Here is a 288,358-nt window from a genome sequence, read left to right on the forward strand (position 1 = left end):
ACCTGGTCCCTCTTATTCCGGGGACTCACCATGTTGTCACCATTAGTGAGCCTGGCTCTGAGCCGTCTTCTCCTACATTTGGGCATGGATTACAGATAACCGGTACTAAAGCTCTTAGTGACAGCACTGGTTTCTGTAAGCAGCAGCACTTACCCCTTGTAATGGACAGGAAGGAAGGGGGCAGGGCACAAGCATGAAGAGGATGCCACAACTATCGAGAAGACCAGGATACAACAAAAACCAGTTAGAATCTACTAGGCCCAAGATGGCTTCCCAGGTGGCACTAGTGGTGAAGAGCCCACCCGCCAATGCAGGAGATGGAAGAGTCACAGGTTCCATCCCTGGTTGGGGAAGACCCCCTGGAGGAGGGCATGGCAGTCCATTCCAGTATTCCTACCTGGAGAATCCCAGGGACAGAGGAGCCTGGTGGGCTACAGCCATAGAGTCACACAGAGTTGGACATGACTGAAATGACTTAGCACGCAGGCCCAAGATGGCAGGAGACTGGACTTCAGGAGACCTGGAGCCTCATTACATGCTCACTGTAATACATCAGCATGCTAACTGACTCACCCACGGGCACCATGACAGTTCTGAGGTCAACCATAAAAGGCCAAAAAGTGGGTGATGGCCCATTTCCTGGAAATCTCCACCCCTTCCCCAAAATAGTTGGATTAAGAATAATCCTCCCACTCATTAGTCTATGAAATTATTCAGTCCATAACATACATTCTGAGAATGGTTATTCTCCCTGAATAAAACTGCTTTTACTTCCTTAAGGCTCGCTCTTGAGTTCTTTCCTGTTCAAAGCCAAGGACCCTGACTTGGTGGCCTGATGGAGGGGCTCACCTAAGACTTGGGACACGATCATCCTTTTTTGCCTCATTTCTCCTATGACAGTAAGCCCCTACTGAGGCTTCTCTACCACAGCCCAATGAATACCCCTCAGAGTTGTCCCCATTTCCTCTCCTGGCTGCTAGGCAGATAACTGTTATTACATCCCAACACAATACAGCTGGGAAGTGCTGGACCTGAGGGTCTGCAAAGCAGCATCTGGTGAGAGAGGTACCAGCATCACCAAGAACTTCAGCGCTGGCTCCTCTCTGTAGTTTGGGGCTGGTGGTAGGACAGTGAGCACAGAATTGGGGGTGTGTTCAGCCTCAATACTGGGGGACATCCACCTAGATGTCCCCATCCCACGTTTCAGGGCTTGGACCTTAGTGTAACAGAGTGTTTAATCATCTCTGTGGCTCCCAGTTGTAAATCTGCAAAGTCCTGTGATTGCTCCTGAGCTGTGTTCTCTGCCACTGCAGGGAGATAAGGATGGCTTTGTAAGAAGTACCACCACAAGCACACGCTGGCTCTCATACTTAGCCTTGAACTTCTCATTAACTGCCTTCAGTTTCTAGTTATCCCTCTGAAGGGCTTCCATTCACTTGTAAAGACTAGCCCCTGTCTTTGCAGGCGCTGGCCCTCTTGTGTCTTTTAAAGGCCTCATTCATTGCATGGGTAAGCTTGATTTTCTACACTGGGTATGTTTCCTCAGGCCATCATCTGTGAAATACTCAGCAGCTGAGACACCGCCTTGTGCCAGGGACGATTTGTGGCCCACATCCCACTGAGGTTGGGGTTTTCCTTGCCGGCCAGTGAGCAATCCACTCTCTGCCCTAGAGGCTGCCTTCTCAGACCATTTGCTAGTACCAACTGTTCAGTTCAGTTGCTCTGAAAAGCAGATACTGTGATGGAGTGGAGATGTACAAGGTTTATTAGGAGGAAACACCTGTGAAGGATAAAGTGAACAAGAGCAGGTGTTAGCTAGGAAACTGTTGACATTATGATGTGGGTCTGACAACTGAAAAAGGAGAGCAGGAAGGAAGCAGCAGCTCAGAGAGTCTTGACCAGGCTGGTGAACCAGCTGTGAGGAGTCCCCGCTGGCCAGAACGGTCCTCCTTAAGTCCACTCACTATCAGTCACGGTGAGAGGCCTAGGCTGTGAATGTGGTGCTGGATCCTGCAGGTACAACATGTGGAGGCTGTCAGCCAATATCCTCCTGGGGTCAAAGGTGTCTATCTAAAGAAAAACAAATGACGTAAAAGCTGTGAGTCAAGTTTTATTCAGGAACCTTACTGAGGACTATAGCTTGGAAAATAGCCTTCTCAGGAGAGACTGCTCTAAGAGGCAGGGGAGTAGCTAGTTAGTATATATATGAATTTTCTGGCTGGGAAATATTGTAGTCACGTGTGTGTGTGTGTGTGCGTGCGCACGCACACCCACGTGCACTCAGTTGCTAAGTCGTGTTTGACTCTTTCTGACCCTATGGACTGTAGCCCACCAGGCTCCTCTGTCCATGTGATTTCCCAGGCAAGAATACTGGAGTGGGCTACCATTCCCTTCTTCAAAGGATCTTCCCAACCCAGGGGCTGAATCCATGTTTCCTGTGTCTCCTGCATTGACAGGAGAATTCTTTACCACTGAGCCACTAGGGAAGCTCCAAAAAATAACAGATGTCTCAATTTAATGACTAGTGCTTTTCTATTGTAAGAAGATTCAAGATTCTGGGGTCACTGAAATTCTCCCTTAGGTATGCATCTTAACTATCCAGGGGCCCAAATATCCAAAAACACAGAACTTTCATCTTGCTGAACTCCCCTTCGGGTGCACTGCTGCTGTGTTTCATCTTAACCCATTTGTATGATCATGGACAACAGGCTTCGTTGCTTTTATTTACAAAGGGAGATCTGAGCAGTGCACACCCCTGAGGGTCACTTCCATCCTCCCCCACTGCTCTGTCATAAATCAAGTTTCTTTGTTTGTATGTGTTTATTTTGTGATTCTCTAATCTGTTCCATTGATTGATTTTATAAGTATATCTGTGCTACTACCACATGATTTTATTTTGTAAGGACTTTCTATTAAGTCTTGTTATTTGTAAAGCAAATACATCCGTGTTTTTCTCCTTATAGTGTCTGGGCTATTTTCATTCATTTCCTCACTCACATACATTTTCAGATTAGTTTGTTAAGTTCTAATGTTTTAGCTGGAATTGCATTCAATAGTTAAGATCAATGGGAAGAACTCTGTGTGACGGTGCATCTTCAAATCCAATGATATGGTATACACTTTCATTTATTTCTTTTAAAATGTCTTTCGATATTGTATGTATAAATTTTTCCCAGAAAAGTCTTGCATATCTTTTTAAAGATTCAACACTGATAATTTAACATTTTGTCCCCTATGTAAATGGTATCTTTTCTTCAAAAATGTTATATTTTCTGTTTCTTGCTGGTGTATAGTCATGCCTTTCAGAATTGTCCTACCTTCAGGCAAGGGGGCCTGGCCTTTATACCCCTTATCTACCAATTACTGGCTGAAGACTGCCCTCAGGGACTGGGTGTGACCCTGTGCGGGGAGCCTTTTGGCCTTAGGTCAGTGCCTGGAGAATGACTCAATTGAGCTGCAGACATTGCCACCAGCAGGGCAAATACCACCCTGGCCTGAAGGGGGGTTCTCAGCATTTAAGAGTCACAGAGATGTTCAAGGCCCCTTAGCAGATTGGAGAATTCTCTTTTATTCTTAGGTTTGTTACATGTTCCTGGGTTGGTAAAAGAAGAGGCCCAGCCTACCTGTATGTGTGTGGAATTGGATGTGGGGTCCAGCCATTTTTTAAAAAGGCTTTCTACTCCTCCTTTGTCAGCCTCCCCTTGCTTCAGCTAGCCCAAGCCTCTTCTGTGGTTTTGGCCATGCCTACCTGTATGGTGTGCGAAACTGGATGTGGGGTCCAGCTGTTTTTTAAACAGGCTTTCCACTCCTCCTCTGTCAGCCTCCCCTTGTTTCGGCTAGCCCGAGCCTCTTCTGTGGTTTGCAGGAGAGACGGCTGGCTCTCAGGCTTCTCTGACTGCAGCACAGGGTTTAGCTTTCCTCCATCATCCAAGTCAATTCCCCCTTGACCTCTGCTTTCTGGCCGTCAAAGGTCTGATGCTGTCTCCTCTGGTCTCTCTTTTTTATTCCTTAATTGTCATTTAAGTTGGGTTCGAAAAGGAGCACAGGTAATTCATGGGTTCAACTGTTCTTGCTGAGAAGCTCTCTCAGTGTACTGATTCAGAGAATTATGAAACAAAGGTAAATTGGGTTGAGACTTCCTTGGTGGTCCAGTGGTTAAGACTCCACACTTCCAGTGCAGGGGGTGTGGGTTTGATCCCTGGTTAGAGAACTAAGATCCCACACGGCTGTGGCAACCAAAAAAAAAAAAAAAAAAGAAAGTGTTTGACATAGGCTGTTTCTTAGGTTTGAAATTACCCCTTTTTTCTTCTCAATCTTTGCTTGTCTAACCCACCCTTCAGGTCTCAGTCACATTCTCCAGGACACGTACCTTCACAGCCCAAGTCTGGGTTATATACTGCTTCTCTGTGTTGCAGTGTAAACTTACTCTTGTTTCCTCCAAATATGAATGGTAATATTGTATTTTTGCCTACCTAGTGTGCACTCTGTAGTGCAATACTAATAGTGTTTTACTATACTTTGTTTGAGGCTTCCCTGGTGGTAAAGAATCTGCCTGTAGTGCAGGAGATCCGTATTCAATTTCTGGGCCAGGAAGACCCCCTGGAAAAGGGAATGACTATCCAGTATTCCTGCCTGGAGAATTTCATGGACAGAGGAACCTGGCGGACTGCATAGAGTTGAACACGACTGAATGACTAACGCTTTCACTTTTTACATACTTTGTTTTCAAAAGTGCAAACCACAGAATAAAAGTCATTCTGATGTAACCTTTCCAAGGAATTTCTTGGAGAATGTATTCTCATTGATATTCATATATCAGATCAGATCAGATCAGTCGCTCAGTTGTGTCCGACTCTTTGCGACCCCATGAATCGCAGCACGCCAGGCCTCCCTGTCCATCACCAACTCCTGCAGTTCACTCAGACTCACGTCCATCGAGTCAGTGATGCCATCCAGCCATCTCATCCTCTGTCGTCCCCTTCTCCTCTTGCCCCCAATCCCTCCCAGCATCAGAGTCTTTTCCAATGAGTCAACTCTTTGCATGAGGTGGCCAAAGTACTGGAGTTTCAGCTTTAGCTTCATTTCTTACAAAGAAATCCCAGGGCTGATCTCCTTCAGAATGGACTGGTTGGATCTCCTTGCAGTCCAAGGGACTCTCAGGAGTCTTCTCCAACACCACAGTTCAAAAGCATCAATTCTTCGGTGCTCAGCCTTCGTCACAGTCGAACTCTCACATCTATACATGACCACAGGAAAAACCATAGCCTTGATTAGACGAACCTTTGTTGGCAAAGTAATGTCTCTGCTTTTGAATATGCTATCTAGGTTGGTCATAACTTTCCTTCCAAGGAGTAAGCATCTTTTAATTTCATGGCTGCAGTCACCATCTGCAATGATTTTGGAGCCCAGAAAAATAAAGTCTGACACTGTTTCCACTGTTTCCCCATCTATTTCCCATGAAGTGGTGGGACCGGATGCCATGATCTTCGTTTTCTGAATGTTGAGCTTTAAGCCAACGTTTTCACTCTCCTCTTTCACTTTCATCAAGAGGCTTTTTAGTTCCTCTTCACCTTCTGCCATAAGGGTGGTGTCATCTGCATATCTGAGGTTATTGATATTTCTCCCAGCAATCTTGATTCCAGCTTGTGTTTCTTCCAGTCCAGCATTTCTCATGATGTACTCTGCATAGAAGTTAAATAAGCAGGGTGACAATATACAGCCTTGACGAACTCCTTTTCCTATTTGGAACCAGTCTGTTGTTCCACGTCCAGTTCTAACTGTTGCTTCCTGACCTGGATACAAATTGCTCAAGAGGCAGATCAGGTGTTCTGGTATTCCCATCTCTTTCAGAATTTTCCACAGTTTATTGTGATCCACACAGTCAAAGGCTTTGGCATAGTCAATAAAGCAGAATAAAAGCAAATTTATGGTTACTCATCTTCTGATTCTGAAGGTACAGGAGACTTCCTGTTTAACCTGGAAGGTGCTTTTGTGACAAGCAAACTCAACCTCCAATATGGGAAAACTGTCACAGGACCTGTAATTCAGTTTCATAGGAAATTTGGAAAGGCAGGCCTTCAGGGGAATTCTTTAGTTTTTCATGCGTACATTTTTGTCAAAGAAGACGTTCTCATTTGCTGTTAAGTTTTTGACTTACCTGATTTAAAAAAAGCAATAAATGCACAAGGTAGATAGTGTGAAAAATATACTGCTGAGAAACCACTACTGCTAAAGCTTTGTTGCATACATTTCCTGCTTTCATTTCTCCACGTTGGTTTCCTCTCATAGTTAAGACACTGTTTAAGTATAGCTCCCTCTTTTCTCACGTAGCAATGAATCATTGTTTTTTCTCCGTTTCATTAAGTATTCTTTACAAACATGATCTTTATGGTTGTGTAATGGTCATCAGAAGAATGCATGTAATTTAACAATTTTCCTATTTTCATCTAGGGTGTTTTATTACATTTTTTTTGGTAACAATAAACTTTGTTACATATATTTGAATTGCTATTCTTGAGGAAATTTAGTCTTTAACTCTGAAGAGTAAAAGTGGAGAGGCTTTTCATAGACACTTTGAGATAATGCATGTGAAATGTATATAAATTAAAAAACATAATATATTTACCTGGTTTAGCTTTCTATTAGTATTAGTGCATGGAGTAAGAAATGGCAACCCACTCCAGTATTCTTGCCTGGAGAATCCCATGGACAGAGTCTGGAAGGCTACAGTCCATAGGATTGCAAAGAGTCAGACACAACTGAAGTGATTTAGCATGCTTGGAGACTTTTATTTATATTATTTGTATTATTGAGCTTAACTAACTTACTGTTTGGAGAAGAAGGTAGATCATATCTACATTCAGAGTGAATTATATCATTAATCATAGTCTATGATATATATATAAATATGTAAAGTGAAAATAAAGTGTTAGTTGCTTAGTCGTTTCTGACTCTTTGAGATCCCATCAACTGTAGCCCACCAGGCTCCTCTGTCCATGGGATTCTCCAGGCAAGGGTACTGGAGTGGGTAACCATTCCCTTCTCCAGGGGATCTTCCCCATGCAGGGATTGAACCTGGGTCTCCCACGTTGTGGGTAGATCCTTTGCTGTCTGAGCCACCAGGGAACACCAAATATATAAAACAATATATTAAAATGAAATGAATATTGTCAGAGACCACTGATTTTCTTTTTTAAAATTTATTTAGGTGGAGGATAATTGCTTCACAATGGTGTGTTGGTTTTCGCCTGTATACTAGCGCTAATCAGCAATAATGATTATATGTCTCCTCCCTCTTTAGTCTCCCTTCCCCTCATCCCTTCCTTCGAGGATATTATAGACGTGAGGGCTGGGCTCCCTGTGTTTTACAGCAGCTTCCCACTAGCCATCTAGTTTACACGTGGTAGTGTGTGGATGTCAATTCTCCTACCTTCTCTTTCCCCTCCTGTGTCCACAAGTCCATTCTTTACATTTGCATCTCCATTCCTTCCCTGAAATAGGTTCATTAGTACTATTTTTCTAGACTTCATGTATATGCATTAATATACAATATTTTTCTGTTAATTTCTGATTTATTTCACTGTAAAACAGGCTGTAGGTTTAACTATCTCACTAGAACTGACTCAAATTCATTATTTTTTATGGCTGGGTAATATTCTATTGTATATATATACCACATCTTCTTTATCCATTCATCTGTCAATGGACATCTAGGTTGCTTCCATGTCCTGGCTATTGTAAATAGTGCTGCAATGAACATTGGGGTATGTATCTTTTTGAATTGTGGTTTACTCAGGGTTTTGGAGAAGGAAATGGCAACCCACTCCAGTGTTCTTGCCTGGAGAATCCCAGGGACGGGGGAGCCTGGTGGGCTGCCATCTATGGGGTCCCACAGAGTCAGACACGACTGAAGCAACTTAGCAGCAGCAGCAGCAGCAGCAGGGTATATGCCCAGTAGTGGGGCTGCTGGGTCATACAGTAGTTCTATTCCTAGCTTTTAGAACAATTCCTGTACTGTTCTCCACAGTGGCTGCACCAATTTACATTCCCACCAACAGTGTAGGAGGGTTTCCTTTCTTGCACATCTGCTCGGCATTGATTATTTGTAGACTTTTTGATGATGGCCATTCTGACTGGGGTGAGGTGATACCTCATTGTAGTTTTGATTTGCATTTCTCTAATAATGAGCAATGTTGAATATCTTTTCATTTTTCATGTGTTCATTTGCCATTTGTCTGTCTTCTTTGAAGAAATGTCTATGTCTTCTGCCCATTTTTTGATTGTTTTTCTGATATTGAGCTGTATGAGCTGTTTATATAATTAGGAGATTAATCCTTTGTCTGTTGCTTGCTTTGCACTGATTTTCAAACTGAATGGCAAGATATCAGTGAGTGAATGTATATTATTGGTTGTAACTAGCATAGCTTTGTTTTTGAAGTGAGATATGATTGATGGGTCTTCCCTTAGTGGCTCAGTGGTAAAGAATCCGCTTGCAATGCAGGAGACATGGCTTTGATCCCTGGATGGGGAAGATCCCCTGGAGAAGGAAATGGCAACCCACTCCAGTATTCTTTCCTGGGAAATCCCTTGGAGAGAGGAGCCTGGCGGGATAGTCCAAAGTGTTGCATAGAGTTGGCCACAGATGAGCAACAAAACAATTGATGTGTTACATTGTATTACTTTTATGTGTACCAAATAATACACTCATTGCAAAGTGATTACCACAATAAATTTAGTTAACTTTCAAGCAACTTTCAAATTCCTCAAAAAATAAAAAGCAGTACTACCACATAACCAGGCGATTCTATTTCTGGGTATTTATCTGAAGGAAATGAAATCACTATCTCAAAAAGATGTCCAAACTCCCATGTTCATTGCAGCATTATTTTCAATAGCTAAGGCATGAAAGGAGGATCCCATGGACGGAGGAGCCTGGTGGGCTGCAGTCCATGGGGTCGCTAGGAGTCCGACACGACTGAGCAACTTCACTTTCGCCTTTCACTTTCATGCACTGGAGAAGGAAATGGCAACCCACTCCAGTGTTCTTGCCTGGAGAATCCCAGGGACGGGGGAGCCTGGTGGGCTGCCGTCTATGGGGTCACACAGAGTCGGACACAACTGAAGCGACTTAGCAGCAGCAGCAGCAGCAGCAGCAAGGCATGAAAACAACTTCATGTTCTTTTTTAAACTTTTTATTCTGTAGCCAGTTCAATTGCTGTCATCTCCGACTTTTTTCGACCCCGTGGACTGCAGCACGCCAGGCCTCCCTGTCCATTACCAGCTCGCAGAGCTTACTCAAACACACGTTTATCCAATCATGGTTGATGCCATCCAACCACCGCATCCTCTTTGTCCCCTTCTCCTCTTGCCTTCAATCTTTTTTTGTAGTGGGGTAGAGCACTTCACTTTCACTTTTCACTTTCATGCATTGGATAAGGAAATGGCAACCCACTCCAGTGTTCTTGCCTGGAGAATCCCCAGGGACGGGGGAGCCTGGTGGGCTGCCTGTCTATGGGGTCTCACAGAGTCGGACACGACTGAAGCGACTTAGCCGCAGCAGCAGAGCAAATCCGGGTGAAACTACTGGCATTCATTGTGATAGAAAGCCTATTGTTTCCCAACCACTAGAGGGCAGTATACTACATTAGTTAAAAAAAAAAAATCTGACAGTACAGTGGATCTAGTTTTACAACTGATTATGAGAGACATAAAATTACACGTAATTTTGTGTTGAACTATTAATGTATGTGAGAACCTACCACATGGCATACACTGAGATAGGGATAAACTGGTGAATAAGACATGTTCTATAATTTAGTAAGAGGACGAGACAGTTACACACTTTGGTTTGGCTCCTGTCCACCTTTCTAGCTTCATACACTGCCACTCCCCAGCTTGCAACCTGACCTGTGGTTGTGCTCAACTCCTCCTAATGGTCTTGCACATGCTGTTCTCTCTTCCTGAAATACTGTGCTTCTCTCTGCCTGTTGAACCCTAACTTATACCTCAACCTCCAATATCTTGACTTTCCCAGGCAAAGTTAAGTGCAAGCATGTGTTTTCTCCATTTCACTCACTCAACTTTAATCCTCTTAGAGCTGGTGACCTCTTTTCCCTAGGAAACTGAACTACTGGAAGGCAAAAGATGTGTTGTTCATTTTCATTTCTCTATTTGTGTCTGTGACATAGTGCTTAAAATGCACAATAAACGAGCCAAGAAAAGTGCTATGAACAGATGCTGTGAGGAGATAATTTCCTCGTAATCTCTCCATTAGTTCTTCCATCCTCTCCTTCTAACCATGCCACTAAAAAGCATCTATCTAATTTCCATAGCAAACCAGAGAGGCTTTTTTGACTTACTGATGGTTAGGGTGAGTTAGGCTTTGTTAAACAAGGGAAGGGAAGGGAAAAGAATTTTGGAGGAAAATTTAGGTTTCCCTAATATTTCCCCATGACACCCTGGGGGATGATCTTCACTTTAGCAACACACAGCTGAGACTGAATAATCTTTGTTCTTCCATCCCTTTATTAGACTAGCCAAGTAGGCGAAGTGGTTACGTTTGTCATTTGGCTAGCAGTTAACAACCCTGACACTTTAGCATTAAGAAGACAGGGTGCCTAGTACATTCCATTGTGATCTACAAAAGCTGAAGGAATCAGAGTCAAGTTTCAACCTGTTCCAAGTCCTCATATGGCAAATTAAACAGTTCTCCATCCAAGTGGTATTTGTACCTGTTTATAAAAGTTTTTGTTATATGTTCACTTTAGAAGTTTGCAAAAAGATTAAAGCATATTTTTAGCTTGCTTACAATCTTGTAGGTATGCCCATACTCAAGTGTGTTAATGTATGTTAGTGTGTGTTAGTTGCTCAGTCGTGTCCAACTCTTTGCAACCTCATGGAGCCCTCCAGGTTCCTCTGCCCATACTCATATCATCTGGGAAATTCTGCTCTGTAGAGAGACCTGGTTGTATATTACAAGCGATAAATGAAGTCTAAAGTCAAATGGACTTTTGTGTGAGTCCTGGATATGTCTTTTTTTTCTAGCTTTGTGAACTTGGGCATGTTTCTCAACCTCACTTCACCTCAGTTCCTTCATTTGAAATATGGACACAGCAGTTCTTCCCTCAGTGGGGTTGCTAGGAGGATTAGACAAAGGTCTACATGTAAAGAGCTTTACACAAGATTTGGCATATTGTGAGCTTTCAGTAGACATTCAGTTCAGTTCATTTCAGTCGCTCAGCCATGTCTGACTCTTTGCGACCCCATGAATTGCAGCACGCCAGGCCTCCCTGTCCATCACCAACTCCCAGAGTTTACTCAAACTCACGTCCATTGAGTCAGTGATGCCATCCAGCCATCTCATCCTCTGTCGTCCCCTTCTCCTCCTGCCCCCAGTCCCTCCCAGCATCAGGGTCTTTTCCAATGAGTCAAACCTTCGCATGAGGTGGCCAAAGTACTGGAGTTTCAGCTTTAGCATTAGCTCTTATTATAAGATGAAGATCTTCAGTGCAAGATAAAATCATTTTTTCTTTGCGAGTTTTTCTTTCTTCTTTTTCAAATAACCAGTGCTTAATGGATTCCCACCACCCCTCATTCCACTGCTATGGCAGTAAGAAGTTTATTTCCCCATTCTGATAAAACATAATCTAATGGGGGCTTGCAAGCATGAGAACCTTGGTGGAGATGAAGTGAAGGCCCTGCTGTGGGTGCTATAGTCGGACTTTGTGGGCCTCAGAAAGTCTCTTCCAATGTTTTCCCACCCAGAGAGCTCTTACCTTTGCTGTCCCTGCAAATGCAGTGAGGCATACAGCCTTGCTATTAAGCATTCTTGAGGCTCTTCTACTACTTTGGCAAGAGTGAGCTTTCTCTTCTTCAGCATCACTGATGTTGGCTTGGAATATGGTTTTCAGACAGATTGTCTAAATTATCAACTCCTGTGGGTAGGAATGTTGCTCTGTACAATACATATCAAAATGACATATATATTAATACATAAGTATGTGAGTGTGTGTGTGTGTGCTCAGTTGTGTCCAACTCTTTGCCATTTTATGGATTGCAGTCCACTGGGCTCCTCTCTCTATGGGATTTCCCAGACAAGAATACTGGAGTGGTTGCCATTTCCCGACCCAGGGATCGAACCTGCATCCCCTGGGTCTGCTGCACTGCAGGCAGATTCTTTATCCCTGAGCCACTAGGCAAGTTACATACATAAGTACTTAATATATTTTTAAGCTTACTATTAATTATATGTTTTAATGTTTTATATAACTATAGTGCCATTTGTTCTGAGCCAAAAATGATAGCTCAGTTGGTGAAGAATCCGCCTGCAATGCAGGAGACCCTGGTTTGATTCCTGGGTTGGGAAGATTCGCTGTAGAAGGGGTAGGCTACCCACTCCAGTATTTTGGCCTATGCAGTCCATGGGGTCGCAAAGAATTGGACACCACTGAGCGACTTTCACTTTCATATGGTACAACAAAAATTTTAAAACATTTTAGCCTTTTAATTTTGAGATAATTTTAGACTTACAGAAGAGTGGCCATGACAGTACAGAGAGTTCCTAAATACCCATTACTCAGCTTTCCCTAATGTTAACATCTCATATAACCATGGTGGAGTTATCAAAACTTAGAAACAAACATTTGTACAGTACTATTAACTAAACTACAGATTTCATTAGGATTTCACCATTTCCACCCCCCAGTAATGTCCTTGTTCTGTTTCTGAGTCCCACCCAAGACTTCATGTTACATTCGTTCTGTCCTTTAGTCTTTTCTAATCTGGGACAGTTCGTCAGCCTTTCCTTTCATTTCACAATCTTGGCACTTTTGGAAAATACTGATCAAGCATTTTATAGAATGTCCTTAATTTGTCTGAGTTTGTGTGATGTTTTTCTCCAGATTATTGAGTTTGTAGAGTTTTGGGAGGAGTGCCACAGAAATGACACACCCTTCTCAGTGCATTAGATAAGGCAGTACAACATGACACTGCCATGCTCTCTTACTAGTCATATTTAGTTATTCACTGAAAGATTTCTCTTAATTGAAAAAGAAAAAATATATGAAATTGAGAAAATCTGATACATGTAAAAATTTATCTATCTATATACTTATACACACAAACACAATGTAGTTTTCTCTACACAATGCAGTTTTCTGTGTAGGAACACAGACCTTGTCATTCTGACTTAAACTAACAAGGTTTTGTTCTTAGAAACAGACCCAGAGGGATGGTATGGGGAGGGAAGAGGGAGGAGGGTTCAGGATGGGGAACACATGTATACCTGTGGCGGATTCATTTCGATATTTGGCAAAACCAATACAATATTGTAAAGTTTAAAAATAAAATAAAAAAAAATAAAAGGCTATAAAATTAAGAAAAAAGTTACCTACATATTTCTTTTAAAAAATTATTTTTAATTGAAGGGTAATTGCTTTACAGAATTTTGTTTTCTCTCAAACCTCAACATGAGTCAGCCATAGGTACACATATATCCCCTTCCTTTTGAACCTTCCTCCCATCTCCCTCCCCAGCCCACCCCTCTAGGTTGATACAGAGCCCCTGCTTGAGTTTTCTGAGCCATACAGCAAATTTCCGTTGGCTATCTATTTTACATATGGTAATGTAAGTTTCCATGTTATTCTTTCCTTACATCTCACCCTCTCCTCCCCTCTCTCCATAAGTCTATTCTCTCTGTCTGTTTCTCCACTGCTGCCCTGTAAATAAATTCTTCAGTCCCATTTTTCTAGATTCTGAATATATGCATTAGAATACAATATTTATCTTTTACTTTCTGACTTACTTCACTCTGTATAATAAGCTCATCAGAACTGGCTCAAATGTGTTCCTTTTTATGGCTGAGTAATATCCTGTTGTGTATACATACCACTTCTTTATGCATTCATCTGTCAGTGGACATCTAGGTTGCTTCTATGTTCTAGTTATTGTAAGTAGTGCTGCAATGAACAATGGGGTACATGTGTCTTTTTCAATTTTGGTTTCCTCAGAGTATATGCCTAGGAGCGGGATTGGTGGGTCATATGGTGGTTTTATTCTTAGTTTTTTAAGGAATCTCCATACCGTCTTCCATACTGGCTGTATCAGTTTACATTCCCACCAACAGTGCAAGAGTGTTCCATTTTCTCCACACCCTCTCCAGCATTTATTGTTTGTAGACTTTTTGAGGATGGCCATTCTGACTGGTGTGAGGAGATATCTCATTGTAGTTTTGATTTGCAATTCTCTAATAATGATCAATGTTGAGCATCTTTTCATGTGTTTGTTAGCCATCTGTATGTCTTCTTTGGAGAAATGTCTGTTTAAGTCTTTTCCCCACTTTTTGATTGGGTTGTTTGTTTTTCTGGTATTGAGTTGCATGAGATGCTTGTATATTTTGGAAATTAATCCTTTGTCAGTTGTTTCATTTGCTATTATTTTATCCCATTCTGAGGGTTTTTCATCTTGCTTATAGTTTCCTTTGCTGTGCAAAAGCTTTTAAGTTTAATCAGGTCCCACTTGTTTACTTTTGTTTTTATTTCTGTTGCTGTAGGAGGTGGGTCACAGAGGATCTGCTTTGATTTATGTTATCGAGTGTTCTGCCTATGTTTTCCTCTAAGAGTTTTATAGTTTCTTACATTTAGGTCTTTAATCCATTTTGAGTTTGTCTTTGTGTATGGTGTTAGGAAGTGTTCTAATTTCATTCTTTTACATGTAGCTGTCCAGTTTTCCCAGCACCATTTATTGAAGGGGCTCTCTTTGCCCCATTGTATATTCTTGCCTCCTTTGTCAAAAATAAGGTACCCATAGGTGCATGGGTTTATTTTTGGGCTTTCTATCTCATTCCTTTGGTCTATATGTGTGTTTTTGTGCCAGTACCATACTGTCTTGATGACTGTAGCTTTGTAAGTATAATCTGAAGTTAGGAAGGTTGATTCTTCTTTCTTAAGACTAATTTGGCTATTCGGGATCTTTTGTGTTTCCATATGAATTGTGAATTTTTTTGTTCTAGTTCTGTGAAAAATGCCATTGTTAATTTGATAGGGTTTGCATTGAATCTGTAGATTGTGTTTGGTAGTATAGTCTTTTTCACAATATTGATTCTTCCTACCCAGGAACATGGAATATCTCTCCATCTGTTTATGTCATCTTTGATTTCTTTCATTAGTGTCCTATAATTTTCTGTGTACAGTTCTTTTATCTCCTTAGGTAAGTTTATTTGTAGATATTTAATTGTTTTTGTTGCAATGGTGAATGTGATTGATTAATTTCTCTTTCAGATTTTTCATCATTAGTACATAGAAATGCAAGTGATATCTGTGTATTGATTTTGTATCTTGCAACTTTGCTAAATTCACTGATTAGCTCTAGTAATTTTTTGATACTATCTTTAGGGTTTTCTATGTACAGTTTCATGTCATCTGCAAACAGTGAGAGCTTTACTTCTTTTCCAATCTGGATTCCTTTTATTTTTTTTCTTCTCTGATTGCTGTAGCTAGGACTTCCAGAAATATTTTGAATAATAGTGGTGAAAGTGGACACCCTTGTCTTGTTCCTGATCTTAGGGGGAATGCTTTCAGTTTTTCACCATTGAGAATAATGTTTGCTGTAAACTTTTCATGTACAGCCTTTACTATGTTGAGGTAGGTTCCTTCTGTGCTCATTTGTTGAAGAGTTTTAATCATAAATGGGTGCTGAATTTTGTCAAAGGCTTTTTCTGCATCTATTAAGATTATCATATGGTTTTTATATTTCAGTTTGTTAATATGGTGTAATCACATTGATTGACTTCCATATATTGAAGAATCTTTGCATCCCTGGAATAAACCCAACTTGATCATGGTGTATGAGTTTTTGAGGAGTTGCTGAATTCTGTTTGCTAAAATTTTGTTGAGGATTTTACATCTATGTTCATCAGTGATATTGGCCTGTAGCTTTCTTTTTTGTGTTGCCTTTGTCTGGCTTTGGTATCAGAGTGATGGTGGCCTTGCAGAATGAGTTTGGAAGTGTTCCTTCCTCTGCAATTTTTTGCAAGAGTTTTAGAAGAATAGGTATTAGCTCTTCTCTAAATGTTTGATAAAATTCTCCTGTGAAGACATCTGCTCCTGGGCTTGAGATTTTTGATCACAGCTTCAATTTCAATATTTGGGTTGTTCATAATTTCTATTTCTTCCTGGTTCATTCTTGGAAGATTGAACTTTTCTAAGAATCTGCCCATTTCTTCCAGGTTATCCATTTTATTGCCATGTAGTTGTTCATAATATTCTCTTATAATCCTTTGTATTTCAGCACTGTCTGTTGTAACCTCTCCTTTTTCATTTCTAATTTTGTTGATTCTTCTTTTTTTCTTGATGAGTCTGACTAGACGTTTGTCAATTTTATCTTCTCAAAGAATCAGTGTTTAGTTTTATTAATCTTTACTATTGTTTCTTTTTCATTTATTTCTGCTCAGATCTTTATGATTTCTTTCCTTCTGATAATTTTGTTGTTGTTGTTGTTGTTGCTGCTGTTCTTCTTTTTCCAGTTGTTTCAGGTGTAAAGTTAGGTTGTCTATTCGGTGTTTCTCTTATTTTTTGAGGTAGAAACAAGGTAGTTCTTAGAACTGCTTTTGCTGCATCCCATAGGTTTTGAGTCGTGTTTTCATTGTCATTTGTTTCTAGAAATTTTTTGATTTCCCTTTTGATTTCTTCAGTAACCTGTTGGTTATTTAGAAACGTATCGTTTAATCTCCATGTGTTTGTGTTTTTTAGTTTTTTTCTTGTAATTGATATTCTAGTCTCCTAGCATTGTGGTCAGAGAAGATGCTTGATATGATTTCAGTTTTCTTAAAATTACTGAGGCTTGATTTGTGACCCAAGATGTGGTCTATCCTGGAGAATGTGCACTTGAGAAGAAGATGTACTCTTCTGCATTTGGAGGGAATGTCCTGAAGATATCAATGAGATCCACCTCATTTAATGTATCATTTAAAACTTGTGTTTCCTTATTAATTTTCTGTTTTGATGATCTGTCCATTGGTGTGAGTGGGGTGTTAAAGTCTCCTACTATTATTGTGTTACTGTCAATTTCTCCTTTTATTTCTGTTCATGTTTGCCTTATGTATTGAAGTGTTCCTATGTTGGGGGCAGAGATATATACAATTGTTATGTCTTCCTCTTGGATTGATCCCTTGATCATCATGTAGTGTCCTTCCTTATCTCTTGTAATCTTCTTGATTTTCAGGTCTATTTTGTCTGATATGAGGATTGCTGCTCCAGCTTTCTTTTGCTTCCCATTTGCATGGAATATATTTTTCCATCTTCTCACTTTCAGTCTATATGTGTCTTTAGATCTGAAGTGGGTCTCTTGTAGACAGCACATATATGGGTCTTGTTTTTGTATCCATTCAGCCAGTTTGTGTTTTTTGGTTGGAGCATTTAATCCATTTATGTTTAAATTAATTATTGATAGATATGTTCCTATTGCCATTTTCTTAATTGTTTGGGGTTGATTTTGTAGATCTTTTTCTTCTCTTGTATTTCTTGACTATCTAAGTCCCTTTCACATTTGTTGTAAAGCTGGTTTGGTGGTATTGAATACTCTTAACTTTAGCTTGTTTGAAAAGCTTTTTATTTCTCCATCAATTTTGAATGAGATCCTTGCTGGGTACAGTAATCTTGGGCTGTAGATTTTTCCCTTTCAGTACTTTAAATATATCCTGCCATTCCCTTCTGGCCTGCAGAGTTTCTGCTGAAAGATCAGCTGTTAAATGTATGGGGTTTTCCTTGTATGTTACTTGTTGCTTTTCCTTTGCTGCTTTTAATATTCTTTCTTTGTGTCTAGTCTTTGTTAGTTTGATTAGTATGTGTCTTGGCATGTTTCTCCTTGGGTTTATTCTGTATGGGATTCTTTGCGCCTCTTGAACTTGATTGACTATTTCCTTTTCCATGTTGGGGAAATTTTCAACTATAATCTCTTTAAAAATTTTCTCATATCCTTTCTTTTGCTTTTCTTCTGAGACCCCTATAATTCTAATGTTGGTGCATTTGATATTACCCCAGAGGTCTCTGAGACTATCCTCAGTTCTTTTCATTCTTTTTACTTTATTCTGCTCTTAAGAAGTTATTTTCACCATTTTATCTTCTAGTTCACTGATTCATTCTTCTGCTTCAGATATTCTGCTATCAATTCCTTCTAGAGTATTTTTTAATTTCAGTAATTGTGTTGTTTGTATGTTTATTCTTTAATTTTTCTAGGTTTTTGTTAATTGATTTTTGCATTTTCTCCATTTTATTTTCAAGGTTTTTGATCATTTTTACTATCACTATTCTGAATTTTTTTTCAGGGGGTTTGCCTATTTCCTCTTCATTTATTTGGACTTTTGTGTTTCCAGTTTGTTCATTCATTTGTGTAGTATTTCTCCTTCATTGTCTTTTTCTTTTAAAAAAATTTTTTAAACTTATTGTGTTTGAGGTCTCCTTTCCCCAGGCTTCAAGTTTGGATTCTTTCTTCCTTTTGGTTTCTGCCCTCCTAAGGTTGGTCCAGTGGTTTGTGTAAGCTTCATATAGGGTGAGATTTTTGCTGAGTTTTTGTTTGTTTGATTTTCTTCTGATGCGCAAGGCTGAGTAAGGTGGTATCTTGTCTGCTGATGAGTGGGTTTGTATTTTTGTTTTGTTTGTTGTTTAGATGAGGCACCCTGCACAGTGTGCTACTGGTGGCTGGGTGATGTTGGGTCTTGTATTCAAGTGGTTTCCTTTGTGTAGGTTCTCACTATTTGATACTCCCTAGGGTTAGTTCTCTGGTAATCTAGGGTCTTGGAGTTAGTGCTCCCATTCCGAAGGCTCAGGGCTTGATCTTTCTGTCCATGAGAAGATGAAAGGTAGACTTATTGCTTGAGGTGATGAGGCTGTGAATCTTTGTGGAAGAGTTTCAGTTTTGAGGAATTTGAGGAATAGGAGTGAGAAGAAAGCACTCAGGTGCAATTACACCTCAGTTCTGTAGTCAGTGCCTTGATCCAGAAACTGCACTGGACAGAAGGACTTCACAGAGGGACACTGACCTTGAGGTGACATAAAGGGAAGGGAGATGAGAGTCAGAGAAGGGTTTGGAAAGCAAGAGTATCCTTTATGCAAATCTATATATTTCTTGTGTTGACTGGTGTTAGTGCATTTTACTTCCAACATGGATTTATTTATTTTAAAATTTTTTATTGGAGTATAGTTGGTCTACGATGTAGTGTTCATTTCTGCTGTACAGCAAAGTGAGTCAGTTATATGTATGCATATACCCACTCTTTTAAAGATTCTTTTCCCATGTACGTCATTACAGAGTACTGAGTAAGGTTCTCTGTGATTCACAGTAGGTCCTTATTTGCTGTTGTTCAATTGCTCAGTCATGTCCAACTCTTTGGGACTCCATGGATTGCAGCACTCCAGGCTTCCCTGTCCTTCACCATCTCCCAGAGTTTGCTCAAACTCATGTCCTCTGAGTTGGTGATGTCATCCAACCATCTCATCCTCTGTTGTCCCCTCCTTCTCCTGCCTTCAGGTCTTTATTAGTTATCTATTTTATATATAATAGCATGTATATGTCAATCTCAATCTCCCAATTTACCCCTCCCACTCTTTCCCCCTAGTAACCACAAGATTGCTTCCTACATCTGTGACTCTATTTCTGTTTTATAAATAAATTCATTTGTGTCATTTTTTTAGATTCCACATATAAGCAGTATCATATGATATTTGTCTTTATCTGTCTGACTTACATCACTCAGTATGACAAGCTCTAGGTTCATCCATGTTGCTGCAAATAACATTATTTCATTCTTTTTAAAGGCTGAGTAATATTCCACTATATATATATATATATATATATACATTCCACTATATATATATTCTTTATCCATTACTCGGTAGATGGACATTTAGGCTGCTTCCATGTCTTGGCTATGGTAAACAGCACTGTAATTAACAGTGGAGTGCATGCATTTTTTATAATTATGGTTTTCTCTGCATATGTGCCAGGAGTGGGATTGCTGGATTATATGACAACTTATTTTCAGTTTTTTTTGAACCTCATAGAGGTTGTACCAATTTACATTCCATCAATAGTGTAGGAGGGTTGCCCTTTCTCCACACCCTCTCTAGCGTTTATTGTTTGTATACTTTTTGATGAATTCAGACTGATGTGAGGTGATAGCTCATTGTAGTTTTGATTTGTATTTCTCTAATTTAGTGATACCTCATGCTAAGAGTTGACTCATTCAAAAAGACTCTGATGCTGGGAGGGATTGGGGGCAGGAGGAAAAGGGGACGACAGAAGATGAGATGGCTGGATGGCATCACCAGCTCGATGGACGTGAGTTTGAGTGAACTCCGAGAGATGGTGATGGACAGGGAGGCCTGGTGTGCTGAGATTCATGGGTTAGCAAAGAGTCGGACATGACTGAGCGACTGAACTGAACTGAATTTAGTGATGTTGAGCATCTTTTCATGTGCTCTGCCAACATGGATTTAAAATGAGGTCATTGGTAATCATCTCTGATGCTAATTTTATTTTAATATTATATATATGTATATATATATATTTCCAGTATTATTTTATTTATGTAAAGGCCCAAAATGGACAAATTAAATCTCTGGTGATAGAAATCAGAATGGCAATTGTCTTCGGGGGTAATGTATAATACTTTGGGGTGCTAGTAATGTTCTATATCTTCATGTAGGTGGTGGTTACATAGGTGTGTCCACTTGATAAAATTTTATCAAGACATAGGACGTATCTATCTATCTATAATTTGTCCCCCCTTTATAATTTTATAATTAAAACATCTATTTAAAAAATTTCCAGACTCATCCTTAGTTCAAATATCCAAATATTTTTCATGCTCTTGGAAGCAAGTATCCTGACACCAGTTTTAAAGATAAACCTAAATTTTTATCAGTTATTAGAAACTCTGTGTCTCACAGATGTGTCTAATTTTTAAAAAAATTTTTTGATATTCTTTGCTTAAGAGATTATTGTACCTTGTAGTAATTTTATAAGTTTATTCACTGAGGAAAGTGGTATTTTCTTTGGTTTCTTCTAAGTTTACCTTCTCAATTTGAAAGAGAATTCTTTTTTTCCCCTAAAAGTTAAAACTCAGTGTTATAAGGCACTTTTCTTACATTATTTGAAATGTATATATTATCACATTCTTACTTAGTGTTCACTTTGGTCGCATGCAAAATACTATTCACTTTCACTTTAATTTGCAAGGAATGTATATTTTTGTCCTTCTACTTTTCTCATTTAATGAAGCCACTCTGGTCTAAAATTATAACATCTCTTTTTGGAGGAGTTAGGGCCAATAATGGGCTTCCCTGGTGGCTCATACAGTAAAGAATCTGCCTGGAATGCTGGAGACCAGGTTCAATACCTGGGTCAGGAAGATCCTCTGGAGAAGGAATGGCTACCCACTCCAGCCATTCCTCCAGCAAGAATGGTTATCAATTCTTGCCTGGAGAATTCATGGGCAGAGGAGCCTGGCAGGCTATAGTCCATGGGGTCACAAAGAGTTGGACATGAGTGAGCGACTGCCACACATACACATACACACAGGGCCAATTCTGCATGGGGATTCTGGTCACATTGCAGTTTCATAAAAGGACAATGTCATAATGTATTAGTAAAGTACAAATCTTGTCCTCCTTTACCAGTTTACTAGTGAGGTTGTTCTGGTCTAGCCTGACTTTGGATTTTTAATTATTTTTAACTATCCCTTGTTTAGAGATATTCTTTGATGTACAAATGAAAGGGATTAAAGTTAGGGATTATTAACTGTGGAGTTGCTTTAGCATGTAGAAGGCTGATGAATACATTTACAGCAACACATAAATATGAATCCTTGTCTTAAAAAATAAAAAACACACCATGTATTCATTTAAGATGTTTGAAATGCTTCACAAACATCATGGCACACCCATCTTGCCTGATTACCCCATGGGAATATAATTTTGTTTTATTTATTTTCCTGTAGAACAGCCTTCATTGTTTGAAATGTGAAGTGGGAGAGGAGAGGCTAGCACAGTTCAGGCTCCCAGGTTGGCTCCACAGACCTGATATCAAAGGAGAACGAATCAGTACCTTGGGGAGGAGCCTGCTGAACCCTGCTGCTCCTTGGAGCCTGATGTCCAGGTGCTCGAGGTTAGTACTCATGGACTGGAAGCCACCGGTACCAAAGGCATGACACAGAGAAGGCCAGAGCCCTTTCTGGACCTCTGCACATGGCCAGGACTGAAGGGAAAGTTGTTTAATGCTATTCTGATTCACAGAGGTGTATTGATGGCATAAAAAAATGTCCAAAATGTTTACTGGTAGAGGCAAGCAACTTTCTATTTTTTAAAATCTGAGCTGTAAATTTTCTGTTACCTTATTAAATTCTACTCTTATACACTCCAAATAAGACTGTACAAAATACTTTTTCTTTCAGTTGGTCATGATCTTGGGTGGGTTTAAGCTGTCTCTGGACTATGGTAACCGAATCAGTTCAGTTTAGTCGCTCAGTTGTGTCCAACTCTTTGCGACCCCTCAGCATGCCAGGTCTCCCTGTCCATCACCAGCTCCCGGAGTCCAGCCAAACCCATGTCCATTGAGTCAGTGATGCCATCCAACCATCTCATCCCTTGTCGTCCCCTTCTCCTCCTGCCTTCAATCTTTTCCAGCATCAGGGTCTTTTCCAATGAGTCAGCTCTTTTCATCAGGTGGCTAAAGTATTGGAGTTTTAGCTTCAGCATCAGTCCTTCCAATGAATATTCAGGACTGATCTCCTTTAGGATGGACTGGTTGGATCTCCTTGCAGTCCAAGGGACTCTCAAGAGTCTTCTCCAACTCCACAGTTCAAAAGCATCAATTCTTCAGTGCTCAGCTTTCTTTATAGCCCATCTCTCACATCCATACATGACTACTGGAAAAATCATAGCTTTGACTAGATGGACCTTTGTTAGCAAAGTAATGTCTCTGCTGTTTAATATGCTGTCTAGGTTGGTCACAGCTTTTCTTCCAAGGAGAAAGTGTCTTTTAATTTCATGGCTGTAGTTACCATCTGCAGTGATTTTGGAGCCCAAAAATATAAAGTCTCTCATTATTTCCATTTTTTCTCCATCTATTTGCCATGAAGTGATGGGACCAGATGCCACGATCTTCGTTTTCTGAATGTTGAGTTTTAAGCCAACGTTTTCACTCTCCTCTTTCACTTTCATCAAGAAGCTCTTTAATTCTTCAGTTTCTGCCATAAGGGTGGTGTCATCTGCATGTCTGAGATTACTGATATTTCACCCAGCAATCTTGATTCCAGCTTGTACTTCATCTAGCCCAGCATTTCTCATGAGGTACTCTGCATATAAGTCAAATAAGCAGGGTGACAATATACAGCCTTGATGTACTCCTTTTCCTATTTGGAATCAGTCTGTTCTTCCATGTCCAGTTCTAACTGTTGCTTCTTGACCTGCATACAAATTTATGAACAGGTGGGTCAGGTGGTCTGGTATTAACATCTCTTTCAGAATTTTCCAGTTTATTGTGATCCACAGAGTCAAAGACTTTGGCAAAGTCAAGAAAGCAGAAGTAGATGTTTTTCTGGAACTCTCTTGCTTTCTCGATGATCCAACAGATGTTGGCAATATGATCTCTGGTTCCTCTGCCTTTTCTAAATCCAGCTTGAACATCTGGAAGTTCATGCTGTTGAAGCCTGGCTTGGAGAATTTTGAGCATTACTTTGCTAGTGTGTGAGATGAGTGCAATTGTGTGGTAGTTTGAACATTCTTTGACATTGCCCTTTTTGGGATTGGAATGAAAACTGACCTTTTCCATCCTGAGGTCACTGTACCTCATTCACATATGCACCCAAATGTCAGTTTCTCAGAGCCCTTCTCTGAGCACTTTACCTCTCTGTCTAAAATAATACTCCCATCATTCTCTGTCCCTTACCATGCTCTGATTTTCATTCAGTGTTATCTGATATTATAGTATGTTATAACTATCTAATATTATAGTCTTATGTTTTAAAATCTGTAATTCTCACTAAAATTTAAGTTCCATAGTGGCAGACAGTTAGTTTTGCTTTTTATTATATCCGTAGCACACAAAGCAGTACCTAGTACACAGTAGGGGCTCAACAAATTGAACAATTGAATATTTTTTCCTTGTTATTTTGATCTGCCACTATGTACCTTATTTTAATTTCAAAGGGCACAAATTAAGGACAATTTCTACCTTCTAGAATTCTCTTGATCTAGAAGAACAGACATTTATGCACACATATAATTATAATGCAGGGTACAAATTTATATGTAGTGGAGATTTATAGGTAGTGGAGATGATTATTTGAAAAAATTGGGAAGAAATTTAACCTAAACAGAATTTAAAAGAATGAATTAAAGTTTATCAGCAGATGTAAGTAGAGTGAAAGGGAAGGCATTCCAAGATAGTATCAATGGTATATGTACAGGCAGAGAGGCATGAAATAGCAGGTTGTATTTGAGGGTCTGTAAGCAAGAGAGTTCCAGAAAAACATCTATTTCTGCTTTATTGACTATGCCAAAGCCTTTGACTGTGCAGATCACAATAAACTGTGGAAAATTCTGAAAGAGATGGGAATACCAGACCACCTGACCTGCCTCTTGAGAAACCTATATGCAGGTCAGGAAGCAACAGTTAGAACTGGACATGGAACAACAGACTGGTTCCAAATAGGAAAAGGAGTACATCAAGGCTGTATATTGTCACCCTGTTTATTTAACTTATATGCAGAGTACATTATGAGAAACGCTGGGCTGGAAGAAGCACAAGCTAGAATCAAGATTGCTGGGAGAAATATCAATAACCTCAGACATGCAGATGACACCACCCTTATGGCAGAAAGTGAAGAGGAACTAAAAAGCCTCTTGATGAAAGTGAAAGAGGAGAGTGAAAAAGTTGGCTTAAAACTCAACATTCAGAAAACGAAGATCGTGGCATCTGGTCCCATCACTTCATGGGAAGTAGATGGGGAAACAGTGGAAACAGTGTCAGACTTTATTTTTTTTGGGCTCCAAAATCACTGCAGATGGTGACTGCAGCCATGAAATTAAAAGACGCTTACTCCTTGGAAGGAAAGTTATGACCAACCTAGATAGCATATTCAAAAGCAGAGACATTACTTTGCCAACAAAGGTCTGTCTAGTCAAGGCTATGGTTTTTCCAGTGGTCATGTATGGATGAGAGAGTTGGACTATGAAGAAAGCTGAGCGCCGAAGAACTGATGCTTTTGAACTGTGGTGTTGGAGAAGACTCTTGAGAGTCTCTTGGACTGCATGGAGATCCAACCAGTCCATTCCAAAGGAGATCAGCCCTGGGTGTTCTTTGGAAGGAATGATGCTGAAGCTGAAACTCCAGTACTTTGGCCACATCATGAGAAGAGTTGACTCATTGGAAAAGACTCTGATTCTGGGAGGGATTGGGGGCAGGAGGAGAAGGGGACGACAGAGGATGAGATGGCTGGATGACATCACCGACTCGATGGACATGAGTTTGAGTGAACTCCAGGAGATGGTGATGGACAGGGAGGCCTGGCTTGCTGTGATTCATGGGGTTGCAAAGAGTTGGACATGACTGAACTATTGAACTGAACTGAAAAATTTCAGTGTGCTGAAATAAGTGGTGTGGTGAGAGAGTTGGTAAAGATGATGCAGGCAAATAGGGAGGACTCAGGATATGAAGAGCCTTATATGCCATGCTCAGGTGTGTAAATTTTCTCTAGCAGCCAGAGAGGAAGCTCTAAAGACATTTAAGTTGGGATTGATATGATTTTCATTCTGGTCACTTCACTCACACTTTAGAAATGCCACTCTAGCAGCCTTATTGGTGCCAGAGGTAAGAGATTCATCTTGAAATACTCCAGATGAGAGGTGATGAGAGCATGAAGGAGAAATACTTGATAAAAGGATGTATGCTGCTGATGTACTCAGTCGTGGCCGACTCTGTGATCCCATGGACTGTGGCCCACCAGGTTCCTCTGTCCATGGAATTTTCCAGGCAAGAATACTGGAGTGGGTGGCCATTTCCTTCTTCAAAAGGATGTATGAGACTATTATAATTTTATGAAAACAATTTTTTTTATGATCATACAACTTTTGGTTTTGTTTCTATAACTTAAAGAAACAACCTTCTAATATAAATCTAGTTTCACCAATAGACACTCTCAATGGGAAAAGAACATACTGATCAGACAATTTAAGTAATCCAGTTGGGATTGAGGTTTACTTTTGATATTTATCATTTGCCTCATGAGCTTTGCTAGTAAAGCCAATTCTTTAGAGGCTAATCACCCCTTTAAAATGTGATAACTTTAATTTCTGAACATGCAGAATTGAGAATAAGACCCTTTAGTAACATCTCCAAAGTACAGAGATCCTTCAAAGTCTTAAACAAATAGAATTACTATTTATGAGAGGTATTATTAATCATAAACTTTTTACACCATTCTACAAAAATTTAGAATTTATTAGGAATTTCAGCAAAACAAGCTCCTGAACTATAGCTAACACATAATTTGAATAATAAAATATCTTACTTTTAAATACAATGAATTTATTTCCAGTAGCATTCTCATTAAAAACAGTGAAGTATTTTCATTTATTAAAAATGTATTTATCAATAAAATACATAAAGTATTATAAGCATAAATGTAAATCAATTTATCTCCATTGTTCATGTTATTTGATGGTTATAGTATTTTAATAATTAACAGACGCATAAATATATATATTTATAGGAGATTCTCAAAAATAATGATTCCATTTAATAACTACTGTTATACTCATCAGTATTTTCTCTGTGATCTGGATCCAACATCAGGAGATGGACTGGTCCTTGGCTGGCTGTTCTGTAACATAATTTCAGAATATATTCTTTTACTGTAGTATTCATAGACTTTAAGGTAAAATCTGTTAGGTGGATCTCCTTACAGATTACAGATTTTAATAAGACTGAACTCATAATTCAATTTCTCAAATGCTACATAAACATCAATCTCAACATGATGACTATCACTTTATATAAGGCATCATACTAATTATAATGGTTCATAATCTTTACTCTTTGCTATTGGCAAGATGTTTACAGGTGCTTTTTAAAAATCATAACCTGCTGTGTAAATGGTCAAAATTTAATAATTTTAGTTTCTACAGGAATCACTTGGAGCCCATATAATACCCCAGGAGTAGTTTAACAATGTTAGGCTAAAGAAGTTCTTGGGAAAGTGATTGTTAAAAATTCATTAATTTTATTTAAAAAGCAGGTAAAATATTCCAAACTGAAAATTCTGCTTCTAAGATTCCTAGTTTTTATATTGAAAAATCATGGGAGGGCCTGGAGGCTGCCCTGCAGTAACCCTTTTATCCTATATTGTTTGCATTTTATCTGTATGTCCGTGTTATAATGCACAGACTTACTTCCTTACTTGAGGAAAGGAAAGTGTTTTCTGCTTTCGAGTCCCAGCCTGACACAGGGTAAGAACTGAGCCTTTATTTGTTCAGTGAATAAAAATAGGCAAATATAATACTTTTTACAAAAAGAAAAAATCAGACTGCTACGGTTTCCAAAAAGAAGAACTTCTAAATTTTGGGTAAAACAAAGTCTGAGCTTGGTTGACACTGAAGTCAAGTCTTAAAAGAATAGAGGAGAGAGGAATTTAGGAGCACTCCTGTGAAGCAGTGGGAGCAGTGTGGGCCCGGGATGCTGCAAGAAGTTCCAGGGAGACCTGCTTCTTACTCAAGAGTATGTAAATTATGACCTGTAGAGCAACTGGAGATGAGGGTGAAAAGCTCTTGAGTGTAGTTCTCTGGAGTTTTTTCAAATTACTTTTCATTATCTATTTATTTATTTTTGGGTGCACTGGGTCTTCATTGCTGCACCGGCTTTTTCTAGCTGCAGCAAACAGTGGCTGCTCTTTGCTGCATTGGGGTGACTTCTCTTGTTGCAGAACACAGGCTGTAGGTGAAGGGGCTTCAGCAGTTGTGGCCCGTGGGCTCTGCAGTTGTGGGTCACAGGCCCTAGAGTGCGGGCTCAGTAGTTGTGGTGCATGGGCTTAGCTGCTCTGTGGCATGTGAAATCTTCCTGGGCTGGGGATCGAACCCTGTCCCCTGCACTGGCAGATGGATTCTTATTCAAGGTACCACCAGGGAAGTCTTAATTTTATCTTTCAGGTGATGGGTAACTACTGAGATTGGGTTTTAAGAAAGAGAGTGTTATGTTCCTACTTGGCTCTTTAAAAAGATTACTCTGATGGTGATGGTGTGAAAGACACAGTGGTGAGAGCAAAAAGGGAGGCTGTTGAAATGGTCTAGATGAGACATGGTGAATTCTTAAACTAAGATAATAGCAGAAATGGAGAGGAGTCAACAGATTTGAGATGCACTTTATTATTGGGAGGATTTATTGACTAGGGGTTAAGGGAGAATGAGAAGTCTGGATAAGATATAAATTTCTCTCTGGGAAATTTGGTGGATAATGGTGTCATTGATTGAAATAAGGATTATAAAAGGTAGAACAGATTTTGGGGGGAATATGGGAAAGTGTAAATCCTGACTCATCACTGAGAACTCATCACCAGAACTCATCACAGTTCTGAGAGTTAAGAAAATCACTTAATGTCGCCAACTTAGAAGATTAAACAGAAGAGTATCTATGAGACCATTTGGTACAGTGCTTTTCAACGGTAGGAGCCTAGTAAGTGTGAGTTTCCTTTCTTCTACTTATATCTCAAAAATGTTCAGTTGCCACAAAGACTGTATTGATTAAATGTTAACACTCAGGGGCTTCCCAGGTGGTGCACTGGTAAAGAATCCACCTGCCAATGCATGATACAGGTTCGACCCCTAGGTTGGAAGATCCCCTGGAGAAGGAAATGACAACCCATTCCAGTATTCTTGCCTGGAGAATTCCACGGACAGAGGAGCCTGGCGGGCTGCAGTCCATGGGTTTGGAGTTGGACACGACTGAGTGAGTACACAACAACATTAACACTCAGGGACTTCCCAGGTGGTCCGGTGGCTGGGAGCCCACAGGGCTGTGGGTGTGGTCGTGGTCGGGAAACCAAGACCTCAGCTGACAGGACAGCTGAGCCAGTGTGCTCTGGAGCCTGCGCTCTGCAACCAGAGGAGCCTGTGTGCCCACAAATGGAGAAAGCCTGTGCAGCCAAAGCAAGCAAACAGATAAACAACACTCAGTAGAGGCCTTTGGAAGAACACTAGAAACAGTGGTACTTTTATGGAGCATAAAATCCTTAGAATATTAAAAAAGGTTTCAGGTTCACTGCATTTTATTGAAGTCTGAAAAATGTGGATAATTTATATATTCACAGACCATGAATAAAAAAGCCATATAATCTCCACCAATATTTTCAAGGATTGAGTATGTGCAAATTTCTATGAAGTGGGCAGATAAGTGAAAAAAATCCTCTGAGATCCAAAAAAGATTATTCACTTAGAAAGACAACTAACAAAGCACATATGGAGTATACATGTGTAAAACCAGATATACTGCAGTAATAAGTTCAGAGGAGGCTTAGAGTATCATAGATGGATTGGTCACAGCATGCTTCATGGGAGAAGTAACATTAAACTGCAGCTTAGAGGGTTGTGCCTGAAGAGTAGAGAAAAATATAGTGCAGATAGGAATTGGGCAAGAACGTAAGTAAAGCATGAGAAAAACATGAAAGCAGAGCAGAGCATTGCAAACTTAATTCACATTAAATATATTAAACATGTTTGGCTAGAATAGATCGACATTGTACATTGTGGGATTAAAAATTGTTGTTAGAATAATTCATATTTTTTAGAAGAGAAGTTATATTCTGCATGTAAATTTCATGTAAATACTTTTTGGAATGTCACTTTTTTTGGAGATAATTTAAACTAGTAAGATGACCATGTGCATTAGTTGCTCAGTCGTGTCTGACTCTTTGTGATCCCATCGACTGTAGCCCACCAGCCTCCTCTGTCCATGGGATTCTCGAGGCAGGAATACTGGAGTGGGTTGCCATTTCCTTCTCCAGGGGATCTTCCTGACCCAGGGATTGAACCCAGGTCTCCCACATTGCAGGCAGATTCTTTACCGTCTGAACCACCTGGGAAGCCGAGGTGGCAATAATAATAATAGTGCAACTTAACATGTATTTAGCACATGCTATGTTATAGGTTCTGTTCTAAGTGCTTTACATGGGTGATTACCTCACATAATGCTAATCAGTACTCTATGGGGGTGGATACTATTAAAGTGATTATGAGTGTTCAATGAAGGAATACAGGAAAGAGTGGGTTGAATACTTCTCTTCTGAAAAATCTCAGAACAGTACTTGCTCTAAGCAATAGCAGTTGACTGTGCTATGAAAGATACTGAGGTGGCTCTCCTGCTTACAATTATTCCTCTAACCCAAGTATTAAAGTGCCTGAAATCTCACTATTAGAAATCCATTATTGTTCTTTCTAGACAATGGTTTCAAATGATTTAAATGGTTTTATACCTTTCAGAATGATTTTTAAAATTATAAAGTATCTTTTAAAATTCATACTAAACACATTGCTTGCTTGCTTGCTGTTGCTGCGTCGCTTCAGTCGTGTCCGACTCTGTGCGACCCCATGGACTGCAGCCTACCAGGCTTCTCCGTCCATGGGATTCTCCAGGCAAGAACACTGGAGTGGGTTGCCATTTCCTTCTCCAATGCATGAAAGTGGAAAGTGAAAGTGAAGTCGCTCAGTTGTGTCTGACTCAGTGACCCCATGGACTGCAGCCTACCAGGCTCTTCTGTCCATGGGATTTTCCAGGCAAGAGTACTGGAGTGGGTTGCCATTGCCTTCTCCACTAAACACATTAGGAAGAAAAAATACATCAGTTTACTTCTATGCCTGAGATGAGAAACCCAGATCAACACTATCAAGCACTGGTATGGGGGAAACATCCCAAAGGGCAATTGAATGGGGTAAATATGCAAACAGCAACAACAATAAAACCATATATGTGGGGTGGAGGGTGGTGGATTAATATATAAACTTTACTCAAGTTGTGAATTTTCCAGAGAGATATACAACTTCTGGGAATGAAACATCAATTCTCCAATGTTAAACCAATGACATTTGGGTTTTTAGTACTGGGGTACCTGATAGATATTATACAATTAGTGTTGCTAGGTGGAGAAATTTAGTTTCTGAATTAACTACATAATACTTGTACATTGTAAAGCTATAATATAGCATTATAATTTAAAAACAAAATTCTTGTTCATATGGATAGGAAAACATTGGAGATGAATGAAAAACAAAAAAACAATGATAAAAAGCTTATCTGCAATATCTCCAAAATAACAAATACTTTTGAACAAACATTTTTGCCATTTAAAGAGATAGAAATATTTTTTGGAAAAATCTCTATTGACTAGAAATAGGCTATACTACAGGTGTCCTGGTAAATACAATTTTAATGGTCTCTTGAACATACAGAAAGTGTAAGAATATGGTTATATATTGCCTTTTTAGAACTTTAATATTAAATAATTTTACATATATAAAATACAATGAAGATCCAAGAACAAATTTTGAAATCTTTTAAAAGACCAAAGTACATCGAAAGCCCATGCACTTATTCCAAAGGGAGGAACTAAGCTTGGACATCTAAAAGTGTGGACATCTGTTTTTGGGACTATAGATAACAAGCAGTTAAATAGAATTGGGCAAGACACAGGTAGAAATAAGCCCAAGTGATTAAAAGAAAAACAGGCTACAAAAACATAAACTGAGAACTCTGCATTCATAATAACCTGAATAAAAAAATAAGCTGAATCTAATCATGAGAAAACAATCAGACAAATCCAGACTATAGGGTATTCAATATAATCGGTCTGGATGCTTCGCAAGTGTCAATGTAGATGAAAGATTGAAAAAGAGGAGACTTTTCTAGGTTAAAAGATACAACAACCAAATGCAACATTATAATCCTGGGTTAGATCCTGGATCAGAGAAATAAAATAGCCACAGAGAGTTTTTTTTAGACAACTGAAGAACTTTGAATGTGGAATGTGTATCAAATAATATGTGATATTAAATTTCTCGGGTGTGATAATTTTGATGATGTAGGTGAATTTCTGTATGCTGGGGTATTAGAGGGGAAGTATCACCATGTCTACACTTTTAAGCAGTTCATTAAAATATATGTTTGTGTGTGTGTAACTATGCATCTTCTGTCCCATCTACCCTGTCCTATCCAAGCCCACCTATTCTACTTTGCTCTTTCATCTGCCCATCCATCCATACATGAGATAAACCAAAGATGGCAAAATGTCATCAGCTGGTGAATCTAAATGAAGAGTAAAATAACATAAAATAAAAACAGCAGACAGACGGTCAAACAAAAATAAAATGTTCAAATCTCCAGGCAGAATATGGCAAATGAAACCGTATTGATGGAGGAGGGGGATGGAGTAATTTTGATGTCATAACTCTGTGAATTTATACCATTTTCCCTGAGAAAGGAAGGTTGCTGACCGATGTTACTGATGTTAAAATAAGGAAGAGTAACGTGTTTAGAGAGAAAGTTAATGGTTACCATCTGTCAACTGATGAAATGCTCTCAATGTAAAAATCTTTATGTTATGATTTTTTTAAATGAGAGGATACTTACTTGATTCTAAGAAAACATCTTATAATTAAAAAGTTGATTGGGGAGAAAAGCTTCCTAAAAGTCAATCTCAAGAAAAATTATTACCAATAAAGGATTTTTACATATAAAAACATGATGTTTCCTAAAAAAAGAAAACAAAAAATACTCTGAAAATACTTACCAGAAGTGGTATTATTTGTAAAGTACTTTTGATGATGGATTTTTGCAAATGGTTTCTTGTATATCTGAAATAATTATACCATGATATATAAATAATTTAGTTATATATATTGAAAGGACTGGCTAAAGAATCAAATATTAAATTCTGATGTATCAAAATATTCAAAACTGAATAAGAAACTTTTTTCCTTATTGTCCTCAGAAACAGTTGAGTTAATTTGATTAAAAACTATTATTATACACAAAATTTATGTTCCTAAAAAGACATTCCTAGTACTTTGACTGTTCCATACCAATCTTTATTCAAATGCTAGGTTATTTTTTCTTTAAAAATTTTCTATCTTCTTGTTTTTTTCTTTTTTAATTTTTCTATCTTTTTAAACAAAAAACAAATTTCATTCTTGGAGGATCTCAGGAAAAAGGATGAGATGTTTAGCTACTGAGGTGCAAAAAGTTTAGTAATTTGGTCAGCTCTTGCCTTTTCAATGTTTTTGCTTTTGTCCATATAATAGCAAGGATCTGGACAAAAGAAAAAAATTAAGACAGAATCTTTTATATGAAGCATTTAAGATATGTGGAAGTATCTAAAGGTAAAAAAGAACCCTCCAAAAAAACTGAGTTGATGCTTTTATTCTATATCTGCTTAATTTTTGGAGAAGGAAATGGCAACCCACTTCAGTATTCCTGTCTGGAAAATCCCATGGACAGAGGAGCCTAGTGAGCTATGGTCCATGGGGATGCAAAGAGTTGGACACTACTGAGCACAGCACAGCTGCATAATTTTACCTTAAACCTACAGCTTTAGTTATGTATTGCTTTTGTAGATTCAGTACACTGTCTTTTATTAATGTATTAAGCATTTAATTTTGAAATTAACACAGAGTATGTAAAACATATGTGCATATTTATTCAGTAATAATAAAGCTAATGTCTTGTGTAACTACCTAGACTAAGATATTTGAACATTATCATCACTTTGGAGAAATCCTGGAATACCTCAGATGCTCTGGGGATTGCATTCTCTTCCCTGCTCACAGAGGTAATGCACTAAACTGGCTTTGCTTCTTTATAGATTTAATACATGTATGCATATCCCCCAAATAATTGTCTAGTTTTGCATGTTTCTTTACATAAATGGTATTTCCGAGATTTGCCTTATTTTTGCTCAAAATTATATATTATTTGGATTCATCCATGATGACGTGTGTAGATCTAGTTTTCCATGTGTGTAGCTGTTCATTTTCCTTGTTGAATAGTAATTCAGAACCTGAATATACCACATATATGTGTGTGTGTATATATATATTTTAAAATTTTTGGCTTTTGTTGTTATGATGATCTCTATCCGCTGGAGAAAGGAATGGCAACCCACTTCAGTATTGTTGCCTAGAGAATCCCATGGACAGAGGAATTTAACAGGCTACACTCCATGGGGTTGAAAAGAGTCGGACACAACTAAGCAACTAACACACACACACTACACATACTTATACATGTTTCCTGATACACAGGTGCAGTTTTCTCTAGATATGCACCTAGAAGTAAAATTGCTAGGTTGTAGGGTATGTTCATGTTCAATTTATTACATGCGTAGCAAAACATTTCCTAAAAGATTGCCTCAGTTTACGTTCCCATCAGCATTATCAGAGAGCTCTAATTGCTGTATGTCTTTGCCAACACTTAGCATTGCCATGCTTTTAAACTCCTGTCTTTCTGATGAGTATATAACTGTATCTCATTGTTTTATTTTGCATTACTAAAAATGTTGAATAATCTATTAGTGCTTATTGTCATTTGCATTTTCGTTGTTGTGACGTTCCTGTTCATCTTCCCACACCTATTTTTCTACTAAATTGACTTTTCTTATTGATACATAGAAGTTCTTTATATATTTGAACGATGTATTAAATTTTCTTCTGTTTTGTGGCCTGCCTTTTCATTCTTTTAATGTTCTGATATGAAGAAAAGTTTGTAACTTTAATACAGTAAAATTTATTATCTTTTTCCTCTATGGGTTATGATCCTTGTGCTCTACTTAAGAAATCTTTCCTTGAAATCCTGAGATTACAAATATTTTCTATACTACCTCCTAAAAGCTTTATATATATATTTCATATTTAATCTTTAATCACCTTGTAACTGATTTTTACTTATGTAATAGGAGCTCAATTTAGTTTCTATTTGGTGCCCAATTGTTGCAATATGAAGTGACAAACAACTTATCTCAGAATGACCCCAGAAGTTCTTCATAGCTATTTGGGACCAAAGAATGGGTTCTCATCCTATGTGAAAAGGCTTTACCTAAATCCAATCAGTAGCTCATTCCAGTGAAAAAGGCTGCAGTTTCTCACACTGGGATCCCAATCAGATGTTTGTTAGACTGGTTTATATTGTCCCATGGCTCTTAGATCCTCTGTTCTGGTGTTTTCCTTCAAACGTTTTGGTGTTTCAGTTTGGAAATTTTCTCTCACCTATCTTCAAATTCATAAATTCTTCCCTCAGCTTTGTTGAATCTACTGACAAGTACATAGAATACATTACTAATTTCTGTTACAGTGTTCCTATTTCTCACATTTCTATTTGACCCTTTTGTATGGTTTCCATCTCTCTGATGAAATTCTTATCTGTTCAGGCTTGTAATCTCCCATGTGGCCCACCTTTTCCACTATAACCTTTAACATATTAGTCATAGTTATTTAAAATTATCTATCCAATAGTTTCAACATCTAGGCCATCTGTGTCTCACTCTGTTCATTGCTTTGTCCCTTGACTGTGAGTTTTTTTTCTTGCTTTTTAAGTTTTGACTGAATGCTGAACTTCTTGTTTGAGGTAAATATGTTTGTGCCAGAAAATGGGCATGTCTTTTCTGTTAGACAATTGGTGTGTATGTACGTGTGTGTGCGTGTCGTTAATCAACTCAGTTTGAGTTTTATTGTTGCTATGGTTACCTTCAGTACATCAATGGTTTCAAAATTCTCTAGTGTTATTTTGTGCTTTTTCAGGTGTCCGAGGTTTTTCCCTTAAATTTTCCCCTCTACTTTCAGTTTTTGCCTCCCTGTGTGTCTGCACAGTACCACGAGACTCTCTATGCTCTTGCTTTTCTCCAGCTGATTTCCATTGCTTGTTCTTTGGTACTCGCTGGCGTTGTAGTGGGGGAGTAGTGGAGTTTTTCTGTTTTCTTGCTCCAGGCTTAGTCTTAGGCATGTCCCCTATGCCTCCTCAGTCATTCTGCTCCTCCTTTTCAGGGCAGTCCACTTTGTGGACTTTGGAAGGTTTTGTGCAAGAAAATTTTGTGCCCCTTCTCCAATAACATGATACCTCTAATAATATGGGTCTCTGCCTCCTTTTTGCCCCTTCTCCAACAGTAGAAGCCTACTTCTCTTACCTTTCCACTACACCCAGTAAGTCTTCACTTGTGCCCTGGGGGCAATCAGCAAAGTTTGCTGCCTCTATCCCAATACCTCTGTGTGTGTGTGCTGAGTTGCTCAGTTGTGTCCAAATCTTTGCACACCAATGGACTGTAGCCCACCAGGTTCCTCTGCCCATGGAACTTTTCAGACAAGAATACTGGAGTGGGTGCCATTTCCCACTCTAGGGGATCTTCCTGACCCTTCCTGACCCAGGCATCAAATGCACATCTCTTTTGTCTCCTGCTTTGGCAGGTGGATTCTTTACCTCTAGTGCCACCTGGGAAGCCCAGACCTTCATTCTGCAGGAAAGAAGGTTCTGCATGGAGCTTGATACCTTTCCTACTGTGATGGCTGCTCCCCTTCTCCAAGACTGCGCCACTGAGAAAGGATTTCTCTAGTCTCCTGTTCTGCTTTTTTCTTAGGAATACACAGTATAAGTTTATAAAGAAGAATCTGTGAGCTGTGTGAACTCTTGTGTCTGTGACTCCCAGGGGTTTTATATTCCAGTAATAGCCCACATTTATCTGTTAGCAATTTAAACATAATTCCTAACATCAGCTTATATGGAATCTGGCATTGCACCATATTCTGCCACAGCGAGCCAATGGTCATGTTGTCTCTCCTTGGAAGTTCCTGTCTTTCCTTGAATGTCAGGCTACTTGGTTGTGCTGGGATCTCAGCTCTCTAATGGGTTCAAGAAAACCTACGCTTTTGTTGCTTATCTGTTTTTTCTCATTCTTAGTGTGTGATTGATATATTCCAGTTTTCTACATTTTATGCAAATGTGGAATATATACATGCACACAGTAAATACATATATATTTTTATATATATGACATATAAAAAATATTCAGTAGTTCTCAACCATAGGTAATTTTCTTTTTGCCATTCAGAGGACATCTGGCTATGTCTGAAGACACTTATCATGATGGGTACATTCTATGATTTTCGAAGCCAGAGATACTGCTAAGCATGGTACAAGGCACAGGAAAGCCCCCCACAACAAATGATTATCAACCAAAAATGTCTGTAGTGACAAGGTTGAGAGATCTTGATAAATACATACATACAGAAAATATTTTTATTATTGTTCACATCTAAATAGTTTGTAATTTCTATTATAGTTAATTTTCCAGAACATTGGTTTGTTTAGAAATGTTCTTCTTAATGGTTATTTTTTGTTACTCATGTTTAGTTCAATTGTATTGTGGTCAGAGGATGTGCACTACTCCAATCCTTTGAAATGTGTCATTGTGTTTTATAGTATAATATTGGTTCCTTTTAATAAATGTTCTAAGTGTGCGCTTACAAAGAATGTGTCCCTTTGATCAAGAATGTTAATCATGTTTGATTCCTAAATATCAATTTTTTCGGTCTATTTGTTCTATCAATTACTGATTGTAATTAATTATAATTAATGTTAAAATATCCCCTAATCATGGCTAAGAAATACTTTATACATTTTGAGGCTATGTTTTTAAATGTTTATACAATGAAAATATTTTATAGATTTTTCCTGTATTAAAACTTTGATCATCATGAAGTCATCTTTTTTTATGTCTAGTAATGTTTTCTGCTTTATAGTCAATTTCATCTGATAATAATTCATCTAAACTAGTTTTCCCCTGTGACCTTAGTAATTAGCACAGACATACTTTATTCATCAACATCTAAAGTTAATTTCTGTCTCTCATGGACAGAGGAGCCTGGTGGGCTGCAGTCCATAGGATTGCTAAGAGTAGGACATGACTGAAGTGACTTAGCAAGCATGTACAAAGTTAATCTCTATCTTTACTCAATTCTATAAGCATACGAGAGTTCTAGTACACTTTAACACCATTTATGTTCTCCAATTTATGTAATATTTTTGATAGGTATTTAAACTCTGTTTTCTCTTTGAATCACGTACTACTTTTTAATTACATTTATTTTTTTTATACAATGTTTGTTCAAATTTACCCTCTCAGACTATCCATCTGAAATCACTTTCGGTTTGCTAAAGTACAATTTTTAGAATTTCCTTTAGTAAGAGACTGTTGTTGACAAAAACCTCTTAAAGAGTTACATAGACATACAGAGGGGTGAAAAAGCTTGCATGTCTTTGCCCCTCATCTGTTTAATTCTGAGACTTGTTAGGCAAGCTTTTTTTTTTTAACCTCTCTCTTTGTCTCTCTGGGAGTGTAAGACTGCATAGGATGTAGCTCCTCGGTAGGCCCAACTTTAGGGTGGGAGGGTCTTCCATGGGACTACTCATCTTTAAGTAGGCTATGGATTTTGTCTTCTGTTCCCATTTTTCCATGAGGCCATGAAAAGCAAAGCTCAATTTCACTCTGTGGGTTAAATGTTCTCAAGAGAAAAGCTAGCAGCAGCACTCTCCTTATCACTCTAGGCTCTTATTTATATTTAGTTCCTGGTCCTGTGAATTTCTGTATTCTCACCATCTTATTGCTATATTTAAGATTTTAAAGTACATAACCCTGAATTTATGGTTGTTTTTGATGGATGGTAAATACAGAGGATGAGATGATTGGATGGGATCACTGACTCAATGGACATGAGTTTGAGCAAACTCAGGAAGACATTGAAGGATGGGAAGGCCTGGCATGCTGAAGTTCATGGGCTGACAAAGAGTTAGACAAGACTTAGTGACTGAATGACAACAATAATCCTGAATTTATGGTTGTTTTAGATGGATGGTAAGTACAGATAACTAGCTTGTCACATTGCTGAAATGGAAGTATATTCACACATTGCCAAAAGACAATTAAGCCTGCCAGTGAAACTGGTATCATTGTAAATGATATGAATACAGTATACTTGAAATAGTATATACATTCAGATAAATTTTAAATTGTTATATACTTGGTTCAAATAGGTGATAATCTGGACACATTTTGCATTTTCATTTTCAATTTTTAAATTAAATTTTAAATAAAAATTGTCTAAGAATAAAATACAAAATTTCCTGTACACAAAAAGTGTTCTTCCATACTTACAGTATAATCTTTCATTGAGATGATTAAGGGACTGTAGGATCTTTTGTTCTTCAGCTGATAGTGCACAGATGTTAAATTGCTGCGTTTTATTTAAAGCCAGATTTGTTTGCTGTAGCTGCTTGCTATTCATGACAGTTAGAATCTCATCCTCAGGCACTGAAGCATTCACTAGATTTTCAGCCATCAAAAATTCAGAAGTACTGCCTGAAACTACAGAAACTTTATATTAACTATTCTTTGATCCCTTTTTGTCTTTGGGATCTGTCGTTATACATAACTGACATGCCTGTATGTATTAATTTCACAAACATAAACCCAGTAAATCTTTTGTTACTTTGCATTTTATTTATCAGGGTCTTCTATATCTAGCATTTTCCCATCCCTAAGTAAAAAACAGATACTCAAAATGATGGCAGTGAGGTAATAAAAGTTATTAGGTGTTAGTTTAACTAAGGAAAAAATACATGATGTATATGTAGATTATTTCTGTGTTGTTTTTATTATTCATTGGTAGAATAAAGAGATGAAGTAGATTGTCTTATAATAGCAATTATGATGATAAGAGAAAAGGAACTTACAGAAATTTTAGAAAATTAGATGATCAGCTGGACAGAACTGAAAGCTTAGAAACTGACCAAATAAAAGACCATATGACTATAGAAGGATCAAATACTTCAAAGAAGATGAGTCAAATAACTTAGCTTGTTGCTTATAAAATAAGCACTTTGGAGTTTCACTTCACATCATCTATTTAAACAAATTTCAAAGGAATTAAAGAGTTAAGTTTAATGAATCAAATCATTAAAGTAATCTAGAGGGAAAAGAAACATTTCTAACTTTATTCATCGGGAAGTTTCTTTGGTCATGCACAAATCACTAAGACAAAACCAAAAACAAATTTTTTGAGGTTGGTCTTCCCAAATAGATTTTAAATTCTGAAGGCCAAGACTTTTTACATGTTTGATTAATTATTATGTATCCAAAATATTTAGTTGCAGGCAGGAAATTAGCTCTCAATAATTATTTGTTAAATGAAAAAATGTAAAGTAAGACTTCTATATGTGAAAATAAAACATTAGTGGAATAAAATGCACATAATAAAGTAGTAAAAACATTTATAACTAGCATAAGGATCAGAATCCTTGATATTTAAAGAGTTTGCAGAAATGAGTGAGAAAATACTAAAACTCCAATATTTATAGGAAAAAAGAATATGAAGAAATAATTCACCAAAATAAATACACATACAGAAACAATTAAGCTTATTATTAGTAAAAGGTACTCAAATAAGAACTAATAACACACCATTTCTCTGTCATATATGCAAATAAGAGATGTGATATTTACCTCAAGTTCACATACACCCCAGAAGAATTTTGAATGATAATACTTTTCATGAAAATGCTACAGGAATATATAAAAAAAAAGCCACAACAGAATTTATTTCCTTTGACCTAGTACTCATTTAATACACAGAGTTTCATTCAATAAATATTAGTTGGGTGCCAGTTAAGCCAGGTATTCTAATTTTAAATAATCAAATAGTCAGGAAAAAATCTGATGTAGAAAGATGTTCAATATATTATTATTTAGAACAAATAAAAACTGGCAACAGTCTAAATGTGCAGGGTGAGGAGAATTCAGGTCCTAATTGGTGGTATAACAGTCATGTGATATGTAAGAACTTTGGAAAATATGTAAGAACAACAAAAAAGAAATCATTGGGAACAAAGCTGAGAAGAAAATGTTTAAACTAAAACATACCTTCTTCAATATTAGAAGTACCCCTTGTAGTTTGTTTTGGCTCACTTGAACTTAGCTGGATACTTTGTCCAAAATTCTATAAAAATAGAATATTAAATCAGAATATAATTCCATATTTAAAATTAGTGATATATATTGGCTTAAAAACTTTTATTTGCTGTTTTTATTTTCAATTATCACTATTCATATAATACATATTTCCTTTTTTTTGGAGCAGAAATTAAGAATTACTGAATTAGTCCTTTCTATGGAAACTAAATGGCTTCCCTGATAGCTCAGTAGGTAAAGAATCCACCTGCAGTGCAGGACACCCCTGTTTGATTCCTGGGTCAGGAAGATTTCCTGGAGAAGGGATACACTACCCACTCCAGTATTCTTGGGCTTCCCTTGAGACTCAGCTGGTAAAGAATCTGCCTGCAATGCGGGACACCTAAGTTCGATCCCTGGGTTGGGAAGATGCCCCGGAGAAGCGAAAGGCTACCCACTCTAGTATTCTAGCCTGGAGAATTCCATGGACTGTATAGTTCATGGGGTCCCAAAGAGTCGGACACGACTGAGTAACTTCCACTTTCATGGTAACTAAAGATTAGAAAAATGTTTTATATCAATTTTGGTACATTTTCAGATTACAATATCATCTTGGACATTTGGAAGAGGGAAGTAAGTTGGGTGTTAATCAAAAGTATTAACTAAAGGAAAGGTAAAAAATTACCCTAAGGCTGGTTTATCATTGTAAGGGTAGGTGACAATTACTAACTGAAAAGTCTCTGATTGTGGCTTTATGCCAAGGATAAGCAAGCATCTTAGATGACAATACTTAAAAAAGAAACAGCTGCCTCAATGCTGCACAGAACTGGGCAATAAGAAATATCAGAGCACTGGCAACTAGCATTTCCATTCAACACTCATGAGTGATACCAACTCACCTTCGCTGGATATGGTCTACTTTGATTCTTTACTCTCGTTCTGTTCCACTTTAAGAAATGATTCTTAGATAAAGTTGCCTGGCTATGACTATACCTACCCTTTGTTCAGTCTAATTGGAAGAGTAACTGAGGCAGGTTTCTGCAAAAACCCTGCTTCAATAGCTCTCATAGCCTTGCCTGATCTCCATTATAGACTTGAGACAACCTGGACTGAGACCATGGCACAAAGTGGCAATTGTGCATTTTTTTATCTTTCATTGTGGTGGAGAAGACTCTTGAGAGTCCCTTGGACTGTATGGAGATCCAACCAGTCCATCCTAAAGGAGATCAGTCCTGGGTGTTCATTGGAAGGACTGATGTTGAGGCTGAAACTCCAATACTTTGGCCACCTGATGTGAAGAGGTGACTCATTTGAAAAGACCCTGATGCTGGGAAAGATTGGGGGCAGGAGGAGAAGGGGACGGCAGGGGATGAGATGGTTGGATGTCATCACCGGCTCAATGGACATGAGTTTGAGTAAACTCCGGGAGCTGGTGATGGACAGGGAAGCCTGGCGAGCTGCGGTTCACGGGATGGCAAAGAGTCGGACACGACTGAGCGACTGAACTGAACTGACCTCTTTTCGATTCTCTCCACACAGAAGTAGTGGTTGGGAAAAATCCAGCGTGATGAAATACATGTCCTAATAACAAGGTGACAAGAGCCAGTGCTATAGAAACTGGATTCTTGTTTACCCTCTTGAGTGAAAACAAAACCAAACTCAAGCCCAAACCAAAAATCAAAACAAAACAATAGGGATGAAAAAAATGAAACTTCAAAACTTTGTTTTGAGTCAGGAAACACTGACCTATTTTAAAGCTAATGAGATTTTTGTAGATGTATAAGTGGAGTGAGTATGTGAAAGTGGAAGTGGAGCTTCTGGGAAGAACAGAAATGGACTCTAAAGGTAGCAAGATAGAATGCAAAGGAGCAACACACAGGAAAACAGAAAAAGACACAGGAAGATAGAGATGAATTTAGAGAGGACAGTAGTAATGGCATTTAAAATTCAGTTTGTTCATTTTTTGTTATAATAACTATACATTACTTATAAATTTAATATATATTGATAAAAATAAAGAGAAAATAAAGATAAAAAATTTGTTGACTTTAGAGATTTTGAGATGTTTGATATGAACAACATGGAAGGTAAAAAGGAAGGACTTATTGGGTATTATTCTATTTGTAATCAGGAAGTTATATTTATAATTAAGTACTATGTTATTAAACAGTAAAAATGTACTGGTAATGTGACAGCATTATTTACATAAATAAAAAAACTAATGATTTGTTTTGCTAAATCATGATTGATTGTTCTCCATATTAATAACTAGCCATATAAAAATTAATAGTTTCTAAAATATTCAAACAATAGGACCTTCTACCTTTAACTTGAAATACCAATTTTTCATAAAACATTCTATTTTCAATTCTATTAAAAATCAGAGGTGGTATTTAATGCTATTCACTCATCCATCTAGGTTTTAAAAAATATTTTAAATACAATCCTTGGATCAAATTACACCTCTAGAAAATGTTGTATTTAGGTCACATTTACTTGGCTCTCACAGAACCGCCTCCACTAACTTTTAAATCCACATTATTATGCTTCTGACCTTTACTTGAAGGCCTCTATTTCAAACAGCACAGGAAACTCCTATTTGTTGCTGACTGTTAATAGGGATATAGCTATTATGAACTTCAAGGTCCTGTATAGGAGATCCTCAATGATATAAACAAAGTCATTATTGATATCCCCTGAGAACAATGCAACACTATTTTCCTTCTTGGCATGTCTTCCAGGAAGTGCAGGTTCAAGGAGGGCATTTAAACACACTGGAACTATATTAGTCTTTATGATAAGCACATTGCTTTATTTTCAATGGCTCTGGTTTACTTTTCTTTTTTTCCCTTTTTTAATATATAGCTAAATATTAATATTGTTGTGAATAAATTCAGCTTTTCCCCAGAGCTGACTATCAGATCAGATCAGATCAGTCGCTCAGTCGTGTCTGACTCTTTGCAACCCCATGCACTGCAGCACGCCAGGCCTCCCTGTCCATCACCAACTCCCGGTGTTCACTCAGACTCATGTCCATCGAGTCAGTGATGCCATCCAGCCATCTCATCCTCTGTAGTCCCCTTCTCCTCTTGCCCCCAATCCCTCCCAATGATGTGATTTCTTAAGCTTGGTTTAAAATATTCATTAGTAACTGATCATTTAGGCAAACTAGAATATAGCATTTATGTATAGTACAATAAGCTCCTAGCATAGAGAGTTCCAGTGCTTCACAATGGCTTCGGCTATATCATTTATGTTGTGGAACAATTTGCAGGCAGGGCACAGACCTTTAAGAACATTCTGTTTTCCAAGCAACTTTTCACTATTGAATAGAGATGTCTACTAACGCTATACTTACATTCATCTGCTCACTGTACTTTTGTCCTACAGATCCAGGGTTTTGTCTTTTTTGCTCTAAAAGACTTTTGTGCTTATTTTCGACAATTCGTTTTCTTCTTGTAACACTAGAATCTTAAACAAATACCATGACAAAGTCAAAATTTACATGAGTAGACAGTATATATCCATCATAAACTTCAAAGTTACCTTCATACATCACAGAAAACCCTAAGTTTCATTCATTCAGTTGGCAAGCTTTTATTGAACTTCTCTTACATGTACCATGCATGACACAGGTACCATAAAGATTTAAACAACATCTCTGCTTTTGAGGGGTCTATAGTTTAGAGCTGCTGCTAAGTCACTTCAGTCGTGTCCGACTCTGTGCGACCCCACAGATGGCAGCCCACCAGGCTCCCCCGTCCCTGGGATTCTCCAGGCAAGAACACTGGAGTGGGTTGCCATTTCCTTCTCCAATGCATGAAAGTGAAAAGTGAAAGTGAAGTCGCTCAGTTGTGTCCGACTCTTAGCGACCCCATGGACTGCAGCCCACCAGGCTCCTCCATCCATGGGATTCTCCAGGCAAGAGTACTGGAGTGGGGTGCCATCGCCTTCTCCGTAGTTTAGAGCAGTGACCTCTAAAGTGTTGTGGCAGAACACCAGGAGGATATGCAAAATAAATCACTGTTGCACAGGAAGAACATGTTAAAATTTCACTTTCTATTAACTAAAAATTAGAAATTTAAAATTTACTGTGGTAACACGATTGATACTGGCACCCTTGTGAGTTTGCAAGGTAGATGCATATAGTAGGCATACAAGGTATGCACATTGCATACAGTAAACAGTTATCTTGGAGGAAGTGCAGAGGTTCTAAGTGTGTGAGGTTGGCAGTGTTATCTTCATTAGTGTTCTTCTGTGTCCTTCAATGCACTGAATTTCATGTGTGCCCTGGATTTATGGATATCTCATAGTCTCTGAATGAATCCTCACAAAGTAGAAAAGAGGCTAAAATGACTTTTGTAGGGCTTTTATTGTATGTGTAATGTTTTATTATTATTTTACTTATTATTTTCTCTATGACTAATTAAAAACATAGTCTTGCAAAATCATAAAGACAATACTAATAGTGCAAGTGCAGGTGAATAAGAAAGACAGAGCTGATACACATCTTATTCTCATTACAAACTCTTTGCCACATAACAATGACAGTATAGTTATATTATAACAAAGGATCATGAATCTAAAAATAGTAAAAAATAACAATAAACCTCACTCTGTGTATTATGCCTTGAGATATCTAAGGATGGTATATAGAATGAAGTCATCATAATTGATAAGACATTTGAAACCATTCAGAAAATTATTAATACTGTATGAGAAATTTTGCATGTTAATACATAAAATTATTTTTATAATTATTATTTTAAAATGTATGATTTATAAGATACAAAATATAAAAATTATTTTTAAAGTCTGTATTTCATCCTTGTCTCAGTTAAAAATTTTTTCTATTTCTGGCTAAGGTGCTTAATGTATATATTAGTAGAGTAATATGTGTGTATGTTATGTATGTATGTGATATTTGCTCAACATTTTTGTTAATGGTGGTACAATAAAAACTCTTGCAGTATTCCAGAAGAATGGATATAAATTTAAATGGATTATTACACTAAAGCGAATAAACTGTATGTGAAGTTGTAACAGAATTAAGTGAAAACACAGAGCCTTTTATGAGAATCAAGAAAGCTTTGATAGAGGTTATGTTTAAGCTTGGTCTTAAAGGAGTAGTAGGCCTCCAAGTATAAGGATCTTTGAGTCAAAAGGAACATTATGTTCTAAAGTACAAAGTAACAATGATACATAGTTAATAAGATTCTTGGACTGAAAGGTAGAAAATGCAATGAGTGTGTATAAGCACACAAATGTCTTGGGAGTGTATATGGGTGCTTCTGTCATACAGGCTTAGGTAGGAAAAAATATACAAATATTTTTAGCTGAAATTATGTACCAAAAGAACACAGATATTTACGCTACCATAGCTAACTATCTGTATATTTTCTCTATATAACATATATATAATTATATACATACACTATAAGTAAGTAAATATCTATATCTATATAACAACAAAGACATAAAAGCTTTCAAATTTCAAGAAAGCTGGCTAGTAACTGAGCATCTGACTTTTTAGAGTAAGAAATACTAACATAATTTTAGCTACTGTGTTGAACATTTATAGTTGTCCAGGCCTTGTTCTATACTATAGGCACTATTATCATCACTATTTTTATAGATAAAAAAACTGAGGCACAGGCAAGGGTTAGTAACTTGCTCGAGGTCACAGAGCCAGTAAAGGGCGAAGATGAGATCCAGCTCAAACAGTCTCTAAAATCTAGAATTCTAGCTCTTACTCTCTATGCTAGTAATTTTCATTTTGATTTGACTGTGTCTCATAGAAAGATATCTTCCATTGTAACCTGTGATGCACATATAGTTTTGTGAACCATATTTACTCTTAAAATATACAGTGCCCTCTGGTAGTTTCTATTCTAGAACATTCTACAGTTATATTTCATTAAAAATTTCTGGTTACTACTCATTAACAGATTTATAACCTGCTAATGAGTCATGATCTATAGTTTAAAAAACACTGTATTATGTTTATTCTAATATGAGGATGCTAAATATGTTAAATGCTGCTGCTGCTAAGTCACTTCAGTCGTGTCCGACTCTGTGCGACCCCATAGATGGCAGCCCACCAGGCTCCCCCGTCCCTGGGATTCTCCAGGCAAGAACACTGGAGTGGGTTGCCATTTCCTTCTCCCATGCATGAAAGTGAAGAGTGAAAGTGAAGTCGCTCAGTCGTGTCGGACTTTTAGCAACCCCAGGGACTGCAGCCTACCAGGCTCCTCCGTCCATGGGATTCTCCAGGCAAGAGTACTGGAGTGGGGTGCCATCGCCTTCTCCATGTTAAATGCTAGATATGTTAAATGTTAATAGCTTATAGTGAGATAATTTGGGTACCAATAAAGTTTTAATACTGTTTATTATGCTTGGATTGTCTTCAAATTTTGAAGAGTCTCCATTTTTCTATTTTTGAACAGCTCTAAAAATATCTTAAATGAAAATTAACTTGGTTATATGACTGCTGTATCAATAATTTTTCTCTTCCTTCAGCCTGTTAATAAATCTTCTGGAGGCAAGATCTACCAATACTTTTGTACTTTCTTGATTTGTAGCATAATTATTTGCTTTTGATTGTTCTTTGTGTAGATGTTCAGTTCTGTGGATTATAGATTGATCCTAAGAACAGATGAAAATATATGCTTAAAACTGTTCATGTTTTGTTCCATTCACATACATGAACTTAAATACTATTTACTAATTAATATAATAGCTGAGAATATAGGTATTTTTGCAAAAATAATATAGTTTGTACTGGCATCTCTAGCCAAATTTCTTGTCTCATATGAAAATTCTAAATATGATAGAATTACTACCAAAACTCAAAATAAAGCTACTAATCTTTAGGAAAGTATTACATATTTTAAAATTTGTAGTATTGTTAATTATAAACAAGGGGAAATTCTGGAGACATTCATGAAATTATAACTTTGGAAGAAATCTTAGATGTTAATTAGTTCAACCTCTTACTCATAAACCTAAATCACTCAGAGGTGGACAATCAACCTGTGCTTGAATGCTTAAGTGGTGGGGAGCCACTTCCCCATGGGGTACCTTCCTCAGTTGTTGGTGGTATTAGCTCAAATTCTTCCTTATGCTGAGCTGAAAGCATTTTTGCACATTTTACCCCTTCACTTAGTTCTGTTTCCTCCTTTTTTTCACATAATAAACCTTCAAACATTTATACAGAGCCTGTACATGTCTCTCTGGCTTGAGCTCCTTTAAGTGGCCTTCAGACACAACTCCTCCTTCCAGAGTTCTGGCTCACTCCAGTTTGTTTATATGCAGCTCTTAAAATATATAGCCTAAAATAATGTAGACTATCGCAGTACTTCCAAAGATCTGGTTATTATTGCCTAAAATTATATTAAGTTTCTAACAGATATAGTAAAGTTTTCTTTTTTGTTTGTTTAGTTTTGTCTTGATTTTTTCTTTTCTTAAAGAAAAATTGTCAAGATAGATATCTTGCTTCTGTTGTTAAAAAAAAAAGCCAAACTAAATAGAAGCAAAATGCAAAAAAAAAAAAAAAGACCACACAAATCACAAATTGGCAGAAAATATATGCAACACATATAACTGATGTAGAATCCTAGAATATATTGATATAAGGAACTTCTATCAATAAGGAAGAAAAACTCAGAACCCAAGAGCAGACATTTCACAAAAAAGGAAATGCAAATTGTGCATAAACATATGAAAAACGCTTAATTCATTAGTAACAATGCAAACTGTTATAATTAGACACCATTTCTCACCCATACTTTTGAAAATATTAAAAAGTTTGACTACTGGAGGTTTAGTGAGCATGTAGTAAAGGCAGTCTCATTTATTGCTTCGGAAAGTAATTTGGCATTACCTGTGGCAGTATACTTAACCTGGGTGAAATACACATACCCAGCAACATGTGTATCAGCAAATGTACAAAACTGTTCCTAGAAGCACTATTCACAAAGGTGAGAAACTGAAAGACCCCAAACGGCCAGGAGTAGGAAAATGAAAAATTTCCATAGACTGTAATATAGCAATTTTAATGAAATGTAATACAAAACAAATACAAATGAAGTGCAGCTAAACTAATCAATAATAATGAATCCAAAACAAAATTAACTGAAAAAAAGAAAATCATAGAAGTATATAGATGAAATGGTTCTATTTATATGAGTTACAAAACTAAAGCAAAACTAATATATTGTTTGAGATATATTTACATATAAAATTATAAAGAAAAGCATGGAATCATTTATACAAGTCTATATAGTGTCATTTTGTAAGAGAGAAAGGGGATGTAATTAAGGAGAGGCATGTGAGATTTCAACAATACCAGTGATTTTCTGTTTTTGAAACTGGGCATTGGGTTCTTTTATTATTAGTCTTTAACTTGTTCTTGTATATTAGGTACATTATTTTGTATGTAAGATACACTTCACAATTGAGAGACTTAAAAAAGTATATTGAATGCAGAGAAGGAAGAATAAATTGGAAGATTGGGATGATAAATACACACAACTATATATAAAATAGATAACTGAAAAGGACCTATTGTATAGCACAGGGAACTCTGCTCAATATTTTGTAATGGCCTATGTGGGAAAATAATTTTAAAAGGAGTGAATATATGTATAACAGATTCATTTTGCTATATACCTGAAACTAAAACATTGTAAATCAACCATACTCCAATTAAAAAATTTTAAAAATTGTATTGAATGCATATACATGACTATAGTTATCTCTACATAGTTTTTTAGTTTTGGTTTGTCACTTCAACTGGTAAAGATGATTTTAAATCTTCATGCCATTATTCATTTGATTAATGACTTCCTTTGTTACTCTGTACTTTTGACAAACTGTATTAGATGAATGTACTATTTTAAAAATGTGTATCACTGAAAAATTTGTGGTTATTCAGAGTTTTAAAAATTAATTTATACTCTTCAGCTTTAGTGAAATATTGACAATATAACATATCTAAGTTTAAAGTATACAATGTGATTAGTAGGTAACATATATATTTCAAAATAATCACCATGATAAGATTATCTCCATCTTCTACAGAGAGAGGTATTTTTGTTGTTTTTGTTTTTAATTACAAGCATAATAGCTAAGTAATTAACAGCAGAGATAATAGAGACAGAATGCCTGAATTTTAACCCTGGGTCTGCCATTAGTCCTAGTCATGTGACTTACACAAGTTATTAGCCCTCTCACTGCTTCATTTTCCTCATTTATAAGATGGGAGTATTATTATTTACTCACTAAATTATTGAGAGAATTAAACTTGTTTCCACATGTAAAGTGCTTACAATAGTGACTGGCACATAGTAAACGCTACCTAATTTATATCTAGAATAATTTGCTTCAGTATCTCTAATTACATTTCTGATCTCATGAAAACTAGATTTATTCTACGGTAAGAATAAATTCAGCTGCAATACAAAATTCTGGCTCTGCTTTGAACTACCTGTGTCATCTTGGGGTATATAATCTCATTATGTGTATCAGTTTCCTCATCCATAAAGTATGGGAGCTAAGCTCAATTATATCTTTGATCTTTTCTAGTAATCAAATTTTTGATTCCTTGAAGGTATTTTTAATACTCCCTGGAGAAGAAAACAAAGCATTCTTTTTGAAATCAGATTTCAAAGTATTTAGTATGTCAACATCATTTGGATTTTTAAAAAACTGAAGTACTTTGTTGATGTACTCTATTACATTAATTGATTTGTAAATACTGAACAATCCTTGTGTCTCTGAAATAAATTCAAATTGATCATTGTATATAATCCTTTTATCTTTGGATTCAGTTTGCTAATATTTTGTTGAGGATTTTACAATCTATTTATGAAAGATTCTGACCTGTAAAAAAAAAAAAAAAAAAAAAAAAAAAAAAAAAAAAAAAAAAAAACTGAAGTACAGCTGACTATAGAAACATGTGCAAATTGTAAGTATTCAGGTAGACACACCCAGATGGCAGACACCCAAGTCAAGAAATAGAACATTACCAGCACTGAAAAAGCTTTCCTTCTTACCTGTTTCCATATAACCCCATCCATGGTTTTACCTATTCTTCAACCTGATAGAAATGGAATATAATATGCATTTTTATGACTGGCTTCTTTTGCAGGATATCCTGATGTGAGATTTAGTCATGTTACTGTTTCTTAGTAGTGGCTGATTCATTTTTTATTATGGTATTACACTGACTGAATAACTTTTACTTTACATATTATAGCACTGAAGAACATTTGAGATCATTCTAGATTATGGCTATAAAACTGCTATGAAAGTTCTGGTACATATCTTCTGTTTTACATATGAATGAATTTCACACACACACACACACATCTGCTGGTCTGGAATTGCTGAGTCATAGGATATGCATATATTCAAATTTAGTATATGTGAGCTTCCAGGCATCACATATCCTTCTTAACAGCACTGTAGCTTAAAAATTTTAGCCCTTCAGATGTAATTTCATCTAATTATTTTAATGTGAATTCTTCTGAGGACTGAGGTTGAAGTCTTTCATACGTTAATTTACTATTTGATAAGCCTACTTTATGAAAAGCTAATTCAAATATACTGCCTTTAAAATAAATTGGTGTGATGGTTTTTTTGATATGTCACCTGTCTACAGTCCCCAGTTGTTCAATTAGGCACTAATGTATTGCTGTGAAGGTATTTTGTAGATATTATTAAAGTCTATTATCAGTTTGCTTTAAGTAATGGAGATTATCTTAGATAACCCATGTGAACTTGAGTAAATGAAGTCAAAGGCCTCAAAGGTAAGTCTTTTTTGAGAGAATACAAAATTCTGCCTGTGAATGGCAAGTTTCATCTATTGATGTGAGTTTCTGCCCTTCTTCCTGACCTGCCCTAAAAATTCTGTACTTGCTTAGATTCCCTGTTCCCCATATTTACGTAAGCCAATCTGTTGCAATAAACAATATATCTTACTGGTTCTGTTTTGTTGGTTCAAACATGACTCATATAACTATGTTGTCTTTTTCTTATTGATCGTAGGAGTTCTTTATGTATTTTGGACATGAACTCTTTGTTGGTATTATGCATTATAAATATCTTCTTTCACTCTACAGTTTAATGGTGTTTTGGATGAAAAAGTTTCAGTCTTATCCTTAATGGTTAGTGCTTTTTATGTCTATATAAAAAATCTCTGCCCATCCCAAAGTCATAAGCACATTCCCTGTATTATCTTCTAGAAGCATTTCTTTTTCACTTTCCATATTCATATATATAGTTCACTTGGAATTGATTTTTGTGTATGGTGTGAGCTAAAAGTCATTTTACTAATTTCATAAAATCATTCAATTGACTCAGTACCATTTAATAAAAAGACAAATACTTTCTCCCTGCTATGCAGTACCATCTTTGCCAAAAATCAAGCATTCAAATATGAGTCTGTTTTTAGACTGTATTTTATTCCACTGATGTAAAACATCTGGTGCAAAAACCATATTGCAGTCAGAAAGAAGAATGTAAATTAAATTACTAATTTTAGAAGTAAGGAAGTTATTGATGTTAACCCAGTCCAAAGTATGACAAAGGGAACGGGTACTTGAGGCAGAAAATCACTAGAAAATCACTAGTACAGAAAATCACTAGAGGTGAGAAAGGATTGAGAGAGATCAGGGTGTTGGATCATTTGCTCACATGAATGCTGAGTCACCAGTATATTGGCAAAGACTTTTCCAATAAAGGAAGACTGTGAACTAGATATCAAAGTCATCTTCAGGGGAAAATGACTTGAAAGGTCAGAAGTTGGTACAGTTGAATGGCTTGGGTTTCATGGAATAGAGTTTTTACTGAAAGTTTTGCTGGAGAGTTTTGGATATGCTAACAGAGAGCAAGACACCATCCATAACTGTCAACTCTGGGTACACTGACTATGAGAATAAAAATGCCCTAGCAAATAGTAGAGTAGAAAAAAATGAATAGATGCTCACTGAACTATAATTCATGGGCTTTCCAGGTGGCACTAGTGGTCAACAACCAGCCTACCAACACAGGAGACATAAGAGATGTGGGTTCGGTCCCTGGGTTGGGAATATCCCCTGGAATAGGAAATGACAACCCGCTCCAGTATTTTTGCCTGGAAAATCCCTGTGGATAGAGATCCTGTGGATAGAAGATCCTGGCAGGCTATAGCCCACAGGGTTGCAGATTCAGATACGAAGTGACTTAGCCCTGAGAACTATAATTCAGTATTAACAAGGGGTTCACTTGAAATGTTTAATATTTAAAACAGTTTTAAAAAATGTTTGAATGACTGAACATACAAAGTTTTGTTAGTATTATATTTTCTAAGTATAACTACAATAATAAGAAGTATAATATCATATATGAAATGAGCCGCCAGTCCAGGTTCGATGCACGATACTGGATGCTTGGGGCTGGTGCACTGGGACGACCCAGAGGGATGGTACGGGGAGGGAGGAGGGAGGAGGGATCAGGATGGGGAACACGTGTATACCTGTGGCAGATTCATGTGGATATATGGCAAAACCAATACAATATTGTAAAGTTAAAAAATAAAAAAAAATAAAAAAGAAGTATAGAAATAAACAACAAAACAGCATGGTACTGGCACAGAAACAGACTCGTAGATCAACAGAACAGAACAGAGAGCCCAGAAATAAACCCACCCACTATGGTCAATTAACCTATGACAATTAACCTTTTCTGCTTTTCAATAGAGAAAAGACAGTCTCCTCAATAAGTGGTGCTGGGACAACTGGACTACTAAGTGTAAAAGAATGAAATCAGAATATTCTCTAACACAGTGTACAAAAATAAACTCAAAATGGATTAAAGATCTAAATATGACTGGAAATCATAAACTCCTAGAAGAAAATATAAGTGTAACACTCTTTGACAGAAATCATAGCAATATATTTTTTAAGATTTGTCTCCTAAAGCAAAGGAAATAAGAGAAAAAATAAGGAAAATCCAGTTAAACTTAAAAGCTTTTGTACAGCAAAGGAAACCATCAACTAAACGAAAAGACAACCTCATGAACAGGAGAAAGTACTTGTAAATTATAGGACCAATTGCTGCTGTTGTTCAGTTGCACAGTCATGTCTGACTTTGTGATAAGGGGTTAATATCTAAAATATGTAAACAGCTTGGATAACTCAATAGCAAAAAAGTAAAATAAAATAAATAACCCTAATAAAAAAAAAACACAGGCCAAAGACCTAAATAGACATTTCTCCAAAGAAGACACACAGATGGCTAACAGGCACACGAAAAGATGCTCAGTATCACTAATTTTTAGAGAAATGCAAATCAAAACCACAGTGAGGTATCATACCAGTCAAAGTGTTATCATTAAAAAGTCTACAGATAATAAATTCTGGAGAGGGTGTGGAGAAAAGGAACTCTCCTGTACTGTAGGAATGTAAATTGGTGCAGTCACTATGGAAAAGGGCATGAAGCTTCCTCAACGAACTAAAAATAAGACTACTGTATGACCCAACAATTCCACTCCTTGACATATATATGATGAAAATGAAAACACTAATTTAAAAAGCTATGTGCACCTCAATGTTCATAGCAGCATTATGTGCAATAGCCAGGTTATGGAAGAAATGCAAGTGCCCATCAACAGATGAATGGATAAAGAAGATGTGGTACACACACACACACACACACACACACACACACACAGAGGAATATTACTCAGCCATAAGAAGAATGAGATTCTGCCATTTGCAATAACATGGACAAACTTAGTATTATGCTTAGTGAATGAGGCAGACAAAGAAAAACACTATTGTTATCACTTTCTTGCGGAATCTAAAAACTAAGACATATGAAAGTATATAACAAAACAGAAATGGACTCACAGTATATAAAACAAGCCAGTGGTTACCAGTGAGAAGTGTGAAGGGGGAACAGGCAAGATAGAGGTATGGAATTAAGAGATACAAACTACTATGTAAAACATAGATAAGCAACAAGGATATATTGTACAGTACAGGAAAATATACCCATTGGCTTTTAATAACTTTAAATGAAGTATAATCTATAAAAATATTAAAGCACTGTGATGTATACTGGAAACTAATATGATATTATAAATCACTATACTTCAATAAAAACAAAACAATGAACAAAAAAGTATGGATATATACAACACTTTCAACATTTCTCTTTAAAAACATGGCTAAAAATATTAAACTTTTCCAGTATTTCTTATACAAAGGCCCCTACTTTGATTATATGTTAGAAAAATATTTGTTTCTCAGATTATATATACAATATATATTTTTTCTTTTTATCAGAGAATGAGAATATAATTTTCATGTTATATTTTTATATTTATGTTATTGGGAAATTATATTTCCTAATGCTTTTCCTGATCATCTCAGACATATGTTTTCTTAATGATTATATTTATTACATAGTTTTAGTAGAATAAGCATGGGACTTGGAATCATAGATATTTGGATGAAAATATTATTTTTGCTATTTATTGATAATAGCTCTTGACTTTTGGCAATTCTATTTCCTTCTTTGCAAAATGAGGTTTTAAAAAATGCATATTTGTTAGGATTGCTGTGAGGTTTAAATGAGATAATATGTATAAAGCACTTATTACTATAATTGGCAAAGAGTAGAAATTCAAAACAGTTAACCATCATAATTTATTCATTATAATTTCCTTTAAAATACCAAATCTACATGATGCTTTCATTTTTTGGAAGTAGTGTGAAAACTACACTGTGAAGTGGCTGGATAAAAATAAAGCAAAACTTTTAGTGAGAGAAATAATATTTAAAAATCTAGTTTAAGACTAGAGTCTTTGCATTTAGCTTCCCATCTGCTAACATGGCCTGTGTCCATTCAGTTTAAGAAAAGTTTGGGTGCTTATTAAGTGCCAGGCATTGTTAAAATCTGGGGATAAGGTAAAGAAGTCAAAAAAATTCCCTTGTTCTTAAAATCTCATGGTCCAATTGAAGAAAGGTGTAAATATTAAATCTAAACTAACTCTCACTTTATATCTTAATATTTATTCATACCTTTGGGAAAAGAAAGAGTTGCTTTTCTGATTTTTTTCTCAAATCTTATGTATTTCTGACTAGTCATCTGATTTCTACTAGTAGAAAAATGTATGGGCCTATAGTCCACTCTTTAGAGGAAAGTAGCTTCATGAAGAGTCAACCAGGCCCACTAAAGGCAATGGCATAACACAGAGAATTAATTTTCAAAAACGTTTAAAGGAATTCTATATTTTTTCCCTTCAATATGAAACCTTCCATACATAGCCAATTAAAACAGAGCTGCCCCTCTTTTGGAAAGATAATTAGAGGGTTAGGCACACCTGTTGTTAGCAAATAACAATTTAACAAATATTTTAAATAAGAATAAAGAAAAGTATTATAATCACATTTATTCACCTGTTTAGAATAATTTAAGCAAATATTTTCCACTGTGCTTACTTTGACAGAAATTTTGACTAACACTGCAGTAATAACAGAATGATATGGGATAAGAATCAAACCACATTTCTTGTCTTCCCTCTTTTAAACTAACAAGTCATGGGAAAAACAGAAGTTAGCAAAAGTTTCTAATTTTAGTTAAGCAAAGGTTGGGTCATTTGCTTAAAAGTGTTAGCTACTAGACAGACAAGGGTACAATATTATTGGTGATGTTATTTCTATAAGGCTGTTATTGTTCAGTTTTAATATATTGTAAGGTACATTATCAAACCACAATAAGAAAAACTTCACATTTTACCTATAAAAATATATAAATTTATTCTTACCAGCAGCCTTTTCATTTTGACCCAGAATATTATGCTGTCTTTTCCACAAGGGAACCAGTTCTTCTCTAGTAGTTTTAAGAGTCACAGAGGGATGACTTTCTTCATATGTTGGACATCTTTGGGGGCAATATAACATCCCATCTTGTGGGGCAACAGTTTGCCTGCCATGTGAATGATTTATTTTCGTTAACGTTTGGCACTCCGAAGAACAATATGGCAGAGCTGGCATCACAGTGACTAAGTCAGAGCAGACATGAGGGAGTGGAAGACTACTTTCTTGATTCCACTGATTCAACTTGTATTCTGTTCGAAGCATATGTTTTGAATTAAAGTAGTTACATGTACTGATGTTTTGAGAATTTTCAGGCATTACAGACTGACACTGAGATGCTTGTATATTTTTACAACTTCTAATATTTAAATGAGATGTAGGAGGAGGATGAGGTACAATTAATTTACCCTGAGCTTGTACAAATGTGTTGGCTTTGCTCGCAGACTGTGGTCGAATAACAGTGCCTTTTCTGTTCATACATACAAAGCCCGACTGGACTTTAGCAGATCTTGTTCTTCTAATGACTTTCGCTTCAGTCCTTTGTGGATTAGTTTTCTGAGTTTTGGAACCACCACTCTTCACAGGGAATATACTTTCCTCCTCTGTGGAGTCTGGCCAGGCTTGTTTAGCAGTGTTATAACCTGAAGGTATAAAACAGTTCAAAGGCACATGGTCTGTTCCAGATCCTCCTAAAGCAGTGACATTTTCAGAGATAAAATCGTCCTTGGGCTCTTTTTTACTAGCAGAATCCACAGCAGAAGCGGGAATACTAGGCATGTTGCTGGAAGCACCACTTTTAGCTCGAATGTGGGATGGCTGAGACCACTGTTGAGATACTCTTTTTCTACTCTTCAGCAAATGACTATCTTCAGCATTTTTCCTTGTATTGCCAGTTTCATCAAACCATCTCAGTTTTTTAATAGTTTTTGGAGTTTCTGCACTTTTCCCTTTTTCTTTTGTTAATTCAATACTATCTCTGATATCTGCTGCTTTTTGATTTCCTAACTTAAAGCCTTGGTTTGTAACCAGTGCCTTAAAATAATCATGCTCGTATTTAGATTCTTTCTTTAAAATACTTTTAAGAAATCTCACACTATTCTTCTCACAAATATTGTATTTCATTTTCTTGTGCTGACTGACTAAGTCACAATTAGAAATTATATTAGATAATGATTTTGATGCTTCAGGTATTTTCTGTTTATCTTCTGAATCAGAGTTGTGAAGTATACAGGCTACTTGAAAATTATCTGAAAATAAAGACAACTCTTCCTCATTACAATTAAAATATTCTGTCTTTTCATCTTTAATGTCTTTCATTTCCCCTAACTTATCAGAACACTGCACTGGGTCAATTTCTTTTATGTGTATACTGCTCTTTGGTAAAGGCCTAGCTGATTGTGTATTCGACGGCAAAACTAAAGGTGTTGCCAAAGGTACAAATGAAGTAGGAATTGAAGTAGTTCTATTTTCTTGAGTCATTTCAGAATATTTCTCTTGGTCTGAAATTATTGTGATTTCTTGGGTTAGAGAATCTGGAGTGGCCCAGGCTTTGCTGAATTTAAATTTTGGGCTCTCAGTAACTAACGGTCTCTCCCTTTTGAATGCTCCAGAAGAGGAGTCAGTTGTCCTTATAACACTAGTTTCAGATGTGTTTTTGCTTTTTTTATCTTGTACAAATATGGATGGGCTATGTAGAATGGCTACTGAATTATTAGCAGTATTTACGGCTCTTTCCTCAGTTCTACTCAGAGCAGATGGATTTTGTTCTTTACTATTAAAACATTTACTTGAATCAGGGAGAACATTAGGTTTACTAAAAATATCTGAGAAAATATTTGGATCATCTATATTTATAAGCCAATTATTTATGTGTTGAGTTTTAGAGAATGACAGTTTATCTTCATCAAAGCAGCTTAGATTAGTTGATTGCAGATTTGCTGATTTGAGAGAAATAGAATTCTGCTGCTGGACTGATGTGGAAGGCTCCTTATTAAGTGTTAAATATATTTCTTCACGTTCCCCAGCCTCAAGACTGTCTATACTTGAGAGGGTTTCAGAATTTATTATCTGATTAACTTCATCACGAAATTTCTGAAAGAAAAAAAAGAACATTGTTTTATAGCTTAGAAATTTTAAGTGTCAACAAAAATGATTCAACATACCACCGTTACTTGGCACATAAAAGAGAGTAATATGACTACAGACAGTATAGGTATATAAATAATCCATATCCCTGGAGCAGTCCTCACAGTGAAAAAGAGGGAGCCAACAAAGACAATAAAACGTATTTGCCTTAGTTTCTTCACCTTAAAGTAACTGCTCAATTATCCTAGCCATTAGTTATAGCTTAGAAAATAATTTTTGCTATTGCTGTTCCATTCAGAGAATAGTTTCCTGAAGGTTTCATAACAGCATGTGAAATTCTGAAAAATAGTTATTTACAAAGGGTATTTTTTTTTCCTGACACTCAGACTGGACTTGAATGAGGCTCTTAAAAGCCCTATGACTCTAATATGACTTTCCTATTGGTAAGGCTATACATTCTTATAAAAGTTAATCTCATGGTCTATAAAAATATAAGATGTTTATGAAAACATGCCTGGATCCTGCTGATTTAATACTTAGATGGAGTGCATGCACTGGTATTATTATTTTTAAATTCCCCAGGGAATTCTAATGTGGATTTAGGACTGAGAACTATTGATTTTAATAGCTCATTTTTGGAGATTTAGCACAGTAATAATTTCCATGAATTCTTTACAGTAAGAGTCTCATCATTACTTCAATGGAATCTAATGGAAATCATCAGTTTTTAATAAAATTTAATGATCACTTCAAAGTATTGTTGTTGTTCAGTCGCTCAGTCATGTCCAACTTTTTGCCATCCCGTGAACTGCAGCACGCCAGGCCTCCCTGTCCATCACCAACTCCCGGAGTTTGCTCAAACTCATGTCCATTGAGTCGGTGATGCCATCCAACCATCTCGTTCTCTGTTGTCCCTTCCCCTTCTGCCTTTACTCTTTCCCAGCATCAGGTTCTTTTCTAATGAGTCAGTTCTTCGCATCAGGGGCCCAAAGTATTGGAGCTTCAGCTTCAGCACCAGTCCTTCCAAAGAACATACAGGGTTGATTTCCTTAAGGATTGACTGGTTTGATCTCCTTGCAGTCCAAGGGACTCTCAAGAATCTTCTCCAGCACCACAGTTCGAAAGCATTACTACTTCAGGGCTCAGCCTTCTTTGTAATCCAAATCTCACATCATACATGACTACTAGAGAAACCATAGGTTTGATTATATGGACCTTTGCCAGCAAAGTGATGCCTTTGCTTTTTAATACACTATGTAACTTTGTCATAGCTATTCCAAGGTTGTTGTTGTTCAGTCACTTAGTTGTTCCAACTCTGCAACTCCATGGACTGCAGCATGCCAGGCTGCTCTGTCCTTCACCATCTCCTGGCACTTGCTCAAACTCATGTTCATTGAGTCAGTGATGCCATCCAACCATCTTGTCCTCTGTTGTCCCCTTCTCCTCCTACTTTTAATCTTTCCCAGCATCAGGGTCTTTTCTAATGAGTCGGCTCTTTGCATCAGGAGGCCAAAGTATTGGAGCTTCAGTTTTAGTATCAGTCCTTCTAATGAACATTCACAATTGATTTCCTTTAGGATTTCCTGGTTTGATCTCCTTGCAGTCCAAGGAACTCTTAAGAGTCTTCTTCAGCACCAGAGTTTAAAAGCATCAATTCATCGTTCAGCCTTCTTTATGGTTCAACTCTCACAAGCATACATGACTAATGGCAAAACCATAGCTTTGACCAGATGAACCTTAGTTGCCAAAATAATGTCTCTGCTTTTTAATATGCTGCCTAGGTTTGTCATAGGTTTCCTTCCAAAGAGAAAGCATCTTTCAATTTCGTGGCTGCAGTCACCATCTGTAGTGATTTTGGAGCCCAAGAAAATAAAGTCTGTCACTGTTTCCATTGTTTCCCCATCTATTTGCCATGAAGTGATGGGACTGGATGCCATGATCTTCGTTTTTTCAATGTTGCTTTTGAAGCCAGCTTTTTCACTCTCCTCTTTCACCTTCATCGAGAGGCTCTTTAGTTCCTCTTTGTTTTCTGCCATAAGGGTGGTGTCATCTGCACAACTGATTTTATTGATATTTCTCTCAGCAATCTTGATTCCAGCTTCCTCCAGCCCGGCACTTTCAATGATGTACTCTGCACAGAAGTTAAATAAGCAGGGTGACAATATACAGCCTTGACATACTCCTTTCCCAGTTTGGAACCAGTCCTTGTTCCATGTCTGTTTCTAACTGTTACTTCTTGACCTGCAAACAGGTTTCTCAGGAGGCAGGTAAGGTGGTCTGGTATTCCCATCTCTTTCAGAATTTTCCACAGTTTGTTGTGATCTACACAGTCAAAGGCTTTAGTATAGTCAATGAAGCAGAAGTAGATGTTTTTCTGGAATTCTCTTGCTTTTTCTGTGATCGAACAGATGATGGCAATTTGATCCCTGGTTTCTCTGCCTTTTCTAAATCCAGCTCCAACATGAAGTTCTTGGTTCATGTATTGTTGAAGCCAGGCTTCCTTGGAAATTTGTGGTTGCAGTCACCATCTGCAGTGATGGTATAGTCAATGTTTAAAACTATTTCTAATTTCACACATATAACACAGATATTTAAAGAGCATTCATCTGCATAACATATGTAGAAATAAATTCAAGAAGACTTTAATCTGTTAATCTAGTGAAAAAGTTAAATGAACTCAAAGAAAATTACTTCCCTTAGAATTTTACACAAATTTTAGAAAATTTAAATATTCTGATATTAAACAAAAATTTAGTATTTTTTTTAGCCCTGAAAATAAACTGAGAAACCAATGAAGTCAGTTACAGAGTAAAAATATTTTAGTTTGTATAGTTAGTACTTATTGATATACTACTGTAAATGTTTTGCAAATGGTTTATAAGAGTTTGATATTACTAGCCTTTATTCCCTGCCTGTCACTTCCTTCAACTTAACTTGAACAAAGCAAAGCACAGCTCCTTCAAAGTCTGCTTTTGGAACAGAGTTATTTTAATTGATAACGAGGCTCCTAAAAGCTCTATGACTCTAACAAGAATTTCATTGAGACTGCATCTAATGAGATATAGAAATCTGGATTAGAAGGTCCTTTTAGACATAAGTATGATGTCTGTGGCTTTAACATTTCTCTTTGCCTAGGTCTGTGGTTGCTTCACTTCCCAAAGCACCTAAAAAGAAGTTCAGCAAACTCTTTTTTTTACTCAGAATTTTTCACTAAATCAAACTTTTTTTCACAGAATTTTTCTTATCACTAAAAAAAATGAAACACTGTGATCAGCTTCAAGCTTTGCTTGTAAGTTACTGATATAAATTGTACTAGACTTAACATTGGAGAAGGCAATGGCACCCCACTCCAGTACTCTTGCCTGGAATATCCCATGGACAGAGGAGCCTGGTGGGCTGCAGTCCATGGGGTCGCTAAGAGTCGGACACGACTGAGTGACTTCACTTTCACTTTTCACTTTCATGCCTTGGAGAAGGAAATGGCAACCTACTCCAGAGTTCTTGCCTGGAGAATCCCAGGGATGGGGGAGCCTGGTGGGCTGCCGTCTATAGGGTTGCACAGAATTGGACACGACTGAAGTGACTTAGCAGCAGTAGCAGTAGCAGCAGACTTAACATGCTTTGTCTTTTAATTTTTAAATCAACTCTATTGAGATATACTTATCTACAGTAAAATGCACTCATTTTTTGGTTGTTATTGTATGTTTATGGAGTAAAATTCCATAACATAGAAGTTGGCTTAAAGCTTAACATTCAGAAAACTAAGATCGTGGTATCTGGTCCCATCACTTTATGGCAAATAGATGGGGAAATAGTGAAAACAGCAGCTGACTTTATTTTGGGGGGCTCCAAAATCACTGCAGATGGTGACTGCAGCTGTGAAATTAAAAGATGCTTACTCCTTGGAAGGAAAGTTATGACCAACCTAGACAGGATATTAAAAAGCAGAGACATTACTTTGCCAACAAAAGTCCATCTAGGCAAGGCTATGGTTTTTCCAGTAGTCATGTATGGATGTGAGAGTTGGACTATAAAGAAAGCTGAGCACTGAAGAATTGATGCTTTTGAACTGTGGTGTTGGAGAAGATTCTTGAGAGTCCCTTGGACTGCACGGAGATCCAACCGGTCCATCCTAAAGATCAGTCCTGAGTGTTCATTGGAAGGACTGATGTTGAAGCTGAAACTCCAATACATTGGCCACCTGATGCGAAGAGCTGACTCATTTGAAAAGACCCTGATGCTGGGAAAGATTGAGGGTGGGAAGAGAAGGGGACGACAGAGGATGAGATGGCTGGATGGCATCACTGACTCAATGGACATGAGTTTGGGTAAGCTTTGGGAGTTGGTGATGGACAGGGAGGCCTGGCGTGCTGTGGTCCATGGGGTCGCAGAGAGTCAGACATGACTGAGCGACTGAACTGAATTGAATGGAGTGAAACTAGTAATAATCAAATAATTTATTATTTTTAAATATAAAATGTATTTATTCACATCTTTGAGAAGTTACCATTTCTTCAAAAAATTTATGTACAAAATGCCAAGAAAAATTACAATAGCACCTTATTTCAAACCAAAAATACACACATGATGTATACAAACTTTAAAAAACAAAATACAAGCAATGTGAATCTAGATTATTTCAAAAATATTTCCAATGATATAGCTACAACTTAAATTATGTTAAGAGAAATAAATGACAGTGTTACCTGATATATTTACATATTTTTGTGTTATATTTTTTTGATGTGGACTATTAAAAAAAATCTTTACTGAATTTTACAATATTGTTTTATATTTTAATTTTTTGGCCATGAGGCATGTGGTATCTTAGCTTCCTCACTAGGGATTGAACCTACACTCCTTCATAGGAAGGTGAAGTCTCTATCACTGGACCACCAGGGAGTCCCTAAATTATCATATTTTAAATGTATAGTTTGATAGGTTTTAACAAATTATTTACCCATAACCGTCATCCTGAAATCTTTAAGAACTTTCCATCTGTTGAATGGAGGCGGCAACAGCACCCCACTCCAGTACTCTTGCCTGGAAAATCCCATGGATGGAGGAGCCTGGTAGGCTGCAGTCCATGGGGTCGCTAAGAGTTGGACATGACTGAGCGACTTCACTTTGACTTTTCACTTTCATGCATTTGAGAAGGAAATGGCAACCCACTCCAGTATTCTTGACTACAGAATCCCAGGGATGGGGGAGCCTGGTGGGCTGTCTATGGGGTCGCACAGAGTCAGTCACGACTGAAGCGACTTAGCAGCAGCAGCATCTGTTGAAAGTTCCCTCATGCTTCTTTGTAGTAAATACCTATCCACCACTGACAACTACTAATCTGTTTTTTGTTACTATATATATCTGAGTTTTTATTTGATATCATTTTCATTCTGCCTGAAAGACTTTCCAGAGGATCTTTTATTGCAGATACTGTTGTGTTCAGCTGTTGTTCATTTGAAAATGCCTATTTGGCTTTCATTTTAGAAGGACATTTTAGTTAAATATAGATTATAGGTTGGTAGTTTTTTTTCCTTGTCAGAACTTTGAAAATGTTTCACTGTATTCTGGCCTGAAATTAGTGTGGTTCATCTTACCTTTGTTAACTTGCATGTAATACATCTTTTACTCCCTTTATCTTAATTTAATTTTGATAAGGTTTTTTTGTGATTAGCTGTGTGCACATACATATGAGTGTATACTTACTTATCTTGGAGTCTGTTGAGCTTCTTTAATTTATGGATTTGCAGTTTCATCAAACTTGAAACATTCCCAGCCACTGTTTCTTTAAATGTTCCCTCTCCTCTTTGTGAGATTAATTAAATGTATGTTAGATTTAGATATTGTCCCTCATGTCACTAACTTTTGTTAAATATATTTTTTCCAACTTTTTTCTCCCAATGCTTCAGACTGGATGATTTCTGTCCACTGATCCTTTTGTCTATAGTGCCTTCATTGATAAGTCCAACTAGTATAATTTTAATTTCAGGTAATGTTTTTCAGATCTAGAAATTCTATTTGGTTCCTCCAAAAATTTCATTCTCATTATGTTCACTTTTCTTTAATTCTCTGAACACACTTGTAAAAGTTACTTTAAACTCTTGCCTGATAATTATCTCTGTCATTTATGATTATATTGACTATTTTTTCTCCTGATTATGGGTCCTATAGCTTTCTGCTTTTTCATACCTAGTGAGTTATGAGTGTTGGACATTATGAACATTATGCTGTATGTCTAAATTTCAGTCTTCTTTAAAAGAGTGTTTCTTTTTTTGACAGGTAGTTAAAATACCTATGGATTTTTTCTGAGGCCTGTCAGGAGGATATGTCCAGGTAAAAAGCCTATGTGATTATAGGGCTTACCTCATTTGTTTCTCTTTATTCAAGACCATCTCTTATACTACCTGTTCTGCACAGTTTAAAAATAACTGTTTCATATATTTTATTCAGAATTACAGTTGTGTGTGGCAGGATGGCACTTCTTCATAGCCAGATGAAGTCTCTTGTTTTGCTTTTCTAGCCTTGCCACAATTGCTCAGTTACTGGATAAACTAGGCCAAGGTTACAAATTTAATCTTGATATCAGCATACTAAGAATCTTATAAATGTGGGCAATTACTCATAAAAAATAAAGTGCATGAACATTTCAGGAAGTTTAGTATGAAATCCATACTCATTTGTAGGAAAAACCAAAGTAAACACCATACTAGAGAGAAGAGAAACACCATTTCTAGCTAATTATGCCATTTATTTATCAAGAACTTAATAGCCACATGTATTATAATTTTCAATTTGTATTTTATAATCCAATCTATAATGATACTTAAGATACATTATACTTTCAAATAACTTTAATATTTTTCAAAAAATAACATTCATAAAGCATATTTTTCTATGTATGAGATGTGGAAAAAGAAGAATAGCAGCAGAGAGAAAATTGGAGCAAAAAGCTAAAAATGCTAAAACCTTCTCTCATTAGTATCTGTGATGAATCTGTGCTGATTCATCCAAACATACCCTTGGCTAGCGTTATATATTTCTTTAGTGGATAACAATGCAAAAATGGGACAGAATTATTGCTAGATATTAAAATATTAATAATGTATTTAGAGTTTCATACTTGCAAACTGCTTAGATGCTGATCTTCTAGGAGTTTCTGCGTTTCCTCCAGTTTAAGCTGGAATGCATCTTTGTTAGTAGTCAAGTTTGCCTTGCTGTTTTCCATTTCTTGACCACAATTGATTTTGGATATGAGATATTTTTGATGCTTATGATCATTTTTTGACAATGATGAAGGCAAGTCATTATCTATAGCTCTGTGAACCACACATAAAAAATGTTTAGTATACTTAAAGTTAACATACAAATGACATATCATGTAATATGTGTTTGTGTGTGTCCAGATAATCATATATAAGGATATTGGAGAAATATATAGATATATTAGAATGGGAATTTAAAGGAATCAATAGTAGAATAAAAATGGATGTAGGATTATAGTGTCAATAAAGCAGTCCATCTTCATGTAGGAATGCCCAATTTTTCATGGCTTTGTTTATTAAATCCTATTCCTCTACTGTTTGGGATAGATATTGAAGTAATTACTATAGATGTACAGAGTCAGTCCTCAGTTCTTTAAGAGCATCCCTATCTGGATAATAATATGCTGCACTACCCTTAGTTCTGAGTTGATACCATAGATGGTGCTATCCCTATAACCCTAAAAGAGTTGGTTGAAGATTCAAGCAGTTAGAAAATATGAAAATTTCTTGTCAGGGTAGACTAGAATTTCCATCTAACTTTATTACGTTTGGAAGCTTGGATTCCATCTAACTTTACTAGGTTTGGAAGATATTAACATATTTTTCTCAGTTGTACCACAAATATAAGCATGGTTTTCATGGCACAGAGGGGGCACCTTTAATGCAGAGTCTATTTTTAGTGTGTTAAAGTGCCACCTCCAAATTATCAGTGGATGATATCATCCTGCTTCAGAATTTTGCATCTTCTGGAAACTTACAGCATGTTACACTTCAGTATATGAACAAAGTGAAAATAAAAAAAAAAAAAAGGAAAATTTTTTTGGGGTGGGTGAGAGATGAAAGTATATCAAAAGCTGACTGCTATTGCATTAGGTCTGGCAGTATGAATCCCAAGGGTATTTATCCCCAATTCACTTGAATTATCCTCAATTCAATGAGGATTAAAATACTTTGAAAAGTGACTTGTGGCCACATGTGACATATATCTATCTCCAATACCCATATATATCTTTATTTGGACAGACTGGAATAGTCAAAGTCAATGATTACTAGATTCCTGACTATTCTTTTGCAACCACAGAGAGATCAAGGAGAGCAAAAAGGTATCTGAGTTCCTGAACACTGAGATTATGTTTCTCTTACCTATTCCTTCCCTTTCAGTCACCCTTCCCAAATGAAGTATTGCTAAATCTACAAAAATATCTAATAAACTAAATTTATTTACCTTTTAAGTTGTCGTCTCTCAACTTTTTCTTCTCTATTTCTTTCTTGCTTCTCTTGCTTCTCTTCTCTTCTCTACTTTCTTCCCCCAGTGAGGAGGATTGAAGGAATGTATAGGAATAAAAGGAGATGGAGAGGCAGAAAGACAGGAAGAGTGAAGCACAGGGGGAAAGGAAGAAGAAATCATAAAAGAAGAAGAAACAGAAGGAATAGGAGAGGGGAAATCTAAATTTGCTGAAGGCAAATATGGAGAGGGAGATGAATACAAAGGAGAGGAAAAAAGAGGGATAGACAAAAGAGGTAAGAATGGAGAGGTAGTAGGGGAAGGTGAAGGAGAGGAGGAAAGAACAGATGAAGAGGAAGAAAGCTGTAGAGAGGATGAAGAAGAGGATATGGAATTAGAAGGTGAAGACAAAGAGGAGGATGGAGAATTACAGGGAGGCGGATTGGACAGAACTGACACAGATGGATGACCTACAAAGGCCTGGGGAAGATTTGACAATGCTATGGTTTGTGGGACAAATTGCTGGACTGATGGAAAAGGATCTAACTGAGCAGGATGTTCAGGCAATGGAGTGACAGCAGAAAGAGTGGGGACTGTTTGATGAGGGGGATGACTGGCTAAACAGGAAGGCTTCAAAACAGGAAAACCTTCCAAAGGGGTTGGAGGAACAGTCAGTCGAGCTGGAAGGGAACGACGGACAAGGGCAGGCATTAGAGTTGTTGGGGTTGAATGCTGTGCCGGAAGAGTATGTTCGGATCTGAAAGTTTTGTAAAACAACTTGCTCTGTGAGTCTGAATCAGGAATGACTGGTGAACCTCGGGGTGGGTGGGGTAAATGGTCAGGTGGGCCAGAAGGAATTGGGGTTGGTAGATGAGGGAAACTGCCAGGAAAGCTGGAAGTAACTGAGGCTGGTGGGCGAGGAAGATACTTGATCGGGTAGGATGGTAACGGGGCTGGTAAGAAGTTCTTTGGAAGAGCAGAGGGGACAGATGGATGGATAGGCTGGCAGGTGGAAGAAATGGTTGGATAGCTAGGAAGAATTTGGGAATGGTGGGATAGCAATGGGGCTCTGAAGGGAGATAGCTTATTCGGTAAGTGGGGATCAGGTGTGGAGGTAGCTGGACAGGCAGGAATGGATCTGCACAGGTGGAAAAGCATTTGAACATGAAGTAGAGAGACAGCCTTATTAAGATGGTTTTTCGCTGTATTGGGCTCCCTCTATGTTCATACCATGCTTTGTTCTGAGGGCCCATGCATTACGTCCTTCTGATCAACCAGTGTCCTCTCATGAGTTGAGAAATGTACATAGGTTACTTATTCAGGTTCCCCTTTTCTCATTCCTTGCCCTTTAACAGTATTTTCACCTCTCAGAAGTCTGATAGTCATACAGATAATGAATATGGGCTAGAAAATCTGGTTGAAAGTGATGATACAAAGGGCAAATAGAGGTCAAACAGATCACTGCTCAGCTTTGGTCAGATTTCTCAGGGTAGGTAGCCTGTGGTTCAGGATCAACTGTCTCACCACAAATACATGGATATTGGAAATAGATATCTAACAACATTATCTTAAAGTATAAAAATATGGGGAAAATGTAGTTTCTTTTGCTCTATGTGTGCGTCTACCAAAAGGGTCAAGTATATTATCTTTGTGATAAGGATTTGGTTGTGATGGAAGGCTTTTATTTTTATTAGTCATTGCTTATATCTCATTATTTCTTGAAGTAGTTTTTATTTTCATATGGACATAAGTATTTTTCTTGAGGCTTAAGCACTGAATGCCTTCCATTTTTAATACAATTCTTCTCTCCTTTAGATTATCACATTACAGCATCTTAAATTATTTTTATCTACCACTAATATTTTCTACATTAGAACAATCATTTGTGAGTACAGATATATCTCCCCTTCTTTGGAAGGCCCCAGTTTCTTGGTATTACTTTATTGTTTAACACATTTTAGGTTTATATTGTACAGAAAATGTATTTTTAATGTGATAACCACATATAAGTATTTGTAGCCTAATTACATTTTTAATCATAGTACATATAAATATTTCTATGAACTTAACACCTGATCTTTAATATTCCAAGCTTTCACATTTGTAGTACAGCATTTTTATAGTTTATAAAGCATTTGCACATACATTATTTTAATACTGTCAGTTATCTGTGGAGAGCAGCTTAACTTTGTAAGTAAACAAGGGTGTTCTCTCTATAAATTGTATACATTTGTTGTATTCCAAATACATAAAATTTATGTATGTGTATATAGAGATATAGACATCATGAAGTCATAGTAATAATAGCATATTACAACAATAACTGAAAACTTATGTATTCTAGTTTAGAATGGAAATAATTTCTTGTAAAAGAAAATTGGTACAATGGTCCTAGCACAGATTTGGTATAACAATAACTACATGTTTGTTTGCTACAGTGAAATCAAAGTTGTCTGATGTGTTATCTCTTCTAAGACTTTAAGAAAGTGTATACTGTTGAACAAAAATGTCTATCCTTTTATTCATTGTGCAAAAGAGTTTTTTTGATTGAAAATAGTTGATGTTATCAGGATAATAATACACAGAAAAATAAATCTAGTAGAGCAGAAAACCTGTATATAAAAATGCACATTACTTCCATACTGAATTACTTGAAATTTTTTATTCCTCTAAATTCCCCTGGACCCTAAACCCCCTCTAATTGTCTGTCATCTTCCTTTTTGAGACAAAAATTTCCAGTGAGTACTCTAAAATTACACTGTGTTCACTGCCTCAGCTTCCATTTGTTTCTTAATCTACTGCTGTCTGGCTTCTGTCTCTACCATTCCAATGTACTGCTTTTGCTAGTGATTAACTAATTGACCTAACTGCAAAAAGAGACACTTCTTGACCACTATCTTTCTTGACTTTAATTCCCTCGGTTTTCATATTAGCATATGTTCCTGGATATTTTATAACTTCTCTGGTTGTTCCTCCTCAGGCTTTTTCTTGAGCTCCTCTTTCTTTGCTTGGATATGCTAGATTTTTTGAGAGTTATGCAATCCTCTGCTTGCCTATCCATATTCTCTGTGTAATCTTATTCATATTGTCTGTGTGATCTTATCTGTATCTGTATGTAAGTGAAGGGTTAATCCATCCTCTGTGGACCAATTCAACTCTGGGTTAACTCTTTATCTCTGTCCCCTGGATTATTAGCAGAACTAGGACTGTGTTTCAGGCACACAGATATAAAAAATGACCCTTCATGGATAAACTGTCTGTACTGACAGGACTATGAATAAGTCATAGGAAGGACTTAAAGGAAGGACTGGTAGCAAGCTATAGCTTTGTGTGGTAATTCTTAAAACTGAACATATCGCTTGCATGGAAGCTATTCATATAGTCATTACAAGAAATATTGGCTCCTGTTTAGAACAGAGGATTTCTAACCCAGGTTGTCTGTGCATTGTGTGAAGAGGGGGATAGCAACGATGAGCCCTTTAACTATTTCGCAGCATGCCATGAGGATTCCGCCTACTGAAGAATGTTGCCTGTTGGCATGCAGTGTTTTATGTCTTCTAATTGAGGTCAAACCTGGTCTACTGCAGTCATGAGTTTGAGTGTTCAGCTGAACCAAGACCACCACTAGTGGGTAATAAAGTGTTAGTCACTCAGTTGTGCCTGACTCTTTGTGACCCCGTGCACTATAGCCCACCAGGCTCATCTGTCCATGGAATTCTCCAGGCAAGAACACTGGAGTGGGTTGCCATTCCCTTCTCTAGGGGACCTTCCCAACCCATGGATCAAACCTGTGTATCCTGCACTGCAGGCAAATTCTTTACCATCTGAGCCACCAGGGACTGAACTATGGCTTTAACTTATCCATTCATTGACAACTATCATACCTACATTCATGGCCCAGACATCTTACCGATGAGAAATTGACTCCAGAATAGCTCATAAGTGTCTCAAACTCACAATTTATCATCATCCTTCCAGTTACTCTCTCCCTTAAACCACTTTGTCCTGAACAGCCCTTATTTTGATAAATCGTTTCGCTATCCATTAACTAACCAAATCCATTCTCCACAGTCATTCTTGATTCCTCCCATTCACCTTTTGGTTCTTAAAAAGTTACCAAATCATGTTGATTCTACCTACTAAGTAGGTCTTCATAAGTCATTGTTTTCATTAACTAAACTACCATTTTGTCTGATTTTTCGACCTTTAGTCTTACTATATTCTTCCTCATCCTGACAATATTCATAAAATATAAATGTTATATGCTTGCTTAAAATCTCTCAGTAACTGCTTTTAGGACAAATTCCTTAACAAAGCTCTTCATGTCTTAATTCATGGCTTCCTTTCTAAACAACCTATCTGTCTACAATTTCTCAATGTACACATTAGTCAAAATAAATTACCACAGACTTATAGTTACCAGAAGGGAAGAGATAGATTGGGAGTTTGGGATTGACATGTACACACTGCTATATTTAAAATAGATAACCAACAAAAATCTACTGTATAGCACAGGGAACACTGCTCAATATTCTGTAATAACCTAAATGGGGAAAGAATTTGAAAAATAGATACATGTATATATATATAACTGAATCACTTTGCAATATACCTGAAACTAACACAACACTGTTAATCAACTATGCTCTGATATAAAATAAAAATTAAAATGAACAAAATGAACCACCTCTTTCAGCTCTCTTAATACAGCATGTCCTTTTATACCTTTGTTCTTTTTCACATACTATTTGTTCCATCTTTCCGGAGTTCCCTCTCAATGTCTCTGATAAATATCTTCCTCATTTATTAAGCTTCAGGTCATGTTTATATCCTCTGAGTTTTCATAATGCCAGTGATGTTTCTCTGTTTAAAGTATTTGTTGAATACTTCCAACATGCACAGCACTGAACTAAGCATCATAGGGAATATCTGCATGAGTGAAATTAAGCTATTGTTCTCTACCATATTACAGTTTGGTGGGGCAGGCATAACTACACATAAAAATTGAGCAATAACATATACAATCATGATTTTAAAATTTATTTCTATAGCCTTAAGCTCTTGTTTCATCTTACGTTCAACTGTTTTTATACATTTCTACTTGGATATTTACTCTCTAAATTCAGAAAGCTCAAATGAAGTTTAATAATATCTTGTTAAACCTATACACTTTTATTACATTCTTTATAATTTTTAAAGTCAGGAAATTCCCTCAATGATCAAGATTCAAAATTTCACCCTCTTTTGATTTTTTTACTTCTTTCATTTTCTTTATCCCACCATACACCAAAGCTATAATACAGTCTTTCCACGAAATATTTTTCTTCTGTCTTTCTTTTGTATTTCACTACCACTCTTTTAACATAAGTCCTTTTAAACTCATTGCTTGAATATCTCTTGATTTTCCTGCACTATCCTCTCCATACTCCAATTATTTTTATATCAAGAGATACTTTATTCTATATGAAACTTATCACATTATTCTTATTCTTTAATTTATTCTTTGATGATTTACATTATTACGTTAAATTCATGTATACAGCACCTGATTCAGTATTTTTGCAGGTTATACTCAATTATAGGTTACTGTAAGATAATGGGCATAATTTTCTATACTATACAGTATATTCTTGTTGCTTATCTATTTTATTTTGTTATTATTTTTTTGATTTACACAGCATGCAGGTTCTTAGTTCCCTCACCAGGGATGGAACCTGGGCCCCCTGCAGTTTAAGGGAGTCTTAACCACTGGAATACCAGGGAAGTCCCATTTATCTATTTTATATATAGTAGTTTGTATCTGTTAATCTCATATCTCTAATTTGTCCTTCCCCCTCTCTCTGGCAACCACAAGTTTGTTTCTATATATGTATGTCTGTTTTGCATGTACATTTATATGTATTTTTAGATTCCACATATAAGTGATATCATATAATACCTGCTTTTGTTTGACTTATTTCACTAAGCACTGTATTCTCTAGGTCCATCCATGTTGCTGCAAATGGTAGAATTTTATTCTTCTTTATGGCTGAATAATATTCCACCATTTACATAACACATCTTAATCCAATCATCTGGAAAACTGGGATGCGATTTCTAAGTATTAAACTGAGCTGTTTATGTATTTTGGCTATTAGCCCCTTTTCAGTTATATCATTTACAAATATTTTCTCCAATTTTTAAAAAGTTATCTTTTTGTTGATGGTTTCCTTTGTTGTGCAAAAGCTTTTGCATTTAATTAGATCATATTGTTTTATTTTTGCTCTTATTTCCACTGACTTAAGAGACAGATTCAAAAAAAATTGCTATGATTTATGTCAAAGCGTGTTATGCTTATGTTTTCTTCTAGGAGTTTTATAGTTTCTCATATTACATTTATGTCTTTAATCCATTTGAGTTTTTACTTTTGTACACTGTGTTAGAGAATGCTCTAATTTCATTCTGTTACATGTAGCTGTCCAGTTTTCTGGACAGCTTGTCTTTTCTCTATTGTGTATTCTTGTCACCTTTGTCATAGGTTAATTGACTGTTAAGTGTGTGGGTTTATTACTGGGTTCTCTATTCGGTTTCATTAGTCAATGTGTCTGTTGTGCCAATAACACTACTGTTTTGATTACTGGAGCTTTGTAGTATAGTCAGAAGTCTGAGAGGGTTATATCTCCAGCTTTGTTCTTTATTCTCAGGGTTTGTCATTTCTGGATGTTTTGTGATTCCATATAAATTGTAGTATTATTTGTTTTAGATCTGTGAAAAAATGTTATAGGTATTTTGATAGAGATTGCATTAAATCTGTAGATTGCTTTGGGTAGTATGTCCGTTTTAATGATATTACTCCCTCCAATTCAATAGCATGGAATATCTTTACATTTCTTTGAATCATCTTCAATTTCCTTCATCAGGTTTACAGTTTTCAGAGTACAGGCCTTTTACTCTCTTGGCTAAGTTTACTCCTAGTTATTTTATTTTTTGATGTGATTTTAAACAGGATTGTTTACTTTATATTTCTGATATTTCATTATTAGTGTATAAAAGACAATAGATTTCTGCATATTATTCTTATATCCCACAACCTTGCTAAATTCATTAGTTTCTAATATTAATAGTTCTTGGGTGGAGACTATAGAAGTTCTCTATATAGAGTGTTATGTCATCTGCAGAGCGAGTTTTACCTCTTCATCTTCAAATTTGGATTCCTTTTATTGCTGTTTCTGTGGTTAGGAATTCCAACACTATGTTAAATAGAAGCAGTGAAAGTGGACATTCTTGTCTTGTCCTTGATTTTAAAGGAAAATTTTAAAAATTTTCACAATTGAATATGATGTGGGCTATTGGATTTGTCATAAAATGGCCTTCATTATGCTGAGATATGTTCCCTCTATACACACTTTGATGAGGGCTTTTTATCATAAATAGACACTGAATTTTTTCTGTTTTTCTCTTATCTATTGAGACAATCACATAATTTTTCTTTCCTTTTGTTAATATGGTTTATCAAATCGATTGATTTATGTATCTCAAACCATCCTTGTGACCCTGGAATAAATTCAACTTGATCATGATGTATGATTATTTTTACGTATTGTTGGATTTAGTTTGCTAACATTTTGTTGAAGATTTCTGCATCTATATTCATCAAAAATATTGGCCTATAATTTCTTCTTTTTTTGTAGTGTCTTTGCCTCATTTTGGTATCAGGGTAAGGATTGTCTTGTAGGATGAATTTGGGAGTATTCTAATAAACTCTTCAAGTTTATGAAATAGTTTGATTAAGACAGGTATTAATTCTTCTTTATACATTCAGTAGAATTGCCCTACAAAGCTGTCCTGTTCTGAATTTTGTTTGCTGGGCATTTTTCTTTTTTTAAAAATTCAACTTCACGTCTAGTGAATGGTCTTCTGTTCAAATTGTCTATTTCTTCTTGACTGTCTTGGCAGCTGTATGTTTCAAGATATTTGTCCACTTCTTGTAGGCTATCCAATCTGTTGGCATATAAACTGTTCATAGTACTCTCTTATGGTTTTTTTTGTATCTCTGTGGTATTGGTTGTTATTTATCCTCTTTATTTTCTTATTTTATTTGGATCCTCTCTCTTTTCTTCTTGGTGAGCCTGTTTATTTTTCAAAAAACTAGCTCTTGGTTTCGTTCATTTTTTTCTACTGTTTTTTTCTCTCCTAGGAAATGACTTTTTAAAAAATTGAAGCACAGTTGATTTACAATATGGTATTAGGTGTACAGTAAAGTGATTCAGTTATATATATATTTTTTTCAGATTTCTATTATAGATTATTATAGATATTAACTATAGTTCCTTATACTATGCAATAAATCCTTTTTGCTTGTTTATTTTATATATAAGTGGTTTGCATCTGTTAATCCCATAATTTATCCTTCCTTTCCCCTTTGATAACCATAAGTTTGTTTTCAATGCCTGTGAGTTGGTTTCTGTTTTGTATACATCAATAGATTCATTCCTATTATTTTTCAGATTCCACATGTATGTGATATCATTATTTCCTTTCTTCTGCTAACTTTTGACTTTGTTCTTTTTCTAATTCTTTTAGGTGATAGGTTAGGTTGTTTTGAGATTTTTTCTGTATCACATAAATTGGAAAATTTTGCTTCCCATTTCATTTGTTTTGAGATATTTTCTGATTTACTCTTTGATTTATTCGTTACCCTCTTTTTTTTTTCAGTAGCATGTTGTGTAGTCTCCACATGTTTATTCTTTTCTGTTTTTCTTTCTGTAGTTGATTTCTAGTTTCATATCCTTGAGGTTGGAAAAGAAAAAGCTTGATATAATTTCTATCCTCTTAAATTTGTTGAGTCTTGTTTTGAGACCTAGTATGTGATATATGTTAGTTGTTCAGTCATGTCTGACTCTTTGAGACTGGATGGACTGTTACCCACCAGGCTCCCCTGTCCATGGAATTCACCAGGCAAGAATAGTGGAGTAGGTAGTCATTCCCTTAACCAGGAGATCTTCCTTACCCAGGGATCAAACCCGGATCTCCTGCATTGCAGGTGGATTCTGTACAGTCTAAGCCATCAGAGAAGCCCCTTGGACTGCAAAGAGACCAAACCAGTCAATCCTAAAGGAAATCAACCTGGAATATTCATTGGAAGGACTGATGCTGAAGCTACAATACTTTGACCACCTGATGCAAAGAGCTGACTCATTGGAAAAGACCCTGATGCTGGGAAAGAAGAAGGCAAAAGAAGAAGAGGGTGGCAAAGGATGAGATGGTTAGATAGTATCACTGACTCAATAGACATGAATTTGAGCAAACTCCAGGAGATAGTGAAGGACAGGAAAGCCTGGCATGCTGCAGTTCATGGGGTGGCAAAGAATTACTTTACCACAATTGCCTTATTGATTTTCTTTCTGGATGATCTGTTCATTGATATCTGTGGGGTGTTAAAGTCTCCTGTAATTATTGCACTATTGTCAATTTCTCCTTTTATGTTTGTTAGTGTTTATACAGTTAGGTGCTACTGTATTGGGTATGTATATGTTAAACAGTATATATCCTCTTCTTGTACTGATCTCTTTTTATCATTACATAGTACTCTTTTTGTCTTTCATTAAGCCTTTGTTTTGTCATCTCCATTTGCATAAAATATACTTTTCTGTCTCCTCACTTTCAGTTTGTATCTTTTGCCTTAAATGAATCTCTTGTAGGCAGCATATAGAAGGGTCTTTTTAAAAATCCAATTAGCTAGCTGTGTCTTTTGATTGAAGCATTAATCCATTGATATGTAATTTATTAATAGGTATATACTTATTACCAATTTATTACTTGTTTTCCAGTTGTTTTGTCATTTTTCTTTCTTTTTGTCTCTCTCTTTTCCTGGCTTGATGATTTTCTTTTGTAGTATGCTTGAGTTCCATGCTTTTTGATTGTTGTGTATCTATTTGTGGTTACCATGGTGTTCATATACGTTAAACCTTAATTATGTCTACTTGCTTTAAACTCATAGTCATTTAAATTCAAACACATTCTAAGAGATCTACATTTTTTACTACTCTACCCCACATTTTGTATTTCTGATGTAATTATTTATTTATTTTTTGTAGTTACAGTTGTTTTACAACTTTTGTCTTTTAATCTATGTGCTAGCTTATTTCGGAGAAGGCAACGGCACCCCACTCCAGTACTCTTGCCTGGAAAATCCCATGGATGGAGGAGCCTGGTGGGCTACAGTCCATGGGGTCACTAAGAGTCGGACACAACTGAGCGACTTCACTTTGACTTTTCACTTTCCTGCATTGGAGAAGGAAATGGCAACCCACTCCAGTGTTCTTGCCTGGAGAATCCCAGGGATGGGGGAGCCTGGTGGGCTGCCTTCTCTGAGGTAGCACAGAGTCGGACACAACTGAAGCGACTTAGCAGCAGCAGCAGCTAGCTTATTTAAGTGATCTTCAATCCCCACTATACATGTCTTTCCTATTGGGGTTTTCCCTTTCCTATAGATTCTTCTTTTTCATTTTGAGAAGACCCTTCAACATTTCTTTTAGGGTAGGTTTATTATTGCTGAATTCTTTTAGTTTTTGCTTGTCTGAGGAGTTCTTTATCTCATCTTCTATTCTAAATGATAATCTCACTGGGTAGACTATCTCAGGTTGCAAGTTCCTCTACCCTTTTATTTTACTTAACTTTCTGTGTCTCTGACTTTAGGTGAAACAGTTACCTATTACAGTCTTGAAGGGGTGTTCTTATGTGGGTGTGTCCCTATGCAGACTGTGTGTGCCCAATGTATTTGGGGGGAGGGCTGGATTAGATGTGGATGCAAGTCATGTCTTTCCTCATGGTATGCTGGCCTCTACCACATTGGAAAGGGGGTATGGCTGGTAATGGAGGAGTCAGAGTCTGTGCAGGGTGTGGGACAGTACTTTTATGCTCAGTGGCCATCACTGTCCTGTCAGGGGTGAGATCTGCTCCTAAGTGGTGGGAGCAAAAGCCCTCAAATTTGGGTTCAAGCTGGTTCTGCTTCCTTTAAGTGTGTATTTTTCCTTCTCCCTGCACGAGGCAATCCACTCCAGCACTCTTGCCTGGAAAATCCCATGGACTGAGGAGCCTGATAGGCTACAGTTCATGGGGTTGCAAAGAGTCGGACACGACTTCACTTTCACTTTCAAATGCCTTCTATGGAGAAGGCAATGGCACCCCACTCCAGTACTCTTGCCTGGAGAATCCCATGGATGGAGGAGCCTGGTAGGCTACAGTCCATGGGGTCGCTAAGAGTCGGACACGACTAAGTGACTTCACTTTCATTTTTCACTTTCATGCATTGGAGAAGGAAATGGCAACCCACTCCAGTATTCTTGCCTGGAGAATCCCAGGGAGGGGGAGCCTGTTGGGCTGCTGTCTATGGGGTCGCACAGAGTTGGACACGACTGACGTGACTTATCAGCAGCAGCACTAGGCTTGAACATGGCCTAGTGGTTGTGGGAATTCAAGTCTGGGCTATTTCTTGGGTGCTATTTGAGTAAGCACCAGCAATGGACACTGCTCTATCTAGACTACATCCCTGGCCCCCAGGACACCTTTGTATCTTTAGATTGACTCTTTCCCAGGTCCTGAATGCCTGAGATCCAGGGCCAAGCTGTGGCTTGGAGTGAGCAGGGTAACATTCACTTGGCTCAGACTAGGGGGTGTGGCATGGCGGCAGCTACTAGGGTACACCTCTCTCTGCCCTGTCTGGTGGCAAGCTAACACTTGCACTCTCCTCGAGTGGAGTCTAGGCTTCTCTAGCCTTCTCAGTGGTTCTCCAAGCAGCCAAAGGGGCTTGTCTCCTATGTGCAGGACTCTAGGATGGGGATGCCCAGGCTATGGTTGGACTCACTCACTTCTCAGGGTGAGTGTCTGCCTGCATGATCTCCCTTTTCCTTTCAGTCCTCTCCCAGAGGCACAGACCCCTTACCTGATGCTTTCTTCCTATCCTGCCTGATTACACGTGTATCTTACAACCTTGGTTATATAAGGGTCCTTCTGCAAGTTTCCAGTTAGCTTTCCATGAATTGTTCCACATGTGGATGTATTTTTGCATTGTTTATTATGGGAGGTAAGCTCAGGTCCTCTTCAGCTCCCATTTTTTATACTCTACTTCTTACACTTCTGATTGATCAACATTCTTAAACGTTTATGTCTCTTCTCTGCCATAAAGGGCATTTTCATTTTTTCTTATTCTCTCATCTTTTCCTTCTAATCTCTCAAAATAATTTTATTCTTTATTAGATCTGTCTTTTCCTTTTTTTAGAAGTGTTTATTGAATTTGTTACAATATTGCCTCTGTTTTGCTTTTTTTGGCCATGAGGCATGTGGAATCTTAGCTCCCCAACCAGGGATCAAACCTGCACCCTCTGGAAGGCAAAGTCTTAACCAATGGATGACCAGGGAGGGCCCTCCTTTTCTCACTATACAAAACAGTACTATTTTAGTTTAGGTAGTAATGATCTGTCACTTGGATTAGCCCATTAAGTTTTTCTAGTCTTCTTGTTTCCAGTTTCTTTCCATTCTTTTCATTCTCCAACATTCATACCAATTATCTTCCAATATAAAGAGGACTATGTCACTCTGTTTAAAAACCTCCATTGGCTCTCTACTAGTTATAGGGTGAAATAAAAACTTCCTAGCTAGAAATAAAGCATTCACATCTGACCTCAATCTACATTTCTAGATAATCTCTCATCCTACCAGCAACATATACTACAGTCTTGTTACTCTGAACAAATTCTATGTCCTCAGGTGTCTTTGCCTTTTACAACACTGTAGACCTGAACATGCCAGAAATCAACCTGTGCTTATTTAGTAGACAATATGTACTCATCCTTTAAGTCTCCTCTCCAACTTTAAATTTTGTACTTTATCACTTGTGTGTGTATGCTTAGTCACTCAGTTGTGTCCAACTCTTTGTGATCCCATGGACTGTACCCTGCCAGGCTCCTCTGTCCATGGGATCCTCCAGGAAAGAATACTAGAGCAGGTTGCCATTCCCTTCTCCTGGGGATCTTTTGACCCAAAAATCAAACTCGGGTCCTGCATTGAAGGTGGAGTCTTTACTGACTGAGCCACCAGGAAAGCCCTTTATCACTTTGCTAGTATTTCTGTAACTGCCCACATTACACAGTCTTGTTCGAGTCTTACAGTGTAATTACCATTACACAGTATTATAATGTAACTGCAAACACTTATTGGGCAGCGGACCATACTTCATTCATATTATAACTCTAGCTAATCAATGTACAGCATATAATAGGTACTTAAGACTTCACATTTTTATTCTCTACCTTTCTAGACTGCATTTCTGTTACTCATTAGTTTAACATCCATATTTAACAGGATAATATTTCTTCCATCATAAGGGAAAAAGCCATATTTTGGCTCTACATCCCCTTTGGCTACTGTTCTACCACTCTTTTCCTTTCACAGCCAAGCTACAGTTGGTATTTTTTCTTTCTCACTCTGCAGTTTCCTTTTAACTCATTGCAATCTTTTTTCTGTCTCCATCCCTCCACTGAAATTTGACAAAAACTGCCAGAGTGACTTTTCTATTTTGAAATATATGGGACATATTCCCTCTAAGCTGGATATTTTCTCTTTATCACTCCATATTCATTTGCCACACTTATCTCTGCTAGGCAGAGACTGAATGATACCTGCCTTTTGATTTATGGCTGTTTTGACCAATGAAAGGTACTAGCAAGAGATGGGAATGTGACAGAACAAAGCGGTTTTTGATAACCGCTCCTCTGGCTTCCTCTCCGCTTGGCTTGGTTTAGCAGTGGCAATGCTCCTCTGCCTAGTAGCCCTCTCGTACAGCTACAGCTCTTTTCAGTTTAAAGTTTGTTATGATAATACTGAGTTTGCTGTCAGTTTTGGGGTTGCTTCATCATCCTTTGTTGGCATCCTAGTCTCTTTAATAACCTCTTTTCAGTTACCCCTTTTAAATGCTACATGTTTTCTGCCAGTATCCCAACTGGTAAAACTTTTTATATTAATGATTACCTAGAAGCCATTTGATTTCCATAAGCTTTTATTCCCCATGAAAGTCTATACTTGCTTAGTTCCATCTTCTCCCTATATATAGTCTCTACCAACTATTCTGTTCCTATCTGCAGGCTTCTCTTTTTTCACTTCCTTATATATTGCTCTTCTGTAGTGCTCTATCCTAGTTCTGCTGTCATAGTACATACTCTCCACTGCTGACTTCATCCATTGTTTTGGCTTCTAATATCTTAAGTCTAAATCTTTCTCTTGAGCTCCAGACCTATGAATTTTCAGTTACAGATACTGAAATAGTCTGTTTTGTCCTCTTTCAATCAGTTATCCACACTTGTTCACAACAGATTAGAATGATATGTTAAACAGGAAAGAAAAGGGAAAGGGAAGTCGCTCAGTCATGTCCGACTCTTTGCGACCCCATGGACTGTAGCCTACCAGGCTCCTCCGTCCATGGGATTTTCCAGGCAAGAGTACTGGAGTGCGTTGCCATTGCCTTCTCCAGTGGATCTTCCTGACCCAGGGATTGAACTGGGTCTCCTGTATTGTAGGCAGACGCTTTACCGTCTGAGCCACCAGGGAAGTCTAAACAGGAAAAGTTGATCTTATTACCCATCCTTAACCAACTCCTCTTAAAACTCTCAGGATAAAGCTTATATTCCTTAGCATACAGGTGTATTTACTTTTCCAATCTTGTATCTAGTGAAGCTATTGCTATTTTGCATTCTGTTATTCAGCCATACTCTTATTCCTGGAACATATCATTCCTTCTACTACTCTTGGCCTTTCCACACTCTCATCCCTCTGTCTGGAATACCATCTACCCACTTGTTTCATGATTAACTCCTATTTTCTTCAAAGCTTTGCTGAAGATTCTTCTATTCCATGAGGTCTTTCTTGAACTATAATAAAGACTTGAGAGAATGAATTTAATTGTTCTTATATCTGATTAAGGGAACAGTTTGCCACAGGTATTCTAAAAATGGAAATACTTTAATATATACATTATTAACAGTTAAAATATTAACATACTTTACATATGAATTATGTATATATATCTTTATATAAGTAAACATTAAATATTATTATTATTACCCATTTGGTACTGTTCTATAATTTTTAAAGCATTATTTCACTTTCTCCTAGATTATACTCTTGGGATTATATTTTTGAATATCATATTTCTCCATATCCCCTTCACAATGGCTGATCTACTGCTGTGTACATAGTAGGTTCAAGAATCTATAGTAAATAAATGGAAAATACAGGATGTCAGAGGGTACTCTCTAGATGGTTGGTCCATCCTATTGAATCAAGATGATTCATTTAAACTAACCTAGAGAGGAACCAGGGGGCATTGTAGTCGATTTTTAAAAGATATCCATCCAGGAAAGATTTTCAGTGAGGAAAACCCCATTTCTACCATAAAGTTATTCTTTTTATCTAAATTTATATCACTGTTATTCAACTTTTTTTTCCTCTCAGTAAAACCAGTATCACTACTTTTAAATGGTTTTTATTATAGCTCCCATAGAAAATTACTCAACATAGGCAACACTAAAACTAAAGACAAGAAACTAAAATTTTACTTACTCTTGAAGAAATTTATATTACACTCCAATTCAATGTGTGAAAATAAAATAGTATACTATAAAATAGAGGTGAGGAGTAACTGATGAAAAGGCTTGTAAACTCAGCAACTAGAGAGCTATTTAATTACTGTATATTAGTAACTATAAATGATAATCATAAGTTACTTACCTCCAGTTTATTATTGGTCTGTGGGAAGAGGGAATGTTTACTTCTGATTTTAAGTTGGATTCCTGAATTTGTTTGAGGGCATCTTCTAATGGAAGAACTGGTCTTTGAAGAACTAAGGAAATAATAGAGATCATATAGTACAGAATCACTTCAACAATCTCTTTATACATAATTTAATTGGTCAATGATAAAATGCTATCTTAAAACTTTTGTGACAAATTTATTTTGAACAGTATATTTTAAATTTAAACATCTACTTCCCAATAAGAAATAGTTATCTCAAAATTCTCATCACCAATTTTAAGAATACTTATTTGGAAAAATGAAATCTGAGAAATGTCCAGGCTCTTTGATCTGGCATGCTAACCCCATTATATCTAGCCTCATAATTCCATAAATTTCTGACAAAATTTACAAATATCCTTACTAAGAAAAGGGGAAGATATAAAAATAGCAGTTAACATTTATTGAGCATTTATTGTTAAAGACATTATTTCTGAGCACTGTATAAGTTATTAACTACTTTATTCTCACTAAGGCCTTTGAAAGAAAAAGAGCGTTAATCACTAAGTTGTGTTCAGCTCTTCGGAATGCCACGGACTGAAGCATGCCATGCTCCTCTGTCCATGGGATTCTCCAGGCAAGAATACTACAGTGGGTTGACACACTCTTCTCTAGGAGATCTGCCCAACTCAGAGATCGAACCTGGGTCTCCTGCACTTCGGGCAGATTCTTTATTGTTTGAGCCACCAGAGAAGCCCCAATCTCCATTTGCAACTGAGGAGACTGAAACATAGCTAAGTAACTTATTCAGGGTCATACATTATATGGACAGTCATCCACATATCATTCTGTACAACCTCTAATCCAACCCTCACTCCCATAAGTATCCACTTTTCCAAGAATTTCCACTGTGCACTTTGGTACACACCTTCTTGTTCAAGTTGAAACATACCTTCTATTTAAAGGATATTGCTTTCCCACAGCCCTCTTAGGTGGAGATACAAGTAACTACAAAACTGAAGGCCTGGAGATAGGATAGCTGACTTTCTAGCTCTTCGATGATGCTACCAAATTATTTTTTTCTCCTTTCTCCTTAAAAAAAACCCATATCATCATGATTCTGATGTTTGTTATTCACCTTAAAATTTTTAAGCAAAATCAGTATATTATTATGAATAGGTTAGTTCAAACTTGAACTCTAGAGTCAAGTGGTGATTGCATAAAATACTAGTGAAAAATGCCAGTTATGAGATGGTTTGCTGGATATTCTAACCATGAAGGACCAATCCTCTTGAGGTAGAAACTATCAAGCTTTAGATTTTGATTGTTTTTCTAATGAGCATAAGCAATATCACAAATGATTGTTTATTGGTAAAATTAATGGCTACCTGCATAGCCTCATGAATATTAAAAATGAACTTTCTTTGTTGCAATTAAAGATATTCAAGACAGATGGACTTCCCTAAAGTATTTTAATCATTCCCTACCCTTGCATGAACAGAGAATAAGAATCTAGGGAGTCTATACCCTTTACCTTTACAGATGGCATTGAGGTTTGACCTCTAATTAGTCTTGGCTCCAGCTGTTAAATAGGAACATTCTTGATTGTGCAGTACCAGAAGACACATAATTTTGTCTCTAGAATGTGACTGTGTAAGTCTAAATGGATCTTTCACATAAAGTGTAGTCAGAGCACCTAAGATAACATAGAGCTGGGACTTTATTGAACTTAGTGAACAATTACACTGATTATTTTGTGCATGATTTGTTAAAAAAATGTTTAGTTGAGCTAGATGATAGCTTGAGATTTGCTTTAATTAACACTCACCACTTACTATCAAAGAGAATTTAAAAACTACTTTTAAAACTAACTTGGGTCATTTACACTCAGTGCTGTTTATTGTTGCTATTATCTAATGATGTCCTAGTCAGTACCTCCTACTCACTGAGCAATATTCAAGTCTACATTTTTTGAATATTTATTGTGTATTAGGGCTTTATTTGGAGAAGGAAATGGCAACCCACTCAAGTATTCTTGCCTGGAGAATCCCAGGGACAGAGGAGCCTAGTGGGCTGCTGTCTATGGGGTCGTACAGAATTGGACACGACTGAAGCGACTTACCAGCTTACCACCAGGGCTTTATTATTCCATTTAAACTACTAGGCTCCTCTTTCTAGCTCTTTTGCCCTGATAGTCTAACTCCAACAATTCTCTGAGTCCGACAATTTTCTGACCTCATTAAAACCCACAATCCATCCCTTTTTCATAGCAAGGGGAAGGATTAGCTATCATGCATTTTGGGTGAACCTTTGGTGTAACTCTAATATTTGAGAATAAACTAAATGAATAGACAATTAAGTAAACAGTTGTTTATCACAGCTTTGTTGTTCTTCATTCATGACAGTAAACTTTCTTAAAATTTTAATTTAATATTTTTTACAGGTAACATATTAATATTTAGAAATTAAAAAATATAATACAAATTTGGAAGTTTTGCTCTAACTGGTATTTGTGTATTCTTTCACTGTTTATGCAGATATAAACATACATAAATATATATTCTATTTTTAAAAGTTGAAGTATAGTTAATTTATAATACTATCTTAGTTTCAGGTATGCAATCAGACATTTTATATTTTTATAGATTATATTTAAAGTTGTTAAAAATAATGGTTATGTTTCTCTGTAAGGTATAATATATCCCTGTTGCTTAACTACTTTATTCATATTAATAGTAGCTTGTGTCTTTTAACCCATATCCCTATTTGTCCCTCTTTTTTCACTCTCTCCACCGGTAATCACTAGTTTGTTCTCTATATCTCTAAGTTGTTTTTTATTTTATTTTATTTTATTTATTTATTTGGGCTGCTGCTGGGTCTTCGTTGCTTTGTGCAGGCTTTCTCTAGCAGTGGTGAGCGGAAGCTACTCTTGGCTGCAGTGTGCAGGCTTACGGCAGTGGCTTCTCCTGTTGCAGAGCACAGGCTCCAGAGTGTGGGCTCAGTAGTTGTGGCATGTGGGCCTAGTTGCTATGTGGCACGTGGAATTTTCCCGGACTAGAGACTGAACCCATGTCCTCTGCACTGACAGGCAGATTGCTAAATGCTGCACCACCAGGGAAGTCTCTTGTTTGTTTTTTTAAAACATACATTCATTTATTTTTTAAAGATTTTCATATAAGTGATAACATATTTATTTTTAAATGTAAGTTTGTCTATGACATTTTAATAGGCATAACACTAAGTCGATCCACATTGCTGTAAATAGTGGAATTTCATTCTTTTTATGGCCAAGTAATACTCCATTACTGTTCAATATCCCATGAACGATATGAAAAGGCAAAAAGATAGGACACTGAAAGATGAACTTCCCAGGCTGGAGGGTGCCGAACATGCTACTGGAGATCAGTGGGGAAATAATTACAGAAAGAATGAAGAGATGGAGCCAAAGCAAAAACAACACACAGTTGTGGATGTGACTGGTGATGGAAGTAAAAGTCCGATGCCGTAAAGAGCAATATTGCATAGGAACCTGGAATGTTAGGTCCATGAAACAAGGCAAATTGGAACAGTGAACACTGACATTTTAGGAATCAGCAAACTAAAATGGACTGGAATGGGTGAATTTAACTCAGATGACCATTATATCTACTACTGTGGGCAAGAATGCCTTAGAAGAAACAGAGTAGCCATCATAGGCAACAAAAGAGTCCAAAATGCAGTACTTGAATGCAATCTCAAAAATGACAGAACGATCTCTGTTCATTTCCAAGGCAAGCCTTTCAATATTACAGTAATCCAAGTCTATGCCCCAAACAGTAATGGTGAAGAAGCTGAAGTTGAATGGGTCTATGAAGATCTACAAGACCTTCTAGAACTAACACCCCAAAAAGATGCCCTTTTTATTATAGGGGACTGGAATGCAAAAGTAGGAAGTCAAGAAATACCCGGAGTAACAGGCAAATCTGGCCTTGGAGTACACAATGAAACACGGCAAAGGCTAACACAGTTTTGCCAAGAGAACACACTGGTCATAGCAAACACAATTATACAGTGGAAGTGACAAATAGATTCAAGAGATTAGGTCTGATAAACGGAGTTTCTGAAGAACTATGGACAGAGGTTCATGACATTGTAGAGGAGGCAGGGGATCAAGACCATCCCCAAGAAAAAGAAATGCAAAAAGGCAAAATGGTTGTCTGAGGAGGCCTTACAAATAGCTAAGAAAAGAAGAAACGTGAAAGGCAAAGGAGAAAAGGGAAAATATATCCATTTGAATACTGCATTTGAATGCAGAGTTCCAAAGAATAGCAAGGAGAGATAAGAAACCCTTCCTCAGTGATCAGTGCAAAGAAATAGAAGAAAACAATAGAATGGGAAAGACTAGAGATCTCTTCAAGAAAATTAGAGATACCAAGGGAACATTTCATGCAAAGATGGGCTCGATAAAGGACAGAAATGGTATGGACCTTACAGAAGCAGAAGATACTAAGAAGAGGTGGCAAAAATACACAGAAGAACTGTTCAAATGAGATCTTCACAACCCAGATAATCAGGGTGGTGTGATGACTCATCTAGAACCAGATATCCTGGAATGCAAAGTCAAGTGGGCCTTAGGAAGCATCACTATGAACAAAGCTAGTGGAGGTGATGGAATTCCAGTTGAGCTATTTCAAATCCTAAAAGATGACGCTGTGAAAGTGCTGCACTCAATATCCCAGCAAATTTGGAAAACGCAGCAGTGGCCACAGGACTGGAAAAGGTCAGTTTTTATTCCAATCCCAAAGAAAGACAATGCCAAAGAATGTTCAAACTACTGCACGATTGCATTCATCTCACAGGCTACTAAAGTAATGCTCAAAATTCTCCAAGCCAGGCTTTAACAGTATGTGAATCATGAACTTCCAGATGTTCAAGTTGGATCTAGCAAAGGCAGAGGAACCAGAGATCAAATTGCCAACATCTGTTGGATCATGGAAAAAGCAAGAGAGTTCCAGAAAAACATCTACTTTTGATTTATTGACTATGGCAAAGCCTTTGACTGTATGAATCACAACAAACTGTGGAAAATTTTTCAAGAGATCAGAATATCAGACCACCTGATCTGCCTCTTGAGAAATCTGTATTCAGGTCAGGAAGCAACAGTTAGAACTGGACATGGAACAACTGACTGGTTCCAAATAGGAAAAGGAGTACGTCAAGGCTGTATATTGTCACCTTGCTTATTTATTTTATATGCAGAGTACATCATGAGAAACACTGGGCTGAATGAAACACAAGCTGGAATCAAGATTGTCGGGAGAAATATCAATGACCTCAGATATGCAGATGACACCACCCTTATGGCAGAAAGCAAAGAACTAAAGAGCCTCTTGATGAGAGTGAAAGAGGAGAGTGAAAAAGTTGGCTTAAAACTCAACATTAAGGAAACTAAGATCATGGCATCTCATCCCATCACTTCATGGCAAATAGATGGGGAAACAATGGAAACAGTGAGACTTTATTTTTGACTCCAAAATCACTGCAGATGGTGACTGCAGCTGTGAAATTAAAAGATGCTTGGTCCTTGGAAGAAAAGTTATGACCAACCTAGATAGCATATTAAAAACCAGAGACATTACTTTGCCAACAAAAGGTCCATCTAGTCAAACTATAGTTTTTCCAGTATTCAGGTATGGATGTGAGAGTGGACCACAAAGAAGGCTGAGTGCTGAAGAACTGATGCTTTTGAACTGTGGTGTTGGGGAAGACTCTTGAGAGTCCCTTGGACTGCAAGGAGATCCAACCAGTCCATCCTAAAGGAGATCCTGGGTGTTCTGGGAGTTCATTGGAAGGACTGATGTTGAAGCTGAAACTCCAATACTTTGGCTACCTGATGCGAAGAAATTACTAATTTGAAAAGACCCTGATCCTGGGAAAGACTGAAGGCGGGAGAAGGGGATGACAGAGGATGAGATGGTTGGATGGCATCACCGACTCAATGGACAGAGTTTGAGTAAGCTCTGGGATTTGGTGATGCATAGGGAGGCCTGGCGTGCTGCAATCCATGGGGTCACAAAGAATTCGGACAGGACTGAGCGACTGAACTGAACTGAATATTCCATTATACATATTTTCCTTAATTCAGTTAGTATCTTATCACTATTGCTTTGAATCCTCTGGTAAACTATTTCTGTTTCATTTTTTTTTTCTCTTGCTCTTTCCATTAAGATCAATTCCTCTGTTTTCTCAATTTGCTTAACAGTCTCCATCTCTATGAAATTAGGCGAAACAGTTACCAATTGCTGTCTTGAAGGGGTGTTCTTTTGTGGGAGCAACCCTATACCGCCTGTGTGTCCAATGGTTTTGGTGGGAGAGCTAGATTTGACATGAACACAGGTCACATCTTTTCTCACGCTGTGCTTCCACATTACACAGGGCATGCTTCCATATCACTTTGGAAGGATTGGGGCTGGGGAGGAGAGGCTAGGGCCAGAGCTAGGGCTTCCTCTGTTGTCAGGGACTATCACCACCCTATCAGGTCCAGGGTTGGGTCCCAAGTTCCTGGAATAGAAGCCCCGAGGAGCAGGTCTGAGCTAGTTCAGGTGTGAGCTTTTCTCTCTCCCAACATCAGCACTCTGGCCTGAGGTGAGCGGTGCTGGAGCAAGAGCGGCCAGTATGAGCTCCTAGTGTGTGACCAGGTGCAGGTTGCAACAGTTTGGCCACATAGCGTTTAGGCTGCTTCTGATGTGCTGCCTGTGCAAGTGCCCATAATGGCTGTCCTTGCCCAAAAGATGCCACTTTGGTTCTGAGCTACCTTTGTGTCTCCTGGCTGAGTTCTTCCTTGGCTGGGGCAACCCTCACTCCAGTATGGAGCTCTGCATACTCCAGAGCAGTTTCAGGAGACCAGCCAGTCAACTGTGCAGTTTCAATCTGTCTTCTCTGCCCTCTTTCGGGAATAAGAGTGCACTCCTTGTGCACTCCTCCCAAGTGGAGTCCAGGCTTCTTGCAGTCCTCCTGTTAGTCCCACCAGCCCTTCAATCAGCCTAGGGGCTCATCTCCCTTGTGCTGGATACCCGGACGGGGGGTCTAATATGTGGCTTGAACCATTCACTCACCCAAGAGGATTTCTGCCTGTGTAATCTCCCTTTTCCTTTGGGTATCCCTCCGGACACAGGTCCCCAACTGACTGCTTCTCTTTCCTTCCTATCTTATTCTATGAGGATCTTTTTTTTCAGCCTTAGTTGTATAGGAGTCTTTCTGTCAGTTTCCAGTTAGTTTTCAGCAAGAATTTTTCCATATGTAGATATATTTTTGATGTGTTTGTTGGGGGAGGTGAGTTCCATATCCTCCTATGCCACCATCTTGATCTCCTCTCTTAACATACATTCTAATTTCTTCCTTTTCTTACAAAGAAGTCAGAATACTAAGTATACTCATCTGAACCTTATTTTTATACTTAATAAAAAATATATCCTGGAAATTGTATTAAAAAGCAGAGACATATTTTTCCAACAAAGGTCCATCTAGTTAAAGCCATGGTTTTTCAATGGTCACGTATAGATGTGAGAGCTGGACCATAAAGAAGGCTGGGTGTAAGAACTGATGCTTTTGAACTGTGGTGTTGGAGAAGACTCTTGAGAGTCCCTTGGACTGCAAGGAGATCAAACCAGTCAATCCTAAAGGAAATCAACCCTGAATATTCATTGGAAGGACTGATGCTGAAGCCCCAATAGTGTGGCCACCTGATGTGAAGCGCCGACTCATTGGAAAAGACCCTGATGCTGGGAAAGATTGAGCGCAAGAGAAGGGGGAAACAGAGGATGAGATGGTTGGATGGCATCACTGACTCAACAGACATGAGTTTGAGCAAACTCAGGGAGATAGTAGAGGACAGGGAAGCATGGCATGCTCAGTCCATGGGGTCGCAGAGAGTTGGACACAGTGACTGAACAACAACAAATCCTGGAAATCAGGGATAGATCCGGGTTTTACGAAAGTATAAGGCTTATACAATTTGAGGGCCCAATTAAGAAAAAATAATACAAAATTACTAATACAAAATTAGATGTAGGGACCATGACAGAGAGAGCTCCTGAAACTTGAACCTTATTGACTTCATGGTAAATCTACGTCTGTTGGACATCATTCCATATCAGTCTGTAAACTGTTTCCTCTTCTTTCAATAGCTGCATAATATTCCATTGAGTGAATGTACATGCCATTTGTTTTTACTAACACTTCTGACTCTCTGTACCTAGGCCGTTGGGTAGTCAGCACTCTTTCTGGGTGAAGGATACCCAGGAGGGGTGAGTATTCTGAGGCATTTATCACAACTAAGCACATCCTCTTTCTTAAGAAAAACTACCTTTTCTTTTGCCTCTTATACAATTTTCTTTATTTCCTTTTATTTCCCATCCTGTTTTCCTGATAACTACTTCTCAAAATCCATTTTCAGTTTTTTTCTACCTATAATTAATGCTAGTGTGCATTTAGGTCTTATTTTTAGGCTCTATCTTCAATCTGTACTCTATATCTAATATTCACCTTATCTTTGCACATGGCTTCCTTTACCAACTACGTATCTTTTCATCAGTGACTCAAATACAATTTCTGTTCTATATCTTTTTCTTAATTTTCAGTTAGACTTTTCTAGTTGTTGACTTGATTTCCTCATTTGCATGAATCAAGGAAGACTCAAAGTCATTGCATTTAAAACTTAATGATCTTTCATACCTCTAACCTAATTCTTTTCCTTTATTTGTAGTCTTGATTAATATCATCATCCAGGAAACTAATTAATTCATTAACAAAAGTAGTTATCGAGTGCTAAATATTTGTGAGGTTTTCTGCTAAGTCCTAGGGGCACTGTTCTCCTAGTCTTTGTTCCAGCATTCTTGATAAATCAGTAACTCAATCTATTGATTATATATCCTGAATATATTACCTCCTATCTCTATATAAAGAGCAGTGCTTTAATTTAGCAACTTAACACTTCTTGCCACAAATACTGAAATAGTCTACTATTAGTCTACTTTAATATATCTCTACTTCAGCTTCCATGTTGTACTGAGAATTATCTTTCTAACAAACAAATCTAATTTTTAGTAAAGACCCCTCGTTTCCTACCTAATATCCATTTTTCCCTTTGTTCTTTGGTATGTAATGATGATGTGCGTGCAAGCTCAGTTGTGTCTGACTCTTTTGTGACCCCATGGACTATAGCCTGCTAGGCTCCTCTGTCCATGGAATTTTCTAGGCAAGAATACCTGAGTGGGTTGCCATTTCCTACTCAAGGGGATCTTCCTGACCCAGGGATTGAACTCAGGTCTCCTGTATCTCCTGCATTCGCAGACAGATTCTTTACCACTGTGCTACCTGGGAAGCCCTTATTCCTGGGTAGCACACTCTATATTGTTAGGGGTGGCAATATAGCCACAATAAAGATACTAAAATGGTAAACAAGGATTTTGCTACTCTGAACATTAAGTTTAATTTTCATATTCTGTCTATGTTATGTATGTGTTTAAAGAAATTATTTACTGTTGAAAATAAAGTTCTAGAATATTGAAAAAAAGTAAATCAATACTTCAATTAAGTACCCCTATATTTTCCAGTCTCCCTTGCAGATGGAGTTGCCAATTAGACATTAATATAAGCAAATAGATGGGGGCTTTTAGGAAAACAGTTTAACAGGAGTTCAGAGGTACACCCTTCTCTCCTTTATATATTCCTTCCTTCCTGTCTACAACGCTGACAACAGTGACACGAGGCTGGAGCTCTAGCTGTTCCCAGGTGACCAATGAAGGTGAAGCTATAAATCATATACTAAGGGTAGCCGAACTGAGACAGGAGTCCGGGTTCCCTGTGGCATTGCATGATCTTCAGACCAGCTCCTGACTGCCTACCTGAGTATTTCACATTATACAAGAGAAAAAGCAACCTCTATCATGTTTAAGCTATATTAATTTTAGCAGTGTTAACAGTTGCTCTTACTTTCAGTAAGCTCTCTTATTGACATAGTAAAGGCTTGCTTTCCAGTTAAAAATCTTTAAGTGGACTGCATACTGGATAAAGATGAAATTCCTAGCACGGCATCCAAATTTCTTAGAGAATTGTCCCAATTCATTTTTCTAGTCTTGTATCCATTTTTCTTTTCTTTTTTTCCCCCCATCCTATGCTTTGGATACACTTTGGATTTGCAATTCATAATTTACTTGCAAAAGTTGTTCCTTATGTCTGGGATTTTAAAAACTGCCTCTTTGCTTGGCAAAATGCTTATTCTTTAAGATTCAAATTAAGTCATTTTTTCAGGGATGATAGGCTGCAAGTTCCTATATATGTCCAGTGTTCTTTGTGCTTCACAGTACTTTACACATTCTGCTGCTACAGCAATTAGATTTATTGACATTACTTGTTTAATTACTCTCATCTCCAAAATAAACTGTGAGGTCTTTAACAGCAGAGTACAATTAGATTTTTCTGTATCTTGGCATCTTCGCTTACCCCAGACTGGTGTACAATATAGCAGCACAACATGTGTTTGCTAAATACTCAAAGGTTCTGCTTGTCCTTTTTCTTTCTGAAGCTTTGACATTTTGTTGCTAATTCTGTGTTACTATTTAAGGCATAAAAATGTAGATGTGATACTGAAGAATCAAACATAATCATTTTAAAATTTTTAATTGGCTCCAGTCTTAGATTGTTGGATTATGTACCCTCTTTATGGATCTCTTTATTTTGCTGGTCTCTCATATGTGAATTTGAACAAAAATGTGGACAAAATGCCAAAATGAATCTGATATTAACTTACTAAATCTAAATGTTAAATTGTATTTTAATGTTAAGCTATTTACTAAATCAGTTTTAAAAAGACAACACATTGTAAGCCAGTATGAAGTATAATCAAACTTGTATGCTTTTCAAATTTACCAACAGATCCAACAAAATATTAATTCTTCAAATTAAACCTATATCAAATTGCAATTTTCCATTTGGCAAAAGTCTTATTATTCAAAACATATAGGCTGAATTTCCACTTTGTTTCTTAATTTATTTTACTGTCTACTCAAATTGAATGTGATTACAACTTTCGTTTTTATTTTTATATTGCTCTAGAAATTAAGGCACCTGTTCTCCTCCGCTGTGAAAAAGGAATATGAGCACGCTGGAATTTTTCAGTAACTTCTTCAACCTTCTGTTTTCGTTGTTGAAGTATCTGTTCTCTGATTTGGTGTTCTCTTTCTTCTTGTTCTTTTCGTTTTTCTTCAAATGCTCTATATTTAAAACAATGCAGAGAACAGAATTAGGTAGTATATTAAAAAAAAAATCTCAACACAGAAATAGTTCTTAAACAATGCATTTATTATATAATAGTGCTTTCATGTTTCAAACATTGAAAATAAAAAAAAGGTTTAATTACTTAGAAAAAACAACTTTTAAGTAAAAAAAAGGCCATTTGTTAACAGTTTAAATATCTTTGCAAGTAGTAATTTCAGAATCTTACCTGGGCCTTTTGCAACTAAAAGAAGGCATGTAATGAACCGCTTTCTAACTTGGGACAGGCCTGCACACACTTCCCATTTTCATTTTCCAAACCCTGCTGTGGAAAAAATCTCTTCTAAAAAGCTACATTATTTTCTGTACTGTGAAGAAAATAAATGACTGGTAAAATAATAAGCCTTGCAAATTATGTAGTAGCCAGGAAGATAATATGTATTTCTCTTTTAGCCAAAAGTTTAAAATTGGCAGTCATGTTAAGTCTGAGTTGTGCTAAAAATTCAGACAATTTACATAAAAATAGTGATTCTCAACTTCTTTTGAAAACAAGGAAGACTTGACAACCCTGGACTCTTTATTCACTTATGGTTAGAAACATCTTCCCATAATTCTTCCCATCCTCTATTTTTCTTTTTTTTTTTTAATAGTTTTTTAATTTTTTAAACAATGGAGGTATAACAGATTTACAGGAGAGTTAGGAAGTACAGAACAAGGTTACATATAATTCCTCTATATACCACAACTGTATTCTTAAGTAGATAAATTAAGATTTTTAGTTGGAGTTTCAATCAAACTCTCAAAAATTACTAGAATGACTATACAGAGAGGTAGAAGGATACAGTAGATCTGCAAAGCACTATGAATCAATTCAGTATAATCAAGATTTATACAATTTTCATACAAATTCTATTCAAGTTCTCATAAACTATAAATTAGGAGACATTGGAACATATACAGAGACATAAAACAAGGTGCAAAAATTTCATGGTCTAAAGGTATTGAAATCGTACAGAGTTTGTTCCCTTATCATTGTAGAATTATACTAGAAATTGTATTTGAAAATAACCAACATATTTTCAAGTGCAATGTGACATTTACCAAGAGAGATCTTTGACTTAGCCACTGAAAACCTCAATAAAGTTAGAAGACTGAAAACACACAGAGGGTGATTGCATAGAAGACATATTGAAATTAGAAAGTGAAAGTGAAGTCGCTTAGTCATGTCCGACTCTTTGCGACCCCATGGAATGTAGCCTACCAGGATCCTCAGTTCATGGGATTTTCCAGGCAAGAATACTGGGGTGGGTTGCTATTTCCTGTATCAAAATGAAAAATTAATATCAAACACATTTTTAAAAAATCCCGTGGATTTGGAAATTAAATGTCCACTTTTAAATGGTGGGTGTATCTAAGAAGCCATAACAAGGAAAACTAGAAAATATTTGTAATATAATAAAAATGAAAAGAGAATATACTAGAATTTGTTGCATGCAGCTGAAGCTGCTCAATGCAACTAAATACAATATGGAGTCTTGAATAAGTAATGAAAACAAATAATGGACACTTTCATAAAATTTTGTGAAATCTGAACAAAATCTGTACTTTAGTTAATAATACTGTATCACATGTTAATTTCTTGTTTTTTTTTTCTTTTGTTGTTGTTGTTAACAACATAGTATTCTTTATATCCTCAGAACTGAATTAGAAGTTTCAAGCCTCATTCAATTTTTTTTTAAATTACTAAGATAATAAATTTTCTAGACTATTAGCAGTAATACTAAATGCCAAAATACATGGAACTATAGTCAAAGTTTTGAGGGAACATAAATTAGAAATCTAGTATTCTATTCATACTAAGTCAAACAAGTGGAATCAAAATATCATAAATCTTTTAGCTCAGCAAAAATTCATAAATTTTCTAAAAACATATATATCATACACTATATATATATATACAAAAGCTTTCCTACTACCTTTGATAAAGGTTTGAGAAAGAACAATAACAACAACAAAAAAAGAGATGGAGAAATTGGAAAACATAAACTAAATGAAATGGGAGCACTAAATATGAAACAGAAAAAGTGAAACAAACTAGATAAAAGTAAAAGGTCATCATATAGTCCAGTTGTTTTTAAACATGCCTTCTCATTAGAAGCACAATTGGAGCTTTGGATAAAAAAGCAATACCTGGACATTTTTATTTTTCAAAATTTCCAAGAGAATTCTGATATGCGTCTGGATTTTAAAAAGTAATTCCAAGTTTTTGTATTAAATGGTAGTTTTAGTGATATAGAATTCTATTACTTTCTACTGACCAATGGTACTGACCATGATCCAATGGGATTAGGCGAATAACAGTTACATAATCACAATAGTAAAAGATGTTTATCAGTTTTCACAATCAATAGCCAGACCAAAAATAAAAGATAACTACAATGGCAAGTCATAATGGAAGCATGATTAACCTAACAATATAAATAGTTACATATAAGTTGGTGGGTTAAGTAGACTGATGTGGTAAGTGAAAGTTCATACATGCACATGTTTTCATTTGCCCATCCAGTTTATGTCTTTTGGTTGGTGGATTTAATCCAATTACATTTAAGGTAATTATCGATACGTATGATCAATCTTATTACTATTTTCTTAATTGCTTTGGGTTTCTTTTTTTTTTTTAATTTTATTTTATTTTTAGACTTTACATAACTGTATTAGTTTTGCCAAATATCTTATAGGTCTTTTCCTACTTTTGTGTTTCCTGCCTCGAGAAGTTCCTTTAGCATTTGTTGTAAAACTTATTTGGTGGTGCTGAATTCTATTAATTTTTGCTTTTGATTTCTGGAAAGTTTTTGATTTCTCTGTCAAATCTAAATGAAAGTCTGCGGGGTAGAGTATTCTTGGTTGTAGGTTCTTCCCTTTCATTGGTTTAAATACATCATGCCATTCCCTTCTGGCTTGTAGATTTTCCGTTGAGCAACCAGCTGATAACCTTTATCATCTTTCCTTTGTTTCTTTTAATGTTTTATCTTTGTCTTTGATTTTCAGCATTTTGATTACTATATGTCTTGGTGTGTTCCTCCTTGGGTTTATCCTACCTGGGACTCCGCACTTCCTGGACCTGACTGACTCTTTCCATGTCAGGTAAGCTTTAAGTCATTATCTCTTCAAATATTTTCTCAGGTCTTTTCTCTCTCTCTTCTCCTTTTAGGACCCCCTATAATGTGAATGCTGTTTAAATAGGACCCCCTATTCATGTTGTGTTTCATGTTGTCCCAGATGTCTCTTGGGCTATCTTCACTTTTCTTCATTCTTTTTTCTATATTCAGTTGTGCTGTAGTGATTTCCACCATTCTGTCCTCCAGGTCACTTATCCGTTTTTCTGCTATTGATTTCTTCTAGTGTATCTGTTTGTTCTTTAGTTTTTCTAGGTCTTTGGTAAACATTTCTTGCATCTTCTCCATTGTTTTCCCAAGATCCTAGATCATCTTTATTATTCATTATTCTGAAGTCTTTTTCTGGAAGGTTGCCTATATCTACTTTATTTGATTGTTTTTCTGGGATTTTATCTTGTCTCTTCATCTGGGACATAAACCTCTGCTTTTTCATTCTGATTAACTTTCTGTAATGTGGCTTCCCCCACCCCCCCCACTGGAAATTACATGTTTATTCTTAGGAAGGTTGCATAAACTGAAACATTAAGTTTCTTTGCTTCTGGTGGTAATGTGGCTTTTGTTCTAGCTGCTGTGGGATTGTGGTTCTTCTTGCTTCTTCTGTCTGCCCCCTGGTGGATGAGACTAAGAAGCTTGTGTAAGCATCTGATGGGAGAGACTTGGGGTGCATAAAAACTGGGTCTTGCTTTGGTGGACAGGCCCATGTTCAGTAAAACTTTAATCCAATTATTTGCTGATGGGTGGGGTTATGCTCCCTCACTGTTAGTTGTTTGTCTTGGGGTCTATTGGCTCTACTGGCAACCTCCAAGAGGACTTACACTGAGAAGCATCTTCCAGGACTGCTACTGCTGCTACCACTGCTCCTGTCCCCGTGGTGAGCCACTGCAGACCCATGCCTCCACAGAAGACTCTCTAGCACTAGCAGGTAGGACTGGTCAGTCTCCTTTGGGATCACTTCTTATTTCCCCACAGAGTGGGGAAGCAGTCTTGGTGGGTCTTGATGCATGCAAGATTTTGTTTTGCCCTCCAAGAGTGGAGTCTCTGTTTTTCCCAATTGTGTGGAAGTTCTATAATCAAATCCCACTGGTCTTTAGATTCCTTGTGGATTCCCGGTCCCTTTGCTGAATCCCCAGGCTGGGAAGCCTGACATGAGGCTCCAAACCTTCACAATAGTGAGAGAATTTCTTTGGTATTATTCTCCAGATTGTGGGTCACCCACACAACAGACATGGAATTTGATTTTATCATGTTTGTGCCCCTTCTACCATCTTGCTGGCGCTTCTTCTTTGTCTCTGGATGTGGGACATCTCTTTTTTTTTTGGTTGGTTCCAGTGTCCTCCTGTCAAAGGTTGTTCGAGAGCTAGTTGTGAGTCTGGTGCTCTTGAAGGAGGAAATGAATGAATGTCCTTCTATCTACCATCTTGAACTGGAAGCCTCCCATTCTCTATTTTTATCTTTCCTATTTCATTTATTTCTGACTGTCCCTAGGCACTTGATTTTATATTCAAAGAACTAATATAAAAAATTAATTTTGTTCATAAAAATATGTGTGTTTGAGTGTGTCAGTAATACCTCCTAGGTAATGAAAAAAGTGAAGGCGCACTGGTATGTCTTACTGGTAGAGAAACTGTCAAGTATCTCTTGGGAGTACATGGTGTTGGGAGGTGGTTGGCAAGAACTCTTTAAATTTTTTAATGCCATAGGTCACTATTAACCAACCTTCCAAAGATATCCACTGGCTGGAACTATCTGAATGACTATTATATTTATAAAAAGACCCAGAAATTACAACTGTTATCAAGGATATGGAGAAATTGAAACCTTTATGCATTGCTGGTGGGATTGTAAAACAAGCAGCTGCCGTAGAAAACGGTATAGTGAGCCCTCAGAAAATTACTTTTAATTACCATATGATTACACTTCTGGGAATATACCCTAAAGAAGTGAAATCAGGGACTCAAATATATGTTTATATACTTATGTTAATAGTTGCATTATTCACAATAGCCAAAAGATGGAAGTAACTCAAGCATCCACTGACAGATGAATGGATAATCAAAATGTAACATTCACGTACGATGGAATATTATGCAGTATTAAAAATAAGGAATTCTGACACATCCTATAACATGGATGAACCTTGAAGATATTCTGCTAAGTTAAATAAGTCAATCACAAAAGGAAAAATCTTATATAATTTCGCTTATATGAAGTACCTGGGCTTCCCAGGTGGTGCTAGTGCTAAAAAACCTGCCTGCCTAATGCAGGCAGTTATAAGAGATGTGGGTTTGATTCCTGGGTTAGAAAGATCCCCTGCAGGAGGGCATGGTAACCCACTTGAGTATTCTTGCCTGGAGAATCTCATGGACAGAGGAGCCTAGTGGGCTACAGTCCATGGGGTTGCAGAGTCGGACACAACTGAAGCAACAGCATGCATGCATACATATGAGGTACCTAGAGAAGTCAAATTCATAGAGACAGAAAGTGCAATACTGGTGGCCAGGGGCTGGAGGGAGTGAGGGTATGAGAAGTTAGTAATTAATAGGCACAGAGTTTCAGTTGAGGAGGTGAAAAAGGTCTGGAGATGGATGATGGTGGTGGTTACACAACACTGTGAATGTACCTAATGTCACAACTACACACTTAAAGGGCTTCCCTTGTGGCTCAGCTGGTAAAGAACCACCTTCAATGCAGGAGACCTGGGTTGGGAAGATCCCCTGGAGAAGGGAAAGGCTACCCACTACATGAGTCTGGCCTGGAGAATTCCATGGACTGTATAGTCCATGGGGTTGCAAAGAGTCAGACATGACTGAGCGACTTTCACTTTCACTATACACTTAAAAATGGTTAAACTGGTAAATTCTATGTTATACATATTTTATCACAATAAAAAATAAGAATCCCTTCAGGTATTTGATATGAAGGATGTTTTCTCAACCTTATGTAATGTACAAAGCAAGTGTAGCTATAAGGTCCTTTGTGCAACTGTGCAACCAGATGAACACTTAAACGTCTCCATACTGAGATATAATTTATCAGCACTGTCGATTAGAAATAAAATGTAAGCTGTATATATAGTTTTACATTTTCTAGTAGTCACATTGAAAACCAGGAGAATTTCAGTATTTATTTAACTCAGTATGTCTCAAATATTTTCATTTCAACACATGCATCAATGTAAAAATTATTGAAATATTTTATATCCTTTTTTGTACTAAGTGTTGCTTTATATTTAAATTTGGACTAGTTACATCTTAAGTCCTCAATGGACATATCAGACTAGCAGCTATTTTAATAAACTTTTCTGGTAGGCAGTTTGGTTTTCTGAATAAGGAAGAGCTTTCACAGCAGACAAAGACTTAATAATAAGGAAGCTAGGTTAGAAAATAAGAAGGCCTATAAAAGGATTAATACAACTTCTTAAATAGGAAAACACATAGCTGTCATTTAATTTTATAAAAATTTTGTTTTAAAACAGAGTTTCCTTTAATTATTCTAATACAGTGGTTCTCAACCCTGGGATATTTCCCCTTCCCTGGGTGCTTACAAATTTGTGAAGGAGTATTGATTGTCACAAAAATTAGGGTGGGCGAATGCACTATCTGTCCTTTTTAATCTGGCCAATGTGAAGCTTACTCTAGACAAAACTATATATCTGAGAGGTGGCTTGAGAAATCCATGGCTGTCCAGATGCTTAAGGGAATTTGTCAAATAAAAAATTTTTTTTCTGTAATTCAAATGTGTAAAGTGGTTCATTAATAGCTTATATTTGAGTCATCAGATAAGACACTAAACATTTACTTGGCATAGCAGACACAAAAATAGGGAAACAAGTTATTTGTTGTTTAGAATCTTAAAACAGGAAAAATGAATTATAACCACTTTACTGTTACTGAAAAGACAGAAGATTCTGAAAAGATTCTAGTAAGCAAGGAATAATAATTGCAAATTTGTTATATATTATTTCATGGCAAATAAATGGGGAAACAATGGAAACAGTGACAGACTTTATTTTCTTGGGCTTCAAAATCACTGCAGATGGTGACTGCAGCCATGAAATTAAGACACTTGTTCCTTGGAAGAAAAGCTATGACCAACCTAGATAGCACACTAAAAAGCAGAGACATTACTTTACTAAAAAAGGTCTGTCTAGTCAAAGCTATGATTTTTCTAGTAGTCAAGTATAGATGTGAGAGTTGGACCATAAAGAAAGCTGAGCGCTGAAGAATTGATGCTTATGAACTTTGGTGTTGGAGAAGACTCTTGAGAGGCCCTTGGACTGCAAGAAGATCAAACCTGTCCTTCCGAAAGGAAATCAGTCCTGAATATTCCTTAGAAGGACTGATGCTGAAGCTGAAACTCTAATACTCTGGCCACCTAATGGGAAGAACTGACTCATTAGAAAAGACCCTGATGCTGGGGAAGATTGAAGGCAGGAGGAGAAAAGGATGACAGAGGATAAGACGATTGGATGGCATCACCAACTTGATGGACATGAGTTTGAGCAAGCTCTGGGAGTCAGTGATGAACAGGGAAGCCTGGTGTGCGGCAGTCCATGGGGTCACAAAGAGTCAGACATGACTGAGCGACTGAACTGAACTGATCCATTATTACTCTTGTAAGAGAGTGAAAATATAATTGATGTTTACATTGGCTTTATATTAGCAGATTGTTATTGTTTAGTCACTAAGTTATGTCTGACTCCCACCCAGGCTCCTGTGTCCATGGGATTTCCAAAGCAAGAATACCGGACTGGGTTGCCATTTCCTTTTCTGAGGCTCTTCCTGACCCAGGGATTGAACCTATGTCTCCTGCATTGGCAAGAGGGTTCTTTATTACTGAGTCACCAAGGAAGCCCTTGTATTAGGAGATACAGACTAGCAAATGCATGAGAACTTTTTATAGCTTGAATACTTAAAGGGAAATAAAAACGTACTGAGGAGAGAAATGAAAGTTATTTTTAAAAGGAAATAAGTGGAAATTTGGGGGCTGAAAAATTACATCTGAAAGAAAAATTTCCACTAGTAGGCTTAGTAGCAGATTACTGATAGCACAAGAGTCAGTAAACTTGAGGACTAATTAGAAATCATTTAGTCTGAACAACAGCACAGATGAGAGGTCAAAAGAATGAGTAACAACTTTAATTACCTGTGGGTCACCAAATGGTAAGTGGTCATTATTATGTGTCTGTAGTACAATATATGTATAATTGGAGTCCCAGAAATAGAAGGGAAAGAGAATAAGGCAGAAAATGTCTGAAGAACTATGGCCTGAAATTTTCCAAATTTGGTGAAGAACATTAAATTACAGATAAGAGCAGCTCAGTGAACTCCTATAAAGATAAATACCAAACCACAGACCTAGGTAATTTAAGTCAAACTAATGAAAACCAAACATAAAATATTAAAAGTAGTTACAGAAAAAAAAGGTATACTACATATACAGGAATAAAACAGGAATGACAGCTAACGTTTCATGAGAATGACAGCTAACTTCTCTATGAGGAACATGGAGGTCAGAAGACAAGAGAGTGGCCTTTTTATAGTGCTAAAGAAAATAGCTGTTAACTCAGAACTGTGGATTCAGTGCAACTGTCTTTTAAAACTGAAAGTAAAATAAAGTTATCTTCAGATAAACAAAAGCTGAGAGTATTGCCAGATGTCCTGTACTACAAGAAATGCCAAAGGAAGTTCTTCAGGCTAAAGGGAAATTACACCAGATGGAAGCATGATCTACGCAAAGGAATGAAGAACACTGAAAACAATAAATATGCAGGTAAATGGAAAAGGGTATATTAATTCTCTCTTCCTCAACTGTTAAAAAGACAACTGGAGGTTTAATACAAAAAATACAATACTGTATTGTGGGTTTATAACATGTATAGGTATAAAAGAAATGACAAAAACAGCACAAAGGATGCCAGGGAGGTGGGTAAACATAATTAAAATGTTGAAATGATCTAATATTAATTAACTATAGGAGCCACTGAAAAAAGGAACACTTAAAAAAAAAACTTTTTTTTTTTTACTAAGTCAAAGGAAGACAGGAAGGAGGAACACACAAACAATAGAAAAAATAAAGAATTAATAGAAAACAAAGTTAAATTTTAGACCTAAATCAAACCATTTCAATAATTATTAAATGTAAATGAACTAAACACACCGTTTAAAAAGCAGAGTCTTGGTTTTGGGAGATAATTCTCTATGAATATTTCATGTTTCTACACAGTTCAGGTCCTCTTTGAAGGCATTTACAGCCTAGTTAAAAATGTTTGTATAAGGAGACATTCCAGGATAGTAAAGCTTAGAAAGGTCTTTCTTCCTGGAGACAATCTGGGGTAGTAAAGATAGAGATCTCTACTTGTTTACATTCCAGAGTAAAGATAAGATGTCTCTCTCTCTGGAGGGGAGGATGGGCAGCAGCAATGTATAAGATTAGACTTGCCCAATTCTCTGCTTCCTACTCTGTAATGAACCCTACTGCATATATAACTGCTGTGGCCTTCACTGCATTGCCCTTTGGGGCCTGAAGGTTGGGAATTGACACAAGATATTCTTTGGCTATTGCTTTTCCTATGGAAAGTCTATCTTCGAATTAGGGGGGTTATGTTTTTCTTTTAGCCTACCACAACATATATGAAATTGTGTAAGCTAAATCATTAGCTTGTAAGCCGGTTAAAAATCCCAGACCTTTCATAGTTATTCACAGTTTATAACTGAAATGCTTGCTAAATTTGTTATAAAGCAAAACCCAAGAGGACCACTGCAGATACAGATAGGATGAAAGCCAAAGGATGAAAAAGCAGGAAAAAAAAAAAATCTATATATATATATAGATATATAATATATATTAATACCAGATGAAGTAGGCCTTAAGACAGGAGTATTACAAGATGAAAAACAACATTTCATAAGGAGAGAAGGGTCAGTTTATCAGGAAAACATAACAATCATAAATACGTCTGCAATGAAATAACAGATCATCAAGATACATCACACAAACAGAACTAAAGAGAGGAAGTGATAAATCCACAATCACAGTTGCATATTGTAACATCCCACTATTAATAACTGATAGAACAACCAGATAAATAATATCAGTAAGAATATAGAAGATTTGAAGAACACTATCAACTACTTTGACCTTGTTATTTATAGAACTGTTTATAACCAACAACTATTTTAGAAGCAACATATACATTCTTTTCAAGTACACCATAAGAAATCTTAGGTAGGGCCATAACATATATGCCAATGAATCTCATAAAATTTAAATCCTACAGAACACGTTCTCTGACCAAAAAATTAGAAATCAATTATGATATCTAAGAAAGCTCCAAATAACTGGAAATTAAAAACCACCACAGCAATATACTCCTGGATAAGCCACAGGTCAAAGAAGAAATCAAAAGTAAAGAAAACTTTTTAACTAACTGAAAATGCAAATACAGCATATCAAACCTGTAAATGTAGTTATAAGATTGTTAAGAGGGAAATAGCTTTAAAAGCATATATTAGAAAAACAGAATGGTTTAAAATCAATAATTTAATTTCTATTTTAAGGTGTTAGAAGTAGAACAAATTTATTCTAAAGAAAGGAATAAACAAAAATTGGAAAAGAAACCAATGAAATACTAAACAAAAAATAGAGACCACAGAGACTAAATTTGCTTATGAAAATCTAAATACAATTGATAAACTCTTATCAAAAGTGATGAAGAAAAAAAAAGCAAACAAAAATGATCAATATCATGAATGAAAGATCACTACAAATACCCCAGGCATTTAAAAAATAGGAAAATATTATGAACAACTTTATGCTAGTAAATTGAACAACTTAGATAAAATGGACTAACTTCTTAAAAGAAATAAGTTAGTAAAACTGCTATAGAAGAAAAAACATGAAAAATTTTCCTCCTATAATGCTACAATAATCAAGGCAGTGTGGTATTGGTATGGAATATATAGACCAGTAGAACAGAATATGCAACACAGAAGCAGACCTTCCCATACATGGTTCATTGATTTTTGAAAAAAGAAGCCAGGGCCACTAAATGAAAAAAGAAAACAATTCCAACAAATGGTGCCACAGCAACTAGATACACTTACAGGAAAAAACTACCTCAACCTTTGTATCACACCACACACAAATTGAGATGAATGATAACCTAAACTAAAAAGCTAAAACTATAACTGTTTTGGAAAAAAACAAGAAGGCTATGTTCATAACCCTGGAGTAGACAAAAATGTCTTACAGAGGACACAAAAAGAACTATCCATAGAACAAAAAATTGATAAACTGTTCTTTATTAAAACTTGCAACTGCTTTTTGAAAGATTTCATTAAGTAAATGAAAAGGCAAGCCATCAACTGGAAGAAAATACTTACAATACATATCTGACAAAGAAACTGTATCCGGAATACATAAAAAAAATCTTACAATGACAAGAAGATGAAAATCCAATTAAAAAATGAACAAAGTATTAGGACAGGGACTTCACAAAAACTATACAGGAATGACTAATGAGAGAATTGCAAAATAAAACTATTTAAAGTCTATTATATGGCTAAATGTGAAAAGGTTGAGTCAGAAGGTTAAAAAGCTACTGGGGCTCATGTACATTGTTAATGGGTATGTAAAATGGTTAGCCCTTTTGGAAAATTGTTTGACAGCTTCATACACCGATAAACACACATATACCCTAAGATGCAGCAATTCTACTTTTAGGTATTTACTTGGGAGAAATGAAACACACATCTACAAAAAAAATTTCTTATCAATTCTTGCATGTTTTACCACTTCAGCTTGAATTATCACAGCCAGTAGCTTTATTAATAGTCCTAAATTAGAACAACTTCATGTCCATCAATGGGAAAATGGATAAACAAATTATGATATATTCTTACAATGTAATGCCACTCAACAATAAAAAAGAATGACCTACTGATATATATAGATATATATATAATGATGAGGATGACTTTCAACATTAAGAAAAAGAAGCCAGAAACAAAAGTACAAAAACAGGCAAAATGAATTCTGATTATAGAAATCAGAACAATGGTTGTTATAAGGGTAGAAATTAACTACAAGGGATTTGGAGGTATTAATACATGTAAGGGAATGATAATGATAGATCACTTTATTCAGTTTGAATAAAAGCGAGGATATAAGGGATGGAATGAACAGGGGCTTCTCACGCGGCTCAGTAGTAAAGAAACTGTCTGCTTTCCAGGTAGTGCTAGTGGTAAAGAACCCGCCTGCCAATTCAGGAAATATGACAGACAAGGTTCCATCCCTGGGATGGGAAGATCCCCTAGAGGAGGGCAAGGCAACCCATTCCTGTATTCTTGCCTGGAGAATCCCATGGACACAAGAGCCTGGCAGGCTACAGTCCATAGGGTCACAGAGTTGGACATGGCTGAAGCAACTTAACACGCATGAATGCAGGAGACACAAAGAAGTGGGTTCGATCCCTGGGTGGGGAAGATCCCTTGGAGAAGAAACTGGAAACCCACTCCGGGTTTATTGCCTGGGAAATTCCATGGACAGAGGAGCCTGTGGGCTATAGTCTATGGGGTCGCGAAGAGTCGGACATGACTGAGCACACAATGAACAGAAAAACGGTGGTAAGACAAGTGGACTGGGGTGGGTTCTTAGTTGCTGAATTCAGAGTACTAGGAGGAAGTGATATGGAAAGATAGGAGGTATAGAGATTGAAATGCTTGAAATTTAGGTTTAGGAGGTAGAGAAGCAATTAGTAACAGCTGAGGTCAATGACAGGGTGAAGTTCAAGAAAATAACAGGCCATCAGGTTGGATGGGTGGTTTAGGCAAATACTGAAATTACAAAGAACAATCACTAGAATAGTGGTAGGGAGACAAAAAGAGCCAGGTGCTAAAATTTTCAAGGGATGACATAGAGGATCTATAGATAACCACAATCAGAGAGTGGTAAGCAACATAGTTTGACTGGATGTGCTTCAAAAGAGCTGGAGGATTTTAAAGAAAACAGACAGGTTAGGAGTGATAAGGAGGGGCAACAATGATTCCTCGTACTCCATCCTTTGCTGCTGCTAAGTCGCTTCAGTCGTGTCCAACTCTGTGCGACCCCACAGACGGCAGCCCACCAGGCTCCACCGTCCCTGGGATTCTCCAGGCAAGGACACTGGAGTGGGTTGCCATTTCCTTCTCAAATGCATGAAAGTGAAAAGTGAAAGTGCAGTCACTCAGTCGTGTCTGACTTTTCGCGACCCCAAGGACTGCAGCCTACCAGGCTCCTCTGTCCATGGGATTTTCCAGGCAAGAGTACTGGAGTGGGGTGCCATTGCCTATCAAATATTTGCTGCTGCTATTGCTAAGTCGCTTCAGTCGTGTCCGACTCTATGCGACTCCACAGACGGCAGCCCACCAGGCTTCCCTGTCCCCAGGATTCTCCAGGCAAGAACACTGGAGTGGGTTGCCATTTCCTTCTCCAATCAAATAGCTACTAGTTTCTTTTTACTTTCTACAATATCACCTTCTATTTTCCTCTCACATACTTTATCATAGAGAAAAACAGAAGCTGTTAAGCAGAGAACTTGTTACACACCTAAAAATTTACTTTTATCCATATTAATCTAAATTTGAGGTTCTAGGAACAGTTTCTAATACAATCACATCTTCACCTGTTTTAAGCCTTCATTTTGCTTTGGAGGGGATGAACATTTTCCACGTTTATTGTGTTCTGAAAGGCACTCTGCACATGGGTAAGAGTTTATATAGCTGACCTTTGTATTCTGGACGGGATACAATCAGGATTCTAGGGACTGATTTAAAAAGGAAGTTTGGGTGAAGACTGCTGGGAAAGAAAAGTTCATTACTACACATGTCAACCTGTGAAAATGACATAATAATAATAATCATTTATTCCAGGTGCTACTATGGTCAGGCATTGTATATGATAGGTATTTTATGTGTATTATCTTGTTTTATCTCACAACAGTTCTCTGAGTTAAGTATTTTATAGATGAAAAAACTCAGTCTTTGAAAGGTTAAGTACTTTTTTCTAAGGTCACATTAATCACTAAGTGGAAGAACTGGTAGTCTAAACTAGGCAGTCTGGTTTTGGCTGGTTTTTAATCATTATACGATATACTATGTAACAGCCTTTTTGGGGTAATTTTTCTTTTTCTAAAGCATTTCTGTCTCTGACATCACTTGTAACAAAACTGGCTTCCCAAAGAACACTAAGCTTGATTTTCTTATAGTATTTGTCCACTAACCTGTAATCATCTCTTCAGTTTTCTGTATTACTTGTTAGACTCTCAGTATCTTAAGAAGGACAGTTGGGTCAGCACACAGCATCCTGCTTGTAATATTCATTGTTGAATCAAAGAATTAATCTCATAGGAACTGTCTCTCCCCCATCGTATTCAGTTCTCTGGGTACAGGGACTGAAAACTTAATTTCTAGAATTCCTGGAATTTTGGTATTTCTGGAATACCAAAGCCTTGCACTTGGTGGATGCTCAATAAATAATTGTTGAACAAATGTCTGACCACATGTTAACATCAATAGATCAGCGCACATTTAAAAGCAGTTACTTATTATTTTAACTTAATAATTTATCTGCTGGGGATAAGTAAAACAGATATGGTCTATGTAGTTATTTATAATTTACTGAGGCAATCTACTCAAGTAAACAAAGAATTCCTAATTGTCATAGTGCTCTGAAGTAAACAAACTTTAGTCCATGATAGGGAACCAAGGAAACTCACTTTAAATAAAGTAAACAGGGAATATGTCTCTGGAGACATGACATTTAAGCTACAATTTTCAGAATAAGGAGGCCAGTCATGAAAAGAATGAGGGGGAAGGATATGTTTTAGGCTGAAGAAATAGCATGCGAAAGTTCTGAGCTGAGAAAAAAAAAAATTAGCAGTTTTTCAGATTGAGAAAATACTGAGAAAATAACACCAGTTCAACAATTTGGCAATGAGGAATGATGGCTTTCTAAAGCTAAGAAGTGATTATTTTCCATGCTATAATCAGAAGGTCATTTTGATAGCAAACTACTATCACTATAATTTTATAATGTTCCACAGTGGCCCTGTTCTCTGGGATAAAATGCATAGAGGTAGTAAAAAATAATTTCACACAGCACTTTCTTGTATCATAGGAAATATAGGCTGTGATAGACCGAATCAAATTAAACAAGGGATGGAATGTGATCAAAAAGCAGACGTTTCTACTCCCAAACTTAATGACAGGCTCAATAAAACAAAGTCTTACTAAAAAACTTTGCTTATTAAAAAAGTGATGATTAATGTAGTTCCTTCCTTATTCACTTAATGAGTAGTTACTGATTTTCTTTTATGTTAATATATGTCAGGCACTGTGGTAAGGACTGTGGGAATAAGAGGATCTGGGGATGAAAACGAGAGACAGCTTCTCTGCCATTGCAGAATTCAGCACTGGAAGGGTATGTTGCTGCCTCCCATTTACCATGGAATTACACTTTTTCACAGAAGAAACATGGTCTTCTTTGGCAACGTAAAAATAATTTTTTTGGATAAATAAAAATTGTATGTATTAAAGATTTACAACATGTTTTGATATACATGTACACACTGAAATAATTACAACAATCAAACTAATTAACACACCCATCACTTCTGATTACTTTGTGTGATAACTTGGGCTCTATTCTCTTAGCAAATTTCTGGCATATAATACATTATTATTTTTTATAATACATTATTATTAATATTAACTACAGTCACCAGGCTGTACATTTGGTTTGCAAACTTATTCACCTTATAGCTGAAAGTTTGTATTCTTTGATCAATCTCTCTCCTTTTATCCCCAATTCTCCCCACCAGCCTCTGGAAACCATAATTCCACTTTGTTACCATGAGTTCAATTTTGTTTTTAGAGTCTACATATAAGTGTAAGTGAAAGATGATGCAATATTTGTCTTTCTGTGTCTAGCTTATTCACTTAGTGTAATGTCCTCCAGGTTCATTCATGTTGTCAGAAATGATAGAATTTCCTTCTTTTTTTAAGGTTGAGTAGCATTCCATGGTGTTTATTTATTTACTTATTTTTTACTTAAAAATTTTTTATTTTGTATTTGAGTATAGCTGATTAACAGCGTTGTGATATTTTCAAGTGGACAGCAATGGGATTCAGCCATACATATACATGTATTCATTCTCCCCCAAATTTCCCTTCCATCCAGTCTGCCATATGACATTGAGCAGAGTTCTTTGTGCTATACAGTAGGACCTTATTGGTTATCCATTTTAAATATAGTAGTGTGTACATGTCGATACCAAACTCCCTAACTGTTCCTTCCTCCCATCCTTCTCCCTGGCAACCATAAATTTATTCTCTAAGTGTATAAAGATATACCCATTTGAATGCAGAGTTCCAAAGAATAGCAAGGAGAGATAAGAAAGCCTTCCTCAGTGATAAATATAAAGAAATAGAGGAAAACAATATAATGGGAAAGACTATAGAGATCTCTTCAAGAAAATCACAGACACCAAGGGAACATTTCATGCAAAGATGGGCACAATTAAGGACAGAAATGGTATGGACTAACAGAAGCAGAAGATATTAAGATGAGGTGGCAAGAATACACAGAAGAACTGTACAAAAAAGATCTTCATGACCCAGATAATCATGATGGTGATTATTCCAGACATCCTGGAATGCAAAGTCAAGTAGGCCTTAGGAAGCATCACTATGAACAAAGTAAGTGGAGGTGATGGAATTCCAGTTGAGCTCTTTCAAATCCTAAAAGATGATGCTGTGAAAGTGCTGCCCTCAATATGCCAGCAAATTTGGAAAACTCAGCAGTGGCCACAGGACTGGAAAAGGTCAGTTTTCATTCCAATCCCAAAGAAAGGAAATGCCAAAGAATGCTCAAACTACCGCACAAAATACTACTAACATTACTCATCTCACACGCTAGCAAAGTAATGCTCAAAATTCTCTAAGTCAGGCTTCAACAGTATATGAACCATGAACTTCCAGATGTTCAAGCTGGATTTAGAAAAGGCAGAGGAACTAGAGATCAAATTGCCAACATTGCTGGATCATCGAAAAAGCAAGAGAGTTCCAGAAAAACATCTACTTCTGCTTTATTGACTGTGCCAAAGCCTTTGATTGTGTGGATCACAACAAACTGTGGAAAATTCTGAAAGAGATGGGAATACCAGAACACTTGACCTGCCTCTTGATAAATCTGTATGTAGGTCGAGAAGCAACAGTTAGAACAGGACATTGAAGAACAGACTGGTTCCAAATTGGGAAAGTAGTACATCAAAGCTGTATATTGTCACCCTGCTTATTTAACTTCTATGCAGAGAGCATCATGAGAAACGCTGGGCTGGATGAAGTACAAGCTGGAAAGAAGACTGCCAGGAGAAATATCAATAACTTCAGATATGCAGATGACACCATGCTTATGGCAGAAAGTGAAGAAGAACTAATGAGCCTCTTAATGAAAGTGAAAGAGTAGAGTGAAAAAGTTGGCTTAAAACTCAACATTCAGAAAACTAAGATCGTGGCATCTAGTCCCATTACTTCATGGCAAATAGATGGGGAAACAGTGAAAACAATGACAGGCTTTATTTTGGGGGTTCCAAAATCACTGCAGATGGTGACAGCAGCCATGAATTAAAAGATGCTTGGTCCTTGGAAGAAAAGTTATGACCAACCTAGATAGCATATTAAAAAACAGAGACATTCCTTTGCCAACAAAGGTCCATTTAGTCAAAGCTATAGTTTTTTCCAGTAGTCATGTATGGATGTGAGAGTTGGAGTATAAAGAAAGCTGAGTGTTGAAGAATTGATGCTTTCGAATTGTGGTATTGGAGAAGACCCTTGAGATTCCCTTGAACTGAAAGGAGATCCAACCAGTCCATCCTAAGGAAATCAGTCCTGAATATTCATTGGTAGGACTGAAGCTGAAGCTTAAATTCCAATACTTTGGCCACCTGATATGAAGAACTGACTCATTGGAAAAGACCCTGATGTTGGGAAAGACTGAAGGCGGGAGGAGAAGGGGATGACAGAGGATGAGATGGTTGGATGGCATCACCGACTCAATGGACGTGAGTTTGAGTGAACTCCGGGAGTTGGTGATGGACAGGGAGGCCTGGCGTACTGCCATCCAAGGGGTTGCAAAGAGTCAGACATAACTGCGTGACTGAACTGAACTGATGATTCTGTTTGTTTTGTACATAAGTTCATTTTTATCATTTCTTTTTAGATCATGCATATAAGGGATGTTATATATTTCTCTTCTGTTTGACTTCACTCAGTATGACAACCTCTAGGTCCATCCATGTTGCTGCAAATGGCACTATTTCATTCTTTTTAATCGCTGAGTAATATTCCATACCACGTCTTCTTTATCCATTCTTCTGTTGGTGAACATTGAGGTTGCTTTCATGTCTTGGCTATTGTAAACAGTGCTGCAACTCTCTGACATAAATCTCAGCAATATCTTTTTCAATTTCTCACCCAAAATACTACAAGTAAAAACAAAAATAAAGAAGTGGGACCTATTTAAATTCAAAGGTTTCTGTTCAGCAAAGGAAACAATAAACAAAATGAAAAGGCAACCCAGAGATTAGGAGAAAATATTTGCAATTGATGTGACAGACAAGGGATTAGTCTCCAAAATCTACAAATAGCTCATGAGGTTTAACATCATCAAAACAAACAACCCAATCAAAAAAATGGGCATAAGACTTAAACAGACATTTCTCCAAAGAAGATGTACAGATGGCCAAAAGGCATGTGAAAAGATGCTCAACATCACTAATGATCAGAGAAATACAAATCTATAATGCAATGAGATACCATCTTACACCAGTCAGAATGACTATCATCAAAAAAAGAATCCAAAAAACCCACAAACAATAAATGCTGGAGAGGATGTGGAGAGACAGGAACCCTTCTACACTAGGGGTGGGAATGTAAGTTGGTATAGTTACTATGGAGAACAAATTCCTTAAAAACCCAAAAATAGAGCTACCATGTGACCCTGCAATCCCATTCCTGGGCATATATACAGAAAAAAACATGGTTTGAAAGGATACATGCACCCCAATATTCATTGTTGTTTACAACAGCCAAGACATGGATCCATGGTATTTATATTCTACTTTTTCTTTATCCATTCATCTGTTAATAGACTTTTGGATTGGGTATTATAAATAATGTGCCTTAGCAACTTTTGAAGAGTCTATTTAAAATGTATAATTCTGAAAGATGTAGACCATCTTGATGTAGACCATGAAAGATGTAGACCACCTTGATGTAGACCATGAAAGATTCAGACCACGTTGACTCAAAGCGATACACTTCATAAAATGATGGCTATTTGCTAAACTGTTTGCTTGGTTTCCACAAACAAACAGTTTGGGAATCTACAATTATGGAGTAAATTTTTTTCTTTATATACTTCCTTAAAAAGTATATAAATAACCACCATGACAATTACTTTCTTTAACAACAGAACCAAAACAATAGTGACTAAGAGTAACTTCAATCAGAATAACACAGGCAGAACACAGCTCTCCTGCAACACAGGAGAGTTGGCCTTCTGTGATGCAGTTTTTTCTATTTGGAACTATAATTCAGATTTAGGTAATTATAACTTTTTAGAGATATGATCACATATAAGTTTAAAATTCAACTATATTTTGAGATAATTAAAGATATTTAAAAATAGAATAAAACATATTTTAAATTAATGCAATTGGAAAAATAGTTTTTAAGAATAAAGTATAACATTTTAAACAAACAATAATGCCAATATCCTATAGGAAATAAAACAGCTCCAGAACATACTGTCAATTTTCACTGCATGGCAAAGAAACACATCTTGTACTTGAAAAGAGTGAAACTTATTTGGAATGCCCCAAATCTATGTTGAATATCATATTTCCAACTTATTATCTGTCATTTAACTGGAAAAGAAAACAACAAAAAATGAAAAATTATCCTTATTGGAGGGGAAAATACCCAAACAACAAAGATTCATATTCTAACTTAACACATAGAATTAGTAATGTACATACTACAAAGGGGAAATATAATAGCACCTCATTTCTCTACAGGCTGAGGTATTGGCTAAAATAAATATCAATATCAACTAAAGCACATAAATTTCAATCATAAGAGTCTCAAGTCCTTATTCACATAAATTCTTATTAGATTCAGTTCCGACAAAATCCTTTGTTTACTTAGGTAATACTGCATTAGAAATAAAAGAAGAAAGGTGAACAAGCATCTAGAGGGAGAAATGTGTGTGTGTATGTACGTGTTCAGTGTCTGACTCTTTCTGACCCCATGGATGTAGCTTGTCAGGATCCTCTGACCATAGGATTCTCCAGGCAAGAATATTGGAGTGGGTTGCCATTGCCTCCTCCAGGGGATATTCCCAACCCAGGGACTGAACCCACTTCTGTGGCTCCTCTATTAGCAGAGATATTCTTTACCACTGAGCCAATAGGGAAGTCCAGAAGAAGAAATACTAACATCAAAAAGAAATTTTGCTTCTGAGAAGAGGAGGTAAACAGACTTTCTGCTATGTCTTTCACTAAGTACAAATAAGAATCTTGGACATTACATTTAAAAAAAAAAATTTAGAAGAGTCTGAAAGATGGAGAAAAGGAGGTAAACTGGCTAGGGACCTCAGGATCCAAGGGAAGACATGATCGTAAGCTCCCTGAGTTTTCTTTTGGCTTCGTATATCCCATACCTGGAGTGGGAGAAATAGGCAACATAGAAATGTCAACAGGACAAAAACGCACCATCTCTCACTTCACTACCACCACCACCAAAAAAAAAAAAAAAAAAAGAGTCTGCTATCTCTAGCTCCATGAGGAGGAAAAGGCCAGTGTAGCAAGACAGAAAACTTTCTGACAATAATCTTATTACTCCATCCAAACATCACAGAAAAAAAGACCTGTGGTTTTTTTCCCATCTAAGCCAAGATTGAGTAGGGAGCCTAGATTTCATTTCCATCCTCGCCAGAATGTAGCCGGAACTGGCTGTCAGAGCAGCTCTGTAGAGTGCTAGGCTTTCATCCCCATCCAGTGATAATGAGGTCCTTCCTAGTCCCAGTATTAGCAGTAATTAACTGGAGAGTCTGCACTATCACCTGCCTTGCAGTGATGAGCTAGCCCCTACTTCCCCTGGTTGGATTCTGTTCAGGAGGCCTGTGGAAAGACAAAACTTTTACCAACTTTCACTAACAGTAATGAGGCCACTCCCAATGTGGTGCCAGTGGGGACCACGTGAGGAGCTGTAACTCCAACTGCCCAGAAGTGATAAGAAGTCTCTTTCCCAACCGTGTCAACAGAGGGGTAAACCTAGACTTCCACCTCCAACAGTCAGCAATGAAGCAGTGTCTCCCCCTCCTACTCCCTTCCTCTGCTGGCACAGTGCCAGAGAAAGCCAGCTAAGGCTGAAGGTTTAAGTGAGTTTCAGAGTCTCATAACAAGATATGAAAATGTCTGATTTCCAGTAGAAAAATCACTTGTCATTCTGAGAACCAGGAAGATCACAAACTAAATGAAAAAAGATAGTCCATAGGCCAACACCAAGTTGACAGGTTTGCAAATGAAAACATAAAGTCTCAAAAACTAAACAGAAGATACAAAGAAAACCCAAATGGAAATTTTAGAACTAAAAAATACTATTGAAAGAAAAATACTCAGTGGATTTATTAGGAGATTCAACATAGAAAGTATGTCAATTCTTCCCATACCCTTTAGATATACAAGTATAAAGCAATTCCTATAAAAATCCTAGTGAAATTTTTTACAGATACAAACTAGATTATTTTAATTTTATATGTAAAGGCAAAATAATTAGAATAAAAGAATTTTGAAAAAAAAAAAAAAAAGAGTAAAATGGAAGGAAGTGATTTGAGGACTTACAGCCACATTAATCAAAACTGGGTAATAGCCTTGGTGGAGGGATGAAAGTGAAAGTGAAAGTGAAGTCACTCAGTCATGTCTGACTCGACTGTAGCCTATCAGGCTCCTCCGTCCATGGGATTTTCCAGGCAAGACTGTTGGAGTGGATTGCCATTTAGAGAACCAAGAAATAGACCCACATAAATATGCACAAATGATTTCTGACAAGGGTGCAAAAAATTCATGGAGGAAAGATAGTTTTTGAACAAAGAATGCTGGACTAATTGGATATCCATAGGTTAAACAAAACAAAACCAAAAAACCATGACCTATGTCTCACACACTATAAAAAAATTAACTTAAAATAGATCACACACCTAGACTGTAAAAATACTAACTTTTTACAGTTTGTAAGTCTATAAACTTTTAGGAGAAAATATTCAGGACCTAGAATTAAGCAAAGGCTTCTCCAAAAACGCAATCTATAAGAAGAAAAAGTGATAAACTGGACTTCATAAAAATGAGAAACTTGTTCTAGGAAAGACTCTATTATTAAGAAGGTGAAAATATAAACTCCAGTGCAGAATAAAATATTTGCAAACCACACATTTGACATAGGATTTGTACCTAGAATATACAGAGGGCTCTCAAAACTCGACAGTAAAAAGGAAAATAATCTAATTAGAAAATGGATGAAAAGTCAATCTAAGACAAAGGAAAAGACTCTGATGCTGGGAAAGATTGAAGGAAGGAGGACAAGGGGACGACAGAGGATGAGATGGCTGGATGACATCACTGAATCATTGGACATGAGTTTGAATAAACTCTGGGAGTTGGCGATGGACAGGGAGGCCTGGTGTGCTGCAGTCCAAGGGGTCGCAAAGAGTCGGACACAACTGAGTGACTGAACTGAACTGAAGACAAAGGAGGCAAGGCTATACATGGAGAAAAGACAGTCTTTTCAAGAAGTGGTTCTGGGAAAATTAGACGGCTATCTGTAAAACAATGAAATTATAATATTCTCTAACACCATATAAAAATAATCTTAAAACAGATTAAATATCTAAATGTAAGGCTAGATACTGTAAAATTCCTAGAGGAAAACATAGGCAGAACACTCTGACACAAATTATAGCAATATTTTTGGAGCCATCTCTTGGACTAATGGAAATAAAAACAAAAATAAACAAATAGGACCTAATTAAACTTAAAAGCTTTTACACAGCTTTTGCACATAAACAAAATGAAAAGACAATCTATAGTCTGGGATAAAATATTTGCAAATGATGCTACTGACAAGGAATTAGTTTCTAAAATATAAAAACAGCTCACATAGCTTCAATATCAGAAAAACAAACAACCCGATTAAAAAAATGGACAGAAGACTTAAAGAGACATTCCTCCAATGAAAACGTACAGATGGCCAATAGACACATGAAAAGATGCTCAATATCACTAATTATTAGAAAATCACAACTACAGTTAGGTATCATCTCATACCAGTCAGAATGGCCATTATTAAAAAGCCTACAAATAATAAATACTGGAGAGAGTCTGGAGAAAAAGGAACTCTCCTAAATTGTTGATGGAAATTTAAACTGGTGCACCCACTGTGGAGAACAGCATGGAGGTTCCTTAAAAAGCTAAAAATAGTCACCATATGATTCTGTAATCACACTCCTGGGCATATATCTGGAGTAAACTCTGATTTGAAAAGATACATGCACCCCAATGTTCACAGCAGCACTATTTACAATAGTCAAGACATGGAACTGTTAGGTAGGAAGTTAGGCATGAGCAATGAGGGGTGGCTTAAGGGAAAGGGATGCAAGCTGATCTCTAAACCCCACCTCAGACACTCCCAGGAGAGCTCACAGATATGCTACAAAAATAGCCACAGAGACTTTTCCAATTCTTGCCCATGTGCCCTAGGCCCACAGTGGATACAGACTCACCACAGGGCTTCTCCAACTCTGGCACATTCTCTCTTGTACACAGCTGTGTCCTCAAGTATCCTTAGGCAGCCAGGAGCCCATTAAAGGTTCATAAATATTCAATACATATATATGATTATAACAGACTGAAATATGGGAAAGCAGGACCAATAAAGCCTGTTATGTAACTTGCAACTATTAACAAAGCTCCCAGCCCACCCCCACCTAGATGAATATGTAAAAATGCTATTTTTGCATGTGCCCAGACACGCCCCCTTCCCTGATTGACCTAGAGCAAACAGCCATTTGCATTCCCTTTCCTCATTGGTGGTAGGTACACAGGGCAGAACCAAGAGGAGGAGATGGGAAGTATAAAAATGGAAGCCAAGAGGACCGTACCCACAGCTGCTGCCAAGTCTCCAGAGTGTACTACCCACTCTTTGGTTTAATAAAAGTTCTGTCTGCTTGAGCTGTAGTTGATCTGTAACTAGTTTGTTGTTTTAAATTCTTGCTATTATGAGACAACAGTTAAGATATCCTGCCTGCTTTAGCTGTAATTAGTCCATCATTCCAAATCTTTGTTATGGATGAGACAAAAATGAAGAGAGAGAAATAAACCAACCTGACAGAAGCAACCAAAATGTCCAGTAACAGATGAAATGGATAAATTAGTAGTATACATATACAAAGGAATATTACTTGGCCATAAAAAGAAAGAAAGAAAACCATTTGCTTATGGACCTAGAGATTACCATATTAAGTGAAGTTAGAGAAAGACAAATATATGATACCACTTATATGTGGACTCTAAAAAATGATACAAATTAACATATTTACAAAACAGAAGTAGTCCCAGACATAGAAAACAAATTTATGGTTACAAAAGGGGATAGTGGGAGGGGCAGGAAGATAAGTTAGGGGTTTGGGATTAAAATATATTCATTACTATATATAGACTAAGTAAAAAACAAACAACAAGTTTGTAATACTCGATATTACAGGATATCAAGTACAGGGAGCCTATAATGGAAAAGAATCTAAGAACGTGCATATACGTATAACTGAATCACTTGGCTGTGCACCTGAAACTAACATAACATTGTAAATTATCTATACTTCAAAAAATTGAAAATGGATAAAAGACATTATGAGAAATTTCATAGATAGGCAGATGGCAAATAAGCACATTGAAAGATATTCTGCATCAATAGGCATTAAGAAAATATCAGTTAAAACCACACCAAGATATTATTACGCCTTTGTTGTTGTTGCTATTTAGTTGCTAAGTTGTGCCCAATTCTTTGCAACCCAATGGAACTGTAGCCCACTAGGCTCCTTCTGTCCATGGGATTTCCCAGGAAAGATTACTGGAGTGGGTTGCCATTTCCTTCTCCATACTATACCTTTAAGAATGGCTAAAATACAAAATAGTTACAACATCAATGCTAATGAGGATGTGGAAAACTGGATCACTCTTACACTGCTGGTGGATAGTCACTCTGAAGACCAATTTAGCAGTTTTTTACAAGACTAAACCACCATATGATCCAGCAATTGTACTCCTTCATTTATTCCAGAGAAATAAAAATGTTCAGTTCAGTTCAGTCACTCAGTTGTGTCCAACTCTTTGCGACCCCATAGACCGAAGCACTCCAGACCTCCCTGTTCATCACCAACTCCCGGAGTTTACTCAAACTCATGTCCATTGATTCGGTGATGCCATCCAACCATCTCATCCTCTGTCATCCCCTTCTCCTCCTGCCTTCAATGCTTACACAAAAACCTATACATGAATATTTATAGCAGCTTTATTCATAGTAACTCCAAACTGGGAACTACCCAGATATCCTTAATGGGTGAATGGTAATAATACAATACAATAATACTCAGCAACAAAAAGGAATAAGCTATTCATCCAGCGATTTGGATGAATCCCAGAGAAATGGGTTGAGTGAAAAAAGGCAATTCTGAATCATACAGAAATCATCATATATATAATATATACACTATACATATATATGATAGTATTTATAGAATACTCTAGAAATGAAAAAAAGTACAGAAATGAGAACAGATTAGTGATTTCCAGAGGATGGGAAGTGGGTATGGGTATAAAAGGGCAATGTGAAATAACAGAAATGTTCTGTGTCTTGACTATATAAATGTCATTATCCTGGTTGTGAGATTGCACTACAGTTTTTCTAGATGTTACCACTGGGGAAAACTGAATAGAGAGTATTATGTGATCTTGGGCTTCCCCAGTGGCTCACCGGTAAAGAATACAACTGCAAGGCAGGAGCTGCAGGAGATGCAGGTTCATCTCTGGGTTGGGACGATCCCCTGGAGAAGGGCATGGCAACCCACTCCAGTATTCTTGCCTGGAGAATCCTATGGACAAGAAGAGCCTGGCAGGCTACAGTCCAAAGGGTCGCAAAGAGTCAGAAATGACTGAAGCAAGTCAGCATGCATGCATGGGATCTTTCTGTATTTTTTTTCACAACTGCAAGTGAATCTACAATTACCTCAAAATGGAGGCTCAGTGGTAAAGAATCTGCCTGACAATGCAGGAGACCTGGGTTTAATCCCTGGGTGTATAAGATCCCCTGGAGAAGGGACTGGCAACCCACTCCAGTATTCTTGCCTGGGAAGTCCCAAGGATAGAGGAGCCTGGTGGGGTACAGTCTATGGGGTCTCAAAGAGTCAGAAATGACTTAGTGACTAAACAGTAACAACAACAAAGTTAAATTTAACTTTAAAAAAGAAATTACAGCTATGCAGTAAGGGAAAAAATCTTTTAACAAAGAATTCACCAAGCTAACCAGTAGAGGCTAGTATTGTAAACTAATTAAACTTAATAGCTCAAGGGCAACACAGTAACATAACAGAGTAAAATATTTTGATGCCCATAATGATTCAAAGGCATGAAGAAAATATCAAACACATTTATCATAATCTATATAAAAGATAACAGAAATATGCATTGTAATTTAGATTTGTATTAAAAATGTCAAAATAAGGTTTGCATAATTGATGAGTATTCTACTTCTGACAATGCTCTTCATGAGCCACCCATAACTGACCTTTGACTCCTACTGACCCTACTACTCAATCCCGACTCTGCCTTCATAGGCCAGCTTCATACCTTCTCCTGCTTAGATCCCCATAAGAGCTTTCTACTCCTCTTCTTTGCCTCAAGCCTATGCTTTCAATTCATTCTCTACCCTTTGTTATAATGAGATAAAATATGAACATGAGCATCCATCTCTCTTTTACTCTTTCAACAGCATCTCAGGATAGAGTTTAATTTCTTTAGACTGGCACAAAAGTTATTTTAGTAATGTCTCCTGTCAGCTCTATAGTTTCCTCTCCTGATACCCTTCCACATTTTCCAGTGCCTAAATCACATAAAACTATTTTTTAATGTCTTTTATTTCATAACATTTAAGTTTTTTCACATATTGTTCTCCTTTGCCGCTCAAGTGAGCTAACTCCTCATTTATCTAATAAGAATTTACCCTTCCAGGAATTCTTTGTCATGTACTATGTGAGATGTACTTCCACAGTACCTTGTTGGTGACTCAATTGTAGTATTTACTGTACAGCACTACCATCCTTTTTGTTTTTTACTACTTCATTATTAGTAAATAGAAAGCAAGAATGATGCATTTTATTTTTTATCCTCTGGTATACGAAAGGTGGCTCAGATGGTAAAGACTCTGCCTTCACTGTGGGAGACCCACGTTTGTTCTCTGGGTTGGGAAGATGCCCTGGAGAAGGAAATGGCAACCCACTCCAGTATTCTTGCCTGGAGAATTCCATGCCCCGAGGAGCCTCATGGCCTATGGTCCATGGGGTCGCAAACAGTAGGACATGACTCAGACTGAGAGACTAACACTTTCACTATACTTTCAAATGTTTGTTGAATGAATAAATGTTATCCTTTATAACACTTTCAATAGCTGAAAATAACTTCTAAATATCCTGAATTCCTTTCATTTCTCTTGAATATATTATGAATATATTATGGATAATATGGGCTTCACTGGTGGCTCAGTGGTAAAGAACCCGCTTGCAATGCAGGAGACGTGGGTCTGATCCCTGGGTTGGGAAGATCCCCTGGAGGAGGGCATGGCAACCCACTCCAGTACTTTTGCCTGGAGAATCCCATGGACAGAGGAGCCTGTGGGCTACAGTCCACAGGGTACCAAAGAGTTGGACACAGCTGAAGCCAATGAGCACGCATGCATGGATAATATATCCAGGGATATTTAAATCTACTGATAACTGGATTTATTTGAATCTGTTTATATTTTTTAGCTTATTCCATACATCTATATATGTAGGCTTGATTAATGTGACTTAAATTGCTTAAAGTATAAGTCCTTATTTATTCTAAGGTACAGTTTTCCTGCTTCATGGGGAACTCCATACTCCACCATTCTCACAAATAGATAATGTAGCTACCTCATACTCTTTCAACAGCATCAAATAATTCATCCTGTTCACCAAATAATTCATCCTGTGATTCTCTAGGTAATTTTTTTTCTGCCTATAGGATATTTAAGGAAGCTTCTTTATTACAGGTTTTAAAGATTCTTCCAAAGTGCCTGACCCTCACCACTTGCTAGTGTTTCCTCTTTGCTTTATTTGGGCAGTTTTCCCCATTCAATCCTTTTCTTTCTTATTATGCCAGTTGGTTATATAGTTACATAGGAGTTTTGTCTGATCATCTGAACTTTTAAGCCTACATACTTACATTATATTGTTTTAAAACTATTTGAATGTTTCTTTCGAGTTCTTTACTTCTTAAAATTTATTTCTATTTAGTTTCCTCAAGAAGCCATATTGGATCTGATTATTGACACTTCTAACTTATGATGATGAAACAGATTAACCAAAATTATTTTTTCTCCTAATATAGTATTTAATAATTGGTACTGAATTAGCTATGCTGTTGATGAATAAATGCCTCTTCACTAATTTATCAAAAGATAGTTCTAAGTTGAAAATTAAAAACAATGTAGGAAATAAGTTAATATTCTTTAAGTATGTGTATATATTAAAATTACTTGGTCCACAAAGCAGCCTAACTAGAAAGTTATTTGAGGTTGTGTTCCCACAAATTAATATTATAAAACAAATCAAAAAAAGGGATGCTATGGAAGACAAGAAACTGTGGCTCTAATTGCTAAGAGCAATTAAGGGAAGTCTCAGGATGCCTACTGTGATTAGGTCTATGGGTGAATCTATTGCAGCAGTAACTACTGGTGGAGGAAGGTCTTGGAGAGAAACCAAGGGGACTTCACTGTATGAATACTGAGTGACAGAATGGAAAACTTAAGAATGCGATAAACACATACAAGAAAAATACTGGCAACAGAAACGCAAAAAATGGTTAACAAGAAAATAAAATGTGTGTGATTTTTAGGCAATTAATAAAAGTAAAAAAGAGCACTTGGTGCTATGAAGATCTTCTGAGTACTACTGGGGAAACTGTATTGACAATGTCAAAGCACAAATTTATCTCATTTTGTAGGAAAAAACCTAAGTGTTAGGAGACTATCTCTACCTGTAGGAAAAATAGTTTTTCTAAACTCTGACCATAATATGAATAGACACCATAAACTCAGATGATGTAAAGCATAAATGGATAGATAATGGCAAGGCCAAAAAAGTCACAATGATAGATATATTCTGAAGTTCAGAAGTGTATCTAGAATTTCATTCCCTTTATAAAAGGTGAATATAGAAATAAATGATTAGTGTTTAAAAAAATACTTTTATGTGGCTTTACATCAAAACAGGTTTTCTTTACCCATCTGTAGGGCAACAGAAAAGGAAAACATAATGAAATTATATTGGAAAATGTACTGCCTCTTAGAATTTTAAACCCCAAATTTTCTTCTATATTTTCTACATCAGAATTCTTATGGTATTTGATGAGACAAGATAGGTTGGAACTTTATGAATCAAATTCCACATATAAAGCCTGCCATTTCATTACAGCAAGACTATTAAAAATGTACAACTGACAGATACTAATTTGTTAATAAAATAAGCTTTAATGTTGAAGCACTACATGACAAATATTTTGTATATGTGTTCTCAACTATTTCTATTATTAAACGTTTTTGCTCTACATAATAATTCCTTGAAACATATAGTATTAATTCCAATCATAAATGAGAAACTAAAGCTCAAAGAGCTTAAATAACTTGCTCTAACTGATGGAGCTAGGATTTTAACCTAGATCTCTAACTCCAAAGCCAATGACTCTTTCAACATAAGATTATTCATCTTTATTGAACATCTATCAGTGCCTTTTATAAGCTTCAGGAGCTGAAAAGTAGGGGAAAAACAGAAATACACAAATAAAAAACAGAAACAAAATGAAGCTTCATTAAATATTATCAACTACACCAGGCGGTATAGAGCTACTCTAAAGAGAAATACAGCGCCAGAAAAAAATTACAGGTAAACAATTTTGTATTCCCCAAATGGGATTTGCAACATATGCCCAATGATGTAGTTAATAAACTCTAGGGATTTTCTGCTATTCAGCTATTGCAGAAATATAAACAAGGTAGAAAGAAACAACAATAAAAATGGCATAACGACTCTGCATTAAAAAATAAACCAGCAATTCAAATGAATTTTGAGAAATGTCAAGCAGAGATAGGCTTGTTTGCATTTGCGTTTTTACTTTATTTAGTTGCCAGTTTATACTAGAAAGCTCTTTTTTTAAAGTGGCAATCATTTATAAAATTCTTTTTATAATATTTCCACCATTATTCATATTTCCCCTATTTTTCTGACTGGATGAATGAGGGAAGTACGTATATAAAAATTAGATATAAGTGAATAATAATTAAAATAGAATATATTCTATTAAAGCAAATGCTAATTGGTCACCTTTTATCATAAAATGACACAAAAAATGAAGAATATATTTTATAGTTATTTTAAGAAGTAGATATGACACTAATAAATTCTATGACAAGAAAAGACTGCCTCAGTTACATTTACTAAACTAGATGATACATCATTCTGTGGTGTGGCAGAAAAACAATAAAATTTAAAAGTCACAAAAATTTTGATCAATTTTATACAGAAATCACTGTCATGACTTAGGTTCATAAAATGCTACAAAGTAGAGAAATTATTAATTTATAAAGACTGAGTTTCTATGCTTTTGAATAAAATATAATTACTTACTTTTTTCTCCGGTTTGACTCCACAAAATATTTACGTGCTCGATTTCGACATATTTTTTGTTGCTGCAGTAATATTTGGCGCTCTTCTTCTAAATTTTTCTCAAAATGAATTTTCATATCTCTAATAACAGCATAAAGTTAAGGACAGTGGTTTACGTCTTTAGTGGATGAATGTCAGTGCTACCTGATAAATAAAATATAATTACAGTCTCATATAATGATGTAATGATTTTTTGTGGAATAATTAGTATGTGTACACATTAGTGTCAGTGTATGAATGGCAGATGTTTTATTTTTTCTTGACTTGATAATACAACTGAAGATACATCTCATTTTCTTTGAGGAAAAATTACTTTTATACATCATGAGCCCAGATAAAGAGAATGTCTATCTTTTCTTTCATTATACAGATATTTGGGTACTTATTGCTGCTAAGTCACTTCAGTCATGTCCTACTCTGTGCGACCCCATAGACGGCAGCCTACCAGGCTTCTCCGTCCCTGGGATTTATTAACAAGTTGCTATCTTAGGAATGTTGGGCTTCCCATGTGGTGCTGGTGGTAAAGAATCTGCCTGCCAATACAGGTAGATGTTAAGAGATCTGGGTTTGATCCCTGGGTCAGGAAGATCCTCTGGAGAAGGAAATGGCAACCCGCTTCCAACATTCTTGCCTGGAGAATCCCATGGACAGAGCCTGGCAGGTTGCAGTCCATAAGGCTGCTCAGAGTCAGACACAACTGAAGTGACTTAACACACTTCACATCTTAGGAATGTATGTAGAAAAATGAAAGGAGGTTATATTTCACTAATATAAAGTAGATGAGTTAAATGTTTTGGTCGACATTTTCATGGGATTTTCCAGGTGCCATTGCCTTCTCCAATTCACATTATGAAAGTCATATTAAAATATTAAAAATCAGTTAGCAATATAACTGGGAAAATTTGGTGATTTACTCATAGGTTATAAAACAAACCATCAGGAAAACCATACATAGCAGTGTTTACAAGAAGTTTGCCAGATAAAGAGTATTTTAGTTATCTAAATCATCCATTTATTTGAAATTTATTTCTTTAAATAAGTTGAATTGCTGTGGTTAACTGATGTCTGCGTTTACTCAGCTACATTTCAACTGGCATTACTGAATGCCTTTATCAAGTTTATCATAGTATTTTTATGTTTTTAATGATTCTGAAGTTTTAAGAAGTGGTCATTGAATTACCATTTCCAGTACCTCATCATTCAGCTTAGTTCAGTTGCTGAGTCGTGTCCGACTCTTTGCGACCCCATGAATCGCAGCATGCCAGGTCTCCAGATGTATATAAGATTGTATTGAGGTTATATATTGCGAACATGCCTAGTTGTCTTTTTAGAATAAACTATGTTTAAACCACTCCTCCCCCCAAATAAAGATTTGAAATTCTCTTTAAGAGGTCTATTTAATCAAAATTTTTATAAGATATAAATATTAGTGGTAAAACAACATATTAAATAATAAGTTAAGCAGTACATAATTTGTTAATTCAAAATGTCTTAATTTTAGGATCCTACAGTGTTTCAGTATCAACATAGTAAAAAAAAACTATCCAATACTATATATTTCAAACCAATCACATTTATTTGAATGTTTTAGTCATTTGAAACTTTGCAAATGGGCACTTTCAATTATGTTGCTATTTATCTATTTTTATGCCATTGGCCATTAATAATTTATTATAAAATTTTGTACCTCACCATAAACAAATACATGCACTTGCATACATGATATTTTTGCTTAATGTTTCTTTTGAAGGATTTATAAAATTGAAACAAAAAAAAAAAAAGGAAAGAATCTGGTTCATTGTTAGCATGGAAAAAGCTAAAGATTTAGCTTCTTCTTCCAATAGAGTAATTTATTAGAAGGAGTCAGACTTCAACAAGATGGCTAACTGCTAAGTCACAACATCTCAGTGGAGGAAAGTGCAACTTCCTTTCAGGGTACCCAAGATCAACACTGTTGGGTGGGAGCAAAGGGAGAAGTTGCTTCGGTTCAGGTGAGAAATATGAAGGAGTATGATGCACGTGGAAACAGTTGTGTTCAAGGTTTTAACATGCTTGCAGTCTCACCACAGTAACATAATCACAAATGTAATGTTTGTAATAATGTTCTGGCAACTATATGTTAGATTTAATTAAATCTCTCTCTACATATATATATATATATATATAGCTAATATATATATATATAATATTGCCTGCTGAGTTATAAAAAGTGCTTTGCCTTTGCATCTCTTCAAAGTATGGTATTCAAATTTAAAAAATATTAGATGGCTGGTTAAACTTTTATTTTCATACAAGCTGTACCGTAAAGGTAAGATACTTCCATAAAAACCAGAATTAAATACTTGTTCAAAGAAAGGTTATATACTTATAAAAAAAAAAAAAAAAACAACCAACAAACAAGAAAATTATAGGTTGTAGTACTGGCTAAGTAATACATAATGATTGTAACTTAAAAGCATAGCCTAATACACCCTACCTCATCCTCTCCCAATATAGTCTTTTTCTAATTGTAGCTCATTTAGGTTTTTTCAAATATTGTACCACCACTAATAACTATGAATCATATAACCAATACTCTTGTCAAATTATTAGAGCTATCCTGATTCTTTTTCTTTTTTGTACCTTCTACAGCCTTGACTGTGATGCTCTAAATCCCTTGCCCAGACCAACTCAGTAGTCTTCTAACTCATCATACTACTCCTAAACTTGTCATCCTCCATTTGAACATCCAAAAAATCAGCTAAACACAAATCTCACTATGTCTCTCATTCTTTGCTGTTCTCCAAAATCTCCCTGTTACTTTCATGATAACATTAGAATATAAGGCATCCTATAATCTGGTCTGTTTTTTCCTCTTCATTTTTCAACACTTCCCTACATGACTCCTAGCTCAGTCACACTATCACACTAAGATACTTATTAACAGAACAAGCCATGACATAGTATGCCATTATATTTTGGAACATGCTGGCTAACTCTACCCATCCTTTCAGGGACACCTCAAACAGTTCTTACCCTATGAAGCTTTTTCTAACCCTCACTGGAAGATATGACACTCTCATGGGTACATCATGTGTATCTCCTCTACATTTCTATAAAATATAATATGCCTGGCATGGTGCTTAGAATATGGTAATGGCGTAATAAAAGCTTGCTGAGTGATTTCCTTGGAGAAAATTCTCAGCAGATAAACTAAGACAAAAGGTATACATATCTTTATAGCTTTCAGTGTCTCACAGACAAATTGATTTCCAAAAGGGTTATATAAATTTACATGTCATTAGAAATATATGAATATGAGGTAAAACCTCATGAGTATAAGGTAGTACTTTTAAAAAAAGAAAGACCACGTGGAAAGTCAGGTTATAGTATGTATGCATTAGCAAAACAGAAAAATTGTCTTATTTGATACTAATTTTATTTTCCTCTTTGGTGAATTGTTAGTTCAGAGTCACTGATCATTTATCTATTGAGAACTTCATTTTAAAAATCAATTTCAGTAAATTCTATAGAGAGAGAATAGTATAAATATTAACCTTCTATCATAATTACAAGCATTTCCTCCAGATAATTCATTTTATTTAATTATATAATTTCCCCTTACACTAAAGTTTTAAATTAACAAGTTATCTTTGAAATATTTTTCATTTGAAATTGGTTCTTGCTTTTCAAAAGGTAAAGTTACTATATCTTCAAGTTATGAAAAATGTGAAAATCTATTTTCTGTCAGTTTTTCTTTACAATTTTGTATTTATTTTTTATGAACCTCCCAGTAGCTCAGATGATAAAGAATCTTCCTGCAATGCAGGAGACCTGGGTTCGATCCCTGGGTAGGGAAGATCCCCTAGAGAAAGGCATGGCAACCCACTCCAGTATTCTTGCCTGGAGAATTCCATGGACTGAGAAGCCTGACAGACAACAGTCCATGCCTTTTTTTTTTTTTTTTTTTAAATCAGTTCAAGTATATTTTGGAATGAAGTATAAAGTGTAACTCAAGGTAGAGACAGTGAATTTAGACTACTCTTTTTTAGTGGTTTGAATAATGAGACAGGAGATATTAAAACAGTTAAGAGTTCTTTTGATCAAAAGGTTTGATTTTTATTTTTAAGGATAGCCAAGACTAGAGGGTGTTTATAGGCTTTAGGGAAAGAAGGCTATTAGAGAAGAGTTGGAAGTAAATTGTAATAGAGAGTTAGGATAATTTACAATCCAGGGTTACTGGAAAGAGAGGTGATGAAAACAGGACATAAGTGAATGCATTCACCTTCTACAGTAACAGTGATATATCTTATCAATGAGCCTGGATAAAAAGATAGGGTAGGGGATTGAGGTTGGGGATGGGAGTAGGATGGTTTGTGTTGTTTGTTGGGAGGGACCTGAGGGAGTTTATGCATCCATTCTCTTATGAAATAGTAAGACAGGGTATTAAGAATGAGGGAAGGTGATCAAGATCTGGCACAGAAATTAATTTAAAAGGAACAAGACAGAATTCCGTTCTTGTTCTGGTGAAGCTGAGAACAATCAAACCACACAGCAATCTTGTGACTTTTCTCTGACAGATTTTTTATTATTGAGTGAAGGACCAGAAATATAGGGTGGTAATAGTTACTGGATGGTTGAGAAAGAAGAACAGGAGTAAAAAGAACCAAGGATGTTATTGAGAGAATATGTGTAGATAATTAAAAACAGGGTTAAACTGGGTAGGGAATAAAGAGAGGCAAGGTGCTGCTGCTAAGCCACTTCAGTCGTGTCCGACTCTGTGTGACCCCACAGACGGCAGCCCACCAGGCTCCCCCATCCCTGGGATTCTCCAGGTAAGAACACTGGAGCGGGTTGCCATTTCCTTCTCCAATGCATGAAAGTGAAAACTGAAAGTGAAGTCGCTCAGTCGTGTCTGACCCTCAGCGACCCCATGGACTGCAGCCTTCCAGGCTCCTCCATCCATGGGATGTTCCAGGCAGGAGTACTGGAGTGGGGTGCCATTGCAAGGTGGGTGCTAGGATAAAACAGAAGGGGAAAAGACTGGAGATACTTGTGAGAAAAAAGAGGCATAGTGTGAAGGGGACATGAGAGACCTTCCCTCCTTTTTTTGAAAACAAATTTTATTCTATTTCCTTTTGAATTGTTTTAAGAAACTGAAATTATAGAACTTCATCTAATTTTAATTAGATAAACTTCATGAAGTTTTGTTCTTCCATAGCCTTTAGAGTTAGGAAATTCCAACTTAAGTAGAGAAATATAGCCTCTGAGTACTGAATTCGTATTTAGAAGTCACATGTAGAAATTTTACCAAGCCACTTCCTAAGTCTACAGTTCATTTTTTAAAATTTAGTTATTAATAAATTTGCACACCTACTCTGTACCAGGTATCCAATATGCAACATTACAGACACTGAGAATGTACAATATGACACAAGTGCTTAAGTGTTTCTCCAACTAGTAACAATAATATTCTTGATTTGCTAGCAAATATATATGTAAAAATGAGGAAAAAATGTATATTATATATAATATATATAGATGCATACACACACACACACACACACACACACACTAGCAAAAGTTGTTGGATTTTAGCAAAGGCTCAGGGTATCTATTGAAATGATTATTTACAACTTTCATAATTTTAACTATATATTTAGTATTTAAGTATATTTTTAGTAATACATTTCTTTATAGGAAACCAACATTATAATTCTGGAATTATATCTATTTGGTTTTGTTCATTTGAGGTACTGCCAAATTTATTTTACAACTATTTCTTTGTTGTATCAACATTCATACCTTAAAAATTTAAAACTATTAAGTCTATGATCATTTCACTAATGAAAATGATGGAAAGATACACCTTGTCAATGAGCCACTTACAGTGCTTCTCTATTTTCTGATTTACAGATAAATCAGGGTCAGTGTAATAGGAGTTCAGGGTTCAATTAAACACAATGTCAAGGGGGCAGAATCAAATCCATACTGAAAGCAATCCGGTTTATTTCAGATTACACCTTGAGTCAGGATAGTTTTGAGGAGCAGCAAGGGCAAAAGCCAAAGTGAATGGAGTTAATAATGAATAGATGAAAAGAATCAGAAGCTGTCATTGCAGGTTAGCATTCTGAAAAGTCGACTAAAGCAAGAAAAGATGGGATAAAAGCTTGAGGAAGCATGATCAGAAGAGGGATATTTACCATTATTTAAATAGCTTTGTATGTACCTTATTTAAATAGCTTTGTATGTACTCTTCCTTACTAGAGTTGTATCCCAAGCACCTAGCCAAAAAAGGAAGCACGAAATGAAAATTGCTTGTTTACTTGCTTTTAAAACTGCAACTCCCAGAACCCGGAGACAATAAGAAAGTGGGAATTAATTTGAAAAACAGAGACTCTCCAACAAGAATGAAGATGATTACATAGCATCATCACTACCAACCAAGTCCTTTGAGAATACAAACGTTACACTCTAATTATCATAACATTCTCTGAATGAATAAGCATGGTTTACATATTCTGAAAACAGAACTGTTTAACACTTTCAATTTTCTACAGTGCAACCAGTAATAATGTCAAAGGTGGGCTAGACCAATTCTTAGGTAGGGACAAGTCAGTGATAAACCAGTGTGAAGGCTCCAGGTCCTTCGCTTCTTATTTTGTCTGTTGTCTCTCTGACAACAGACTGGGCAGAGGATGGAAAACAAAACAAATTAACCAACTATGTTAGGCTTTAGCAGCTCTGTAAAATAAAAGAAGTGTTAGGTTAACCGTTAAGACGGACTACTTCAGGAGACCAAAACATTTTATTTACTTGCGGCATTCTTTTCTCCAAGCAGCATGAATTATCAGGAGATGGATAATATGAAGAAAAGAACATAATGACCTAACTCTACAAGAAAACAATCCCCAAAGAACACGTTTACCTATTTCAAAACTCATTAAAAAAAAAAAAAAAAGTACCGCAAAGTTGAAAACGGGGGAGATAACAAGGCGGCCGGGAAAGTGGTCCTAGAATAGAAGATGTTATTTCAGGTTTAAGGGGAGCAGCGACAGTTGCCGAAGCAAATACCCGCTTTAAGATGACTGGCCGGTTTCTCTCATCTAGCATCTGTGATAACGGGAACAGAACAGAAAAAAGATGGGGCTCTCCACTTCCAACACCGCCACCCAGGCAACCACGGCTGGAAGGATACAGGTAGGCGCCAGGTCGGTGACGACCGCCGCTCAAGCGAGGGCTGAGGGGGGCTTTGACGTGGGTGTCCGAGGGTTCAGCGCCCAGTCCTGCGACCGCGCTCCGGGCTCCAGGCCTCCTGGCCAGCATCCTTCACCTCAGCACCGCCTCCCGGCTAGCCCCCAGAGCCTCCCTCATGGCAGCACCCGCGGCCTCCTCCGGCCCTCCCAGCACTCCGTCTCTCAAGCCTCGCGTCACTGAGGCGGGAAAGTTGGCCGCCGCAGCTCCGGTTCCCGCACAGCGGCGCTCTCGGCTGTGGTGTAGACGGCAGCTGCCGCAGCGGCGACCTTGCCTGGAAACGGCAGAGGTGGCGACGCCGCCGCCATGTTGACCAGCAACCGACGCCGCGTCCTTCGCGACGGCGACCAGGGTGTGGGGGCGGGGCCATGGAGACACCCAATAGGAGGCGCGGACCGCTCCCCGTGCCCCGCCTCCCGCCCCCCCCCCCCAACCCCCGAATTGCCCGCGGGCGGCGGCCAGGAAGCTTGCATCCTCGGGGACACGAGTCCTCTCAGGAGGGCGTGCTGACTTGTGCCTCGGAACCTGACTCCGTTCCACCTAGCTTTTATGAGACTGTTTTAGTGGGGGTACTAAGAGTGATGAAAGACAGTGAGATGCAAAAATCCCCAGATATTGGCAAAAGCCACCGTGGGGATTTGAAATGATTTCCTCGGAGGTAATTCAGGGTAGGATTTGTTTAACTACCGAGTGCTGTTGTGTGATTGAAGTTCTGTCTTTCTGGAGCATCACTGTTACCAATCACCATCTCTTTTAAAAAGCTTTGGGAGTGGAAAATTCCTTTCTCTGCATTCCATCACTCCCTCCCTGAAGCTTCTGCCATTCCGTCTGCAAGTCGTCTTCCTTGCCATTTCCCTACTTATAAGGTCTGCATTTCAAAGACTTTTAATGGTGCCAGCCTTGTTGCCAGATTCTGGAAATAGACCATCAAGCATAGGCGGCCAGGAAAGTAGTGCAGATTTAATTTAGTAATCTCCTGGGAAGACATGCCAAAAGAGATCATCATATTGAAACTGTTTCAGGAGGTATGGAAAATTGAATGGATTTTTGAGCCATCGGTTCAGAAGTTTTGCAAGTAAAACATTTGAAAAAAGGCTGAAACTTTTTGTTGGAGTTCATTGTAAAAACACATGTGAGTTCTGAGTATATTTCAGCGTGTTTTTTTTTTTTTTCTTTTTGTGTGGAAAAACCTCCCATATTGGAAGCAGAATGTACAAACCAAATGAAAATCACTCACCCAGCATTCAAATGCCTATGCCTTTGTGAATCAATTTGTTCATTTTTAGAGTTCAAAATAATAAACTTTTCCAGTTGAAGCTATTTGAAACAGAGTTTTTGCAAAGTTGGATGCAATGATTCAAACTGGAATGTGTTCTGATTAAAACTACCACAACAAATCGAGTTTTGACTTAAAACACAAAGCACGTAAGCCCCCTTCAGGATCATGCCAAGAAGATACAATATGTAATCTTGGCAAAGAAAGCCTAACTGTGTACACTAGGAGGATTAGTTATCTTTGCAAATTTTTAACTGACTTAGTCACAGGAATTTACATTGATTCTATTCCCACTGGCTATCATCACAAGTCTGTTTCTCTAGAGCCAATTTGAGAGAGAGTAAGCAATGTAGGGGAGTTTTCCCCAGTGGTTCAGTGGTAAAGAATTCACCTGGAATGCAGGAGCCTTAGGAGATGTGGGTTCAATCCCTGGGTAGGGAAGATCCCCTGGAGGAGGGCATGCAACCCACTCCAGTATTCTTGCCTGGGAAATCTCATGGACAGAGGAGCCTGGTGGGCTACAGCCCATAGGGTAGCAAAGAGTCAGACAAAACTGGAGTGAGTTAGCATGCAAGTAATGTAGGTCAGTAAAGTGCGAATAAAAGTGAATGCTTGCTGTTTGAAGTATTTGGGCATGGTTAGCCTTCCTGATCCAGTACTCTTGCCTGGAAAATCCCATGGACGGAGGAGCCTAGTAGGCTGCAGTCCATGGGGCGGCTAAGAGTCGGACACTACTGAGCAACTTCACTTTCACTTTTCACTTTCATGCATTGGAGAAGGAAATGGAAATCCACTCCAGTGTTCTTGCCTGGAGAATCCCAAGGACGGGGGAGCCTGGTGGGCTGCCGTCTATGAGGTTGCACAGAGTTGGACACGACTGAAGCAACTTAGCAGCAGTAGCAGCAGCAGCCTTCCTGAAAGTCTAGTTTTTGCTATATTATTAGTTTTGTATGTCATGACTTCTAGGCACCTTATTGTTTTGTCACATGGTGTATTAGCATTAAGAAGCATAATTTGGTTTCTTAGTTTCCTACAAATGCTTGCCCATATAATCATTCTTCATTCAAATGTTGCTTTACAATGATACTTCAAGAAGGAAAGAAATTTTAAACACGATGTTACCAATTTTTAAAAAAATTACAGGATTTTTTGATCTTTAAATTATTCCCTTCTTCAAAATGTTAAGCAGGCTTTTCACGTTTTAAGTAGTACAGTCCTTTATTAAGTTGCATACATTCTAGAAAAACTTTTAAGATTAAATATTTGGATAGTAGATAATTTGAAGCATTTATAAGCTTTATCTTTTGGCAGGAAAGATAAGTATGATTTAAGCAATAATAATCTACTTCTGCTTTATTGACTACGCCAAAGCCTTTGATAGTGTGGATCACAACAAACGGTGGAAAATTCTGAAAGAGATGGGATTACTGGACCATCTGACCTGCCTCTTGAGAAATCTGTATGCAGGTCAGGAAGCAACAGTCAAAACTGGACATGGAACAACAGACTGGTTCCAAATAGGAAAAGGAGTACATCAAGGCTGTATATTGTCACCCTGCTTATTTAACTTATATGCAGAGTACATCATGAGAAATGCTGGGCTGGGTGAAGCACAAGTTGGGATCAAGATTACTGGGAGAAATATCAATAACTTCAGATATGCAGATGACACCTTATGGCAGAAAGTGAAGAAGAACTAAAGAGCCTCTTGATAAAAGTGAAAGAGGAGAATGAAAAAGCTGGCTTAACACTCAACACTCAGAAAACTTAGATCATTGCATCCGGTCCCATCACTTTATGGCAAATAGAGGGAGAAACAGTGGAAACAGTGTCACTTTATTTTTTTGGTCTCCAAAATCACTACGGATGGTGACTGCAGCCAAGAAATAAAAAGACACTTGCTCCTTGGAAGAAAAGTTATGACCAATCTAGACAGCATATTGAAAAGCAGAGATGTTACTTTGCTAACAAAGGTCCATCTAGTCAGGGCTATGGTTTTTCCAGTGGTCATGTATGGATGTGAGTTCAGTTCAGTTCAGTTCAGTCACTCAGTTGTGTCAGACTCTTTGCAAGCCCCATGAATCACAGCATGCCAGGCCTCCCTGTCTATCACCAACTCCCGGAATTCACTCAAACTCATGTCCATCGAGTCGGTGATGCCATCCAGCCATCTCATCCTCTGTCGTCCCCTTCTGCTCCTGCTCCCAATCCCTCCCAGCATCAGAGTCTTTTCCAATGAGTCAACTCTTCGCATGAGGTGGCCAAAGTACTAGAGTTTCAGCTTTAGCATCATTCCTTCCAATGAACACACAGGACTGATCTCCTTTAGGATGGACTGGTTGGATCTCCTTGCACTCCAAGGGACTCTCAAGAGTCTTCTCCAACACCACAGTTCAAAAGCATCAATTCTTCAGCATTCAGCTTTCTTCACAGTCCAACTCTCACATCCGTACATGACCACGGGGAAAACCATAGTCTTGACTAGACGGACCTTTGTTGGCAACGTAATGTCTCTGCTTTTGAATATGCTATCTAGGTTGGTCATAACTTTCCTTCCCAGGAGTAAGCATCTTTTAATTTCATGGCTGCAAACACTGTCTGCAGTGATTTTGGAGCCCCCCAAAATAAAGTCTGACACTGTTTCCCCATCTATTTCCCATGAAGTGATGGGACCAGATCCCATGATCTTCGTTTTCTGAATGTTGAGCTTTAAGCCAACTTTTTCACTCTCCTCTTTCACTTTTTCAACAAGAGGCTTCTCAGTTCCTCTTCACTTTCTGCCATAAGGGTGGTGTCATCTGCATATCTGAGGTTATTCATATTTCTCCCGGCAATCTTGATTCCAGCTTGTGCTTCTTCCAGCCCAGTGTGTCTCATGAGGGACTCTGCATATAAGCTAAATAAGCAGGGTGACAATATACAGCCTTGACGTACTCCTTTTCCTATTTGGAACCAGTCTGTTGTTCCATGCCCAGTTCTAACTGTTGCTTCCTGACCTGCATACAGATTTATCAAGAGGCAGGTCAGGTGGTCTGGTATTCCCATCTTTTTCAGAATTTTCCACAGTTTGTTGTGATCCACACAATCAAAGGCTTTGGCATAGTCAAGAAAGCAGAAATAGATGTTTTTCTGGAACTCTCTTGCTTTTTCCATGATCCAGCGGATGTTGGCAATTTGATCTCTGGTTCCTCTGCCTTTTCTAAAACCAGCTTGAACATCTGGAAGTTTACGGTTCATGTACTTTTGAAGCCTGGCTTGGAGAATTTTGAGCATTACTTTACTAGCATGTGAGATGAGTGCAATTGTGCAGTAGTTTGAGCATTCTTTGGCATTGCCTTTCTTTGGGATTGGAATGAAAACTGACCTTTTCCAGTCCTGTGGCCACTGCTGAGTTTTCCAAATTTGCTGGCATATTGAATGCAGCACTTTCATAGCATCATCTTTCAGGATTTGAAGTAGCTCAACTGGAATTCCATCACCTCCACTAGCTTTGTTTGTAGTGATGCTTTCTAAGGCCCACTTGACTTCACACTCCAGGATGTCTGGCTCTGGGTGAGTGATCACACCATCCTGATTAATGGGCCATGAAGCTCTTTTTTGTACAGTTCTTCTGTGTATTCTTGCCACCTCTTCTTAATATCTTCTGCTTCTGTTAGGTCCCTACCATTTCTATCCTTTATCGAGCCCATCTTTGCATGAAATGTTCCCTTGGTATCTCTAATTTTCTTGAAGAGATCTCTAGTCTTTCCCATTTTGTTGTTTTCATCTATTTCTTTGCATTAATCACTGAAGAAGGCTTTCTTATCTCTCCTTGCTATTCTTTGGAACTCTGCATTCATATGCTTATATCTTTCCTTTTCTCCTTTGCTTTTTGCTTCTCTTCTTTTCACAGCTATTTGTAAGGCCTCCCCAGACAGCCATTTTTCTTTTTTGCATTTCTTTTCCATGGGGATGGTCTTGATCCCTGTCTCCTGTACAATGTCATGAACCTCCGACCATACTTCATCAGGCATTCTGTCTATCAGATCTAGTCCCTTAAATCTATTTCTTACTTCTACTGTATAATCATAAGGGATTTGTTTTAGGTCATACCTGAATGGTCTAGTGGTTTTCCCCACTTTCTACAATTTAAGTCTGAATTTGTCAATAAGGAGTTCATGATGAGCCACAGTCGGCTCCCAGTCTTGTTTTTGCTGATTTTATAGAGCTTCTCCATCTTTGGCTGTAAAGAATATAATCAATCTGATTTCAGTGTTGACCATCTAGTGATGTCCATGTGTATGTTGGACCTTTATACATATGAAGCTGAGCATGGAAGAATTGATGCCTTTGAACTGTGGTGTTGGAGAAGACTCTTGAGAGTCCCTTGGACTGCAAGGAGATCCAACTAGTCCATCCTAAGGGAAATCAATGTTCATTGGAAGGAATGATGTTGAAGCTGAAACTCCAATCCTTTGGCCACCTGGTGCGAAGAACTGACTTACTGGAAACGACCCTGATGCTGAAAAGATTGAAGGTGGGAGGAGACGGGTTTGACAGAGAATGAAATGGTTGAATGGCATCACTGACTCGATGGACATGAGTTTGAGTAAACTCCGGGAGTTGGTGATGGACAGGGAGGCCTGGCCTGCTGCAGCCCATGGAATTGCAAAGAGTCTGACACAACTGAGCTACTGAACTGAATGGAAAGGAAAAATCTCTATATTTTGTTAAAAGAGATAAATGAATTAAATATAATGATTAGTTTTTCACATCAAAAGCCATAAAGTAATCCATTCTTTTATTAAGAAAATAAATATTGACCAGTTACTATGTGCCAAGTACTCTCTAGTGGTGGGATACAGCAGTGAGTGAAACTTCAAAGCCCCTGTGCTCTTTAAGCTTGTATTTATTTTTTTTCTTACTAGAATATGTTAGGTAATGAAAAGTACTATGAGGAAAAATGGAGTAGTGTAGAGGGATAGAGAACTGATGTCAGCTCTATTTTAGATAGTGTGCTCAGGAAAAGCCTCCCAAAATGGGAAATTTGGGAAGAGGTCTGAATGAAGAAAGAAGGTTGCCACTCAACTATATGGATGAAGGTTGTTATTCAGAAGCAGTGGGGGCTTTAAGTACAAAAGGCTCTGAGGGCAGAATTTTAGTTGATATATTCAAGGAACAACAAGGAGACCACTGTATCCAGAACAGAGTGAGGTAGGGCAAGTGTCCTAGGACATGAAATTAAAGCAGTGTACGGGGGATGTCCTTCCAATATGGTGGTGACTTACGTAGTACATAAGGAATTAATATAAAATCCAGCTTCCAATGGAGGGAAAGCCATTGGAAAATTTTGAGTAGGAGAGTAAGCCCTAATTTAATCTTTCAAAAGGATCTCTCTAGTGGCTGTGGGGAAACTAGTCTACAGTTGATAACACTAGAAACAATGAGACCAGATTGGATGTTGCTATGGTAGGTTGGTTGAGAGATTATGGAGGCTTTTACTAGGTAGTCAAAGCAGTAGCGAGAAGTTTTCAAAATTTTAACCTGAGTCATTAAGATGTGTTGATGCATGGTTGTGGCAAGTGAGTAGAATTTTTTTTTAAAAGAAGAGTCAAATGTGACTCTCAGAATGGGACTAGAACCAACTACATAAGGAATATTGCCATTTACTAAAATAGGTTGAGTGTGGGAGAAGGAATAAGATTTAAGTTTCAAGTATGTTAAGTGTGAGGTGCCTATTAGACATCTGACTTCATTAACATGGTTTCAGAAATTGTTAATGATGTTCTGTTTACAGAAGAAAATATAGTAACCACTTTATGGTTGTAAAACATTTTCACATAGTAATCTAATTTGGATACTGTCATAACCTTGAGAATTATGTGAGGCAGTGTGTGATGGACAATTTCTTGAGCTTTCAGTTTCTTCTTGGCTGAGGCTATTTTTTTCTTCTACTAAAGTATTTTCTTGCTGAGGCTATTACTTTTTCTGCTGAAGTATTTTCTTGCTCAAGTAAGAATTTCCTGAATTTGTCTGTGGGCAAGCTGTGAAAGAACCAAGTATTTTAACGTCTGGCTGCTTTAAAATTACTAAAAATCTGCCATCTTCTTTTCAATTTTATAAGACTTCAAGTAGAAATTTAAGATTAAAGATTAATACTCGAAAATAATGATGACAATAAAAATAATAATGATACCACCTAACACTTGAATACATGTCATTTCTCTTGCACTGTGCCTAGTGCTTATATACATCAAATAATTGAATCCACATGACAATCCCCATTTTACAGAGAAAGTAAGCTACCATGATACTAGGTAACTATGCCCAAGTTTCCAGAGCAATGGAGTGGTGAATCAAGATTCATCCCAGAATTCTGGTACCAGAGCCAGCACTCTCAACTACCGCAAATTGCCTCTTGGGAGAAACTGAGAAAATTTCAGCAGAATAAGAGATGAGAGTGCTTGCATTTAAGCAGTGCATAGTGAGGATGTAAAGTAAGAAAATAATCTAAGATATTACTTCCTTAATTACTATCTTAATACCTAGACCATACCACTCACTATGGAAGTGCCATAAAAACTGTCATCTCTACCTTGTGGTTCTTGGGCTAGGAATGGAAATGGAGATAATAATACCTTGAATTGGAAATAAAACTCAGGAAAGTCTTAATTTTAGGGTAATGAAGACTTAGGCATGTTTCTATAGGGAAAAGAAGGAGCCTCTATCATGGAGAATTTGAAAATTCATCAAAGATATTGATCTGTCAGAGAGATCAATCAGCTTTCAGAGAGTAGTGATTTTCATTAACAACAGTGCCCTTATATTCACAATTGTTGAAATTTTAACACTATTGATATAAACATACAAATCAGTTACAGTCCTTGGAATTTGGTTTAGGTGGTTAATATGACCATCATCGATAGCTACATTCAGTTGTAAGAATGTTTTAAGTCTGAATTATCTGCTCTGGGTGTCCACACTGATTAAATTTCTATTTAGTATTTTGTAGAAATAGTTTTAATGTATTAGTCTTCCACTCCATCATTTAAGTAGAAACTTAACTTCTACTTTCTTACTACTTTTATGCAAACTGGTTCACAGTAAGAGAGTTACACATTATCAAAAGTATTTGTTTCTGAGGAAAAAAATTCCTGGCTCATAAAACTTGGAGAACTATAAATTCTTGGTTGCTTGCTTGATTTAGTTAGCTAGCTGGCCAGCTATTGCTTATATTCCAAAAGCATGAATTTACAATGCAGACATGTAGTGATAAAAAGGGTTTGTATAACTTAGAATGATGGGATCTCTGGAGGCTACCTTATTCCTTATATGAAGGGTGTTGTTTCAAACGAGGGCATGGAAACCAGTAAGTACTGGCTTCTGTTTTTGTTGTACACCTTCCAGAAATTTTCGACTGAAGACTCAATGTACTGGAGCTCTTTCCACAGAGAGCTAACTGATATTTGAAGAAAATTTTCATTTCTCCAACCAAGAAAAATATGATTTATCTTTTCCAAGCCTCACTCTTGTTCTTAAATCTATGTATTTTTACTTGTGGAGAAGCTATACAAGATAACTGTGAGCATCATTCTACGGTAAGAATTTCAACAATGTTATTTTAGCTAAGAAAGCATGATTATATAGTTTTTAAGATATATATTAGGTGTTTGACAAGATTAATTACAGCACTCAATATAATTTATGGAAAAATTAAGTGTTTATTTAGAAATGCTGAGACATGCTTAAATAATATTCTTTTTAAACTTAGGAAACTATAAACTGAAGATTGACTCTTAACACATTTCTTGTAAAAAATTAAAGAAATTGCAGACCTAAGTTAGAAACTAGCCAACAACTTTCCACTTAACTTTAAAAATGAAATATCTGATAGGCAAGTTAATTTTACTAAAAAAAAAAAAACTGTTCTATAAACTTTCATACTTCAGATATGATCTTGTACCTGGTTACTCAGGAAATTTTAAAATTTAAAATGAAAAAATTGTATTCTGAGCAATGTCAGAGTGATAGCTAAGACTGTATGCAATACTATGAGTAGATGGTGATTTCAATCCCTATAATTTAAATATTGGTTTATAATATTTAAATGTTATAAAATGTATTTACCACTATATCAATACCAAATTCCAAAGTTGAAGCAAGAATAAATTCTAAGAAAGCTACAGAAATATTAGTAAGAATTCTCTGTGCTAAAAATTTAAGAATCTTATTTAGATCTAAAAACTATAGTTGTAAACTATAGCTGTTTTTGAAAACATCTAATTGTCAATTGTTATAGGAGTATAGGGGAAAGAGCAAAAGTTAAAAGTAGATCTTTGTAGCAAAATGTATTTTGGGCAAATATCTTTTAAATTACGTGATTAGCTCTTCACTTTTCTCTCAATATCCATGTCAAAGATGACAGATCTTGTTATTATTTTCTTTTAATTACAGTTATTTAAATCTTATAACTTCTACCAAAGAATGTTTTAATAATAAAAAACTGGTAATGTATGCTTTAACATTAAAAAACACAACAATGTACCAGTAAGAACCGATACATTTGGAATGACAGCTGTAATCGGCTTTTTTTCTTTTTTTTTGAACATAGTAGTCTGTACTTTATACTCTCCTACTCCCTACCTTGTCCCTTCTCCTTCCTTCTCCCCACTGGTATTCAAAAGTTTATAGTTGGTTGTTAGCTTTTGATTTTAGTTTAATTATTTAAAATGTATTTTATTGAAGTGTAGTTGATTTATAATGTTGTGTCAATTTCTGCTATACAGCAAAGTGATTCAGTTACATATATTTATATCATACATATATAAAATATGTATCCTTTTTAATATTCCTTTCCATTGTGATTTATTATAGGATATTGAATATAGTTCCCTGTGCTACAGAGTAGGACCTCATTGTTTATCCATTCTAGATACAACGTTGCTGGCTTTTCAAAATGACATCTGTTGTTGATTTTGCAAAGAAAAATTCCATTCTTTGTTTCTGTTATTATTATTGTTGCCTTTTAAGTCTATGAATACTTTACCTTTCAAATCTGTAAATACTTTAGCTTATACAAAAGCGACAAATCTCCTACACATTTTCCCCTCAGCCCACATCACAATTCCTACAAATCGGTGGCAGAATGTCCTTCTGGCATAGAAATGTAGGCCTCTCAGGGAGCCTTCTTAGTATCCATAGAAGGAATTTCAAATGGCATGATTCCTGAAAGAGGAATGGCTCAGCACTCTATCACACAGGGAAATGTGTAACAGTCAAGGCCATAAAACCACTGTAATGGAAAGTAGGCCCTAAATGAATCCTTTTGGAATTGGAGAGGAAAAAAGAGAGCAAAAGATTTGTTTGTGGAAGTTTGAATTAACAATTAATTATATAGTCTTTCTTTGTGTATGTGCTAAAATCTCATTTTTTTCTAGAGTCTTATTTATGACATATTAGGTAATATAACATACTTCATATATTTTTTCTTCTTCTTTTTTTTTTTAATATAAAGGATTCTCCAGGAGTTAACATTGTAGAAGATGAATCTAATTCAAAAGGTGAAAGTAAAAGTAATGCTACTGTTTACAAAGAAGATTGTGAGGAATCATGTGATATTAAAACTAAAATTACACGAGAAGAAAAATATTTCATGTGTAGTAAGTATTAAAAATAATACAGAATTATAAAAGTATATGATTTATTATATGGTCGAGATGGACCATGTTCTATGGTCGAGATGGAAAAATATACTTTAACATTTGTTGAGTCATTTACCATATATCCTGATCATCCTAGGTTAGAGGTATATGTCTTGGGCACATAGTAGGTGCTTCACACCTAATTTACCTAATTTGTAAATGAACAATTCCTTCTTCTATATTATATAGACCAGTAACATCAACTGACCACAGCAGGCCCTGATACTATCAATTTGCCTAGGACTGTTTTCTTAGTTCCGTCTGAATCAATAGGAAATTTCACCTAAATTTTGAGTGGGGAATTCATTAATACTGAATAACTGCTACAATAGATATAATACAAATTCATAGCCAATTTATGTAGCAAAGCATAAAAAATAAAGAATTTAAAAAATTTTGCTTTTGTTTAAAACTATTTAGTAGCAGCACAGTAATTCTCATGAGTAATTCTCTTATATGAGTAATTCTCATATGTACCTAGGGGATGGGATGAGAAGGGGGATCAGAAGGAGAGGGAGTTCTGAGCCAGTTCTTATAGGACTTTAACTCCTAGGTCACAAAGTATAAAAAGCTCACTTTATTGTGTTTAATTCTGTGTGTAACACAAATATCTCAGGCTTCTCAAACCAATGAGTGTAGGTTTAGATCCATTAAGACAAATGTCTAAATCCAGCAAGTATCTAATAGAAAGTGAGAGACCGAAAGTAAAAATGACAGGTGAAACTGAATGAGGCAGATTTTAAACTATCAAGAGTTATTAATGGGATTCTACTGCTAGAGTGAAATTTAAGAAAATAGAAATGATGAATTTTTAAAAGAATAATTATGCAACAATAGGGGACTTCTTTTGTTATAAAGGATATCATCAGTATAATTGAATAAACTTGGATTAAGTCTGAGAAATACATGGTAATCAATGCATAATTCCTGATTTTGATGGTTGTGTTGGAGAGAATGTCTTTGGTGTAAAATACCCTGAAATATCCAGAGGCATCATGGTGGCATGCTCTCAAAAGAAGAAAAAAATTCTTCACACTGTTCTTACAATTATTCTATGAGTAAGATTGTTTTAAAATAAAAACATTTTTAAAAAGAAAAAATACATGGTAAAAAAGTTTTACCAGAAACCAACCAGTCAAAACTTTTGACTGAGGTTTATTATGGGTGTATATGCTTGTGTGTTTGCATTTTCTTTATACAAAAATATAGCATTAATAGAAAAAAATTAAAAGAAAGATTTAACTTAGAAATTAACTTTCATGATACGGAATTATTGCCTTTTACTTCTTATTAATAAGAATTGATGAATTTTTGACCTCCTGCTTCTTTCTCTCTCATGAAGTGAGAATTGATATTCAGAATGTTGTCTCTCATTTATATCAGATTAAATTAGGGGGTTAAAATAGATTATTAGGAAGCATATTTTCATTGGGATGTACTGAAACAATTGTTTTCTTCGTTAATCTTGAGTTAAACAAAAAAGTCCTAAGCAGAATACGCAACTCTATGCATTTAGTTAGATTGAGATGTTATTGCATTTACATATTTATCCAAAATCATTTAAAAATTCTTTATTTTTTACTGTAGTTATTTTCTATAACAATATAATGTTTAGCAAACACATTTTATTATGATTTAAGGGAATTTGCAAAATTCTATTGTTTCTTATACACGAAGTACCAAAAAACTACTAAGAAACATGATGGATGAGCAGCAAGCTTCCTTGGATTATTTAATTAATCAGGTATGGCTTTTTTTTTTTAGAATTGTGCTCTTATTGTACGTATGGGGTTGCACAGAGTCGGACACGACTGAAGTGACTTAGCATAGCATAGCATAGAAGTATAATTGTTTGATTTTTTTAATGTCCAGAAATCTATTTAGTGCCTACTATGTCAGAGACACCATAGTAAAGTGCAGGCAAACAGAAGGCAATAACAAAAAAAAGGATCTTCACTTAAAGCTTATTCAGTCTGAGCAGGGGCGTTGTGGGGTGGGGCAGAAAAATGTATTGAAAATGTTGTGAATGCTGTTAGAAAGTTGCACAAAAGCAATTCAAAATCTGAGCTGTGGGAAATTTTCCCAGATTATAGAGATTATGAACTGAGTCATGAAAGATGGATAAATACTTCAGAGGTCACAAAATTTGGGTAAGAAGACTAAGAGCAGGACGTTCCATCCTTGGGGAACTGCTTGAAGTGGTGCAGGAGTGGAGTGACTGGTGAGGTAGAGAGTATTATAAGGAAAACTGACTCAAAGAAATAGGAACTAAATCATGCCACACCAAGAAGTCATTGAAGTGTCTGAGCAGGGAAATGCAATGACTAGATTGGCAGCTGGTGTGGAGGATGGCTTGAGGAAGAGCAGATAACAAACTACAGCAAAGGAGCAGACAAGATATGAAGAACAGATCTGTAAGAGTAGTCAAATATAGAAATGGCCAGATTAAGGCAGTGTTCAGGGGAAAATGGCACTGAATTTAATGAATGCTATTTAGCAATCTACTGCTTTATTATAGCAGTGAGAAATTCAAAAGAAAGATGAGCATTATATATGTTTCAAAGCTGGATTTATAAGAGGCTTAGGGATATCAGTTACAGAATTCAGCTAAAAAAGTTTTGTTCCAATACATATTCGCTTAAATGTATGCCTGTGTGTTTAGGTTAATGAGCTCATGAATCGAGTTCTCCTTTTGACAACAGAAGTTTTTAGAAAACAGCTGGATACTTTTCCTCACAGACCAGTTCAGTCACATGGTGAGAACTTTTTGTATTTCAGCCTTTTCATATTTGTCTTTTGTTACTTAAACATTTCATGGACAGGTTGGTACATCTAGAAGTTTTGTTTAAAAACTATAGCTTGTTATCATCTAACAGGCTGGAGGAGTAACACCTGTCATTAAGCAAATTTCGGCACAGACAATGCATACTTTTCTGAATTGGCAAACTTTTCTGACCATTTGAAAGCCATGGCTATAGACAGATATTTAGAATCTGTTGAAAATAGCATAGTTTTATTAATATGTAAGCGACTGTAGGCTCTCCTTTTACATTTTAGTAATAATCAGTCTTTGCTTAGAAGACAAGGTCTCAGAATTCCTCCCACCTGTAAAAAGTATTTTTGACATGCTTGAGATGTTTCAAATTAGAACATAAAATTTGAAGAAGAAGCTTGACTCAGAAAGAAACTGGAATTTAGCTCTTTTAATGCTAAAACACAGTATAACAGTATAGTAATTCCTAAAGGAATAGGTTTCTAATAAAAATGCCCTATATATCTTACAGTTGTAAATTAATACCAAAGTTTCAAAGCAAATAAATGTTTATTGACGGCCTAGTAAGTGATCTTTCTTTTTTTCCTTGCAAAGAGAAGGAAATAAACTGTTACTGAGAGCACTTATGTGTCAGGGACTATGACAGGCACTTTCACATGTTATTGTGTTATTTTTTATTATGTTATTTTACCTCATTTGTGAGTAGTGAAGATAGTGTAACAAGGTGGTCATGAGCATGGACTCTGGTGTCAGATCATTTGTCTTCAAATCCCCGATCCACTATTTCCTGATATCAGTTTCCTCATCAGAAAACTAATAGTCTCCTCTGTCCATGGAATTTTCCAGTCAAGAATACTGGACTGGGTTGTCATTTCCTCCTAAGGGGAATCTTCCCAACCCAGCAATTAAACCCAGGTCTTCTGCATTGTGCCCTGGAAAAGGAAATGGCAATCCACTCCTGCACTCTTGCCTGGATGGAGGAGCCTGATAGGTCGCAAAGAGTCGGACATGGCTGAGCGACTTCACTTTCACTTTCTCTTTCACTCCTGCATTGCAGGCAGATTCTTTATCATCAGAGCCACCAGGGAAGCCCAAACTTATAGTACCTACCTTGTATGTTTCTTGTGAGACTTAAATGAGTAAATACATCAAAATCTCCTAAAGTATTGCCTGAGCATAATAAGACAGTATAAGAGTTTGCTATGATGATGATTTGGAGAAGGAAATGGCAACCCACTCCAGTGTTCTTGCCTGGACAATCCCAGGGATGGGGGAGCCTGGTGGGCTGCTGTCTATGGGGTCGCACAGAGTCGGACACGACTGAAGCGACTTAGCAGCAGCATGATGATGATTATCATCAGCTAAGGAATATGAAGTCCAGAAAAATCTAGACAATCTGTTCACATTTATTTGGATGGTGATGGCAAAGCAGATACTCTATCACAGATTAGTCCTTCGCTGTAAGCTTTTATCATATCTCTAAGCATAAGCTTATAAAAATATCTCTTAGCAACTCAGAAAAAAGGCAACAAATGTATATCTTCTGGAAGTAAAGGGGAAAGCAAATAATTTTTTACAGCTAACTTTTTGTAGATGATATTTTCTGTATATTTACTGTGTGCTAGGCAGTATGCTAAGTGCTTTACATAATGTCTTATATGTATATTGTCAGAATAACACTATGAAGTAGATAGTATTATAACAATATTGCACATGAAGAAAAGTAGTTAAGAAACTTAGCTAATAGTTCTGACTAGTAAAGAGTAGAACTAGACTCTAACCCAAGCTTCTGGCTCTGAAGTCTCAGGCTTTGATGTGTTTGTTCTCTGGGTAATTGATATTGTAAGATTAAATTTATTTTATTATATTTATAGGAGATAATACAAAATAAAGCATCTAGAGTAAAATATAGCATCATATCTGCATGATAGTTATGTTTACAACCTGGAAAGTGGAATGCTTTAGAGGGGGTGATTATAGACTGCTACAGTTCTAGCTATTGTCAACAGAACAGGCTTTAGCCTCAGCATCAGTTCCTCTGGTGAAGAACATGATTCCTCTTTCCTCTCCCTTTGCTTGTTTTTAATGGGGGCCCCAATACACCAGAATATCTGAAGTTTCAAATAGTGGAGAAAGGATGTGTCAATAGTAGCTAGCCTACTTATTCTTTTGGATTTTCTCCTTGTCCTCATTACAGATTTCTGTCACATATTATGTTCTCAAGATAAGTCTAGATTTCTGAAAAGACATTATTTATTGAACAAGAGAGTGCATAATTGTAAAACATGTTAAATAAATGTTGATACCAACTGGGCAAATAATCAGTAACAGTGAGCTATCAGTGAAGGTTTATTTAGTCCCAGTTCCTCTGTTCATCTAGATTCTTATTTTTAATGATGAGATGATTTTTCTTTTTAAGAAGTTAAAATCATCATATCATTGTTGCTGTTGTTCAGCTGCTCAGTCATGGACTGCATGATTCAAGAACCTCATGGACCGCAGCACACCAGGCTTCCCTGTCCATCGCCATCTCCCAGAGCTTGCTCAAACTCATGTCCATTGAGTTGGTGATGCCATCCAACCATTTCATCCTCTGTCGTCCCCTTCTCCTCCTGTTTTCTATCTTTCCCAGCATCAGGGTCTATTCCAATGAGTCAGCTCTTTGCATCAGGTGGCCAAAGTATTGGCGCTTCAGCTTCAGTGTCAGTCCTTCCAGTGAATATTCAGGGCTGATTTCCTTTAGGATTGATTAGTTTGATCTCCTTGGAGTCCAAGGGACTCTCAAGAGTCTTTTCCAACACCACAGTTCAAAGGCATCAATTCTTCAACGCTCAGCTTGCTTTATAGTCCAACTCTCACATCCCTACATGACTCCTGAAAAAACCATAGCTTTGACTATTACAGATCTTTGTTGGCAAAGTAATGTCTCTGCTTTTTAATATGCTGTATAGGTTTGTCATAGCTTTTCTTCCAAGGAGCAAGTGTCTTTTTGTTTCATGGCTGCAGTCACCATCTGCAGTGATTTTGGAGACCAAGAAAATAAAGCCTTGTCAATGTTTCCATCGTTTCCCCATCTATATTCCATGAAGTGGCGAGACTGGATGCCATGATCTTAGTTTTCTGAATGTTGAGTTTTAAGCAAAAATTTTCACTCCCCTCTTTCACTTTCATTAAGAGGCTCTTTAGTTCCTCTTCGCTTTCTGCCATAAAGATGGTGTCATCTGCATATTTGAGGTTATTGATATTTCTCTCAGCAGTCTTGCTTCCAGCTTGTGCTTTATCCAGCCCAGTGTTTCTCATGATATACTCTGCATACAAATGAGCATATCATTAATGAACATTTCAATAATAATTTCACATAACACTGTCAATTCTTTATAATAAAATGATTGTCTTAAATGTATATGTGGAAATATCCTAAATAACTAATTTTACTTTTATAGGTCTAGATTGTACTGATATTAAAGATACCATTGGTTCTGTCACCAAAACACCAAGTGGTTTGTATATAATCCATCCAGAAGGCGCTAGTCATCCATTTGAGGTAAAGTTTTCCCTTATTATATATGGAATAGGATAGGCATCTAATCTATTTAAATAATATTAGTTTTAATTGTTTTACTATTTTATTTCTTCTTAAAAATTTTCAAATAAATTAGTATAGGTTCCAGTTTCGAAAGTTTTGTTTTCTGGAATGCTTTGCCCAAACCACAAACCAGTAAAAGAATTAGAGAGTCTTTCACTTTTCTATTTGAATGTTTCTGGTTACATTCTTTAAAGTGAGTCCATTTGGTGCTAGATCTTATCCTTACAGTAGATGGAATTATGCAAAATAAATACTTATTTGCTTTAATTAGCTTATGGATATTAAAAAATAATGGTATACTTTGTCTTGGAGCTTAATAAAAATAATTTCTCTTCCTACACATGGATATACTTTGTATGGTAAATGACTTTTTGTGATTGTATAAAAAATTAATAATTTAAAAAACCTTTCACTAAATTGTCATAAAGATTGAGAATCTGATCCATTTCTTAAACTGCATAAAATAAATTACTCATATCTATCCTTAGTAGTTCTCTAACATGATATTTAGAGGCAATTTCAACTCTATGTATTATTAAAACTATAAGTTATTATATATTGTATATTAATATTAATATATAATTTTCTGGTTACATTTTTGTGCATTAGAAAGGTTGTAATATGAATATCATACCTTATTAATAGTCTTTATTACACAATAAAATAATTTTTCTAAGTAGATACTACCAGTTTCTCATCTCAGTTACTAACATTTTCTGACATCTATTAACAGGATGTCAAAAATTGGGAATTAAGTGGGAAATAATTTTAAATTACCTAAATTATCTCACCTACAGATTCAGATATGGGCCTGAACAGATGTGGAAAGGGAAGATTTCTAATTTTGTGAAGAGTGGGACGCATAATTACCTCTTTTGTGGGAAAGTGTTGGTTCCCTACCTTCCTCCACACTGCCTTTTTCTGTCTGTGTGTGGGAAGTTTCTGATGGGGAGGATTGCTCTGTTTTTTTTTTGCTTTGTCACTTCAATGAGTCTTCCATGGTGATCCTCTTAAGGGCATTTAGCAGAGCACCACAGAAGCATCTATGAGTGCCTGTTGAGATGGGGCATGTGCTAAGTTGCTTCAGTCATGTCTGACTCTTTGTGACTCCGTGGTCTGTAGCCCACCAGGCTTCTCTGTCCATGGGATTCTGCAGGCAAGGATACTGAAGTGCATTGCCTTGCCCTCCTCCAGGGGATCTTCCTGACCCAGGGATCGAACCTGCATCTCTTAGGTTTCCTGCAATGGCAGATGGGTTCTTTACCACTAGCGCCACCTGGGAAGCCCCATAAATGGGGCTTAGACCATGCTTTTCTCTCTGAAAATCTCAATCTGAATATGGGCCATCCAGGGTATGGAGAAAAAAAGCAATCAAAGACAGACACACAGGCATATTTGACATTGTTTTAAAAATCAGTGTTTTAATTAAAAGGAAAAGTTATTTATAAAGAAATGTATCACTCTGCCACATCAGATGGATGTCATTTGTTTTTGTGGGGCTTAGACCATGCTTTTCTGTCTGAAAATCTCAATCTGAACACGGGCCATCCAGGCTATGGAGAAAAAAAGCAATCAAAGACAGGCACACAGGCATATTTGACATTGTTTTAAAAATCAGTGTTTTAATTAAAAGGAAAAGTTATTTATAACGAAATGCATCACTCTGCCACATCAGATGGATGTCATTTGTTTTTGTTGTTGTTCAGTTGCTAAGTCAACAACAAAAACAAATGACATCCATCTGATGTGGCAGAGTGATGCATTTCGTTATAAATAACTTTTCCTTTTAATTAAAACACTGATTTTTAAAACAATGTCAAATATGCCTGTGTGTCTGTCTTTGATTGCTTTTTTTCTCCATAGCCTGGATGGCCCGTGTTCAGATTGAGATTTTCAGACAGAAAAGCATGGTCTAAGCCCCATCTATGGGGCTTCCCAGGTGGCGCTAGTGGTAAAGAACCCACCTGCCATTGCAGGAGACATAAGAGATGCAGGTTTGATCATGTCTGACTCTGAGACCCTATGGACTGCAGCACGCCAGGCTCCTCTGTTCTCCACTGTCTCCCAGAGTTTGCTCAGATTCATATCCACTGAATCGATGGTGCTCCCACCTCTGTCTCCTTTGCCTTCAATCTTTCCCAGCATCAGGGTCTTTTCCACTGAGTCAGCTCTTCACATCATGTGGCCAAAGTATTGGAGCTTTAGCTTCAGCATCAGTCCTTCCAATGAATATTCAGGGTTGATTTCCTTTAGAACTGACTGGTTTCATCTCCTTGTGGTCCAAGGACTCTCAAGAGTCTTCTCCAGTACCACAGTTCAAAAGCATCAGTTCTTCAGCACTCAGCCTTCTTTATGGTCCAACTCTCACCTGTACATGACTACTGGAAAAACCATAACATTGACTATATGCACTTTTGTTGGCAAAGTGATGTCTCTGCTTTTTAATACACTGTCTAGGTTGGGTTTGTCAAAGTTTTCCTCCCAAGGAGCAAGCATGTTTTAATTTCATGGCTGCACTCACTATCCACAGTGATTTTGGAGCCCAAGAAAATAAAGTCTGACACTTTTATTACTATAAAATCGGTCACTATTATTACTCAATTGAAAAATATTTATAAAGTTGAGGAATAAGAGCCTTAAAATGCTACAAACACATATATTGACTGACACAGGGACTGCAGTTATGTTTGTTTTATAACAAACAGTGTTATTTCTTGAGATTTAAAAAAAATCTGAATATTTTAATGACATACAGCTGCATTGAAACTTTCAGTGGTATTATCTTCTCTTTCTCTAGGCTTAGGGTGAAGTATGGGATTCCCTAATAGCTCAGTTGGTAAAGAATCTGCCTGCAATGCAGGAGACCCCAGTTTGATTCCTTGGTCAGGAAGATCCGCTGAAGAAGGGATAGGCTACCCACTCCAGGTTCTTGGGCTTCCCTTGTGGTTCAGCTGGTAAAGAATCTGCCTTCAATGCAGGAGACCTGGGTTCAATCCCTGGGTTGGGAAAATCTCCTGGAGAAGAGAAAGGCTACTCACTCCAGTAATCTGGCCTAGAGAATTCCAAGGACTATAAAGTCCATGGGGTTGCAAAGAGTTGGACATGACTGAGCGACTTGCACAAGCTTGACGTATGAGTTTTATATCAAAGAATGAAAATAATAGCATGTTGTTTTTGTCTTTTCTGGGTTTATTTCAGGTTATGTGTGACATGGATTACAGAGGAGGTGGATGGACTGTGATACAGAAAAGGATCGATGGGATAATTGATTTCCAAAAGTTGTGGTGTGATTATCTGGATGGATTTGGTGACCTCTTAGGTCAAATTTTATTCATTTCTCCTCTTTTTTCTTCTTTTTGGTATTATGCCTATAGACTGTTTGTATTGGTCAAATTATTAGTAAAAATAGCAAATCCTGTGAATATAAAAACATGACAAACTACTCTCTGGTCATTAGCCAAATTATTTAAAATAAGTAGGTCTTCAGTTGGGATCTAGATATCTTTATTTTTAGATGCCTGTTGAAATGTGATTTGACTGAAAATTATACGTTGGGTATTTATTAAGTATTGATTATACACCCAGCAGCGTTCTGGCAGATGGTCAATAGCTATTTGCAGAATTAAAAACTGAATGAAAAGGGACCTTGAAATTCTTGAGATTTGTGCTGTGTCTGTACAAGCAAATGAAATGGAAATTTGGGGTACATTGTGTATAAGCTCAAATAATGTGAACTGAAAGTAGTGCTTTATAAAAGCATCAGTAAAAATCACTATGCTCAAAATTTGGCAAATGGAAACCCCAGGTGAACTGTAAAATCTGTTCCCAATATTCCATGGCAACATCACTTTGGCTGTTGAACAGAAACATTAGTATTTCTGAACACTGCAGAATTTTACATTAATTGGAACATTTGCAGGTGACTTTGATCATTTTTATGCTATTATTTTAAGTTGCTGTTGTTATAACTTAAAATATTTAACATCCTATAATAATGTCATTCAAGGATTTAGTAAGTGGTGGTGTTAGTCCCACTGCTAAAAACCCTACTGCATGTCAGTGAGGTTAGAAAGTGTGTGAAATGTAATAAAATGTCACAAAGAAGGCCAAATAGCTGCCATACTATGGAGTGCAGTTGATATACTTGTGTTTTTTCAGCATTACCTCCAATTTTCCAACAAGCCCGGCCATCTGAATCGAGCAGTCATAGATCTGCATACTCTAAATTGTTATTTTCCTTACATAATCTTTATTTCTGTAGGGAGATAATTTTAGTTTTAACGAAAAATGTCTTCAGGCAGATATACTTTGGTAAACAGACTGCTTTGTATTTGGCCTATTAAAGAAATAAACAGTATTAAGGAAAGTATCTTAAGTTACACTTGGGATTTGGGTGGGGTATAGGGGAAGTATGGCAAGGACATTTAATTGGTGTCAGACTAGGAGAAACCAAGCAGTCCTGTCTTACTTGTCCGTCTTTCTTACTTCCTTTCTTCCTGTACTTCTTCAGAATATCTTTAGTTCTAGGTGGGTATGCTGCTAAAATGCTCCTGCAAGCCCTTGAGAGTGACTTAATGTCTTAGCTATGGTTTTAAGAGTCTGAATGCTGTCACATCGTCCCCAGCTCTTTAAAGTTAATTTTACTAGACCTTACTTCCTTTGGTAATTTCATGATTCAGGCAGAGGGATGTGCTTCAGAGCAGGAGTGTTCACATTTAGGCCATGACAGTGAGTAGAGGGAGGTAGAAAGCCAATGGCTAGAACATGCAAATATGCAGTTTGTATTACGGAGTTTAAGAATTCATCCTGGATCTACAATCATCTTGGAAATACTGACCCTAACCTGAGGATACTCTGGTGTTTCTACCTTACATTTTCATTCATTCAGAGGTAACTGACAAGCTGCATTATAACAAAGAAATATTAGTTCACAAAACATTATTCTCAAAGACAGAGAAAGAATAATTTCTATTGAGCACTTTCAGGAAATATTTCTTTAGGAGTTGCTGATATGGAGGTTAAACCTCTTACATTTACTGGTACACATCATTTTGTTGTTGCTGCTAAGTCGCTTCAGTCGTGTCCGACTCTGTGCGACCCCATAGACGGCTGCCCACCAGGCTCATGGGATTCTCCAGGCAAGAACACTGGAGTGGGTTGCCATTTCCTTCTCCAATCATTTTGTTACTTGCCATAATATTTGAACTGGTAGTTTTTGTTGATATGCCTTAAGGTAGAACTTGACTTTTTACTTAATCTTTAAATGACTTTTTGAATTTAATTTAGGCAGATAAAAAATGAAACAATCTAGTTATCCTTGGTCTAGAAAAGCAGAAGTGGGAAGATATACACACACACACACACACATATATATATATATATATAGGCAAATTAGGCACACAGTGATAATTTGAGCTAGGGCCATCTATTCCCTCAGATAATTTATGTGTACCATCTCAGAGTTATTGAAACACCAAACAACATCAAGCACTTAATAACACAGGGTTATGCTAATAAAACGAGTTATTCTAAATATGCTATAACATATTTAAAAAAGCATTTTTTTAAACAGGTGAATTTTGGCTAGGACTGAAAAAGACTTTTTATATAGTGAATCAGAAGAATACCAGTTTTATGCTGCATGTGGCACTGGAATCTGAAGATGACACATTAGCTTATGCATCATATGATGATTTTTGGATAGAGGATGAAACAAAATTTTTTAAAGTGCACTTAGGACGATATTCAGGAAATGCTGGTAAGTTTTTTATTCCTAAAATTATCCAAAAGATTTAAATCTAGCTGATTCAATATTAGATGAAGATAAAAAGTAATATATTTATTTTGGCATATATATATATTTATATAACTGTTGACAGATTAGGTTAAGAATGAGAAAACTGTTTAAATCTTGAGTTTTGAAACTGCTATGATGGTTGAATCATCTCATGGTTTTGAGCTGCTTTATACACTTTAAAACAACTTGCCATATGTAATCTCAATTGATTCTTTAGATAGCAATTCTGTGGGACAGGCTGGGAAGGCATTATTTCCATTTTCATGTTCTGAGAGGCCAGCATTTAGAAGTCTTAGAATGCTAGAGCTGATCTTCACTCTTCTTGCTTCACAGGTGAAGAAAGATTAAGTGACTTCCTGGGATGCCAGCTCATGACATCTGAGCCATGGCAAGGACCCAGGCTGATAGAACAACTAGTTTAATGGGTTTTTAAGGGTCTATATTTCAGTGCATCTACTTTCTGCCCCCCAAAATTATGTTTGTTAGCACTTTAAAATACTTGATGTTAAATTTATATTTTGATGTTGATATTTTAAACTTGAGTTAATATTAAATTTAGCTCTTCTGTTGATTGTTCATGATGGTTCTTGTTCGGTAGGTATGATTAGTGTTAGAAATCCAAAAATGAATGAGTTATGCTTCCAGCTCTTTAACTGATCACAGTATAGAGGGGAAGAGTAAATAGAACTGAAAACAGAATAGAACAGAATACTGATATGTCTTTGGAGGTTAGTTCAGTTCAGTTCAGTTCAGTTGCTCAGTCGTGTCCGACTCTTTGCGACCCCATGAATTGCAGCACGCCAGGCCTCCCTGTCCATCACCAACTCCCGGAGTTCACTCAAACTCATGTCCATCTAGTCGGTGATGCCATCCAGCCATCTCATCCTCTGTCGTCCCCTTCTCCTCCTGCCCCCAATCCCTCCCAGCATCAGAGTCTTTTCCAATGAGTCAGCTCTTCGCATGAGGTGGCCAAAGTACTGGAGTTTCAGCTTTAGCATCATTCCTTCCAAAGAACACCCAGGGCTGATCTCCTTTAGAATGGACTGGTTGGATCTCCTTGCGGTCCAAGGGACTGAGGTTAAGAGGGAGAGAATGATTCCGACTGATTGCATCCAGGAAATCTTCATGGAAGGGTGATTTTCAACAAAGGATTAATGTTAGATTCAACCTGGGATGCTTTTTGAAAGCACATACTTGTGCAGAATCTGATGCAGTAAGTTTGGGCCCAGGTATTTGTATCAACTAGATGGATATTTAGCATCCTTATAGCTGAGAATCAGTGATTTGTACTTGGAGGAATGGATGGCATTTGGGCAAACGAATGTTGGCAAAGAGAATAGTTTGAGACAAGGCACAGAAATGGAGAACACATTAGTGAATGCCAGATAAAGGGGATAGGGCAGAGGTGGGGCAGGATGGTGTGCGGCAAAGGAGCAGCACAGATCCTTGTGATAAGAGAATGTACAATGAAGTTTACATTACCCTTTCATGATTCAAAGATTCAGAAAAAATTCCAATGTTTGAAAAGTGCCATATCATTGCTATATATAGGATTTTTTTGGACAAAAAGGAAAAGAGAGAACACAAAATGGGCTAGTTGATAAAGACATATTTAGGGAACTCGATTTGGCATTTCTTTCCTAAAGTGAGATGTATTTTCATGTTTCATTTGTTTTTAAAAAATACAAAAGAAGTTATCATTCAGTTCATACTGCTACTGTTTGACCCTTTTATAGAGTTAGCAAAGATGTAATAGTTTTCAATTTAACTGATAATATGCAGAGTTTTACCTAGGCCATCACAGACCTCTGTAATTTGTGCCATTAAATGTCCACTTGTGGAGAAGGGCATGGCAACCCACTCCAGGATTTTTGCCTGGAGAATCCTATGGACAGAGGAAACCAGCGGGCTACAGTCCATAGCGTTGGAGAGAGTTGGACACAAGTTGGACACGACTGAGGCAACTTAGCACGCATGCAATGTCCACTTGAAGATGTTTGTTATGTTGAGGAATTCATTACCAGATTTTGGCCTATTGCTCCTGGAGGAGAGATTTTAATCTGATATCTAGTAAAAAGTAATTTAAGCCTTAGTTTTAGATGCAATGCTTTTTCATGATTGGTTGGTAAAGGTTGATTAAAATTACAAAAAGTGCTTTTAAATTTAGTCATCAAAAAAAAATCTATTTTACCCAGGTGATGCATTCCGGGGCTTCAGAAAAGAAGATAATCAAAATGCAATGCCTTTCAGCACACCAGATGTTGATAATGACGGGTGTCGTCCTGCATGCTTCATCAGCGATCAGTCTGTGAAGAGCTGCAGCCACCTCAGTAACAATACCGGCTGGTGGTTCAGCCAGTGTGGTCTCGCAAATCTGAATGGCATTCATCACTTCTCTGGAAAGTTGATTACAACTGGAATTCGATGGGACACATGGACTAAAAACAACTTACCCATCAAGATTAAATCTGCTTCAATGAAAATTAGAAGAACTTACAATCCGTATTTTAAATAATCTCATTTAAAAATTTAATGCTATTTTTGATAATATATAAAAGAGTCTACATAGTTCTCTTTTTACTGTTTTAAGCACATTTGCCAAAATTTAACCATAGATGACATCTAGGTATTATGAATCTAATTAGAAATCTTTAATTTTGTAGGGTTTTAATAAAGGAAAACATGGCTCAATGTATGCTTTTACTACTATCTATATTAGTAATATATAATAAAATTTGTTTTGAGTGAATTGCAACTTGTCTACCTGAAATCTATTGTCCTTTTAAAGGATTTTCCCTTTTCTTTAGAGCATATATAACCATAGTAGATTGTTAGGAAAATTAAAAAGGCATTCGATTTATTGCTATATTTATTTGAAATAGTTACCCATATAATCCACAGATAATTTCTATAGAAGACAATTATATGGAATAATTTTGTGCAGATTAGTATATAAACTTCACATGGTTTAAAAATCTATTTCTGAGTGACTCCATAATATACAATTAATAAGAGTTTGCTGCAAAAATAAAGTCTTCCTTGTTATCTTATTTTATTGTGGCTAATAAATTTATTTGTAATAAACTGACTATACATTTGTATCCTGAGCAGATGAATTCTGATAGTGGCTTCTCTGGTAGCTCAGTAGGTAAAGAAACTGACTGCAATGCCGGAGACCAGGGTTTGATCCCTGGGTTGGGAAAATTCCCTGGAGAAGGAAATGGCAACCCACTCAGTATTCTTGCCTGGAAAATCCCATAGATTTTCCCATATCCTTTCCTCCTCATAGGATAGAGGAGCCTGACAGGTTACAGTCCATGGAGTCACAAGAGTTGGACAAAACTAAACTACCAGTTGCATTTTAAAACACATTTGTATCTCAACTCTTTTTAAGCCAATAGGAATGGTGTGAACTTTAAGTGAAGAAGAAAGAGCAATGAATCAGTGGGTTAGAGGTGACTCTAGGAGCAAGTGTATCCCTTCTACTTTTCATGAAGTTGGAAGGAGTTGGAATGGTTAGGCTTCTATAGGAAAACATAGCAAGGAATGTGCTGGACCAAATTTCAATTAATTAAGAAAATTAGGGTTGAACGGAAAAGTATTTTGTCCAGAGTTAGGATTATACAATGTACAAAGGAGGGTAGAAGTATCTGAAAAAATGAAGTGAGAGGAGGTCTGAATTACAGGCAAAGACAAATATCTTGTGATATCACTTATATGGGGAATATTAAAAAAATGGTACAAATGAACTTATTTCCAAAACAGAAATAGAGACACAGATGTAGGAAACAAGCTTATGGTTACCATGGAGGAAAGAGTGGGGATAAATTAGGAGACTGGGAATGACTTATACATACTACTATACATAAAATAGATAACTATCGAGAACTACTGTATAGCACTATTCTATATACAGGATCTTCCCTGTAGCTTAGATGGTGAAGAATCTGCCTGCAATGCAAGAGACCTGGGTTCGATCCCTGGGTTGGGAAGATCCTCTGGAGAAGGGAATGGCAACCCTCTCCAGTATTCTGGCCTGGAGAATCCCATGGACAGAGAAGCCTGGTGGGCCACAGTGCATGGGGTCGCAGAGTTGGACACAACTAAGTGACTCACACTACACTACTTTTATAGCACAGGGAACTCTACTCAGTACTCTGTAATAGCTTATATGAGAAAAGAATCTAAACAAGTGGATATATGTAAGGTGTAAATGCTTAACTTTGCTGTACAGCAGAAAATAACACAATATTGTAAATCAGCTATGTTGTTTTGTTGTTTAGCTGCTAAGTCATGTCTGACTCTTTGAGACCACATGTATTGTAACCTGCCAGGCTCTGTCTGTGGGATTTCCCAGGCAAGAATACTGGAGTGATTTTGCATTTCCTTCCCATTTGATCCCAGTCCAGTGATCAAGCCCACATCTCCTGCTTTGTAGTTCGATTCTTTACCACGCATGAAGGTATAGAGATCACAGTGCATTATCCAAGTCCAGCAAAAGGCTTAACTTGATTAGAACACAGACACTGATTTAAGCTCAGGGATGAGCAAAAATGACATGTTCACCTCTCAAGATTGCTTTCACTTTGATCTCCTCTCCAAGCAGTGAATAAATCATGTACACAACATGCACAGGATATAGTTGCAAGTGGCTAAATATGGTTTCCCATGGCCTTCAGTCCACGGATAAATGGTCCCATTTAAAAATACAAATGCTTTGTTATTTTGTCACCTTAATTATCAGTAAACATTGAAACTGTGTCCAGTTTAAAAATCAAAAGAAAAATATACAGATCAAAAAACTTTGCTCTACACCAGCATGTGAAATTCACTCAGTCGTGTCCATGACTCTTTGCAACCCCGTGAAATATACAGTTCATGGAATTCTCCAGTCCAGAATACTGGAGTTGGTAGCCATTCCCTTCTTCAGGGGATCTTCCCAACCCAGAGGTCGAACCAGGTCTCCCACACTGCAGGTGAATTCTTTACCAGCTGAGCCACCAGGGAAGCCCAGCATAGATTAGTTATAAATAAAAAAGTTAACATTCATAATAGCTTTGAGAGCTAAAGTGCTTAGAAGTAGGTTACTAATCTATTTTAAAACTGAGAAACATAAATGACTCTAAATGGCAGCATAGTCATATTCTTTGCAGAGGAGATTTGGTGCAAATGGCTCCAGGCTTTCCAGGTGGTGCTAGTGGTAAAGAACCTGCCTGCTAATACAGGAGATGCCACAAGGGCTTCCCTTGTGGCTCAGCTGGTAAAGAATCAGCCTGCAATGCGGGAGATATGGGTTTGATCCCTGGGTTGGGAAAATCCCCTGGAGAAGGGAAAGGCTACCCACTCCAGTATTCTGGCCTGGAGAATTTCATTTGTAAGTTCCCTGGTGGCTCAGAGGGTAAAGTGTCTGTCTACAATGCGGGAGACCTGGGTTCAATCCCTGGGTTGGGAAGATCCCCTGGAGAAGGAAATGGCAACCCACTCCAGTACTATTGCCTGGAAAACCCCATGGACAGAGGAGCCTGGTAGGCTACAGTCCATGGGGCTACAAAGAGTCGGACATGACTGAGCGACTTCACTTGTCACTTTTCACTTAAGAGATGCAAGTTCATCTCTGCGTGGGAAAGATCCCTTGAAGGAGGGCATGGCAACCCACTCCAGTATTCTTGCCTAGAGAATCCCATGGATAGAGAAGCTTGGTGAACTACAGTCCATGGAGTAGCAGAGTTGGACTCAATTGAATCGACTTAATCAGTTCAGTTCAGTTCAGTCACTCAGTCATGTCCGACTCTTTGCGACCCCATGAATTGCAGCATGCCAGGCCTCCCTGTCCATCACCAACTCCCAGAGTTCACCCAGACTCACGTCCATCGAGTCAGCGATGCCATCCAGCCGTATCATCCTCTGTCTTCCCCTTCTCCTCCTGCCCCCAATCCCTCCCAGCATCAGAGTCTTTTCCAATGAGTCAACTCTTTGCATGAGGTGGCCAAATTAGTAGAGTTTCAGCTTTAGCATCATTCCTGCCAAAGAAATCGCAGGGCTGATCTCCTTCAGAATGGACTGGTTGGATCTCCTTGCAGTCCAAAGGACTTTCAAGAGTCTTCTCCAACACCACAGTTCAAAAGCATCAATTCTTCGGCGCTCAGCCTTATTCACAGTCCAACTCTCACATCCATACATGACCACAGGAAAAACCATAGATACTCACACATATATTAATAGATGCAAAATTGTAAAAAAAAGAGAAAAAATTATCACTGTGATAAGAACTCATAGGACTTACTCTTATCAACATTTATATATAATATATATAGCAGTACTAATTACCTTTATCATGTATTAGGTTGGCCAAAAAGTTTCTTTGGATTTTCCATAATATGGAAAAACTGAATGAACTTTTTGGCCAACTCAATATATTGCATCATTACTACTTATTTGTTCTGTAAATGGGAGTTTGTACCTTTTGACTGTCTTCATTCAATTCCCCCTCACTGCAACCTCTTCCTCGGATGACCACAAATCTGATCTCTTTTTCTATGAGTTTGTTTTTGAAGTATAATTTTCATTTGCTTTTGAAGTGCAATTGACCTGCAACACTATTTAGCACCTGTTACACAACATAGTAATTCAGTATTTCCATATCATGATTGTCTAGTTATGATCAGTCACCATACAAAGATACTGCATGGTTATTGACTATAGTCCCCACACTGTACCTTTCACATCTGTGACTCAATCATATGGTAGTTTTATTTTTAATTTTTTGAGAAATCCTCATACTATTTTCCATAGCAGCTGCACCAGCTTACATTCACACCAACAGTGCTGAGGGCTCCCTTTTCTCCATATCCATGCCAATACTTCTTATTTGCTGTAGTTTTGCTAATAGCTTTCTGATGGGTGTGAGGTGATATCTTATTGTGGTTTTGATTTGCATTTCTCTGTTGATTAGTGATGTTGAGCATCTTTTCATGTGCTTGTTAGCCATCTGTAGGTCTCCTATTCAGATCCTGTATGTCTATTTAAATTCTCTGCCCATTTTAAAATTAGATTGCTTGTGTTTTGATGTTAAGTTGTATGAGTTCTTTGTGAATTTTGGATACTAACTCCTTATCGGACATATCATTTGCAAATATAGTCTCACATTCATTAGGTGGCCTTTTTTGATGATAGTTTCCCTTGCTGTGCAATAGCTTTTTAGTTTGATGTAGTCCCATTTATTTTTTTGTTTTTCTTGCCTGTGGAGCAATATCCAAAAAGTATTACCAAGAACAATTTAAAAAAGTTATTGCCTATGTTTTCAGGTCTTGCATTTAAGTCTTTAAACCATTTTGAATTCTTTTTTGTGCATGGTGTGAGAGAGTAGTCCAGTTAGATTCTTTTGCATGCAGTTGTCCAGTTTTTCAACACCATTTTTTGAGGAGGCTCTGTTTTCCCCATTGTATATCTTGTCTCCTTTGTCATAGATTAATTGCCTATATAAGTATGGGTTCATGTCTTAGCTCTCTAGTCTGCTCTATCGATCTGTGTGTCTAATTTTGTACCAGTACCATACATTTTGATTCTTATAGCTTTGTAGTATAGCTTGAAATCAAGGAGTATGATACCTCCAGCTGTATTCTTTTTTTTTTTTATCAATATTGCTTTGGTTATTTGGAGTCTTTTGTATTTCTATACAAATGTTAGAATTATTTGTTCCAGTTCCATCAAAATGCAGTTGGTATTTTGATAAGGATTGCATTGAATCTATAGATTGCTTTGGGTAGTATGATCATTTTAACAGTATTTATTCTTCCAGTCAGTGAACAAAGTGTATTTTACCATCCATTTGTGTCTTCAATTTATTTCATCAATGTCTTAAAGTTACTAGTACAGGTCTTTTTCTTCAGCAAGATTTATTTTTAGGTATTTTATTCTTTTTGATGTGATTTTAAATGGGATAATTTTCTTAGTTTGTTTGATATGTGGATATTGAACCATCCTTGCATCCCTGAGATGAATCTCACTTGATCATGGTGTATGATTCTTTTACTGTGTTGTTGAATTTCATTTGCAAATATTTTGTTAAGGATTTTTGTATTCACGTTCATCAGATATATTGGCATGTAATTTTCTTTTTGTGTGTGAACTCGCTCGCTCTCTTTTTTTTTTTGTATCAGGGTGATGTTGGCTTGGTAGAATGAATGTGTAAGTGTCCCTACAACTGCAACTTTTTTGGAATTGTTTAAAAATGATAGGTGTTAACTCTTTTCTAAATGTTTGGTAGAATTCACATTGAAGCCATTTGGTCCTGAACTTGTGTTGGTTGGGAGTTTTTTTTTGTTTTGTTTCCCTGGGTTGGGAAGATCCTCTGGAGAAAGGAAAAGCTATCCACTCCAGTATTCTGGCCGGCAGAATTCCGTGGACTGTATAGACCATGGGTCACAAAGAGTCAGACATGACTGAGTGACTTTCATTTCACTTCTTTACCTTTAATTTTTTTTGCCATTTTGTTTATAGCATATCTGGGTGTAATCTTCTTTGGACTGATCCTGTTCGGTGTTCTCTGTGCTTCCTGGACCTAGATGCTTGTTTCTTTTTCCAGGTTAAGGAAGTTTTCAGCTATTATATCCTCAAAAATGTTCTCTTCCCAGTTTTCTCTCTCTTCTCCTTCTTGGACCTCTAGAAAGTGATTATTATTATGCTTTTGAGGTCTTCTTCAAATCTGAATGTTGATGTTGTCCCAGAAGTCTCTTTAACTGTCCTTACTTCTTTTCATTCTTTTTTTTTTTTTTCTATTCAGCTTTAATGATTTCTACCTTTCTGTCTTCCAGTATGTTGATCTGTTCCTCTGTATCATCTAATTTACTGTTGATATGCCAGGAGAAATATCAATAACCTCAGATAGGCAGATGACACCACCCTTATGGCAGAAAGTGAAGAGGAACTCAAAAGCCTCTTGATGAAAGTGAAAGTGGAGAGTGAAGAAGTTGGCTTAAAGCTCAACATTCAGAAAATGAAGATCATGGCATCTGGTCCCATCACTTCATGGGAAATGGATGGGGAAACAGTGTCAGACTTTATTTTTTTGGGCTCCAAAATCACTGCAGATGGTGACTGCAGCCATGAAATTAAAAGACGCTTACTCCTTGGAAGGAAAGTTATGACCAACCTAGATAGCATATTCAAAAGCAGAGACATTACTTTGCCACAAAGGTTCGTCTAGTCAAGGCTATGGTTTTTCCTGTGGTCATGTATGGATGTGAGAGTTGGACTGTGAAGAAGGCTGAGAGCCGAAGAATTGATGCTTTTGAACTGTGGTGTTGGAGAAGAGTCTTGAGAGTCCCTTGGACTGCAAGGAGTCCAACCAGTCCATTCTGAAGGAGATCAGCCCTGGGATTTCTTTGGAAGGAATGATGCTAAAGCTGAAACTCCACTACTTTGGCCACCTGATGTGAAGAGTTGACTCATTGGAAAAGACTGTGATGCTGGGAGGGATTGGGGGCAGGAGGAGAAGAGGACGACAGAGGATGAGATGGCTGGATGGCATCACTGACTCGATGGACGTGAGTCTCAGTGAACTCCGGGAGTTGGCGATGGACAGGGAGGCCTGGCGTGCTGTGATTCACGGGGTCACAAAGAGTCGGAGATGACTGAGCAACTGATCTGATATGATCTGATCTCTACTGTATTTTTTATTTCAGTGATTGTATTCTTTATTTCTGTTTGTTTTTTCTTTATATATTCTAACTCTTTGTTGCAAAATTCTAAGTTCTCTGGTTGTGGTATCCTGGGGTCCTGCAGTTGGTCTGTCAGCCTTCTGAAGGGTGGGGCTGGGGCCCAGTGTGTCTTGAGGCTAGTGCATGCCCACTAATGAATATAGCTGGTCTCAGGACTAGAGAGTGTGTCTGGGACCCAGAGTCTCTGGCTGTAGGGCCCTGGAGACCCTGGGCCTAGTACTGGTGCCCTGGTATGCAGGGCTGGATCTTGGGCCCCTGGAAGGCAGGGTTGGATCCTGAGGCTGCTGTGGGCTAAGGGGATCTTAAGGCAGCTGGTCTGCTGGTGGATGGGGTCCTCATGTGGTTAGTGGCTTGGCCTGAGGGTCCCAGTACTGATGCTGATAGGCTCATTGGTGGGGCTAGGTCCTGGTGCTAATAAACTAAAGGGAGGATTCCAAAATGGCACTTGTCAGTACCAGCATCCTTGTGGTAGAACAAGCTCCCCCAAATAGGTGCCCCCAGGGTTTATATCCCCAGGGTGAGCTCCAGTTTTTTCTTACCTTTCCCAATGAGACTCCAAGATCGGCAGATGGGTTTGACTGACTCCTTTCAAATTTCTGCTTCTGCTCTGAATCCCAGAGCATGTGAGATTTTGTGTGCATTCATTAAAAGTGGAGTCTCTTTTTCTCATAGCACACAGGGTATCCCTACAGTAAGCCCTTCTGGCCTTCAAGTCCAGATGTTCAGAGGGTTTGTCTTCCCAGTGCAAGAGCCTCAGGTTAGGGAGCCCAATGTGGGGCTCAGACCCTTCATTCTTTGAGGAGAACCTCTGTAATTATCTTCCAGCTTGTAGGTTGCCCTTCCAGAGGTACAGGCTTGACTATTCTGTATCTCTACCCCTCTTACACATCTGATTTTTCCTTCTTTATATCTTTATGTATAGACTTTTTTCTTCTAGCCATCCAGTCTTTCTCATCAATATTTGCTTTTAAATAGTTGTAATTTTGATGTGTCTGTAGGAAGAGGTGAGCTAGGGGTCTTTCTACTCCATCATCGTGGCCACTCCCCACTGAGCACAGGTCTTCTGAACCTCTTCCACATGACAAACAGCTGGATGGAGTGACATACGGAGGCTTACATAAATCTGGCCCTGCCCCTAAATATCTGTTGTCTACATTGTACTACTGTGCAGTGAATATTTCTTATGCTGCTGCTGCTAAATCGCTTCAGTCATGTCTGACTCTGCGCGACCCCATAGACGGCAGCCCACAAGGCTCCCCCGTCCCTGGGATTCTCCAGGCAAGAACACTGGAGTGGGTTGCCGTTTCCTTCTCCAATGCATGAAAGTGAAAAGTGAAAGTGAAGTAGCTCAGTCGTGTCTGACTCTTAGCGACCCCATGGACTACAGCCCACCAGGCCCCCCATCCATGGGATTTTCCTTATGCTAGTCTGAAACAGAATTTCAGTGCTTTATATAGAAAGACTTGGAAAGCCATTAGTTGATGTAATAGAAGGTATGAAAGTGAAGTCACTCAGTTATGTCCAACTCTTTGTTGACCCCATGGACTATACAGTCCATGGAATTCTCCAGGCCAGAATACTGGAGTGGGTAGCCTTTTCCTTCTCCAGGGGATCTTCCCAACCCAGGGATCGAACCCAGGTCTCCTGCACTGCAGGCAGATTCTTTACCAACTGAGCTACCAGGAAAGATGCAGGAGATAAAAAGGTAGCTAGGAAAAAGCAAAAGCAAAACTATATTTTCTATTGAAATTTGCCCCAACCAGGCTTGCCGTCAGGCTTGCAGTGATTGCTTACAATCCAAGAAATTATGTAAGAGTTTCACAGGACTTGTGCTTTCAATTAAAATAAACAAGTATAACTACAAATGTTGAGAAATAGAGATGAGAAAATTGGGCAATACTGAAGCTTATAGAAGGCTATTTTCATTTCGTGGTTCCTAGTATTATACATTTAATGTAGCCATACTGTTTGTTTTCTATAAATGAGTTTAAGAAATCAAATACTTGTTATGTGGCATTTAAAAATTTAATGCATTAAACAGCTGGGAATAATATGAGGTATTTCATTTTCCACTAATGCCTGAAGCATTTTGTGTTTCAGTAAGGCTAGTCTTTTGAAACTGAAACAAATGGTTTAAGTAGAATTGTGATCCTCTTAGAGTCAATAAAAGAGTCCGAAATGCAGTACTTGGATGCAATCTCAAAAACGACAGAATGATCTCTATTCGTTTCCAAGGCAAACCATTCAATATCACAGTAATCCAAGTCTATGCCCCAACCAGTAACACTGAAGAAGCTGAAGTTGAACTGTTCTATGAAGACCTACAAGACCTTTTAGAACTAACACCCAAAAAAGATGTCCTTTTCATTATAGGGGACTGGCATGCAAACGTAGGAAGTCAAGAAACTCCTGGAGTAACAGGCAAATTTGGCCTTGGAATACGGAATGAAGCAGGGCAAAGACTAATAGAGTTTTACCAAGAAAATGCACTGGTCATAGCAAACACCCTCTTCCAACAACACAAGAGAAGACTCTACACGTGGACATCACCAGATGGTCAACACCAAAATCAGATTGATTATGTTCTTTGCAGCCAAAGATGGAGAAACTCTATACAGTCAACAAAAACAAGACCAGGAGCTGACTGTGGCTCAGATCATGAATTCCTTATTACCAAATTCAGACTTAAATTGAAGAAAGTAGGGAAAACCACTAGACTACTGAGGTATGACCTAAATCAAATCCCTTATAATTATACAGTAGAAGTGAGAAATAGATTTAAGGGCCTAGATCTGATAGATAGAGTGCCTGATGAACTATGGACTGAGGGTCGTGACATTGTACAGGAGACAGGGATCAAGACTATCCCCATGGAAAAGAAATGCAAAAAAGCAAAATGGCTGTCTGGGGAGGCCTTACAAATAGCTGTGAAAGAAGAGAAGTGAAAAGCAAAGGAGAAAAGGAAAGATATAAGCATCTGAATGCAGAGTTCCAAAGAACAGCAAGAAGAGATAAGAAAGCCTTCCACAGTGATCAATGCAAAGAAATAAAGGAAAACAACAGAATGGGAAAGACTAGAGGTTGCTTCAAGAAAATTAGAGATACCAAGGGAATATTTCATGCAAAGATGGGCTCGATAAAGGACAGAAATGGTATGGACCTAACAGAAGCAGAAGATATTAAGAAGAGATGGCAAGAATACACAGAAGAACTGTACAAAAAAGATCTTCATGACCTAGATAATCATGATGATGTGATCACAGACCTAGAGCCAGACATCCTGGTATGTGAAGTCAAGTGGGCCTTAGAAAGCATCACTATGAACAAAGCTAGTGGAGGTGATGGAATTCCAGTTGAGCTATTCCAAATCCTGAAAGATGATGCTGTGAAAGTGCTGTACTCAATATGCCAGCAAATTTGGAAAACTCAGCAGTGGCCACAGGACTGGAAAAGGTCAGTTTTCATTCTAATCCCAAAGAAAGGCAATGGCAAAGAATGCTCAAACTATCGCACAATTGCACTCATCTCACATGCTAGTAAAGTAATGCTCAAAATTCTCCAAGCCAGGCTTCAGCAATACGTGAACTGTGAACTTCCTGATGTTCAAGCTGGTTTTAGAAAAGGCAGAGGAACCAGAGATCAAATTTCCAACATCTGCTGGATCATGGAAAAAGCAAGAGAGTTCCAGAAAAACATCTATTTCTGCTTTATTGACTATGCCAAAGCCTTTGACTGTGTGGATCACAACAAACTGTGAAAAATTCTGAAAGAGATGGGAATACCAGACCACCTGACCTGCCTCTTGAGAAACCTGTATGCAGGTCAGGAAGCAACAGTTAGAACTGGACATGGAACAACAGACTGGTTCCAAATAGGAAAAGGAGTATGTCAAGGCTGTATATTGTCACCCTGCTTATTTAAGTTCTATGCAGAGTCCATCATGAGAAACACTGGGCTGGAAGAAGCACAAGCTGGAATCAAGATTGCCGGGAGAAAGATCAATAACCTCAGATATGCAGATGACACCACCCTTATGGCAGAAAGTGAAGAGGAACTCAAAAGCCTCTTGATGAAAGTGAAAGAGGAGAGTGAAAAAGTTGGCTTAAAGCTCAACATTCAGAAAACGAAGATCATGGCATCCGGTCCCATCCCTTCATGGGAAATAGATGGGGAAACAGTGGAAACAGTGTCAGACTTTATTTTTTTGGGCTCCAAAATCACTGCAGATGGTGACTGCAGCCATGAAATTAAAAGACGCTTACTCCTTGGGAGGAAAGTTATGACCAACCTAGACAGCATATTCAAAAGCAGAGACATTACTTTGCCAACAAAGGTCCGTCTAGTCAAGGCTATGGTTTTTCCTGTGGTCATGTATGGATGTGAGAGTTGGACTGTGAAGAAGGCTGAGCGCCGAAGAACTGATGCTTTTGAACTGTGGTGTTGGAGAAGACTCTTGAGAGTCCCTTGGACTGCAAGGAGATTCAACCAGTCCATTCTAAAGGAGATCAGCCCTGGAATTTCTTTGGAAGGAATGATGCTAAAGCTGAAACTCTAGTACTTTGGCCACCTCATGTGAAGAGTTGACTCATCGGAAAAGTCTCTGATGCTGGGAGGGATTGGGGGCAGGAGGAGAAGGGGACGACAGAGGATGAGATGGCTGGATGGCATCACTGACTCTATGGATGTGAATCTGAGTGAACTCGGGGAGTTGGTGATGGACAGGGAGGCCTGGCGTGCTGTGATTCATGGGGTCGCAAAGAGTCAGACACGACTGAGCAACTGAACTGTAAGTTATACAGATTTCTTGGAAACACGTATGAAAACACAATTAATTTACATTTTAACATTACTATAATTTTCCACTTTGAGTGTTTTGTTACAAAAATACATTTTGGGGGTGATGAAACTCCATACATATCTCAAATAGGACACCTAAAACCTGCCAGATATGGAAGAAGTAAACAGATTTAGTGTAATAAATAAAAAATGTCAAAACAGCTGATTATCTGACGAGTTCTATCATCTGGGCAGCAGTACTTAAATTTAACTATTAATTCTAAATAAGTCTGAATATAAGCAGATATATATTTCTTTATAGTGCAACTGTTGTATATGTCAACCACTGTCTTGTCTTGTCAAATGCTTCCACTCAGTCAGTTCCCTGCTAGGTGTTTGTATCCCACCAGTGTTCTTAAGTGTTCTGAGCCCTGAGAGCAGATGCTTACATGAGCAGCCAGATGACACCTCATGGCTTAGGCTGCACATTGCTCCTCTTAGGTGCTCAGCTGGTGATCCACTCTTTTCTCATTTGCCTTCATAGGTAGAGTCATTTTCCTTGGAACTGGGACTAAGATTAGGGCCTTCTCCTAGCAGAGTCTTTGGAGAATTTTTCCTCAGTGTTCACTCTCTCCCCTAGGAAACAGGTGGTCCTGAAGGAAAGTTTTCTTGACGAGCTCTCTAGTCTTTCCCATTCTATTGTTTTCCTGTATTTTTTTTGCATTGATCACTGAGAAAGGCTTTCTTATCTTTCCTTGCTATTCTTTGGAACTCTGCATTCTGATGGGAATTTCTCCCTTGCCTTTCACTTCTCTTTTCTCAGCTATTTGTAAGGCCTCCTCAGACAACCATTTTGCCTTTTTGCATTTCTTTTTCTTGGTGATGGTCTTGATCCCTGCCTCCTGTACAATGTCACAAACCTCCATCCATAGTTCTGCAGGCACTCTGTCTATCAGATATAATCTCTTGAATCTATTTGTCATTTCCAAGCTATGGTTTTTCTAGTAGTCATGTATGGATGTGAGAGTTGGACTATAAAGAGAGCTGAGCCCCGAAGAATTGATGCTTTTGAACTGTGGTGTTGGAGAAGACTCTTGAGAGTCCCTTGGACTGTAAGGAGATCTAACCAGTCCATACTAAAGGAAATCAGTCCTGAATATTCATTGGAAGGACAGATGCTGAAGCTGAAGCTCTAACACTGTGGTCACCTGATGTGAAGAACTGAGTCATTGGAAAAGACCCCGATGTTGTGAAAGATTGAAGGCAGGAGAAGAAGGGAACAACAGAGGATGAAATGGTTGTATGGCTTCACCAACTCAATGGACATGAGTTTGAGTAAACTCTGGGAGTCAGTGATAGACAGGGAAGTGTGTTGTGCTGCAGTCCATCAGGTTGCAAAGAGTCGGATACGACTGAGTGACTGAACTGAACTGAGCTGAAGGAAAGGTTAACTAGATTATTTCACCTCCAAATATTAATCAGTGAAAACAACATATTTCCTTCTCTCTGTTGTCAGCTTTTAAAGAAATACTCAAAAATAGCTCAAAGAGTAAAAATGAATTCATTGTCCAGAGGGATTTACACTGGGATTGATTATTCCCTGCGTTAGGGCTCTTGTAGGCCACGGGAATCCCTTCTGTCACCAAGCAAGTGGGAAGAACAGGTTGCTGAGACCAGAGTTCTGTCTGAATACAAGGATCTTAGAGCCATATGGTTCCAAATGGTGAGATCTAGAATATAGTCCTGTGTTGATATTTAGTCGCTAAGTCGTGTCTGACTATTTTGCGACCCCATAGACTATAGTCCTCAAGGCTCCTCTGTCCGTGGGATTTCTCAGTCAAGACTACTAGAGTGGGTTACCATTTCCTTCTCCAGGGGATCTTCCTGATCCAGGGATCGATCCTGCATCTCCTGCATTGGCCAGTGGATTCTTTAACCACTGAGCCACTTGGGAAGCCCTATAGCCATGACAGTAAATGACAAATACAAGCCGGTGTCTTGAGAACCAGCCTATTGTTGAAATTCTCTAGAGTGGCAGCAAGCCAGGATGTCTGGCTGGTTACATTTTGGGTGAAAAAGACAGCAGGTCATCATGATAGAATGAATACGGGTGGTTAAATAGCAACTAAAGTGGCTGGGTCTGGTGGTTAGATTCAGTGGGCAGGTAATTAGAGTCAGGCCTTTCCCTGCATACTTTCTTGACAGTGTGAACTGAGGAAAAGCAGAGGGAAGCATCTAAAGTTTACTTTGAATCTGTGAGGATATGGCACCGTGTGCCCTGATTCTTTTTCAGTGGTGGAATTTGGAGAAATTTGAACACCTGTGTCAGAGAGCTAAGATAACATGTGAGGAAGACTCTGGTGGGTGCAGCGGTGCCCAACATTTTTGGCAGCATGAACCAGTTTTGTGGAAGACAATTTTTCCATGGACCAGGTTGGGGTGATGGTTTTAGAATGATGCACCTTATTTCTATTATCATTACATCAGCTCCACCTCAGGTCACCAGGCATTAAATGCCAGAGGTTGGGGACCCCTGGTCTAGAGGAGCTAATTGTGAATTGTGTGGAGGATGGGGGGATCTTATCCTCCTGAATTGAATGTTTGGGCTCCAGGATTATTCTGGGAAATTTTAACCCTAAACCTTTTCCAGCCCAGGCATGACCAGAGATGATTGTGATGTTTGCTGAAGTGCCTTGGAAGAGTCTTTCTCTGAGATCTGTGTTCTAGATGGGCTTCCTTGGTGTCTCAGACAGTAAAGAATCTGCCTCCATGTGGGACACCCAGGTTAGATCCCTGAGTCACGAAGATCTCCTGGAGAAGAGAATGGCAACCTATTCCAGTAATCTTGCCTGGAGAATCCCATGGCAAGGATCCTGGTGGGCAGGTTACAGTCCATGGGGTCACAAAGAATCATAAACAACTGAGTGACTAACACTTTCACTTTATGGTCTAGATGCTAGACGATGTGAGGTGGGTTGGTACGTTAAAAGTAGATTCTTAGCTTCAGGGGTTGGTTGTCTGACCCTTAGTTCTTGGACTTACTGAGAAAGTTCTTCGGCAGCATAAGCTTCTCTTTCATAGATACAGGTCTTATACCCATGTCTATCAAATGCATCACTTGTGGCGGCTTGAATTGGGTACCCAGGTTTGACTTTCCACGTTTGGGAAGAGATGCATTCTCTTTGAAATCTCTTTTCACGAACAACTCCTGGATATGTTGGCACTTCCCCAAGAATGGGACTACTCTCTGCTTGTATTCACAGTGTGAGAGCCTCACTGGAATAGAATTTCTTTTTCTTTTCTTAATTAAATTAATTAATTTATTTTAATTGGAGGATAATTACTTTATAATATTGTGATGGTTTTTGCCATGCATTGACATGAATCAGCCTATCGAATAGAATTTCTGAGGCTTGTTTTCCTTTGCTGCTGCTAAGTCACTTCAGTCGTGTCTGACTCTGTGTGACCCCATAGACGGCAGCCCACCAGGCTCCCCTGTCCCTGGGATTCTCCAGGCAAGAACACTGGAGTGGGTTGCCGTTTCCTTCTCCAATGCATGAAAGTGAAAAGTGAAAGTGAAGACTCTCAGTCGTATCTGACTCTTAGTGACTCCATGGACTGCAGCCTACCAGGCTCCTCTGTCCATGGGATTTTCCAGGCAAGAGTACTGGAGTGGGGTGCCATTGCCTTCTCCGTGTCCTCCTTTACTTTTATTAAAAAAAGATGTGCAGTAAGGACTGCATTACTAGTACAATAAGTACATTAGATTGGATAATTGAAAGACTTGCAAGGCATCACAGATCATGACCTACAGAGGCAAATTATTTAGTACAGCAGGAGAAAGAGAGTGCAAGCAAGTATCTGGAGCCCAAGAAACTTCCCAGTGCGGCTCCCCATTCTTATTTGCACAAGGATGCATTTTGTCTCCAGACTGAGTTACCAAGAATTGTGTGATGATAGATTTTTGAGATAGGAATTTGAATTTCCATCTTCGTCTTTTATGACTCTCCTGGTCACATAGCCAAGCCAGGCTGTCTGACTGGTTACACTGGTATAAACAATCAATGCAAAAAAAAAAGAAACTGGTCCTGGCTGACACCAGGATAGTTCAAACTCTAAACAGCACATCATAAATCATTAGCTTACTGCCCTTAGCTTGGCTAAAAGTCAGAGCTAGAATCCCAGGCATTCCCAGAGATAAGCATAGAGCTGTCCTGGTCCAGCAGTAACATAATTATCCTATATAATCTATGCTTTGACTAATGGTCATAGTTTTTAAATTATATGTTGCATATTATTCTTTTCCCTGAAACTTGGGCAGGGAACCAAAAACTAAGAAAAGACATTTTCCGAAATGATACCTGTTTCCCAACAAGCATTGTTTTAAATAGGTGGTGTTTTAAATATGTTTTTAAACCAAGTTTAGTAAATTTCTAGCATAATCATGTACAAACTTAATAATAATTTTATCTCTTTCCATCAATAAAAAATTTGGGGAAGACAGAGTTGTTTTTTTTAAGAATTGAGACATAATTTACAAGCCATAAAGGTCATCCTTTAAAAGTATACAGTTCAGTGATTTTCAGTATATTCACAAGATTGTGTAAGAATTTCTACTATGTAATTGAAAATTTTCATCATTCCCAAAAGAAATCCTATACCCATTTTAGGGCATAGGACACTGCCTATTATGAACACTTCATATAAGTGTAACAATGCATGATTTTTTTGTAACTGATTTCTTTCACTTAGCATAATGCTTTCAAGTTTCACCTATGTTGTAACAAGTAACAGTACTTCATTTTTCTTCTTTAAAAAAAAAAAACCAGTTTAATTGAGACTATAATTTACATACTACTCAAATTCACAATTTAGAAAGTACAGTTCAGTGGCATTTAGTATGTTCAGAGTTGTACAACCATCAGCACAATCAATGTTAGAACATTTTTATCTGATCTTTGAGTGTATCTTATTTAGAGTTTCTTTCAAATTGTGGTGCTGGAGAAGACTCTTGGGAGTCCCTTGGACTGAACAGAGATCAAACCAGTCCATCCTAAAGGAAATCAGTCCTGAATATTCATTGGAAGGACTGATGCTGATGCTGAAGCTCCAATACTTTGGCCATCTGATGAGAAGAGCCGATTCATTGCAAAAGACCCTGATCTTGGGAAAGACTGAAGGCACAAAAAGAGGGGCAGGGGGTTGGGCAGCAAATGAGATGGTTAGATAGCACCACTGACTCAATGGACATGAATCTGGGCAAACTCCAGGAGACAGTGAAGGGCGGGGGAGCCTGGAATGCTGTAGTCCATTGGGTCACAAAGAGTCAGTCATGACTTAGTGACTAAACAACAGCAACAAAGATTTTTGAACATGTAGATGAATAATTTTCATCAGATTTGGGAAGTTTTTGGTCATTATTTCTTCAGATTTTTTAATGCTTCTTTCTCTTTCTTGTCTCCTTGGATTCTCAGTGTGCTATATGTTGGTACAGTTGATAGTGGCCCACAGGATTCTGAGACTCGATTCATTTTTTAAAAAATTATTTATTTGTTTGGCATTGTCAGGTCTTAGCTGTGGCCGTGCATGGGTGCTCTACTGCAGCATGGCAAGTTGTGGCTTAGTTGCCCTGTGGCATGTGGGATCCCATGTTAGTTCCTCAACCAGGGACTGAACCCATGTTCTCTGCATTGGAAGCAGATTCTTAACCACTGGACCACCAGGGAAGTCACTCTATTCATTTTCCTTTATTCTTTTGTCTTTCTGTCCTCAGACTAGGTAACCTCAGTTGACTTCTATTCAAGTTTTCTAGTTCTTTTTTCCTGCCTGTTCAAATCTTCTGTTGGGCTCCTAATGTGAGTTTTTTAGTCCAGTTATTATATTCTTTGGCTCTAGAATTTAGTGATTTTTTAAAAAATAATTTCTATTTTTAACTTATAATCTCTGATGAGGTATCATTCTTATGCTTTCCTGTGAATCTTTACATATGGTTTTTTCCCTTTATTTAAACACTGAATTTAAAGTTTTTGTCTACTAATTCCAATATCTGGGCTTCCTCAAAAGCAGTTTTTATTGAATGGTGCTTTCCATTTGTTGGTTTTGTTTGTTTTTGTCCTGTGTTTTGATCATACATTTTTCTTCAGTTTCATGTCTTATAATATTTTGTTGAAAACTGGACATTTAAAATAATATAGTGTGGTAACTCTGGAATTCAGATTCTTTTTGAGCTTCAGGGCTTGTTGTTTTTTGATGCTTTTATTGTTATTTGTAATTTTGTTTAGTGAGTTTTCAGAACCAGTTTTGTAAAGTTCTTATTCTTTTTCATATGTGGTCACTGAAGTGTCTACTTGATTAGCTTGGTGGTCAAATAATGATTGGACACAAATTGTCCTAAGTGTCTGGAATCAATAAGGATCCCAGTCTCTACTAAGTGCCTCTGTATATGTATTGGGGGCCTGCCTTAAACACTCAGCCAGGCATTTGACAATGAGACCTTAATCTTTACTTTTTCCTTGTGCAGAAACTCAAGGTCAGTCAAAGGCAAGAATTTAGGGCCTTCTTATATCTTTCCTGAGTATGCACATAGCCTTGTGAGTACACACAGCTCTACACATTCAAATGGCCTTCTAGATTCTCAGAAATCTAGAAAAATCCCAAGAAGATTTCCATGTTTTATACTAAAGTATATACAGCTTTTTAAAGACTTTATGGACTTTTACTTGCCAGTTTTTCCTTTTAAGCTTTTTGATTAATCTAGTTTTTCCCAATTCTTATCTGTTGCTTTAGACAACTGCATGTTAAAAAATTGTCTCTAATTGTTTTCAACAAGTGGCCCTATTTTTTTCTTCCATTTGAATGAATATGCTTATGGGTCTATCTTGGGTTAGTGTGATCCCTAGGGTTCTATCTAACTAGCTCATTAAATCTCCTCTTGTGTCTGAAAAGCTATATTATCTGTCCAGTCTCCTTTCACTCTTCCCCTTCCTCCTAAAACATGGGCTGATAAGTTTTCCCTCAGGATGTTTCTCTTCTTTAAAGATAAATCTGGCTTGATCTAAGACTCCTAGACATTTTCACCCAGGGCTCTTATACAGTATTTTGGCCAATGTTGGATTATTCACCTACTATGTCATTGACATAGAGCACTTGGGGATTTTTGAATATATCGTTTGGACTTCAAAATGTTGAGTTCTACAGGATAATGCCACAAGGGTAGCGGTGGGTCAAAATATAGTTTGATTATGCCAAGAGCTTCCCATAGACGCTTTAAGCAGACAATGGGCTATTAGTAGTATGTATATAAGCCGACCAAGTCATGTCAACTGACATTGGTTTGTTTGCCTAGCATTCTTTACCTTGATTATTGCTCTTTATCTACAAAAACATGATCTACAGGCATTAGGGTACATGACGCAGTGACAAGTTGGGCGTGTAGCCAAGCCATCATATTTGGACACTTTCTGTATAATTCAGCAAATAAGTTAATACTTACACAGTGATCTGTGACTCTGCTACTGAACAAAATTTTTCTTTGGCATTTGAGGAGCAATAGTTCCCACTTGTCATCTCTGAAAGCATCTTTTGTAACAAATTAACTGGAGGCAATACATGTGAAAGATAAAGGAAATGGGAGGGGGGCTGGAATAGAAATGGAATAGGAATGTGATATAGGTCTGACACCCATAAAAGAAAAAGAAGAAAGATTGGATAAGAAGAACCTCAGATTGTGGCTCAGATTCCCCAGGTTTGAGAAAGACTTGGCTAGCTATCAGGGAGCTAAAGAGCAAATATTCTCCTTTAGAGTTTCCAATACTGGGCAGAAAGAGCCAGGCCTTATGATTCGCCCCATGATCAATCACTTCCTGGAGCTGCTCAGGAAGAGTGTGGCCTCAAGTCAAACATTGAGAGATCCTGAAAGCATGGACAGTAGAGGCTGTTGGTTTCCTAACTGTGCTCCGTGCAGAAGGCTTTCCCTCTTTCTCTCCTCAACCATGTCTGCTCTCCATATTTTTAATTATGTTATCTAAAGAATGTTGTGTAAATGAAGTCATATAGTGTATTCTTTTGAGATTTTGAGCTTTATTTTCTCACTCACAATTTCCTTGAGTTTCATGTAAATTGTGTGTATCAATAGTTTCATACTCGTTCTTGCTGAGAGGCATTTCATTGTTGGATCCATCACCATTTCTTTTACCATTGTAAAATTGATTTTTGTGTATTGGTTTTATATCTTGTAACTTTGATAAACTTGCTTATCAGTTCTAGTAACTTTTAAATATGTTTGATTAGATTTTCTACATTGATAATCACATTGTTTATGAATAAAGTTTCTGTAGATGCCCTTTATAAGGTTGAAAAAATTCCCTTCTAGTCCTATTTTGCTAATTTATGAATTGTATTACTAGGTTCAGTTCAGTTCAGTCACTCAGTTGTGTCTGATTCTTTGCAACTCCATGAATCGCAGCACGCCAGGCCTCCCTGTCCATCACCAACTCCCCGAGTTCACTCAGACTCATGTCCATCAAGTCAGTGATGCCATCCAGACATCTCATCCTCTGTCGTCCCCTTCTCCTCCTGTCCCCAATCCCTCCCAGCATCAGAGTCTTTTCCAATGAGTCAACTCTTCCCATGAGGTGGCCAAAGTACTGGAGTTTCAGCTTTAGCATCATTCCTTCCAAAGAAATCCCAGGGCTGATCTCCTTCAGAATGGACTGGTTGGATCTCCTTGCAGTCCAAGAGACTCTCAAGAGTCTTCTCCAACACCACAGTTCAAAAGCATCAATTCTTTGGCGCTCAGCTTTCTTCACAGACCAACTCTCACATCCATATGTGACCACAGGAAAAACCATAGACTTGACTAGACGAAACTTTGTTGGCAAAGTAATGTCTCTGCTTTTGAATATGCTATCTAGGTTGGTCATAACTTTCCTTCCAATGAGTAAGCGTCTTTTAATTTCATGGCTGCAATCACCATCTGCAGTGATTTTGGAGCCCCCCCAAAAATAAAGTCTGACACTGTTTCCACTGTTTCCCCATCTATTTCCCATGAAGTGATGGGACCAGATGCCATGATCTTCGTTTTCTGAATGTTGAGCTTTAAGCCAACTTTCAGGTTTATGTTCTTTGATCAATTAATTGCTTTATTATAATAAAAGGACCCTCTTTATTTCTGAAAATATCCTTTTCTCTGAAGGATCCTTTGTTGGTTATTAAGGTAGCCACACCAGCTTTAGTCTGATTAGTGTTGGGATGGAAAAAGATATACCATGCTCTATCTTTATATTTACAGTGTGTTTTTGTAGGTAGTGGTGTAGTTCAGTTTTGCTTTCTTATCCAACCTTAAAATCTGTGCCTTTAAATTGAGGACTTTCAGCCATATGTATTTAATGTATTTATTGATATGATTAGTTAAAGTTATCTTGCTCTTTGTATTTTTCTCATGTATTTGTTTTCTCTACCTCTCCAGTTTTGTATTAATTAAATCTTTTTTTTAATAATTCAGTTTTATCTCATTTTTTTGGCTCATTACCCCATCACTTTGCTGATGTACTCTAGCCATTGGTTCTTTTTTTCTCTAATTTTTGAGAAAAATTTAAAATATAATGTATAAATTTAAGGTGTACAATATAATGATCTGATACATGAGAAAAATGAAAGTGAACATGCTCCATTGGCTGCTCCATTGTGTCTGATTCTTTGCAACTCCATGGACTGTAATGGAGCCCACCAGGCTCCTCTGTCCATGGAATTCTTCAGGAAAGAATATTGGTATCCATTCCCTTCTCCAGGAGATCTTCCCAACCCAGGGATAGAGCAGACTCTTTACTGTCTGAGCCAACTGATACATGTATGCAATGTAAAATGATTACAACCACGAAGTTAGCACATTCTTCTCCTCACAAATTGTTTTTTTTCTGGTTATTGTGAGAAACTTAAGATCTAATCTTTTAGCAACTTTCAAGTATACAATACAGTATTGTTAACTATAGTCATTATACTATGCATTAGATTCCTAGAACTTATTCGTATTGTAACTGAAAGTTCGTACCTTTGACCAACACGTCCCCATTTCCCTCATCACGCGTCCCCTGGCAGCCACCATTATACTCTGTTTCTATGAGTTTGGTGTTTTGTTTTTTTAATTCCACAGTGAGATCATATAGTATTTGTCTTTCTGTGACTTATTTCACTTAGCATAATGCCCTCAAGGGGCTTCCCAGGTGCACTAGTGGTAAAGAAGCCTCCTGCTAATACAGGAGATGTAAGAGGCATGGGTTCGATCCCTGGGTTGGGAAGATCCTCTGGAGGAGGAAATGGCAACCAACTCCAGCATTCTTGCCTGGAGAATCCCCTGGACAGTGGATCCTGGTGGGCTATAGTCCACAGGGTTGCAAAGAGTCAGACATGACTGAAGCAAGGGAGCAAAGGCCCTCAAGATTCATCCATGTTATTGCAAATGGCAGCTTTTGCTTCTCTTCTTTTATGGCTGAATGTTGTTCCATTATATGCATGCACACATCTTTTTATAATCCATTAATTTGTCAAGGGATATTTAGGTTGCTATAGTCAAGGCTATGGTTTTTCCTGTGGTCATGTATGGATGTGAGAGTTGGACTGTGAAGAAGGCTGAGTGCCAAAGAATTGATGCTTTTGAACTGTGGTGTTGGAGAAGACTCTTGAGAGTCCCTTGGACTGCAAGGAGATCCAACCAGTCCATTCTGAAGGAGATCAGCCCTGGGATTTCTTTGGAAGGAATGATGCTAAAGCTGAAACTCCAGTACTTTGGCCACCTCATGTGAAGAGTTGACTCATTGGAAAAGACTCTGATGCTGGGAGGGATTGGGGGCAGGAGGAGCAGGGGATGACAGAGGATGAGATGGCTGGATGGCATCACTGACTCAATGGACGTGAGTCTGAGTGAACTCTGGGAGTTGGTGGACAGGGACAGGGAGGCCTGGCATGCTGTGATTCATGCGGTCACAAAGAGTTGGACATGACTGAGCGACTGAACTGAACTGATGGTGAACATGGGGTGCAGATATTTCTTTCAAATAGTGATTTCATTTCTTTTTGATATATATCCAGAAGTGGGATTACTGGACTATATGGCAGTTCTATTTTTAATTTCTTGAGTAACCTCCATACTGTTTTCAGTAGTGGCTGTACCAGTTTACATTCTCACAGTGTAAAAGTGTTCTTTTTTCTCTACATCCTCATCAGCATTTATTGTTTGTAGACTTTTTGACGATGGTCATTCTGAGCCATTGATGTTTGATTTCAAAATCATTCCTGGGACTTCCAATCCTTGTTTACTTGAAGACAGAATCCCTGATCCTCCCTGATGAATGGCACATGTCTCATTCCCTCAATCAAATCTTCTTAGAGAACAAGACATCAAACAACTAGTTATGAGCTCTGGAACCCGTGCCTCATTGTATTGTAGCGATCTTTTGCTACTCAAGGTGGGGTGAGGGAAAGAGCTCTGATCCCTAGTTACTGCTAGGCCTCTTCTTTTCTGTTCTTTATTACTCTGAGTTTTCGTTATGATGTTTCAATGGAAGCACTCTTCTCCTAGATTCCCAAGATACCCTGGCCTCAGCTACCTTCAGGCCTGACCTTATGTTATATCTGCCTCTTGTTCTAAGGGATGGAGAAGGCAATAGCACCCAACTCCAGTACTGTTGCCTGGAAAATCCCATGGACGGAGGAGCCTGGTGGGCTGCAGTCCATGGGGTCGCTAAGAGTTGGACACGACTGAGCGACTTCACTTTCACTTTTCACTTTCATGCATTGGAGGAGGAAATGGCAACCCACTCCAGTGTTCTTGCCTGGAGAATCCCAAGGACGGGGGAGCCTGGTGGGCTGCCATCTTTGGGGTCACACAGAGTCGGACACGACTGAAGCGACTTAGCAGCAGTAGCAGCAGTTCTAAGGGAATGAATTATCCTGGGTGATGGGTCTGTGGTCAGCTGTGGCTTTCCTGAGCTGCCAGATCCTTACTATATCCAGGCCTGAGGCTCCAGAGAGAAGCAGCTTCTCCAGCTGTGGACAGGGGTAGAGGTCTGTGTGTTTCCTCCTACTCCAACATAGGATCAGGAGAACCCTTTTACACATGGCCTTATCCATCCTTTATGCTAAATACTTTGCGAGACTTGAAGTTTCTGCCTGAGCTAGAGAGTTCCCAGCTGAGGAAGTAGAGATATGCCTTGAGTGGGACTTACACAGTGGGACCTCTGTGGTCCTACTCTTTCCTTGTCTGGTTCATTGTACCAGAAAAGGCATCATGGTAGGGAGGGATGGTGGGAAATGGGGCAGGGTCTCACAGTCACTATGATTCTTGGTTTGGGTGGATGATGTTCAAATGGATCTACAGGATGTAGTAACAGTGCAGGCCCTTACTCAAGGAGGGCTTAGAGGTAGGTTTTCTCCTAAACAAGGATTTTATCTGCCCAACTTTAGGAATGATTATTTAATATGAGTAGCAAAGATGTTTCTAGTTGAACTAGAAGAAACTACTCTCATTTCTTATGAAGAAAGGGCCTCAAATGTGGGAGAACGGCTGTAGACTTTACTACATCCTTTATTTGCTTGGTGCTTTGATGGAAGATTCTCCTTTGAATATCCAAGGTGTACTGCTTTAGAAGCATAAATCACTGGGGCAGAGAAATCTTGGGCTTTCAAATGATCTCCTTCTCCTAGAAGTCAGGGAGAAGCTGTGGGTGAGCCTCTGGTGATCCAGACTGAGTGAAACTCGTGGGCATGGGCAGAAAATCACCTTATGCTGGGGAATCTTCAAAAGGGACTCTGACAACTAATTATGGCTGTAGCAACCATTAACCTGGGAAGGGAGGAAATTCTCTAAACCTCACTAACAACTATCTAGTGAGTGTTTCCATCCTAGTGACCACACCTTCAGAATTCATGATTAGGATAAATGAGAAATGTGAGATGTCAGGGTCCATGGCATGTATTTAAAAGTCACACCCAGTTACCAGCAAGGACAACAGCAAAGTGGGGACAACTGGAGTATCAGCTACAGTTAAAAGCCTGGTCTTGCTCGGCACAAGGATCAGCCAATTCATAGTAGCCCTGCATTCCATCCTGGGAATTATTGTTCATTATATTTAACCACCACTCTAGGACTTTAAAGATGTCTCCTTTCTTAAGTCTTGATGGAAAGAGTATGCCTTCTGCATCCTTTAATAGGATGTAATTGAAGAGATGTGTGTGCATGCTAAGTCGCTTCAGTGGTGTCCCATTCTTTGTGACCCTATGTACTATAGCTCGCCAGGCTCTTCTGTCCATGCAATTCTCCAGGCAAGAATACTGGACTGGGTTTCCATGCCCTCCTCCAGGGATCTTCCTGACCCAGGGATCAAACCTGAGTCTCCGGCAGCTCCTGCATTGCAGGCGGATTGTTAACCCCTGAGCCACTGGGGAAGCCCAATTATTTAGATAGTGATTTCCTAATTCATATATTATAAATCCACTCAGGATTTCTATATTGTGAAGTGCTGAATCGACAGAAATTCTTTGTTTACAATATACAAGCCAGAACCTAGCTAGGACCACCTTTGAGTTCAAATTTCTGAGTTTGTTCAGAGGCAAGCTGGCTACTTCAGCTTTTATAGTCAAATCCATAATCTGGTAATTCCACCCATATCGCTAAATAAAGCCTAAAGTAAAGATTAGAACTTGCTTGGTCTAGCAGCTTCACATTTTCTAGTTCAATCTCATACATGTTCCCATATTTTGCAAATTCAGGTAGCAATATTCTGCAGTTCTTTTGGCTGGTAAATTTTCCATTTATAATCGCAGACCATTCTTCCTCTACTGCCACCATGTGGCAAACACAGAGATGTACCACTCAGGTCTCTTGCTGTCTGGGTTTCTAGCCTCATTGTGGGGAGTTCAGGACACAGCAGCTTCTAGCTGTGAGATCCTTCAGGATCTGCCTCTGTGGTCACTTTCCTCACCCACGATCACCCCCTTGCTGGGAAAGTTCATATCCAGTGACTGAATAGGAGAGGGTGAAAAAGGCTGGGCATTGCAGCCCGAAACAGGATAACTCTGGTAAGCAGTATTGCCTCTTGAGTTCCCCGCCTGTTTGGTTAGAAGATTTGTTGGGCTTGCATCCCAAATTCCGTCTCAGATTGGTTCTAGAAAATCCAACCTGCGACAGTTGGTACTAGAAGTGGTATGGACTGAAAAACAAGTGATAAGTTGTGGTTTGGAGCTGGGTTATTCACTGCCCCACTGGTAATGAGGACCTTATGCAAACTTTCACTGGTGGCATATGGTGGTGGTCTACCATGTGGCAGGGTTGGTTGCACTAGTGGGTGCGATGTGTCAGGTATTTGAGACATGGAGGAAATAGAAGCTATGATAAGCTTTCTTTCAAAAAGAAAATGAACAAGCAATTGAAATAGATGTGAGAGCCAGAGGACTTATTTCATTATATATAAAGAAATATCCATTTCCTGCATCAGGAAGGCAGAAAAAGATGTCCAAACTCAGGACCCAGTGGTCTGAGTGATAGAATGTGAAAGATGGTTAAAAAGCCCAATCTAAGCAGATGTGTTAGAGCAAGTTTAGGACTGGCTGAGAGACTCTGGACTTCTAACACCTGAGATGGGACTATTTGGGTAGATAAATTTTGATGCCCCCCAAATTTCTGAAAGTGCAGAAATGGCTCATGTCTTCTTAATTAAGAGTTGCTCTTTTTGGGTTGAAAGACAGTCCGTAAAAATTTCTGCTACAAATCTTCCCAACCCTTGTCTTGGCCAGTAGGTATATTCATGATTCAGTTACAGAATAATCTAGTTTGAGAAGTGCAGGGTTGGATTGGGAAGGGACAGGAGTATATTTCAAAGGAGTTGTAGAATTTCTAGTAGGAGTTATGGTGTAAGCCTGAGACTAGACTGTGAGGGTCCTTAACTTTGGGACTGATATCAATAACAAAATATGAAAGAATTTATTGACTTGGTAGTACTCTCCTGCAGTAAAAAATTTAAGCCTTGCAAAGACAGCAGGATGTGACGCAAACTTACCGTTCAGTTCAGTTCAGTCACTCAGTCGTGTCCGACTCTTTGCCACCCCATGAACCGCAGCACGCCAGGCCTCCCTGTCCATCACTCCTGGAGCCCACCCAAACCCATGTCCATTGAGTCGGTGATGCCATCCAGCCATCTCATCCTCTGTCGTCCCCTTCTCCTTCTGCCCTCAATCTTTCCCAGCATCAGGTTCTTTTCAAATGAGTCAGCTCTTGGTGTCAGGGGGCCAAAGTACTGGAGTTGCAGCTTCAAAATCAGTCCTACCAATGAACACCCAGGACTGATCTCCTTTAGGATGGACTGGTTGGATTTCCTTGCAGTCCAAGGGACTCTCTAGAGTCATCTCCAACACCACAGTTCAAACGCATCAATTCTTTGGCACTTAGCTTTCTTTATAGTCCAACTCTCACATCCATACATGACCACAGGAAAAACCATAGCCTTGACTAGACGGACCTTTGTGGACAAAGTAATGTCTCTGCTTTTGAATATGCTGTCTAGGTTGGTCATAACTTTCCTTCCAAGGAGTAAGTGTCTTTAATTTCATGGCTGCAGTCACCATCTGCAGTGATTTTGGAGCCCCCCCAAAATAAAGTCTGACACTGTTTCCACTGTTTCTCCATCTATTTCCCATGAAGGGATGGGACCGGATGCCATGATCTTCGTTTTCTGAATGTTGAGCTTTAAGCCAACTTTTTCACTCTCCTCTTTCACTTTCATCAAGAGGCTCTTTAGTTCTTCTTCAATTTATGCCATAAGGGTGGTGTCATCTGCATATCTGAGGTTACTGATATTTCTCCCAACAATCTTGATTCCAACTTGTGCTTCCTCCAGCCCAGCATTTCTCATGATGTACTCTGCATAGAAGTTCAATAAGCAGGGTGACAATATACAGCCTTGACATACTCCTTTTCCTATTTGGAACCAGTCTGTTGTTCCATGTCCAGTTTTTACTGTTGCTTCCTGACCTGCATACAGGTTTCTCAAGAGGCAGGTCAGGTGGTCTGGTATTCCCATTTCTTTAAGAATTTTCCAGTTTATTGTGATCCACACAGTCAAAGGCTTTGGCATAGTCAATAAAGCAGAAATGGATGTTTTTCTGGAACTCTCTTGCTTTTTCTATCATCCAGAGGATGTTGGCAATTTGATCTCTTGTTCCTCTGCCTTTTCTAAATACAGCTTGAATGTCTGGAAGTTCATGGTTCACATACTACTGAAGCCTGGCTTGGAGAATTTTGAGCATTACTTTACTGGTGTGTGAGATGAGTGCAATTGTACGGTAGTTTGAGCATTCTTTGATGTTGTCTTTCTTTGGGATTGAAATGAAAACTGACTTTTTCCAGTCCTGTGGCCACTGCTGAGTTTTCCAAATTTGCTGGCATATTGAGTGCAGCACTTTGACAGCATCATCTTTCAGGATTTTCAATAGCTCAAGTGGAATTCCATCACCTCCACTAGCTTTGTTCGTAGGGATGCTTCCTAAGGCCCACTGGACTTCACATTCCAGGATGTCTGGCTCTAGATGAGTGATCACACCATCATGGTTATCTGGATCATTAACATCTTTTTTGTAGTGTTCTTCTGTGTATTCTTGCTACCTCTTCTTAATCTCTTCTGCTTCTGTTAGGTCCCTTACCATTTCTATCCTTTATAGAGCCCATCTTTGCATGAAATGTTCCCTAGGTATCTCTAATTTTTTGAAGGGATCTATAGTCTTTCCCATTCTATTATGAAACCATAATGGCTATGAAGTCAAAATGCTATGATTATTATGAAGACACTAGAGGACTGAATTGGAAGATTCAGGAAAGTAAGCATGGTATAATTAATATACTAGCTGAATCTGCAATACTCAAAGGATGATTATGTTCTATGTAAACATATGGACAATTTGCAAGAAGTCACATCAATTGGTTATGTGTCTGAAAGGAAAAAGACTGGAAAATCAGAGACAAGAATTTCTAGGGTAGTCATTTGGATGAATATGCTAAAGTGGGCACAACACGTGAAGAATTTTGTGTCCAGTGGTAGTGTTCACCAAGAAGTGTTCACCATGGAAGACATACTGAACAACCAAAACTACAGAATGACTCAGTCACCTGACAGTAGGCAGCCTCTGTACTGATCAGCCCTGTGTTCGGATGGTGAGCACATGAATCAAACGGCAATTAGCCCACCAGGCTCTTCTCTCCATGCAATTCTCCAGGCAAGAATACTGGAGTGGGTAGCCATTCCCTTTTTACAGGGGATCTTCCTGACCCAGACATTGAACCCAGATCTCCTGCATTGCAGGCAGTTTCTTTACTGTCTGAGCAACCAAGGAAATCCCATAGGGTCATTATATGAGCTATGTATGCCCCAATAAGGTGGACTTCATTTACCAAGGATGATCTACCTACTGTTGCCTCTGAATGTCCAGCCTGCCAGCCACAGACCCAATGCAAAGTTCCTGCTATGGCACCATTTGTGGTAGGCAACCACAAATGATGGTTTATGATGGCCCCATGTATCCTGGTGTTCTGCTTCCTGATAATGATGCTTTGTGTATTCCCCTCACTATTAGTTGGTTTGACTTAATGACATATTTTTAACAAATAGAATATGGAAAAAGTAATCGATTCAGTTCAGTTCAGTTGCTCAGTTGTATCCAACTCTTTGCAACCCCATGGACTGCAGCACACCAGGCCTCCCTGTCCATTCCCAACTCCCAGAGTTTATTCAAACTCATGTCCATTGAGTCGGTGATGCCATCCAACCATTTCATCCTCTGTCGTCCCCTTCTCCTCCCACCTTCAATCTTGCCCAGCGTCAGGGTCTTTTGAAATAAGTCAGTTCTTTGCATCAGGTGGCCAAAGAACTGGAGTTTCAGCTTCAACATCAGTCCTTCCAATGAATATTCAGGACTGATTTCCTTTAGGATGGACTGGTTGGATTTCCTTGCAGTCCAAGGGACTCTCAAGAGTCTTCTCCAACACCACAGTTCAAAAGCATCAGTTCTTCGGCGCTCAGCTTTCTTTATAGTCCAGCTCTCACATCCATATATGACTACTGGAAAAACTATAGCCTTGAGTAGATGGACCTTTTGTTGGCAAAATAATGTCTCTGCTTTTTAATATGCTGTCTAGGTTGGTCATAGTTTTTCTTCAAGGAATAAATGTCTTTTAATTACATGGCTACAGTGATTTTGTAGCCCAAACAAATAAAGTCTGTCCCTGTTTCCACTGTTTCCCTATCTATTTGCCATGAAGTGATGGGACCAAATGCCATGATCTTTGTTTTCTGAATGTTGATTTTTAAGCCAACTTTTCCACTCTCTTCTTTCACTTTCATCCAGAGGCTCTTTAGTTCTTCTTTGCTTTCTGCCATAAGAGTGGTAGTATCTGTATATCTGAGGTTATTCATATTTCTCCCAGTAACCTTGATTTCAGCTTGTGCTTCATCCAGCCTAGCGTTTCTCATGATGTACTCTGCATAGAAGTTAAATAAGCACGGTGACAATATACAACCTTGATGTACTCCTTTCCCTATTTGGAACCAGTCTGTTGTTCCGTGTGTAGTTCTAACTGTTGTTTCCTGACCTGCATACAGATTTCTCAAGAGGCAGGTCAGGTGGTCTGGTATTCCCATTTCTTTCAGAATTTTCCACAGTTTGTTGTGATCCATACATTCAAAGGCTCTGGCATAGTCAATAAAACAGAAGTAGGTGATTTTCTGGAATTCTCTTGCTTTTTCAATGATCCAGTGAATGTTGGCAATTTGATGACTGGTTCCTCTGCCTTTTCTAAATCCAATTTGAACATCTGGAAGTTCATGGTTCATGAACTATTGAAACCTGGCTTGGAGAATTTTGAGCATTACTTTGCTAGTGTGTGAGATGAGTAAAACCATATGGTAGTTTCAGCATTCTTTGGCATTGCCTTTCTGTGGGACTAGAATGAAAAGTGACCTTTTCCAGGCCTGTGGCCACTGCTGAGTTTTCCAAATTTGCCGGCATATTGAGTGCAGAACTTTCACAGCATCATCTTTCAGGATTTGAAATAGTTCAACTGGATTCCGTCACCTCTACTAACTTTGTTCATAGTGATGCTTCCTAAGGCCCACTTGACTTCACATTTCAGGATGTCTGGCTCTAGATGAGTAATCATACCATCATGGTTCTATGGGTTAAGAAGATCTTTTTTGTATAGTTCTTCTGTGTATTCTTGCCTTCTCTTCTTAATATCTTCTGCTTCTGTTAGGTCCACATCATTTCTGTCTTTTATTGTACCCATCTTTGCATGAAATGTTCCCTTTGTATCTCTAATTTTCCTGAAGCAACCTCTAGTCTTTCCCATTCTATTATTTTCCTCCATTTCTTTGCACTGATCACTGTGAAGGCTTTCTTATCTCTCCTTGCTATCTTTGAAACTTTGCATTCAAATAGGTATATCTTTCCTTTTCTCCTTTGCCTTTTGCCTCCCTTCTTTTCTCAGCTATTTGTAAGGCTTCCTCAGACAACAATTTGGCTTTTTTTGCATTTCTTTTTCTTGAGGATGGTCTTGATCCCTGTATCCTGTACAATGTCATGAACCTCCATCCATTGTTCTTTAGGCATTCTGTCTATCAGACCTAATCCTTTGAATCTATTTGTCACTTCCACTGTATAATTGTAACAGGATTTGATTTAGGTCATACCTGAATGGTCTAGTGGGTTTCCCTACTTTCTTCAATTTAAGTCTGAATGTGGCAATAAGCAGTTCGTGATCTGAGCCACAGTCAGCTCCCAGTCTTGTTTTTGCTGACTGTATAGAGTTTCTCCATCTTTGGCTGCAAAAAATGTAATCAATCTGATTTCAGTATTGAGCATCTGGTGATGTCCATGTGTAGAGTCTTCTCTTGTGTTGTTGGTAGAGGGTGTTTGCTGTGACCAGTGCGTTTTCTTGGCAAAACTCTATTAGCCTTTGCCCTACTTCATTACTTCATTCTGTACTCCAAGGCCAAATTTGCCTGTTACTCCAGGAGTTTCTTGACTTCCTACTTTTGCTTTCCAGTCCCCTATGATGAAAAGGACATCTTTTTTGGGTGCTAGTTCTAGAAGCTCTCATAGGTCTTCATAGAATCGTTCAACTTCAGCTTCTTCAGCATTACTGGTTGGGGCATAAACTTTGATTACTGTGATATTGAATGGTTTGCCTTGGAAATGAACAGAGATCATTCTGTCGTTTTTGAGATTGTATCCAAGTACTGCATTTTGGGCTCTTTTGTTGACCATGATGGCTACTCCATTTCTTCTAAGGGATTCCTGCCCACAGTAGTAGATATAATGGTCATCTGAGTTAAATTCACCCATTCCAGTCCATTTTAGTTCACTGATTCCTAAAATGTCAACGTTCACTCTTGCCATCTCCTGTTTGACCACTTCCAATTTGCTTTGATTCATGGACCTGACATTCCAGGTTCCTATGCAATATTGCTTGTTACAGCATAGGACCTTGCTTCTATCACCAGTCACATCCACAACTGGGTGTTGTTTTTGCTTTGGCTCTATCTCTTCATTCTTTCTGGAGTTATTTCTCCACTGATCTGCAGTAGCATATTGGGCACCTACTGACATGGGGAGTTCACCTTTCAATGTCCTATCTTTTTGCCTTTTCATACTGTTCATGGGATTCTCAAGGCAAGAATACTGAAGTGGCTTGCCATTCTCCTCTCCAGTGGACCACGTTTTGTCAGAACTCTCCACCATGACCTGTCCATCTTGGGTGGCCCTACCTGGCTCATAGTTTTATTGAGTTAGTCAAGGTTTTGTTCCCTGTAATCAGATTGGTTAGTTTTCTGTGATTGTGATTTTCAGTCTGTCTGCCTTCTGATGGAGAAGGATAAGAGGCTTATGGAAGCTTCCTGATGGGAGAGACTGACTGAGGGGAAAACTGGGTTTGTTCTGATGGGCAAGGCCATGCTCAGTAAGTCTTTAATCCAATTTTCTCTTGATGGGTGGAGCTGTGTTTCCTCCCTGCTATTTACCTGGGGCAGTGGTCATGTATGGATGTGAGAGTTGGACTGTGAAGAAAGCTGAGCACCAAAGAATTCATGCTTTTGAACTGTGGTGTTGGATAAGACTCTTGAGAGTCTTGGAGTGCAAGAGTCCAAGAATCCCTTGGACTGCAAGGAGATCCAGCCAGTCCATTCTGAAGGAGATCAGCCCTGGGTGTTCTTTGGAAGGAATGATGCTAAAGCTGAAACTCCAGTACTTTGGCCACCTCATGAGAAGAGTTGACTCACTGGAAAAGACTCTGATGCTGGGGGGGATTGGGGGCAGTAGGAAAAGGGGACGACAGAGGATGAGATGGCTGGATGGCATCACCAACTCGATGGACATGAGTTCGAGTGAACTCCGGGAGATGGTGATGGACAGGGAGGCCTGGTGTGCTGTGATTCATGGGGTCGCAAAGAGTCGGACAGGACTGAGCGACTGAACTGAACTGAACTGAAACAATGGTGGCTTCCCTGGTGGCTCAGAGGGTAAAGCATCTGCCTGCAATGCTGGAGACCTGGGTTTGACCCCTGGGTGGGGAAGATTCCCCTGGAGAAGGAAATGGCAACCCCCTCCAGTATTCTTGCCATTCTTTCCCATTCTTGCCACGGGAAAACCCCATGGATGGAGAAGCCTGGTGGGCTATAGTCCATGGAGTCGCAAAGAGCTGGACACGACTGAGCGACTTCACTTTCACTTTCAAACAATGGTGCAGGTAATGAAGATAATGGCAACCTCCTTCAGAAGGTCCCATGCAGGCACTGCTATACTCAGTGCCCCCAACCCTCCAGCAGGCCACTGCCGGCTCATGCCTCTGCTGGAGACTCCTGGACACTCACAGACAAATCTGGGTCAGTGTCTTGTGGGGTCGCTGCTCCTTTCTCTTGGGTACTGGTGCACACGGTTCTGTTTGTGCCCTCCAAGAGTCTATTTCCCAGTCCTGTGTAACTTCTGGCTGCTCTGTGGTGGGGTTAATGGCGCTCTCCTCCAAGAGGGCTTATTCCATGCCCAGGTCTGCTGCGCCTGTCTCTGCAGCAGCCCACTGCTGACCCACACCTCCACAGGAGATGCTCAGAGACAGTTCTGTCTCAGTCTCTGTGAGGTCTCTGGGTCCTGGTGTGCATAAGGTTTGTTTGAGCCCTCTGAATGTCTCTGGTGGGAATGGGGTTTGATTCTAAATGCAAATTTGCCCCTCTTACCATCTTGCTGGGACTTCTCTGCCCTTGGACGTTGGGTATCTTCTCAAAGTTGCTCTAGCACCATGCAGCTGCTGCTCCAGGTCCACGCAGCTGGCAAAAGTGACAGGCAATAGTAAAAAATTATGTGTAATTCTTAATATTACTGTTTTCTGTGAATATTCATGTCTTTTTTCTATGACTTTGACTCTTGAGAGCATCTATTTGAATGGGCATAATATCACAATCACGAATTTGATGTTGGGGAAACAGAAGAAATGTCTGACTCCCATTGCCATCAACAGTGATATGCTGGGTACTGCTTCTGAGAAAGATTAAAACAATGAGGACTGTCTCTGTGTTAGTTTATAATTGTTGCTTAACAAATTACTACAGCTTAGTAAATTACAACAGAACACATTTATTATCTCATGATTTCTGTGGGCAGGAGTCTGGGCATGGCTTAGGAGGGTCTTCTGTTCAGAATCTTATAGGGTTCCACTGAGGTGCCAGCCACACTGAGTTCTCATTTGGAGGCTTGTTGAGCAAAGAATCCTTGTCCAAGCTCATTCTGGTTGTTGGCAGAATTCATGTCCTCGTTGTTATAGGACCGAAGCCCTCAGGCCCTCATGTAGCCTTCTCTCTAGGCCCCAAATGGTTGTTGCTTCTTTAAGGCTGACTGGAGAATCTCTCCAGTTCCCTAAGACTGTGAGTCTTATATAATGTCGGCTAACAAGACAGTGACTTGCTAACCCCTTTGCCATTTTCTATTGGTATAAAAGTGAGTCATATACCCCACCTATATTCAGGGGAAGAAGACCTCAGCAGGGCTACAAAGACATGACTTTTAGGGTGACTCAAGGTGTACTAGCTACAACCTCCCAGCTGCTGATCAGCTAACCAAAAACAAAGGGCAAATGCATACTCCATAGCCAAATAACTTCAGCATATCAAGTGCCAAGAATATCTTATTCTTTGAAGCCATCGATTTCCCTTTCTGATGACAAATTTGGCTTTTTCAGTTACTTTGATGGGGAAAAAGTATTATGGAATAATATGTCTCATTTTAACTTATAAATGAACATTCTTTATAACTTTCGCTGACATAAATCCATTACCATGTGTATTAGTCATGGGGTCTCCAGAGAAAGAGAGCCATTAGGAGACCTCCTTCTCTTTCTATTAAAGTCTTCAAATGATTGAATGAAGCCCAGCCACATTATGGAGGTTTATCTGCTTTCCTAAAAATGTTTTAATGATTTAAATGCCAATATCATCTAAAAATAATCTTCACACAAATACCTAGAATAACATTTGACCAATCATCTGGATACCGTGACTGAGCCATGCGTGTGGTGGAGTGGGCTGACATGCCCTCCTGGTGACCTAGCCACACTGAGACATAAAATTAAGGATCACACCATAAAAGGCCTAGTTTTCTTTGTTAGTCTGGTCAACTGCTTAATTTATAGAGAGAAATCAAAGATCAACTGACTTGCATCAGGCTACACTGCGAAATACTGGTATAGAAACTGGCTCTGAACACTTACAGCTGCCATGCTTTATTTTTAATCATAATAAATTATTCATAAAATTACACTGGTGGCATTGGGCTTCCCTGGTGGCTCAGACAGTAAAGAATCCACCTGGAATTTGTGAGACCTGGGTTAGATCCCCTGTGAGACCTTGAGAAGATCCCCTGGAGGAGGCCATGGCAACCCACTCTAGTATTCTTGCCTGGAGAATTCCATGGACAGAGGAACCTGGCAGGCTATAGTCCATGGGGTAGCAAAGAGTCAAACACGACTGAGCGACTAAGCACAACACAGCAAAGTGTGTGTAGGTGTCTCTGTATCTCTAGCAATGGCTGGAAGTACATTGTCTAAGAGATAAGTGGAGGTCTGAAAGAGTGGTCCTACATTTAGAAAGCTAAGAGACATGTGGACCCCTTCTTTGGGTTCCACAAAGTTTTTTTTTTTTTTTTTGGTCAGGGAGGAAGAGGCAGGTAAATGAGAAGGCATAGAGGGTACAACACTTTCTCGAAGCAGTATGGAGAGGGAGAGACAGCAGTGTCCCTCCTGGAGGCAGCCACCTTCTGGGGCAGAAAGGCCATCACCCAGCTGGAGCCTTGCATCCTTACTTTGAGCCTGAAGTCTTGGCTAATGTTCTCCTCCCTGTGTGTCAAGGAGGGAGTGGGAAAAACACCCCAGGTCTATGCAGAGGGGAAAGTCACAGCACACTCCCAAAGCCGTTCCTCTTTCAAGCATTATATCGCTCTTCACCAGGGCCACCATGGACTGGAAGGGATTTCACATACCTATTTCTTTAGGACTAAAAGTCCAACTACATTCAGAGGTGTAGAATGACCTATATTTTTCTATACGAGTCCTAACTTTCCTCATAATATACATGTATCATTTGTGTAATCACATGCCTTTTCTCTCTGCCTTTCTTTCTGCTTTGGCACTAGGTGTAATTATGTGAGTACTGCACTCTGAGAATTCCCTAGAATCCTGGACTTGTCTTTAATGCCTTAGCAGAGAACCCATTTCTACTCCCCGTTGTTGATAACCTAACCATGGCCAGGGACATGCTGAAGTATTCTTCAGTCTATTTTTCCTTTCAAGTTTCAGAGCGAGGTTTAATGTTGTGTGCATTCACACACCAAAGCTGTTTTCAAAAACATAAAGTCTAAATCGTGCTGTAGGTTTCCTCAAGGTCCAGCCTGAGAGCTTGGGCTCTTCCAGAGGCAGATGGAAGGAGGCAGCACCAACAGATACCAGAAGGGCTTCAGGGAGACTGATTTAACTCATCCTTGTTACACTTGTGATTGAGGTAGAACACCCTGGCCAGAGTCGGTCACCAGTTGGTGACCACACCAGCCCCATGCTGTCCAGGGGCCCCGCATGCCATGATGGGAACCCAGCTTCTGGCCAGCTGGCAGCAGTGGGCTCAGGAACCAGCTTAGGGTGACCCCAGGCCCCTGGTCCAGGCACTCTATCCTTCAGTCTGAGAACTGAGGATGACAGGGGACCAAACCCTGCATATAAATCAATACTCACAAATCCTCAGTTGTGTATTTTTCCAAAGCATATTTTGTAATAGGCCTTAACTATGTTCTGGTTTATATGATGATTCAAAGACTTTTTCTTATGAAGTTTTAAATTTTAATGTGAGATATACATTCACTGAAAACAATAGCAAAAAATCAAGTTTATCTTAAAAGAAATAAGCATTACATCATTATATGAGAGTCTTAAATTATTTACCAGCAGATGGCAATATAATCATAAATGCTACTGATCATAGGCAATTAGATAGTTTGTAAAATATGGAAATAGCATATTTCCATGTTTCCAAAGAAATAAAATTCAATTTCACCCCACAGAATTTTCTTGCACCAAGACTTTTTTGGTCTTTTTATATCCATTGAAAAGCTACAAAAAGTCATTAATTTTATGATCTTTATTTTATTTTTAAAGATAAATTTATAAAATTTTATTTAAAACATGAAAAAAAACCCTAAACTATTACAGAGAATCTATGTTAATCAACAATAGACTCAATATTGTAATGATGAATTTTATGAATTTTAAAATGTATAGTATCATTAGAATAGGGCTTTCCTGATAGCTCAGATGGTAAAGAATCAGCCTGCAATGCAGGAGACCCTGGTTCAATTCCTGGGTCAGGAAAATCCACTGGAGAAGGGATAGGCTACTCACTCCAGTATTCTTGGGCTTCCCTTGTGGCTCAGCTGGTAAAGAATAATTAGAATAAGCTTTTGTTGTTGTTGTTGTTATAGTGGGTCTTTAATTGCAAAATCAAACTAAATTATTTACGCTAATTCTAATTTTTTGACAATATGAACATGGTCTATATGCAAGTATTATTGACTTCTAAGGTTCAAAATACCCTCTTTTAAATATCAGAACCCTACTGGTTAAGGGAACCCTTCTATTTTTTTTCCCAATCAATTTCCCTATGAATTAAGCAACAGAAACTTTTGCAGTGAGCTGCTAAGTTTAATATCTGAGCACTTTGATAACTAGAAGAGCTTACACATATGATACATAGTTTTGTTCTTATCACTTCCTTCTATAACATATAAACTAAGCATGTGTATGGGTTTGTAATATGAAGTTAGTGAAAGATTAATCTGTTCTAATATTTTATAATTAAATGAAATTTCTTCAGATTTCTTTTGTCTTTATGGGACTATTAAAAACTATCAAGGAGCCCATATTAGTTTAGTATACTTATAAAGAATCAGGAAAGCCTGAAAATTGCTTAGATCCATGATTTGTAAATTTTATTGCCTTTTAGAATTATCTAGGAAGAATTTAAAACTCACATCCAGGTCATGTCCATACAAATTAAGTAAGAATCTGAGGATGAGATCCACTTATCAGTAATTTTTAAGTTCCTAGGGTGAAGCTAGGGTTTAGACTGAAAGGTTAGACTTAAAGGTTCATATAAATCAACGGAGGATCTTATTAATACATAAACATTCAGTAGATCTGGTGGGTTTTCATTTCCTGCTTTTGTAACCAGCTTCTAGGTGACACTGCTGCATTTACCATGTTTTGGAAAGCATTGGCTTAGCTCTTTAAGGACTCTGGTTCTCAATATTTTGTGCATATCAGAATTACCTGGAAAAATTGGTAAAAACAGGCTCAGAACTTAGTATACTTCAATGAACCCAAGTGATGCTGACTCGCAAAAAGTTTGAGGATGATTGTTTTAAGATAACTAGATTTCCTATAGGTAAATAAACCTAGACATTATCATTTGAACACTCTGTTTCTCTGATAGTAACTTCAAACTTGACTGGCAAGATGATTGGCCTGGCTGGATGCTCTTCTCAGTTGGAAATACCTTCCACCTCCTCTAGTTGTAGAAATTCTACCTACCTTTAAGACCCTGCCCTAATGACAGTTGGTCTAGAAGGTCTGTCTGATAATCACTTCTAAGGGACTTGAACTCTCCTCCAGCTGTGCATAGTTCCATTGGCTCCATTGGCAACTTTTCTCTCCTGCTAGTGTTAAACTAAAACCAGAGGTTGAATTAACATTTCAATTTTCCCTTCCTTTCCTCTGAGTTCTCCTTCAATCAGATTTGATCCCTTTCCTCATTTTAAACTGTATGGTGAGTAAATACTCTGTTCAGGAAAGAGTTAACATGATGGAGACTGTTAAATAAGCTCTATGACTCTGGGTCATGTGAGTCTTGCTACCCACCACATCCACTATACCTGACATATAATGGATATTCACAGGTTATCTTTGGCTCAAATAATGAGAGGAGTGGAAAAATGGGAGTCAAACCATAAAGACATTTTATGGTGAGCTAGGAATTTGAGAGTTGATCTTATAAATAATGTGACACAATTTTTCAATGGGGTATGGTGTGATTAATTTTTTTTTAATATAGAATTTTTGGCAAAAATAGGATGAGAATGAAGAGGAAAAAGAAGGCAAAGAGTCCCATTAGAAGGATATCATATAGTAAAGGTTAGATTAGACATTAAGGGATGGAACAAAGTAAACCACCACTTTTATCAAGCAGCTACTTTATACTACCTATAATGCTAAGTACTTACTGCACATAGTCTTTTATTTTTATAAATATGCCATATAAGAGATATTCTCATTTTATAGATAATGAAATCCAGGCTATGTAACTTCTCAAAGAGGTTAAGTAACTTATTCAAGACTCGTATGTGAGAACTAGAACTGGAACCCCAAAATGTCTAACTCCAAAACCTTACACTGCAGTAACAGTAATGATAGGGATGGAATAAAGAGGGCAGGTTCTGGAGGCATTTTCTTAAAAAAATATCAGTCCTCGGGTAATTTAAAAAATAGTTTACTTGGCTGCACCTGGCCTTGGTTGGGTCACATGGAATCTTCCACCTTTGTTGCAGCATGCTGATCTTTCAGCTGCTGCATGTGAACATTTTAGTTTCAATATGTAGGATCTAGTTCCCTGACCAGGGATTGAACCCATGGCCCCTGCACTGGGAGTATGGAGTCCCAGCCACTGGACCACCAGGAAAGTCCCTGGAGACATTTTTATTTTGAGGAGAACTAACTCACTGGGGTGACTGATTCAGGCTTATGAAAAGCAAGGGAGGGGTATTGTGCAGCATCTCTGTGATTGTTTGTGTTTTGATATTGGCTGTAATGAATGCCATTATGTGTTGAAGACTGATGCGATAGGGTCTGGCTGTTACAGACTCCTAAGAAGAATGGCCCAGGAGAAAGGCAGTGGCTATATGATTCTGACATAGGCCCCCTCATTCGTTTTCTGATTCTCTTAGTGTATTTGTATGGTAACTTGGACACATTATGTTATAAAGATGAGTGTCTGAAAAAAGAGTTTCTGCTGATATTTGGTATAGGAGGTAAGGCAGAGAGCATCTCTTGTGACTCTTCCATTTTTCTGAACCTATTAAATACAGTATTTTAAGGAAAAATACAGTCAATACTGTGCCAAACAGTATGTTTTCAAATCATGAATTTAGAGCTATAATGTGAAAAAAAAATCATCAATAAGGAATTTGTTCATATTGCATAAAATTTAAAATGCTCTGCCTATTTTTTACTTTCAGAGTCCAAATTAATTTAGTCCTGTTAAAATGGGAGAAGTTGTGATGTAATTCCAGATAAGAATAAAACTAATTGAATTTTCTGACAATTGTAGTCTGGCTCTAATTTAAAAAATTCTACTTCAGTTTGGTGGGCATTTAAGTTTTTAGCTTCTATACAGCAGTGTCACAAATGATCTCTTAGGTTTTTTTTTTTTTTTTTTTTCACATCTCTTGTACTTATGCCCATCAAACTGCTTCAGTCTATAAAGTACCTGAAACTCGGCATTATCATAGTAACTGACAATGTAAAAAAATGCTTCAATGCTGCTCAAAGGTGTTCTGTATCTTTTCCAATGTTCTTAATCTTTAAAATTTTTAAAAAATAATTAAAAATAATTTTGAAATAAAATATTAAAAATTATTTTCCTTATCACCATTTTCAAAAGAATGTTTTTTTGTAAGCTAATGAGATGACTGGTGACTGGGGCTCCCTAAATAGTGTCAGCACAAGATCTGGTCACTGGCAAGAACAAGGTGTGAACTTTCAGCATTACGCTTGACCTCAGGGGAAGGGAGAGGGGCTGGAGAATGAGCTAGTAAACTATCATGCTTACACGTGACAAAGCTTTCGTAAAAATATTTAAGCTATAGAGTTAAGAGAGTTTCTGGGTTGGTGAACACACCCGTGTTCGGGGAGGTTGCTGCTACTGCTAAGTCGCTTCAATCGTGTCCAACTCTGTGCAACCCCATAGATGGCAGCCCACCAGGCTCCCCTGTCCCTGGGATTCTCCAGGCAAGAACACTGGAGTGGGTTACCATTTTCTTCTCCAATGCATGAAAGTGAAAAGTGACAGTGAAGTCGCTCAGTCGTGTCCGACTCTTCGAGCGACCCCATGGACCACAGCCTACCAGGCTGCTCCTTCCATGGGATTTTCCAGGCAAGAGTACTGGAGTGGGTTGCCATCGCCTTCTCCATCAGGGAGGTTCAGTTCAGTTCAGTTCGGTTCTGTTGCTCAGTCGTGTCTGACTCTTTGCGACCCCATGAATTGCAGCACACCAGGCCTCCCTGTCCATCACCAACTCCCGGAGTTCACTTAAACTCATGTCCATCGAGTCGGTGATGCCATTCAGCCATCTCATCCTCTGTTGTCCCCTTCTCCTCCTGTCCCCAATCCCTCCCAGCATCAGGGTCTTTTCCAATGAGTCAACTCTTCGCATGAGGTGGCCAAAGTATTGGAGTTTCAGCTTTAGCATCAGTCCTTCCAAAGAAATCCCAGGACTGATCTCCTTTAGGATGGACTGGTTGGATCTCCTTGTAGTCCAAGGGACTCTAAAGTCTTCTCCAACACAGCAGTTCAAAAGCATCAATTCTTCGGGGCTCAGCCTTCTTCACAGTCCAACTCTCACATCCATACATGACCACTGGAAAAACCATAGCCTTGACTACACGGACCTTTGTTGGCAAAGCAAGGTCTCTGCTTTTGAATATGCTATCTATGTTGGTCATAACTTTCCTTCCAAGGAGTAAGCGTCTTTTAATTTCATGGTTGCAATCACCATCTGCAGTGATTTTGGAGCCCCCCCTCAAAATAAAGTCTGACACTGTTTCCACTGTTTCCCCATCTATTTGCCATGAAGTGATGGGACCAGATGCCGTGATCTTTGTTTTCTGAATGTTGAGCTTTAAGCCAACTTTTTCACTCTCCTCTTTCACTTTCATCAAGAGGCTTTTTAGTTCTCTTTATTGTGGCGTTTCCTCGCTCTGTGTGGGTTTGTACAGGTGGCTTGTCAAGGTTTCTTGGTTAGGGAAGCTTGTATCGGTGTTCTGGTGGGTGAAGCTGTATTTCTTATCTCTGGAGTGCAATGAAATGTCCAGTAATGAGTTATGGGATATCTATGGTTTTGGGGTGACTTTGGACTGCCTGTATCTTGGAGCTCAGGGCTGTGTTCCTTGTTGCTGGAGAATTGGCTTGGTATGTCTTGCCCTGAAACTTGTTGGCCCTTGTGTGGTGCTTGGTTTCAGTACAGGTATGGAGGCATTTGATGAGCTCCTGTCACTCATTATCAGAGAAATGCAAATCAAAACCACTATGAGGTACCATTTCACGCCAGTCAGAATGGCTGCAATCCAAAAGTCTACAAGCAATAAATGCTGGAGAGGGTGTGGAGAAAAGGGAACCCTCTTACACTATTGGTGGGAATGCAAACTAGTACAGCCACTATGGAGAACAGTGTGGAGATTCCTTAAAAAACTGGAAACAGAACTGCCTTATGATCCAGCAATCCCACTGCTGGGCATACACACTGAGGAAACCAGAAGGGAAAGAGACACGTGCACCCCAATGTTCATCGCAGCACTGTTTATAATAGCCAGGGCATGGAAGCAACCTAGATGCCCATCAGCAGATGAATGGATAAGAAAGCCGTGGTACATATACACAATGGAGTATTACTCAGCCATTAAAAAGAATACGTTTGAATCAGTTCTAATGAAGTGGATGAAACTGGAGCCTATTATACAGAGTGAAGTAAGCCAGAAAGAAAAACACCAATACAGTATACTAATGCATATATATGGAATTTAGAAAGATGGTAACAATAACCCTGTGTACGAGACAGCAAAAGAGACACTGATGTATAGATCAGTCTTATGGACTCTGTGGGAGAGGGAGAGGGTGGGGAGATTTGGGAGAATGGCATTGAAACATGTATAATATCATGTATGAAATGAGTTGCCAGTCCAGGTTCGATGCATGATATTGTATGCTTGGGGCTGGTGCACTGGGACGACTCAGAGGGAGGCTATGGGGAGGGAGGAAGGAGGAGGGTTCAGGATGGGGAGCACGGGTATATCTGTGGCGGATTCATTTCGATGTTTGGCAAAACTAATACATTATTGTAAAGTTTAAAAATAAAATAAAATTTTTTAAAAAAGAGGTTTTTTAGTTCCTCTTCACTTTCTGCCATAAGGGTGGTGTCATCTGCATATCTGAGGTTATTAATGTTGGTTCACCCTAAATGCAGTGTTCAAGACCCTTTAATCCTCACTCTCTGTGCCTTTTCATCTAGGGAACGTTTGTATCTTTTATAATATCCTTTATAATAAACTGGTAAACTTAAGTGTTAAAAATTATTTTTCTAATTCTGAAAAAATATTTTATAAAATATATAAAGGCATGAAGGAAAAAAAGTTTCCCATAATCTCATTGCCAGTCACTGGTAGCATACTCTAAGTAACTTTGGAGTGAAAATATATCCACCCCTTCACCTGATTTTGTAATAGAGTAAATAGTATTCAATATTGTAATTGACACTCTGTCAGATCAGATCAGTTGCTCAGTCGTGTCCGACTCTTCGCGATCCCATGAATCGCAGCACACCAGGCCTCCCTGTCCATCACCAACTCCCAGAGTTCACTCAGACTCACGTCCATCGAGTCAGTGATGCCATCCAGCCATCTCATCCTCTGTCGTCCCCTTCTCCTCCTGCCCCCAATCCCTCCCAGCATCAGAGTCTTTTCCAATGAGTCAACTCTTCCCATGAGGTGGCCAAAGTACTGGAGTTTCAGCTTTAGCATCATTCCTTCCAAAGAACACCCAGGGCTGATCTCCTTCAGAATGGACTGGTTGGATCTCCTTGCAGTCCAAGGGACTCTCAAGAGTCTTCTCCAACACCACAGTTCAAAAGCATCAATTCTTCGGCTCTCAGCCTTCTTCACAGTCCAACTCTCACATCCATACATGACCACAGGAAAAACCATAGCCTTGACTAGACGAACCTTTGTTGGCAAAGTAATGTCTCTGCTTTTGAATCTGTAGGAACATATTAAAAGATGCAGAAAAAGAGGCATGTGGAAATGGATGTTTTGTGATACCAAAAGATCCAACAAGGAATTATTTTATTTCACTGAAGGGCCCAAGGGATGCATTTACAATCAGGAATGTATTGAGAGAAATCAGTATTAAGTGAAAGTGCTGTGGTGATTTCTCTGCAGGCCAAGGTTGACAGTAGAAAAATTGGTCATAGAGCTGGACTTATTAACTGCAGTGGAAATGACAGGGCCACAAAGCAATAGAGGTTGGTGGTGGTTAGCTTCCAGAAGCTAAACAATCACAATTATCATAAGAGTCAGTAAGGTTGAAGTGTGTTTGTGTGTTAGTCATTCAGTCACGTCCAATTCTTTGTGACCCCATGGACTGTAACCTGCCAGACTCCTTTGTCCATGGAATTCTCCAGGCAAGAATACTGGAGTGGTTTTCATTCCCTTCTCTAGGGAATCTTCTTGACCCAGGGATCAAACGCAGGTCTCCTGCATTGCAGGCAAATTCTTTACCATCTAAACCATTAGGGAAGCCCAGTAAGGTGGAAGGGGAGTCATCAAAATGGCTTGACCTTGAAGGAATTGCAAAGATGATTAAAGTACATGATGTCAAGGGAAAAACAGGTTTAACTGTACATGCTAAAGGCAGAAGACAAAAATACATAAGCGGGAGACCAAAGTCAGTTACTCCCTGCTCCAACATAGTATCTTGCTCAAGACCTGGACTCAATCCATTTCTCAGATCTGGAATCTGTTGACTGAAGAGGTGTTCAGGATAGAGTTGCTAACTAAAATACTGGATGCCTAGTTAAATTTGAATTTCAGATAAACAACAGTGTTTTAGTATAAGCATGCTCTATACAATACTTGGGAAGTATTTTGGCTAAATATTATTCATTGCTTATCTGAAATTCAAATTTAACTGTGTTTTTTTTTTTTTTTTTGGTTGTTGTTGTTAAATCTGGCCAGCATACCCCTAGAAATTCCACAGCAAAACATATACTATGTTGATTCTTCTGATCTTTTCCTGAAGGGACCTATGGCTATTTACTTGGATGACAGCGCACTAGATGTTCTGAGGAATCTTGGACACAGAATTTGGGTTGACGTTGATACCTGGAGACCAGGAGCATCACTGTGGCTCCATTCTGGGCAGTAAATGGAGTAGTGGCCATGTTTCAGTTTCCATTAGGTCTACTGAGTCCAAGACTGGGAGTCTCATGACCATTTCCTTGGTTTAGGAATGTATTAATGGCATTGATATACATAGCAGCTGATGTAACTACCATTCTCTAGGCCTTACCTTATAGTGGGGAAGGCAAAGTGGGAGCCTTTAAAACTGTATTCATTCCTCTCCAACCTCTACCTTCTGCTAAGATAAAACAATCATTGCACATTTCAGGTGATATGGCAGAGATTATTTCCACCACTAAGGATAATAAAGATGCAAGGGTGGTGGTCCCCTTCATCTATCTCTTTAATGTACCTGTTTCTTTCCTCCAGCAGTTGGATGGATTCTCAGAAGAGATTATAGATTACTAAAAGCTTAACTAAGTATTGGTACCCACTCTGGCTGCTATGCTGCCTGTGGAATCATAGCAACAGTATGTTAATAAGGTCTTGGGCACATGGTAGGCAGACACTGATATGGTAAATATGTTCTTTTCTCTCCCAGTCAGAAAAAAGTATCAGAAATTGCATGCACTGGGAATGAGCAAAAATTTACATGAGTTTTGCCATAGGGCTTTCTGTCACAATATGGTCAAAAGAGATCTGGGCCATCTGAACATCCTAAGAATATCACATCAATCCATTAAATTGGTGACATCATGTTGATTAAGCCAGATAAACAAGATGTGGCTAGCATGCTGGAGATCGCAGTAAAAAAGTTACATTGAATGGGAAACAAAATATTCAAAGATTCCATAATGTGCCATTCAAGAAAATCTTAGAGATCCGGTGCTCAGGGTCATGCTGGAACACCTACTCCAATATGAAAGATAATTTGCAGCATCTTGCATCCTCTACTACAAAGAAACATAGAATCCATTTCTCTTTGGTTTTTTTGAGGGCAGCATATGCCACGCTCGGTAGTTGTATTCTAGACCATTTGCTGAGCAACCCAGAAGGTTGACAGATTTGAGTAGGACCCAGGCAGGAATTGTTTCCACATTAAGACCAGGCTCTGGTGTGATTAGCTCTGCTGCCTAGGCCATATTATTTGTCTGACCCATGATACTGAGAGAGTTAAAGCTTAGGCAGGTTGATTGGAAGTCCAAGGCCCTTAAGGGAGGAGGAGGCAAACATTCTTTTAAACATTTGTTTGCCTTAGTCAGGTAGGACATGTTTCTTTTCCTCCCTGTGTTGATATAGCAACAATACATCTCACTCAAGACCTGGCCTTTCTTTAGGTCTGGAGCTAATGATTACACAGCACAATAATACATCTTACTCACTGGTATGCTTTTCTTAGGCTCTATGTTAATGATTATGTGTGAAAGTTGCTCAGTTGTGTCCAACTCTTGAATTCTTCAGTCCAGAATAGTGGAGTGGATAGCCTTTACCTTCTCCAGGGGATCTTTCCAACCCAGGGATCAAACCCAGGTCTCCCACATTGCAGGTGGATTTTTTACCAGCTGAGCCACAAGGGAAGCTCTACATGCAGAGTCTATCATATGAAATGCTGGGCTGGATGAATCACAAGCTGGAATCAAGATTGCTGGGAGAAACAGCAACAACCTCAGATACGCAGATAATACTGCTTTAATGGCAGAGATTTCAGAACTGTATTACAGTCTGAAGAATTTCCTTGTCTATTCCTATTTCCTTTCCCCTTAATTTTCATAGATACTACTTGTAGTAAATCACTGCAGATAGTGACCGCAGTCATGAAATTAAAAGACGCTTGCTTCTTGGAAGAAAAGCTATGACCAACCTAGACAGCATATTAAAAAGCAAGGACATTACTTTGCCAACAAAAGTCCTTCTAGTCAAAGCCATGGTATTTCCAGTAGTCATGTATGGATGTGAGAGTTGGACTATAGAGAAAGCTGAGCACCAAAGAATCGATGCTTTTGAACTGTGGTGTTGGAGAAGACTCTTGAGAGTCCCTTGGACTGCAGGGAGATCCAACCAGTCTATCCTAAAAGAATTCAGTCCTGAGCATTCATTGGAATGACTGATGCTGAAGCTGAAACTCCAATACTTTGGTCACCTGATGTGAAAAACTGACTCACTGGAAAAGACCCTGATGCTGGGAAAGATTGAAAGCAGGAGGAGAAGGGGATGACAGAGGATGACTTGGTTGGATGGCATCACTGACTCGATGGACATGAGTTTGAGTAAGTTCTGTGAGTTGGTGATGGACAGGGAAGCCTGGCGTGCTGCAGTCCATGGGGTCGCAAAGGGTTGGACACGACTAAGTGACTGAACTGAACTTTAAGTAAGGGCTTCCCAGGTGGTTCTAGTAGTAAAGAACTCTCCTCAGGAGACATAAGAGATGCTGGTTTGATCCCTGGGTTGGGAAGATCCCCTGGAGAAGGAAATGGCAACTCACTCCAGTATTCTCTAGGCCTGGAGAATGCTATGGACAGAGGAGCCTGGTAGGCTACAGTCCACTGGGTCACAAAGAGTTGGACACAGTTGAAGTGAGTTAACTGAAAGCCTCTTGTTCATCTACCTTCTCCTGGGCATCTGTTTCCTGGAGGACCCAAGAGATGCACAGACTTTTTAGGTTTTCACTATTTTAATAATGAATGTGACTTTAATTTTCAAAGTACATGTTTGAATAATTCTGTTCCCTGTTGTTTGCCTCTATGCATTGACTATTTTATTATATAGTACTTTTTCACCCTAAATCAGAAATGTACTTGATTACTCACACAAATCATTCACAAAGATATATTTGAGTGTGTCAACAATAGTAACTTAGTATAACAATTCCACAGTGGGCTTCTGGGGTGAAAAATCTGCCAGCAGCGCAGGAGCTACAAGAGATGCATGTTTGATCCCTGGGTCAGGAAGATCCCCTGGAGAAGGGAATGGCACCCACTGCAATATTCTTGCCTGGAGAATCCCATGGACAGAGGAGCCTGGAGGCCTACAGTCCATAGGGCCGCACAGAGTCAGACACTACTGAAGCAACTGAGCACACAAAACAATTCCACCAGAAGTTAATTATAATATAAATTCCTGATGGGTAAATGTGCCTTCATTCAAGGATGTACACAGGTAGTATGGATGTGTCAAGTGGTAAAAGTATTCAGTAATTACAGAAACTTTAGACTGCAACCTAAATGTAATTTGAATATAATTATAAATTTATGGCTAAATAAATTTATAATTATAAATTTATGGCTAAATGTATTCCTGGCATAGTATATATTCAATATATATTTGTTGAATGAATGAATGAAATAATTGGCATACAATACTGACCAAATAATTATTTAGGAGTTTTAAAGTAGAATTAGAAATATTTTACTCATTTTTCTGAAACTATGTAATAATTATAAATTATTAACAAAATGTGGTAATTCCCAGGAAAATTCTCTTAGGAGCTCTTTGCACACAATCTCTCTGAATCCAATTACCATGCCTTTTTTCCACACTTTCAGGCCCAGTGGGAGTTTCTTAGGACATCCTGTTGGTGTTAGACTCTAGATACTGAATTATCTTTCACTGATTTCCATATGGCCTACCCAAACTATATAAATAATCTTTTCTGTTTCTTTTTCCCAGTTCACCAACTTGAGTGTGCCATCTGTTTCCTGCTATCCTGATTGAATAGAGGCAGAACAGCTCGAAAAGATTCCAACATACTCTCAGAAGAGATAAAAAGTTATGCTTCAGTTTTTAGGAAGACCCTCTGGAAGGACTGATCACACTCTGCTGAGTAAAGCTAGGTGAAACGTACCCAAGGCAAGGATTTTGAGGCATGTGGCTAAGATACTTCCTAGAGAAACTCCACAGGTATGTGATGCCAAAGTGCCACTCACAGTGTTGCCATAGTGAATTATCACAAGTTGATCTCTCTGGAAGTAGATAAGGAGATGGAGTTCAGTGTGAAAGATATGTGTCAGAGATCATCACCTGCAAAAGGAAGGAGGAGGAATTGGGTGGAGGAAGCATCATAGTTATCAGGGTGGTGGCCAACACCGTTGGGGGAAGAGGTGTTGCAGTGTGTGTGTTGTAGGGGGAAATAAGGGAGTGAGATGAGGCCCAGGTCAGGCCAAAATGGTTGGATCTTTATTCTTTCACTGCGTTCAGTCAGGGAATGCTGGCTGCCTCAGAAAGGCTAGGATGTTGGTCAAGTCACATCCTTCATGCATTGGCTTGGTTGCCAAGGGCTGAGAGATGTACTCTCCACAGCTGGGTAACAAGCTCTTTCTTGAAGGGAATCTGTGTGGCTTATCATTTTGTGTACAAAACGTGTATAAGGCTACTAACAGTAGTCTTACAGCTGCCAGTTTTTTTTTTTTTTGAGATAAAAGTTGTTCATTTGATGGCAAATAAATTTGAAGTGTACAGTTCAATATGTTCTGATAAATGTAAGTACCCAAACAACAAAACTATCCCAGTTAACGTAACAAATACTTTTCACTACTATACAATTTCCTCTCTCTTATTCCTAGTCAGTCCTCTCTTTTATATATTATTTTTTATTTCAATAGGATTTTAAAAAATTGTTTTTTAAAATTTTTATTTATTTTAAATGAAGTCTAATTACTTTACACAGTGTGGTGGTTTTTGCCATACATTGACATGAATTAGCCATAGGTGTACATGTGTACCCCTGTCTTGAAACCCTCTCCCACCCTCCCACCTCCCTCTCCATCTCATCTCTCTGGTTGTCCCAGTGCACCTGTTTTGAGTGCCCTGTTTCATGCATCCAACCTGGACTGGTGATCTGTTTCATATATGGTAATATACATGTTTCAGTGCTATTCTCCCGAATCAACCCACCCTTGCCTTCTCCAACAAAGTCCAAAAATCTGTTCTTTACATCTGTGTCTCGTTTGCTGTCTTGAATAAAGGGTCATTATTACCATCTTTCTAAATTCCATATATATGCATTAATATACTGTACTGGTGTTCTTCTTTCTGACTTACTTCACTCAGTATAATAGGCTCCAGTTTCATCCACCTCATTCAAGTGCATTCTTTTTAATAGCTGAGTAATATTCCATTGTGTATATGTACCACAGCTTTCTTATCCATTCATCTACTGATGAACATCTAAGTTGCTTCCAAGTCCTAGCTATTGTAAACTGTGCTGCAATGGACACTGAGGTACTCGTGTCTCTTTCATAATGGTTTCATCAGGGTGTATGCCCAGCAGTGGGATTGCTGGGTCATATGGCAGTTCTATTTTAAGTAATCTCTACACTGTTATCCATAGTGGCTGTAGTAGTTTGCATTCCCACCAACAGTGTAAGAGGTTTCCCTTTTCTCCACACCCTCTCCAGCATTTATTGTTTGTGATTTTTGGATAGCAGCCATTCTGACTGGCATGAGATGGTATTTTGTTGTGGTTTTGGTTTGGATCTCTCTGATAATGAGTGATGTTTAGAATCTTTTCATGTGTTTGTTAGCCATCTGTATGTCTTCTTTGGAGAAATGTCTGTGTAGTTCTTTGGCCCATTTTTTGATTCAGTCATTTATTTTTCTGGTATTGAGCTGCAGGAGCTGCTTGTATATTTTGGAGATTAATTCTTTGTCAGTTGTTTCATTTGGTATTATTTTCTCCCATTTTGAAGGTTGTCTTTTTACCTTGCTTATAGATTTCTTCACTGTGCCAAAGCTTTTAAGTTTAATTAGGTCCCATTTGTTAATTTTTGATTTTATTTCCATTACTCTGGGTTGTGGGTTATAGAGGATCTTGCTTTGATTTATGTCGTCGAGTGTTCTGCCTATTTTTTCCTCTAGAAGTTTTATAGTTTCTGGTCTTATATTTAGATCTTTAATCCATTTGGAATTTATTTTTGTGTATGGTATTAGAAAGTGTTCTAGTTTCATTCTTTTACAGGTGGTTGACCAGTTTTCCCAGCACCACTTGTTGAAGAGATTGTCATTTCTCCATTGTATATTCTTGCCTCCTTTGTCAAAGATAGGGTGTCCATAGGTATGTGGATTTATCTCTGGGCTTTCTATTTTGTTCCATTGATTTATATTTCTTTCTTTGTGCCAGCAGCATACTGTCTTTATGACTGTAGCTTTGTAGTATAGTCTGAAGTCAGGAAGGTTGATTCTTCCACTTCTATTCTTCTTTCTCAGGGTTGCTTTGGCTATTTGAGGCTTTTATGTTTCCATAAAAATTATGAAATTGTTTGCTCTAGTTCTGTGAAAAATACTGTTGGTAGCTTGATAGGGATTGCAATGAATTTATAGATTGCTTTGGATAGTATACTCATTTTCACTATACTGATTCTTCTGATCCACGAACATGGTATATTTCTCCATCTATTTGTATCATCTTTGATTTCTTACATCAGCTTTAAATAGTTTTCTGTATATAGGTCTTTTGTTTCTTTAAGTGAATTTATTCCTAAGTATTTTATTCTTTTCATTGCAATGGTGAATGGGATTGTTTCCTTACTTTATCTTTCTGTTTTCTCATTGTTAGTGTATGGGAATGCAAGGGATTTCTGTGTATTAATTTTATATCCTGCTACTTTGCTATATTCATTGATTAGCTCTAGTAATTTTCTGGTGGTGTCTTTAGGGTTTTTTATGTAGAGGATCATGTCATCTGAAAATAGAGTTTTGCTTCTTCTTTTCCAATCTGGATTCTTTTATTTTTTTCTTTTCTGATTGCTATGGCTAAGACTTCTGAAACTATCTTAAATAGTAGTGGTGAGAGTGGGCACCCTTGTCTTCTTCCTGACTTCAGAGGAAACGCTTTCAATTTTTCGTCATTGAGAATAATGTTTTCTGTGGGTTTGTTGTATATGGCTTCTATTATGTTGAGGTATATTCCTTCTAGGCCTGCTTTCTGGAGAGTTTTTTTTTTTTTTATCATAAATGCATGTTGAATTCTGTCAAAGGCTTTCTCTGCATCTATTGAGATGATCATGTGGTTTTTATCTTTCAATTTGTTAATGTGATGTGTTAATATGGTGATTGACTTGTGAATATTGAAGAATCCTTGCATCCCTGGGATAAAGCCCACTTGGTCATGATGTATGATCTTTTAAATATATTGTTGGATTCTGTTTACTAGAATTTTGTTGAGGATTTTTGCATCTGTGTTCTCAGTGACATTGGCCTGTAGTTTTCTTTTTTTGGTGGTATCTTTGTCTGGTTTTGGTGTTAAGGTGATGGTGCTCTCATAGAATGAACTTGGGAATTGACCTTCCTCTGAAATTCTCTGGAAGAGTTTGGGTAAGGTAGGTGTTATCTCTTCTTTTTGGTAGACTTCAACTGAAGTCGTCTGGTCCTGGGCTTTTGTTTGTTGGAAGATTTTTGATTACAGTTTCGATTCTGTGCTTGTGATGGGTCTGTTAAGATTTTCCACTTTTTCCTGGTTCAGTTTTGAAAGGTATTACTTTTCTATGAATTCGTCCATTTCTTCCAAGTTGTCCGTTTTATTGGTATTTAATTGCAGATAGTAGTTTCTTAACATCCTTTGTATTTCTGTGTTGTCTGTTGTGATTTCTCCATTTTAATTTCTAATTTTATTGATTTGATTCTTCCATTTTTTCTTGATGAGTTTGGCTAATGGTTTGTCTATTTTATTTATCTTCTCAAAGAACCAGCTTTAGGTTTAGCTGATTTTTGCTATAGTGTCTTTTCTTTTTCATTATTTCTGCTCTTGATTTTTATGATTTCTTTCCTTCTGCTAACTTTGAGGTTCTGCTGTTAATTTCCCCTTTCATACTTGTTAGCATTTGCCTTGTGTATTGAGGGGCTCTTATGTTGGGTGCATATATATTTATAATTATTATATATGTCTTCTTCTTGGATTGATCCTTTGATCATTATGTAGTGTCCTTCTTTGTCTCATTGTATGGTCTTTATTTCAAAGTCTATTTTATCTGATAAGTATTGCTATTCCTGCTTTCTTTTGGCCTCCATTTGCATGAAATATCTTTTCCAGCCCTTCATTTTCAGTCTGTATGTGTCCCTTGGTTTGAGGTGGTTCTCTTATAAATATCATATATAGGGGTCTTGTTTTTGTATCCATTCAGCCAGTCTTTGTCTTTTGGTTGGGGCATTCAACCCATTTACATTTAAGGTAATTATTGACAAGTATGATCCCATTTCCATTTATTTTGTTGTTTTGGGTTCGAGTTTATAAACCTTTTCTGTGTTTCCTGTTTAGAGAAGATCCTTTAGCATTTGTTGAAGAGCTGGTTTGGTGGTGCTGAATTCTCTAAGGTCTTGTTTCTCTGTAAAGTTTTTGATTTCTCCTTCATATTTGAATGAGATCCTTGCTGGGTATAGTAATATTGGTTGTAGTTTTTTCTCTTTCATCACTTTAGGTATGTCCTGTCATTCCCTTCTGGCCTGAAGAGCTTCTATTGAAAGATGAGCTATTATCCTTATGGAGATCCCCTTGTGTGTTACTTGTTGCTTTTCCTTTGCTGCTTTGAATATTTGCTCTTTGTATTTGATTTTCATTAGTTTGATTAATATGTGTCTTGGGGTGTTGTGCCTTTGGTTTGTCCTGTTTGGGAGTCTCTGGGTTTCTTGGACTTGGGTGGCTATTTCCTTGCCCATTTTAAGGAAGTTTTCAACTATTATTTCCTCAAGTATTTTCTCATGCCATTTTCTTTTTGTCTTCTTCTGGGACACCTATGATTCAAATGTTGGGGCATTTAACATTGTCCCAGAGTTCTCTGAGGTTGCCCTCACTTCTTTTAATTCTTTTTTCCTCTCTGCTCCATTTATTTCCACCATTCTATCTTCCAACTCACTTATCCTCTGCACTGCTCAAGTTATTCTCCTGTTGGTTCCCTTCTGAGTGCTTTTGGTCTCAATTATTGCACTATTCATTATTGATTGATTCTTCTTCATTTCTTCTAGGTTCTTTTAAAATATTTCTTGCATCTTCTCAATCCTTGTCTCTAATCTATTTATCGGTAACTTCATTTTGTTTTCAAGGTTGTGGATCATCTGTACTATCATCTTTCTGAATTCTTTTCCAGGTAGACTCCTTATCCCCCCCCCTTCTGTTTGGTTTGGTGGGTATTTATCAGATTCCTTTACTTGCTGCATATTTCTTTGCCTTTTCATTTCTTTTAGATTGCTGTGTTTGGGGTGCCCTTTCTATAAGTTGGAAGTTTGTGGTTCCTCTTTACTGTGGAGCCTGCTCCCTGTGGGTGGTGTTGGACTAGTGGCTTGTCAAGGTTTCCTGGTTGGGGTACCTTACGTCTGTGTTCTGGTGGGTGAAGCTGGACCTCTTCTCTCTGGAGTGCAATGAAGTGTCCAGTAGTGAGTTTTTGGGTGTCTATGGGTTTGACATGGCTTTGGGAAGCCTGTCTTTTAATGCTCAGTGTTGTGTTCTTGCTTTGCATGGTATGTCTTGCACTGAAACTTTTTGGCTCTTGGATGGAGCTTGGTTTCAGTGTTGATATGGAGACCTTTGGGTGAGCTCTTGTCTATCAATGTTCCCTGGAATCAGGAGTTCTCTGATGTTCTCAAATTTTGGAATTAAGCCTCCTGCCTCTGGCTTTCAGTCCCTCTCACAGTATCCTCAAGACTTCTCCATTGATACATCACAGATGATAAAACATCTAGGTTAATGGTGAAACAATTCTCCACAGTGAGGGACACCCAGAGAGATTCACAGAATTACATGGAGAAGAGAAGAGGGAGATATAGGTGACCAGGAGAAGAGGGGGAGTCAAAAGGGGATAGAACAGTCTAGCCAGCAATCAATTCCCTAAGTGCTCTCCATAGCCTGGAACACCCAGAGAGATTCACAGAGTTAATAGAAAAGAGAAGGGGGAGGAAGGAGATAGAGGTGATCTGGGGGAGAAAAGCTGGAGTCAAAAGAGGAGAGAGCAGTCAAGACAATAATGAAATCCCTAAGTGAAAATGGACACTGAAAATTAGATTCTTAAAGGTACAAAATTGATAACAAATATCAAAAAGCAAAGATTGAAAATCCAGAATAGAGATTGGATTCTCAAAATACAATATAAAAATAGAAAATAAAATTAATCAGAAAATTAAAAAAATATGAAATTTGCTTTAAAAATAAGGTCTTTTTTTTTTTTTTTTTTGTAAGGTGGGTTGTGTGTCTTAATCAGTTCCCTGGTCCTGGCCGCTTGGTTTCCCAGGTGTGCCAGAGAGCACCATCTCAGGTGTGCTGTGTATCTCCTCTGGGGAGCTGATATCAGGTTGCAATACTCCTGGTAGATGTCAACTGTCCAGGATCCCAGGAAGACGTGGTTAGCAACTGGGAGCCTGCTCACAGTTTGGAGCTCACTGGTGGCGAACGGGAGTGTCTGGGCTAACTCTCTACTGGCCATTTCTGTTAGGTACCATTCTGTGGGCTTTTTTTTTTTTTTTTTCTCCTGATTATGTTGCCATCTGAGATTGCAAAACTCCCCACAGACCTGCCTGTGAGAGGGTTTCCTACTGTGTGGAAACTTCTCCTTCTAGACTCCCTCCCCAGGTTGGGTCACTGTCTCTAACTCTTTTGTCTCTGTTTTTGTCTTTTTTATTTTGTCCTACCTTCTTTCAAAGAGAATGGGCTCCCTTTCTGGGTGCCTGGTGTCCTCTGCCAGCCTTCAGAAGTTGTTCTGTGGAAGTTGCTCAACATTCAAATGATCTTTTGATGAATTTGTGGGGTAGAAAATGGTCTCCTCGTCCTATTCCTCCACCATCTTGGGATCATCCCTCTCAATAGGATGTTTTTGAGATTTATACACTTCTGTGTTTTAGTAGTTTGCTCATTTTTGCTGTCAAGTAGTTTTGCATTTAATGAATGTGCCAAAATTTGTCCATTCTACAAGTGGTAGAATATGTGGGTTGTTTATCCTTTTTTTTTTTTCCCCTCTTATCAATAATATTGTAATGGGTAAGTGTTCTGTGGACATATGTTTTCGTTTCTCTTGGGTAAATATCTGAGAGCAGAATTAGTGTATCATGTGGTAAATGCAAATTTAACTCATAAAGAAACTGCTAAACTGTTTTCAAGTGATTGTATCCGTTTACATTTTCACCAGCTATGTATGAGAATTCCAGTTGCTTAAATTCTTACCAACACTATTAGTCATTTAATTTTATCCATGATTTGAAGTTGTATTTACTTGTTGTTTTAAACTTGTATTTATTGATGTTAATTATCTTTCATCTTTTCATATATTTGTTGATTATTCACACATCTTCTTTTTCAGTGTCTGATGCCCATGTTTTCCATTAAGAAAAAATTGTTTTGTAGGATAAAAAGTTGATAAAAGTACTTTGCCACATATATATATTTATGCATATGTATAATTTGGCTTTTATTTTCTTAATGATTTCTTTAAAAAGCAGAAGCATTTGAAAAAACTGTTAGACCTTAATTAATCACTATTTTTTTCTTTTACAGTTAGTGATTTTTGTGTCCTATAAAATACTTGCTTCTCAAAATTGCAAAGATATTCACCTTTGTGTTCTTTTATAAAGTTTATGAATCTATCTTTTTAAAACAGATTTATGATTTATCTCATATTAATTTTATATGGTGTGAGATAGTGATTGACGTTGATTTGTTTTTCATGTGAGTAACAAATTGCTTTAGCACCATTTGTTAAAAAAATGCTCAAAAGCCAATTAACTATATATGGGTAAGTAAGGCAATGGCACCCCACTCCAGTACTCTTGCCTGGAAAATCCCATGGATGGAGGAGCCTGGTAGGCTGTAGTCCATGGGGTCGTGAAGAGTCGGACAAGACTGAGCGACTTCCCTTTCACTTTTCACTTTCATGCATTGGAGAAGGAAATGGCAACCCACTCCAGTGTTCTTGCCTGGAGAATCCCAGGGACGGGGGAGCCTGGTGGGCTTCTGTCTATGGGGTTGCACAGAGTTGGACAGGACTGAAGTGACTTAGCAGCAGCAGCAGCATATATTACCTGTGTGTACATATGGTTTAGTATACTTAGATATATTTCTAAATTCTCTATCATACATATGGATTTATATGCCCATTTTGCAACCAGTACCACACTATCTAGGTTATTGTAATTTTATAACATGTCCTAAAATCATGTAGTATCTTTCAGTTTTGTTCTTTTAAAAGAGTATATTGGCTACTCAGATCTTTGCATTTCTGTATATTATTTTTGTAATCAACCTACTTATTTCTACAGAAAAAATTTGTGCTGGGATTTGATTTGGCTTGAGCATCTACAGATCAATTTTTGGAGAATTAATATCAGTTCATGAGTTTTCAGTTCATGAACATGGTGTATCTGTCATTTATTAACATTCTTCTAAATTTCTTTCTGCAAGGTCTTCTAGTTTTTAAAATACAGATTTTGCATTTTTTTAAAAATTAAGTTTATTCCTACATATTTTGCTTTTTGATGTTTTTCAAATTTTTTTGTTTTACATTTATTTTCCAAATATTTGATGCTATCAAATATAAATGCAATTGAATTTTTGCCTATTAACCTTGTATTCTAAAACACTGTTAAATTCATCCATGAATTCTAGACATTTTCCTGTTGATTGTCTAGGATTTTCTATATAAGCAATAATATCTTTTGTAAATAATTTTCTTTCCAGTCTTTATTCCTTTTATTTCTTTCTCTTGCCATACCAGCAGAACACTTTATACAGTACTGAGTAGAAATTGTTATAGCAGACATCCTTGCTTTGTTCCTGGTTTTAGGGAAACCACACCCAATATTACCTTTAAGCATGATGTTAGCTGCAGGTTTTCATTGAGGCCATTCATCAGGTAGGTCTGAATTTTTATCACGAAGGCTTTTGTCTGAGTCATTTGAAATGATCTCATTTTTAATATGTTTTTCTCCTTCATTCTATTAATATGGTAAATTACATTGATTGGTTTTTGAATATTAAATCAGCCTTGCATTTCTGATAGTCACCTTTGTGTATTTTATCTTGATGTATTATCCTTTATATGTATTGCCGAATTTGCTTAGCAGTATTTTGTTAAGGAATTTTGCTTTTATCTTAATGAGAGGTATTATTTTGTAATATTCTTTCTGGTAAATTTTTTCCTCCAGGTTTCTGTATTGGGATTCTGCTGATGTCAGAAAACCAGTTGGAAAGTGTTCCTTCCTTTTCAATTTTCATAGAGTTTGTATAAGATTGATATATTTATTCCCTATATGTCAGATAGAATTTATTAGTGAAGTCATCTGTGCCTGGGGTTTTCTTTGTGATAAGGTTTTATTAACAAATTCAATTTTCATTGATAGAATGTTCATATAGTCTTGCTAAGTATTTATTTTTCAAGAATTTGCTCTTAACTCTAAGTTATTAAATTATCAGCATAAAGTTATTCATTACTTTCTTTTTAATATCTTTAGAATCTATAGTTTTACTTCTTTTATTCCTAATATTGGAAATTTTTGTTTTCTTTCTCTTTTCCTTTTTCAGTCTTAAATAGGTATATCATTTTATTTATCCATTACAAGGACTAGCATTTATCTTTATCATTTTTCTCTGTTGCATGTCTGTTTTGTATTTTATTTATTTCCACCTTATTCCTTTGCTCCTCTTCATTTTGGGTTTGACTGTCTTAACTTTGTAAGATAGAAGCTTTTGTCATTGATATTATACTTTCTTCTGTCTAATATAAGTGATTAAAGACACAGATTTCCCTCTTAGGGACTTGGTTTAGCTTTCTTCATTTTCTCGAGATTTATTGAACTTTTTAGATCTGAGCGTTTATAATATTCATCAAATATAAAAACTAATACTTGAGGATTTTTCATGTACATTCACAGATGTGAAAGTGTTAGTTACTCAGTTGTGTTCAACTCTTTGTGAACCCATGAACGGTAGCCCACCAGGCTCCTCTCTTCATGGAATTCTCTAGGCAAGAATGCTGGAGTGGGTAGCCATTCCCTTCGCCAGGGGATCTTCCTGACCTAGAGCTTGAACATGGGTCTCCTGTACTGCAGGCAGATTCATAAAGAATCTGAGCCACCAGGGAATCAGTCTGTAATTTTCGTTTTTTGTGTTTTTTTTTTTTTGTAGTGTTCTTCTCTGGTTCTGATATCAGGGTAGTGCTGGCCTCATAAAATGAGTCTGGAAAAATTCCTCCTCTTCTATTTTTTTAAAGTGTTTGAGAAGGTTTGTTATTAAGTCTTCTTTAAATGTTTGGTAGAATTCAACATAATATCATCTGGTCCTGGACTTTTGTTTGTTGGGATGTTCTTTATTACTGATTCAATCTCCTTACTGAAAATTGGTCAATTCAGATTTTATATTTGTGATTCAGCCTTGGTAGGTTGTTGTTTCTAGGAAATTTAAAATTTCTTCTAGGTTATTAAATTTGTTGGCATATAATTGATTATAGTTTTCTCTCGATCCTCTGTATTTCTGTAGTGTCAATTATGATGACTCTTCTGCACTTAAAATTTTTATTTCCTTGAGTCTTTTTTTCCACTTCATTTGCCTAGCTAAGATTTGTCAATTTTATCTTTTCAAAAAAATAGCTGTTAATTTTGTCAGTCTTTTCTATTGTTTTTTCTGGTCTTAATTTCTTCTTTGATCTTTGCAATTTCTCTCTTTCTTATTACTTAGTTTTTTATTATATTTTTAGTTCCTTGAGTTATAAAATTATTTATTTATGATCTTTATATTTTTTTAATATATGCATTTTTTTTCACTATAAACTTTCCTCACAGACTGTTTTTGCAACTTCCCACAGGTTTTGGTGTATTGATGTTGAAACTTCCCATTTGTTTCGAGTTTTTCTTTTTTCTTTTTTTTTTAAATTTACCTTTTGATTACTTCCCTGATCCATTGGTTCAGGAATGTGCTCTTTGGTTTCCATGTGTTTGCAAAATTTCCAGCCCTCCTCTTGTTAATTTCTAAGTTTATGATATTTGGTGTACTTTAAATCTTTATAAGGTCTCTTGAGACTTGCTTTTGACCATCATATGGTCTATCCTGCAGAGTGCCCCTTGGGTACTTGAGAAGAATATGGTGTATTCTCCTGTTGTTGGATGGAATTTCTATATATGTCTACCTGGTTGGCTTGGTCAAATACATGATTTAAGTCCAATTTATCCTTGATTTACTTTCTGGATGATCTAACCATTGTTAAATGTGAGGTACTGAAGTCCTCTACTGTTATTGTGGGCTTCGCTAGTGGCTCAGCAGCACATGATGTGCCTACAATGCAGGAGCTGCAGGAGGTGTGGGTTCAATCCTGGGTTGGGAAAATCCCTGTGGAGGAGGGCAAGGCAACCCATTCCAGTATTCTTGCCTGGAGAATCCCACGGATAGAGGAGCCTGGCAAGCTGCAGTCCATAGGTTTGCAAAGAGTCGGACACAATTAAAGTGACTTAGCATGCATCCATGCAGTATTAGTGTATCGTTGTCTCTTTCTTTCTTCAGAACCGTTAGTATTTGCTTAATATATTTGGGTGCGCTGATGTAGTTATGCTGTTATTGTTGTACAGTCACTTAGTCGTGTCTGACACATTGAGATGTGTTCTACATGCACTACATGCACATGTTCTACAGCACTCCAGGCTTCCCTGTCCTTCACTACACCAGAGTTTGCTCAAACTCAATCCATTGCGCTGGTGATGCCATCCAGCCATCTCTTCCTCTGTGGTCTCCTTCTCATTCTGCCTTCAATCTTTCACAGCATCAGGGTCTTTACTAATGAGTCAGCCTTTCATATCAAGTGGCCAAGTATTGGAGCTTCAGCTTCAGCATAAGTCCTTCCAATGAATATTCAAGATTGTATACCTTTAGGATAGACTGGCTTGATCTCCTTGAAGTGCAAGGGACTCTCAAGAGTCTTCTCCAACACCACAGTTCGAAAGCATCAATTCTTCGGTGCTCAGCTTTCTTTATGGTCCAACTCCCACAACCATACATGACTACTGGAAAAATCATAGTTTTGACTACAAAGACCTTTGTTGGCAAAGTAATGTCTCTGCTTTTTAATATGCTGTCTAGGTTGGTCATAGCTTTTCTTCCAAGGAACAAGCATCTTTTATTTTCATGGTTGCAGTCACTATCTGCAGTGATTTTGGAGCATAAGAAATTCTATCAATTATTGAGAGAGGAGTGTTGAAATCTCCAAATATAGCACGTATTTATCTATTTCTCCTTTTAGTTCAGTCAGGTTTTTCTCTGTGTATTTTGAAGCTTTGTTGCTGGATACACAATCATTGAATATTATTATGTCTTTTAATAAATTGACCCATTTATCATTATTAAATATTTTCCCTTAAAAAAAAAAAAAAGAAAGTCGGTCACTGTTTCCATTGTTTCTCCATCTGTTTGCAATAATGTGATAGGATCAGATGTCATGATCTTTGTTTTTTGAATGTTGAGGTATAAGCCAGCTTCTTCACTCTCCTCTTTAACTTTCATCAAGAGGCTATTTAGTTCCTCATTGTTTTCTGTCATAAGGACAGTGTTACCTGCATATCTGAGGCTATTGATATTTCTCCCAGTAATTTTGATTATAGCTTGTGCTTCATCCAGCCCAGGATTTCGCATGATGTACCCTTCAAATAAGTTAAATAAGCAGGGTGACAATATTCAGCCTTGACATACTCTTTTCCCAATTTGGCAGCCTGCTGTTCCATGTCTGGTTCTGACTGTTGCTTCTTGACCAGCATACAGGTTTCTCAAGAGGCAAGTAAGGTGGTCTGGTATTCCCATCTCTTTAAGAATTTTCCACAGTTTGCTGTGATCCACAGTCAAGAGTTTTAGCATAGTCAATGAAGCATAAGTGAAGTGAAGTGAAGTTGCTCAGTCGTGTCCGACTCTTTGCGACCCCATGGACTATAGCCTATTAGGCTCCTCCGTCCATGGGATTTTCCAGGCAAGAGCACTGGAGTGGGTTTCTATTTCCTTCTCCAGGAGAAGCATAAGTAGATATTTTTCTAAAACTCTCTTGCTTTTGCTATGATTTAGTGGCTGTTGGCAATTTGATCTCTGGTTCCTCTGCCGTTTCTAAATCCAGCTTGAACATCTGGATGTTCATGGTTCATGTTCTGTTGAAGCCTAGCTTGGAGGATTTTGAACATTACTTTGCAAGTGTGTGAAATGAGTTCAATGTGTGGTAGTTTGAACATTCTTTGGCATTGTCTTTCTTTGGAACTGGAATGAAAACTGACCTTTTCCAATCCTGTGGCCACTGCTGAATTGTCCAAATTTGCTAGCATATTGAGTGCAGCACTTTCACAGCAACATCTTTTAGGACTGAAATAGCTCAGCTGAAATTCTATCTGGTTTTGTTCAGATAGAATTCTACCTCCACTGGTTTCGTTCATAGTGATGCTTCCTAAGACCCAATTGACGTTGGACTCCAGGATGTCTGGCTCTAGGTGAGTGATCACACCATCGTGGTTATCTGGGTCATGAAGATCTTTTTTGTATAGTTCTGTGTATTCTTGCCACCTCTTCTTAATCTCTTCTACTTCTATTAGGTCCATAGAGTTTCTGCCCTTTTTTGTGCCCATCTTTGCGTGAAATGTTCCCTTGGTATCTCTAATTTTCTTGAAGAGATCTCTAGTCATTCCCATTCTGTTGTTTTCCTCTATTTCTTTGCATTGTTCACTTAGGATGACGTTCTTATCTCTCCTTGCTAGTCTTTGGAACGCTGCATTCATATGGGCATATCTTTCCTTTTCTCCTTTGCCTTTCACTTCTTTTCTCAGATATTTGTAAGCCTGTCAGACAACCATTTTGTCGTTTTGCATTTCTTTTTCTTGGGGATGGTCTCTACCGCTGCCTCCTGTGCAGTCGTCATGAACCTCCATCTATACTTCCTCGGCACTCTGTCTGTTAGATCTAATCCTTTGAATCTGTTTGTCACTTCCACTGTATAATCATAAAGGATTTGATTCAGGTCATACCTGAAGGGCCTAGTGGTTTTTCCCTACTTTCCTCAATTTAAGTCTGAATTTGGCAATAACGAATTCATGATCTGTGCCACAGTCAACTCCTGGGCTTGTTTTTGCTGATTGTATAGAGCTTCTCCATCTTCGACTGCAAAGAATATAATCAATCTGATTTTGGTATTGACCATCTGGTGATGTCCATGTGTACTGACTCTTGTGTTTTTGGATGAGGGTGTTTGCTATGATCAGTGTGTTCTCTTGGCAAAACTGTGTTAGCCTTTGCTGTGCTTCATTTTGTATTTCAAAACCAATCTTGCCTGTCACTCCAGGCATCTCTTGAATTCCCACTTTTGCATTCCAGTCCCCTATAATGAAAAGGACATTTTTTTTTTTTTGGTGTTAGTTCTAGAAGTTCTCAGATGTCATCATAGAACCATTCAACTTCAGCTTCTTCAACATTCGTGGGCTGTCATAAAGTTGGATTACTCTGAGAATGATTTGCCTTGGAAATGAACAAAGATCATTCTGTCGTTTTTGAGATTACATCCAAGTACTGCATTTCAGACTCATCTGTTGACTCTGAAATGGCTACTCCACTTCTTCTAAGAGATTCGTGCCCACATGGTAAATATAATAGTCATCTGAATTAAATTCGCTCATTCTGGTCCATTCTAGTTCAGTTCAGTTCAGTCGCTCAACTCTTTATGACCCCAGCAGCACACCAGGCTTCTCTGTCATTGTCAACTCCTGGAGCTTCCTCAAATTCATGTCCATCGAGTCAGTGATGCCATCCAATCATCTGATCCTCTAACACCCTCTTCTCCTCCTGCTTTCAATCTTTCCCAGCATCAGAGTCTTTTCAAATGAGTCAGTTCTTTGCATCAGATGGCCAAAGTATTGGAGTTTCAGCATCAACATCAGTCCTTCCAATGAATATTCAGGACTGATTTCCCTCAGGATTGACCCATTTGCTCTCCTTGCAGTCCAAGGGACTCTCAAGAGTCTTCTCCAACACCACAGTTCAAAAGCATCAATTCTTCGGTGCTTAGCTTTCTTTATGGTCCAACTCTCACATCCATACATGACTACTGGAAAAACCATAGCTTTGACTATACGGAATTTTGTTGGCAAAGTAATGCGTCTGCTTTTTAATATGCTGTCTAGGTTGGTCATAGCTTTTCTTCTAAGGAGCAAGTGTCTTTTAGTTTCATGGCTGCAGTCACTATCTGCAGTGATTTTGGAGCCCCCCGCCCCTCCCTGCCAAATAAAGTCTCTCACTGTTTCCATTGTTTCCCCATCTATTTGCCATGAAGTGCTGGGACCAGATGCCATGATCTTCATTTGCTGAATGCTGAGTTTTAAGACAACTTTTTCACTCTCCTCTTTCACTTTCATTAAGAGGTTCCTTAGTTCTTATTTGCCTCTGCCATAAGGGTGGTGTCACCCACATATCTGAGGTTATTGATATTTCTGCTAGCAATCTTGATTCCAGCTGGTGCTTCCTCCACCCTGGCATTTTATGTGATGTACTCTGCATATAGGTTAAATAAGCATGGTGACTATATAGCCTTGATTTACTCCTTTCCCAATTTGGGATCAGTCTGTTTTTCCATGTCTGATTCTAACTGTTGCTTCTTGACCTGTATACAGATTTCTCAGGAAGCAGGTAAGGTGGTCTGGTATTCCCATCTATTTCAGAATTTTCCACAGTTTGTTGTGACCCACACAGTCAAAGGCCATGGAATAGTCAATAAGGCAGAAGTAGATGTTTTTATGGAACTCTCTTGCTTTTGCAATGATCCAACAGATGTTGGAAATTTGATTTCTGGTTCCTTTGCCTTTTCTAAATCTAGCTTGAACATATGGAAGTTCATGGTTCATGTTCTGTTGAAGCCTAGCTTGGAGAATTTTGAGCATTAATTTGCTCTCGTGTTAGATGAGTGTAATTGTGCAATGGTTTGAGCATTCTTTGGCATTGTCTTTCTTTGGGATTGGAATGCAAACTGACCTTTTTCAATTCTGTGGCCACTGCTGAGTTTTTCCAAATTTGCTGGTATATTAAGTGCCACACTTTAACAGCATCATCTTTTAGGACTTGAAATAGCTCAAGTGGAATTCCATCACCTCCAGTAGCTTTGTCCATAGTGATGCCTCCTAAGGCCCACCTGACTTTGGACCCCAGTATATCTGGCTCTAGGAAGTGATCACATCATCATGGTTATCTGGGTCATGAAGATCTTTTTTGTATAGTTCTTCTGTGTATTCTTGCCACCTGTTCTTAATCTCTTCTGCTTCTGTTAGGTCCATAGAGTTTCTGTCCTTTTTTGTGCCCATCTTTGCATTAATTTTCCTTTGGTTTCTCTAATTTTAGTTCACTGATTCCTAAAATGTTGATTCTCAGTCTTGCCATCTCCTGCTTGACTACCTCCAGCTTACCTTGATTTATGGACCTCACATTGCAGGTTCCTATAAAATATTGTTCTCTACAGAATGGGACTTTACTTTCACCACCATATGCATCCCCAACTGGATGTTGTTCTGCTTTGGCTGATGTAGAATATGGGTATATTTACAATTGTTATGTGTTCTTATTTAATTGATCCACTTTATTATTATATAATGACCAATTTTGTCTCTTTTATTGTTTTTGCTTAATGTTTATTTTGTCAAATGTAAGTATCACTGCTCCTACTTTCTTTTAGTTTCTATTTGTGTGGAATATCTTTCTTTTTTGTTTTCCTCTGACTTTGAGTTTCAAAGTTTCCATCCTGTGTATCATTGATTCTATCTTCTGTTTGATCTATTCTGCTGTAGATGTGTTCTATTACAGTCTTCATTTCATTCATTGAATTCTTTAGCTCCAGAATTCCAATTTAGTTCCTTTTTATGATTCTTATCTCTGTCAATTACTCACTTTGCTCACTTACTGTTTTCCTAGTTTTGTTGCATGCCTTTCTGTTTTCTTGCAGTTTGTTGAAGTAAAGTGAAGTCACTCAGTCGTGTCTGACTCTTCGACACCATGGACTGTAGCCTACTGAGCTCCTCCATCCATGGGATTTTCCAGGCAAGAATACTGGAGTGGGTTGCCATTTCCTTCTCCAGGGGAACTTCCTGACACAGGGATCGAACACGGGTTTCGCACGTTGTAGGCAGACGCTTTACCATCTGAGCCATCCTCTAAATAGCTATTTTGACTTTTTATTGATTACACTGCAAAATTTTTCCTTTGAATTCAGTTACTAGAGGATTCTGAAAGTATGAAGCTCCAATATTTTGGCCATCTGATGGGGAGAACTGACTCATTGGAAAAGATCCTGATGCTGCAAAAGATTGAAGGCAGGAGGAGAAGGGGATGACAGAGGATGAGGTGGTTGGATGGCATCACATGAGTTTGAGCAAGCTCCAGGAGTTGGTGATGGACTGGACAGGGAAGCCTGTCACGCTGCAGTCCATGGGGTGACAAAGAGACAGACATGACTGAGCAACTGAATGGAATGGAACCGAACTAGAGGATTATTATTACTTCTGAAGATAACATGCTTTCTTCGTTAGTCTTATTCTCTGGAGCTTTGCATTCCTGTTTTTGTATTAGCTGTATCAATCACTTCCTCAAATGTTTACTAGTTTAATGTGGTAGATTCTTTTTATTGGCCCTGCTTATATCTGGGAATTTCTCCAACAATGAATGGATGCACTTATTCCACACTTCTTGCTCATTCTTGGGTAGATGTCTTATATCTTCTTGGTTCTTAGAAGTCACCAGACCAGCTTCAGGAAATTGCTCTGTTGTGTTTCAAAATTGGTGCTATTGTTTGTGTTTGTGGTTTCTCTCTACCTGATAGCTTGGCTTAGCTTTCTGAAGTTACTCTAGCAGATCTTGGCCACGAAACCCAGATGTGTGCACAGGATCTAGCCCCAGAGTTGGAGGAAATGTTCCCATATCACTCAATACTTGGGGTGCAAGGTGAGGGAATCCTACAGTGAAGTTCTCCCAGTAGCCCTTGGGTAGGTTTCTTGCTGGAGTCCTGAAAAAGTCAACAGGAACAGTGTCATTTTACTGCCCTTTGATATTATCTGCCTCTTTCCTCACCTTCCTCCCTATTGGGGAGGTCAATTTGCTAATCTGGGTGCTGCAGGAGAGAAATGTGTTTTTCTAGCAGTGTTCCACACAACTGGAGTAGCTGGGTACTCACTCACTGCTTTCCTCCTCTTTGCCAGGAAGTTTCCCATGCTGCCTTGGGGGAGGGATGGTGCTTTCAAATTTCCACTATCTTTTCCAATGTATCCAAACTTGTGTCCCCTCCCCGACCCCATTTTTTTTTTTGTTGTTGTTGCTGTTATTTTTGCTACAATGGAGTGCTAAAATCTCTATTTGGGAAGGATGGACTTATTATTATTATTTTTTTAAAGGCCCTCTCATCCATTTTGTATACCTAAAGCAGCACTCTCTAGGTTTTCTACAACCAAGGCTGAAAGGAACTGGAGCCCATTTGCCAGATCTTGCTGGTTTCACAATCTGTAGGGATATCTATCTGCCAATTCATATGTGGAACTCTCCTTGGTCCCTTGGCATATGGTGCTGGATCTCACAACTTCCACAGAGGTACTTTTGTTCACAGATGGATGCCAAAGTTTAGCTGTTGAAAAGGCGGCACAAATAGGAGCAGCATCTTATGTTGCCATGTAGCTGATATCACTCACCATATTCTCCAAAAAATTTTATTTACAAAAATAGTTGCTGGCCCGCAAACTACAGTTTGCTGATCCCTGCTATAGATAACATAGATTTTAAATGATACGCAAAAGAGAAAAATATGTAAACATTCATATACAGGAAGTTTTCTTTCCTCTCAGTTCTTCATTTACTTGATCACTGGGAAGCAGTGTACTTCATCCGTTTACTCCTGTACTGAATATAAAAATTGCTCCAAATTCTGATGTGATAGAATCCAAAAGAATGATTTTTTAAAATTATCTTTTTTGCTGTTGAAGGATGATTGCTTTACAGAATTTTGTTGCTTTCTGTCAAACCTCAACATGAATTAGCCATAGGTATACATATATTCCCTCCCTTTTGAACCTCCCTCCCCATCCAACCCTCTAGGTTGATACAGAGCCCCTGTTTGAGTTTTCTGAGCCATACAGCAAATTCCCGTTGGCTATCTATTTTACATATGGTAATGTAAGTTTCTGTGTTACTCTTTCCATACATCTTACCCTCTTCTCCCCTCTCCCCATGTTCATAAGTCTATTCTCTACGTCTGTTTCTCCATTGCTTCCCTGTAAATAAATTTTCAGTACCATTTTTCCAGATTCTGTATGTATGCACTATAATTCAATATTTATCTTTCTCTTTCTGACTTATTTCACTCTATATAATAGGCTCCAGTTTCATCCACCTCATTAGAACTGACTCAAATGTATTCCTTTCTATGGCTCAGTAATATTCCACTGTGAATGTGCACCACAACTTTTTTATCCATTCATTTGTCGATGCATATCTAGGATGCTTCCATGTTCTAGCTATTGTAAATAGTGCTGCAATGAACAATGGGATACATGTGACTTTCAATTTTGGTTTCCTCAGGGTATAGGCCTAAGAGTGGGATTGATGGGTCATATGGTTGTTTCATTCCTAGATTTTTAAGGAATCTCCATACTGTCTTCCATAGTGGCTGTATTAATTTGCACTCCCACCAATAGTGCAAGAGCATTATCTTTTCTCCACACCCTCTCCAGCATTTATTGTTTGTAGACTTTTTAATGATGGCCATTCTGAGTGGTATGAGGTGATATCTCATTGTAGTTTTGATTTTCACTTATCTAATAATGAGTGATGTTGAGCATCTTTTCATGTGTTTATTAGCCATCTGTATGTCTTCTTTCGAGAAATGTCTGTTTAGGTCTTTTCCCCACTTTTTGACTAGCTTGTTTTTCTGGTATTCAGTTGTATGAGTTTGTATATTTTGGAAATTAACCATTTTTTAGTTGTTTCATTTGCTATTATTTTTTCCCATTCTGAGGGCTGTCTTTTCACCTTGCTTATAGTTTCCTTTGCTGTGCAGAAGCTTTTAAGTTTAATTAGGTCCCACGTATTTACTTTTGTTTTCATTTCCGTTACTCTATGAGGTGAGTCATAGAGGATTTTGCTTTGATTTATGTCATCGAGTATTTGGCCTGTTTTCCTCTAAGAGTTTTACAGTTTCTGGTCTTATATTTAGGTCTTTAATCCATTTTGAGTTTATCTTTGTGTATGGTGTTAGGAAGTGTTCTAATTTCATTCTTTTACACATAGCTGTCCAGTTTTCCCAGCACCATTTATTGAAGAGGCTGTCTTTGCCCCATTGTATATTTTTGCCTCCTTTGTCAAAAATAAGGTACCCATAGGTGCATGGGTTTATTTCTGGGCTTTCTATTTTGATCTATTGGTCTATATTTCTGTCTTTGTGCCAGTACTGTACTGTCTTGATGACTGTAGCTTTATAGTATAATCTGAAGTCAGGAAGGTTGTTTCCTCCATCTCCATTCTTCTTTCTCAAGACTGCTTTGACTATTTGGGGTCTTTTGTGCTTCCATATGAATTATGAATTTTTTTGTTCTAGTTCTGTGAAAAATGCCACTGGCAATTTGATATGGATCATATTAAATCTGTAGATTGCATTTGGTAGTATAGTCATTTTCACAATATTGATTCTTCCTACCCAGAAACATTGAGTATCTCTCCATCTGTTTATGTTATCTTTGATTTCTTTCATTAGTGTCTCATAATTTTCTGTGCACAGTTCTTTTTTCTCCTTGCTGCTAAGTTGCTTCAGTCATGTCCGACTCTGTGCGACCCCATAGACGGCATCCCACCAGGCCCCACTGTCCCTGGGAGTCTCTAGGCAAGAACACTGGAGTGGGTTGCCAGTTCCTCCTCCAATGCATGAAAGTGAAAGTGAAGTCGCTCAGTCATGTCCGACTCTTAGTGACCCCATAGACTGCAGCCTACCAGGCTCCTCCATCCATGGGATTTTCTAGGCAAGAGTACTGGAGTGGGGTGCCATTGCCTTCTCCGTTTGTCTCCTTAGGTAAGTTTATTCCTAGATATTTAATTGTTTTTGTTGCAATGGTGAATGGGATTGATTTCTTAATTTCTCTTTTTGATTTTTCATTTTTAGCATATAGAAATGCAAGTGATTTCTGTGTATTGATTTTGTATCCTGAAACTGCTAAATTCACTGATTAGCTCTAGTAATTTTCTGATACTATCTTTAGGGTTTTCTATGTACAGTTTCATGTCATCTGCAAACAGTGAGAGTTTTACTCCTCCTTTTCCAATCTGTATTCCTTTTATTTCCTTTTCTTCTCTGATTGCTGTAGTTAGGACTTCCAGAACTATATTGAATAATAGTGGTGAAAGTGGACACCCTTGTCTTATTCCTGATCTTAGGGTGAATGCTTTCAGTTTTTCACTACTGAGAATAATGTTTGCTGTAGACTTATCATATATGGCCAGGCTTATTATATATGGTAGGCTTATCTTTTGGCCATTCTTCCAAAAGAACAATTTTACTGTATCTTTACTTAAAAGTCTCTTTTTGCTATTTTTTCCCCTAAATAGCTGTGACTCTTGAAATCCTTTGTTTTTGGAAGGTATTTTTAAATTTCCCTTTACTGAACACAGGCATGATAGATTTTTGTGATTTGAGAATTTGTAGCACTGTGTATCCCCTTCTTGGATTACAGCCTTGTTGGGGTGAAGGGGCTTGCATAGCTCAATGAAGCTATGAGCCATGCTGTGTAGGTCCACCTATGATGGATGGGTGATAGTGAAGAGTTCTGTTGCAACGTGGTCCACTGGAAAAGGAAGTGGTGACTGACTTTAGTAGTCTTGCCTGGAGAACCCCATGGACAGTATGAAAAGGAAAAAAAAAATACAGTAGATGATCATATCCTCCAGGTTGGAAATGTCCAATATGTTACTGGAGAAGAGCAGAGGTCAATTACTAATAGTTTGAGAAAGAATGAAGTGGCTGGGCAAAAGCAGTAATGACGCTCAATTGTGGATGTGTCTGCTGGTGAAAGTAAAGTCTGATGTTGTAAAGAACAATAGTGCATAGGAACCTGGAAGGTTAGGTCTGTGAATCAAGGCAAATTTACATGGTCAAGCAGGAGATGGCAAGATTAAGCACTGATATCTTAAGAATCAGTGAACTAAAATGGATGAGAACGGGTGGATTTAATTCAGATGACCACTTAATTGAGGTGACTACTGTAGGCAAGAAACCCTTAGAAGATATGGAATGGTCCTCATAGTCAACAAAAGAGTCTGAAATGCAGTACTCAAGTGCAGTCTCAAAAATGACAGAATGATTGCTGTTCCTTCCAAAGGCAAACCAGTCAACATCACATTAATCCAAATCTATGCCCCAGCCATCAATGCTGAAGAAGGTGAAGTTGACTGGTTCTATGAAGACCTACAAGATCTTCTAGAACTAACACCCCAAAAGATATGCTTTTCATCATAGTGAATTGGAATGCAAAAGTGGGAAGTCAAGAGATACCTGGAAATATAGGAAAGTTTTGCTTTGGAGTACAAAATGAAACAGGGCAAAGGTTAACACACTTTTGTCAAGAGAACATGTTGGTCATAGGAAACACATTTGCCCTATAATCCAAGAGATGATGATACATATGGACATCCACATGGTCAGTACTTTTTTTTTACAGCTGAAGATGGAGAAGCTCTATTCAGTCAGTGGAAAAAGAAAAGAAAGACCTGGAGCTGACTGTGGCTCAAGTCATGTGTTCTTTATTGCAAAATTCAGGCTTAAATTGAAGAAAGTAGGGAAAAGCACTAGACCATTCAGATATAATCTAAATCAAATCCCTTATGCTCATACAGTGGAAGTGATGAATAGATTCAAGGGATAGAGTACCTAAAGTACTATGAACAGAAGTTCGTAAAACTGTACAAGAGACAGTGACCAAAACCATCCCAGTCAAGTGAGCCTTAGGAAGCATTACTGAGAACAAAGTTAGTGGAGGTGATAGAATGCCAGCTGAGCTATTTCAAATCCTAAAAGATGATGTTGTTAAAGTATGACACTCAATATGCCAGCAAATTTGGAAAGCTCAGCAGTGGCCACAGTACTTGAAAAGGTCAGTTTTCATTCAAATCCCAAAGAAGGGCCATGCCAAAGAATATTTAAACTACCGTACACTTGGGCTCATTTCACATGCTAGCAAGGTAATGCTCAAAATTCTTCAAGCTAGGCTTCAACAGTACATGAACCAAGAATTTCTACATGTACAAGCTGGATTTAGATAAGGCAGAGGAACCACATATCAAATTGCCAACATCCTTTGGATCCCAGGAAAAGGAAGGGAATTCCAGATAAACATTTACTTCTGCTTCATTGACTATGTTAAAGCCTTTGACTCTGTGGATCACAACAAACTGTGGAAAATTCTTCAAGAAATGGGAATACCAGACCACCTTATCTACCTCTTGAGAAACCTGTATGCAGGTCAAGAAGCAACAGTTAGAACGGGACATTGAATTAAGGACTGTTTCCAAATTGGGAAAGGAGTACATCAAGGCTGTATATTGTCATCTTGCTTATTTAACTTATATGGAGAGTACATCATGTGAAATGCTGGAATGGATGAAGAACAAGCTGGAATCAAGATTGTTAGGAGAAATATCAATAATCTCAGATATGCAGAAGCAGATGATACCACCCTTATGGCAGGAAGCAAAGAGAAATTAAAGAGCCTCTTGATAAAGGTGAAAGAAGAGAGTGAAGAATTTGGCTTAAAACTCTACATTAAGAAAACTAAGACCATGGCATTCAATCCTATCACTTCATGTCAGAGAGATGGGGAAAAAATGGAAACAGTGACAAACTTTCTTTTCTTGGGCTCCAAAATCACTGAGATTGTGACTGCAGCCATGAAATTAAAACACACTTACTCTTTGGAAGGAAAGCTATGATGAGCCTAGAGTGCATATTAAAAAGCAGAGACATCACTTTGCAGACAAAGATCTGTATAGTCAAAGCTATGGTTTTTCCAGTAGTCATGTATGGATGTGAGAGTTGGACCATAAAGAAGGCTGAACACCAAAGAATTGATTCTTTTGAAATGGTGCTGGAGAAGACTCTTGAGAGTCCCTTGGACAGCAAGGAGATCAGACCAGTCAATCCTAAAGGAAATCAACCTTGAATATTCATTGGAAGGACTGATGGTTTAGCTTCAATAGTTTGGCCACCTGATGTGAAGGGCTGACTCACTGGAAAAGAGCCTGATGCTGTGAAAGGTTGGGGGCTGGAAAGAAAGGGCAACAGAGGATAAGATGGTAGGTTGGCATCACTGACTCAGTGAACATGAGTTTGAACAAGCTCTGGGGGATAGTGAAGAACAGGGAAGCCTGGTGTGGTGCAGTCCATGGGGTTGCAAAGAGTCATACACGACTGAGTGACTCAACTGAATTGAACTTAAATTGGCTGAGGGGGCTTTACAAATAGCTGAGGCTTTACAAATAAATGAGGATACAAATAACTAGGTACAAACAATTTGAGGTAAGCTATGTCTAAGGGATGAGTAAGGTTTTTGTAGATGAGGAAAATGGAGGAGATTTGATTCCTCATTTCTTTATTTTTATAACAGAGGAAATGGAGACCTGGACAAGGTTAAGCAATTTGCCAAAAGAAGACAGAGGTATCTCTTGTTTTGTGTCTTATTACTATATTGAATTTATTCAATTTAGGTTCTAATTGATTATGTCTTTGATTTTTAAAATGAGAATGATCTAGTATAAGCTAGAGGAAGAACATTTCTATAAATAATTATGCACAGCTTGAGATGTCCATGGTTGGAAAGTAGTGTATTTCTCTGATGGAGAGTTGATGTGGCCTTGTTTGAGTCAAGCACTTTTGTGATTCATGTTGCATTGCCCTCTGTTGTAATATAAAGTTCATTCATTCTTGGAGTTCCTAAATGCAGTAACCCAAAGCCAGAAATGATGAAAAATTTTTATTTTAGCATTGTCTTAAAAATAGAAGTAAATATTGTTATTTTTCTGAAGTTTAAAATAGTATGTATGACATTCCAATCCAGCTAATTATGAAGAATTTGACCACAAAAATCTAGCTATTTATAATTAGCAGACCTAATGATGTAGTCATAGAATTTTAGAGTGAAAGAGACTTAATACATCATTTATACCAGTGGTTCTTACTTCTTTTTAAGATTGTGGGTCACTCTGTATATCAAGATTTTGCACCATATTCTGTTGGATATATACACATATATATATATATATATATATATAATCACATATTTATAGTGTACATATATGTTAAATTTTAGCCACCTTAAAGATAGCCAAATTTTATTCATAAAAACATCTGATCAGTTTTGACTTTGGAAAATAGCACTTGAAAGACTTTTAAGAAGCAGTTGGTTAACATACAAGCAGACCTTTACTTCAATCATTCAAATAATTCTTATCTTTCTTTACTAATATAATACAAAACAAAGAATACAAGAGTAAAAGTCAAAATCAATCGATCCTGTAAATAGCTAGCTATTTGTTCTTGATGTTATCACTTAACTCATCTGGACCTTACTTTCTTGTCACTAAACTAAAAAACTTGTGGATCAAGAAGAAATTTGGAAATCAAATTCAAGTGCCTAAAAATAGAGATGTTAATACATAGGAACACCTTCCAAACCTCAAATCTTCATTTACATATGGATTTTTAAATAGCATTTAATAATTTTCATCATTTCCAGAGTTTTGTCAGACACAAAGTCTATCATTTAGCTAAAAAGACAAAGCTAACATACAAAACAATGTGGAAGGTACTGATTAGTATCAATACATATATGAGTTCCCTTGTAAAGACAGAGGAAGTCTACTTGCCTAAGTTCATGTAACTCACTGGTGGCAGATCTGGATGTGAACATAAACAGCTGTGTCTTCACTATAACACAAACTTGACTATTAAAGGCAAAGTCATTGTCAACAGAGGTGGCTGGAGAAGCTCTTTGCATGTGCTGATAATTGAGTTGCCTATTAAAGAGGAAGATCTAGTGGGGAAAGCAGACTTTCAGGTAATTTGAAGAGCATGGACGGATTTCACAAGGAGTTTAACACTGTTTACATTAATGTAGGCAGTTTAATAATAGATATAGAGTCTTCTTGGCATTCAGTTTTCTCTCATAGAAATCATATTACTTCTTATCATAGAACATTACCCAGATCTGTGCTCTCTCTAAAATTTCTTTCCAACAATGGGCTGATACTCTTCCCCTTCTAACACTGCAGCTTAACATGTCTCAGATGGAACTCTGCTCTTTCTGCTCCATGTAGTTCCCAACATTTTTAAGAGAACTAGTGGAAGAAGATGGTGTCAATAAGGCTCTCTTCATCTCTAAAACATTACAAGAATGTAAGATTGGAAATGGTAATGGCCACAGCATGTCTTTTTGAGTGTGTGTGGTGTTCCTTATCCAAAAAATTAATGATGGTGCAATTTTCAAGTTCTTTGCAGCAAACATTACATTCTTATTTCCTTCTCCTATCACTGTGAAAAAGTGTACCTCTAGAGGTTTCCTCTTTGGGTAAATTTTGTGTATGTTATTTAAAAATATCAATTATATTTCTTTTTTTGATTGCAGATAAAACATTTTTTTATGTTATGTAAAGTCCACTTATGGAAAACACAAAAACTCATTGCTTTGTCTTACTTTCACAATGGCAATATTGGTACTTTTGTGAGGAATTTTAGACATCACTTCAAATGTCAAGTTCAAAAATGACAAATAACTGACAAATGTATGTCAGAAATACAAATAAATTTTGTAGTTCTTTTTTCTTCTCAGGACCTAAACTCTGTTCACATCCTATAATATCATTTTTTTTTAAAAATTATGTTACTTTTCTCTGAGTCTCTTCCTCTGGAGTGTGAGCCTCCAGGAGACAGTGAGTTCTTTGTTATCTCAGCCCTTGAAATAGTTACTGCCTATAATAGGGAGGGGGAGAGGGAAAAAGGGGATGGTAGATGAATGGATGGATGGATATATAGATAGATGAGCAAAGGCATAAAGGACATGAATGGTGAGGGCGAAAATTCTGCTTAGTAAAATTTATTTTTAAAGAATCTTATTCTATTAATATGCATCCAAACATGCTGTACATATAATAATTTTTCACATTGACTAAAATATTATTTCAATAAATAACTTAAGATGCCTTAGTTTGCAAGGTGCAAGGATATACTTGAATTACCTTAAAGATAAGAATGTTTATTTTTAGGGTGTGTGTGTGTTAGTTGCCTAGTTGTGTCTGACTCTTTGTGATCCCATGAACTGTAGCCCGCCAGGCTCCTCTGTTCATGGAATTCTCCAGGCAAGAATCCTGGAGTTGGTTGCCATTCCCTTCTCCAGGGGACCTTCCCAACCTAGGAATTGAGTATGGGTCTCTTGCATCACAGGCAGATTCTTTACCATCTGAACCACCAGGGAAGGGTTATTTTTTAGAAAAGTAAGTGGAAACTTCCAAATTTCTAAAGGGGAAAGTTATAATATGTATTAACTTGAAATTTAAGATTGCCTCAATTAATGGAGTAGTAAACTGTAGTTTTACATAGTTAACTGATTACTTCCCCAAACCCACTATTATTCATCATTTTGTCTGGAATAACTTTAAAAATTCTTGAGTTGTTGTTTTCTCATCTAGAGAATAATATATTCTACTCATTGTGAAGTTTAAATAAGAGCTTTTATTTAAAAAAAATTAAAGTTCAGTGACTGGGTATTATTAGTCTAAACTATAATGTTAGTTTCTTTCTCCATTTTTCTACTTAAAAAAACAAGGATAATTATATTTTGACTGTGTCACATCTGATTTGATGTTCACAATAATAAAGTGTGTGAATGGATTGTGAAAACTTAAGAGTTTCATAAATATTTGCTTGGTACTGATTGCTGATACCAAACAATCAAGGTAGTAGCTAAACAAGGACCCAGAAACTTTCGATAGTGTCCTTTTTTTTTTCTTTTTTAAAATAAAATCAGATTCATTTGAGTGCTCAAAAGTGAAGATTACATGCAAACCAAAATAAAATACAATCTATAGTCAAATATTTAAAGCAAATCACAAATGAACTTTAATTTAAAAATAGGTGAAAAATTGTCATTTATGTTTTTAGGAATTTCTGTAACAGTTCACTGGGTTTTTGATTTCTCAATAGGAAGTTGTCTTTCATTGCTTACTTCAGATCAAGCAGAAAATTCCATTTCCAATAGTATGTCATTATGAATAGCTTTATAATTGTTTCCAGTTTATATTTTAAAAAATATAACAGCGGGGGTGCAGTACCAGCCCTCGCAGACCCAAAGGGGTGAGGACAGATCTAGTTGTCACTGAGAATTTCCCAGCGGTCCTCAGTATCTGACCAAGCTGTCTCAGGAGGGTATGAATAGCTTCCATGACCAGGAGGTCAGTTGATGGGTGCGGGAACCCACCCTGCTGTCTTGGAAAGGTGGAGAAAGCTTCCAAGACTGGGAAAGCTGTCAGTGGGTGCTGGAAACTGTCCCTCTGTTCCGGAAGGGTGTAGATAACTCCCTACAGGGAAATCTTCCAGTGGGGGCCGGGATCTGCCCTGCTCTTGCTGCTGGGAAACTTACCAGTGAGCGCCAAAACCTGTCCTGCTGTCCTGGGAAGCTTTAGAAATCTTTCATGACTGAGAAATCCGGCCCTGAGTGCTGGAAACTTGCTGTTCCTGGAGGGTGTAGATTGCTCTCGCTACTTGACAATCCATCAGCAGGTGCCAGAATCTGCCTTGCTGTCCTGGGAGTACACAGAAAACTCTTGCTACTAGGAAATCTGCCAGTGGGTGCTAGAATATGTGCTACTGTCCCAAGAAGGTGCAGATAGCTCCCCCAACTAGGAAATTTATCCACAGGAAGAGCTGAAACCATAGATGAGCCCCAGGGGCTTTGTGGCCAAGGAAGAAGAGCTGAAATCTCTCCTTGTGGCTGCACAAACTGTGAAGTTACTCCTGTGCTTATACTTAAATTCAACACCTGCAAAACATCCAGAAGGACATCAAGTGCTGTTATAGCTAAGTCTGGCATTAGTAGCTAGCTGTGGGTCCTGTGGGCATGTGCACTTGGGAGTAGGGCAGATCAGGGCTTGAGTTGCCTCTATAGCTCCTGCAGTGGTGTAGGTGCGTACCTCCTGCCATACTGGGACCTAACCTCAGTGTACCTGCACCGGTGGCCCAGTGAAAGCAATGCTTGAGAGTCACCAGGGCCAATTTCTGGCACATCCACAGTTGTGGGTGTGGGTCTGAGAGCAGTGCCAAAACCGTATACTTTGTGAATCTGTACATTGGAGAAAGGGCACACAGCAGAGCACATTCACAGGTGAACAGCTTCAAAGGAGGAAAACTCAGTGGCTTCTCTCCCAGTGGGAGTGCTCTAATCCTACTTACCTTGAATGCAGATCGGAATCACAGCTAAGAAATAGATTGGGAGCTTCTACTCCAACAACTAGGGAGCACACTCATGCCCGATGGAAGTGAAAACCACAGAGCAAAGGGGAAGCCCTGCTCAATATCTAGGGCAGGCTCTAATCACCACACCATCAATTAAAATCCCCTAACAAGGGGATTCCCATCAAGGGGCTTCCCAGGTGGCACTAGTGGTAAAGAACCTGCCTGCAATGCCAGAGATATAAGAGACATGGATTTGATCCCTGGATTGGGAAGATGCCCTGAAGGAGGGCATGGCAACCAGTATTCTTGCCTGGAGAATCCCATGGACAGAAGAGCCTGGCAGGCTACAGTCCATAGGGTTGCACAGAGTCAGACACCACTAAAGCAACTTAGCATGTATCAAGGCAATAACAGCATAAGCCTCTGAAAAACTTCATCTACCAGAGCGTAGACACTAGAAGCAAGAGAAACTGATCCCACAGCCTTTGGAAAGGAAATCACAATCACAGTAAGTCTGACAAAATGAGATGACAAAAAATATGTTGCAGATGAAAGAGCAAGATAAAAATCTAGGAGAATGACTGAAGAGGAGATAGCAATCTACTTGAAAAAGAATTCAGGGTAATGATAGTAAAGATGATCCTTAGATCATCTTGAAAACAGAAAGGAAGTACAGATTGAGAAGATACAAGAAAAGCTTAACAAAGACCTCGAAGAACTAAAGAACAAACAAAAAGAGATGAACAAAAGAGTAAGCGAAATGAATAATACACTAGAATGACTCAATAGTAGATTAACTGAGACAGAAGAACAGATAAATGAGCTGGAATACAAAATAATGGAAATCACTGCTCTGGGAGTGAATAAAGAAAAAAGAAAAAAAGAAATAAGGACAGTCTCAGTGACCTCTGGGGCAACATTAAAAGCACAAACATTCAAATTATAGACATCCCAGAAGAAGAAGAAAAAGGGCCTGAAAAAATATTTGAATAAACCATAGTCAAAAATTTCCCTATCATGGGAAAGGAAATAGATACTTAAGCCCAGGAAGCACAGAGAGTTCCACACAGGGTAAATCTAAGGAGGAATATGCTGAGATACATATTAATCAAACTATTAAAAATTAAATACAAAGAAGAAATATTAAAAGCATTAAGGAAAAAGCAACAAAATATCCTTTATGAGAAAACCTGAATGAATCTTTTGGCCAACCCAATACAAGGTAATCCCCATAAAGGTTATCAGCTGATTTTTCAGCTGAAACTCTGCAGGCCAGAAGGGAGGGGCATATTATAAGTGATGAAAGGGGAAAAACCTACACCTAAGGCTACTCTATGCAGCAAGGCTCTCATTCAGATTTGAGAGAAATCAAAAGCTTTACAGACAAGAAAAAGTAAGAGAATTCAGCACCACCATGCCAGCTTTACAAGAATTGCTAAAAGCAAGAAACCCAAGAGAAGAGAAAGAAAGAGGAAGAGAAGAAAAGAGACCTATAAAAACAAACTGAAAGCAATTAAGAAAATGGCAATAGAAGCATATATATATCAATAATTACCTTAAATGTCAATGAATGAAATGCTTTCCAACCAAAAAATAGACTGACTGAATGTATGCAAAAATAAGACCTATTTATAACCTGTTGACAAGAGACCCATATCACACCTAAGGACACACACAGGCTGAAAGTGAGGGGATGGGAAAAGGTATTCCACACAATTGGAAATCAAAAGAAACCTGAATCAGCAATACTCTTATCACACACAAGATATTTTAAAATAAAGACTGCTACAGAGACAAAGAAGGACACTACATAATGATCAAGGGATCAGTCCAAGAATAAGATATAACAACTGTAAATATTTATGCACCAACATAGGAGCACCTCAGTATATAAGACAACTGCAAAAAGTCATAAAAGGGGAAACAGTAACAGAATAATTTTGGGAGACTTTAACACCCCACTTACACCAAGGGAAAGATCATCCAGACAGAAAATCAGTAAGGAAACATAAGCTCTAAATAACACAGTAGACCAAATACAATTGTTTGCTATTTATAGGACATTCCATCTGAAAGCAGCAGAATACAACTTCAAGTGTACAAAGAACATTCTGCAGGATGGACCACATCTGGGGTCACAAATCAAGCCTTGGTAAATTTAGGAAAATTGAAATAATATCAAGCATCTTTTTCAACCACAATACTATGAATTTAGAAATCAATTACAGAAAAAAATCTGTTAAAAACTCAAACACATGGAGGCTAAATAATGTTACTAAAAAACTGATGAATCACTGAAGAAATCAAAGAGGAAATTAAAAAATACCTAGAAACAGATGTCAATACATACAGGACAATGCATGGTATGCAGCTGAAGCAGTTCTAAGAGGGACGTTTATAGCAGTACAATCTTACTTTAAGAAACAAGAAATATCTCAAGTATACAACCTAACCTTAAACCTAAAGTAATTAGAGGAAGAAGAAAAAACAAAACTCAAAGTTAGCAGAGGGAAAGAAATCACAAAAGTCACAGCAGCAGAAATAACTGAAATAGAAACGAAACAATACAAAACATCAATGAAACAAAATGCTGGTTTTCTTGAGAAGATAAACAAAATTGATCAACCTTTAGCTAGACTCATCAAGAAAAAAGGGAGAGGACTCAAATCAACAAAATTAGAAATGAAAAAGGAAAAGTTACAACTGACACCACAGAAACACAAAAGATCATAAAAGACTACTACAAGCCACTATTAATATTTGCTAATAAAATGGATAACCTGGAAGAAAGAGACAAATTCTTAGAAAGGTACAATCTTCCGAGACTGAACCAGGAAGAAATAGAAAATATAAACATACCAATCACAAGTACTGAAATCAAAACTGTGGTCAAAAATCTTCCAACAAACAAAAGTCCAGGACCAGATGGCTTCACAGGTGAATTCTATCAAATACTTAGAGAAGAGTTAACATCTATTTTTCTCAAACTCCTCCAAAAATTTCAGAGAAGAAACACTCCAAAGCTCATTCTGTGAGGCCACCATTACCCTGATACCAAGACCAAACAAAGATATCATGCAAAAAAGAAAATTGAAGGCCAATGTCACTGATGGACATAGACACAAATATCCTCAACAAAACACCAGCAAATAGAACCCAACAAAACATTAAAAGGATCATATACCATAGAGAGGTGGGATTTATCCCAGGGACACAAGGATTCTTCAACATACACAAATCAATCAATGTAATATATTAACAAACTGAAGAATTAAAACCATATGAGCATGTTAATCAATGCAGAAAAAGCTTTTGACAAAATTTAATACTTATTTATGATAAAAATTCTCCAAAAAGTGAACAGAGGGAACCTGTGCTGTGCTGTAATTAGTCACTCAGTCATGTCTGACTGTTTGTGACCCCATGGACTGCAACCCACTATGCTACTCTGTCCACGGGGATTCTCCAGGCAAGAATACTGGAGTGGGTTGCCATGCCTCCTCCAGGGGATCTTCCCAACTCAGGAATAAAACCAGGGTCTCCTGCATTGCAGGCAGATTCTTCACCATCTGAGCTACCAGGGAACCTACCTCTACATAATAAAGGCTATATATGACATATATGACAAGCCTACAACAGACATTGTCAAATGGTGAAATATATGAAATAATTTCCCATAAGATCAAGAACAGGACAAGGATGTCCACTCTCACCACTGTTATTCAACATAGTTTTGAAAGTCCTAGCCATGATAATCAAAGAATAAAAAGAAATAAAAGCAATCCGAATTGGAAAAGAAGAAGTAAAACAGTCAGTTTGCAGTTGACATGATACTATACGTAGAAAATCCTAAAGGTGTTGTGTGAAAACTACTAAAGCTCATCAATGAGTTTGGTAAAGTTGTAGGATAGTAAATTAACACATGGAAATCTCTTGGATTCCTATACAACAACAACAACAAGAGATCAAACATAGAAATTAAAGAAACAATCCCAGTTACCATTGCAATAAAAAGAATAAAATACCTAGGAATAAAGCTACCTAAGGAGGCAAAAGACCAGTACATAGAAAACTGTATGACACTGATGAAAGAAATGAAAGCGGGCAGAAGGAGAAGAGGGCATCAGAGGATAAGATGGTTGGATGGCATCACTGATGCCAAGGACATAAACTTGGTCAAACTTCAGGAGATGGTGAGGGAGAGGGATGCCTGGCATGCTGTAGCCCATGGGGTCGCAAAGAGCTGGACATGACTGGATGACTGAACAACAACAAAACAGATAGATATACCATGTTCCTGGATTGGAAGAATTTAATATTGTGAAAATGATTATACTATCCAAAGCAGTCCATAGATTCAGTGCAATCTCTCTCAAATTATCAATGGCATTTTCCACAGAATTAGAACAAAATTTTTACAATTTGTATGGAAACACAAAAGACGCTGAAAAAGCCAAAGCAATCTTGAGAAAGAAAAATGGAGTTAGAGGTATCAGGTTCCTTGACGTCAGACAATAGTAAAAAGCTACAGTAATCAGACAGAATGGTACTGGCACAAAAATAGAAATATAGACCAATGGAACAGGATAGAAAGCCCAAAGAAAAACCTTCATACCTGTGGTCACCTAACCTGTGACAATAAAAGCAAGAATATAAATGGAGAAAAGAAAACCTCTTCAATAAGTAGTGCTGGGAAAACTGGACAGCTATACGTAAAAGAATGCAATTAGAATACTCCTTAACACCATACACAAAAATAAGCCCAAAATGGATTAAAGATCTAAATGCATGGCCAGATACTATAAAACTCTTAGAGAAAAACATAGGCAGAATACTTTTTTGACATAAATTGCAGCAAGATCTTTTCTGATCCATCCATTTACTAAGTAGTGAAAATAAGAAAAAAAAAATAAATAAATGGGACCTAATTACACTTAAAAGCTTCTGCACAGCCAAGGAAACTGTAAACCAAATGAAAAGACAACTCTCAAACTGAGAGAAAATATTTGCAAATGAAGCAACCAACAAGGTATTAATATCAAAAATATACAAAGAGCTCATGCAACTCAATACCTAAAGAACAAATAATCCAATCAAAAAGTAGGGGGAAGAGTTAAATAGACATTTCTCCAAAGAAGACATACAGATAGCTGAAAAATACATGAAAAAATGCTCAACATCACTAATTAATTTGAGAAATGAAAATCAAGACTATAATGAAGTATTACCTCACACCAATCAGAATGACCACCATCAAAAAAATATCTACAAACAATAAATGCTGGAGAGGGTGTGGGGAAAAGGGAACCCTCCTACTATGTTGGTGGGAATGCAAATTGGTACAGCCACTATGGAGGTTCTTTAAAAAACTAAAGTTAGAACTACCATATGACCCAGCTATCCTACTCCTGGGTATATTCCTGAAAAAAATCATAACTCCAGAAGATACATTCAACCCAATGTTCACTGCAGCATTATTTACTATAGGTGAGAAATGGAAGCCATTTGAATATCCATCAACAGAGCAATGGATAAAGAAGATGTGGTATATATATACAATGGAATATTGCTCAGCCATAGAGAGGATAAAATTAACACCATTTACAGCAACATGGATGGACCTAGAGATTGTCATGCTGAGTGAAATAAGACACAGAAAGACAAGTATCATATGATATCACTTATATGTGGACTCTAAGAAAAGGAGATACAAGTGAATTTATTTATAAAACAAGAGTCATGGGTGTAGAAAGCAAACATGGCTACCAAAGAGTAAGAGGGGGCAAAAGAGAAATTGTGAGATTGGGATTGACATACATATGCTACTATATATAATATAGATAACTAATAGGAACCTATTCTGTAGCACTGGGAACTCTACTCCATACTCTGTAATGGCCTATATAGGAAAAGAATCTAAAGAAGAAGTAGATATCTGTATATGTATAAGTAAGTCACTTGGATGTGTACCTGAAACTAACACATGTTGTAAATCGACTATGTTCCACTAAACATTTAAAAAATAAACACATTCACCTTAGAGGGAAAAAATGGTCCACTAGAATAATGTGAATTATTTGTATAGTTGCTTGATGTCTTTGGGACTTGTGCAAAGAGAAGAATCTCTACTGAGCAAGAAGTGCAAAGATTAAAAAGCTGGAGCCAGAAACAATTTTACGGTTCAGATATTATCTTTTTCAGATTTCTTTTTGAATTATATTTTCCAAGCAGTTATAGCCAAAGTATTCAAGAAACTAGGATTATTTAAGTAATTAAATTACAAGGACATGGCAGGTATAATATGGAATTGTAACTCAGGTGGTAGGACCTAGATCTGAGGCAGTATTTAAATGAAGAAGAAACTACCATGAGGATTTTGAGCTTCGTCGGAAGTTGGCATGTGTACAACTTAGTGTAGCAGGCTAGCCATTGATGCTTTAGTGTGAAGAAAAAAAGTCCACTGTTTAGAAATCCCTCTGTGTTCCTGAGCAGGTTGTAGTTTCCACACTGTAAACAATGGTGCTAGCCATACCTTGATGCTGACCATTTTAGGACAGAGTAACTAAAGGAAATTAAATTTATACCCTTTAATGAGTGAGTATTAGAATATTGACCTTTTCATGAATAGAAGCATTAGCTACTGGACACCAAGTAAAAAGAAACCACATGTCTTTTGTTAATACATTTTTAGTAAAAAAAGTATTGCATCTAGTAGCACCCTAGTAGTGGAAGAGTTTCTTTCAATGAAATAATGTGATTCTCTTTAAAAAGACTGATCAGTTTTGATTTCCCCTAGAAACTGGAAAAACAAATTTTTGGTTGTGAAAAATTTTCACTGATGAACTCAGATAATTTTTTCTTATATTTTGTAGATTCAGCATTTTTCATCTGGTCCAAACAATTTATTTATATGTGAAAATAAAATTAACTTTTCTCAAATAGCTTCTTTATCTTTTAAGGAATAAAAATTATATTCATAATTATTTAAAATATTAAATTATTTAAATTTTGTTTTTCTCACTATGAAACAAAGTATCATTAAAAAAATCTGGTCAAGTAAAGAATTCAGTGATCATTTGTCTCTAGATAGTGAGATTATAGGTTAGTATATTGGTGTTTACTCATTGTCTTTCACATATTCACATACTCATTTTTCCAAAATAGTGATTTAGAACATGTTTTGGACTTTTAAAAAATGTAATACTATATCTTGAATATCTTTCTGTATCAATTAAAAATTCTTCTATAATATTTAAGTGGCTTATATTAATGTACCACAAGTTTTAAAAGATTGTTATTAGCTTTTGTCATTTTTATTTTCATTTAGGTTTTTTATTGTTTTAAAAATAAAGACTGCTACATTTGAAGATATATTCATGCTGATTTCAATCAGCATAAATTCCAAGAAAGGGATTTGCTGGTTCAAAAAATACCTACTTAAAAATTTTTTTTTGGTTTATACAGCCAATTGCCCTCCAGAAATGTTATAACATGAATTATCTCTAAGTAAAACCATATGAAATATTTCATTTTTATGTGGCACTGATGGTGGTCTTGTTTAATTAAAAACACCAACAAGAAGTTTCCACTGTTAGAAAAAAGGGAAGGAAAAAGACAATGGTCATAGAGTAAACATTGGAAAGATTGCTTTCAATATCAGGTCAAGACCTACTCTTAAAGTTTGGAATAGACTTTCTTAGCAGACGAGGCCAGAGAAGGCAATGACACCCCATCCAGTATTCTTGCCTGGAAAATCCCATGGACGGAGGAGCCTGGTAGGCTGCAGTCCATGGGGTCGCTGAGAGTCAGGCACGACTGAGCGACTTCACTATCACTTTTCACTTTCATGCATTGGAGAAAGAAATGGCAACCCACTCCAGTATTCTTGCCTGGAGAATCCCAGGGACAGCGGAGCCTGGTGGGCTGCCGTCTATGGGGTCGCACAGAGTTGGACATGACTAAAGCGACTTACTAGCAGCAGCAGACGAGGCAAATTATAATAGACTATAGGTGAGATTTTGCTTTGCCTTTTCAAAACCTCATTCTCTCAAAGTCCTTCTTTCCCTTACTTTTCTTTAATTTATCTCTCTTATTTAGATAGTCTTTCCTCCATAAATGGCACCATTGACATTTGGCTAGTAATCCCTGGATGGTCTTTCCAATGTGAAGCTCATGAGTTACTTCAGGTCACAGGCCAGGGACATTGGTACCTTGGGATAGTAACATGCATTTCACCACTGACCCGTCAGCTGATCAGTTATAGGAATCCTGACGTCACCTTGTATTTTAAAAGAGCTAATTTTTTAAATCCACTAATATAAATCTTTATTACCATTTCAGGACATAATAGGAGCTATTTCTCTTCACTATTTAACTGCTAACTTCTTACACAAAATTATCAATTTTAGAGAGTGCTGTCATAAATACCGGAGAAGGCAACGGCAACCCACTCCAGTACTCTTGCCTGGAAAATCCCATGGACGGAGGGGGCTGGAGGGCTGCAGTCCATGGGGTCGCTGAGGGCCAGACACGACTGAGCGACGTCACTTTCACTTTTCACTTTCCTGCATTGGAGAAGGAAATGGCAACCCACTCCAATGTTCTTCCCTGGAGAATCCCAGGGTCGGGGGAGCCCGGTGGGCTACCGTCTTTGGGGTCGCACAGAGTCGGACACGACTGAAGTGACTTAGCAGTAGCAGTCATAAATACAGTAGCCTATTATTTATTACCTCTTATAATTCTCAAAATTTGGTACGGGATCGACAGCATCAGGCTCACCTGGGCACTTGTCAGGAATGTAAATTCTCAGACCCTATTCCACTCCTACTGAATCAGAAACTTTGGGTATAGGGCCCCAAGCTCTGTTTTAACAAGCCCTATAGGATTCTGATGCAAACTGGTTGAAGAACCACAGATTTAAGACAATATTCAGGTTTCCAGGAGTCTTTGTTAGTCAAGATGATTTTGGAAGAATTGACATTTATTAGTAAGAAAGACCTCTCTCTCCAGGTATTCGAATTAGTTGTGGCAAACAAAGCTTCAAAGATAATAAAATATATGTAAGATAAACCACTTCTCACTGGAAGATAATAGGAAAATTGTTACATCTAAAATTACTGGGGCTGAAAAGTTGTGTTTCTTAGGAACATTTTGATGTTATACTCCTCATTTAGCTGAGCACAGCTCAAAGAATGTTTCTCATTAGTTCTCCTTGTTTTCCCAGGGGTTAGCTGTACCCTCCCCACCAGGTTTCTAGTTGTTATGAGTAAAAGGTTTGACGCCATCATTCATTCAATTGCTTTCACTTGCAAAAACATAAAATACCCCGAGAGAAGCTAACCTCATTAGCATTTCCTTTGAAGCTTTATCCAGTTAAGACAATAGGATGATTGTTTGATCTGTCATAGAACTGTTCAACTTCAGCTTCTTCAGCGTTACTGGTTGGGGCATAGACTTGGATTACTGTGATATTGAATGGTTTGCCTTGGAAACGAACAGAGATCATTCTGTTGTGTTTGAGATTGCATCCAAGTACTGCATTTCGGACTCTTTTGTGGACCATGATGGCCACTCCATTTCTTCTGAGGGATTCCTGCCCGCAGGAGTAGATATAATGGTCATCTGAGTTAAATTCACCCATTCCAGTCCATTTCAGTTCGCTGATTTCTAGAATGTCGACATTCACACTTGCCGTCTCTTGTTTGACCACTTCCAATTTGCCTTGATTCATGGACCTGACATTCCAGGTTCCTATGCAATATTGCTCTTTACAGCATCGGACCTTGCTTCTATCACCAGTCACATCCACAGCTGGGTATTGTTTTTGCTTTGGCTCCATCCCTTCATTCTTTCTGGAGTTATATCGGGCACCTACTGACCTCGGGAGTTTCTCTTATCAGTAACCTATCATTTTGCCTTTTCATACTGTTCATGGGGTTCTCAAGGCAAGAATACTGAAGTGGTTTGCCATTCCCTTCTCCAGTGGACCACATTCTGTCAAATCTCTCCACCATGACCCACCCGTCTTGGGTTGCCCCCCGGCATGGCTTAGTTTCATTGAGTTAGACAAGGCTGTGGTCCTAGTGTGATTAGATTGACTAATTTTCTGTGAGTATGGTTTCAGTGTGTTTGCCCTCTGATGCCCTCTTGAAACACCTACCGTTTACTTGGGTTTCTCTTACCCTGGGCGTGGGGTATCTCTTCACGGCTGCTCCAGCAAAGTGCAGCCTTTGCTCCTTACCTTGGACGAGGGGTTGAAAATGCACTGGTCATAACAAACACCCTCTTCCAACAACACAAGAGAAGACTCTATACATGGACATCACCAGATGGTCAACCCTGAAATCAGATTGATTATATTCTTTGCATCCAAAGATGGAGAAGCTTTATACAGTCAACAAAAACAAGACCAGGAGCTGACTGTGGCTTAGACCATGAACTCCTTATTGCCAAATTCAGACTTAAATTGAAGAAAGTAGGGAAAACCACTAGACCATTCAGGTATGACCTAAATCAAATCCCTTATGATTATACAGTGGAAGTGAGAAATAGATTTAAGGGCCTAGATCTGATAGGTAGAGTGCCTGATGAACTATGGAATGAGGTTTGTGACATTGTACAGGAGACAGGGATCAAGACCATCCCCATGGAAAAGAAATGCAAAAAAGCAAAATGGCTGTCTGGGGAGGCCTTCCAAACAGCTGGGAAAAGAAGATAAGCGAAAAGCAAAGGAGAAAAGGAAAGATATAAACATCTGAATGCAGAGTTCCAAAGAATAGCAAGAGGAGATAAGAAAGCCTTCTTCAGCGATCAATGCAAAGAAATAGAGGAAAACAACAGAATGGGAAAGACTAGGGATCTCTTCAAGAAAATTAGAGATACCAAGGGAATATTTCATGCAAAGATGGGTTCGATAAAGGACAGAAATGGTATGGACCTAACAGAAGCAGAAGATATTAAGAAGAGATGGCAAGAATACACAGAAGAACTGTACAAAAAAGATCTTCATGACCCAGATAATCACGATGGTGTGATCACTCACCTAGAGCCAGACATCCTGGAATGTGAAGTCAAGTGGGTCTTAGAAACAGTGTCAGACTTTGTTTTTTTGGGGGGAGCTCCAAAATCACTGCAGATGGTGACTGCAGCCATGAAATTAAGAGACGCTTACTCCTTGGAAGGAAAGTTATGATCGACCTAGAAATCACTACGAACAAAGCTAGTGGAGGTGATGGAATTCCAGTTGAGCTATTCCAAATCCTGAAAGATAATGCTGTGAAAGTGCTGCACTCAATATGCCAGCAAATTTGGAAAACTCAGCAGTGGCCACAGGACTGGAAAAGGTCAGTTTTCATTCCAATCCCAAAGTAAGGCAATGCCAAAGAATGCTCAAACTACCGCACAATTGCACTCATCTCACACGCTAGTAAAGTAATGCTCAAAATTTTCCAAGCCAGGCTTCAGCAATATGTGAACCATGAACTTCCTGATGTTCAAGCTGGTTTTAGAAAAGGCAGAGGAACCAGACATCAAATTGCCAACATCCGCTGGATCATGGAAAAAGCAAGGGAGTTCCAGAGAAACATCTATTTCTGCTTTATTGACTATGCTAAAGCCTTTGACTGTGTGGATCACAATAAACTGTGGAAAATTCTGAAAGAGATGGGAATACCAGACCACCTGATCTGCCTCTTGAGAAATTTGTATGCAGGTCAGGAAGCAACAGTTAGAACTGGACATGGAACAACAGACTGGTTCCAAATAGGAAAAGGAGTACGTCAAGGTTGTATATTGTCACCCTGTTTATTTAACTTCTATGCAGAGTACATCATGAGAAACGCTGGACTGGAAGAAACACAAGCTGGAATCAAGATTGCTGGGAGAAAGATCAATAACCTCAGATATGCAGATGACACCACCCTTATGGCAGAAAGTGAAGAGGAACTCAAAAGCCTCTTGATGAAAGTGAAAGTGGAGAGTGAAAAAGTTGTCTTAAAGCTCAACATTCAGAAAACTAAGATCATGGCATCTGGTCCCATCACTTCATGGGAAATAGATGGGGAAACAGTGGAAACAGTGTCAGACTTTGTTTTTTGGGGGGGAGCTCCAAAATCACTGCAGATGGTGACTGCAGCCATGAAATTAAAGACACTTACTCCTTGGAAGGAAAGTTATGATCGACCTAGATAGCATATTCAAAGGCAGAGACATTACTTTGCCAACAAAGGTCTGGCTAGTCAAGGCTATGGTTTTTCCTGTGGTCATGTATGGATGTGAGAGTTGGACTGTGAAGAAGGCTGAGTGCCAAAGAATTGATGCTTTTGAACCGTGGTGTTGGAAAAGACTCTTGAGAGTCCCTTGGACTGCAAGGAGATCCAACCAGTCCATTCTGAAGGAGATCAGCCCTGGGTGTTCTTTGGAAGGAATGATGCTAAAGCTGAAACTCCAGTACTTTGGCCACCTCATGGGAAGAGTTGACTCATTGGAAAAGACTCTGATGCTGGGAGGGATTGGGGGCAGGAGGAGAAGGGGATGACAGAGAATGAGATGGCTGGATGGCATCACTGACTCGATGGACGTGAGTCTGAGTGAACTCTGGGAGTTGGTGATGGACAGGGAAGCCTGGCGTGCTGCGATTCATGGGGTCGCAAAGAGTCGGACACGACTGAGCGACTGAACTGAACTGAACTGATGTAGCATATCTATTGTAAGACAAAACTGCTAAGGTATGTGTGGCATAAGGTATGGTGCTGGTGTTGATGCTATGCTGTACTTTTGAATCAGGTGAAAGGGTCCCAGGAAAAATCAATTATCCAGTGAGAACAAGGACCTCTTTTATCAGTCAGTCTTCCTAATCAGAACTTTCCTAAGGACTGCAGACAGAACTTTGGGAAGGCTAGGTTTTGAGCAATAGAAGAAAGAAAGCCAGTTAAATGAGGCAAGGGAGGGGTGAAGACTTGTTGCTTGAACACTAGGTCTTGAGACGGTTCTGACAAAATGCCCACACACTTTCAGCTCTCTGGGGTGTGGTCAGACCTACTTCTTGCTACATTTGTTAACTGAGGGCAGGAGGAGCCATGATTACTAGAAGAAAGGGAGAGCAGCAGGTATATATAATAGCACTTTTTTTGTAGCCATCATTGAATTTCATTTTAAGCACAATCTGCATTGTGGAAAATGACTGACACAATCTATTGAAATCTACATGATAAAAAGAATAAATTAAGTATTATACTTAAGAGAATAGAAAATCATATTTGAAAAGAATTTTAAGAGAAAATTATAGTTCTGAAGGCACAGTAATGACAATATTCAAAATAGAACTTGATACACGGAAACTGGAACTGACTGGGTGATGTAAAATTAGAAATTTCCTGTTTACTGAAGAGTCTCTGTTTGCTGAAGAACTGCTCATTTTTATATATTTCAATGCAGATAGAGCTTGATTCTTTTAATTATTCTATCCAAACAACAACTTGTAATAGTTATATAAAACTCTAGGATTGATTTCGGAAATTATCTATTGGGATTTTTCTGACAAGGAGTGAAGGGAAAAGAAACCAATATTCATTAGCAGAAAAAAATTTCCCCATATTTAGCTCTTAAAATCAATATTTATTGGTAGTTTGGGAAGTCACCTCATAGGATGTATTAAAATTCATAAAATGTTTAAAAAGAAGATGGGTAATGATTTTTCTTCTGAAAGATGAGTGTCAAAATGAGAATTTTTGTTCTCAGTGATTTCAAGGTGCAACCCTTTCTGTTAAACAATGATTTACGAATAAAAACTTAAAAATATTCTCGGAGGATAATCATAATATGGTTACATTTTAAGTTGTCATGAAGATAGCAGTGAAAATACAGGTGAAATGTCCAGAATAATGCCTGAAATATAATAAAATCTTTCCTTCTCACATTTCTAGGGACAAGAACTCCTTCTTCAACTCTGTTCTTGTACATTTTGGACTTTCTATGAATTCTTGCTTATTTACTGACAGTTGTAGCTATTAAAAAGGAGTTTTGCATTGTAAGTGGCTCAGAAAGGAATCGGAAGAGCTGGAAGTCATGCAGAGCATGACTGAGAAAAATGATCACAGGTCTAGTTTGGGTAACTTACCTAGATACTTGGTAACTATTAAACATTTAGTTTCAAGGGATTAGATCAGATAGACAATAGATTCAAGGGACTAGATCTGATAGACAGAGTGCCTGAAGATCCATGGATGGAGGTTCGTAACATTGTACAGGAGGTGGTGATCAAAATAATCCCCAAGAAAAAGAATGCAAGAAGCCAAAATGGTTATCTGAGGAGGCCTTACAAATAGCTGAGAAAAGAAGGGAAGTGAAAGGTAAAGGAAAAAAGGAAATATATACCCATCTGAATGCAGAGTTCCAAAGAATATCAAGGGGAGATAAGAAAGCCTTCCTAAGTAAACAATGCAAAGAAATAGAGGAAAACAATAGAATAGGAAAGACTAGAGATCTCTCCAAGAATATTAGGGATACCAAGGGAACATACCATACAAAGATGGGCATAATAAAGGACAGAAATAGTAAGGGCCTAACAGAAGCAGAAGATATTAAGAGGTGGCAAGAATACACAGAAGAACTGTTCAAAAAAGATCTTCATGAGCCAGGTAATCATTATGGTGTGACCACTCACCTAGAGCTAGACATCTTGGAATGCCTTCGCAAGTGGGCCTTAGGAAGCATCACCGTGAACAAAGCTAGTGGAGGTGATGGAATTCTGGCTGAGTTATTTCAAATACGAAAAAATGATGCTGTGAAAGTGCTGCACTCAATATGCTAGCAAATTTGGAAAACTCAGCAGTGGCCACAGGACTGGAAAACGTCAGTTTTTATTCCAATCCCCAAAAAAGGCAATGCCAAAGAATGTTCAAGCTCCCACACAATTGCACTCATTTCTCATGCTATCAAGGTGTTGTTCAAAATCCTCCAAGCTAGGCTTCAACAGCATGTGAACCAAGAACTTCCAGATATTCAAATTGGATTTGGAAAAGGCAGAGGAACCAGATATCAAATTGCCAATATCCATTGGATCATAGAAAAAGTAAGAGGTTTCCAGAAAAACATCTACTTTTGCCTCACTACAATTGACTACACTAAAGTTTTATTACTTTATTACTACTATTGACTACAATTACTACTATTGACTACACTAAAGTCTTTGACTAAGTGGATCATAACAACCTGTGGAAAATTCTTCAAGAAATGGGAATACCAGACCACCTTACCTGTCTCCTGAGAAGTCTGTATGCAGATCTGGAAGCAACAGTTAGAACTGGACATGGAACAATGGACTGGTTCCAAATTGGGAAAGGAGTATGTCAAGGCTGTATGTTGTCACCCTGTTATTTAACTTACATGTATGCATCATGCATGATGAAGCACAAGCTGGAATCAAGATTACTAGGAGAAATATAAGTAACCTCAGATATGCAGATAACAACACCCTTATGCCAGAAAGCTAAGAGGAACTAAAGAACCTCTCGATAAGGATGAAAGAGGAGAGTGAAAAAGCTGGTTTAAAATGCAGCATTCAAAAAATGAAGATCCTGGCATCAAGTCCCATCACTTCATAACAAATAGATGCGAAAGCAATGGAAACAGTGACAGACTTTATTTTCTTGGGCTCCAAAATCACTGCAGATGGTGACTGTGGCCATGAAATTAAAAGACGCTTGCTCCTTGGAAGAAAAGCTATGACCAACCTTGACAGCATACTAAAAAGCTAAGACATTTCTTTGCCAATAAAGGTCTATCTAGTCAAAGCTATGGTTTTTCCAGTAGTCATGTATGGATGTGAGTTGGAATATAAAGAAGGCTGAATACCAAAGAATTGATGCTTTTAAACTATAGTTTTGGAGAAGACTCTTGAGACCCTCTTTGACTGCAAGGAGATCAAACCAGTCAACCTTAAAAGAAATCAACCCTGAATACTCTTTGGAAGGACTGATGCTAAAGCTCCAATACTTTGGCCATCTCATGAGAAGAACTGACTCATTGGAAAAGACCCTGATGCTTGGAAAGATTGAAGGCAGAAGAAAAAGGGGATGACAGAGTATGAGATAGTTGGATGGCATCACTGACTCAACGGACATGAGTTTGAGGAAGCTCTGGGTGATGGTGATGGACAGGCAAGCCTGGCATGCTGCAGTCCATGGAGTCGCAAACAGTCTGACAAAACTGAGCGACTACACAACAACAAAAGTGTCTCAGGCTTTGGCCAAAAGGAAATTGCATAAGCTCATGGGATTTATATGGTTATGTCAGTTATTTTGGGGGCTGTGAGAATGAAGTTTTTTTCCCCCCAACTCCCTTATGTTTAATAAGTCTCATAATTTTTTGGTTTTATTTTTTGGTATTTTCTACTGAGAAACTCAAATAATTTACATATCCTGAAGACATACATACACAAACAGACTAATATAGACAAAATATATTTATTAATTATATGTATATAAACTAGACTTTACACACATATATAAAATTTGTTGTTGTAGAGTTGCTAAGTCATGTCCAACTCTTTGCAACTCTGTGGACTGAAGTGTATCAATCTTTCCTGTCCTTCACTATCTCCTGGAGTTTGCTCAAACTTATGGCCATTGTGTCAATGATGTCATCCAACCATCTCATCCTTTGTATACAAATTAAATATATATATACTAAACATATAAACTAAATAAAAACTACAAATACATATATGAAATTGTATATATAAACTTTAATATATATAAATTAACTAAATATAATGTAAAAGTAAACTATGTCGATATCTATGTCCATGTCATATGTTTATCTACATATTCATTATAACTGGGTGTTGGCAAGGTGCTAGAAATTGTGCCAGAGATATAAGATGAATAAAATATAGTTCTGCCCTCATGAAATAGATAAAGAAATATATAATATAGTGTTTATATCTGACATAACAGACGTGTAACAAAGAGAAATAATGGTAGAGAAAAGAGCAGTCCTGCATAATAGGTTTTTGGACACAGTTATATTGCTTTCACTGCTCGGCCTTTTGGTTAAGATCCAGTGTGGTATGGGGGCTTCCCTTGTGGCTCAGTGGTACAGAATCTGCCTGCCAATGCAGAAGTTGCAAGAGACGCAGGTTTGATCCCTGGGTTGGGAAGATCTGCCAGAGTAGGTAAATGGCAACCTGCTCCAATATTGTTGCCTGAAAAATTACATGGACAGAGGCGCCTGGTAGGCTGCAGAGAGTTGAACATGACTGGGTGATTGAGCACACAAGGCTTTATAGGATAGGTGACAATAAACTTTTATGGTGATTAGTAGTTCAACAAAAGGAAAAGGATTGGGGAGGGATCAAAAGAATAACATGATAAAAGTCATGATAGTATGCCAGCACATGGCTTGCTTTTGGGTGGAGCTGCATGACTATGGCTTGAATAAAGAAATTTGTGTTGAAAGGGTTGTAACAGCAGAAGATGAACCTGAAAATGAACTGAATAATTGCCTACCCTGAGCTAAAAATGGTTGGTACTATAATCCAGAGGCAAATATGCTGTAGGCAAGGTGAATGAAAGATTGCCTTTCTTTCAGAAATTTAAATTGGAAATTGAAAGGGACATAAACAATCAGACTTAAGGTTAAGACAGATTGTGAAGAGAAGTCTAAACCGATGCATCTCTAATTGTAATGTGTGTAAGACTGGCCTGGAGACCTTGAAAGAATGCAGATTATGACTTGGTGTGTCTGGGGAAGCCAAGGCTGCTGGCTTGCAGGCCATGATTTGAGCAGTGAGGAATCACCCTAAGAAGACTGAGCAGAGAATTCAGTCCTGGTGTGAATGGTCCAGAATGGGCTAACTGGGAGCTGCCTGTAAGTGGACCATTAGGCCTTCCTGAAGTTGGGAGGAGGAGCTGAATTAGCAGGAAGAATAGACACAGATGTGATACAGTGGCTAAGATGACAGAGTAGAAAGACCCTGAGCTTAGCCCCTTTTGTGAGCACACCAAAATCACTACTATCTGCAGACAACCATCTTTGAAAAAGACTGGAACCTACTAGAAAAGATCTTCTACAACTAAAGACACAAAGAAGGAACCACAATGAGACAGGTAGGAGGAGTGGACTTGAGGTATAATCAAATCCCATATCCCTGGGTAGGTAACCCACAAACTGGAGAATAGTTATTTGCAGAGGTTCTCCCATAAGAGAGTTCTGAGCCCCACATTGGGCTCCTGTACTGGGAAAATAAGACCCCAGAGCATTTGGATTTGAAAGCCAATGGAACTAATTTTGGGAACCCCACAAGATTGGGGGAGAGACTTCAACCTTAAAGGGCACCCCTAAAATTTCATACACACTGGTATCCATGACAAGAGCAGCAATTTGACAGGAGCCTGGGTCAGACCTACTTGCTATTCTTAGAAAGACTTGCGGAGAGTCAGGGATGCAGTTGCATCTTACTCTGGGGACATAGACACTGATGTCAGTTATATTAGGCAACATTTTATCACGTGAACACTTCTGCTGGTGGCTGCCATCTTAGTTCATTAGTGCCAAGACATGGCCTCACCCAACAGCCTCTAGGTGTCAGTGCTGAGATGTCTCAGGCTGAACAGCTAATTGGGCAGTGACACAGCCCCACCCATCAGCAAACAGGCCTCCTGAGCCCACACATGTCCCTAGACATGGCACTGCCCACCAGAAGGCCAAACCACAATTCTACCCTCCAGTGGGCAAACACTGACCCTTCCCTCCAGGAAGCCTGAACTAGCTTCTAGACCAACCTCACTCATCAGGTGGAAGACACCAGTTACAAAACAAAACAAAAATATAATCCTGCAGCTTGCAGACTCAGCACATTCCCAGCAGGTCACAACCTACCCTTGAACAAGCTGAGCCCTGGCCTTGTCCTTGAGCAGTAGGTCAATGCAAATTTTGGGACACCCTGGACCATATATCCAACTGTATCAGAAATCGGCCAATCCCTACCAACAATCTTTGGGATCCCTAGACCCTCCACCCAGACTTCTGGAAACAGCTCTATCCGCCAGTAGTCCAGGACTAACCTCATGACCTGGCGTTGAACTCCACTGGGCAGACAACAGCTCTGAAGTCTTCAGGACCCTGACTTTGCCCAGCAGTGAGCTAGCAGTAACCCTAGGGCCCACTAGGGTTCTTCAGCCAGCCACCTTGTGACAAGGCCCCATTAAACAGCAGCCAGCAGCATCCACACAAGGCAGAGCTTATTAACCAATCAGGCTAGGAGCCAACCAAGTCTACCAGATTGCCAATATTGCCAGCTACAACAGAAGGACCCACACAACCCTCCTTAGGGGAAACCCCTAGAGCATATAGCTTGGTTGATGAACGGGGAGGGCGCTGCTGGGATGCATAGGATGTCTCCTACAGAAGGCCACTTCTCCAGGGTTGGGAAGTGTAACTAACTTACCACATACATAAAAATATAAACAGGAATGTAGGCAAAATGAGGTGGCAGATGAACATGTTTCAGATGAAAGAACAAAATTAAACCCCCAAAGAAGAATTAAGTAAAGAGAAATAGGCAATCTATTTAAGAAGCAATTCAGAGTAATAATTGTAAAGATGATCAAAGAACTTGGAAGAAGAATAGATATACAGGGGGAGAAGTTAGAGGTTTTTAACAAAGAGTTAAAAAATATAAGAACAACCAAACAGAGATGAAGAATGCAAAATAAGAAATAAATATATGCTAGATGGAACCAATAGTAGACTAAATGATACAGGAAAATGGATCAGTAAGCTAGATGGTAGAGTAGTGAAAATCACTACCACTAAACAGAAAGATGGCAGAAAGTGAAGAGGAACTAAAAAGCCTCTTGATGAAACTGAAAAAGGAGAGTGAAAAAGTTGGCTTAAAGCTCAACATTCAGGAAACGAAGATCATGGCATCTGGTCCCATCACTCCATGGCAAACAGATGGGGAAACAGTGGAAACAGTGTCAGACTTTATTTTTTTCGGCTCCAAAATCACTGCAGATGGTGATTGCAGCCATGAAATTAAAAGATACTTACTCCTTGGAAGGAAAGTTATGACCAACCTAGATAGTGTATTAAAAAGCAGAGACATTACTTTGCCAACAGAGGTCCGTCTAGTCAAGGCTATGGTTTTTCCAGTGGTCATGTATGGATGTAAGAGTTGAACTGTGAAGAAAGGTGAGCATTGAAGAATTGATGCTTTTGAACTGTGGTGTTGGACCAGACTCTTGAGAGTCCCTTGGACTACAAGGAGATCCAACCAGTCCATTCTAAAGGAGATCAGTCCTGGGGGTTCATTGGAAGGACTGATGTTGAAGCTGAAACTCCAATACTTTGGCCACCTGATGTGAAGAGCTGACTCATTGGAAAAGACTCTGATGCTGGGAGGGATTGGGGGCAGGAGGAGAAGAGGACGACAGAGGATAAGATGGCTGGATGGCATCACCAACTTGATGGACATGAGTTTGGGTAAACTCTAGGAGTTGGTCATGGACAGGGAGGCCTGGAGTGCTGCGACTCATGGGGTCGCAAAGAGTCGGACATGATTGAGCGACTGAACTGAATTGAAACAGAAAGAAAGAATAAAAAGAAACAAAGGCAGTTTAAGAGACCCTTGAGACATCAAATGCCCTAAGATCTTCACTATAGGGGTCCCAGAAAGTTAAGAGAGAGAGAAAGGGCCTGAGAAAATATTTTAAGATATAATAGCTGAAAAATTTGCTAACATCGGAAACAGTTACCCAAGTCCAGGAAATGTAGAGATTCCCATACAGAACGAACCTCAAAAGGAACACACCAAGACACACTGTAATTAAAATGACAAAATTATAACGAGAAAACATTAAAAAAAGAGAAGGAAAACCAACAAATAACATCCCAGGGAACACCTAGAGGGGTATCAGCCAACTTTTCAGCAGAAACTTTGTAAGTCAGAAGGGAGTGGCACATATATTTAAAGTGAAGAAAACGAAAAACCTACAAGTAAGAATGCTCTACCTGAAAGCCTTTTATTTAAATGTGAAGGTAAGATCAAAGATTTTAAGTACCAGAAAAAGCTAAAAGAGTTTGGCACGACCAAACCAGCTTTGCAACAAATGTTAAAGGAACTCCTCTAGGCTAAAAAGAAAAGGTCATGAACAGAAACAAGAGTATTACAAAATGAAAAAGTTCATAAGTAAAGGCAAACGTCCAGAAAGAGTAGGAAATCATCTACACACAAATTTAGTATAGTGGTTAAAAGACAAAAGTAATAAAATCATCTATATCCACAATAAGCAGTTAAGAGATACACAATACAAATAAACATAAAATATGTTCTTAAAACCAATAATGAGAGTATAAATGCAGGATTTCAAAAATGCATTTGCAGTTATGAGATCAGCAACTTAAAAAATCATATATATGTATATACAGAGAGCGAGAGAGAAAGAGAGAGATGATCATCTCAATAGATACAGAAAAAGCTTTTGATAAAATTCAACATCCATTTATGAAAAAAACTCTCCAGAAACTGTGTATAGAGGAAACCTAAGAAAGAAAAAAAGTGAAGTCGCTCAGTTGTGTCTGACTCTTTGAGACCCCAAGGACTGTAACCTACCAGGCTCCTCTGTCCATGGGATTATTTTGGCAAGGGTGCGGGAGTGGGTTGCCATTTCCTTCTCTAGGGGATGTTCCCAACCCAGGGATTGAATCCAGGTCTCCTGCACTGCAGGCAGATGCTTTACCATCTGAACCACCAGGGAAACCTAGAAACCTACCTCAACATAATAAAGGTCATATATGACTGAACTACAGCTAACATACTCAATGGTGAAAATATGAAAGTATTTTCTCTTAGATCAGGAACAAGACAAAACCGTCCATTCTTACCATTTTTATTCAACACAGTTTGGACGTCCTTGCCACTACAATCAGAGAAGAAAATGAAATAAAAGGGATTCACATTGGAAAGAAAGAAGTCAAACTGTTACTGTTTTGTAGGCAACATGAATCTATAAGTAGAAAACTATTAAGCTCATCACTGAATTTGGTAGAATTGCAGGATACAAAATTAACATACATAAATTTCATGCATTTCTATACACTAACAATGAATCATCAGAAAGAAAAATTAAGGAAACAATCCCATTTACCATTGCATTAAAAATATTAAACTACCTAGGAATAAACTTACTTAACGCAGCAAAGACCTGTACTCTAAAAACTTTAAAACACTGAAGAAATTGAAGATGACACAAACAGATGGAAAGATACAGTGTTCTTGGATTGAAAGAAACAATGTTGCTAAAATGACCATATTACCCAAGGCTGTCTACATATTAAATGTAATCTGTATCAAGTTACCAATAATGGTACTTTTCACAGAAGTAGAACAAATAATTTTAAAATTTGCATGGAAACACAAAACCGCATATAGCAAAAACATTCTTGAGAAAGAACAGAACTGGAGGAGACATACTCTTTGACTTCAGACTATACTACAAAGCTATGGTAATTAAAATAGTATGGTATTGGCACAGACACAGAGACAAATGCAGCAGGATAGAAAACCCAGAAATAAACACACAATTATGATCAATTAATCTATGTTAAAAGAGACAAGAATATACAATGGAGTTTTTCTAATAAGTGGTGCTGGTGCTGTGAAAACTGGACAGCTACAAGTAAAGGAATGAAATCAGAACAACCCCTAACATATACAAAAATAAACTCAAGATGGATCAAAGACCTAAATGTAAGATCAACTACTATAAAGCTCCTAAAGGAAAACATAGGGAGAATATTCTTTGACAAAAATTGCATCAATATATTTTTGGATCTCTCTCCTAAAGTAGAGAAAATAAAAGAAAAAATAGATTAATGGGATCTAATTAATCTTAAAACCTTATGCATAGCAAATGAAACTATCAACAAAATGAAAAGACATCTTGCTGAATGGGAGAAAATATTTGGAATGATATGACTGATAAGAGATCAATATCCAGTGTATATAAATATACAAAGTACAATCAACATCACAAAAATCCCTCCAAAATCTGATTAAAAATGGTCAGAAGAACTGTATAGACATTTTTCCAAAGAGGAAATGCAAGCGGCCAACAGGCATATGAAAAGATACTCAGCATCACTAATCTTCAAGGAGACGTAAATCAAAACCACAATGAAGTATCACCTCACATCTCTCAGAAGTGCTGTCATCAAAAGAACACATAGAACAAATGTTGGTGAGGATGTAGATAAAAGCGAATCCTTGTACTCTACTGGTGGGGGTGTAAATTTGTGCAGTCACTGTGGAAAACAGTATGGAGGTTGCTCAGAAAATTAAAATTACAGCTACTATATGACTTAACAATTCCACTCCTGGGTATATATGTGAAAAAAACCAAAAACACTAATTTGAAAAGATACATGTGCCCCAGTGTTCATAGCAGCATTATTTACAATTGCCAAGATGTGGAAGCAACCTAAGTGACCATCAATAGAAAAATGTGCAAAAGAGGTCTGGTATATACACAATAGAATACTATACACAATAGAAAACTACTCAACCATAAAAAGAATGAAATTTTGCCATTCTCAGGAACATGAATAGACCTAGAGGGCATTATGCTACATGAAATAAGTTGGACAGAGAAAGACAAAAGTTATCATTTATATATGTAATCTAAAAAATGCAACAAATGGTGAATATAACAAAAAGGAAACAGGCTCACAGATAGAACAAACTAGTGGTTACCAGCGGAGAGAGCATGGGAGAGGCAATATGGAGGGGGGAAAGTGGGAAGTACAGATTATTGTGTATAAGATAGGCTCAAGGATGTTTTGTACAATGTGGGGAATATAGCCAATACTTTGTAATAACTGTTAATGGAAAGTAACCTTTAAAATTGTATGTATATAAAAAGGAATAGACACAGAGGCAAGCAGGGAATGTTAGAAGAAAAATTAATTGAGAAAAAATTACTAAAATTTCATGGTGGGAGCAGTCTCATATAATGAATGGTTATTGTTGCTGTGGTTTTAGTTGCTAAGTCGTGTCCAGATCTTTTATGTCCCCGTGGACTGTAGCTTGCCAGGCTCCTCTGCCCATGGGATTTCCCAGGCAAAAACACTGGAAAGAATTGCCATTTCCTTTCTCCGGAGGATCTTTCTGACCCAGGGATCAAACAGGCATCTTGTGAATTGCAGGCAGATTCTTTACCACTGAGCCACCAGGGAAGCTACTATATACTAATGATTCACAATAATTTTGCAGGTCCTAAAATAACTTGATGAAGATTAGTAAAACTTTTTTTCCAAAATACATGAGTGTACTGTGGGATAGGGTGATGTTTACATGTTGTACTTTCACAAATGACAAACTGTTACCAATCCCTTTTCCATAAGCCCAGTGCTTTGAAATTAAGCTTTGATCCACTTTCAGTTGATAGACGTTTTCTCATTCTTTGAACTCCAAAGTCTTCCCATGACCTTGATACTCAGACAGCTCTCTGCCACTCTTCTCACCTCCTCTTCATCTATCAAAATAAACTAATATTTTAGTATTCTGCATTTTATTCCACTTCTTCAATCACCCTGTTGACATAGAAGACATCCTGAAATGGCTGGCCCTCACCCTGTCTAAGCAAATCTTCCTACAAGTGCTATGAATTCCATCTTTCTTCCCCCATTTCAGAATTTAGCTTCTCTGGTTACCTCATCCTCTCCTTGTATCTTAAATCTCTCTCTTCAAAGAGTCTTTTCCATCTCCATCCAAATATGTTCCAATATCTTTATGTCAAGAATAGTCTCTCTGGAAGTTCCCTTCAGCTACTGCCCTCTTGTCTTTCTTTTACACTATATTTGACATGTCCTCAGCCAAGTGGCTCGGTGGTAAAGAATCTGCCTGCCAATGCAGCAGATGTAAGACATGTGGGTCTTAGCCCTGGCTCATGACGATCACCTGGAGAAGGAAATGGCAACCTGCTTCAGTACTCTTGCCTGGAAACTTCCATGGACAGAGGAGCCTGGTGGGCTACAGTCCACAGGGTCCCAAAGAGTAGGATACAACTGAATGTGCATGCATGGATGCACACACCTCACAGTCACGTCATTAAGCCACTGAAATTTGATTTATATTCCCTTCCCCAAATGACTTACGTAAATGACTCTTGCCAAGTCACTGATGAACTGCTAAATGACACGGGCAGTTAAATGTCTTTTTCTACTTGACGTTTGGTACATTTTAATGTCAAAGTGTCCTTTCTCTCTCATCAGTTCAGTTCAGTTCAGTTCAGTCGCTCAGTCGTATCCGACTCTTTGTGACCCCATGAATCGCAGCATGCTAGGACTCCCTGTCTATCACCAACTCCCAGAGTTTACCCAAACTCATGTCCATCGAGTTGGTGATGCCATCCAGCCATCTCATCCACTGTTGTCTCCTTCTCCTCCTGCCCCCAATCCCTCCCAGCATCAGGGTCTTTTCCAATGAGTCAGCTCTTCACATCAGGTGGCCAAAGTATTGGAGTTTCAGCTTCAACATCAGTCCTTCCAATGAATACCCAGTACTGATCTCCTTTAGAATGGACTGGTTGGATCTCCTTTCAGTCCAAGGGATTCTCAAGAGTCTGGCCCAACACCACAGTTCAAAAACATCAATTCTTCAGTGCTCAGCTTTATTCACAGTCCAACTCTCACATCCATACATGACCACTGGAAAAACCATAGCTTTGACTAGATGGACCTTTGTTGGCAAAGCAATGTCTCTGCTTTTTAATATGCTGTCTAGGTTGATCATAATTGTCCTTCCAAGGAGTAAGAAGAGGCTCCTTTACCTGCCTCTGGTGAGAGCACTTTCTTCTGTTCCTTTTTGACTTTGATTAGGTTCCTCCTTAGACTTTTAAATTTTTTCCACTTAGTCTCCCAAATTTGTTTCCCAGGTATAAAGCATGTGGGCATTATATGTATTTTAGGGTTCTTAGGAATAACAAGGATTGTAGTAATGCAATTGTATACTATTGACACAGTTTGGACTCAATTACTAGAACAAGTAGAGGAAATATGGTTGTTAGACCTTTAGCTTTGGAATCAGACTTTCTGTGTCCCACTTCTGCCACTCTTCAGCTTGTGGCTTTGGGGAAATCCCTTAACCTGTTTTCCTTCATTTCTTCATCTGTAAGATAGAGATCAAAGTAATACCTGCTTCATAATGTGAGTATTCATTGATGTGGTATGCTTAAAGCACTTAGTACATACAGTACCTGGTAAATAAGTTCTTAATTATTATTAGCTATTTTTATCTTATTACTCATTTGACCATAAAATGTCCCTAAATCAGCTTTAATGATCCATTTGACATTTATTGACTGACCCCAAGCCTTGCCAACCTTTAATTACATTTTTTTTCTAATTTTTTTCTTTGAGTAGCTAATCTATCTTTTAAAAAGAATTTGAATAATGTGAACACACTTGCAGTTTCTAATTCATTTTCCTCTGATCTCTTCTGCTGAGTGAAGGACATCCCTCCATTCTACTGCTTACTTTGGTAAAGAAGCCAGGTATACTCTCATTTTTGGAATTTTTGAAACCACTCAACAGGAATGTAGGGTGGTTAATATGCACTGGAACTGGGAACCAGAAGCCAAGATTCACATCCATGCTCCTCCACCAACTCGTCGTATGACTTTGGTCAACACCTACCCTTCTGGGCTTTAGTTTCTACAACTAAGAAATGAAAATATATGCTTCTAATATAAAGCACATAGAGAAAACGTCTAAAATTATGAATTGTGAAAATTAGTAAATTTCAAAATTATAAACAAGCTACAAATATGAGATGTACCTAAAACTGCTTTATTTACAATATCCTTTAGCATCTTGATAATGTAAATTTTGGTTATTATCACTAAATAAGTTTATATACTTTATGGCTCATTTAACTATGCTACTATAACTTCCTGTCTTCACTTATCTGGCTCTTATTTGTAACCCTTTGATTGCCCCTAGTTCTCTACTCCAGTAACCACTGGAGTAGAATATTTTCATCTCAAGGCTTCAAAATTTTTCAAATAATGATTTTCTCTTTTGTCTTAATGGCACGTTGAAGAAAAATCAAAACAAATACTGTCTTTAGGGACATATAAGACAAAATCATGCCTTTTCTTGGTTCCAGTATAATGCTTTAAAATTGGAAGAGAAAAAAAGACAGGCTGATTGGTTCAAGTACATTTTCGGTAAACACATTCTCTCTTAGTGGACAATATTGGCTGATGAATTTCCACTTAGTATCTACTGCTGCTGCTGCTGCTGCTGCGTCACTTCTGTCGTGTCCGACTCTGTGCGACCCCACAGACGGCAGCCCACCAGGCTCCCCCGTCCCTGGGATTCTCCAGGCAAGAACAGTGGAGTGGGTTGCCATTTCCTTCTCCAATGCATGAAAGTGAAAAGTGAAAGTAAAGTCACTCAGTCGTGTCTGACTCTTTGTAACCCCATGGACCACAGCCTACCAGGTTCCTCTGTCCATGGGATTTTCCAGTTATCTAAGCCAATCCTAATTACACTGGCACTAAGGATATCCTCACAGTTGATTCAAATTTGGATTGCACGTGACTATGCCACTTTGTTTTGTGTTATGTGTAATCAACTGAATGAACAGAATATGAACTACATTTAACACATGCAGTTAAACCAGGAGGAAGATGATTCTGCCAGCAGTGACTAAGATTTATCTCTGATATGTTTTAAGTCAGCTAAACTTAGAAGCTTATAATTTTCTACCAATTTAAGCTAAGTTTTCTCCAATGAAAAGTGCATTGGAGGTGGGTGGGTGGAGATTCTCTGTTAACTTTGCACTCACAATTTGCCAGTGTGGGAATTTATGCATTTGCACTTCATGTTCAGTTTTTTTTTTAAAATGCAAGAACAATGTCATGAACTTGAAATGGGTCATAGTGTTCTTCCGTCTTTTCCTTAGCTTATAACTGACCAAAATAGTGGGATGTTTTGCAAAGATCATTAAATGGAATTTATGTCTTTAGTCATGTATTTCTTATTTCCAGTGTCTTATTTGCAGAAAATCTTATTTGCTCTTTCTCCAGCTGGAAATTATCTCTCTCACATACTTTTATTTTGGAGCTCTTTTATGGCATGTTTCACTTCCTGTTTTAACATAGATACCTATAGATATTTTATTTTTCTCATTATAATGTAAAACAGCCTTGAGAAAAGATGCTCTATACACACAATACTTCCAGTATCTTGAATGGATGAGGTGCTTAAAAGATAGAATACACAAAGAAGTCAATAAATATCTGCACTGAATAACAGCAACAAGAAATTTATAGTACCTGAGAGGAGACAGAAAGATCTAGTGAAAAATGTCTCTTGACTTGAATAAAAACCCAAGCACTGCTGTTTTCTGGTTACTATGGAGTCTAAGTGGGGAAGGCAATGGCACCCCACTCCAGTACTCTTGCCTGGAAAATCCCATGGACGGAGGAGCCTGGTAGGCTGTAGTCCATGGGGTCGCTAAGAGTCGGACACGACTGAGCGACTTCACTTTCACTTTTCACTTTCAGGCATTGGAGAAGGAAATGGCAACCCACTCCAGTGTTCTTGCCTGGAGAATCCCAGGGACGGGGGAGCCTGGTGGGCTGCCGTCTGTGGGGTCGCACAGAGTCGGACATGACAGAAGTGACTTGGCAGCGGCAGCATCAAGGAGCCTAAGAGTTGTTGTGATCTTAGTCAACATGCTTATTCTGTTTTTTTCCTTAAATTATTAGGGTATAATTTACAATGCTTTTTTAGTTTCAGGTGTACAGCATAGTGCATATATATATATATATATATATATATATTAATTTTATGTCTGTCTCCCAGGGGTGATAAAAAACTCTAAGTCAGGAAATATATGTCAGGGTGTTTGTTAACTTGAAAATGCTATATAAATGTAAGAATCAAACCATATGTGAAGGGGAATCTGGAGCTTTTGCTAATGTCCACATTTAACTGAATTTGAAGTCCTTAGGAGAAATTTATGAGCCTTAAATTAAATATCTGGAAGAATGCCTTCGTAGAGTAGACACTCAGTACATATTTGGTGAATTGAATTATTGATAACTTCAACTATTGAAAGAGTTCCCTTAGTGAGTCAAGGGAACTATGCTCCGAGTTGGAACACAGAAATAAGAATGGATAGTTATCATGGGAGTTTGTGATGGTCTTTGAATTATGCTCAGATTACAATTCCACAGAGCTTTGGATCATTCCACAGAGCTGTTAGGAAGAGTTGTGTAGGATTTTACCCAGAGCTCTCAGCAGGGACCATTTCTTGAATTATTCAATAGGAATATGCTCAGAAATTACCCTTGAGACATCCAGCTACTAGAAATCTGAAAGCTGTCCCAGAGGCAAGAAATACCCCAAATTTACAGTGGTAAATTGGGGCAAATTGGGGTAAAGCAGACGCTGAAGACAGTTTTCACTGGTGGTTGCTGCCAAATGCAGTCATAGCAGTTACTAAGAACTATACCTTTATTTAGTTTATTCAAAAACTATTTATTGAGTGCTTATACTGGGCCAAAGAGTGTTAAGACACAGGATTCAGGTGACGGCAAGGAGGATGAAAATTTCTGCCATCATGGAAAAATTTCTTGCTGTTGTTGTCATTGCTGTTCAGTTGCCAAGTCATGTCTGACTCTCTGCAACCCCATGGACTGCAGCAAGCTAGGATCTTCTGTCCTCTACTGTCTCCTGGAGTTTGCTCAGATTCATGTCCATTGAGTTGGTGATGTCATCCAACCATTTCATCCTCTGTCATCTCTTCTCCTCCTGACCTCAATGTTTCCCAGCATCAGGGTCTTTTCCAGTGAGTCAGTTCTTCGCATCAGGTGGCCAAAGTATTGGAGCTTCAGCTTCAGCATCAGTTCTTTCAATGAATATTCAGGGTTGATTTGCTTTAGGATTGATTCGTTTGATGTCTGTGCAGTCCAAGGGACTCTCAAGAGTCTTCTCCAACACCATAGTTGGAAAGCATCAGTTCTTCGGTGCTCAGTTTTCTTAATGGTCCAACATATCCATACATATCCATACATGATCACTGGAAAAACCACAGCTTTGACTAGATGGACCTTTGTCAGAAAAGTGGTGGTTCTGCATTTAAATATACTGTCTAGGTTTTTCACAGCTTTTCTTCCAAGGAGCTAACCTCTTTTAAATTTCATGGCTGCAGTCACCATCTACGGTGATTTGGGAGACCAAGAAAATAAAGTCTGCAATTGCTTCCTTATTTTCCCCTTCTATTTGCCATGAAGTGATGGGACCGGATGCCATGGTCTTAGTTTTTTTGATATTGAGTTTCAAGCCAGTTTTTTCCACTCTCCTCTTTCACCTTCATCAAGTGGCTCTTTAGTTCGTCTGCACTTTCTATTGTAAGGGTGGTGTCATCTGCATATCTGAGGTTGTTTATACTTCTCCTGGTAATCTTGATTCCAGCTTGTGATTCATGCATTCTCACATTTCACATGATGTGTTCTGCATAGAAGTTAAGTAAGCAGGGTGACAATACACAGCCTTGATGTGCTCCTTTCCAAATTTGGAAACAGTCCATTGTTCCATGTCCTGTTCTACCTGTTGCTTCTTGACCTACATACAGGTTTCTCAGGAGACAGGTAAGATGGTCTGGTACTTCCATCTCTTTAAGAATTTTCCACAGTTTGTTGTGATTCACAAAGTCCTATTGTAGTCAATGAAGCAGAAGTACATCTTTTTCCATAAGAATTCCCTCCTTTCTCCATAATTCAATGAATGTTAGCAATCTGAGCTCTGGTTCTTCTGTTCTTTCTAAACTGAAAGTGTACATCTGGAAGTTCTCCGTTCACATACTGCTGAAGCCTAGCTTGAAGGGTTTTGAGCATAACATTGCTAGCATGTGAAATGAGCACAATCGTACATTAGGTTGAACATTCTTTCTCATTGCCTTTCTTTGGGATTGGAATGTAAACTTTTCCACTCTTGTAGCCACTGCTGAACTTTCCAAATTTGCTGACATATTGAATGCAGCACTTTAACACTATCATCTTTTAGGATTTGAAATAGCTCAGCTGGAAATCTACCACCTCCACTAGCTTTGTTAATAGTAACACTTCATAAAGCGCACTTGACTTCACAGTCCAGGATGTTCAGTTCTACGTGAGTGGCCACAGCATCATGGTTATCTGGGTCATTAAGACCTTTTTAGTACAGTTCTTCTGTGTATTCTTGTCACCTCTTCTTAATCTCCTCTGCTTCTGTTAGGTCCTTACTCTTTCCGTCCTTTATAGTAACCGTTCTTGCATGAAATGTTCCCTTGATATGTCTAATTTTCTTGAGAGATATCTAGTCTTTCCCATTCTACTTTTTCCTCAATTATTATTATTATTATTTTTTGCATTGTTCATTTAAAAAGGCCTTATTACTCCTTCCTATTGTCTGAAACTCTAGATTCAGTTGATTATATCTTTCCCTTTCTCCATTGCCTTCTGCTTCTCTTTTTTCCTTGGCTATTTGTAAAGGCTCCTCAGAAAACCACTTTGCCTTCTTGCGTTTCTTATTCTTTGGATGATTTTGGTCACTGTCTCCTGTATGATGTTCTGAACTTCTGCCCATAGTTCTTCAGGCACTCTGTCTACCTTGAATCTATTCATCACCTCCACTGTATAATCATAAAGGATTTGATTGAGGTCATACCTGAATGGCCTAGTGTTTTTTTTCTGACTTTCTTCAATTTAAGCCTAAATTTTGCAGTAAGTTACTCATGTTCTGAGCCACAGTGGGCACCAGGTCTTGTTTTTGCTGACTGTGTAGAGCTTCTCCATCTGCAACTGCAAAGAACATAATCAATCTAATTTTGATATTGACCATCTAGTGATGTCCTTGTGTCCAAAATACTGTAGTGGGTTGCCATTTCCTCCTCCAGTTGACCATGTCCATGTGTAGCATTGTTTCTTGTGTTGTAGGAAAAGAGTTTTGCTTTGAACAGCATGTTCTCTTGACAAAACTCTGTTAATATTTTGTACTGCAAGGCCAAACTTTCCTGTCATTCCAGGTGTCTCTTGACTTCCTACTTTTGCATTCCAGTCCCCTGTAATGAAAAAGACACCTTTTGTGTGTGTGTGTGTGTGTGTGTGTGTGTGGTTCAACAGGGCCTTGTAGGTATTCATAGAACTGGTCAACTTCAGCTTCTTCAAAATCAGTATTTGGGGCATAGACTTGGATTACTGTGATGTTGAATGGTTTTCCTTGGAAATGAACAAAAATCATTCTGTCATTTTTGAAGTTGCACCCAAGTATTACATTTCAGACTCTTGTGTTGACTATGAGGACTACTCTATTTCTTCAAAGAGATTCTTGCCCACAGTAGTAGATATAATGGTCATCTGAATTAAATTCACCTATTCCATTTTAGTTCATTGATTCCTAAGATGTCGATGTTCCCTCTTGCTGTCACTTGCTTGTTGCTGTTCAGTTGTTCATTCATGTCTGACTTTGTGACCCCATGGACTGCAGCATGCCGGGCTTCCCCGTCCTTCACCATCTCCCAGAGTTTGCTCAAATTCATGTTCATTCAGTCGGTGATGGCATCCAACCATCTCATCCTCCATTGCCCCCTTCTCCTCCTGCCCTCAGTCTTTCCCAGGATCAAGGTCTTTTCCAATGAATTGGCTCTTCACATCACGTGGCCAAAGTAGAGGAGCTTCAGCTTCAGTATCAGTCCTTCCAATGAATATTTAGGACTGATCTCCTTTAGGGTTGACTGGTCTCCTTGCAGTCCAAGGGACTCTCGAGTCTTCTCCAGTACCACAATTTGAAAGCAGCAGTTCTTCAGCATTCAGCCTTCTTTATGGTCCAACACTCACATGTGTACATGACTACTGAAAAAATCTTACCTTTGTCAGGAATGTGTCTTTTTTTTTTTTTTTTTTTAAATATGCTGTAGGTTTGTCATAGCTTTTCTTTCAAGGGGAAAGGCTCCTTTAATTTCATGGCCGCAGTCACCATTCTCAGTGATTTTGGAGCCCAAGAAAATAGTTTGTCACTATTTCCATGGTTTCTCCACCCAATTGCCATGAAGTTTGTTGTGATCCATACAGTCAAAGGCTTTAGAGTAGTCAATGAAGCAGAAGTAGATGTTTTTCTGGAATTCTCTTGTTTTTTCTATGATCCAGCAGATGCTGGCAATTTGATCTCTGGTTCCTCTGCCTTTTCATATCCAGCCTGGACATCTGGAAGTTCTCGGTTCATGTACTGTTGAAGCCTAGCTTGAAGGAGTTTGAGCATTACTTTGCTAGCAAGTGAAATGAGCACTATTGTGTGATAGTTTGAGCAATCTTTTGCATTGCCTTTCTTTGGGATTGGAATGAAAACAGACCTTTTCCAGTCCTGTGGCCACTGGACTGAGTTTTCGAAATTTGCTGACATATTGAGCACAACACTTTCACAGCATCATATTTTAGGATTTGAAATAGCTCACTGGAATTCCATCACCTCTACTAGTTTTGTATGTAGTGATGCCCCTAAGGCCCACCTGACTTCATACTCCAGGCTGTCTGGCTTGAGGCGGTGATCACACCACATGGTTATCCGGGTCATTAAGATCTTTTCTGTATAGTTCATCTTTGTATTCTTGCTACCTCTTCTTAATCTCTTCTGCTTCTGTTAGGTCCATACCTTTTCTGCGCTTTATTGTGTCCATCTTTGCATGAAACGTTCCCTTGATATCTTTAATTTTTTTGAAGAAATCTCTAGTTTTTTTCCACTCTATTATTTTCCTCTATTTCTTTGCATTATTCACTTAGGAAGCTTTCTTATCTCTCCTTGCTATTCTTTGGAACTCTGCATTCAGCTGTATGTATCTTTCCTTTTCTTCTTTGCCATTCACCTGTCTTCCTTTCTCAGCTATTCCCTGTTGATCCAACAAAGAGACTGAGAACCCCCAGGGAATTTCACTCTGAAGGCCAGTTGGATCTGATTATAGAATTTCCACAGGACTGGGAAAACAGAGACTTGGAAGGCACAAAAAAAACCTTGTGAGCACCAGGATCCAGGAGAAAGGATCAGTGACCCCACAAGAGACCAAGCCATACTTGGCTGTGAGTGTTTGGGATTCTCTGGTGGAGGCCTGTGCCAACAGCAGCTTGCTGCATGATCAGGGAAACTGACTGCAGCAGTCCTGGGAGGCACAGCATGCTGACGTAAGTCCTTTTGGAGGAGGTCACCATTACCTCAATATTCTCCAAGCCAGGCTTCAACAGTATGTGAACTGTGAAATTCCAGATGTTTAAGCTAGATTTACAAAAGGCAGAGGAACCAGAGATCAAATTGCCAACATCCATTGGATCACTGAAAAAGCAAGAGAGTTCCAGAAAAACGTCTACCTCTGCTTTATTGATTATGCCAAAGCCTTTGACTGTGGATCACAACAAACTGTGGAAAATTCTGAAAGAGATGGGAATACCAGACCATCTGACCTGCCTCCTGAGAAATCTGTATGCAGGCCAAAAAAGCAACAGTTAGACCTGGACATGGAACAACAGAGTGGTTCCAAATTGGGAAAGGAGTACATCAAGGCTGCATATTGTCACCCTGCTTATTTATCTTATATGCAGAGTACATAATGAGAAATGTTTGACTGGATGAAGCACAAGCTGGAATCAAGATTGCCAGGAGAAATATCAATAACCTCAGATATGCAGATGACACCACCCTATGACAGAAAGCAAAGAAGAACTGAAGAGCCTCTTGATGAAAGTGAAAGAGGAGAGTGAAAAAGTTGGCTTAAAACTAAACATTCAGAAAACTAAGATCATGGCATCTTGTCCCATCACTTCATGGCAAATAGGGAAACAGTGACATACTTTATATTTTGGGCTCCAAAATCACTGCATATTGTAACTGCAGCCATGAAATTAAAAGACACTTGCTTTTTGGAAAAACTCTATGACCAACCTAGACAGCATATTAAAAAGCAGAGACATTACTTTGCCGACAAAGGTCTGTCTAGTTAAAGCTTTGGTTTTTCCAGTAGTCATGTATGGATGTGAGGGTTGGACTATAAAGAAATCTGAGTGCTGAAGAATTGATGCTTTTGAACTGTGATATTGGAGAAGACTCTTGAGAGTCTCTTGGACTGTAAGGAGATCCAAACAGTCAATCCCAACAGAAATCAGTCCTGAATATTCATTGGAAGGACTGATGTTGAAGCTGAAACTCCAATACTTTGCCCACCTGATGTGAAGAACTGACTGATGTGAAAAGACCCTGAATTTAACTCAGATGACCATTATATCTACTACTGTGGGCAGGAACCCCTCAGAAGAAATGGAGTGGCCATCATGGTCAACAAAAGGGTCCGAAATGCAGTACTTGGATGCAATCTCAAAAATGACAGAATGATCTCTGTTCATTTCCAAGGCAAACCATTCAATATCACAGTAATCCAAATCTATTCCCCAACCAGTAATGCTGAAGAAGCTGAAATTGAATGGTTCTATGAAGGCCTACAAGACCTTTTAGAACTAACACCCCAAAAAGATGTCCTTTTCATTATAGGGGACTGGAATGCAAAAGTAGGAAGTCAAGAAACTCCTGGAGTAACAGGCAAATTTGGCCTTGGAATACGCAATGAAGCAGGGCAAAGACTAATAGAGTTTTGTCAAGAAAATGCACTGGTCATAACAAACACCCTCTTCCAACAACACAAGAGAAGACTTTATACATGGACATCACCAGATGGTCAACACTGAAATCAGATTGATTATATTCTTTGCAGCCAAAGATGGAGAAGCTCTATACAGTCAGCAAAAACAAGACCAGGAGCTGACTGTGGCTCAGACCGTGAACTTCTTATTGACAAATTCAGACTTAAATTGAAGAAAGTAGGGAAAACCACTAGACCATTCAGGTATGACCTAAATCAAATCCCTTATGATTATACAGTGGAAGTGAGAAATAGATTTAAGGGCCTAGATCTGATAGATAGAGTGCCTGATGAACTATGGAATGAGGTTCATGACATTGTACAGGAGACAGGGATCAAGACCATCCCCATGGAAAAGAAATGCAAAAAAGCAAAATGGCTGTCTGGGGAGGCCTTCCAAACAGCTGGGAAAAGAAGAGAAGCGAAAAGCAAAGGAGAAAAGGAAAGATATAAACATCTGAATGCAGAGTTACAAAGAATAGCAAGAAGAGATAAGAAAGCCTTCCTCAGTGATCAATGCAAAGAAATAGAGGAAAACAACAGAATGGGAAAGACTAGGGATCTCTTCAAGAAAATCAGAGATACCAAAGGAACATTTCATGCAAAGATGAGCTCGATAAAGGACAGAAATGGTATGGACCTAACAGAAGCAGAAGATATTAAGAAGAGATGGCAAGAATACACAGAAGAACTGTACAAAAAAGATCTTCACGACCCAGATAATCACGTGGTGTGATCACTGACCTAGAGCCAGGCATTCTGGAATGTGAAGTCAAGTGGGCCTTAGAAAGCATCACTACGAACAAAGCTAGTGGAGGTAATGGAATTCCAGTTGAGCTATTCCAAATTCTGAAAGATGATGCTGTGAAAGTGCTGTACTCAATATGCCAGCAAATTTGGAAAACTCAGCAGTGGCCACAGGACTGGAAAAGGTCAGTTTTCATTCCAATCCCAAAGAAAGGCAATGCCAAGGAATGCTCAAACTACCTCACAATTGCACTCATCTCACATGCTAGTAAAGTAATGCTCAAAATTCTCCAAGCCAGGCTTCAGCAATACATGAACTGTGAACTTCCTGATGTTCAAGCTGGTTTTAGAACAGGCAAAGGAACCAGAGATCAAATTGCGAACATCCACTGGATCATCGAAAAAGCAAGAGAGTTCCAAAAAAACATCTATTTCTGCTTTATTGACTATGCTAAAGCCTTTGACTGTGTGGATCACAATAAACTGTGGAAAATTCTGAAAGAGATGGGAATGCCAGACCACCTGATCTGCCTCTTGAGAAATTTGTATGCAGGTCAGGAAGTACAGTTAGAACTGGACATGGAACAACAGACTGGTTCCAAATAGGAAAAGGAGTATGTCAAGGCTATATATTGTCACCCTGTTTATTTAACTTCTATGCAGAGTACATCATGAGAAACGCTGGACTGGAAGAAACACAAGCTGGAATCAAGATTGCTGGGAGAAATATCAATAACCTCAGATATGTGGATGACACCACCCTTATGGCAGAAAGCGAAGAGGAACTAAAAAGCCTCTTGATGAAAGTGAAAGCGGAGACTGAAAAAGTTGGCTTAAAGCTCAACATTCAGAAAACAAAGATCATGGCATCCGGTCCCATCACTTCATGGGAAATAGATGGGGAAACAGTGGAAACAGTGTCAGACGTTATTTTTTTGGGCTCCAAAATCACTGCAGATGGTGACTGCCGCCATGAAATTAAAAGACTCTTACTCCTTGGAAGGAAAGTTATAACCAACATACATAGCATATTCAAAAGCAGAGGCATTACTTTGCCAATAAAGGTTCGTCTAGTCAATGCTATGGTTTTTCCTGTGGTTATGTATGGATGTGAGTTGGACTGTGAAGAAGGCTGAACACCGAAGAATTGATGCTTTTGAACTGTGGTATAGGAGAAGACTCTTGAGAGTCCCTTGGACTGCAAGAAGACCCAACCAGTCCATTCTGAAGGAGATCAGCCCTGGGATTTCTTTGGAAGGAATGATGCTGAAGCTGAAACTCCAGTACTTTGGCCACCTCATGCGAAGAGTTGACTCATTGGAAAAGACTCTGATGCTGGGAGGGATTGGGGGCAGGAGGAGAAGGGGACGACAGAGGATGAGATGGCTAGATGGCGTCACTGACTCGATGGACATGAGTCTGAATGAACTCCGAGAGTTGGTGATGGACAGGAAGGCCTGGCATGCTGCAATTCATGGGGTCACAGAGAGTCGGACATGACTGAGCGGCTGATCTGATCTGATCTGATGCTGGGAAAGACTGAAGGCAGGAGAAGAAGGGGATGACAGAGGATGAGATGGTTGTATGGCATCAATGACATGTTGGACATGAGTTTGAGCAAGCTCTGGGAGTTGTTGATGGACAGGGAAGCCTGGCATGTTGTAATTCATTGGGTTGCAGAATTGGACACAACTGAGTGACTGAACTGAACTGAACCATTATCCCCACCATAATTTGGACGCAGGTCAAACTACAGGGAGGGAACACATCCCCATCCATCAGCAGAAAATTGGATTAAAGATTTACTGAGCATGGCCTTGCCCACCAGAGCAAGACCCAGTTTTCCCCACAGCCAGTCCCTCCCATCAGGAAGCTTCCACAACCTCTTATCCTCACCCATCAGATGGCAGACAGAATGAAAACCACATTACAGGAAACTATCTAAACAGATTTCCTGCGTGACTGCATCCAATTTACCTTGATTCATGAACTTCACATCCCAGGTTCCTATGAAATATTGTTCTTTACATCATCTGACTCTATTTTCACCATCAGACACATCTATAAATGAGTTTTGTTTCCACTTTGGCCCAGCTAATTCATTCTGTCTGGATCTATTAGTAGTTGTTTCCACTCTTTCCTAGTAGCATATTGGACGCCTTCTGACCTAGGGTGCTCATCTTCTGGTGTTATATTTTTGCCTTTTCATGCCATTCATGGTGTTCTCTTGGCAAAAACATTCGATTGGGTTGCTATTTCCAGTAGGCCATATTTTGTCAGAAATCTTCATATGACCCATCCATCTTGGGTGGCCCTGTATGGCATGGATCATAGCTTCCTTGAATTATGCAAGCCCCTTTGATCCATGAAAGGGCAAAACTCCTTAGCAACAGCTATTGGAAATTACAGTCATCAGAAGGTGAATTTAGTAGATAACTCATCCACAAATAGAACACAGTGACAGATACACCTATGGAGGAAAAGCAGAGGTCTCTCCACCATCTCATTGTGAAACACCTTGACATGCATGGAGATCATTGATTTTTTAAAAATAAACATGATTTCCTAAAAAAAAACAATTATGGCTTGATTCTCATGTCAACTAATATTGATGAATTTTCACATCTGTGTGCAGTTTTTCTCTCTAACATTACTTATCACTTTCTGGCTTATATTATAGTTAACTTTTCTTAAAGGAAGCCACTGGTCTTCCCAGTGGCGCTTGTGGTAAAGAACCACCTGCCAATGCAGGAGATGTTAAAGACATGGGTTCAATCCCTGGGTTGGGAAGATCCCCGGAGGAGGGCCTGGAAACCTACTCCATTATTCTTGCCTGGAGAATCCCACGGACAGAGAAGCCTGGTGGGGCTCAGGGTCCACAGGGTTTCAAAGAGTCAGACATGACTGAAGCAACTGAGCATGCACACAAAGGGAGGATAGACTAGAATTAATCAAAATTGTCACCATTGCTGGAAACTGTATATTTAAAGATCTCTTTATTAAAGAAGTCTAAAATAGTTTTTTAAAAACTGAGTGACTCAGTAACATTCTCTTCCCATGGCCTCTTGACATATTATTTTGACCCACAATGAACTCCCTTGGACTTTTAGACATCGTTATTTAGTATTCATTATTGTACCTTGTAATGATGCCAAAAAATTTGAGAAGGCATGAAATACTTATGGGGTGGAAGTGCATTCCATAGACTCTTGAGTATCACTCCAAGAAGTTGAATGTACATAAATTAATAGACCTGGTGTTAGTTAAATAAAAAATGTTTTTTCTGAAAATATTTACCATTCAGAGTGTGTGTCTACATACTAGATTTATTGGTTATAAGCTCCAGATTAAAAGCATGAACTTGAGGTAAGTCTGCTTGAATTTCTACATTTATTAGTTATGTGATGTTGGGAGTTTACAGATTAGAACCCTACAGATAAAGAAACTGAGGTTCAGAGAGATAATCTTTGGTACCTACCTTATAAGTTATTAGAAGGATAAAATAATGCAGTTAAAGCACTTAGCATAGTGCCTATATCTTAATAAACATATGTAACTTTTCAATGATGGAGATATTACTTTTTCTAGTCATTTACATCTGAGCATATGGTTAATTCCCTGCCAGATACTGGTTTCATTATCATTCTATACTATTTTAATGACTATGAACAGTGGTGTTTAAATATTTTAAACTCTTTAAAACCTTTTAATGGCTTATTTAAAGGGCTTCTGATGTTTGAATCTCTGTCTGCTAAATATTTTTACAAATTTTTGAATGAAAAAGACAAAATGTGGTTAACCTTGCAAGAGACATTTCTATTAATGATATTTAGTAGTTCAATTTGACTATTAACCTTAACTTCCATATAACCTTGGAAATGTAAATTTTTGTATGTATCAATCAACTTTCACTGAGGATTCCCTGTGTGCCAGTTATGTACACAGCAGGGAGTTGCTTAATTTAACAGTAGAGGTTTAAGTTGGCCACAAGTTCAAAATGAGTTCATGGGTCTAGAATAGAGAGTGATAACAAATTCTTCCTTCAAGGACACCCTAAAAGTAAGAATAATTTATGAAGACACCTGTTTGACGTGTCAGTTTTCATATTTTTATTTGCAAGTGACAGAAAAATCAACACTCACTGGCTAAAGCCATAATACAAACAAAACCACAGTAACAAAAAGGATATTTATTGGCTCGCTCAACTGAAAGTTCCAGGTGCAGCATAATCCTAGGACTCAAGCTATATCATTGAAAACCTGTTTCTCTACATCTCTCATTTCTGCTTTCCAACTTATTCTGTTCCACAGATCACAAAGAAGGCTACAAAATAGCCATCAGTAGCTCATATCCATATTCTCCCACGTATAAATTGGTAAAAAAGGGGGTACCTTCCCATTATTTCTGGATTAATATGGATCACACATCTAAGTCAGTTACTGTGAATGGGTGGACTCAATATGCTGATGAACTTCTCCTGGCTTATTTATGCTACCCCTGAGACAAGGGTCCTTCCCAAGGACCATACAGGGTGAAATGAGGTAGAAGGGGAGCATGGTAGAAAAGTATGGGTATTCTCCCTAGAATAAGGGAGACTATATGGTCAATAGGCAAAAAGAAGTATTTAAATTGAGGCTGAACCTATCATAAATACTGTAGACTCTACAATGTAGAGTAAATTCTGCCCTGAGTGGGAACTTAAATTAGGTGGCCATAAATGCCCTTTCCAATTCTAAAATTTGTGTGATATTGTGATTTCATGAAATGGTGTTCATAAATCAGTATCTGTAAGAACAGAAAAAATGCTTAATATAATAGCTATATTGTAGCAGATTTGATAGTCAGTTCTAAAGTTTAACAAATCATACTATAAATACAAGAGAAAAATTATTTTTTATCATAATTTTCCCATTAAAAAAACCTCAAAACACCAGACACTGGTTCATAATAAGGAGTCAGTTATGATGGTTGCATTAGTTTTTGGCAAATCATAGATTCTCCATAAGACATACTATAATAGTGTTGAAGATGAATTGCCTTAACTCTTTCTTCAAAGATCTTTGAATATATCTTTAATTTCAGAGAGAATAAAATATATATAAGTAACATTTGAGTACCTCAAATGTGGTAGCTACTGCCTCTTAAGGTTCACATATGTTACACGGTGAATTCTATCCCCAACCCTATGAACAGAGTAATATGATTATTCCCATATCAGACATGAGAAAGCTGAGGGACAGAGAGATTAAAAAACAAATAATGTGGCTTATAAATTATATATTATGTATGTATATATTATACATGTGTATATAATATGTATAAACCTATTTTCAGTGCTATGTGATATAACAGTTCAGATTGTCAAAGAATACAAAGAAAACTAAATTATGATTTAATCATAATAAGCACATTAATGCTGTATGAAGTACAAGCTGGAATCAAGATTGCCAGGAGAAATATCAATAACCTCAGATATGCAGATGACACCACCCTTATAGCAGAAAGTGAAGACGAACTAAAGAGCCTCTTGATGAAAGTGAAAGGGAAGAGTGAAAAAGTTGGCTTAAAATTCAACATTCAGAAAACTAAGATCATGGCATCTGGTCTCATTATGCCATGGCAAATAGGTGGGAAAACAATGGAAACAGTGTGAGACTTTACTTTTGGGGGGCTCCCAAATCACTGCAGATGGTGTCTGTAGCCATGAAATTAAAAGACGCTTGTTTTTTGGAAGAAAAGTTGGGACCAACCAAGACAGCGTATTAAAAAGTAGAGACATTACTTTGCTGACAAAGGTCCATCTAGTCAAGGCTATGGTTTTTCCAGTAGTCATGTGTGGATGTGAAAGTTGGACTATAAAGAAGGCTGAGTGCTGAAGAATTGGTGCTTTTGAACTGTGGTGTTGGAGAAGACTCTTGAGAGTACCTTGGACTGCAAGATCAAACCAGTCCATCCTAAAGGAAATTAGTCCTGAATATTCATTGGAAGGGCTGATGCTTAAGCTGAAACTCCAATACTTTGGCCATCTGATGTGAAGAAATGATCCTTGGAAAAGACTGTGATCCTGGGAAAGATTGAAGGCAGGAGGAGAAGGGGACAACAGAGGATAAGATGGTTGTATGGCATCACTGACTCGATGGATATGAGAGTTTGAGCAAGCTCTGGGAGTTGGTGATGGACAGGGAAGCCTGGCATGCTGCAGTTGGACCTGACTGAGCAACTGAACTGAACTAAGTACATTAATATTTTGTATTTTATTGGTGTTGCATTTATTAATACCATACAATCAGTTCATTTCAGTTGCTCAGTTGTGTCCAACTCTTTGCTGCCTCATGGACTGCAGCACACCAGGCTTCCCTGTCCACCACCAAGTCCCAGAGCATGTCAGACTCGTGTCCATTGAGTAAGTAATGCCATCCAGCCATCTCATTCTCTGTCGTCCCCTTCTCCTGTCTTCAATACCATAAAATAATGTACTACATGTTGCTATTTTTCAAAGCTTTATTTTGACAACCAGGAGTTTAATTATTTTGTATTAAACAGCTTTTTACTAAGAATTACACAACATATAATACTTTATAGTCCTGAATGACTCATTTATAAGTAATTTTAAGAAAATATTTAGAAAATCAGTTCTTGTATTTTATAAAATTATACTGAATAACAGATGACAGAATATTTTGACTGTGGCATGCAAATGATGTAGAGATAAAATAAGCTTTAAAATAATTGCCTTCTTCCTTTTGTACTACAATGCCTTTCAGTTCTTCAATCTATTATTCATATGCATTTCTGTCATTTATAATGTTTTAAAAATGATTTTATAATGTTTAAAAAACCAGTATTTAGAAAGACTTTGAGATTAAAAAAATTATTTTATTTATTATTAACTGATTATTGATTGCTTTAGAGTATTGATTTGATTTCTGTCGTACATCAACAAGTATTAGTTATAGGTGTGCATACATCCCCTCCCTCTTGAACCTCCTTCCCACCTCCCACACTTTCCCATCCCTCTTTGTTGTTATAGAACCCCTGTTTGAGTTCTCTGAACTTTGAGATTATTTTTAAAAACAAAATCAGAGGAGCACATACAGACTTTGACCAAACTGGAAAGCCCCAAAAGCTGTGTCCCAACATTTTGAATGGGTAAAAAATGCAAAAGTCAGTAAAAAACAAACAAATAAACAAACAAAAAAAACCAACCTCAATAAAAACATTAAACTTATTACCTTGTCAGTTTACCAATATGTACTCCAATAAATATTTTGAACAAAGGTTCTTATATTGGGCTAGGAAGTAAATTGTAAGGGTTGAAGTCTGGAACTGGACTTGTTATCCATTGCATGGCAAACTGGATACTATCACTGGTGGAAAACAGATTGTTGATAATTCTTGGTCAGTTAGTTCAGTCACTCAGTCATATCCAACTCTTTGCGACCCCATGGACTGAGACATGCCAGGCTTCCCTGTCCATCACCATCTCCCAGAGCTTGCTCAAACTCATGCCCATCGAGTCAGTGATACCATCCAACCATGTCATCTTCTGTCGTCCCCTTCTCCTCCTGCCCTCAATCTTTCCCAGGGTCACGGTCTTTTCCAGAGTCAGTTCTATGCATCTGGTGGCCGAAGTTTGGAGATTCAGCTTCAGCATCAGTCCTTCCAATGATGATTCAGGACTGATTTCCTTTAGGATGGACTGGTTGGATCTCTTTGCTGTCCAAGGGACTCTCAAGAGTCTTCTCCAACACCACAGTTCAAAAGCATTAATTCTTTGGTGCTCAGTTTTCTTTATGGTCCAACTCTCACATCCATGCCTGACTACTGGAAAAACCATAGCCTTGACTAGATGAACCTTTGTTGGCAAAGTATGTCTTTGCTTTTTAATAAGCTGTCTAGGTTGATCATAGCTTTTCTTCCAAGGAGCAAGCATCTTTTAATTTCATGGCTGCAGTCACCATCAGCAGTGATTTTAGAGCCCAAGAAAACACAATCTGTCATCGTTTCCATTGCTTCCCCATCTATTTGTTATGAAGTGATGGGACTGGATGTCATGATCTCAGTTTTTTTTTAATATTGAGATTTAAGTCAGGTTTTCACACTCCTTCAATTTCATCATGAGGCTCTTTACTACCTCTTTGCTTTCTGCCATATGGGTTGGTGTCATCTACATTTTCTCCCATTAAACTTGATTCCATATGGTGCTTCATCCAGTTTAGCATTTCACATGATGTACTCTGCATAGAAGTTAAATAAGCAGGATGACAATATACAGCCTTGATGTGCTCCTTTCTTAATTTCAAACCAGTCTGTTGTTCCATGTCCAGTTCTAACTGTTGCTTCTTGACCTGCATACAAGTTTCTCAGGAGGCAGGTAAGGTAGTTTGGTATTCCCATCTCTTTAAGAATTTTCCAGTTTGTTGTGGTCCACACAGTCAAAGGCTTTAGTGTAGTCAGTGAATTAGAAGTAGATGATTTTCTGGAATTATCTTGCTTTTTCTATGATCCAATGGATGTTGGCAACTTGATTTCTGGTTCCTCGGCTTTTTCTAAATCCAGCTTGAACATCTGGAATTCTTGGCTCACGTATTGTTGAAGCCTATGTTGGAGAATTTTGAGCATTACTTTGCTAACCTGTGAGATGAATGAAATTTGGGGTAGTTTGAACATTCTTTGGCATTGACTTTCTTTGGGATTGGATTGAAAACTGATCTTTTCCAGTCCTGTGGGCACTGCTGAGTGTTCCAAACTTGTTGGCATATTGAATGCAGCACTTTAACAGCATTATCTTTTAGGATTTGAAATAGCTCAACTGGAATTCTATCACCTCCACTAGCTTTGTTCGTAGTGATGCTTCCTAAGGCCCACTTGACTTCACACTCCAGGATGTCTGGCTCTAGGTCAGTGATCACACCATCGTGGTTATCTGGGTCATTAAGATTTTTTTTGTACAGTTCTTTTGTGTATTCTTGCCAGCTCTTCTTAATATCTTCTGTTTCTGTTAGATCCATAAAGTTTCTGTCCTTTATTGTGCCCATCTTTGCATGAAATATTTCTTTGGTATCTCTAATTTTCTTGAAGCGATCTCTAGTCTTTCCCTTCTATTGTTTTTCTCTATTTCTTTGCATTGATTACAAGGAAGGCTTTATCTCTCTTTGCTATTCTTTGAAACTCCACTTTCAGATGGGTATATCTTTCCTTTTCTCCTTTGCCTTTTGATTCTTTTCTTTTCTCAGCTATTTGTAAGGTCTCCTCATACAATCATTTAGCCTTGTTGCATTTCTCTCTCTTGGGGATGGTTTTGATCACTGAGTACTATACAATTTCATAACCTCTGTCCATAGTTCTTCAGCTTGTCTGTCACATCTAATGCCTTGAATCTATTTATCACTTCCACTGTATAATCATAAGGGATTTGATTTAGGTCATACTGAAATGGTCTAGTGGTTTCCCCTACTTTGTTCAATTTAACTCTGAATTTTCTAATAAGGAGTTCATGATCTGAGCCACAATCAGCTCCTGGTCTTGTTTTTCCTGACTGTATAGAGGTTCTCCATCTTTGGCTTCAAAGAATATAATCAATCTGATTTTGGTATTGTCCATTTGGTGATGCCCATGTGTAGAGTCATCTGTTGTGTTGTTGGATGAGGGTGTTTGCTATGACCACTACTTTCTCTTGGCAAAATTCAGTTAGCCTTTGCCCTGCTTCATTTTGTACTTCAAGGCCAAACTTACCTGTTACTCCAGGTATCTCTTGACTTATACTTCTGCATTCCAGTCCTCTATGATGAAAAGAACATCTTTTTTCAGTGTGAGTTCTAGAAGGTCTTGTAGGTCTTCACAGAAGCATTCAGATTCAGCTTTACCAACATAGACTTGGATTAGTATGATATGGAATGGTTTACCTTGGAAACAAACAGAGATCATTCTGTCACTTTTGAGATTGCAGCCAAGTACTGCATTTTGGACTCTTATGTTGACTATGAGGGCTACTCCATTTCTTCTAAGGGATTCTTGCCCACAGTAGTAGATGTAATGGTCATCTGAGCTAAATTCACCCATTCCAGGCCATTTTAGTTCAGTGATTCCTAAAATGTTGATGTTCACTCTTGCCATCTCCTGTTTGATCACTTCCAATTTACCTTGATTCATGGACCTAACATTCCATGTTCCTATACAATATTGTTCTTTATAGCATCCGACCTTGCTTCCATCACCAGTCACATCCACAACTGGGTGTTCTTTTGCTTTGGCTCCACCTGTTCATTCTTTCTGGAGCTATTTCCCCCTCTCTTCTCCAGTAGCATTTTGGGCACCTACCAACCTGGGAGTTCATCTTTCAGTATCATATCTTTTTGCCTTGTCATGCTGTTCATGGAGTTCTCAAGGCAAGAATATTGTAATGGTTTACCATTCCCTTCTCCAGTGGACCACATTTTGTCAGAACTCTCCTCCATGACCCATCCATATTGGGTGGGCCTAGTTTCATTGAGTTACACAAGTTTCTGATCCAAGTAATCAGTTTGGTTAGTTCTGTAACTGTGGTTTCCATTCTGTCTGCACTCTGAGGGATAAGAATAAGAGGCTTGTGGAAGCTTCCTGTTAGGAGGGACTTCCTGTGGGGAAATATGGGTCTTGTTCTGATGGGCAGGGCCATGCTTAGTAAATCTTTAATCCAATTTTCTGTTGGTGGGTGGGGCTGTGTTACCTCCCTGTAGTTTGGCCTGAGGCCAAACTGTGGTAGGGGTAATGGTGATCATGGCGACCTCCTTCAAAAGGACTTATGCCAGGACTGTTGTATTCAGTGCCTCTAACCCCAGAGTAGGTCAGTGTTGACCCATGCCTCTGTCAGAGACTCCTGGACACTTACAGGTAAGTTTGGCTCAGCCTCTTGTGGGGGTCACTGCTCCTTTCTCCTGGACTCTGGTGTGCACAGGGTTTTATTTCTGCCCTCCAAGAATCTGTTTCCCCAGTCCTATGGAAGTTATGTAATCAAATCCCACTGGCCTTCAAAGTCAAATTCCCTGGGGGTTCTCAAGTGCCTTTGCTGGATCCCCAGGCTAGGAAATGTTGTGGGTCCTAGAACTTTCACAACAGTGCATTAACTTCTTTGGTATAATTTGGTATAATATTTCACAGTGTGTGCTGTTAATAGCAGTGCAATCGTTAAGACTTTTATTGATAGTATTCTGGGATGGGTTCCTTGCAGAAAGGAAGGAACTAATAGTGCAATGTCTCCGTGAGAGAGTTAATTCTTAGGTAGGTTGATAAGAAGTCCAGGGCTCTTGAGGAGGAGAAAGGAGTCCAGAGCCCTCAAGGAGAAAAGGGTCCAGGGCTCTTGAGGAGGAGAAAAGGACAATTTTTCCCCCCTACATTGCTTTGTTTTAGTCACATAAGATGTTTTTTCTTAAACTCTGAGTTGTTATGATGGCCATCTTTAAGACTAATTTTCTTTAAGCCGGAGCTAATGATTACACCAGGAAGCAATTCATCTTGCTCAAGGATATGTTTTTCCTTAAGCTCTATACTAATTATTATATAACAACAAGCTATCTTGCCTGAGGACATGTTTCTCCTTCTTAACTAGAACCTTCTGACTAATCTTGTTGCCTTAAGATGTTTGCTATGGGAGTGGGTCTGGTTCAGTTCAGTTCAGTCGCTTAGTCGTGTCCGACTCTTTGCGACCCCATGAATCACAGCACGCCAGGCCTCCCTGTCCATCACCAACTCCTGGAGTTCACTCAGACTCATGTCCGTCGAGTCAGTGATGCCATCCAGCCATCTCATCCTCTGTCATCCCCTTCTCCTCCTGCCCCCAATCCCTCCCAGCATCAGAGTCTTTTCCAATGAGTCAACTCTTCGCATGAGGTGGCCAAAATACTGGAGTTTCAGCTTTAGCATCATTCCTTCCAAAGAAATCCCAGGGCTGATCTCCTTCAGAATGGACTGGTTGGATCTCCTTGCAGTCCAAGGGACTCTCAAGAGTCTTCTCCAACACCACAGTTCAAAAGCATCAATTCTTTGGTGCTCAGCCTTCTTCACAGTCCAACTCTCACATCCATACATGACCACAGGAAAAACCATAGCCTTGACTAACCAGACCTTTGTTGGCAAAGTAATGCCTCTGCTTTTGAATATGCTATCTAGGTTGGACACAACTTTCCTTCCAAGGAGTAAGCATCTTTTAATTTCATGGCTGCAGTCGCTATCTGCACCATCTGCAGTGGGTCTGGTAGCATCTTTCTATTGTTTGTTCTAATCTTATTAGTTTAAGATGTAGTTTGTGGGAGTGTGTCTGGTAAAATATATAGGGCCTTGATAAGACTGGCTCCATCCCCATTGTGATGTCTATGTCAGAAATTTCCTCTGTCCTTTTTCACTGTAATAAAACTTGGACCATACAAAAGCTCTAAGTGATCAGGCCTGGTCCTTGGTCTGAAGCTAAATCTTCTTTGGAGATAATGAATCTGACATTGTTCACCAGTAAGCTAGCATCAGCATTTTAGAGGTATAGGAGGAATTTTAACTATTCTCTTGCTTGGAGAATATCATGGATGGAGGAGCCTGGTGGGCTACAGTCTATGAGGTTGCAGAGTTGGACATGACTGAGGTGACTTAGCACAGCTGAGCACAGCACATGGACTTATAAGAGGAAATGATTAGTCAAATCTGTTAATCACCAATTTAAAGAAAAGCATGAGGGTCAGAGGGCCTCCAAAACATCATTTGAAGAAATTCTTTCCTCTTGCAGTTGGAGGACAAACACAGATGATGATCAGGCACAGAATGGAAGCATTTAATAGAAGGTTGAGTTCTAAGCCTAGACAAGTCTTCTACACCAATGTTAGCCCTGCTAAGGAAGGAGTGGGATTTTGAAACTTGGAATAAAGGTGTTTGGATAAAGATACTTAAGACCTTTGAGCCTCTAGACTCCTCTGAACCTTCTGGGTCTGCAAAAGAGGCCTACCGCCCTTTGTTGGGATATAGAATATCTTTTCTCCCTTGCTTGGAAACTATACAAAACAGTCAAGTAAGGCAATTCCTTCTAAGATAATGCTTTCTCTTATTAGATTCTGCCTCCATCTCCTTTCCTGCCTGATATTCCATAATTGAGGTCAGATATTTGCATAATTCTGCTAAGGGAAGATAAATGGTCTTTCCTTAGGAGGATCCAGGACCTGGCTTATATGTACTACCAAGAAATAGAAGAGTCTGACTGGGAGGGAATCTTGAGAGTGCTAGATCAAGGGGGTGGAATATGAAGCTGGATTAGGAAAATTTATCAATATGATGGTTTTTCATATACCACTCTGAGACCATAGGCAATGGTGCTTATATACAGCTGGCATTTCTATTTGAAAGGTTAGAGAAAAATATCCCTCATTAAATAAAGCAGAGATGCTACAACTTCCTTTTTCCAACAATTGAGAAAAGCAGGAATGCTAGAGTGGGTCTTCTACACAAGAAAAATTCACAAGCTTCCCACTCTCCTTAGTATACTTCATTTATCAAGGCAATAAGGAATACACTGGTAAGGGAGCCGTGGCATCAAGAGCTCAGCATGCTGTCAGAACTTAGATCCCTAGTAGTGCTGTGGATTACAGGATCTTAAATACCTGAGGCCAGGTGGCAACATTTAACCATCAAAGCCAAGGCAAGAATGTGTACCAGACACTATCATGCTTCACTCAGATGCCTTCTTAAATCATAATTTTCCCCAATTGCTGAGAATATTAGTTACTATTGGCACATAGCAGTGTCCCTTGGCCTTAGAGAACTGAATCATTGAAGGTATAACTACCTTGCCCAGGAGACAAGATTTTGCCAATGATTGACTGATAGCAGGGCATCTAAAGGTCTACCCTTTCGACTAAATTTGGGACAATTCTGAAGAGTCCTTGCTTTAAAACAGCCTGTTGCATTGGTTTAAGTCTCATTTTAACTTCATTAATGATGGATTACCATAAACCTAATCAAGTAGGATACCTAAAGCAGTTGCTATGCTGGTTGTGGTATTTTTGCTAGAGTGGATTAACACTGTTTGCCTACATGGTATGTGATTGCTGATTTGGTAAATGCATTCTTTTACTTATCCATCATGAAGGAAGATCAGAAACAGATTGTATTCTCAG

The 288,358-nt window shown here is 38.0% G+C and overlaps 2 protein-coding genes, 3 long non-coding RNA genes and 1 other non-coding gene across 6 annotated transcripts; 2 read left to right on the top strand and 4 right to left on the bottom strand.

Annotated features, from left to right (window-relative positions):
* Positions 1-1,055: 1,055 nt before the first annotated feature.
* On the top strand, positions 1,056-22,401 carry LOC129628106 (uncharacterized). The gene is made up of 2 exons (XR_008702726.1): positions 1,056-2,016; positions 21,992-22,401. It is a non-coding gene; the product is annotated as an uncharacterized LOC129628106 (long non-coding RNA).
* On the bottom strand, positions 22,140-22,289 carry LOC129629406 (small nucleolar RNA SNORA57). Its single transcript, XR_008703232.1, has one exon. It is a non-coding gene; the product is annotated as a small nucleolar RNA SNORA57 (small nucleolar RNA).
* Positions 22,402-29,556: 7,155 nt separating the features above from the next.
* Positions 29,557-133,314, bottom strand: CEP126 (centrosomal protein 126). The gene is given in 12 exon segments (XM_055548165.1): positions 29,557-29,634; positions 32,825-32,859; positions 32,862-32,888; positions 39,230-39,439; positions 40,994-41,069; positions 44,379-44,491; positions 56,835-58,977; positions 66,092-66,287; positions 83,221-83,332; positions 94,330-94,475; positions 125,724-125,843; positions 132,940-133,314. Coding segments are annotated over 12 exon segments (3,384 nt in total). The 5' UTR covers positions 133,068-133,314.
* LOC129628107 (uncharacterized) lies at positions 130,381-132,868 on the bottom strand. The gene is made up of 3 exons (XR_008702727.1): positions 132,707-132,868; positions 131,971-132,025; positions 130,381-130,758 (listed from the first exon to the last, which is right to left on the bottom strand). It is a non-coding gene; the product is annotated as an uncharacterized LOC129628107 (long non-coding RNA).
* An 8,349-nt stretch (positions 133,315-141,663) lies between the features above and the next one.
* Positions 141,664-159,122, top strand: ANGPTL5 (angiopoietin like 5). The gene is made up of 8 exons (XM_055547413.1): positions 141,664-141,848; positions 143,765-143,909; positions 145,592-145,695; positions 146,614-146,707; positions 150,168-150,268; positions 153,509-153,629; positions 155,883-156,068; positions 158,303-159,122. The coding sequence occupies exons 1-8, from the start codon at positions 141,753-141,755 to the stop codon at positions 158,620-158,622; spliced, it is 1,167 nt and encodes a 388-aa protein (XP_055403388.1). The 5' UTR covers positions 141,664-141,752; the 3' UTR covers positions 158,623-159,122.
* Positions 159,123-226,165: 67,043 nt separating this feature from the next.
* On the bottom strand, positions 226,166-237,845 carry LOC129627973 (uncharacterized). The gene is made up of 3 exons (XR_008702677.1): positions 237,749-237,845; positions 236,940-237,102; positions 226,166-226,285 (listed from the first exon to the last, which is right to left on the bottom strand). It is a non-coding gene; the product is annotated as an uncharacterized LOC129627973 (long non-coding RNA).
* Positions 237,846-288,358: the final 50,513 nt, after the last annotated feature.

Source organism: Bubalus kerabau, chromosome 15 (assembly GCF_029407905.1).
Source record: "Bubalus kerabau isolate K-KA32 ecotype Philippines breed swamp buffalo chromosome 15, PCC_UOA_SB_1v2, whole genome shotgun sequence".
Classification (NCBI taxonomy): domain Eukaryota; kingdom Metazoa; phylum Chordata; class Mammalia; order Artiodactyla; family Bovidae; genus Bubalus; species Bubalus kerabau.

Coding starts and splice junctions, on each gene's coding strand:
- ANGPTL5 (XM_055547413.1), top strand. CDS start 141,753: ATGATTTATCTTTTCCAAGCCTCACTCTTGTTCTTAAATCTATGTATT. Junction 150,269..153,508: donor GCGCTAGTCATCCATTTGAG/GTAAAGTTTTCC, acceptor GGTTTATTTCAG/GTTATGTGTGACATGGATTA. Junction 156,069..158,302: donor ACGATATTCAGGAAATGCTG/GTAAGTTTTTTA, acceptor TATTTTACCCAG/GTGATGCATTCCGGGGCTTC.